The 288,358-nt window shown below is 39.6% G+C and overlaps 2 protein-coding genes across 2 annotated transcripts; one reads left to right on the top strand and one right to left on the bottom strand.

Annotated features, from left to right (window-relative positions):
• Positions 1–52,280: 52,280 nt before the first annotated feature.
• Positions 52,281–259,251, bottom strand: STYXL1 (serine/threonine/tyrosine interacting like 1). Its single transcript, XM_053707418.1, has 9 exons — positions 259,222–259,251; positions 258,812–258,917; positions 215,311–215,372; positions 211,269–211,365; positions 207,996–208,129; positions 104,115–104,260; positions 90,034–90,131; positions 70,331–70,443; positions 52,281–53,096 (listed from the first exon to the last, which is right to left on the bottom strand). The coding sequence occupies exons 2-9, from the start codon at positions 258,912–258,914 to the stop codon at positions 52,965–52,967; spliced, it is 885 nt and encodes a 294-aa protein (XP_053563393.1). The 5' UTR covers positions 258,915–258,917; positions 259,222–259,251; the 3' UTR covers positions 52,281–52,964.
• Positions 259,252–262,828: 3,577 nt separating this feature from the next.
• Positions 262,829–282,856, top strand: MDH2 (malate dehydrogenase 2). Its single transcript, XM_053707417.1, has 9 exons — positions 262,829–262,991; positions 267,525–267,693; positions 269,956–270,039; positions 270,335–270,444; positions 277,275–277,400; positions 281,522–281,599; positions 281,763–281,862; positions 282,059–282,210; positions 282,451–282,856. Exons 1-9 carry the CDS (start codon positions 262,926–262,928, stop codon positions 282,580–282,582), a joined length of 1,017 nt encoding a protein of 338 aa, XP_053563392.1. The 5' UTR covers positions 262,829–262,925; the 3' UTR covers positions 282,583–282,856.
• The last annotated feature ends 5,502 nt before the right edge of the window (positions 282,857–288,358 follow it).

Below are 288,358 nucleotides of genomic sequence, written 5' to 3'. Positions count from 1 at the left end.
TAGCTCTGGGTTTAGGGTTAAGTTCAAATCTCCTCCTATAATTAGTGTGCCTTTTTGGTGTTCTAAGACCAGATTTAATATAAGTTTGAGAAACACATGTTGTTTTGTGGTTGGTGTATAGATAGAGACTATGGTAATCGGTCGACCATATAGGAGGCCTGTAATAAGCAGATATATCCCTTCTTTATCTTTAATTGTTGATATCTCATGAAAAGTGGATATTTGCTTTTATAACAATTCCTACTCCTTGGATTTTTTTTATTTGGATGCATAGAATGTTCTACCGTGGAGGTGTTTCCGGTGGGAGGAGCTGTACTGAGCAGAGCACATGCTGAGGTTGGCGTGTAGCGTGGAGCACAGACAGCCTATCCAGCTATCTCCCCCTGCGGTTTCTCTCGTTGCTGGTACGGCTAGCACCCTAGGGAGATGGGCCATGTCATTTAGGCCCTCGCAGGAAAACTCGCCAGAGCTATAATACCAGCTTATCTGACAGAGCCGCAATTTCGCTTCATTAAAAAGACCAACATTTCAGTTCTTCAACATGGGCAAGATCTACGTGTATAAAGAATGCCACTTGTACCTGCTCTCTTGTTGCTAGTCTGGGCTCTTTCTTTGGAGTTTAAACAGCTGTGTGGTGTGTCGGTCAGGCTGGAACATTGTAAGCCCTGAATGCCAAAAACCTCTCTTCAGCCTGCCGTAGACCGAGGGTGTTTCGTGCCCATTGTGGGGTTCTTGTACCTCCTAGGGCATTGTCATTTGTTTGATCTTTCCCCAGGCTTAGAAGGCAGCAAAGCTCCAGATTCTCGTAGGTGGCTGAAGTAGACAGAGCCAGTCAGAGGGTGTTGCCCAATCGGGGAGCACGGATAAGACGAGCCCATCAAATTAGCCAATAGGACGCAGAGGTGTGACAAGAACTCAACGACTCACATCAAAAGCTGCATACGGAAGCTTCTCAGACACGCAAAGAGCCAAAAATAAGTGCAGCTCGAGGAGGGGAGCGAATGGCTTCGTTAAAATACGGAAGACAGCAGTTTCAACAGCTCCCTTAGGACAGAGTGCCACGCAGATAAGGAGACATATGTGAGTCTAAATTTATATATCTTCATGTATCAATACTGAACTTTTGGTAAATTTCAAACTTGTCTCGAGAGGAGAGGTGTTATAACCTAGCTTTATACGAAAAGAAGAAACTCTTTTGTGTGCATAACTTTACCAAGAACTGACACAGTATCTGGGTAAACAAGTGTGGTGTGACAACTAATTTGAACGTCTTGGCTTCTTTTCCTTACCCTATATGCCCTGTATTGCCAATACAGAGAGTAATCTGTGGAAATTTCACATACATGCTAAAGAGGGCAAAGCCTGAGCTTATTTTCACCTTGGACAATTGCAACTGCTAACAAATATAATTACTAAGGGATTTTAGGAGTCCTTTTTTCTCTTTTTGATTGTTTCTTGTTGCTTAATATCATCTACAGACTAATGTGTTAAGTATTGTGTTCATCCTTTCTTAAAGATATATGCACAGTTTTGTCTATATTGGTGAAAAAGGGTGATGAAAGCTTATTGGATCTATAATATTGATCTAACCTTGTAAGAATTAGTATCTACAGTTCTTGGAACAAGTATATTACCGGTATATATAACAAGCAATTGATTCTAGAGGAATGTCTAGAGAAGATTTAAACAGCTAACATTAGTATAATGTTGATTACTTGACTATATTGCAAACAGGCTATCTCTGTGTTAGAGAGCGATATAGAGAGGTGAAAGCCGGTTTTGCATGTTTTATGTTTAATATTCTCTCAAGAAGGATTCGACTAATAGGGGTTCCAGAATATTTATTGGACTGGTAAAATCTTTTTGGTATTTTGCAGGGTTTTCTTTCTCACCAAACCTTTCTATACACTGAAATATAAATATTAGATATTAAGAGAAGAAAAAAAGAAAAACAAATAATAATAAATTTTTCACATTGATTTATATAGGTTGTAAATATTCACGGTTTGCCTTGCCAGGCTTTAATCTGGCATTGTGTGGTTTTTCTAAATATATGCACTGTCCTTAATGAAAAAATATATCACAATGGAGGCCAATAAGACCCCTTTTGACTCGCAAGCCCTTATATCCAAATTATCAGAAATATTTTCTCCCCAATTTCATTTCCACCGAATTAGTCACGCTGTCCTCTGAAGTGAGACAGTTTTCAGCTAGATTAACAGAGGCAGAGTTTAGAATCTCTGAGTTAGAAGACCAGACTCATATATTTGCAGATATAACACAGAAACAAGAATCTAAAATTAAAAATATGCAGTTACGCCTGGAGGATCTTGAGGATCGCTCCAGACCAGTGTTCCCTCTAAGGACAGTTTTGTGTGCAGCCCAGCAGTGAAACAGTTAACAAGAGAACCATACCTTTCCATCTGCATTGTGTAGTGTTTGCTAATTGCAGGGTGTGGTTACCTAATTAACTGTTTCTCTGCTGGGCCGCACACAAAACTGGCCTTAGAGGGAACACTGCTCCAGACGTAACAATATTAGATTAGTTGGCCTCCCAGAATTACCAGAATATGAAGACATATTAAAATTCCCCTCTACTACACTACCCCTAACATTAGGGATGCCCCCTCAACTGTTACCACTCATGATTGAACGGGCACATAGATTGGGTCCTAAGAAAACCTCTCTAGACGGAACCGTAAATAAGAGAGTATGTCTATTCAAACTTTTAAAATTCCAAGATAAGGTTGAACTTTTGAAATTGTTTAAAAAAGCAGAGCCCCCGGTATTCGGAAATAGTAGGGTATTAATGTTCTAGGACTTCTCCTCTGAGACTTCTTCAAAAACAGAATTTATGCTTACCTGATAAATTACTTTCTCCAACGGTGTGTCCGGTCCACGGCGTCATCCTTACTTGTGGGAATATCTCTTCCCCAACAGGATTCCTTGACAAAGCATACCTGCGAAACGTACGTCGGAACTGAACTGTTCTATATTGAGTTTTATCACGTCTCTACACTAGCCAGGACACCTGGGGGCTTAGCGCTACTGTCTTGCTACTAAAGAGGTTTTGGTTTCGGCGGTCACACTCCTGCTGATCCATTTACCTCTTTGCAAGTTTGGCGATTTGAAGCATTTATTACAGCATATCTGCTTTTGTACCCTTACATTGTGGTGTTATCAAGGCTTATGTGACGCTTTTATATATTTTAAAATAAATTTGTATCCAAGTTTTGCCTAGTGTACTGTTTTCCCATCAGTATAAAGTGGGAGTGCGCATATCCTTGAGCTTAGTGGAAAGCTCCAACAAATGTGAGTAGTCATTTGTTACAAAACAACTACTTCCTCAAAGTGCCATTACAGATTCACACTATGTTGCAATTTTCTGTTTCCTTTTTTATGGGATCTCACTGAGGAATGCTAACAAGCTGAAAAACTCATCCAGAGGACACAGACATATCCTTTATTCAGAACTTTATTTGGTTTTCCTTTTATGATTTTTGTTATCACATTTATTTCACATTTTTTTTTCTTTGTGATATTTGGTATATTTATTGTAAGGAAATGGCAAAGAGTCCCAGCAAAGCTGGCCATATAGTCCCTCCTAGGCTCCGCCCACCCCAGTCATTCGACCGACGGACAGGAGGAAAAAATAGGAGAAACCATATGGTACCGTGGTGACTGTAGTTAGAGAAAATAATTCATCAGACCTGATTAAAAAACCAGGGCGGGCCGTGGACCGGATACACCGTTGGAGAAAGTAATTTATCAGGTAAGCATAAATTCTGTTTTCTCCAACATTGGTGTGTCCGGTCCACGGCGTCATCCTTACTTGTGGGAACCAATACCAAAGCTTTAGGACACGGATGCAGGGAGGGAGCAAATCAGGTTACCTAAACGGAAGGCACCACGGCTTGCAAAACCTTTCTCCCAAAAATAGCCTCCGAAGAAGCAAAAGTATCAAATTTGTAAAATTTGGCAAAAGTGTGCAGTGAAGACCAAGTCGCTGCCTTACATATCTGATCAACAGAAGCCTCGTTCTTGAAGGCCCATGTGGAAGCCACAGCCCAAGTAGAGTGAGCTGTGATTCTTTCAGGAGGCTGCCGTCCGGCAGTCTCGTAAGCTAATCGGATGATGCTTTTAAGCCAAAAGGAAAGAGAGGTAGAAGTCGCCTTTTGACCTCTCCTTTTACCAGAATAGACGACAAACAGAGAAGATGTTTGTCTGAAATCTTTTGTAGCTTCTAAATAGAATTTTAGAGCACGGACTACGTCCAAATTGTGTAACAATCGTTCCTTCTTTGAAACTGGATTCGGACACAAAGAAGGTACAACTATCTCCTGGTTAATATTTTTGTTAGAAACAACCTTTGGAAGAAAACCAGGCTTAGTACGCAAAACCACCTTATCTGCATGGAACACCAGATAGGGCGGAGAACACTGCAGAGCAGATAACTCTGAAACTCTTCTAGCAGAAGAAATAGCAACCAAAAACAAAACTTTCCAAGATAACAACTTAATATCTATGGAATGTAGAGGTTCAAACGGAACCCCTTGAAGAACTGAAAGAACTAGATTTAAACTCCAGGGAGGAGTCAAAGGTCTGTAAACAGGCTTGATCCTAACCAGAGCCTGAACAAATGCTTGAACATCTGGCACAGCTGCCAGTCGTTTGTGTAGTAAGACAGATAAAGCAGAAATCTGTCCCTTTAGAGAACTCGCAGATAATCCCTTATCCAAACCTTCTTGCAGAAAGGAAAGAATCTTAGGAATTTTTATCTTATTCCATGGGAATCCCTTGGATTCACACCAGCAGATATATCTTTTCCATATTTTATGGTAAATCTTTCTAGTTACCGGTTTTCTGGCCTGAACCAGAGTATCTATCACAGAATCTGAAAACCCACGCTTTGATAGAATCAAGCGTTCAATCTCCAAGCCGTCAGCTGGAGGGAGACCAGATTTGGATGTTCGAATGGACCCTTAACAAGAAGGTCCTGTCTCAAAGGTAGCTTCCATGGTGGAACCGATGACATATTCACCAGGTCTGCATACCAAGTCCTGCGTGGCCACGCAGGAGCTATCAAGATCACCGAGGCCCTCTCCTGTTTGATCCTGGCTACCAGCCTGGGAATGAGAGGAAACGGTGGAAACACATAAGCTAGGTTGAAGGTCCAAGGTGCTACTAGTGCATCCACTAGAGTCGCCTTGGGATCCCTGGATCTGGACCCGTAGCAAGGAACCTTGAAGTTCTGACGAGACGCCATCAGATCCATGTCTGGAATGCCCCATAATTGAGTCAACTGGGCAAAGATCTCCGGGTGGAGTTCCCACTCCCCCGGATGGAATGTCTGATGACTCAGATAATCCGCTTCCCAGTTTTCCACACCTGGGATGTGGATCGCAGATAGATGGCAGGAGTGATCCTCCGCCCATTGTATTATTTTGATCACTTCTTTCATCGCCAGGGAACTCCTTGTTCCCCCCTGGTGATTGATATACACAACAGTCGTCATGTTGTCTGATTGGAATCTTATGAATCTGGCCTTTGCAAGCTGAGGCCAAGCCCTGAGAGCATTGAATATCGCTCTTAGTTCCAAAATGTTTATCGGGAGAAGAGACTCTTCCCGAGACCATAGTCCCTGAGATTTCAGGGATTCCCAGACCGCGCCCCAGCCCACTAGACTGGCGTCGGTCGTGACAATGACCCACTCTGGTCTGCGGAAGCTCATTCCCTGGGATAGGTGGTCCAGGGTTAGCCACCAACGGAGTGAATCTCTGGTCTTCTGATCTACTTGAATCACTGGAGACAAGTCTGTATAGTCCCCATTCCACTGTTTCAGCATGCACAGTTGTAATGGTCTTAGATGAATTCGCGCAAAAGGAACTATGTCCATTGCTGCAACCATCAACCCTACTACTTCCATGCACTGAGCTATGGAAGGACGTGGAACAGAATGAAGAACTTGACAAGCGCTTAGAAGTTTTGACTTTCTGACATCTGTCAGAAAAAACCTCATTTCTAAGGAATCTATTATTGTTCCCAAGAAGGGAACTCTTGTTGACGGAGACAGAGAACTTTTTTCTATGTTCACCTTCCATCCGTGAGATCTGAGAAAGGCCAGAACGATGTCTGTATGAGCCTTTGCTCTTGAAAGGGACGACGCTTGTATTAGAATGTCGTCCAAGTATGGTACTACTGCAATGCCCCTCGGTCTTAGAACCGCTAGAAGGGACCCGAGTACCTTTGTGAAAATCCTTGGAGCAGTGGCTAATCCGAATGGGAGGGCCACAAACTGGTAATGTTTGTCCAGAAAGGCGAACCTTAGGAACTGATGATGTTCTTTGTGGATAGGAATATGTAGGTACGCATCCTTTAGATCCACGGTAGTCATAAATTGACCTTCCTGGATAGTGGGTAGAATCGTTCGAATGGTTTCCATTTTGAACGATGGTACCCTGAGAAATTTGTTTAGGATCTTTAAATCCAGAATTGGTCTGAAGGTTCCCTCTTTTTTGGGAACTACGAACAGATTTGAGTAAAATCCCATTCCTTGTTCCGTCATTAGAACTGGGTGTATCACTCCCATCTTTAACAGGTCTTCTACACAATGTAAGAACGCCTGTCTCTTTATTTGGTTTGAGGATAAGTGAGACAAGTGGAACCTTCCCCTTGGGGGTAGTTCCTTGAATTCCAGAAGATAACCCTGAGAAACTATTTCTAGCGTCCAGGGATCCTGAACATCTCTTGCCCAAGCCTGAGCAAAGAGAGAGAGTCTGCCCCCCACTAGATCCGGTCCCGGATCGGGGGCTACTCCTTCATGCTGTTTTGTTAGCGGTAGCAGGCTTCTTGGCCTGCTTACCCTTGTTCCAGCCTTACATCGGTTTCCAGGCTGGTTTGGACTGTGAGGCATTACCCTCTTGCTTAGAGGATGCAAAATTAGAGGCCGGTCCGTTCCTGAAATTACGAAAGGAACGAAAATTAGACTTATTCTTGGCCTTGAAAGGTCTATCTTGTGGGAGGGCGTGGCCCTTTCCCCCAGTGATGTCTGAGATAATCTCTTTCAATTCTGGTCCAAAGAGAGTTTTACCCTTGAAGGGGATGTTAAGCAATTTTGTCTTGGATGATACATCCGCTGACCAAGATTTTAGCCAAAGCGCTCTGCGCGCCACAATTGCAAACCCTGAATTTTTCGCCGCTAATCTAGCTAATTGCAAAGCGGCATCTAAAATAAAAGAGTTAGCCAACTTAAGTGCGTGAACTCTGTCCATAACCTCCTCATATGGAGTCTCTCTACTGAGCGACTTTTCTAGTTCCTCGAACCAGAACCACGCTGCTGTAGTGACAGGAACAATGCACGAAATGGGTTGTAGAAGGTAACCTTGCTGTACAAAAATCTTTTTAAGCAAACCCTCCAATTTTTTATCCATAGGATCTTTGAAAGCACAATTATCCTCGATAGGAATAGTAGTGCGCTTATTTAGAGTAGAAACTGCCCCCTCGACCTTAGGGACTGTCTGCCATAAGTCCTTTCTGGGGTCGACCATAGGAAATAATTTCTTAAATATAGGAGGGGGAACAAAAGGTATGCCGGGCTTCTCCCACTCCTTATTCACTATGTCCGCCACCCGCTTGGGTATAGGAAAAGCGTCGGGGTGCACCAGAACCTCTAGGAACTTGTCTATCTTGCATAATTTTTCTGGAATGACCAAGTTGTCACAATCATCCAGAGTAGATAACACCTCCTTAAGCAGTGCGCGGAGGTGCTCTAATTTAAATTTAAATGTCACAACATCAGGTTCAGCCTGTTGAGAAATTTTTCCTGAATCTGAAATTTCCCCATCTGACAAAACCTCCCTCATGGCCCCTTCAGATTGGTGTGAGGGTATGACAGAACAATTATCATCAGCGCCCTCCTGCTCTTCAGTGTTTAAAACAGAGCAATCGCGCTTTCTCTGATATGCAGGCATTTTGGATAAAATATTTGCTATGGAGTTATCCATTACAGCCGTCAATTGTTGCATGGTAATAAGCATTGGCGCGCTAGAAGTACTAGGGGCCTCCTGCGTGGGCAAAACTGGTATAGACACAGAAGGAGATGATGTAGAACCATGTCTACTCCCTTCATCTGATGAATCATCTTGGGCAACTTCATTATCTGTGACAGTACTGTCCTTACATTGTTTGGACGCTATGGCACAATTATCACACAATTTTGAAGGGGGAGACACATTGACTTTCATACATATAAACACCACATACTCTTAACCATCTCCGTGGAGATGTTGCCTGTGCAACGGCAAAGAGAATGACTGGGGTGGGCGGAGCCTAGGAGGGACTATATGGCCGGCTTTGCTGGGACTCTTTGCCATTTCCTGTTGGGGAAGAGATATTCTCACAAGTAAGGATGACGCCGTGGACCGGACACACCAATGTTGGAGAAAAGAAGATTAATGGCCCCCTACTGCATGCAACTAATAAATAAAGGTTTAAAGGCGCGGATGATTTATCCGGCGCAAATCATATTAGAGGATCAAGGTGCCAGACGTTCATTTGAGGATTTCTCAGAAGTTAAAAAGTTTATAGAAACTGTATAATTCCATAAAATTTAACACAGAAAATAGGTTTAGTCTTATGTTGAATCTCAAATGCAGAGAAAATATGATTCTAATGACTCCAATACTAGATAGTGTCAGCGAAATTGATAATATGTATATATGTTGTATTATTTTGTTCTTATACTATACTTTTTTTTTTTCCTTTCCCGTTCCTCTCTTCTTTTTTCGCTCCTCCCCCCCCCCCCCGCACCGCCCTCCCCGTTTGCTCCGCCTGATTGCTCCACAAGGGTTGACCTACACCAAGTTTTTTTATGTTGGATGGGTGAGGGAATTAAGGTACTATCATGGAATATAGGGGGGATAACTTCCCCCATTAAGCGTAAACTTGTTATCAAAACTTTAGCGCAAGATAAACCAGATGTGGTCCTCCTTCAGGAGACTCATCTCAACGAGCAAGAAGCGGCTAAATTGAGGATAAAATGGGTAGGTGAAGTTATCTCTACCTCTGGGCTAGTTAGAAAATGTGGGGTAGCTATCCTCCTACATAAAGAGTTAGATTATAAGATAATCAAAGTAGAACTAGACCCGGCAGCCAGATATATTCTTCTCCAAATCCAATTAAATAATACGAAATTTGTGATATGTAATATTTATGCTCCAAATAAATTCTCGAGAGAATTTTGGGAAAAAATAAAACTGAAATTATTTCCTTTTACTACTGAGAATTTAATATTAGGAGGTGATTTTAATGCAACCCTTTGTCCAGTATTAGATAGATTTTCTAATAAAAACAGACTGGAATATAATAAAAATGCAAAATTTTTAAAACAATTTTGTACTATGTTAAAACTAGTGGATATATGGCGATTAAAAAATCCGGATAAACAGACATTTTCGTGTGAGTCTAAAGCACATGGAACTTTTTCTAGAATAGATTTTTTTCTAATAACCGAGATATTATCTATGCAGAAATTAGTGATAGAGATGGGGGATATTATTGTCTCAGATCATGCCATTATCTCACTATCATTCCCCATAGGTAACAAGGAAAGGACTTAAACACCCGGATTCTTCTTTCCTCGATACCTATATACTAACTCCAAATTTGTTAACTACCTAAGATCAACCTGGCAGCGTTATTATGCTGATAATATAAACTATATCAATAAACCGGAAATCTTCTGGGAAGCTTTTAAAGCGGTCCTGCGGGGAGAGATTCAATCATATGTGAGTATAGGAAAGAAAAAGAGCAAAGCACGAGAAATTCAAATCACAAATCAAGTTAGGAACTCTTATAGAAAATATTGTTTAAACTGTACAGAAAGGCAGAAATCAGGAAGACCCGGCCTCTTATAGACCGATTTTGGTTCTAAATATAGACTATAAAATATTAATTGCCATTATCGCCTCTAGGTTATCTGGCTGCCTGCACAATATTATCCACCCAGATCAAAAAGGATTTATGGTAGCCAGAAACTCAACAAAAAATATCCGCAAATTAATTAATTTCTTGGACTATGCTTGGAATGTGGACCAGGGCAGGAAGAAGCCTTTTGGCAAGATGTTGCTATTCTCTCCCTGGATGCTGTTAAAGCATTTGACTCGATTGTCTGGGAGTATCTATTTAGGGCTTTAGAGAAGTTTGGGCTTAAAGGGGAATTTGTACAATTTATTCATAGGTTATATCATAGCCCAATATCTTTTTTACTTATCAATGGGATGTTATCTCCTAAAATAACACTACAGAGAGGCACCAGACAAGGGTGCCCCCTGTCCCCATTACTTTTTAATATTGCGTTGGAACCCCTAGCAATACGATTTAGAGATGTCCTATTAGGAGTTCCGTTTGGCACACAGCATCTTAAAACTTTGTTATATGCGGACGATGTCTTGGTATTCTTAGTCAATGTGCAGCAGTCTATACCGTCTGTCTTACAAATCTTGAAAGTTTTTAGTTCTTTTTCTGGGTACAAGATAAATCTAGAAAAGAGCAAATTAATGAGTTTAAATAATATACCGGTAGTAGTACCTAATACCCCATTCAAACGGGTTGACGCTATCAAATATCTAGGTTTAGTCTTGCATAAAAATCCTAGGTACTGGTATAAAGCTAATTGTGTGCCCTTATTCCAAAAGATTAGAACAGATCTGCAACTCTGGGCGGCGTTTCCACTATCTATTATAGCACGAGTTAATATAATTAAATCTATCATTTTTCCCCGTCTGTTATATCCTCTTCAGAATCTTCCTTTATTTATATTAAATAAAGACTTGAAACTAATCGATGCTCAATTTTCTAATTCATCTGGAAATAATAAAAAGTCTAGAATTGCCCTAGGAAGATTAATGCAAAATTTTGGATCAGCGGGATTGGCTCTCCCTAATATTAAACTTTACAATTTGACCGCTATGGTCAAAACGGCAATAGATTGGCTTGCTGGAACTAATATAGTATCATCTGAAGAGATAGAATCATATTTAATTGCCCCGTTTACGTTAAAAGCTATTCTACATTTCCCGGCTGAGAAGTTGCCTCAGAATGTCAGCTGCCTTATCTCTATCAAGAATATAGTACAGGCGTGGCAAAAATTGTGTGCAATTCTAGATATAGATTTTTAAAGACATTTAAAGACTGGTCTGAAAAAGGGTTACACTATGTAAAACAATTACTTGATGAGAATTATCAAATATTATCAGCGGAGGCTATTTTTAATAAATATGGACTACCTAGGTCTAATTTATTTGCCTACTTCCAAATTCGCCATTTCATCTCAGCCCAGAAATGGCATGTTCCATCCCTAATAGATTGGGCTGATATTAAGCTTTGTATACAAAAATTTATAATGGGGGACTCGTCGATCTCTCTGATGTATGATATCAGGCTGACTAAGCAGAGCCTGCTCATCATGGATAATATATGTAAGTCCTGGTCACCAACAATCCCCTCGGTAGATCATGGAACAATCAAACAGAGTTTTGATTCATTACGTAAGTGTAAAGTCCCGGTGGCCTGGAATGAATCACATATGAAACTGATTAATAACTTCTATCTCTCACCTTGGAAACTATCAAAGTTTTATCCTTCCTCAGCTAGTTCATGCCCGCGTTGTGCATATGTCAGGGCAGATACACTTAATATGTTCTGGACATGTCCTAAAGCTAGACAACTATGGTTGAAAATTATTTATTGGTTTAATAAATTATACAAAGTAACAATAGGCTTATCGGCAGAGGATATTATTTTTCTATCTTCGCCACAAGATACCTTTAATAATAACACCATAAACAGTCTAAACACTATTATCCTTTCAGTCAGATATTGCATACTTAAAAACTGGAAAGCCAGGCGTATACCAGGATTAGCTATGATTTTCAAAATACTCCAAGACCAAATTGTTTTTGAATCATACCATCTCCATGATGCTTCGGAGAAAAGGATTAAGAAGTTTTTATGGAGATGGACTCCGGTTATCTTATCTTATCCAAATTCTCTTCAAAAAGAGATTCTCTCCCCTTTCTTATCATCAGTGAGCTTCGCGGAATTGACCTTACTAAATGTCTTTCCACATATGTGGATTGAGCACCCTGGGGGGGTCGTTGGGCGGGGTGGAGGGGTGAAGGGGGGGTCGGAGCAGGGGAATATATAATTTAAAAAAATAATATTTTTTTTTTCCTTTCTTTTGTCTGTATTGGTTTATGTCATGTTGATTATGTTTTGTTTGTTTTTGTTTTGTTTTTGTTCTATGGTTGTCCTAGGGTTGATCTATACACCCTTCGAAGAAAGGAATGGGTACAGATTCGGAACTTGGTGTCCGAAGAACTTTATTATTATTTCAGAAACAGTGGTGTTACAAATATTTATTTTTCATTTGACCTAGTTAGCTGTTTTTGTTTAATTGTAATTTATTTCCAGTTATGGTTTAAGGTTTAAGCGAAGCATGGGAGCTGCGACTCTCTCTTTAATACTATGGAAGCTGTGTCTTCATGAATTTCCACTGTATGAACCTTTATTTTCATTTCTTTTTCTTTCGTTAGTCCGCTGTAATGTTTTTTTGTTTGTAAAAAATGGAAGAAAATGCAACAAAGAAATAATTTAAAAAAAAGAATGTTCTACCGTATTTATAGTGGAATGTCTTGGGTTTCCTGCCTTTGAGAAAGTGGGTTTCCTGCAACAAGATTATATTGCCTGCCTGGCGTGTGAAATCTGCTATTGCTGTGGTTGGTTTTCTAGGGGAGTTAAGGCCTTTGGTATTTATGGTAATTACATTTAGATAATTATTAGTTGCATGGTTGTGTAGTTGTGAAGCCATGAGAGGTCATGTGTAGATGTATGAGTTTCTGTTTGGAGATATATGTATTTATGATATTGGGTAATATAGTGGTTATGGTATTAGTTAAAACTGTGGTTGAGTGCATACTCTGACAGAAGTACAATAAACAATTAAAAAAACATTAACAATACATAACATATGTAACTTAAGAATACCAAAAAAACAATACAAGTAGTTAGAATAATCTCTCAGGCATGAGAGGTGAAAAGTGGGGGAATCCCTCTCCTCCCCATTGTCTTAGCTATGTGTTTTATTTATTCTTAAATACATATTTCTATATATATATGATGGTTTTATGATAAAATATATTACTATACCTATATATCTATATAATTATATATAGGTATAGATATATACATATATATATATATATATATATATATATATATATATATATATATATATATATATATATATAAATAAATATCTATTTAAAAATACTTAGAACATATTCACCTATGTGAAGAACATTGGAATGTGAAATATTTACAGTAAATGTATAACCACTTTAGGCTAGATTACAAGTGGAGTGCTAACTAGTGGCTGGTTATTGCTACTGCGAGCTCGCGGTAGCAATTAGTGCTTATAAAATTAACCAGAGATCAGATCTTAAATTAACCAGAGATCAGATAATTTTATAAATCTGCCTAGTGTAGTTTATTAATAAAATAAAGATGGCAGCCTCTTTATTTTTTGATAAAATACCTGCACTAGGTAGTATTTTGGGGTTAAAGTTGGTTTGAGTGGGGTATTAGAAAAAAACGGCATTGAAAATTGCCTTTACATTGCGGTATATGGGAACTGTGTGTTCCCAGTAAATATATATGTATATGCTTATATACATAGATTTGTGTTAATATATGTATATAGTTCTTAGAGGAAAAAAGAGAAGCGACTTCCAAACACAAATATTAGTTAAAATTTTGCATTTATTGCATAAGCCATTTAAAAGTCATAGAATGTCCACAAGCTACACTTGGTAGCACACATAACAGCTGAGGTGGTATGCTTACGCGTTTCAGCTTAAGAAGCCATAGTCATAGCAGTCATATTACAGAAATGCCAATTATTACATTACTTACACAACAATTGAATACTGGTGCATAAGTCAGTTTGTGTTCCCTACCCCATCCTCTCTTAAATATGTGTATATACACATATTAACACATAAATATATATGTATATCAGCATATACATATATATTTATATTTGCTGCCATCATTGCGCTACTTACCCCCTTCGCAGGCACTGAAGTTCTGATGCTGTCCCATAGTTTCGAATTGCTGAAAACTTGTAATACCAGCTCACATTATCATGTGCTGGTATTACACAGGGGAGCGCAAATATTGCTTTTATCAAAGTGATATTTAGCGCTCCACTTTTAATCTAGCCCTTTATTAAATATGAATATTGCATAAACATGATTTTTCATGTTTTCAGCTACTTGACTGCAAAGGGCTCCAATGCACTTATATATATGTCTATATATAGATATATATATTTATGTGTTTATATGTCTACAGGTGAAACTCGAAAAATTAGAATATTGTGCAAAAATTCATTTATTTCACTAATGCAACCTAAAAGGTGAAACTAATATATGAGAGTGGACTGAGGCTGGAGTCAGTGCATCAAGAGCCACCACACACAGATGGATCCTGGACATGGGCTTCAAATGTCGTATTCCTCTTGTCAAGCCACTCCTGAACAACAAATGTCAGAAGCGTCTTACCTGGGCTAAAGAAAAACAGACCTGGTCTGTTGCTCAGTGGTCCAAAGTCCTCTTTTCTGATGAGAGCAAATTGTGCATCTCATTTGGAAACCAACACAGTCTGTGTTGATTTGGGGAGCCATGTCATCTGCTGGTGTTGGTCCACTGTGCTCGATTAAGTCCAGGGTCAACACAGCCATCTACCAGGAGATTTTGGAGCACTTCATGCTTCCTTCCGCAGACAAGCTCTATGGGGATGCTGACTTCATTTTCCAGCAGGACTTGGCACCTGCCCACACTGCCAAAAGCACCAAAACCTGGTTCAATGACCATTGGATTACTTGCCTGACCTAAACCCCATAGAGAATCTATGGGGCATTGCCAAGAGAAAGATGAGAGACATGAGACCGAACAATGCAGAAGAGCTGAAAGCCGCTATTGAAGCATCCTGGTCTTCCATAACACCTCAGCAGTCCCACAGGCTGATAGCTTCCATGCCACGCCGCATTGAGGCAGTAATTGCTGCAAAAGGGGCCCAAACCAAGTACTGAGTACATACAGTATGCATGCTTATACTTACCGATATACCGATATTGTTCTATGTACAATCCTTGTTTTATTGATTGCATGTAATATTCTAATTTTCTGAGATTGTGGATTTGGGGTTTTCATGAGCTGTAAGCCATAATCATTACAATTATGACAAATCACAGCTTGAACTATCTTGCTTTGCATATAATGAGTCTATCTCATATATTAGTTTCACCTTCTAAGTTGCATTAGTGAAATAAATGAACTTTTGCACAATATTCTAATTTTGAGTTTCACCTGTATATATGTCAGTAAATACATATTTACACACATATAAATAAATACATATTTACACACATATAAATAAATAGATATTTACACACATATAAATAAATACATATTTACACACATATAAATAAATAGATATTTACACACATATAAATAAATAGATATTTACACACATAAAATAAATACATTAAAGCCCTTTGCATGCTTTTTTTTTTCTTTTCTAACACCTGAGACCTCATATCTTTGAGCTCTTGTAACTTTGTTTATGCAATATATATATATATTTTTTTCAACTTTGATTTTTTTATTGAGGTGTAAATTAAAGGCATACATAAAATTCACATTAGTTATTCCAGCTAGGTACAATATCCAATAAACATACAGGAGTATAAAGATACAGTACATATGAGTCATGCCTAAGACAATATAAACCTTCCAGGATAGTTATGAGGCCCCTCTTGGACCTTATATTAACATATAGTATAAATAAAGGAAAGTATCATGAAATAAAGGAGACCGCTTACGGATCTCATATGAGAAACCTCTTTTTTATTTTTATTATTATGTTTGAAACAAAGCATGAAATATAGTTTTTAGGCCCAACTAATAACCTGAGAGAGTGAACAATATCAACTGATAGCTGGGATCTAAGGATAAGTCAATGCAAATAATAAATGGTACATACGTTACATTATGTTGTACTGTAAGAATTACTGATGAAGAATATAATGGGGGTGCGGTATAGATGAGATAAACCGCGTGGTTAACCCTCCTAAGCTAGGAGGTTTATTATATGGGAAGGGGGGAGGAGGTGGTTATCTGGGTATGATAAACAGCAAATATCACAGAAAACATGTCACCCTAGAGAATCAAGGTAAGCTATTGCATCATAACTCAGGGCCAACAGATTTTAATAAAACAAAGTGACATATCCATTCCGAAAACCTCAAGAGCACATGGGTTACAAGTAGATACATAAAAATAAGCTAATTGCATGCTGGGCTGAAAGCATCCTGGCATAGTAGAGCCTAAAGATCTAAGCTAATAAATTTGACTTGATGAATATAGCTCATTTGTGGTATTATGAGTAGGGAGACCATACAGAGAAACAACAGTACAGGTCCGGCCCGCACTAAGAACATATCAAATACTTAGAGGGGAAGCTATGCGTCACAATGTAGTAGTGGTCACAGCCTCAGGTTATGAGTTTAACACAGTATGTCACCTACAAGAAATGGAGAATCTGGCCTATGTTTACATATATGCTGTATGTTCTTCTATTATGCTTTCAAAACAACCATGGTACCACTACCTATTGTATCTGTCAATATAAATATGAGAAGGCTCAGACATCTCGGCCGCAGACATCCAAGCCCTCAGGAACATTTAGTAGTAGAAGTACCACATGAATAGATAGCCAGGTATACAAGGTCAAATATCTTTGTAGGAAACGGTGTCTATTATCTATGTGGGCTGTGCAGAGAGATATATATGCACAAGAGACAAGCACATGTAGAAAAATTGTTATACAGTTAGCTATATTGAAGGAGACACTACTATACACAGTTCATGTTGGGCTGTAGAGACTACCTCTAGAGGGAGCACTTGTAGCTAGTATCTTCCATAGTAAGCTTATACATTGGCACTCAGGGTATGATAGATATATTATCTATATAGGTAATGCAGGGAGAGAGATATGCATAATCAACAAGGTCAAATAAAAAATGGCTAGGTAGTTAGTAGGATCAAAGGGGATATTGCAATACGTATTTTATGCTGGACTATAAAACTTACCTCTAGAGGAAGCACTTATAAATAATACCCTCTATACCAAACCTTACACAGTGGTAAACCCGATGTAGCAAAGATATCCTTCCCTCAAGGTACATAAAGATCAGACATATACTCCTGCAGGAATAGCTCCCCCAAACCCATGCCTGATAGCTAACTTATAAACTAGTATAGCCCATGGCAACGTTTCTATATTCAAAAGTAAAGGAAATAGTGCACTAACATTATGCAAGGTATAACTTCGAATAAAGTGGTATGTAATAACTAACATTAAATAGAAGATCACGTGACATGAACACTGTGTAAGTTACACCTTTGATACTAGTGATTGCTGAGTGGAGAACTATGGTAGGGTTCACAAGTGTGTCAGTCTATTCCCATGCCATACTGTAGCAACAGTTCTAGGACACATAAGAAAGTTATTGTATTTCGCCCATTCCAGCTCTCTCAAACGGAAAACCAGTGTCCAGCTAAAGTGAGCCTCCAGGATCCCACTGAAAGGGTAACCAATCTGCACAAAAGATGTCAGGGGGATTGAGGATTGGGAAAGAGCAAGGAATTTGTGGCCGTCTGTCACCAAAAATTTGAGCCAAGCTCCTTATGTATTTCTCCTGGAGCGTTGTCACGCCTGGCCAGTACTCCACAGAAGTACGTGTAATCTTCCACATTGAAGCCGCTTTGCTCTCTAGAATGTTCCTCGATCTTTCATCCGTAGCTGAGCCCTCTAATACTCCACATAATATAGAATTAAATGTCAAGCTGGAAGGGGTAGATGGAGAACGCTGGGTACCCCAGGCATCCCCACCAACAAACTCTGCAAAGGTAACTGTGGGGAAGGTTAGCTGTTGAGTGGGTTGCGTGTCACTATAGCGAAACGCTGCGTGCAGTTTGTCCTCAAGGGTGCTATGATGGTCTTGGAGTAGGCTTCATAGCTTATTAAGGAAATCAATAGTCTCCTCCATAATAGCAGTATTTGCTGTAGGTGTTATCAAGTGAGTGAGGGCCCTGAGCCGGGTGTGCACCCCATACGAGTGGTCTGCTGTTAAGCTGTTGCGCAGAGTAAAAAAAAAAGGAAATGATTGGTATCTCCCTACCTTAGGTACCTCCGTAGCTTGATCCAGTTAGTAAGGTAGAATGGGTGGCTGCTGAGATGTACACTGATCCGTTTCAAGGCGTTTGAGTTGGCTTTTTAGCTCTTTATATTGACAAAGGAATTGAAGCCGTTTTAACTTCACCTGGCAATCAAGATGGCCGCCGGCTTCACTTAGTCACTGTTCTGTCCCCACAAGCCTCAAGTTCCTCAAAGGCGTGCAGTACCCCGCTGCTTCTAGGGCTGGATGTCCAAACTAAGATTGACAGGCAGACTTAGGAAACTTAGGCTGCTTTTTATGGGAGGTGAGCAGTGTTAGATGAAAGTTTGGTCGGAGCTCACAGAATGTGCGACCGCTCACCTACCCAGCTGGCTCCGCCCCCCCATGCAATATTTTTTAAAATAATTTTTTATTCACATTGTTATTATGAGTGTAACTGTAATTATTAATGCATTTTTTATATGTTTTGTGCAACTTTTTTGTCAAGCATAACAGTAAACCAGAGCTCAAAAGTTGCGCTTTCCAGACAAACGTTAAATTCAATTGCGCTAAAGCAAACGTGCTTACTTTCAACTTGTGCTACGCGCACTACTTCTGATGCTATAAAAAGAGCCACAATAATCCCCTTATTGCTCATGCGCAACAGTTAGTGTGCCACATCTAATCTAACCCCTAGTGTTTAAATTATTTCTCAAAGATGGGTGAGAGGTTTAGGACATAAATACTTGAAGGAAAGGCAAAGGAATTCTATACAAACATGTTTGAACTTAAAACTACTTTAACATTGATAGAATGAAATCTTTTATTATCAGGCAATGCTCTGAATGCAAAAAGAAATAAAAATAAAAACTGTTAAAAACCAGGAAATGTATACACCTTAACATCCTTATAACTCCAAGTCTGAACTCTGTGATCTCAGATGATTCCTGTCTACATTTTATGTATTGTTAAATCACTAAAGAACATACTGATGGATTTTTTAATGATCTCTATGTCTTTATATTAGCCAAGTTTCAGGAGCAAAGTGAAACCCATACTCTCTGACAGACTAAGCCATTGTCACTATTTATTTTACACATCTAGTTTCTTTTACAGGCAAAGCCACTCTCAGCTTCTTTGTCCTTCTAACTATTACTCTACCTTTCACCCTCTGTTTCTTCTAATTTTTCATCTGAAGCACACTATACAATGTAAGGATCCCTTTTGCACATGGCAGCTTGGAGTGTTTGCTTGCTGGTTTATAAAGGTATGCAAAACAGAATGAGAAGCAGTCTGCCAGGAACGAACAGCAGCATCAATAGCTTGTTCTATGGCCCGGTTACCACCTGGTAGTAGCTTCTTTCTGCCCAAATGTGCTTTTCACAGAGGAAAACTTTCCTGTAGTATATCAGTCTGATCCCACCGACATGGTCAGTCCAGCCCCGAAATACCAGGCAATTCTCCTCTGAACAAGGACCCTGGGGATACTCTCCCTAAGGGTGATGGGGGAAACCAGACGTGGACTCCTTGCCCAATGTGCTTAGAGGGATATGGCTGCACCTCACTGATGAGGCCCAAAGGAGGCCGAAATGATCGTCTGGGGTTGTCATGTTCCTTGTTTAGAGGAGAATATCCTGGTATTTCGGGGCTGGACTGACCATGTCGGCGGGATCAAACTGATATACTACAGGAAAGTTTTCCTCTGTGAAAAGCACAATTGGGCAGAAAGAAGCTACTACCAGGTGGCAACCGGGCCATAGAACAAGCTATTGATGCTGCTGTTCGTTCCTGGCAGACTGCTTCTCATTATGTTTTGAATATGTAAATATGACCCTGGGGATACTCTCCCTAAGGGTGATGGGGGAAACCAGACGTGGACTCCTTGCCCAATGTGCTTAGAGGGATATGGCTGCACCTCACTGACGAGGCCCAAAGGAGGCCGAAACGATCGTCTGGGGTTGTCATGTTCCTTGTTCAGAGGAGAATTGCCTGGTATTTCGGGGCTGGACTGACCATGTCGGCAGGATCAGACTGATATACTACAGGAAAGTTTTCCTCTGTGAAAAGCACAATTGGGCAGAAAGAAGCTACTACCAGGTGGCAACCGGGCCATAGAACAAGCTATTGATGCTGCTGTTCGTTCCTGGCAGACTGCTTCTCATTATGTTTTGAATATGTAAATATGACCCTGGGGATACTCTCCCTAAGGGTGATGGGGGAAACCAGACGTGGACTCCTTGCCCAATGTGCTTAGAGGGATATGGCTGCACCTCACTGATGAGGCCCAAAGGAGGCCGAAACGATCGTCTGGGGTTGTCATGTTCCTTGTTCAGAGGAGAATTGCCTGGTATTTCGGGGCTGGACTGACCATGTCGGCGGGATCAGACTGATATACTACAGGAAAGTTTTCCTCTGTGAAAGGCACAATTGGGCAGAAAGAAGCTACTACCAGGTGGCAACCGGGCCATAGAACAAGCTATTGATGCTGCTGTTCGTTCCTGGCAGACTGCTTCTCATTATGTTTTGAATATGTAAATATGACCCTGGGGATACTTTCCCTAAGGGTGATGGGGGAAACCAGACGTGGACTCCTTGCCCAATGTGCTTAGAGGGATATGGCTGCACCTCACTGATGAGGCCCAAAGGAGGCCGAAACGATCGTCTGGGGTTGTCATGTTCCTTGTTCAGAGGAGAATTGCCTGGTATTTCGGGGCTGGACTGACCATGTCGGCGGGATCAGACTGATATACTACAGGAAAGTTTTCCTCTGTGAAAAGCACAATTGGGCAGAAAGAAGCTACTACCAGGTGGCAACCGGGCCATAGAACAAGCTATTGATGCTGCTGTTCGTTCCTGGCAGACTGCTTCTCATTATGTTTTGAATATGGTTTATAAAGGTCCCTGATGAAATTTATTGGTGACACCTGTAAAATCAGTAGTATAGTAGTCATGAAAATCATTTGCACAACAAAACTTGTTAGAAAACAATTTAACATAAATCAGTATGCATATTTACACCATGTTTTTGTACATCTAATAACATTTTAAACAAAGAAGAAAATAAACTAATTTGTTAAAATGTGAACAGAGGGTTTTTCAGCTCAGATTGCTTTAAACAATCCTAACATGAATGAAGGTATCCAATAATGGGGAAACGATCTATTCAATAGGTTGTAGGTGATGAGGAAAACATGTGAAAAACATCTATAAAAAAGGATTTTGTATGGCTTTGAATAAAGTTTTTTTTATTGCCAAGTTAATGCATTCTAAAGTGCTGAAAATAGGGCAAAGTGCTAAGATTTTGATGGCTTAGGAGCTTATCTCACCAAGTTAAAGCATCCGATAAGATAGTTGTCAAGACTGGAATCCACTCCAATGTGTTACTAAAATTTGTAGTCTTTTCACCCACAGGGTTTTATGTAGCTGTAGAGATAAACAAAATGTATGCTTACCAGATAAATTCATTTCTCCACTAAGAGGAGGCAAAATACCTAACCTAACGGAGCCTTTAATTTCTCCCACTTTCCCATGATCCCTCAAAATTAAATATGGCCAAGAGAAAGGAGAATTTTAGAATAACTGGAAAGATAAAGCATTGTAAGTGAAGTGCAAACTGGTACTGCCACCAACTGTTCTGAAGAAACGTGGGGTCTCACCATCATGAAAGAAATTAATTTATCATGTAAGCATAAATGTTGCTTTCTTTCATAAAATGGTAAGAGTCCACAAACTATCACGTTGGATCATATACCCAAGCTGCGAAGTCCACAAGATCACTATGAAACAGAATAACAGTAAAAACATGTAAAAGCCCTACTATTCTGTTGTAGAATGAGCAGTAATTCGCTCTGGGGGAGACTTCCCCTTACAAAGTATGCTTTGTGAATCAAAGCTTTAAAGTGAAGGTCAATTTACTAATAGTGCCCCACGGCATTGCATAGACATTTAAAAATTAACAAGGGTTTAATTCATGAAATGTTTTATATTTATTTATATTGAAGAATTTTTACCTTTTTACCGCTGCAACGATAAGCACAGCGCTCCCGTTCGCCATTTTATCAAATTGATTGACAGATGATGATTTGTAAAAGAACCAATCCTTGTTTCCCCCTGGGCCGTGACGTTTATGCAAAGGGACTGAACGCCCCGGGGGGGAAACAAGGATTCGTTATTTTACAAATCATCATCTGTCAATCATTTTGACAATATGGCGGGCGGGAGAGCTGCACTAATCGTCGCAGCATTAAATAGGTAAAAATTTTACTAAATATATACATATGAAACATTTCGTGAATTAAACCCTTGTTAATTTTTAAACATCTATGCAATGCCGTGGGGCACTATTAGTAACCTGACCTTCACTTTAAGCAAAGCTGTTAAGGTAATTGCTGTAGCTTTTTGTCCCTTGCAGGGACCAAAGATAACATTGCAAGTGAATAGTGTTTATATATATATATATATATATATATATATATATATATATATATATACACAGTATATATATATATATATATATATATATATATATATATATATATATATATATACATATACATACACAGCACCTTACCAACTCCTTTCATATGTGCATTTTTGCGACAGGGTAACTGTATACACCCCCAGGAATCCAATATAAAAATATATACTCCCACAGCACCATGCAATGTTTCAAAGCTTTATTGGAACCTACTGATCCAGGCCATCACAAGCGATATTTCGTGTTCAATCTCCCTTAATCATGCCTTACTACTAAACACCAAACCTAGGCCTAGATTTGGAGTTTGGCGGTAGCCGTGAAAACCAGCGTTAGAGGCTCCTAACGCTGGTTTTAGGCTACCGCCGGTATTTGGAGTCATTCAAAAAAGGGTCTAACGCTCACTTTTCAGCCGCGACTTTTCCATACCGCAGATCCCCATACGTCAATTGCGTATCCTATCTTTTCAATGGGATCTTTCTAACTCGGTATTTAGAGTCGTGGCTGAAGTGAGAGTTAGAATTCTAACGACAAAACTCCAGCCGCAGAAAAAAGTCAGTAGTTAAGAGCTTTCTGGGCTAACGCCGGTTCATAAAACTCTTAACTACTGTGCTCTAAAGTACACTAACACCCATAAACTACCTATGTACCCCTAAACCGAGGTCCCCCCACATCGCCGACACTCGATTAATTTTTTTTAACCCCTAATCTGCCGACCGTCACCTATGTTATACTTATGTACCCCTAATCTGCTGCCCCTAACACCGCCGACCCCTATATTATATTTATTAACCCCTAACCTGCCCCCCACAATGTCGCAGCCAGCTACCTACAATAATTAACCCCTAATCTGCCGACCGCAAAGAGCCGCCACCTACATTATAGCTATGTACCCCTAATCTGCTGCCCCTAACACCGCCGACCCCTATATTATATTTATTAACCACTAATCTGCCCCCCACAACGTCGCCTCCACCTGCCTACACTTATTAACCCCTAATCTGCCGAGCGGACCGCACCGCTATTATAATAAAGTTAATAACCCCTAATCCGCCTCACTAACCCTATAATAAATAGTATTAACCCCTAATCTGCCCTCCCTAACATCGCCGACACCTAACTTCAATTATTAACCCCTAATCTGCCGACTGGAGCTCACCGCTATTCTAATAAATGTATTAACCCCTAAAGCTAAACAAAAATTGCAAAAAACCAGGCGAGTCTCCAGGCACTATAGAATAAAAGTTCGATATTTATTGGAAACCAGATAGAAAAAGTTTAAGACATGGTGAACATAAAATAAGAAAGCTGGGCTGTCTTACGCGTTTCGGCTACAGTTAGCCTTACTCATAGACACACTTTGTAAGCACAGACACCGGGCTTAAATAGCCAAGTGGCCGGGAAAACAAAGCCCCAGCTGGACATAATTAACATAAAGTGCATTCATATGTTATACTGAGAGACTATTATAAAAGTGACAGATATGGAAAGGAAAGAATACTAAATTGTAATAATATAATGTCAAAAGAGGGACTAGTATAAACATATAGGCCTAGATTTGGAGTTCGGCGGTAAAAGGGCTGTTAACGCTCCGCGGGCTTTTTTCTGGCCGCACCATAAATTTAACTCTGGTATCGAGAGTTTAATCAAATGCTGCGTTAGGCTCCAAAAAAGGAGCGTAGAGCATTTTTACCGCAAATGCAACTCTCGATACCAGAGTTGCTTACGGACGCGGCCGGCCTCAAAAACGTGCTCGTGCACGATTCTTCCTATGGGGAAACACTTCCTACGTCTGCACCTAACACCCTAACATGTACCCCGAGTCTAAACACCCCTAACCTTACACTTATTAACCCCTAATCTGCCGCCCCCGCTATCGCTGACCCCTGCATATTTTTTTTAACCCCTAATCTGCCGCTCCGTAAACCGCCGCAACCTACGTTATCCCTATGTACCCCTAATCTGCTGCCCTAACATCGCCGACCCCTATATTATATTTATTAACCCCTAATCTGCCCCCCTCAACGTCGCCGACACCTGCCTACACTTATTAACTCCTAATCTGCCGAGCGGACCTCACCGCTACTATAATAAATGTATTAACCCCTAAAGCTAAGTCTAACCCTAATACTAACACCCCCCTAAGTTAAATATAATTTACATCTAACGAAATAAATTAACTCTTATTAAATAACTTATTCCTATTTAAAGCTAAATACTTACCTGTAAAATAAATCCTAATATAGCTACAATATAAATTATAATTATATTATAGCTATTTTAGGATTAATATTTATTTTACAGGCAACTTTGTAATTATTTTAACCAGGTACAATAGCTATTAAATAGTTAAGAACTATTTAATAGTTACCTAGTTAAAATAATAACAAATTTACCTGTAAAATAAATCCTAACCTAAGATATAATTAAACCTAACACTACCCTATCAATAAATTAATTAAATAAACTACCTACAATTACCTACAATTAACCTAACACTACACTATCAATAAATTCTATTGGCATTCTATTGGCTGATCGGAACAGCCAATAGAATGCGAGCTCAATCTGATTGGCTGATTGGATCAGCCAATCGGATTGAACTTGATTCTGATTGGCTGATTCCATCAGCCAATCAGAAAATTCCTACCTTAATTCCGATTGGCTGATAGAATCCTATCAGCCAATCGGAATTCGAAGGACGCCATCTTGGATGACGTCCCTTAAAGGAACCGTCATTCGTCGGGAGACAACGGAAGAAGAGGATGGATCCGCGTCGCCTGCTTCAAGATGGACCCGCTCCGCACCGGATGGAAGAAGATTGAAGATGCCGCTTGGAGAAGATGTTTGCCGGTCCGGATGTCCTCTTCTTGCCGGATAGGAGGAAGACTTTGGAGCCTCTTCTGGACCTCTTCAGCACCGGATGATGGATCGCCAACCCCCGCTTGGGTTGGATGAAGATGTTGGAGCCAGGACGGATCGGTGAACCTGGTATGGTGAAGACAAGGTAGGATGATCTTCAGGGGCTTAGTGTTAGGTTTATTTAAGGGGGGTTTGGGTTAGATTAGGGGTATGTGGGTGGTGGGTTGTAATGTTGGGGGGGGTATGGTATGTTTTTTTTTACAAGCAAAAGAGCTGAAATCCTTGGGGCATGCCCCGCAAAGGGCCCTGTTCAGGGCTGGTAAGGTAAAAGAGCTTGTAACTTTTTTAATTTAGAATAGGGTAGGGAATTTTTTATTTTGGGGGGCTTTGTTATTTTATTAGGGGGCTTAGAGTAGGTGTAATTAGTTTAAAATTGTTGTAATATTTTTCTTATGTTTGTAAATATTTTATTATTTTTTGTAACTTAGTTCTTTTTTATTTTTTGTACTTTAGCTAGTTTATTTAATTGTATTTATTTGTAGCAATTGTGATTAATTAATTTATTGATAGTGTAGTGTTAGGTTAATTGTAGGTAATTGTAGGTAGTTTATTTAATTAATTTATTGATAGGGTAGTGTTAGGTTTAATTATATCTTAGGTTAGGATTTATTTTACAGGTAAATTTGTTATTATTTTAACTAGGTAACTATTAAATAGTTCTTAACTATTTAATAGCTATTGTACCTGGTTAAAATAATTACAAAGTTGCCTGTAAAATAAATATTAATCCTAAAATAGCTATAATATAATTATAATTTATATTGTAGCTATATTAGGATTTATTTTACAGGTAAGTATTTAGCTTTAAATAGGAATAAGTTATTTAATAAGAGTTAATTTATTTCGTTAGATTTAAATTATATTTAACTTAGGGGGGTGTTAGTGTTAGGGTTAGACTTAGCTTTAGGGGTTAATCAATTTATTAGAATAGCGGTGAGCTCCGGTCGTCAGATTAGGGGTTAATAATTGAAGTTAGGTGTTGGCGATGTTAGGGAGGGCAGATTAGGGGTTAATACTATTTATGATAGGGTTAGTGAGGCGGGTTAGGGGTTAATAACTTTATTATAGTAGCGCTCAGGTCCGCTCGGCAGATTAGGGGTTAATAAGTGTAGGCAGGTGTCGGCGACGTTGAGGGGGGCAGATTAGGGGTTAATAAATATAATATAGGGGTCGGCGGTGATAGGGGTAGCAGATTAGGGGTACATAGGGATAACGTAGGTGGCGGCGCTTTGTGGTCGGAAGATTAGGGGTTAATTATTTTAAGTAGCTGGCGGCGACGTTGTGGGGGGCAGGTTAGGGGTTAATAAATGTAATACAGGGGTCGGCGGGGTTAGGGGCAGCAGATTAGGGGTACATAAGTATAACGTAGGTGGCGGTCGGCAGATTAGGGGTTAAAAATTTTAATCGAGTGGCGGCGGTGTGGGGGGACCTCGGTTTAGGGGTGCATAGGTAGTTTATGGGTGTTAGTGTACTTTAGGGTACAGTAGTTAAGAGCTTTATGAACCGGCGTTAGCCAGAAAGCTCTTAACTCCTGCTATTTTCAGGCGGCTGGAATCTTGTCGTTAGAGCTCTAACGCTCACTTCAGAAACGACTCTAAATACCAGCGTTAGAAAGATCCCATTGAAAAGATAGGCTACGCAAATGGCATAGGGGGATCTGCGGTATGGAAAAGTCGCGGCTGAAAAGTGAGCGTTAGACCCTTTAATCACTGACTCCAAATACCAGCGGGCGGCCAAAACCAGCGTTAGGAGCCTCTAACGCTGGTTTTGACGGCTACCGCCGAACTCCAAATCTAGGCCATAGACTGGAGTGATAACCAGTGGTGATAGTTTACTATCATCAATATTATAAATGTAAATGTATATATATAAAGCGGGCAAGGTAATCTGCAATTTAAAGGAACATACCCGTGTATTGAAGTATAGATTGAAATGACTAAAGTTAAAAGAGAACAAAACCAAGGAATCTCACATAAGTACGAATACACTCATATATGCTAGCGAGTCCCTCATAAAATAGATTAAATAGCATGTGCATATTAAACCGAATATTTTGTTTTATGAACTTTTTAAATATTTAAAGGGACATGCGCTTGAGTGAAGGTGCTTAAATCCATACCAAGCAAGAGTAATGCCCAATTGTGAAAATAGATTAATGGAACATATAATAACATTTGAAAAATAACTGTTAGTTAGGGAGTATACTCCTCATAATATCAAAAATAGATGTACGATTCATATTCTAATGGTAAAACTTTTAATTACTGAGACTTAGATGCTTAGTATAATAGAAAGGAGACTGTTAGTTATGAAATGACAAATATCGAGCCTGGTACACAGTTACCAGGCTCGAATCTCGGCATTCAGGTGGTTAGTTGGTGTATGGGGCTACGATCGTGTAGCAGGGAATCCCATTGGAGCAGGAGACGAATTACGTCATAAACCAGGAAACGCCGGACCGCGCTTAGATACAGCGTGCAAACAACACAGCACTACGGAGGCTGTGAAGCGGTATGCCTATTTGGACGGATATCGGAGCACAGGCTAAAGACCTCCAGGAGTGAGGAGCAAGTGGAACGCCAGCGGGGCAGGATATTATAAAGGCTCGCGGAGAAAGGCTAAAGCAGCAAGTTTGGTGAGTTATACACCACTCCGGTGTTCAGCCGTACTTAAACCTGCCACACCGCAGATAGAGCTCTGTTCATACTTCCACATACTGCATGTTTTGCACGCACTAACAGCTTCTGGACAGGATTTATTTATTTCCCTCCCCATACACCATACACCTTGAGCAACACTGGGAAGAGTTTCTTGTTTATATTCATTACTCCTTTTTCTTCCGTGTGCTCGGTGGAAAAGACTCTGTATATATGACATTACAGTGACACCTGTTGATGGACTTTTGTTTGCTGTCTATTCATTTACTTATTAGATCATTTAAAGTCCTTAATATCTGTAACCATGGAAACCACTGATTTATTTTCACTGAGATCACTAACAGATATGGATATGGAAAGACTTTCCTTGGACGACACTTTCATTAAACAAACTGAATCTTTATCCATCAGTGACATTTTTCAATTACTGGAAAAGACTCTCTTGCAGGAGTATAGGATATGGTGGGATAAACGTTCCCTGGAGAAATATCTACAGATGAATCTCATACCAAGGGGACTGAGACTCAATAAATACCCTTCTTTTAATGTTGATGATCCAGATTTCATCAAGGACTGGAATATCATATTAAGTGAATGTTCTAGTAGACTGATGGGTCTAATTATAAGATATAAAGAGTCACAGTTAAAAAAGACTAGGGACGATCTAGTAAATATTCAAAAGGATCTTAATGCATTTATAGATCACCCTAAATACCCACAGTTTGATCAAATCCTACAAGAAACGATTAAAAAATTTAGAACTGACCTAGATAATTTTAAATTTAGGAAATACAACAGGGATTACGCAGATTATACCAACAATAAGGTTTATAACTGGCACCTGCGTTCTCAGCTTTCAAGTATTAGACAAAGGAAATCTAGGTCTAATTCCAGATCAACTTACTCATCCAGTAAAGAGAGATCTGACAAGAGGGTTACTTTTTCAGATAATGATACTTCTGAGGATGACCGCTCAGATAATGAGAATAGATTTGACTCGAGCGGTCCCTCTGATGAAGAATCACAGGTTTTACGTCCAATCATTAAGAATGTCAGACCGGATCCCATAGTCACGAGAAACGCCCATAAGAGGGGTAATTCTACCCAAATTATCTCAGTTAATGATCAAAGGAACATGGAGTTTCTCAGTGACAATGAAACGGATCCAAGACCTACTGCCACCTCAGTCCCTATAAACAACTCAGCAGATACTCAGGTTTTTCAAATTGCCACCAGAGGTATCGCAGGAGGAGGGGTAAGAGGAAGAGGGGCAGGAGGCAGAAGGGGGCGTCACAGGGGCAGGAGGAACAAATATACCCTTTGAAGATTATCAATCTATCTTCTATTGCCTTGACTGATGGGGAGATGGAGGTACTTAGTCTGGGTTTGGGTTATGTCCCTACAAAGAAGTTTAATCTCTTCTACACGATTGTCGATGTTAATAAACTAATCAGAAATCTTACTCTAAAAAAATTTTTTTGGGACAAAAATCCGGACGCTACCTCTACATCCCCCTCAGATCCACCACTATGCTCCACCCAAACACATATATATGATATAGTGGACTTTCAAGAAGTATGCGATATACTTAGTCTGCAGGATCTAAGTGTTGAGGCATACACGGATTCACTTACTTTAAAATCGTCACATGCTGGTTATAAACCTAAATCAGTGTTCTACCCCATTCGTGAAAGGGGACCTTTTTTAGAAGCCTTTCACAAAAGGGTAGAACAAGATTTGATTGAGCTCCATAATAATCCGAAACACACCTACCCTAACTTAACAGCATTACAAAAAGAATCTTTGGATAAATTAAAATCTAGACAAGACATTACCATAAAAGATTCAGACAAGGGAGGCAGTATTGTGGTTTTGGATAGATCTAAATACATAGAGGAGGCTCATAGACAACTATATGACAGAGATGTCTATCGAATTTTGAATTCTGATCCCACAGAATTGTTTAAGACAAAGTTATGGAGTCTGCTGGACGATGGCCTGGAGGAGGGAGTCATAGATCAGGATACTTTGGATTTTTTATATGTTTCCAACCCTGTTGTACCAATATTTCACCACCTCCCTAAGGTACACAAATCCTTGGAGGTGGTGAAAGGGAGACCTATAGTCTCGGGTATTGGATCATTATTTGAGCAGCTTTCTAGCTGGATTGACTCCCTACTACAGCCCATTGTCCTGCAGATTCGATCATACTTACGCGACACTAAGCACCTTCTTAACTGTTTGAAACAAGTGGTTTGGAATAAAGATTGTTCTTGGTTGACAATTGACGTGGTTGGTCTGTATTCGGCTATTCCGCATGACCAAGGGCTGATAGCAGTTAGATGTCTTTTAGATCAATTAAGTAATTATGATGACACACTTAAGGAATTTATAGTCAAATCTTTAGACTTTCTCCTACACCATAATTACTTTAAGTTTGAGAATGAGTATTTCCTCCAGAGACGTGGGACCGCCATGGGTGCTAAATTTGCACCATCATATGCGAATATTTTTATGGCATGGTGGGAGCGGTCCCACGTCTATGGTGAGGATAACCCATATCGAGACTGCATCAGCACCTATAAAAGATATATTGATGATCTTTTGATCATCTGGACTGGCACAGAGGATCAGAAATCTGATTTTGTGTCCTTTATCAACCAGAACGAAGCAGGATTAGAATTCACCTACCAATCTGATACTCACACGACAACGTATCTAGATCTCACCCTAACAGGTGATGCTGAAAAGGGCCAGGTGATAACGAACCTGTACCGTAAACCCATTTCATGCAATAATATTTTGCATGCAAAAAGCAATCATCCCAGACACACAGGTTTTGGGATAGCAAAGGGACAATTTACATGCTTGAAGCGTAATTGTACAACAGATACTGACTTTGAAACAAATAGTGAGATACTAGCCATCCAACTCTTAGAAAGAGGGTATTCGAAGAAGGTTGTCAATAGGGCTCTATTGGAGGTAAAACGCACCGACAGGTCAACCATGCTGTCAACCAATTACAATTCTTCTAGGGGTGATAATTTTGATATATCAAAACCCCTTTTCACAACCACTTATAGTTCCCAGTATAGGGATATTTGTGCAATCATCACCAAACATCTACCTATACTCACGGCAGAAGATAGTCTAAAAGACTATGTTCAATCTGGGTGCAACTTTGTGGCCAAAAGAGGTTGCACCATAGGGAACATGCTTTCACCGAGTATGTTAAAGAAAAAACCTGGTACTAGTAGTTGGTTACATGTTAAGGGGCATTATAAATGCCATTTTAACAAATGTATAGCTTGCAGCTATACACGTATAACAAAAAATTTTCAATCCATGGCTACTCAAAGGGTCTATTTTCTTAAGAATTGTACTAATTGCAGGACACACAATGTCATTTATTTGGTGGACTGCACATCCTGCAGAAAACAGTATGTAGGTTGCTCAACTAGAGAAGCACGCACTAGAATCCGTGAACATCTCAATAATATTGATAATGGTATTGAGTGCTCAGATCTAGCACGACACTTTATCCACAAACATGGTAAAAATGTAAAAAGTTTTCAATGGCAGGTCATAGAGCAAATTAGGACACCAGATAGAGGAGGTGACATAACTACTAGATTATTATACCAAGAGGCATACTGGATATTCCAACTTAGAACTAGGAGACCGGAAGGTTTTAACATCGAAGGAGATGTTATTAACCTCTGGAAACGAAGTTGATTATTGGAATAAACTTGATTCTAATGGTCAAACATTTATTTTGTTATAAATGCAAAGAGTCAATGTCACTTTTTGTATTTGTAACAACAAGCGTATAGAGAATTTAACATCCTAATTATTTGCTTGATATTTGTCATTTCATAACTAACAGTCTCCTTTCTATTATACTAAGCATCTAAGTCTCAGTAATTAAAAGTTTTACCATTAGAATATGAATCGTACATCTATTTTTGATATTATGAGGAGTATACTCCCTAACTAACAGTTATTTTTCAAATGTTATTATATGTTCCGTTAATCTATTTTCACAATTGGGCATTACTCATGCTTGGTATGGATTTAAGCACCTTCACTCAAGCGCATGTCCCTTTAAATATTTAAAAAGTTCATAAAACAAAATATTCGGTTTAATATGCACATGCTATTTAATCTACTTTATGAGGGACTCGCTAGCATATATGAGTGTATTCGTACTTATGTGAGATTCCTTGGTTTTGTTCTCTTTTAACTTTAGTCATTTCAATCTATACTTCAATACACGGGTATGTTCCTTTAAATTGCAGATTACCTTGCCCGCTTTATATATATACATTTACATTTATAATATTGATGATAGTAAACTATCACCACTGGTTATCACTCCAGTCTATATGTTTATACTAGTCCCTCTTTTGACATTATATTATTACAATTTAGTATTCTTTCCTTTCCATATCTGTCACTTTTATAATAGTCTCTCAGTATAACATATGAATGCACTTTATGTTAATTATGTCCAGCTGGGGCTTTGTTTTCCCGGCCACTTGGCTATTTAAGCCCGGTGTCTGTGCTTACAAAGTGTGTCTATGAGTAAGGCTAACTGTAGCCGAAACGCGTAAGACAGCCCAGCTTTCTTATTTTATGTTCACCATGTCTTAAACTTTTTCTATCTGGTTTCCAATAAATATCGAACTTTTATTCTATAGTGCCTGGAGACTCGCCTGGTTTTTTGCAATTTTTGTTTGGATATACACAGTTACCAGGCTCGATTCTCGGCATTCAGGTGGTTAGTTGGTGTATGGGGCTACGATCGTGTAGCAGGGAATCCCATTGGAGCAGGAGACGAATTACGTCATAAACCAGGAAACGCCGGACCACGCTTAGCTACAGCGTGCAAACAACACAGCACTACGGAGGCTGTGAAGCGGTATGCCTATTTGGACGGATTTCGGAGCACAGGCTAAAGACCTCCAGGAGTGAGGAGCAAGTGGAACGCCAGCGGGGCAGGATATTATAAAGGCTCGCGGAGAAAGGCTAAAGCAGCAAGTTTGGTGAGTTATACACCGCAGATAGAGCTCTGTTCATACTTCCACATACTGCATGTTTTGCACGCACTAACAGCTTCTGGACAGGATTTATTTATTTCCCTCCCCATACACCATACACCTTGAGCAACACTGGGAAGAGTTTCTTGTTTATATTCATAACCCCTAAAGCTAAGTCTAACTCTAACACTAACACCCCCCTAAATTAAATATAATTTTAATCTAACGAAATTAATTAACTCTTATTAAATAAATTATTCCTATTTAAAGCTAAATACTTACCTGTAAAATAAATCCTAATATAGCTACAATATAAATTATAATTATATTATAGCTATTTTAGGATTTATATTTATTTTACAGGTAACTTTGTATTTATTTTAACCAGGTACAATAGCTATTAAATAGTTAAGAACTATTTAATAGCTAAAATAGTTAAAATAATTACAAATTTACCTGTAAAATAAATCCTAACCTAAGTTACAATTAAACCTAACACTACACTATCAATAAATAAATTAAATACAATTCCTACAAATAAATACAATGAAATAAACTAACTAAAGTACAAAAAATAAAAAAGAACTAAGTTACAAAAAATAAAAAAATATTTACAAACATTAGAAGTATATTACAACAATTTTAAACTAATTACACCTACTCTAAGCCCCCTAATAAAATAACAAAGCCCCCCAAAATAAAAAAATGCCCTACCCTATTCTAAATTACTAAAGTTCAAAGCTCTTTTACCTTAAAAGCCCTGAACAGGGCCCTTTGCGGGGCATGACCCAAGAAGTTCAGCTATTTTTCCTGTAAAAAAAAACATACAATACCCCCCCCCAACATTACAACCCACCACCCACATACCCCTAATCTAACCCAAACCCCCCTTAAATAAACCTAACACTAAGCCCCTGAAGATCTCCCTACCTTGAGTCGTCTTCACCCAGCCGAGCCAAATTCTTCATCCAAGCGGAGCAAGAAGAGGTCCTCCATCTGGTAGAAGTCTTCATCCAAGCGGGGCAGAAGAGGTCTTCCATCCGATTGAAGTCTTCATCCAAGAGGCATCTTCTATCGTCATCCATCCGGAGCGGAGCGGCAGCATCCTGAAGACCTCCGACGCAGAACATCCATCCTGGCCGACGACTGAACGACGAATGACTGTTCCTTTAAATGACATCATCCAAGATGGCGTCCCTCGAATTCCGATTGGCTGATAGGATTCTATCAGCCAATCGGAATTAAGGTAGGAATATTCTGATTGGCTGATGGAATCAGCCAATCAGAATCAAGTTCAATCCAATTGGCTGATCCAATCAGCCAATCAGATTGAGCTCGCATTCTGTTGGCTGATCGGAACAGCCAATAGAATGCAAGCTCAATCTGATTGGCTGGTATATGGTATACCTGTCTTGTTGGTGATGAGGTAAATGATTTAAATGTGCTTTTTAATTCATGCACTATTTGTTTTTTTCATTTGCATTTTTAGCTGATTTAAATAATGAATTTATATTAAGTTATTGATTTAAATAATAGATTGATGATGTTTTATGTAACAATAACTATCAACTGTTCTACTCATTTATCCATGTAAATAATTCATTCTTTATGATTTATATGATTTTCTTACATGAATCCTGAATTAGTCTTTATTTAAATCTTGTATTCATAGATTCATTATTTATGGCAATCAATAATTGATTGGGATTTGTTGCTTTAAAAAATCATGATTGAACAATTAACAATTTCCTGTTGATTTCATGATAAAAAACATAATTTATGCTTACCTGATAAATTTATTTTTCTTGTGGTGTATCCAGTCCACGGATCATCCATTACTTGTGGGATATTCTCCTTCCCAACAGGAAGTTGCAAGAGGATCACCCACAGCAGAGCTGCTATATAGCTCCTCCCCTAATTGCCATATCCAGTCATTCGATGAAAACAAGCAGAGAAAGGAGAAACCATAGGGTGCAGTGGTGACTGTAGTTTAAAATTAAAAAATACCTGCCTTAAAATGACAGGGCGGGCCGTGGACTGGATACACCACAAGAGAAATAAATTTATCAGGTAAGCATAAATTATGTTTTCTCTTGTAAGTTGTATCCAGTCCACGGATCATCCATTACTTGTGGGATACCAATACCAAAGCTAAAGTACACGGATGAAGGGAGGGACAAGGCAGGTACTTAAAAGGAAGGTACCACTGCCTGTAAAACCTTTCTCCCAAAAATAGCCTCCGAAGAAGCAAAAGTATCAAATTTGTAGAATTTTGAAAAAGTATGAAGCGAAGACCAAGTCGCCGCCTTGCAAATCTGTTCAACAGAAGCCTCATTTTTAAAGGCCCATGTGGAAGCCACAGCTCTAGTAGAATGAGCTGTAATCCTTTCTGGAGGTTGCTGGCCAGCAGTCTCATAGGCTAAGCGGATTATGCTTCTTAGCCAAAAAGAAAGAGGTTGCCGAAGCCTTTTGACCTCTCCTCTGTCCAGAGTAGACAACAAACAAAGCAGATGTTTGACGAAAATCTTTAGTAGCTTGTAAGTAAAACTTTAAAGCACGAACCACGTCCAGATTGTGTAATAGATGTTCCTTCTTTGAAGAAGGATTAGGACACAAAGACGGAACAACAATCTCTTGATTGATATTCTTATTAGATACCACCTAAGGTAAAAACCCAGGTTTGGTACACAGAACTACCTTATCTGCATGGAAGATCAGATAAGGAGAATCACATTGTAAGGCAGATAACTCGGAAACTTTCCAAGATAAAAGTTTGATATCTATGGAATGAAGAGGTTCAAACGGAACCCCCTGAAGAACTTTAAGAACCAAATTTAAGCTCCAAGGTGGAGCAACAGGTTTAAACACAGGCTTGATTCTAACTAAAGCCTGACAAAATGCCTGAACGTCTGGAACATCCGCCAGACGCTTGTGCAAAAGAATAGACAGCGCAGAAATCTGTCCCTTTAAGGAACTAGCTGACAATCCTTTCTCCAATCCTTCTTGGAGAAAAGATAATATCCTGGGAATCCTGACCTTACTCCATGAGTAGCCCTTGGATTCACACCAATAAAGATATTTACGCCATATCTTATGATAGATTTTCCTGGTCACAGGCTTTCGTGCCTGAATTAAGGTATCAATGACTGACTCGGAGAAACCACGCTTTGATAAAATCAAGCGTTCAATCTCCAGGCAGTCAGCCTTAGAGAAATTAGATTTGGATGGTTGAAAGGACCTTGAAGTAGAAGGTCCTGTCTCAGCGGCAGAGTCCATGGTGGAAAGGATGACATGTCCACCAGATATGCATACCAAGTCCTGCGTGGCCACGCAGGCGCTATCAAGATCACCGATGCTCTCTCCTGCTTGATTTTGGCAATCAGCCGAGGGAGCAGAGGAAACGGTGGAAACACATAAGCCAGGTTGAAGGACCAAGGTGCTGCTAGAGCATCTATCAGCGTTGCCTTGGGGTCCCTGGACCTGGATCCGTAACAAGGAAGCTTGGCGTTCTGGCGAGACGCCATGAGATCCAGTTATGGTTTGCCCCAACGATGAATCAATTGTGCAAACACCTCCGGATGGAGTTCCCACTCTCCCGGATGAAAAGTCTGTCGACTTAGAAAATCCGCCTCCCAGTTCTCTACACCTGGGATATGGATAGCTGATAGATGGCAAGAGTGAATCTCTGCCCAGCGAATTATCTTTGAGACTTCTAACATCGCTAGGGAACTCCTTGTTCCCCCTTGAAGGTTGATGTAAGCCACAGTCGTGATGTTGTCCGACTGAAATCTGATGAACCTCATTGTCGCTAGCTGAGGCCAAGCTTGAAGAGCATTGAATATCGCTCTTAGTTCCATTGGAAGGAGTGTCTCCTCCTGAATCTACGATCCCTGAGCCTTCAGGGAGTTCCAGACTGCCCCCCAGCCTAGAAGGCTGGCATCTGTCGTTACAATAGTCCAATCTGGCCTGCGAAAGGTCATACCTTTGGACAGATGGACCCGAGATAGCCACCAGAGAAGAGAATCCCTGGTCTCTTGATCCAGATTTAGTAGAGGGGACAAATCTGTGTAATCCCTATTCCACTGACTGAGCATGCATAGTTGCAGCGATCTGAGATGTAGGCGTGCAAACGGCACTATGTCCATTGCCACTACCATTAAGCCGATTACTTCCATGCACTGAGCCACCGAAGGGCAAGGAATGGAATAAAGAACATGGCAGGAATTTAGAAGTTTTGATAACCAGGATTCCGTCAGGTAAATTTTCATTTCTACAGAATCTATCAGAGTCCCTAGGAAGGAAACTCTTGTGAGGGGGGATAGAGAACTCTTTTCCTCGTTCACCTTCCATCCATGCGACCTCAGAAATGCCAACACTCTCAGGCCCATTTATCAAGCTCCGTACAGAGCTTGAAGGGCCGTGTTGCTGGCGAGTCTTCAGACTCGCCAGAAACACAACTTATGAAGCAGCGGTCACAAAGACCAATGCTCCACAACCCTGTCCGCCTGCTCTGAGCAGGCGGACAGAAATCGCCGGAAATCAACCCGATCGAATACGATCGGGTTGATTGACAGCTCCCTGCTGGCGGCCGATTGGCCGCGAGTCAGCAGGGGGCGGCGTTGCACCAGCAGCTCTTGTGAGCTGCTGGTGCAATGTTAAATGCGGAGAGCGTATTGCTCTCCGCATTTAGCGAGGTCTTGCGGACCTGATCCGCAGTGTCGGATCAGGTCCGCAAGCCCTTTGATAAATGGGCCTGTATGTCCGTATGAGACTTGGCAATTTGGAAGTTTGACGCCTGAATCAGGATGTCGTCTAAATAAGGGGTCACTGCTATGCCCCGTGGCCTTAGGAGCGCCAGAAGCGACCCCAGAACCTTCGTAAAAATTCTTGGGGCTGTAGCTAACCCAAAGGGAAGAGCTACAAACTGGTAATGCCTGTCTAGGAAGGCAAACCTGAGAAACCGATGATGATCTTTGTGTATCGGAATGTGAAGATAAGCATCCTTTAAATCCACTGTAGTCATGTATTGACCCTCCTGGATCATAGGTAGGATTGTACGAATAGTCTCCATCTTGAATGATGGAACTCTGAGTAATTTGTTTAAGATCTTTAGATCCAAAATTGGTCTGAAGGTTCACTCTTTTTTGGGAACCACAAACAGATTTGAGTAAAATCCCTGTCCCTGTTCCTCCTTTGGAACTGGATGGATCACTCCCATAACTAGGAGGTCTTGTACACAGTGTAAGAATGCCTCTCTCTTTATCTGGTTTGCAGATAATTGTGAAAGGTGAAATCTCCCTTTTGGGGGGGAAGCCTTGAAGTCCAGAAGATATCCCTGGGATATAATTTCCAACGCCCAGGGATCCTGGACATCTCTTGCCCACGCCTGGGCGAAGAGGGAAATTCTGCCCCCTACTAGATCCGTTACCGGATAGGGGGCCGTTCCTTCATGCTGTCTTAGAGGCAGCAGCAGGCTTTTTGGCCTGCTTACCTTTGTTCTAGGTCTGGTTAGGTCTCCAGACCGTCTTGGACTGAGCAAAAGTTCCCTCTTGTTTTGCATTAGAGGAAGCTGATGCCGCACTTGCCTTGAAGTTTCGAAAGGCACGAAAATTAGACTGTTTGGCCCTTGATTTGGACCTATCCTGAGGAAGGGCATGATATTTTCCTCCAGTGATATCAGCAATAATCTCCTTCAAACCAGGCCCGAATAGGGTCTGCCCCTTGAAGGGAATGTTAAGCAGCTTAGACTTTGAAGTAACGTCAGCTGACCATGATTTAAGCCATAGCGCTCTGCGCGCCTGGATAGCAAAACCAGAATTCTTAGCCGTTAGTTTAGTCAAATGAACAATGGCATCAGAAACAAAAGAATTGGCTAGCTTAAGTGCTCTAAGCTTGTCAAGTATGTCATCCAATGGAGTCGCTACCTGTAAAGCCTCTTCCAGAGACTCAAACCAGAACGCCGCAGCAGCAGTGACAGGAGCAATGCATGCAAGGGGCTGTAGGATAAAACCTTGTTGAATAAACAGTTTCTTAAGGTAACCCTCTAACTTTTTATCCATTGGATCTAAGAAAGCACAACTGTCCTTGACAGGGATAGTAGTACGCTTTGCTAGAGTAGAAACTGCTCCCTCCACCTTAGAAACTGTCTGCCATATGTCCCGTGTGGTGGCGTCTATTGGAAACATTTTTCTAAAAATAGGAGGGGGAGAGAACGGCACACCTGGTCTATCCCATTCCTTAGTAATAATTTCTGTAAACCTTTTAGGTATTGGAAAAACATCAGTGCACACCGGCACTGTATAGTATTTATCCAGTCTACACAATTTCTCTGGCACTGCAATTGTATCACAGTCATTCAGAGCAGCTAAAACCTCCCTGAGTAACACGCGGAGGTGTTCAAGCTTAAATTTAAATGTAGAGATATCAGAATCAGGTTGCATCATCTTCCCTGAGTCAGAAACATCACCCACAGAAAGAAGCTCTCCTTCTTCAGCTTCTGCATATTGTGAGGCAGTATCAGACATAGCTCTTAAAGCGTCAGTATGCTCTGTATTTCGTCTAACTCCAGAGCTATCTCGCTTTCCTCTAAATTCAGGAAGTCTGGCTAATACCGCTGACAGTGTATTATCCATGACTGCCGCCATGTCTTGTAAAGTAAATGCTATAGGCGCCCTAGATGTACTTGGCGCCATTTGAGCGTGAGTCCCTTGAGCGGGAGTCAAAGGATCTGACACGTGGGGAGAGTTAGTCGGCATAACTTCCCCCTCGTCAGATTCCTCTGGTGATACATTTTTTAAAGACAGAATATGATCTTTATTGCTTAAAGTGAAATCAGTACATTTGGTACACATTCTAAGAGAGGGTTCCACCATGGCTTTTAAACATAATGAACAAGGAGTTTCCTCTATGTCAGACATGTTTGTACAGACTAGCAATGAGACTAGCAAGCTTGGAAAACACTTTAAATCAAGTTAACAAGCAAATATAAGAAACGGTACTGTGCCTTTAAGAGAAACAAATTTTGTCAGAATTTGAAAAACAGTGAAAAAAGGCAGTAAATCAAACGGAATGTTTACAGTGTGTATAATAAGCTAACAGAGCATTGCACCCACTTGCAAATGGATGATTAACCCCTTAGTTCAAAAAACGGATCAAAAAAACGATATAGACGTTTTTTTAATAGTCACACCAAACTGCCACAGCCTTGCTGTGGGCCTGCCTTCCCCAACAAACGATTTTGGAAAGCCTAAGAGCCCTTTAGAGATGTCCTATAGCATTCAGGGGACTCCTGGAGGAAGCTGGATGTCTTAGTCTGTAAAAGTTACTGAGCAAAAAAGCGCTAAATTAGGCCCCTCCCACTCATAGTAACACAGTGGAAAGCCTCAGGAAACTGTTTCTAGGCAAATTAACGATATAGACGTTTTTTTAACAGTCACACCAAACTGCCACAGCCTTGCTGTGGGCCTGCCTTCCCCAACAAACGATTTTGGAAAGCCTAAGAGCCCTTTAGAGATGTCCTATAGCATTCAGGGGACTCCTGGAGGAAGCTGGATGTCTTAGTCTGTAAAAGTTACTGAGCAAAAAAGCGCTAAATTAGGCCCCTCCCACTCATAGTAACACAGTGGAAAGCCTCAGGAAACTGTTTCTAGGCAAATTTAAGCCAGCCATGTGGAAAAAACTAGGCCCCAATAAAGTTTTATCACCAAAGTATATATAAAAACGTTTAAACATGCCAGCAAACGTTTTATATTGTAAATATAAAAGAGTATTACCTCAGAAAGTAAGCATGATACCAGTCGCTATTAAATCACTGTATTCAGGCTTACCTTACATAAATTTGGTATCAGCAGCATTTTCTAGCATTCACATCTTCTAGAAAAAATCTTAACTGCACATACCTCATAGCAGGATAACCTGCACGCCATTCCCCCGCTGAAGTTACCTCTCTCTTCAGTCATGTGTGAGAACGGCAATGGATCTTAGTTACAACCTGCTAAGATCATAGAAATCACAGGCAGATTCTTCTATTTTTCTGCCTGGGACAAAATAGTACAACTCCGGTACCAATAACAAACTTTTGATTGAAGCAAGATAACAGCTAAATTTCACCACTTTCCTCTTACTACCTCCATGCTTGTTGAGAGTTGCAAGAGAATGACTGGGTATGGCAATTAGGGGAGGAGCTATATAGCAGCTCTGCTGTGGGTGATCCTCTTGCAACTTCCTGTTGGGAAGGAGAATATCCCACAAGTAATGGATGATCCGTGGACTGGATACACCTTACAAGAGAAATCTTGATTACATTATTATATTTTTTTTGTGGTTTTAATCACAATCACATCTTGATTTATTTGCTATTTAATGGATTTATGATTTTCAAGATTTTCTGCTGATTGTAATGATTAATTCATTCTAACTTATTGATGTAAAAAAAAAAATTTAATAGTTTTTGCTTTCTCTGTTTAATTTATCATAATCTATGTATTTTATCATAAATTCATAATTTTATTTAAATTATTAACTAACAATTGTTCATTTCTTGATTTTAATAATTTCATGATTCATTTTTAATTTAATTGATATAATCATGGTTTAATTATATTTCCTTTATTTTAATCATTACTCTATAATGATTTATTGATTTAAATTACACATTTGTGATTTTATTTTCTCTGAATCATACATTTTCCTGAAGATTTTATCACTTTTTTATATGTATTAATATTTATTGAATCAATAAAAATGAAAATAAATAGACCTTGTACATGAGATACATAAAGGATTTCAGGAAACAAGGCTTAAAGTAACAGAAGAAAACAGGCTAATGTAAGTATAATATTAGACCAGCATGATCTTAATACCTTGCGGCTAGACCTGTAAAATAAATCCTAACCTAAGTTACAATTAAACCTAACACTACACTATCAATAAATAAATTAAATACAATTCCTACAAATAAATACAATGAAATAAACTAACTAAAGTACAAAAAATAAAAAAGAACTAAGTTACAAAAAATAAAAAAATATTTACAAACATTAGAAGTATATTACAACAATTTTAAACTAATTACATCTACTCTAAGCCCCCTAATAAAATAACAAAACCCCCCAAAATAAAAAAATGCCCTACCCTATTCTAAATAACTAAAGTTCAAAGCTCTTTTACCTTAAAAGCCCTGAACAGGGCCCTTTGCGGGGCATGACCCAAGAAGTTCAGCTATTTTTCCTGTAAAAAAAAACATACAATACCCCCCCCCAACATTACAACCCACCACCCACATACCCCTAATCTAACCCAAACCCCCCTTAAATAAACCTAACACTAAGCCCCTGAAGATCTCCCTACCTTGAGTCATCTTCACCCAGCCGAGCCAAATTCTTCATCCAAGCGGAGCAAGAAGAGGTCCTCCATCCGGTAGAAGTCTTCATCCAAGCGGGGCAGAAGAGGTCTTCCATCCGATTGAAGTCTTCATCCAAGAGGCATCTTCTATCGTCATCCATCCGGAGCGGAGCGGCAGCATCCTGAAGACCTCCGACGCAGAACATCCATCCTGGCCGACGACTGAACGACGAATGACTGTTCCTTTAAATGACGTCATCCAAGATGGCGTCCCTCGAATTCCGATTGGCTGATAGGATTCTATCAGCCAATCGGAATTAAGGTAGGAATATTCTGATTGGCTGATGGAATCAGCCAATCAGAATCAAGTTCAATCCAATTGGCTGATCCAATCAGCCAATCAGATTGAGCTCGCATTCTATTGGCTGATCGGAACAGCCAATAGAATGCAAGCTCAATCTGATTGGCTGGTATATGGTATACCTGTCTTGTTGGTGATGAGGTAAATGATTTAAATGTGCTTTTTAATTCATGCACTATTTGTTTTTTTCATTTGCATTTTTAGCTGATTTAAATAATGAATTTATATTAAGTTATTGATTTAAATAATAGATTGATGATGTTTTATGTAACAATAACTATCAACTGTTCTACTCATTTATCCATGTAAATAATTCATTCTTTATGATTTATATGATTTTCTTACATGAATCCTGAATTAGTCTTTATTTAAATCTTGTATTCATAGATTCATTATTTATGGCAATCAATAATTGATTGGGATTTGTTGCTTTAAAAAATCATGATTGAACAATTAACAATTTCCTGTTGATTTCATGATAAAAAACATAATTTATGCTTACCTGATAAATTTATTTTTCTTGTGGTGTATCCAGTCCACGGATCATCCATTACTTGTGGGATATTCTCCTTCCCAACAGGAAGTTGCAAGAGGATCACCCACAGCAGAGCTGCTATATAGCTCCTCCCCTAATTGCCATATCCAGTCATTCGATGAAAACAAGCAGAGAAAGGAGAAACCATAGGGTGCAGTGGTGACTGTAGTTTAAAATTAAAAAATACCTGCCTTAAAATGACAGGGCGGGCCGTGGACTGGATACACCACAAGAGAAATAAATTTATCAGGTAAGCATAAATTATGTTTTCTCTTGTAAGTTGTATCCAGTCCACGGATCATCCATTACTTGTGGGATACCAATACCAAAGCTAAAGTACACGGATGAAGGGAGGGACAAGGCAGGTACTTAAAAGGAAGGTACCACTGCCTGTAAAACCTTTCTCCCAAAAATAGCCTCCGAAGAAGCAAAAGTATCAAATTTGTAGAATTTTGAAAAAGTATGAAGCGAAGACCAAGTCGCCGCCTTGCAAATCTGTTCAACAGAAGCCTGACAGGAGCAATGCATGCAAGGGGCTGTAGGATAAAACCTTGTTGAATAAACAGTTTCTTAAGGTAACCCTCTAACTTTTTATCCATTGGATCTAATAAAGCACAACTGTCCTCAACAGGGATAGTAGTACGCTTTGCTAGAGTAGAAACTGCTCCCTCCACCTTAGAAACTGTCTGCCATAAGTCCCGTGTGGTGGCGTCTATTGGAAACATTTTTCTAAAAATAGGAGGGGGAGAGAACGGCACACCTGGTCTATCCCATTCCTTAGTAATAATTTCTGTAAACCTTTTAGGTATTGGAAAAACATCAGTGCACACCGGCACTGCATAGTATTTATCCAGTCTACACAATTTCTCTGGCACTGCAATTGTATCACAGTCATTCAGAGCAGCTAAAACCTCCCTGAGTAACACGCTGAGGTGTTCAAGCTTAAATTTAAATGTAGAGATATCAGAATCAGGTTGCATCATCTTCCCTGAGTCAGAAACATCACCCACAGAAAGAAGCTCTCCTTCTTCAGCTTCTGCATATTGTGAGGCAGTATCAGACATAGCTCTTAAAGCGTCAGTATGCTCTGTATTTCGTCTAACTCCAGAGCTATCTCGCTTTCCTCTAAATTCAGGTAGTCTGGCTAATACCGCTGACAGTGTATTATCCATGACTGCCGCCATGTCTTGTAAAGTAAATGCTATAGGCGCCCTAGATGTACTTGGCGCCATTTGAGCATGAGTCCCTTGAGCGGGAGTCAAAGGATCTGACACGTGGGGAGAGTTAGTCGGCATAACTTCCCCCTCGTCAGATTCCTCTGTGATACATTTTTTAAAGACAGAATATGATCTTTATTGCTTAAAGTGAAATCAGTACATTTGGTACACATTCTAAGAGGGGGTTCCACCATGGCTTTTAAACATAATGAACAAGGAGTTTCCTCTATGTCAGACATGTTTGTACAGACTAGCAATGAGACTAGCAAGCTTGGAAAACACTTTAAATCAAGTTAACAAGCAAATATAAGAAACGGTACTGTGCCTTTAAGAGAAACAAATTTTGTCAGAATTTGAAAAACAGTGAAAAAAGGCAGTAAATCAAACGGAATGTTTACAGTGTGTATAATAAGCTAACAGAGCATTGCACCCACTTGCAAATGGATGATTAACCCCTTAGTTCAAAAAAACGGATCAAAAAAACGATATAGACGTTTTTTAACAGTCACACCAAACTGCCACAGCCTTGCTGTGGGCCTGCCTTCCCCAACAAACGATTTTGGAAAGCCTAAGAGCCCTTTAGAGATGTCCTATAGCATTCAGGGGACTCCTGGAGGAAGCTGGATGTCTAAGTCTGTAAAAGTTACTGAGCAAAAAAGCGCTAAATTAGGCCCCTCCCACTCATAGTAACACAGTGGAAAGCCTCAGGAAACTGTTTCTAGGCAAATTTAAGCCAGCCATGTGGAAAAAACTAGGCCCCAATAAAGTTTTATCACCAAAGTATATATAAAAACGTTTAAACATGCCAGCAAACGTTTTATATTGTAAATATAAAAGAGTATTACCTCAGAAAGTAAGCATGATACCAGTCGCTATTAAATCACTGTATTCAGGCTTACCTTACATAAATTTGGTATCAGCAGCATTTTCTAGCATTCACATCTTCTAGAAAAAATCTTAACTGCACATACCTCATAGCAGGATAACCTGCACGCCATTCCCCCGCTGAAGTTACCTCTCTCTTCAGTCATGTGTGAGAACAGCAATGGATCTTAGTTACAACCTGCTAAGATCATAGAAATCACAGGCAGATTCTTCTATTTTTCTGCCTGGGACAAAATAGTACAACTCCGGTACCATTTAAAAATAACAAACTTTTGATTGAAGCAAGATAACAGCTAAATTTCACCACTTTCCTCTTACTACCTCCATGCTTGTTGAGAGTTGCAAGAGAATGACTGGGTATGGCAATTAGGGGAGGAGCTATATAGCAGCTCTGCTGTGGGTGATCCTCTTGCAACTTCCTGTTGGGAAGGAGAATATCCCACAAGTAATGGATGATCCGTGGACTGGATACACCTTACAAGAGAAATATTGATTACATTATTATATTTTTTTTGTGGTTTTAATCACAATCACATCTTGATTTATTTGCTATTTAATGGATTTATGATTTTCAAGATTTTCTGCTGATTGTAATGATTAATTCATTCTAACTTATTGATGTAAAAAAAAAAATTTAATAGTTTTTGCTTTCTCTGTTTAATTTATCATAATCTATGTATTTTATCATAAATTCATAATTTTATTTAAATTATTAACTAACAATTGTTCATTTCTTGATTTTAATAATTTCATGATTCATTTTTAATTTAATTGATATAATCATGGTTTAATTATATTTCCTTTATTTTAATCATTACTCTATAATGATTTATTGATTTAAATTACACATTTGTGATTTTATTTTCTCTGAATCATACATTTTCCTGAAGATTTTATCACTTTTTTATATGTATTAATATTTATTGAATCAATAAAAATGAAAATAAATAGACCTTGTACATGAGATACATAAAGGATTTCAGGAAACAAGGCTTAAAGTAACAGAAGAAAACAGGCTAATGTAAGTATAATATTAGACCAGCATGATCTTAATACCTTGCGGCTAGATTTAGAGTTTGGCGTTAGCCGTCAAAACCAGCGTTAGAGGCTCCTATCGCTGGTTTTGGCCGCCCGCTGGTATTTAGAGTCAGTCAGGAAAGGGTCTAACGCTCACTTTCCAGCCGCGACTTTTCCATACCGCAGATCCCCCTACGCCATTTGCGTATCCTATCTTTTCAATGGGATCTTTCTAACGCCGGTATTTAGAGTCTTGGCTGAAGTGAGCGTTAGAAATCTAACGACAAAACTCCAGCCGCAGAAAAAAGTCAGGAGATAAGAGCTTTCTGGGCTAACGCCGGTTCATAATGCTCTTAACTACTGTGCTCTAAAGTACACTAACACCCATAAACTACCTATGTACCCCTAAACCAAGGTCCCCCCACATCGCCGCCACTCTATTAAATTTTTTTAACCCCTAATCTGCCGACCGCACACCGCCGCCACCTACGTTATACTTATGTACCCCTAATCTGCTGCCCCTAACACCGCCGACCCCTATATTATATTTATTAACCCCTAATCTGCTGCCCCCAACGTCGCCTCCACCTACCTACAATTATTAACCCCTAATCTGCTGACCGGACCTCACCGCTACTATAATAAAGTTATTAACCCCTAATCCGCCTCACTCCCGCCTCAATAACCCTATAATAAATAGTATTAACCCCTAATCCGCCCTCCCTAACATCGCCTACACCTAACTTCAAGTATTAACCCCTAATATGCCGACCGGACCTCACCGCTACTCTAATAAATTTATTAACCCCTAAAGCTGTCTAACCCTAACACTAACACCCCCCTAAATTAAATATAATTTAAATCTAACGAAATAAATTAACTCTTATTAAATAAATTATTCCTATTTAAAGCTAAATACTTACCTGTAAAATAAACCCTAATATAGCTACAATATAAATTATAATTATATTGTAGCTATTTTAGGATTAATATTTATTTTACAGGCAACTTTGTATTTATTTTAACCAGGTACAATAGCTATTAAATAGTTATTAACTATTTAATAGTTACCTAGTTAAAATAATTACAAAATTACCTGTAAAATAAATCCTAACCTAAGTTACAATTAAACCTAACACTACACTATCAATAAATTAATTAAATAAAATACCTACAATTATCTACAATTAAACCTAACACTACACTATCAATAAATTAATTAAATACAATACCTACAAATAAATACAATTAAATAAACTAACTAAAGTACAAAAAATAAAAAAAAACTAAGTTACAAAAAATAAAAAAATATTTACAAACATTAGAAAAATATTACAACAATTTTAAACTAATTACACCTACTCTAAGCCCCCTAATAAAATAACAAAGCCCCCCAAAATAAAAAAATGCCCTACCCTATTCTAAAATTAAAATAGAAAAGCTCTTTTACCTTACCAGCCCTTAAAAGGGCCTTTTGCGGGGCATGCCCCAAAGAATTCAGCTCTTTTGCCTGGAAAAAAAAACATACAATACCCCCCCACCAACATTACAACCCACCACCCACATACCCCTAATCTAACCCAAACCCCCCTTAAATAAACCTAACACTAAGCCCCCGAAGATTTTCCTACCTTGTCTTCACTACGCCGGGTTCACCGATCCGTCCAGAGGAGCCTCCGAAGTCTTGATCCAAGCCCAAGCGGAGGCTGAAGACGTCCATCCTCCGGCTGAAGTCTAGATCCAAGCGGCGGCTGAAGAAGTCCATCATCGGGCAGAAGTCTTCATCCTATCCGGGCAGAAGTCTTCATCCTATCCGGGCAGAAGAGGAGATCCGGACCGGCAAATATCTTCATCCAAGCGGCATCTTCTATCTTCTTCCATCCATCGACGAGCGGCTCCATCATCAAGACCTCCGGCGCGGATCCATCCTCTTCTTCCGACTTCCTAACACAGAATGAAGGTTCCTTTAAGGGACGTCATCCAAGATGGCGTCCCTCGAATTCCGATTGGCTGATAGGATTCTATCCAATCAGCCAATCAGACTGAGCTCGCATTCTATTGGCTGATTGGAACAGCCAATAGAATGCAAGCTCAATCTGATTGGCTGATTGTATCAGCCAATCGGATTGAACTTGAATCTGATTGGCTGATTCCATCAGCCAATCAGAATTTTCCTTCCTTAATTCCGATTGGCTGATAGAATCCTATCAGCCAATCGGAATTCAGGGGACGCCATCTTGGATGACGTCCCTTAAAGGAGCCTTCATTCGTCGGTAGTCCGTCGGGGAAGAAGGATGTTCCGCGTCGGCGGAATGAAGATGGATCCTGAAGAAGATGATTGAAGACCCCGCTTGGAAGATGACATCGCCCGGATGGAAGATTTCTTCAGCGCCGCCTGGATGATGACTTCATCGGATGGAAGATTTCTTCAGCGCCCCTTGGAGGATGACATCGCCCGGATGGAAGACTTCTTCAGCGCCGCCTGGATGATCACTTCATCGGATGGAAGACTTCTTCAGCGCCCCTTGGAGGATCACTTCTGCCGCTCCGGATCTCCTCTTCGGTTCCATCAGTGGTCGGCTGGCTGAAGACGACTCAAGGTAGGATGATCTTCAGGGGGTAGTGTTAGGTTTATTTAAGGGGGGTTTGGGTTAGATTAGGGGTATGTGGGTGGTGGGTTTTAATGTTGGGGGGGTTGTATTTTTCTTTTACAGGCAAAAGAACAGTTTTCTTTGGGGCATGCCCCGCAAAAGGCCCTTTTAAGGGCTGGTAAGGTAAAAGAGCTTTGAACTTTTTTAATGTAGAATAGGGTAGGGAATTTTTTTATTTTGGGGGGCTTTGTTATTTTATTAGGGGGCTTAGATTAGGTGTAATTATCTTAAAATTGTTGTAATATTTTTAAAATGTTTGTAACTTATTTTTTTTATTTTTTGTAACTTAGCCTTTTTTTTTTTGTACTTTAGTTAGTTTATGTAATTGTATTTAATTGTAGTTATTTGTAGTTAATTTATTTAATTAATTTAATGATAGTGTAGTGTTAGGTTTAATTGTAACTTAGGTTAGGATTTATTTTACAGGTAATTTTGTATTTCTTTTAGCTAGGTAGTTATTAAATAGTTAATAACTATTTAATAACTATTCTAACTAGCTAAAATAAATACAAAGTTACCTGTAAAATAAAAATAAATCCTAAGATAGCTACAATATAATTATTCTTTATATTGTAGCTATATTAGGGTTTATTTTACAGGTAAGTATTTAGCTTTAAATAGGAATACTTTAGTTAATAAGAGTTAATTTATTTCGTTAGATAAAAATTATATTTAACTTAGGGGGGTGTTAGTGTTAGGGTTAGACTTAGCTTTAGGGGTTAATAAATTTATTAAAGTAGCGGTGAGGTCCGGTCGGCATATTAGGGATTAATACTTGAAGTTAGGTGTCGGCGATGTTAGGGAGGGCAGATTAGGGGTTAATACTATTTATTATAGGGTTATTGAGGCGGGAGTGAGGCGGATTAGAGGTTAATAACTTTATTATAGTAGCGGTGAGGTCCGGTCGGCAGATTAGGGGTTAATAAGTGTAGGTAGGTGGAGGCGACGTTGGGGGCGGCAGATTAGGGATTAATAAATATAATATAGGGGTCGGCGGTGTTAGGGGCAGCAGATTAGGGGTTCATAGGGATAACGTAGGTTGCGGCGGTGTACGGAGCGGCAGATTAGGGGTTAAAAAAAATATGCAGGGGTCAGCGATAGCGGGGGCGGCAGATTAGGGGTTAATAAGTGTAAGGTTAGGGGTGTTTAGACTCGGGGTACATGTTAGGGTGTTAGGTGCAGACTTAGAAACTGTTTCCCCATAGGAAACAATGGGGCTGCGTTAAGAGCTGAACGCTGCTTTTTTGCAGGTGTTAAGTTTTTTTTCAGCTCAAACAGCCCCATTGTTTTCTATTGGGGAATCGTGCACGAGCACGTTTTTGAAGTTGGCCGCGTCCGTAAGCACCGCTGGTATTGAGAGTTGCAATGGCGGTAAATATGCTATACGCTCCCTTTTTGGAGCCTAACGCAGCCCTTCTGTGAACTCTAAATACCAGCGGTATTTAAAAGTTGCGGGGGAAAAAAAGCCAGCGTTAGCTACGTGGGTCGTTACCGACAAAACTCTAAATATAGCCGTTGGTTTGTTAACTAGCACTCAAGTCAGTAGAATTCTCTTGAAGTTAAACCGGAAAAGATATGGAGGAAGATAGGAAAGAAACTATATAAAAGGAAAAAGAGGAAAAAAAGAAGGGGAAAGAGAAGGAAGTGGGGACAGTGGGACCAGTATGGGGTAATGTTAACCTGTATTTGGGGGACATTCAAGGGGGTTGGCGGTTGTGATTGTACCAGCAGAGCTGACTGCCAATGCGGCAGGATGTGCACTTTATGAGGGAGGGATGTGGAGGTACATTACAGAAAAAAAGGTGGGGTGGAGGGCCCTAGCTAATGATCGCAGGAGGTGGGGGGGCCACTAAACTACAGAAAACTAGAAAAAACAAAAAAAAATAGTTATTTATAGGTACTGACAGACAGCTGCCAGTACTAAAGAAGGCTGCAATTAGAGCGCTATTTAGGGTGATCAGGGAGGTGGGAGGGCTGAGGAGGATCACTAAGCTGCAGAAAAAAATATCTAAAAATAATAATTATAATATAAAAAAAAACTAAACTGTATACTGACAGACTGTCTGCCAGTACCTAAGATGGTGGTGACCAGTGGGGGAGGTAGGAAGGTAATCTCTACACTGTAGCTAAAATTAACCTTACAAGGTACCTGATTAACCCCTTCACTACTGGGAAAAATAGAAGTGTGGTGCGCAGCTGCAATTAGCAACATTATAATTACCAAAAACCAAAGGCATGTATTTCTGCTATTTCTAAACAAAAGGGATCCCAGAGAAGCTTTTACAACCATTTGTGTTAGGATTACACAAGAGGTATGTAAATCATTTCAGTGAGAAACCCAAAGTTTGTAAAAATTTTACATTTTTTATATAATCGCATTTGGAGGTGAAATGGCGGCATGGAATATACCACATTGGGCCTAGATCAAGACCTTGGGTTGTCTACTAAAAAAATATATATAGTTTTGACAGGTATTTTGGGCAAGTTCTTCTCTGAAATTCCAGGTAGCAAATGGGTTAAATTATGGATTTGTCATTTATTTTATTTAAATCATAAATTAACAGTTTCTTGTTGATTTCTTCATTTTATCATGATTTCTTTATTTAAATAATCAACTTGAATTTAAATAAACAATGGCATTCATGAAATTTAATTTATTTTCAAAACAATATAAAGATTGAACCCTTTCATGACAGGGTTATAATGTGCAAACGATCGCGAGATTTCAATTATTGGATCGGGTCTGGGGGGCGTCCCTATGACGCTAGGAATGCCCTCCAGACCGCAATCAAATCCAGGAAGCGCAGTTGGCTTCAGGGAAGCCGTTGGCTATGACGTTGTATTCCGTCATAACGGCACTAAAGCCCAGCGCTGATTTGACGGAATATAACGGCGGCAAAACGTTAAATATATACAACATGTTATTTATTGTAATTACATATTATATTTATTGGTATGTAACAAATATTTTTTTATAACTGTTCAGAAGTGACAAACACATTGGAATACATAACTGAGTATTATCCTGTGTATTAGCATATCTCTCTCAATACAGTTGTTCTTTTTTGAAGTTTGTATTTCCAATATGTTCCTTTACAAAAACAGTGGTAGATATATAATATAATGGTGTGTCATTAGATATGGTAGAGCTGAAGCACCAAATACTAGGAAGAATTCAATTCTTAAAGGGACATAAAACCCAAACTCTTTCTGTCATGATTTGGATTAACCATGACATTTTAAACCACTTTCTAATTTACTTCTATTATCAAAATGTATTTGGTCTCTTGGTATCTTTTGTTGAAAAGCAGGGACGTAAGCTCATGTCTGGAGCACTAAATGACAGCAGTTTTGCAAGAAAACTAGATGGCAGCACTATTTCCTGTCATGAAGTGTTCCAGAGACCTACCTAGATATCTCTTCAACAAAGTGTACCTTGGGAACAAAGCAAATTTAATAATAGAAGCAAATTGGAAACTTTTTTTAAATTGTCTTAAAACCAAAAGAACATTTTTGGGTTTTATATCCTTTTAAAACAGATTAAAGCATATAATGGGGTAATAATATGTGTAAAAAAAATGTAATCAAAATTTAGGATCTGATATGTCTGTGACTTGCTGTCCTATGATGGTTTTCTCCCATTTAGAAAGCTGCTCCACAAATCCTCTGTTTGGCCTCATGTTGGGTTTACATTTTAAAAGGTGTGTCCATGCCTCCTGAAAAGGAAACCAGAACAATGTTAAAGCATCATTTTTATACAAGATACCATGCATGAAGGACTATCTCATCATGTAATGTGACCTTGTGCATCGCTAACTTCAGAAATGGGATTTTTTAACATTGATTTCTATTTGGTAAGCTTAAAGGGGCAGTCTAGTATAAATTAAACTTTCATTATTCAGATAGGACTTTTAATTTTAATCAACTTTCCAATTTACTTTTATCATCAAATTTGCTTTTTTCTCTTGGCATTCTTAGTTTAAACTAAACATAGGTAGGCTCATATGCTAATTAGTAAGCCTTTGAGGGCTGCCTCTTATCACATGCTTTTTAAATCTCTTTTCAACACAAAAAGACAGAAAGTACACGTGGGCCATATAGATAACACTGTGTTCAGGCACAGGGGGTTATTTAAGATTTAGCACAACACAATGCTAAATGCAAGACAATAGATAATAAACAGTCACAGTCATGTGATCAGGGGGCTGGAAGAAGGTTCCTAGATACAAGATAATCACAGAGGTAAAAAGTATATTAATATAACTGTGTTGGTTATGCAAAACTGGGGAATGGGTAATAAAGGAATTATCTATCTTTTAAAACAATAAAAATTCTATGGTAGACTGTCCCTTTAAATAGCCATTATAGTGTATCATTGTAATTTTAGCACTAGCGACCCTGCAAACGCTATGGGCTAGATTACGAGTGGACAGCAAAATTGTGCTTTTGCAAACGCGATATTTGCCCTCCACTCAGTAATACCGGCTCACGAAAATTTCAAGTAAAGTGCAATGCGATTGCATGGATGCTTTGCGCTCACTAGAACGTGCTTCCATAGCCTCATTCTGATAACGATAGACACAGCACAGAACCTAGTGCAGGGAAGAGGTTAAGTTGCGCAGCGTTGGGCAGCATATTTAAAATATATATGAATATACACATATATATTTTTTTTTTTTATTTATGTATATACACATATTATAACATATATATTTACAATTTAAACAAAAGGCACTTTTTAGTGCTGTTTTTTTTTTCTAACACCCCACATCCCCTCACTTTAACGCCTTATAACTGCTATTTAAAAAAAAAAAAAAAAAAAGATGCTGATATTTTTCATTTTCATAAAGGAACTGTTCACTTTATTTGGGGGGCAATTGGAGCACATTTTTTCAATTAACCAGAGGTCTGACCTCTTAAGGTAAAGTTCTACCAGAAGCTTGCAGTAGAATTAACCAGCCACTTGTAATGCAATTCATAAGGTGGTGAGAGTCCATGATCCATTACTCCTGGTATTCAACTCCTGGCCACTGGGAGAAGGCAAAGATTCCCAAAACTTCCAAGAGCACTTCATCCCTCCCACCTCACTGGTATTCCAGACGTACGTATAGCCAAGCAGGGGAAATAGCAAAGAAAGCTAGGAAAGGACAAAGCAGGGAATACAGAGGTGCAAAATAGAAATGTTGCCAGAATTTTTTATATGCATGCAGAGCATGGTTTGTGAACTCTAACCACTATATGAATTCAGGTAAGTATACATTTTAGAAAAAAAAGTGCTTGAATGAATAAAAACGGATTTTATTAGGACGAATTAAAAATAGTACAAAAATAGGCAAACTCCAGTAAACAGATGGGAGTGTCAATAGTAGGTCTGACCGGTTTCAGCCACACTGGCTGTAGTCATAGACATGTTGCACCTGTATAGGTGCAAGCTATTTAAAACCCTTAACTCCTCCCTGGGGAGGTGGTAAAAGAAACTGACTCCCAGTGTTTAACCCTTATATATACTTATAACATATAAATCAGTAGGTGGCAAAAAACAAACAAACTGACATATAATAAACATCCCCCTTAGGTAGATGCTGAATTTAAATATTGTCAATTGATGTAATAGCCTAAGATGGTATAAAACAGTACTAAATGAGTAAATAAATGGCCCTATAAAAAGAATTAACAAAGATATTCATGTTAGGATGGTAAAATGCACCTGGATACAAATCAACTATTGAACATGATATAATATTAGGGACAAAGGAAGAAACCATTGTCTTTAGACTTGGATGATGTGAGGATAGATATCAATTAAACAACTTAAAGAGGGGGGCGGAGCCAGCTATTAGAGAGGAAAGACGCACATTAGCAGAGCTCCTGAAGCCTGACACTTAAAGCACAAATTTATGAATCCTGAGTGCCTATATTTTATCCTCACTCTACTCTTAGAATGGAAGCTTCTCCTATACATCTTGCCTCTTTGTTAGAGGACCTGTTTGTGAAAGCGGACAGCCAATTTCACAGCTTGAAGACTACTCTGGTGGAGCTGCGCAACCAAGATGGCGCCTCTCCCTTTCCTAACTCGGACACCTATGTGACAGCTCAATCTGAGGATGCCCTGTGTAGCCATTGCCCTATAAACCGACCGCAAGAATGGTTATCCGGTTGGAGATTGCCCGGCAACTTGTCTGGCCTGATTATTGGAGATCCGGCACCATTGCTCATAGCTGACCTACACCGCGCGATGGCTGAGATGTCACAGCCGGTGAAACGCTCCCAGCACAATCCTGTGATGTGCCTGCAGACCCTTGTCACCAGCATATATCCTGGAACTCTCCACGCAGCTCGACCGGGGACACCCCTGCCACAGGGGAAAGATAAAAGCCACATGAGAAACCTCAAAGCCTTAACTTTCTGGCGGATGGGTAATGCGGTACTTGATTACGCCAGTTACCTTCCCCTACACCCGAGGACATTATTATGTGGGCTCCTAAAAGTCGGCATCAGTATTATGTCAGACACTGGCTACTCAGCAGAGGCGCAACTTGTGCTTATGGATTGGGCAGGGAGCCCTTTTGACCCAGGGGGCCAGACATACTTCGGATTACAGTTCTGAGTTATACACAGCCCTGAGACAAATGCGCAATATCTCTATTAGGGACAGTCATTCGGACTTACAACGAGAACAGCACCTGATATATCTGGGAAGATACCCCACATTATTAAAGTCTATTGGGCTCTAAAATTGCATGTATGGGCCAGTTATTGCTCTCCTACTTATCTAGTTATGATAGTTGTTTTCTCATGATACCACCACCCAGAAATTGTATGCTTACACTGCTCTATATTCACATTCTCAGCGTTCTGAGTTTTCCACAGCTCTGAGACAAATACACAATATCTCTATCAGGGACAGTCACTTGGACTTACAATAAGAACACCATCTGATATATTTGAGAAGATACCTCACATTATTATAGCCTATTGGACTCTAAAATTGCATGTATGGGCTAGTTATTGCTCTCCTGTTTATCTGTTTATGATAGTCGTTTTATCACGATACCACCACCCAGTAATTGTATGCTTACATTGCTCTATATTCACGTTCTCAGCAGAGATCTAGTTTTAATCTTTTATAGAATGTACGTTTAATATTATTAGCTTTTCATACAGTGTGTACTTCTTACTTAGTCTTTTAGTTACAATTCTGGACATTTAATATAGACGCTCTGTTCATTTACTAAGTTACTAGCAGGGTATGCTCTATGCCAGTTACCTACTAGACCCCACAGGATCAGCTATGGTCTGTTAAGGGGTACTTTTGATCCGGGAGGTTGCTTTTAGTACTGGGAAATGTCAGAGGGTACCTTTGCAACCTCCTCGCCCTGTCATATTTGACAATGGACATGAAAAGTGGATCCCAAACTATGCTACTAAGTATTACAGCTCCCTAGCAATACCACGTAGGTCTTTAGTGACCCTTTTTACTTTGCCATCGACAGACTGCTTTGGGTAATAGTAAAGGACCAGACCTGCTATGATGTTAGTTGACTTTAATATGGAAGCCTGGATACTACTGCAGATATTTGAGTGTCTTATTGAGTTTCTGTATTTGCAGAAATTGCTTTGTTTTTTTTTTTTTTTTTTTTTGCTTCAGTGTACGATGTTTATCTTATACATAGTTTATATAATCTCATATATCCTATCTAACTTTTCACATCTTCCAGTCAAGAGACATTAATATAACCAGCCTAATTATGTTAAAGTTTAAAAGCATATATATATGTGTGAACATAATATTCTGCAATAGTGGTTATTAGAGGAACTACTTTAGAGATTCCAACTTATACTTGATGTAGTTCTTCATCTTACAATAGATAGTTCTCTACATGCTAAGCCACCTTTCTGAGAATTAGGAGACTATACTTTGTGGTATGATCACGATTCATATTTACATGTTTCTTTTTTTTTCTGTTTTCTTGTTTTGTTTTTTGTGTATACTTCAAGTAATAGTTATCGTGTCCTACCTAAGCTAATCCCTAGAGACACTCTTCTAGCCAAATATCACTTATTATTGTATAGTGTTAATTTTAATACAGTGTGCTCAATACTTAGATACTCAGTCCTCCCAATGCCTTCTAGAGTTGCTCTCTCTTCTATACAATGTTCTGCACATGTTTACAATGTGATAGAAATGCCGAGTCTGCTATATTATATTGTACTTCCGTTATTAAGGTCACGGAGCTAAAACTGAGTATATATTTTGGAAATACCTAATATGATGTTGTCAGTGTCCAGTGTCACAATATGTTTTATTTGGGTAATATTCAGATAGCGCTTAATGTTCTCTGTCCTATAATGTTTGCAGCTAATGTTAACTCTGATACATAATCCTATCCTACTAGGTCATATTTGCCTATAGTCCTTTGAATTGCCAATATTACTGCAATGTGCTAGTATTACAATTACTGAATATCCTTATTCCTAGCTATCGCAATCTTTGGGGCTACTAATTTATTTTGGATCAATGATTGTACATGGTTGCATCCTTATGTTACAGGGGATTATAGTGGAAAGTGTTATGTTACATTACATTTGTATTTCTGAGACCCCAGTATATTTTGGCATTTTTCCGCACTGCCAGCGGCCGAGGCAGTGTGACGTGTTAACAATTCACACCCTGTTACTGTTGGGTTCCTCTCCTCCCTTTCCCGCCGGTACTGGCTGCCTGCGGGTCAAATCCCTTCTCCTTTTTCCCGCACCGTCTATAGCTGACATTTCCCCAGGAGAGGAGCTCACCCAGTGACCCTGTATAATTCATACATACTAATATCTTCCCTCTCCATATAACTTTCTTAAGAACTCCCCTTATTTATCTTATTGAAAGCCCCTCAACTATGCATATAAATTCCCATACCCTGAGTAACCCCTGTTTATAAATTTGACATACTAACTGGCTCCGCCCTCCACCACCCCTGCTTCTACATATTTAAGCGGCTTTCGCCCGCTGATAGTCCCCCCCCTTATATATATCGGCCCAAGAGTGGCCGTCTCATATGCTAACCCTCCACAGGCAGATACCTTGATTCAGATATGTCAATAAGTGTTTCCTATCAGGTAGTGGAAATCATTTGCTAGTACTATAATATAAAATGAAGTTCTAATTCCTTTCACCAAAGCTTTTGCCTAGCACCATGTTAATCTTTGATATGTATTTCTCTTATTACAGGCGCATTCTGTGTTGTCACTAATATTTGCTTATAGGCATTGTAATACTTTATTGGATGTAATATTATCTTAAAGGTGAATACTGTTTGTCAATCTTTGTTTCAACTTCAATAAAAAATGTATTTGCAAAAAAAAAACAACTTAAAGAATTATAGTGAGTTTAAAAATACTCCTAATCTAAATTGTGTCTGATATATATACATCTCTAAAGAACAGGGGATAATTCTAGAAAAATATAGAAAAATATAAATAGATGTATGGGTCACATGAGGGTATAAAGAAGGATTTTCATACATAATATATGATATATACTACAGGGAGTGCAGAATTATTAGGCAAGTTGTATTTTTGAGGATTAATTTTATTATTGAACAACAACCATGTTCTCAATGAACCCAAAAAACTCATTAATATCAAAGCTGAATATTTTTGGAAGTAGTTTTTAGTTTGTTTTTAGTTTTAGCTATTTTAGGGGGATATCTGTGTGTGCAGGTGACTATTACTGTGCATAATTATTAGGCAACTTAACAAAAAACAAATATATACCCATTTCAATTATTTATTTTTACCAGTGAAACCAAAATAACATCTCAACATTCACAAATATACATTTCTGACATTCAAAAACAAAACAAAAACAAATCAGTGACCAATATAGCCACCTTTCTTTGCAAGGACACTCAAAAGCCTGCCATCCATGGATTCTGTCAGTGTTTTGATCTGTTCACCATCAACATTGCGTGCAGCAGCAACCACAGCCTCCCAGACCCTGTTCAGAGAGGTGTACTGTTTTCCCTCCTTGTAAATCTCACATTTGATGATGGACCACAGGTTCTCAATGGGGTTCAGATCAGGTGAACAAGGAGGCCATGTCATTAGATTTTCTTCTTTTATACCCTTTCTTGCCAGCCACGCTGTGGAGTACTTGGACGCGTGTGATGGAGCATTGTCCTGCATGAAAATCATGTTTTTCTTGAAGGATGCAGACTTCTTCCTGTACCACTGCTTGAAGAAGGTGTCTTCCAGAAAATGGCAGTAGGACTGGGAGTTGAGTTTGACTCCATCCTCAACCCGAAAAGGCCCCACAAGCTCATCTTTGATGATACCAGCCCAAACCAGTACTCCACCTCCACCTTGCTGGCGTCTTAGTCGGACTGGAGCTCTCTGCCCTTTACCAATCCAGCCACGGGCCCATCCATCTGGCCCATCAAGACTCACTCTCATTTCATCAGTCCATAAAACCTTAGAAAAATCAGTCTTGAGATATTTCTTGGCCCAGTCTTGACGTTTCAGCTTGTATGTCTTGTTCAGTGGTGGCCGTCTTTCAGCCTTTCTTACCTTGGCCATGTCTCTGAGTATTGCACACCTTGTGCTTTTGGGCACTCCAGTGATGTTGCAGCTCTGAAATATGGCCAAACTGGTGGCAAGTGGCATCTTGGCAGCTGCACGCTTGACTTTTCTCAGTTCATGGGCAGTTATTTTGCGCCTTGGTTTTTCCACACGCTTCTTGCGACCCTGTTGACTATTTTGAATGAAACGCTTGATTGTTCGATGATCACGCTTCAGAAGCTTTGCAATTTTAAGAGTGCTGCATCCCTCTGGAAGATATCTCACTATTTTTGACTTTTCTGAGCCTGTCAAGTCCTTCTTTTGACCCATTTTGCCAAAGGAAAGGAAGTTGCCTAATAATTATGCACACCTGATATAGGGTGTTGATGTCATTAGACCACACCCCTTCTCATTACAGAGATGCACATCACCTAATATGCTTAAGTGGTAGTAGGCTTTCGAGCCTGTACAGCTTGGAGTAAGACAATAGAGGATGATGTGGTCAAAATACTCATTTGCCTAATAATTCTGCACTCCCTGTATATGATATATACAAATAACCCCTATGGAGTAAACAGATGTGCCCGAGAATTGAAAACCACATTAGGATGTGGACAGACAAAAGTTACAATGAAATATACAAAAAAAACTCAACCCTGGGAATGAATACTGATACTGACCCAAACTAGCATATATGAATAATCAGGTGATTAAGCAAAAATGAAAGCACATGTATAGGCCACTCAATGCATTAGTATAAATCTGACATATGCAGACAATCAATGTTGCCAATAGTTGATGATGTCAAATTCTGAGTTGAATCTCCTAGGTAGCAGGCAACCGAGTTTGTGAATCCAATAGATCTCTTGTCGACACAGTATACGAAATTTGTCACCTCCCCTGGGGGGTCTCACAATTTGCTCGATTGCCTGCCACCTAAAGGATCCAACCTGTCCGTGATGAACTTCCAAGAAGTGTTTGGACAGAGCTGAAACTATTCTGTCATGAGAGATGTGAGCTAAATGCTCTTTTATACGTGTCCCCACCTCTCTAGTTGTTCTTCCTACGTACTGTCGATGGCACAAGGTGCACTCAATAAGATACACCACAAATTTGCTGCCACACGTCACGCAGCCCTTGGTCTCAAAAGTTTCAGCCCCTGTAGCTGAGGTGAAGTGGGTAGCGACTTTGATATGATCGCATGAACCACAAGATCTCTTTCCACAGCGGATTGTTCCTTTGAAATGTAGCCAGGAACTTCTGCTTGGTTCTTCCCTAAGTAAACTTGGAGACAACAAATTCCCTAGTGTCAAGTTCCTCCTATATACAAAGTTACAGCCATCTTTTATTATCTTACGCAGGGATTTATCCCCTCGCAGGATAGGGATATTCTTCCTAACTATGTTGCATACTTGATGGTATTGATTGGAGTATGCGGTAATGAGAGTGGATGCATTACGCGCTCTGGACTTTTTACCATCGGGACTGGTAGTCCTGTGGAACAGCCTAGATCGATCCATCTGGTCGACCTCTTGTCGTGCTCTCCCAAGTACCTTTACTGGGTAAGTCCTTTCAATTAAGCGCTTGTTCAGGTCCTCACTTTCTCTATAGCAGTCCTCTCTCTAGTTGCGTTTTATGCACATAAACTGGCTTTTAGCAATACCTCTAAACACATGTTTAGGGTGACTGCTATTCGCATGCAATAAAGTGTTCCCGGAGATAGGCTTGCGATAGAGCGATGATGTAATCCTGTGTCTCGTCCGAGGACCAGATGATCAAAAGATCATCTATGAACCTCAGATATTTCATCTGAAAATTTGAAAAAGTTATGTTGTTCAAATTTTCAGATACTTTCTACCTCCAGAGGCGTGGAACCGCTATGGGGGCAAAATTTGCCCCCTCCTACGCAAACCTCTATATGGGGTGGTGGGAGCGGTTCCACGGCTATGGAGGTGGAAACACTTTTTCTGGGTCTATCATGAAATATCTGAGGTTCATAGATGATCTTTTGATCATCTGGTCCTCGGGCGAGACACAAGTACAAGAATTGGTTGACCAACGGAATTGTAATGAAGTGGGTCTAAAATTCACCTACCAGTGGCACAATAAAACTATGAAGTATCTGGATGTAACACTGATGGGTGACTCTGATACCCACAGGATTACATCATCGCTCTATCACAAGCCTATCTCCGGGAACACTTTATTGCATGCGAATAGCAGTCACCCTAAACATGTGTTTAGAGGTATTGCTAAAAGCCAGTTTATGCGCATCAAGCGCAACTGTTCCCGGAGAGAGGACTGCTATAGAGAAAGCGAGGACCTGAACAAGCGCTTAATTTAAAGAAATTACACAGTAAAGGTAATTGGGAGAGCACGACATGAGGTCGACCAGATGGATTGATCTAGGCTGTTCCACAGGACTACCAGTCCCGATGGTAAAAAGTCCAGAGCGCGTAATGCATCCACTCTCATTACCGCATACTCCAATCAATACCATCAAGTATGCAACATAGTTAGGAAGAATATCCCTATCCTGCGAGGGGATAAATCCCTGCGTAAGATAATAAAAGATGGCTGTAACTTTGTATATAGGAGGAACTTGACACTAGGGAATTTGTTGTCTCCAAGTTTACTTAGGGAAGAACCAAGCAGAAGTTCCTGGCTACATTTCAAAGGAACATTCCGCTGTTGAAAGAGATCTTGTGGTTCATGCGATCATATCAAAGTCGCTACCCACTTCACCTCAGCTACAGGGGCTGAAACATTTGAGACCAAGGGCTGCGTGAAGTGTGGCAGCAAATTTGTGGTGTATCTTATTGAGTGCACCTTGTGCCATCGACAGTGCGTGGGAAGAACGACTAGAGAGGTGGGGACACGTATAAAAGAGCATTTAGCTCACATCTCTCATGACAGAACAGTTTCAGCTCTGTCCAAACACTTCTTGGAAGTTCATCACGGACAGGTTGGATCCTTTAGGTGGCAGGCAATCAAGCAAATTGTGAGACCCCCCAGGGGAGGTGACAAATTTCATATATTGTGTCGACAAGAGATCTATTGGATTCACAAACTCGGTTGCCTGCTACCTAGGGGATTCAACTCAGAATTTGACATCATCAACTATTGGCAACATTGATTGTCTGCATATGTCAGATTTATACTAATGCATTGAGTGGCCTATACATGTGCTTCCATTTTTGCTTAATCACCTGATTATTCATATATGCTAGTTTGGGTCAGTATCAGTATTCATTCCCAGGGTTGAGTTTTTTTTTGTATATTTCATTGTAACTTTTGTCTGTCCACATCCTAATGTGGTTTTCAATTCTCGGGCACATCTGTTTACTCCATAGAGGTTATTTGTATATATCATATAGTATATATCATATATTATGTATGAAAATCCTTCTTTATACCCTCATGTGACCCATACATCTATTTATATTTTTCTATATTTTTCTAGAATTATCCCCTGTTCTTTAGAGATGTATATATATCAGACACAATTTAGATTAGGAGTATTTTTAAACTCACTATAATTCTTTAAGTTGTTTAATTGATATCTATCCTCACATCATCAAAGTCTAAAGACAATGGTTTCTTCCTTTGTCCCTAATATTATATCATGTTCAATAGTTGATTTGTATCCAGGTGCATTTTACCATCCTAACATGAATATCTTTGTTAATTCTTTTTATAGGGCCATTTATTTACTCATTTAGTACTGTTTTATACCATCTTAGGCTATTACATCAATTGACAATATTTAAATTCATCATCTACCTAAGGGGAATGTTTATTATATGTCAGTTTGTTTGTTTTTTGCCACCTACTGATTTATATGTTATAAGTATATATAAGGGTTAAACCCTGGGAGTCAGTTTCTTTTACCACCTCCCCAGGGAGGAGTTAAGGGTTTTAAATAGCTTGCACCTATACAGGTGCAACATGTCTATGACTACAGACAGTGTGGCTGAAACTGGTCAGACCTACTATTGACACTCCCATCTGTTTACTGGAGTCTGCCTATTTTTGTACTATTTTTAATTCGTCCTAATAAAATCCGTTTTTATTCATTCAAGCACTTTTGCGTTCTTACTTGAACTACCTTGGGATTTTTTTCTACTACGTTATATGGAGTACTGGGACTCCATTCCTACTCACTGTTCATAGTGAGACCGGACGGCCCTGCCGGGTGACGTCACCACCGGAGGAGGAGCTGAGAGGCGTGTTACACAGTGGAGACTAGATGAGCAGAGTTGGAGCTGAATACACTGCGAAAGAGACTGCAACTGAGGCTTTTGAAGTGGACCACTGAACGAGTTGATTACAGACGGCATGAAGAGAAGGTAGTGAGTAACGGACATTTATTATCTGTCACGGCTTGGGGCTATTTGTCTTGCATTACTCTGTATAAGGTTGTATCACTGAATGTGAACACTGTTATCCTGCATATCACAACCTTCCAGCCGTTTGAAACCTAGTTCTCTATGAGACTGTTACCTGCCTTACTAACATCGCTTTAACACAGCTGCCTTGCAGGATAGATCCGCTTGTTATATATACCTCCTTTGCTTAATTCTGAACTAACTGCAATTATTAGCGTATGCATGATACAGTCTGCTTTGAATGAGGATCACACGCTCTGCATCTACTTTGCTTGATTGCATTTAATGGGGCCTGAGAATATACTCACTATACCTAAATGTTATTAGAAGCTTTTATGTATGCGGGACCTGGTTTTCCTGACAACTGCAGCCTGTCTATTTTCAAAGCAATAACTATTTCTATACGCTTCACTGCCTTGCCTTGCTTTGTTACATTGCTTTGATGTATTAACACACTATAAAGATGTACATCTTGTGACATATGGATAGCGGCGACATTAACCCCCAAAAGTGAACCACACTCTGCATGTTGCGATAGTAACAGCTAAGTCTCCACTCACGCCCACTTATTTTGTTTTTTTCTGCATCATTCGTTTGTTCTCTGTTTTATAAGTATACATTTTATTTTCTTTCATAAGGTGGGGAGTGTCCACGATCCATTACTCCTGGAATACTAATACCCAAGCAGTATAAGTATAAGCCAGATAAAAAGATTCAACATTTATTGTATAAGGAAGGCACCTCATTTCCAGGCACTGCTGTCTGGTAGACTTTCCTATCAAAAGCCTCTTCAGAGAAGGCATAAACATTAAAATGGTATAATTTTGTAAAGTTACAAAGGGATGACCATATTGCTGCTTTGCAAATTTGTTCATCAGAAGCCTCATTTTTAAAAGCCCAGGAAGTGGAAACTGATCAGTAGAATGGACTGTAAAGCTTTTTGGGGGAAACTTTTCCACCTCTAAGTAAGCCTTGTGAATCAGAACAAACATCCAAATTATGCAAAAGTATTTCTTTAGAATTTTAAGGATTAGGACAAAGAGAAGGAGCAATAATTTCCCTGATGTTATCAGAAGAAACAACTTTTGTTAAAATGTCACATTTTGTCATTAAGGCCACCTTATCCTGGGGATTAATGAGTATATGTGAGAATATCCCTTAAGGCGCCTATCAAAGGATGGCAGAGGGGAAACAAAAGATATAACAGGTTGATCTGTACTGTAAGGTATTCGGTACTTAAACCAAATGTGTGAGTGCTGGGTGAAAACTCAAGGTGTCAATTAAACATATAAATGAATAGTATTTTCGAATTCAGTGTACAATATATTTAATATTTGGACGATTAAAAATACATTACCCATAAAAACACATTAAACCATAAAAACATATAAAAAAAAAATATATATATATATATCATGGATCCATGATAAACATCAGCTGATTATAATGTTTAAAATTAGTAAAAACAATAAGCTATATTACAATGGTACCGCACTGTGTGAATGGTTACAAATAAAATGGAAATGAAAAAGAAGTCCTTTGGGTTCAACCAATCCTGTGAAGTAGTCTATAAAATAAAATAAAGTGCTGTAGTCCTGCGTGTGATTGTCACAAAGTAATAGTGTCCAAATCCTATGTGTAGAAATAAAGTTGAATAAAATAAAATAGAATCCAAATTGTGTGTAAATCCTGTGTTGAAAAAATGCTGTGTTGAAAAAATTATAGAATGTCTCACAGGGAAAACAATACGTGTTTGTCCAAAACACTGAGTGGTAGCAAAAAATAAGTGATACAAAAAATGTGACAAATTCCAAAAGAATATTTATAGTGATCCAAAAAGTAGAAGTAGAAGAATTTTTAGCATTAAAGAAATATGGAAATAGGCTTACCAATCGGTCACAGACCGATTGGTAAGCCTATTTCCATATTTCTTTAATGCTAAAAACGTTATTGCACTATGTTGTTTTCTGTCTTCCTTTTAGGTTGATATTCGTCTTTTAGAAGTCCACTCTTAGAGGATTTTAGGAGTCCTCCCCCGCCAGCATCACTTTGCTGTCACACAGTCACATATTTTTTACGCTATCTTTTGAGTTTTATACATTACTTCTAATTTTTGGATCACTATAAATATTCTTTTGGAATTTGTCACATATTTTGTATCACTTATTTTTTGCTACCACTCAGTGTTTTGGACAAACACGTATTGTTTTCCCTGTGAGACATTGTATCATTTTTTTCAACACAGGATTTTTTCAACACAGGATTTACACACAATTTGGATTCTATTTTATTTTATTCAACTTTATTTCTACACATAGGATTTGGACACTATTACTTTGTGACAATCACACGCAGGACTACAGCACTTTATTTTATTTTATAGACTACTTCACAGGATTGGTTGAACCCAAAGGACTTCTTTTTCATTTCCATTTTATTTGTAACCATTCACACAGTGCGGTACCATTGTAATATAGCTTATTGTTTTTACTAATTTTAAACATTATAATCAGCTGATGTTTATCATGGATCCATGATATATATATATATATATATTTTTTTTATTTATATGTTTCTATGCTTTTATGGTTTAATGTGTTTTTATGGGTAATGTATTTTTAATCGTCCAAATATTAAATATATTTTACACTGAATTCAAAAATACTATTCATTTATATGTTTAATTGACACCTTGAGTTTTCACCCAGCACTCACACATTTGGTTTAAGTACCGAATACCTTACAGTCCAGATCAACCTGTTATATATTTTGTTTCCCCTCTGCCATCCTTTGATAGGCGCCTTAAGGGATATTCTCATATATACTAATTGCCACCCCGGTGGCTACTAGGTGCCACCACCCTTAGGCTCATAGGGGCTGAGTTGGCGCTGGTCCAAACCCAAACCTCAAAATGTCCTGGTGATTAATGAGAAAGAGGGTCACAAGAAAGAGCAGACAGCTCAGAAACCCTTCTGGCAGAAGATATTGCTAGAAGAAACAAAATGTTCCATGAGCTGGATGTCCAAACTATGCATGGGTTCAAAAGGAAAAACCTGTAAAACTCTAAGAACCAAATTTAGGTTCCAGGGAGGAGAGATTGGTTTGATTACTGGTCTAATCCTAACTAAAGCCTAAACAAAACTTTGAATGTTAGCAATTTTTTTTATGGAATAATACAGACAAATCTGAAATTTGACCTTTAAAGAGCTAGCAGATAAACCTTTATCTAAGACCTCCTGTAGAAATGGAATAATTCTAGGAAATCTAAAAGTATACAAACTAAAACCATTTTTCTGACACCAAGTAAGAAAAGCTTTCAAAAATGATATATTTTCCCTGTAACTGGTTTTCTGGCCTGAATTAAGGTTTCAATTACCTCATCAGAAAAAACCTCTCTGTCTTAAAATCAGGTGGTCAATCCCCAAGCCTTCAAGTTGAGATGCTCAAGATCTTTATTATAGAAAGGACCCAGATACAGAAGGTTGTGCCTTAGAGGAAGAGACCATGGAGGAGAACTGGACATCTGAACAAGATTTGCGAACCAAGTTCTGCGTGGCTGGAGCAATCAAAATTACTGATGATTGTTCCTGTTTGATCTGAGCTATTATCGATGACAGCAGAACTGTTGGAGGAAATATGTAAGCTAGATGAATTGACCAGGGAGCTGCTACAGCATCTACAAACTCTGCTTGAGGATCCCTGGAACTTTCAAAGTATCTGGGGAGTTTGTTGTTCGAACCAGAAGCCATCAGGTCTATCTCTGGAAGACCCCATCATTCTACAATCAGATTGGACACATCCTGATGTAAGGACCATTCCTCTGGATGAAGAGATAGACAACTCAGATAATCTGCTTCCCAATTTTTTCCCAATGTGAATAACAGATTTGCAGCTCGACTTGTAATCTTGCCCTAAGTGCTTTAATATCACAAATCTCTTGGAAAGACAGTAAATTAACCCCTCTTGAAACATTAACAGGGGATGCATAAGATATATTTTCATCATCATTTCTCAATTGTGGTATATGACCAAAACGCCTACGTAATGTACTGGATATTCAGAATTCGTACCAGATTTCCATCCGGTGTGAATTCTAAATATGATCTTATTTATTACTGGCAATGAGTTGCATTTTATCCCCAGTCTCTTGTATATTTACCTATACTACATTACTTATCCCATATACTCCATTGTTTTATCTCTCCTATGGGATAGAGGCATCTATATTATATTATTCAGAGATTTCCATATGCGCATATTTAGTAATGTCAATTTACAGATAACATGAAAACAAATAAAAATAACTACTATTACCATTAGTAATATTAATAGCAGTATTCCTATTTAGGTCACATTGCCATCACATTGATATTTTTATCAATCGTTTCGAGTATTGTGAATTTCTTAATTCTGTTATTCAAATACAAGTTTAGCTTGTATGATGATTTTTTTTTGCCTATTATATCAGTTATCATCTATCTTTTGTAATGTACAAATGTTTTAAAAATTGATCTTTTTAATGTAGAGGATGTACACAAGTTTGGGAACAGTATATTAGCTTTGCATTTATTCTTACATTTATATCAACATTTATTATGTCTATAACTGTATTTGGTTACACTCAGACCTTTATATAATTGATTTCATATTAATTATGTTGTCTTCAGCATGTTAAGTCCTATCACTTTAAGGTACTTATTCAGCAGACGCAGATTGATAATTGATGGTAATTATGTAATTCTTGGTTTTATTCTATCATTGGTTGATAGGTGTTTTAAAAGTCACTCATCACTTGTACATAGCAGCTATGATTACGGCCATGGACGAAATATGTTAGCTATCACTTGACGTGTTCAACCCTGTTCACAGTTTACCTGTGTTAATATGCACTGCAAATTCTAAATAAATGTTACGTTTTAATCACTCCCTGGCTTCTTTTTACAATGTCCCTTTAACTAATTAGCTGCCAGCGTAAAATGTATTTGCATTCAAATCATAGTAGAGACTGAAGAGCGATATTGATGTATGGTTGCACCGCTCTGTAGCATGGATCAGAAATAAAACTGCATAGATGAGCCAGTGTGCAATATGGAGCACATAAGGAAATATATATAGAAATAGTCTGACTACAAATAGCCCAGTCGAATACAGGGAACATGCTAAGAAGCACGCTTAAATTGCAAAGTGAAATAAAATACAGGGAACATTCTAGGAGCATGTACAGATAAATATGTGGTACAAAAGAAATAAAGTGTGTATTCAATAAAGGTACCCTTGTTGTCTAATAAGTCTCCCAGCACACATAGATAATAATCAATTAAAGTCCAATGTGAATGTGGTAGTGTCTGTACTAAGTAATGTCCTCTGGCTATGATGCAACATGTCAAAATGTACCTGCTAACAGCCTGTGGGCTATGTGAGTGCCAATTTTGAATAGACTTACCTGACATGCACTCACTCCACTGTGCTTACCAGCCTTAAAAATGACTGCTTCCAGTAAGTAGCCCATCCAGTGCTGGGCATATTACAGAAGAGGATTTAAGTGAGAAGTATATCAATGACCCAACAGGAGGAGGCTAAGGGACCGTCCCTGCGACACCTGTGGCAGGCTTGTGACTAACTCCTTCACGGGGAGTAATTATGTCACTGCCCCATACTCCAATTTCACCTCTGTCTCTCAGTAGCAGCTCTCTGAAGGGGAAAATGTGCCTCAATTATTCACCTACCTCCTGGTAGGCAAAGATTAGACTGGCACACCAGTGAGGTGGGAGGGATAAAATGCGCTTGGTTGGAATATATGCCTCTTCCTAGTGGCCAGGAGTTTAATCCCAAGAGTTTTGCATTTTAACTCCAATTTGAAGTACAGCAAATCCTTCTAACAAGGCTCTAAGGTTAAATTGAAGGGTATTCATGGCTATGTATAATCTGCTAATGATACTGGATGGCATTCTTTTATTTGCAGCACTGGGTCCTTTATATAAAAAAGGTGATTGACAGCATTTGTGATAAATTACCTGTAATGCGTACTTATGGTGGTACATGAGATATGCTATGAGTATTGCACTGCTGCGACTGATCCCCAGTTTTGAGACAACCAAAACCGCCATAGTGGGAGCCATGTGAGATTCTAGGGAAAGAAAATGTGTATTTGAAATTTCTTCAACAATTGAAATAGTCTCAACTTTTAATGCATTTATATAATTTGTAATCCATTAACAAATGCTTACTTACAGATTCACTTCCAGAAACAAAATCATATCACTCATTGAGGGAAGATCTTGAATTTGGAGAAAAGCAACGCTGCCACTCTTTCTTCTAGTTATGTTACAGTTGCCTTATGGGAAGCCTGGGACCACCCAATCCTCACTTTTAATGTCCCAATTCCCATGGACGCATCAACCTTGCCCACATAATCAAACTCCACTACCCATACTCAATCCCTAGATAAAGTTACTTTTGCAAACACTTGGATATGTGTTTGCAAAAGTAAGCAAACAAAACACCTACATTATATTTATTAACCCCTAATCTCCGCTCTGGACACCGCCGCCACCGACATTATATGTATTAACCCCTAATCTGCTGCCCCCAACATCGCTGACACCTACATACTATTTATTAACCACTAATCTCCCGCCCCCAATGTCGCCACAACCTACCTACATTTATTAACCCCTAATCTGCCGCCCCCAATGTCGCTGCCACTATATTAAAGTTATTAACCCCTAAACCTGTCTAACCCTAACCCCCCTAACTTAAATATAATTACAATAAATCTAAATAAAAATTACTATCATTAACTAAATTATTCCTATTTAAAACTAAATACTTATCTGTAAAATAAACCCTAAGCTAGCTACAATATAACTAATAGTTACATTGTAGGTATCTTAGGGTTTATTTTTATTTTACAGGCAAGTTTGTATTTATTTTAACTAGGTAGAATAGTTATTAAATAGTTATTAACTATTTAATAACTACCTAGCTAAAATAAATACAAAAGTACCTGTAAAATAAAACCTAACCTAAGTTACAATAACACCTAACACTACACTATAATTAAATAAATTAACTAAATTAAATACAATGACCTAAATTAAATTAAATGAGCTAAAGTACAAAAAAACAAACAAACAAACACTAAATTACAGAAAATAATAAACAAATTACAGATATTTAAACTAATTACACCTAATCTAATAGCCCCCCCCCCAAAATAAAAAAAAAACCCTAGCCTAAACTAAACTACCAATAGCCCTTAAAAGGGCCTTTTGCGGGGCATTGCCCCAAAGTAATCAGCTCTTTTACCTGTAAAAAAAAAATACAAACAACCCCCCACACAACCAACCCCCCAAATAAAATACTATAAAAAAAAAACTAAGCTCCCCATTGCCCTGAAAAGGGCATTTGGATGGGCATTGCCGTTAAAAGGGCAGTTAGCTCTATTGCAGCCCAAAGTCCCTAACCTAAAAGTAGAACCCACCGAATACATCCTTAAAAAAACCTAACACTAACCCCCTGAAGATCGATTTACCGGGAGAAGTCTTCATCCAAGCCGGGCCGAAGTCCTCAACAAAGACAGGAGAAGTCTTCATCCAAGTCGGGCGAAGTGGTCCTCCAGACGTCTTCATCCAGATGACATCTTCTATCGTCATCCATCCGGCGCGGGTCCATCTTCAAGACATCCGACGCGGAGCATCCTCTTCATCCGACGACTAAAGCTGAATGAAGGTAGCTTTAAGTGATGTCATCCAAGATGGCGTCCCTTAGATTCGGATTGGCTGATAGAATTCTATCAGCCAATCGGAATTAAAGTAGAAAAAATCCTATTGGCTGATGCAATCAGCCAATAGGATTGAAGTTCAATCCTATTGGCTGATATAATCAGCCAATAGGATTGAGCTCACATTCTATTGGCTGAACTTTTTTATCAAAAACATAAATATGGCTTACCTGATAATTTCATTTCCATCGTGGCGAGGAGAGTCCACGGCTTCATTCATTACTATTGGGAATTAAGAACCTGGTCACCAGGAGGAGGCAAAGACACCCGAGCCAAAAGCATCAATACCTCCCCCACTCCCTTCATCCCCCAGTCATTCTGCTGAGGGAACAAGGAACAGTAGGAGAAACATCAGGTTATAAATGGTGCAGAAGAGAAATTAAATTTAGGTCCGCCCACCGGAGATACGGGCGGGAGCTGTGGACTCTCCTCCCCACGATGGGAATGAAATGATCAGGTAAGCATAATTTATGTTTTCCATCTAAAGGGGAGGAGAGTCCACGGCTTCAGTCATTACTATTGGGAACAGATACCCAAGCTCTAGAGGACACTGAATGAAACCGGGAGTGTAAAAGGCGGACCCTAATCTGAGGGCACCACAGCCTGTAGAACCTTTCTCCCAAAAGCCGCTTCCGCAGAAGCAAAAACGTCAAATTTGTAAAACTTCGTAAAAGTATGTAAGGAAGAACAGGTAGCCGCCTTACAAATCTGCTCCATAGAGGCCTCATTCTTGAAGGCCCAAGATGAAGCCACCGCTCCAGTGGAATGAGCCCTGATCCTCTGAGGAGGCGTATGTCCCGCTGTCTCGTAAGCCAAATGGATCAAGCTCCTCAGCCAAAAAGTCAAATAAGTAGCAGAAGCCCTCTGACCCCTGCGCTTCCCTGAATACACAACAAAAAGAGATGTAGATTGTCTGAAGTCCTTTGTAGCCTGAAGATAGAACTTCAGGGCACGGACCACATCTAGATTATGAAGTAACCGCTCTTTTGAAGAAGGGTTAGGGCACAGAGAAGGAACAACGATTTCCTGATTGATGTTACGATTGGACACCACCTTGGGAAGAAATCCCAAGCCGGTGCGAAGTACAGCCTTATCCGAATGAAAAACCAGATAAGGTGGCCCGTGTTGCAAGGCAGCCAGTTCAGATACTCTGCGAGCCGATGCAATGGCTCAAACGGGACCTGTTGCAAAACCCTAAGGACCAAGTTCAAGCTCCAAGGGGGAGCAAACTGCCTAAAGACAGGCCTGATTCGAGACAAAGCCTGAACAAAGGATTGGATGTCAGGGAGCTCAGCGAGTCTCCTCTGTAACAAAACAGATAATGCCGAAATCTGTCCCTTTAAGAATCTAGCGGCAAGTCCCTACTCTAAACCTTCTTGAAGAAAGGACAGAATTCTGGAAACCCTCACCTTGTGCCAAGGGTATCCATGTTTCTCACACCAGGACAAGAAAGTCCTCCACACACCTTATGGTAGATATGCCGAGTGACTGGGTTCCTTGCCTGAACTAGAGTGTCAATCACACTTTCAGAAAACCCTCTCTTGGCTAGGACTATGCCGTCAGCCTCAGAGAATCGAGATTCTGATGTTGGAAAGGACTCTGTTCCAACAGATCCCTGCGACAGGGTAACCTCCACGGCGGAGAGGATGACATCCCCACCAGATCCGCAAACCACATCCTCCGCGGGCACAAAGGAGCAATCAGAATAGTCGATGCTGTCTCCTGCTTTATGCGTGCCACTATACGAGGTAGAAGTGGTAAGGGAGGAAAAATGTATGCTAGGCCGAACCCCCAAGGTGCCACTAATGCATCTATCAGTTCTGCCTGGGGGTCCCTCGACCTTGCCCCTTAATGGGGAAGTTTGAAATTGAGTCTGGATGCCATGAGATCTATCTCCGGCGTCCCCCATCTGAGACAAATCTCCGCAAACACCTTGGGTTGAAGAGACCATTCCCCCGGGTGGAATGTTCGCCTGCTGAGAAAGTCTGCTTCCCAGTTGTCTACACCCAGGATGTGAATCGCCAAAAGCGAGCAGTTGTGGGCCTCCACCCATTCTAGTATCCGAGACACCTCCCTCATTGCGAGGGAGCACCTCGTACCCCCCTGATGGTTGATGTAAGCCACCGAGGTAATGTTGTCCATCTGAAACCTTGTACCCCCCTGATGGTTGATGTAAGCCACCAAGGTAATGTTGTCCGTCTGAAACCTTATGAAGTTGAACACCCCCAGACGGGGCCACCAGCAAACGGGACTCCAGCCGAGACCATTTCCCCTGTGCCAGTCTGGCACCCCAAACAGCTTCACATCCTGACAGACTTGTCCCAGGACGGTCTCAAGAAGGATGTCCCCATGGCCAGTTGCTCCAGGCGGATCCACCAAGAGAGGGAGGTCTGAGCCCGTACATCCATGGAAATCAGCTGTGAGAGATCTGAATGATCGCCGTTCCACTGCCTCAACATGCATAACTGAAGAGGCCTGAGATGAAACCTGGCAATTGGAATGATGTCTATGCTGGAGACCATGAGCACGATCACCTCCATGCATTGGGCCACCGGGGGGCTCTCTGAGGATCGAAGGGCCAGACAAGAGGACGCAAGCTTCCTGCGTCTCTGATCCGTGAGAAAAATCTTTATGGACACCAAGTATATGATCATGCCCAGAAACTCCACCCTGGTGCTGGGTATCAGGGAGCTCTTTCCGAAGTTTATCTTCCAACCATGATATTAAAGTAACAGGAGCAGAGATCTTGAATGGTCCACTGCCTGACTGAAGGATGGCTCCTGAACCAGGATGTCGTCTAGATAGCGCACCACCGCAATGCCCCTGGATCTGGCTACAGCAAGCAGGGCCCTGAGAACCTTTGTGAAAACTCTCTGGGCCGTTACCAAACCGAAAGGAAGGGCCACAAACTGGAAGTGCTGGTCCAGAAATGCAAACCTCAGGAACTTGAAGTGGTCCCTGTGAATTGGAACATGAAGGTAGTCATCCTTCAAGTCTATTGTGGTAATGGACTGCCACTCTTGAACTAGGACCAAAATGGACCTGATTTTTTCCATTTTGAATGATGGAACAGACAAAAACTTGTTTAAACACTTCAGATCCAAAATCGGGCAGAACATGCCCTTTTTCTTTGAAACTACAAACAGATTTGAATAATACCCTAGACCCCTTTCTGCAAGGGGTACTGGTATGATAACACCTAGAGAGGAAAGATCCCTCACACATCCTAGAAAGGCTTCTTTCTTTTCCGGCCTCGATGACAGGTTTGACACGAGGAATCTGCCCCTGGGAGGGAAGGACTTGAATCCTATCCTGTAACCCTGGGAGACAACCTCCAGAACCCAGGGGTCCTAAACATCCTGCAACCAGGCTTCAGAGAATAGAAATAACCTGCCCCCTTCTTGGGCCGTAGACTTGTCGGGCTTCTTGTTCTGCTTGGACTTGTTCCAAGACTGAGCAGGCTTCCAAGTTCCCTTGGACTGATCCGCTTTTGCAGCGGGCTACTGGCGCTGGGTCTTATCCGCACGAAATGAGTGAAAAGTAGCTCCTTTCGGTTTAGCTTTCTTATCTTGGGGTAGGAAGGCACCCTTGCCTCCCGTAACCGTGGAAAGTCCAGGCCTGGACCGAACAGAATCTTTGCTTGAAAGGGCAGGGACAGCAACCTCAATTTAGAGGTCATGTCCTTCGACCAAGATTTTAGCCACAAGGCCCTGCGCGCTAAAACCAAAAACCCTGACACCTTAGCATTCAGGCGAATAATTTGCATATTGGCGTCGCAAATAAAAGAATTGGCTACCTTCAAAGCCTTAATCTTTTCCTGCACCTCTTCGAAAGAGGGTTCACCCTCAATCATTTCACTCAGAGAATCACACCAATATGACACAGCTCCAGCAACCGCGGCTACGGCCGTGTGCTGAAACATCTTTCTCAGCATGTTCTCTACTTTTTATCCATGGGCTCCTTGAATGACGAACTATCCTCTAGGGGAATAGTCGTTCGCTTAGTGAGCATGGAGATGGCCCCACCCACCCTAGGAATAGTCCCCCACAGCTCCAACTGAGCCTCCAGAACAGGGAAAAGTTTCTTAAAGGACGAGGAAGGGTAAAAGGAAGAACCTAATCGAGCCCATTTGTTCTTGATAATGTTAGCCATCTTTATAGGAACCGGGAAGGTCTGGGGTACCACCCTGTCCTCATAAACCTTATCTAGCTTAGGGATAGAAGGTTCCTCCGGAAGCTTCGGCTCCGGAACCTCTAGAGTAGCAAGCACTTGCTTTAGCAAAAAGCGCAACTTCTCCATCTTAAACCTATAACCAGGCTCCTCTGCCGGAGCTTTAGATGACACGGATTCTGACCCAGAAGGAGTCCCCTCCCACGCGTCGGAGTGGACCCCTTCATCAAACCACTCCGCAGGAGCATCCGACAAAGACAACTCCTGAGTTGGGCCGCTCTGAAAGGCCCTACGCTTGCGCTTAGCAGAACGTAGTAAGGTGTGGATCACTTTAGAAACAGCCGTCTGCAGTTGATCCGCAAAATCGGGCGGCCAACATATCTCTCCCAAAGGAGCAACATTCGGAACCCCGGGGCACTGCATGTGCATTAGGGGACTAAAGTCGGGAACGCACCTCACAGGACAGAGAACCCTCAGAGGTGGACAGCTCAGTGGTACTAGACATTCTTTTAGTCTTAGATGTATAGACCATCTCAAGGCATGTGGAACATAATTGGGCAGGCTGGTCTACCGGAACCTCACAATAAACACAGGTATGAGACTTTGTCAAAGAGGGAGTACCCTCTAACGCGTCAGAATCCTCCATAGCTTGCGCTTTTATTATAATAAAAGAGAAACTAACAGGTACATTTATTACCGCCAATTGCCAGGGCACTCACCACCTCCTATGAACCGGACTACAGAAAGCGCTTTGTCTCCTCTGTCACAGATCAGACCGGAAGTGAAGAGCTCCACCCAGTCACAGGGATGCCTTGCAGGACCGCCCCTGCCTAAAGGAGAAAACACACCAAAAAAAGGCCCGCACAAAAACTCCTGGAAAAGAACCTGATAGTTCCACACATTGCCAGAGCCTTATCCCGCACAGTGCAGCAATGACGCAATAAACACTATTATGTATAAACCCCCCCCCCGTTCAATAATCCCCCTACCAGGAATATTAACCCGTGAGTCTGTAAAGATAAAATGCGCCACACTGTGGCCCTGTCTTCTATGTTAACATTATGTATAAAATTAAACGATCTTACCAGAATCCACGCCGTGGAACAGGAACACGGCCCTTCAAGTGTGACAGGTCATAGCAGCGCTCCTGACATGGACTTGAGAGAAGAAAGCAGGCTGCGAAACTTATCAATGCTGATTACTGTAGGAGCTGTTAATATGAGTCGGGATGGTTTTGCAAAAGAGGCTCTCCCTGCATCTCCGGACTCTAACTTTCACCCAAGCCCTCATTGAGAAGCCTTATAGGGCTACTTAAAACTCCTGTCCCATTGCGAAGAGTAATACCCTCCATAAGAGACCTCCGAATCTTCGGCACCTCTCTGCCACCTCCTGTGACGAAAGGCAAAGAATGACTTGGGGATGAGGGGAGTGAGAGAGGTATTTAAGCCTTTAGCTGGGGTGTCTTTGCCTTCTCCTGGTGGCCAGGTTCTTAATTCCCAATAGTAATGAATGAAGCCGTGGATTCTCCTCGCCACGATGGAAATGAAATTATCAGGTAAGCATAATTTATGTTTTTGATAAAAAAGTTGCAGCCTCATGCGATTCAGATAATGCATAACCTCATATTGCGATTAATTGCATCATGTGATTAATTGCACAGCCCTACACCACACAATGGGACAGTAAACACATTGTGCGTTAGAGTAAAAAAGCAGCGTTAAGAGGTCCTAACACTGCTTTTTTACGCCCGCTGGTATTACGAGTCTTGAAGGTTTAGGGTCACCGCACACTTCTTTGGTTCTTAATTCCCAATAGTAATGAATGAAGCTGTGGATTCTCCTCCCCTTTAGATGGAAACAAAACACTTATTATTCTTGCCTGATAATTTAATTTACTTCTTTGCAGTTAGAGTCCACAAGAACATTCATAACCTATGGGAAAATACTAATCTTGGCCACCAGGAAGAGGCAAAGACACCCTAAACAAGGCTATAAATATCACTCCCACTTTCCCTACCCTTCAGTAGTTCAGCCAAGGATAAGGAAAAAGTAGCAGAAATACAAGGGGTACATAGGTGCAAAAAATGACTGCCGCCAATACACAAACAACGGTTGGGCAATGTCGTGGACTCTCACTGCCAAGAAGGAAATGAAATTATCACGTAAATTTTGTTTTAGTTTTCCTTCTATTGGCAATGAGAGTCCATGAGAACATTCACAACCTTTGGGAAACCCAGCTGTGGAGTTCATGAATGTTCGGGAGGGAAAAGGTAGAGAAGGCAGTCTGAAAACTAAGCACCACCACCTGTAGAACTTCCTCTCAAACAATGCCTCTGCTGAGACAAAGAAAAAACATTTGTAGAACATTGTGAAGGCAAATAACGAAGATTACAGAACAACTGTGCAGAACCTCTCATCTAAAGCCTTAGACGTGAAGGCCCAAGCCAAAGAGGTCATGATTCTCAAAGGAATGACCACTCCTGGCAACAGAAGTAGGTTAAGTCTGCCATCCAACCAAATCCTGATGTATCTCCAAATACAGAAATCATAGATCTCTAACAGAACAGGCCTATCAGCCCTTCTCTGGACTTACCTGGAGAAAACAAAACTGACCAAATCAAGGAAGGGAAACCCTTCCGACCAAGTCAAAGATGAAACCAAAAACAGACTAACAAGCCTGAATAGGGTACTAACACACTGTCAGAGAACCTCTCTGAACTAAAATCAACCATTCAATCTCCAAGCAGTCAGATGCAGAGTCTCTAGGTCTTGATAAAAGAACGGACAATATTGCACTTACTAGAAATAAAAAACAACAAGCATTCAGAGGAAGCGTGCAGTTGTTAGAACTCCTTGTCACTCACAGCAGGCTAAGATGAACTGCCTCCTTGTACTGCACCAAAGTGTCTGACAGGTTTCTCGGATACCTTGTAAGCGTGCTTGATGGCTTAGTGAGGATGAGGGTGCTTCTACTCTGTAAGTTAATTCAACAGAGTTAACTTACAGAGTTGAAGGTCCCTCATCCTCACTAAGCCATAAAGCACGCTTAAAGGGTATTCGGAAAACCTCTCAGACACTTCGGTGCAGCACAAGGAGGCAGTTCATCTTAGCCTGCTGTGAGTGACAAGGAGTTCTAACAACTGCACGCTTCCTCTGAACGCTTGTTGTTTTTATATTTCTAGTAAGTGCAATATTGTTTACGTGTACAATTCTTTGTAATAAAATCCTTCACTTGAGTTTTGCCTTGTGCGCCTTTTCTCTTCTTTTTGTGCATATGTAATCATACACCGAGCCAAGGTTAGGAATTACCAGGCTGGACAGAGGCGGCACAGAACAGGCATCTCGACGCTCCATTGTGATTTAAAGAGACAGTCATCAGAATTTCAAAAGCCAAGGCACAACCCACATAAAAGTTCTCAAGTTTGTGATTTGGATTTCTACAAAAATCATTCATATTTAGAGACATCACACCTATCACCTGTGGGCCTTAGGACAAAAGGTACTGTGACAATTTATTAAGACAATATACTTGGACAAACAATCACTATAACAGTGAGTGACCCCCACTGTTAGGGACTCTTATAAATCATATCAATGTTTCCTATTAAATTGTAATACCCACAAGGCACCCAAAAAGTGGTTCCAACATTATATGCAATATATACACAGGTATTTTCGTATTATACAGATATTTTCGTATTGTATTGAGTTACAAGTTTTTCAAATCCAATCAAATTGTAGATAATGAATATTGTGAGTATTTAACCACAGTGAAATTACACTACACAAAGTATCACAATCATTTATACCTCTTGTAATCCATTAGAATATTTTATGAGTGGAACTTTTGTTGACTCATATTAATATTAATTTTGCAAGAATACCATCTTTGCACAAATGAACACAGATCAGAATACAGCGCAATTAACATTTTCAACAGCTTCATAAAAGAACGGACCCTGAATTAGTAAATCCTAATACAAAGGCAGACGTCAAGGAAGATCCGAAGACATGCGCACTATATCCACATACCAGACCCTGCATGGCCACCAGAATAGTTGGAATTCTCTCCTACTTGATGCAAGCAACCACTCGAAGCAGAAAAACTGTATTTGGAAACAGGTAAACAAATTTAAAGTTCCATGGAACACCAAAGCATCCACTAGATCCAGTCTGAGGATCCCTGGACCTAGATCCATACCTAGGAAGCTTGGCATTGAAGCGGGAAGCCATCAAGTATATATCCGGAACACTCCACCTACGAGTTATATCCAGAAAAAACTCCTAATTCAGGGGCCATTTCTATGAGTGGAAAGTCTGCCTGTTCTGAAAATCGACTTCTCATTGCTCCACACCTAGAATATACAGAGCTGAAACTTGACACTGACTCCTCTCCTCCAACAACAGGATTAGGATTTTAGAGACCTCCTGCAACGCCAGAGGGCACCCTGCACCACCCTGTGGATTGAAGTATGCCAAAGTCATGATGTTATCAAATGAATTTGGATAAACTGAGAAAAAAACAAAATGAGGCCACGCTAAAAGCTAATTACAAAAGACTCTTAACTCAAGAACAGTGATCCGGAGGGATACTTCCTCCTGACACCAAGTCCCCTGGGCCTTTAAGGATCCACAGAACGCCACCCAGCCAGAAGGACTTGCTTCCATCAATATTACAACACAGGAGGAACTACGGAAACTCCTCCCTAAAGAAACTCTTGTCTGGGCATCCAGAAAGACACTCTGAGACAAATCAGAATGATCACCATTCCACTGTCTAAGCATATTCAAGTGAAGTATTCTCAGATGGAATTAAGCAAATGGAATAGCGTCTGATGCTGCAATCATAAGATCCACCACATCCATGCATTGTTCCACAGAAGACTGGGGACTGGACTGAAGAAAGGAACAAGCCTTCTGAAGTCTTGCTCTGCGCTGATCAGAGAGAAAAATTTGCATACTGATAGAATATATGATCATTCTTCGAAATTGTATCCTTGTAGCCGGGATGAGAAAACTCTCCTCCAGTTTAATCTTCCAACCATGAGCCCTAAGACACAAGAGTAGTCTCTGCATATGGCCCTGAGCTACACACAAGGATGGAGCCTGAACCAGAATGTCATCCAGGTACAAAGATACAAAAATCACCTGAAAAGAACCACAGCCAGTAAAGCTCCCAGTATATTAGTAAACACATTGGGATATGAAAAATGCGTCCCTTAAGACAATTGTAGACATGAGTTGACCCTCCTGAGCATGGAGAAGAATGGACCTGATCAACTCTATCTTAAAGACAGGAATCCTAACATATCTGTTGAATTCCTTCAAGTCTTTAATGGGACGGAACGTGCCATCGCTCTCTGAAACCACGTAAAGTAGAACCCTTTTCCCCTCTCAGATGGGGGAACTGGAACTATTGCTCCCATAGCAATAAGGTCACTCAAGCAACAAAGAAGAGCTGCCCTTCTTACAGGGTTCTCAGAAACTCCAGATGCTAAAAAAAGATCCCTTGGTGGACGAGATCGAAAACTAATTCTGTAACCCTGGTGGATAATGTCTAGAATCCAGAGATCTCTGAATGATTGATTCCTAGAGAAAGAATCATTCAGAAGCAGAATAGTAGTGCGCTTGGCTCGAGATAGAATCCACAGAAGGAAGACTGCATAAAACCTTCACATGGGAGACAGGAATAGGAAAAACTAAGCAAAATGTCTCAGAAGAGACTAAAGGACACCCAGGCTTCTCCCATTCTTAGTGATGATGTCTGCAATAACTAAAGGTACAGATGCGGTAACCTGCTCCACCTCATACAGCCTATATGCCAGACCCAGGGTAGATAGGACCCTGTCCAACAAGAGCTTGAACTGTTCCGTGTCAAATCCGAACAACCACCGCTCAGAGTCATCTTCCAACTCTCCCTTGGTAAGGGATGGCAGAAAAACTATATTCTTCAGATCGAACAAATTCCACTTCAAATTGTTGCTCCAAACTATCCGTTGCGGCCTCCACCACTACTCCCTGGCTACTCGCTCTAAAACAGAAATCAACCTCCCTCGGTCTAGTCCCTGATACATTTCTATCTCTCAGGGCATCCGACACAATTGCCTAGAAGCGGGCCTCAAGGTCCACGCTAAAAGGGCTCACGCCAGCTGGGATGGAGTCAGCTGCTGGTGCAATGCTGAATGCGGAGAGCGAATTGCTCTCCGTGTTCAGCGAGGTCTGGCGGACCTGATCCGCAGTGTCGGATCAGGTCCGCCAGACCTTGATAAATAGAGGCCCTAGTGTGTAATAAAAAAATGAACTTTGCTCCATTATTTATTTTCCTTGCTTTTTTGAAATTTAATTTAGAGACAGTTGTGTTTTTCTCCACTTAAAGGGACACTAAAGTCAAAATAAACTTTCAAGATTCAGAAAGATTTTGCAGTTTTTAGACACTTTCCAATTTACTTTCATTATCAAATTTTGCTTAGTATTTTTATTTTCACACTTTCTGAGGTACTAGTTTTTACTGAGCATGAGCTCAAGCTCAAAGGGTATACGTATACTAGTCTGTGATTGGCTGAGGTCTGTCACATGATGTATTATTATTTGAAATTCAAAGTAAGTGTTATTGCATTGTCTTTTTATCATGCACTTGTTAATTATGCAATTCTACAGTATTTGCTGTTCTTGTGCCGGCAAATCTCTTTAAAGTCATTTTCTTATTTTAAACCCTTATATATGTCAGTTAGTTCACACTGGGTGCTACTATTTTGGAGCTTACGTATTCTTGAATTCTGAGACAAAAGCGGTACACATTCACAGATCAGTCATATTGCTGTCTTTTTTTGACAATCTGTATTATGCACTTCAGCTTACCGTGCATAATACTGAGCAGGAGCTGTACATTTTCTGCAGTGGCTGATTAACTCTGTATTAATCCTAAAGGCTTTTTATATTTGTTATATAAAACTTTTAAACTGTGCAAAAAAACTGCAAACATGTAAAGCTTCTTTTCTCTATTATGTGAGCTAAACTGAAGTGCAAGATATATCTGTCAAAAATCTGGTAACTTTATTGATGTGTGAAAGCTCACTGTTCCTGTAACAGGATGCAACAATATGCATGTTCCAAGATGGCCGCACCCTGTATAAAAATGCATGGCTGTAAACAGAGCTGTATGTATATGAGGAAAAATAATAGGATGATGAGTAGAAACCTGTTACTGTAGTTGTACCCAACTGTTTAAAGGTACAGTCTACTTGAAAAAACATAATTTATGCTTACCTGATAAATTCCTTTCTTCTGTTGTGTGATCAGTCCACGGGTCATCATTACTTCTGGGATATAACTCCTCCCCAACAGGAAATGCAAGAGGATTCACCCAGCAGAGCTGCATATAGCTCCTCCCCTCTACGTCAGTCCCAGTCATTCGACCAAGAATCAACGAGAAAGGAGTAACCAAGGGTGAAGTGGTGACTGGAGTATAATTTAAAAGATATTTACCTGCCTTAAAACAGGGCGGGCCGTGGACTGATCACACAACAGAAGAAAGGAATTTATCAGGTAAGCATAAATTATGTTTTCTTCTGTTATGTGTGATCAGTCCACGGGTCATCATTACTTCTGGGATACCAATACCAAAGCAAAAGTACACGGATGACGGGAGGGATAGGCAGGCTCATTATACAGAAGGAACCACTGCCTGAAGAACCTTTCTCCCAAAAATAGCCTCCGAAGAAGCAAAAGTGTCAAATTTGTAAAATTTGGAAAAAGTATGAAGCGAAGACCAAGTTGCAGCCTTGCAAATCTGTTCAACAGAGGCCTCATTCTTAAAGGCCCAAGTGGAAGCCACAGCTCTAGTGGAGTGAGCTGTAATTCTTTCAGGAGGCTGCTGTCCAGCAGTCTCATAGGCTAAACGTATTATGCTACGAAGCCAAAAAGAGAGAGAGGTAGCAGAAGCTTTTTGACCTCTCCTCTGTCCAGAATAAGCGACAAACAGGGAAGAAGTTTGGCGAAAATCTTTAGTTGCCTGCAAGTAGAACTTGAGGGCACGAACTACATCCAGATTGTGTAGAAGACGTTCCTTCTTTGAAGAAGGATTTGGACACAAGGATGGAACAACAATCTCTTGATTGATATTCCTGTTAGTGACTACCTTAGGTAAGAACCCAGGTTTAGTACGCAGAACTACCTTGTCTGAGTGAAAAATCAGATAAGGAGAATCACAATGTAAAGCTGATAACTCAGAGACTCTTCGAGCCGAGGAAATAGCCATTAAAAACAGAACTTTCCAAGATAACAATTTTATATCAATGGAATGAAGGGGTTCAAACGGAACACCCTGTAAAACGTTAAGAACTAAGTTTAAACTCCATGGCGGAGCAACAGCTTTAAACACAGGCTTGATCCTAGCTAAAGCCTGACAAAAGGCCTGGACGTCTGGATTTTCTGACAGACGCCTGTGTAACAAGATGGACAGAGCTGAAATCTGTCCCTTTAATGAACTAGCTGATAAACCCTTTTCTAAACCTTCTTGTAGAAAGGACAATATCCTAGGGATCCTAACCTTACTCCAGGAGTAACGTTTGGATTCGCACCAGTATAGGTATTTACGCCATATTTTATGGTAAATCTTTCTGGTAACAGGCTTCCTAGCCTGTATCAGGGTATCAATAACCGACTCAGAAAAACCACGTTTTGATAAAATCAAGCGTTCAATTTCCAAGCAGTCAGCTTCAGAGAAGTTAGATTTTGATGTTTGAATGGACCCTGTATCAGAAGGTCCTGTCTTAGAGGTAGAGACCAAGGCGGACAGGATGACATGTCCACTAGATCTGCATACCCAGTCCTGCGTGGCCATGCAGGCGCTATTAGAATCACTGATGCTCTCTCCTGTTTGATTTTGGCAATCAATCGAGGAAGCAGCGGGAAGGGTGGAAACACATAAGCCATCCCGAAGTTCCAAGGTGCTGTCAAAGCATCTATCAGAACCGCTCCCGGATCCCTGGATCTGGACCCGTAGTGAGGAAGTTTGGCGTTCTGGCGAGACGCCATGAGATCTATCTCTGGTTTGCCCCAACGTCGAAGTATTTGGGCAAAGACCTCCGGATGAAGTTCCCACTCCCCCGGATGAAAAGTCTGGCGACTCAAAAAATCCGCCTCCCAGTTCTCCACTCCCGGGATGTGGATTGCTGACAGGTGGCAAGAGTGAGACTCTGCCCAGCGAATTATCTTTGATACTTCCATCATTGCTAGGGAGCTTCTTGTCCCTCCCTGATGGTTGATGTAAGCTACAGTCGTGATGTTGTCCGACTGAAACCTGATGAACCCCCGAGTTGTTAATTGGGGCCAAGCCAGAAGGGCATTGAGAACTGCTCTCAATTCCAGAATGTTTATTGGAAGGAGACTCTCCTCCTGATTCCATAGTCCCTGAGCCTTCAGAGAATTCCAGACAGCGCCCCAACCTAGTAGGCTGGCGTCTGTTGTTACAATTGTCCAGTCTGGCCTGCTGAATGGCATCCCCCTGGACAGGTGTGGCCGATAAAGCCACCATAGAAGAGAATTTCTGGTCTCTTGATTCAGATTCAGAGTAGGGGACAAATCTGAGTAATCCCCATTCCACTGACTTAGCATGCACAATTGCAGCGGTCTGAGGTGTAGGCGTGCAAAAGGTACTATGTCCATTGCCGCTACCATTAAGCCGATCACCTCCATGCATTGAGCTACTGACGGGTGTTGAATGGAATGAAGGACACGGCATGCATTTAGAAGCTTTGTTAACCTGTCTTCTGTCAGGTAAATCTTCATTTCTACAGAATCTATAAGAGTCCCCAAGAATGGAACTCTTGTGAGAGGAAAAAGAGAACTCTTCTTTTCGTTCACTTTCCATCCATGCGACCTTAGAAATGCCAGAACTAACTCTGTATGAGACTTGGCAGTTTGAAAGCTTGAAGCTTGTATTAGAATGTCGTCTAGATACGGAGCTACCGAAATCCCTCGCGGTCTTAGTACCGCCAGAAGGGCACCCAGAACCTTTGTGAAGATTCTTGGAGCCGTAGCCAATCCGAATGGAAGAGCTACAAACTGGTAGTGCCTGTCTAAGAAGGCAAACCTTAGGTACCGGTGATGATCTTTGTGAATCGGTATGTGAAGGTAAGCATCTTTTAAATCCACTGTGGTCATGTACTGACCCTTTTGGATCATGGGTAAGATTGTCCGAATAGTTTCCATTTTGAACGATGGAACTCTTAGGAATTTGTTTAGAATCTTTAAATCTAAGACTGGCCTGAAAGTTCCCTCTTTTTTGGGAACCACAAACAGGTTTGAGTAGAACCCTTGTCCTTGTTCCGACCGCGGAACCGGATGGATCACTCCCATTAATAACAGATCTTGTACACAGCGTAGAAACGCTTCTTTCTTTATCTGGTTTGTTGACAACCTTGACAGATGAAATCTCCCTCTTGGGGGAGATAATTTGAGGTCTAGAAGGTATCCCTGAGATATGATCTCTAGCGCCCAGGGATCCTGAACATCTCTTGCCCAGGCCTGGGCGAAGAGAGAAAGTCTGCCCCCCACTAGATCCGGTCCCGGATCGAGGGCTCTCGGTTCATGCTGTCTTTGGGGCAGCAGCAGGTTTCCTGGCCTGCTTGCCCTTGTTCCAGGACTGGTTAGGTTTCCAGCCTTGCCTGTAACGAGCAACAGCTCCCTCCTGTTTTGGTGCAGTGGAGGTTGATGCTGCTCCTGTTTTGAAATTCCGAAAGGGACGAAAATTAGACTGTCTAGCCTTAGCTTTGGCTTTGTCTTGAGGTAGGGCGTGGCCCTTACCTCCTGTAATGTCAGCGATAATTTCTTTCAAACCGGGCCCAAATAAAGACTGCCCCTTGAAAGGTATATTAAGTAATTTGGACTTAGAAGTAACATCAGCTGACCAGGATTTTAGCCACAGCGCCCTACGTGCCTGGATGGCGAATCCTGAGTTCTTAGCCGTAAGTTTGGTTAAATGTACTACGGCCTCCGAAATGAATGAATTAGCTAGTTTAAGGACTCTAAGTCTGTCCGTAATGTCGTCTAGCGTAGATGAACTAAGGTTCTCTTCCAGAGACTCAATCCAAAATGTTGCCGCAGCCGTAATCGGCGCGATACATGCAAGGGGTTGCAATATAAAACCTTGTTGAACAAACATTTTCTTAAGGTAACCCTCTAATTTTTTATCCATTGGATCTGAAAAAGCACAGCTATCCTCCACCGGGATAGTGGTACGCTTAGCTAAAGTAGAAACTGCTCCCTCCACCTTAGGGACCGTTTGCCATAAGTCCCGAGTGGTGGCGTCTATTGGAAACATCTTTCTAAATATTGGAGGGGGTGAGAACGGCACACCGGGTCTATCCCACTCCTTAGTAACAATTTCAGTTAGTCTCTTAGGTATAGGAAAAACGTCAGTACTCGCCGGTACCGCAAAGTATTTATCCAACCTACACAATTTCTCTGGTATTGCAACGGTGTTACAATCATTGAGAGCTGCTAAAACCTCCCCTAGTAATACACGGAGGTTCTCCAATTTAAATTTAAAATTTGAAATATCTGAATCCAATCTGTTTGGATCAGAACCGTCACCCACAGAATGAAGCTCTCCGTCCTCATGCTCTGCAAGCTGTGACGCAGTATCAGACATGACCCTAGTATTGTCAGCGCACTCTGTTCTCACCCCAGAGTGATCACGCTTGCCTCTTAGTTCTGGTAATTTAGACAAAACTTCAGTCATAACAGTAGCCATATCTTGTAATGTTATCTGTAATGGTCGCCCAGATGTACTAGGCGCCATAATATCACGCACCTCCCGGGCGGGAGATGCAGGTACTGCCGCGTGAGGCGAGTTAGTCGGCATAACTCTCCCCTCGCTGTTTGGTGAAATTTGTTCAAATTGTACAGATTGACTTTTATTTAAAGTAGCATCAATACAGTTAGTACATAAATTTCTATTGGGCTCCACCTTGGCATTGGAACAAATGACACAGATATCTTCCTCTGAGTCAGACATGTTTAACACACTAGCAATAAACTTGCAACTTGGTTATAATCTTTTTTAGCAAAAACGTACTGTGCCTCAAAGAGGTACTAAACGATTAAATGACAGTTGAAATAATGAACTGAAAAACAGTTATAGCATCAAACTTTAAAACAACACAACTTTTAGTAAAGGTTTTCACCATAGTCCTCTCACACATCCTATCTAGTCGTTGGGTGCAAGAGAATGACTGGGACTGACGTAGAGGGGAGGAGCTATATGCAGCTCTGCTGGGTGAATCCTCTTGCATTTCCTGTTGGGGAGGAGTTATATCCCAGAAGTAATGATGACCCGTGGACTGATCACACATAACAGAAGAAATGTTATTGTTAACAAAATAAATAATCCCTTTATTACCTATTCCCCAGTATTGCATAACCAACACTGTTATATTAATATACTTTTTAACTCTGTGATTACCTTGTGTCTATGCCTCTACAGACTGCCCCCCCCCCCCTATTTCATTGCTTTTTACAAACTTGCATTTCAGCCAATTTAGTGTTGACTCATGCATAACCCACGGGAATGAGCACAATGTTATCTATATGACACACGTGAACTAGCACTGTCTAGCTGTGAAAAGCTAATAAAAGGCCCTGAGATAAGAGGCAGCCTTCAAGGGCTTAGAAATCAGCCTATGAGCCTATCTAGGTTTAGCATTCAGCAAAGAATACCAAAAGAACAAAGCAAATTTGATGATAAAAGTAATTGGAAAGTTGTTTAAAATAGCATGCCCTATCTGAATCATGAAAAGTTTAATTTTGATTTTACTGTCCCTTCAATGCCCTTTTCATTGCTGGTATATTCTATATTTATATAATAAATTAATGGTCCATTAATTAAATAGTGTTTAGACAATCAGCGAAGCTCCCTGTCTGTTGGACACAACAGAGTTGACTTGATCAAGGTTTTCTACAACTACAAACCCAATACTGTTCCATTAAATTGCTTATTGGAAATGCTAGAATGAATCAGTCCAACTCCCCTTATCTGAAAGATAAGATCTTGTCTGTCAGTGGGGACTGTAGTCTGTGCGCCTCCTTGCTAAATATGCACTTAAATAAAATATTGTAGCAAAAGTATAGAAAGTCTGCTTAGGTTTTAAAGGGACATAAAACACCTTGTAATTACAAGACCCTTTAATATTACTAGAAATTAACATGTAGACAAAGAGGCCCATTTATCAAGCTCCATATGGAGCTTGTGTGCCCGTGCTTCTGGCGAGTCTTCAGACTCGCCAGAAACAGCAGTTATGAAGCAGCGGTCTAAAGACCGCTGCTCCATAACCCTGTCTGCCTGCTCTGATGAGGCGGACAGGAATCGCCACAATTCAACCCGATCGAGTATGATCGGGTTGATTGACACCTCCCTGATGGCGGCCCATTGGCCGCGAGTTTGCAGGGGGCGGCGTTGCACCAGCAGCTCTTGTGAGCTGCTGGTGCAATGCTGAATACGGAGAGCGTATTGCTCTCCGCATTCAGCGAGGTCTTGCGGACCTGATCCGCACAGTCGGATCAGGTCCGCCAGACCTTTAATAAATAGGCCTCATAGTGTGAAAGCTTTCTGTATACATTCACACTTTGAAAAGAGTGGGGTTTTGCAGTTATTTAAGCATTTTATAATATGTATTACAATCTCAAATGGCAATAAGTCTTCTTTTTCAACAACACATACGTGACTTTAGTTTTTTTTTTCTAGTGAATTAATTGAGCAACTTACCTATAAATTTACAAATATCTGGAAAAAATGTAATAATATTGGAATCACTGGCATCTGCAACCGGAATGTCAAGAACATCAATATGTGGAAATTTAAACCTAAAAAGAAACCCCCCCAAAAAATGTTTAGATATAAATTCATTTTTCATCTCCATTTGTTTGTAGCTTAAAAGCCAAATTAAAGAAAAGTATCCAGTAGTAACCAGTTAGATGCCATTTGCCCTAAATTTGAATAGTAGTAACTTTTTTATATGCCCACCCACCGCTCTACATGAAGCAAGGATAGGGGTAAATAAAGCTAAGAATGGATAGTAGAAGATGAGGTATAACAAGTACCCCCCTGAAATTTAGCTTTATAGTTAACTTTTTGCAGCCCCAAATGTTATGGTCTAAAATCAGAGGGGAAAGATGCAGATTATGAGGTGGGATGTGTGTGAAACAGTGTGAGCATTATAAATTAACAGTGTTGCATACCTGGGAAATATATTAACGGTATAAACTCTGATATGCCTGGTGTCAGCCTTTATTGCATGAAGCCACATACCCACAATGTACCCCTGGGCCTATAGCCCCTGTGTCAGCCACATATAATTATACCAAGCGTCCGCCCTGCAGTTTCTCGGTAAACCATAAATCAGACCTCAGAAAAGACTCCAAAGTCTTGTAGCCTCTCTGTCAGCCACACACCTACATCAAATCAGACCTTGACCCTGCAGCTAATGTATCCATTGTATGTCAGCTGCTCCTGTTCCCCTTGCGCACAGTGTGCTGGCTCTTAAACGGATATTAAACACTATGGGCCAGATTAACAGTGGAGAGGAATTTAACACTCGCACGCTAGCTCCACTAGAAGTAAGATGTTTGCATGAGTTGGGTAGCGCTTGTATAACAAGTTGAAAGTATACTGTTTTTAAACTAGCGCTAACCCGATGCACACAAATAGCCAAACTTAAAATATCGCAATTCCGTTAACATATTCAACCATAGAAGTCAATGGAGCAAAAAAACTAACACCCTACTCACGCAAAACCGATCACATATTCTCAACTGCGCTAACCAGACATGAAGATATGAATATTTCACATTCCAATGTTTTTCATATGGAAAAATATGTTCTATTTATTCATAAATACATATTTCTACATATATCTGATGGTATTTTGGTACAATATATATCTATACCTATATATACATGATTATATATAGAAATATCTATTTATAAAAACTATATTCTACTATGTGCAGTACATTGGAATGTGAAATATTTACAGTAAATACATAGTTAAAACCTTTATTAAATATGATTTTTAATGTTTTCCTCTACTTGACAGCAAAGGACGCCAATGCACTTATATATATGTTTACATGTGTGTACATATGTATTTATGTGTTTATATGTGTATATATGTCTGTAAATACATACACATATAAATATATATGTACACACATATAGCTATACACGGTGCTTTTTTTGTAAAAGAAAAGGTGCTATATACAGTATATACATTTATACACACACACACACACATATATATATATATATATATATATATATATATATATATATATATATATATATATATATACATCTTTAGACACGTATATGTATGTATCTCTATGTTAAAGCCCTTTGCCTGTCTTTTTTTCTAACACCTGAGACCTCATATTTTTGAACCCTTATAACTTATTTTGTGACACTTTTTTGTTTCGCGAAACAGTTAACGAGACGCGCTATCCAGAGGTGCGTTAACTTCAATTGCACTCAAGCGATCACGTTTACTTTCAACTTGTTATAAACCCAAAGCGCACAAACACTGCGATAAACCCCTTTTCAATTGCGTGTAACTGTTAGCGCTCCACTCATTATCTGGCCCTAAATAAGTTTCATGCACCTCCCTCTAATTATGGGCGCTGCAATAATGGAACAAAGGTTACACTGCAGTTATCTGCACATGAGCAAACAAGTGGCCACTGGAATACTGTGCAACTAGATTTTAACATGGCAGCACCCATGATTAGAGAGTGTCGGGAATAACCTCAATGATATGTATTTAGTGTTTAATGTGTGCATGGTCTTTCTGTGCAAGGAGAAAGACCAGCTGGAGTCAGCTGAGCCTGGCTAACACTCTGCCCAGAGGCAGAACTTTTCTTCACTTTCCACAATGAGATTTATTTAGTGAAAACATTTCTGCATGTCATTTAAAACAAAAAATGTAATTCTAAATTAGGCAGTTACACTAAAGCATCATTTCAATTGCAATGTGTTGATTAACCGGAGAATAAAGCAATTTTTAAACTTTTAATATAGTGCAGCAGTTGAAAATTGCATTGAAAATTAGCTGCGGAGAAAAAAAAAGAAAGAAATTTTGTTAAGTTTTTAAAATGTCTTGTGAAAAAATCCCTGAGTGCCAGTCAAAAATAAAAGCATTGCAGCTTTCCAGTGCAGCTCCATATTTGAATGTTCACTTCAAACAGCACTTTGTTCTGGATTCACTGTGTTAAGGAAAACTTACACAGTGCAGCCAGAGCACAGTGCTGTTTGAGGAGAACAGCCTGATGCAGAGCAGCGCTGTAAAGCGAAAGCGCTAACAGTTCCTGCATGTGTCCCATTCTTTCTGCAGACATGCTGCATTTTCTGCGATGACATTTCAGATCACAGCATGTTCTGCATTGGGGACACTCTGTATAGCTGCCAGGCTCAAATGTGACACAGGTAGTGACACAATAGTCCCAGGTAGGCAGGAAAACTAAGCTGGAGACCCAGAGTCCAGTGCTTAAAACTGAAGACTCTGGGACAAATCAAGTAAGTTCCCAAGTGTATACAGAAGGCTGCATAATGTTGTGTGTTTTCAGAAATGTTATGGAATAATGCCTGCTGCCCTGTTACCATGTGAATCTCAGGGCCTATAAATTTCCTCCAGCTAACATATATTATACTTTCTCATCAATAGCATCACTGATTACATGTAGAGTTAACACTGTCATGTCATGTATTTCAGGGTTTTTTCTAAGCCTACATTTAAGCAATCTAGATATGAATGTAAAATACCAGCTGAGTGTGAGTAAAACGTCCATCACTCCCCTTATGTGAATCGTACTCATAAGTCCATGTTTTGTATTTCTCTATCCCCTACGTTTTTATATTTAGAGCATACATTTCACTGACCAACATACAAGTAATACAGAAGGAGCATTTTATCTTTTAAAGAGCTAATTCTGTAGTCCATAATGTCAAAATAAGAAAATGACCCAATAAAGGGCTAGATTACAAGTGGAGCGGTATTTAACGCTACTGCTCACACGCAAACTCAGCTAGAAGTAAGCTTTTTGCGTGTGCTGGGCAGCGCTCTTATTACAAGTTGAAAGTGAAAAGTTTTCGCTTGCACACTAATACAATGCACACAAAAATTCAGTTAGAATATTGCAAACTCGTTAACGTATTCCCCCACAGAAGTCAATGGAGCAAAATAAACATGAAAAACACCCTACCTTTGCACAAACCCGATTGCATATTCTCAAGTGCGCTAACCTGACATGAAAATATGAATATTTCACGTTCCAATGTTCTTAGCAGAATATGTTCTATTTATTCATGAATACATATTTCTACATGTATCCGATATGATATGGCAGAAAGAGCACAAAATAGAGGGGGCAGAAAGAGCACAAAAGAGAGGGGGCAGAAAGAGCACAAAAGAGAGGGGGCAGAAAGAGCACAAAAGGAAGGGGAGAGAATGGGAACAAAAGAGAGGGGGAGAAAGAGCGCAAAAGAGAGGGGACAGAAAGAGCACAAAAGAGAGGGGGCAGAAAGAGCACAAAAGAGAGGGGGTAGAAAGAGCACAAAATGAGAGGGGGGAGAGAGGGCACAAAAAAGAGGGGGAGAGAGGGCACAAAAAAGAGGGGGAGAGAGGGCACCAAAGAGAGGGGGAGAGAGGGCACAAAAGAGAGGGGGGAGAGAGAGCACAAAAGAGAGGGGGGAGAGAAAGAGCACAAGAGGGGAGAGAGAGAGCACAAAAGAGAGGGGGGAGAGAGGGCACAAAAGAGAGGGCAAGAGAGGGCACAAAAGAGAGGGCAAGAGAGGGCACAAAAGAGAGGGGGGAGAGAGGGCACAAAAGAGAGGGGGAGAGAGGGCACAAAAGAGAGGGGGGAGAGAGAGCACAAAAGACAGGGGGAGAGAAAGAGCACAAGAGGGGAGAGAGAGCACAAAAGAGAGTGGTGGGGGGAGAGACAGAGAGTACAAAAGAGAGGGGAACAGAGAAAGAGAGAGAGCGCAAGGGGTGGGATCACTGTACTGCAAAAAATGACCCATGTACACAGGCTTTAGGACTAGTATATATATATATATATATATATATATATATATATATACTTTCTTTTGCTCTCTCTTTCCCCCTCTCTTTTGAGCTCTCTCTCCCCCTCTCTTTTACTCTATATCCCCCCTCTCTTTTGCTCTCTCCCCCTTCTCTTTTGCTCTCCCTCTCCCCCCTCTCTTTTGCTCTCTCTCCCCCCTTTCTTTTGCTCTCTCTCCCCTCTCTTTTGCTCTCTCTCCCCCTTTCTTTTGCTCTCTCTCCCCCTCTTGTTTGCTCTCCCTCCCTCTCTCTTTTGATCTCTCTCTACCTCTCTCTTTTGCTCTCTCTCTCCCCTCTCTTTTGCTCTCTCTGTTTCCCCTCTCTTTTTCGCTCTCTCTCTCCCCCCTCTTTTGCGCTCCCCCCCCCCCTCTTTTGCTCTCTCTCTCCCTCCCTCTTTTGCTCTCTCTCTCCCCTCTCTTTTGCTCTCTCCCCCCCCCCTCTCTTTTGCGCTCTCTTTCCCCCCTCTTTTTCTCTCTCCTCTCCTCTCTTTTGCTCTCCCTCTCCCCCTCTCTTTTTCTCTCCCTCTCCCCCCTCTCTTTTGCTCTCTCTCTACCCTCTATTTTGCTCTCTCTCTCTCTTCCCTCTCTTTTGCTCTCTCTCCCCCTGACCTTTTTTTTCTTTTTTATTACGGCACTCCCACTGCCTCCCCTTCCCTGCTGAGCTGCCCATCCGCCACCCGCCAACACCTCCTACACCTCCCGCCGATACCAGCAGAAGATCGTTACAGACGGTGACACACACAGTGTCACCGTCTGTAATGATCAGGCATCTGGTCTCATATGGAGGTGGAGCACCGATCGCGCTCCGGCTCCATATTGCGGCAGATGCCTGAAGCTTCAGGAGCTCCAGCTCTCAGCTGTTATGTTACAGCTGAGATTTGGAGCTCCTGAAGCCGTCTCGCCACGAGGTGGCTGCACGCGCATCCAACATTCCTTTAAGGATGCGTTGCAATTGCTGATGGCTACGGACGCTTACAAACAGAATTATTATATAGATAGGAATATCTTTATAAATACATAGAACATATTCTGCTATGTGCAAAACATTGGAATGTGAAATATTTACAGTAAATACGCAGTATAACACTTTATTAAATTGAATATTGCATCAATTGCTATTTGACTGCAAAGGGCTCCAATGCACATTTATATGTCTATATATGTATACATATGTATTTATGTGTTTATATGTCTGTAATGTAAATAGATATATACACATATAAATAAATAAATACATATGTACACACATATAGACATATATATATATATATATATATATACTCACATCTTTAGAGATGTGTATGTATGTATATCTATGTTAAAGCCCTTTGTCTGCCTTTTTGTTCTAACACCTGAGACCTCATATCTTTGAGCCCTTATAACTTTTTTGTGCAATATTTTTTTAATCATTTTTATTAGATATAGTTATTATGGGTATAAATGTACTGTTATATGTATTTTTGATGTGTTTTGTGACACTTTTTTGTTTTGCAAAACAGTTAACCAGAGCTCTGAGAACGTGATATCCGACTCGCGTTAACTTCAATTGCGCTCAAGTGATTGCATTTACTTTCAACTTGTAATAACTTAAATTATGCTTACCTGATCATTTTATTTTCTTCTGACGGGAAGAGTCCACAGCTGCATTCATTACTTTTAGGAAAACAATACCCAAGCTATAGAGGACACTGAATTCAAAAAACGGGGGGTACAAAAAGCGGCCCCTTCTGAGGGCACCACAGTCTAAAACCAAAAACTCCAGACAGAAAAAACTGCTTCACGAGAAGCCAAAGTACAAAAAGGAAAAAGGCAGAGATAACTGCCCAACAGTTAAAGCCATCAAGGCCCCTTGCTAGAGACCGCTCAGGCTAGTAGACTCGACCGAGCCAAAATCCTCTGAGGAGTTGAAGTCCAGCAGACACGCAACCCACAAAATAAACCCACAAAATAAACTCACCCCCGATCAAAAGAAAGGGGAAATTTCCACATACCCCCAACGGGGAAGAAAAGAGACTCAGCTAAATGAGTCCAAAAGGACCCTCATAACCCAAAGGGACTAGGATCAAGAAAAGGAACTCCAAGAGAGAGAACCAGGAGGAACAGGGCACCTATGAAAAGATCCTGCCGACCCAGCAAAGCAAAGAGAGGACTTGTAAAGCGCCCTCCACCTCAAACCAAGGACCAAGAAACTTCCTGAGAACTGAAAAGGAGGAAAGAAAAAATCCCTCCCCTACACAGAGCGCTTAATCACACCCAGAATAAAGCAACCGAAAGACAAACCGTCCCCGGGAGCCACTGAAAAACAGCATCCAATACCCGAGTATGCTCCTCCAAGCCATAGGCGTCCTGCTACAAATAAGGACTTAGCGACCACAGGTCACCACCCTAGCTATGCAACCGCACAGAACCTTCTTCAGTAGAAGAACTCCAAAACAGTGCAGGACAGGACCTTTCCAAACAGAGGAAAGGAAGGACCTGAACCAAGAACCCGGTAGAAAAAACTACCTGCCGAGGAGGGATCCACAACAAAGCCTCACCCTAAAGAAGGTTCACAAAAACTGTGATACGCGGCTAAGATCCATAGATCAGACAGATCCCTGACTCTCGCTCTGGCAACGGACCCAGCAACAAAGTGACTGATAATAAAGGCTTAGGGATTAAAAGTACCCTGAAACATAAACAGCTTGCGAGCACAAATTCAACGTGCAAGTAGCTGCAGCTGGTTTCAAACTGCAAACCTTCTGCTTGCTAGGCAGCTAAGCTAACCATCAGGCTACTACAGCTCGCTGATCAGGAACTGCAGGAAGGAAAAAGGGAGGGGACCAGCCACCCAAAGAGCACGGGTTCCAGAACACAACCTCCTTCCTGAAGACGAAGGGCACTCCCAAAAGAGACCCTCCACTGTACTACAGTAAAGGCATGGCACCAAAGTCCATCCCTACACACTGACATCCCACACGCAAGGCAGGGGGAACAACCCCACTAAACAGAGGAATAAAGAATATCTCCAAGCACCAGGTGGATACTATGGGATATCAAATTCACCCCCAAGGGAGGGAAAGCAAAGCCAGAACTTAACAGCTTGCTAGCACACAATTAAGGTGCAAATGGCTGAAGTTGATCTCAAACTGCAAACCTCACGCTCATTAGACAGCTAAGCTAACCATCAGGCTGACCACAGTGGGGCTGCAGTGTAAGCTGTAGACAAGCTCAAAAGGACATTACCGAAAGAAAAAAAACATACGGCCACTAAGGCCAGCCCAGTAAGAAGTCTAAATCTGCCTGCAAAAGAGACAAATACGCCCACAGGACCAGAAGACATCCCGGAACCGGAAAACTGTGCCGTTCTGACACAGTCCTAAGGGATCTGGATACAGAGCCCCAAAATTTCTAGTCAAATACAGGACAAACAAACTCGGGCACCCGAAAACTCAGAGCCGGCTTAATATGTAATAACCCCTGAGGAACTACTAGGTTACCCCATCCGGAGCAGACTTTGCACCAGAGGCGAAGCAATCACAGTCATATCCAAGACACCTTGGACACTGAACTTTCACTAAATGTCCTATTCACAGAGAGCTTAGGACACCCACAGTGGGATACAACTCCCAACATAAAGGGTGATAGGCAATGGTGAAGCCACAAAGCCACTCTGGAAGGCCTTAAGGCTCTAGGGACAATTTTGACTAAGTCCAAAGACTAAATAACTTATGAGAAAACATAAAACTCTGCTTAGGAATGCTAGCTGTGACCAGAATCACAAGACGGAGAAGAAACAGGAACTTTAACTGGGATTAAGCCCACAACCTCCTGCTTCAGGTGCGATGGAACTAACCACTACGCCACATCTCCCTTAGAAACTGGGTAGATAAGCTAACAGAAGTCTCCAAAATCCTCAAGATCCACTTCCCTGACACCCCTACAACTCGAGGATTGAGGAAGGAGCATGTATACTAGCCCCTGGTGGGAGAAAACCCACAAACGCCTAAGCAGGGACGACACAGGAAAGAGGGGAGACAATCTAATCTGTACATCTCCCAAAAATATGGGAGCAAACAAGACCCCAGAAGTAGAATAACCAAAAGGCTTTAACTTCCATAAACAGATGACCCAAGGCCAACCCCAAGGGAGGGGGCAAAAAAGGCCCATCAACCTCAACCCGAAGGAAGAGAGACCGTCTTCAAGGAAAACAGATTCCAAGAGGAGACTGTCAAAACAAAAGACAAGGGAAATTGCCCAAATTGATGCCTAGTAAGATCCGCTCTGGAACCCCGTCCACGAGGACCAGGACAATGAGGACTGAGTACAATCCCCTGATGCCCGACCCAAAGGCAGAACGAGAACCAGCCTGACGTTTAGGAACGAAGGCTTCCTCTACCATGTTTTAGCCCTGCAAGAGCAGAGCCTCAAAAAAGTTATGGAGCTCAAGGAAGGTTAACTTCACAAAACTCATAGCAAAAAGCAAAGATTATTCGATCTGAAGAGACACCAAGATAAAAAAACTCCTCATCCCAGAGAGCAACTCATCACCCAGCCAGGTCAGCCAGTTACACCGGCACCACGTGGATGAAACAGACCGTAAGGAACAGAAATAGCACCCTATCAGGACCAGCCTGCTACCTAGGGAACACCAAACTGAACTAGGCCACAAAAAATTTGAGACCCTTACGAGGACTCGATAAAAGGATTTAAAGACATAACAATGTACTAACACCTTAACATGCGACTTCCGCGGAAGTGCCCAAGCGCTAGTATCAAATTCCAGAGAAGAAATATTTCCCAAGGGAGAAATCATAACAGACATGAGCTTTTTAAAAAATAAATAAAATACATCCTAACAGGATCAACTAAAAGAAGAGCAGCACCCGCAGGTGAACGCCCAAGAAGAATGGGTACACCAACGGGACCTGCCAATTAGAGACTCCATTCTTTCACAGCTCAGAACTGGAATAAGATACCCAAAAAAGAAAGGAAAACTGAAGACGACCAGGAGATTACCTCATAGCGACACGTCTAACCCAGCTTGCCGTCTAGAAGAGAAGGCGAGGATCCCTAAATCTATTAGTACTGGAATCCTCTCGCAACGCCAAAACATGCCATAGCAGGACACGAAGGTGCGCCAGTCTATAACGAAAAGCAAGACTTACCTCCGCCGGGGCAACTGAAGACCCCGACCCCGAGTGTTGGGCCCCTGTAGCTTCAGAGGAGACCGCTTCCCCAGATGGCTGATCTGACCCAGTCGATCCCACGCCTGATGAGCCCGGTAAGCATAACATGGACAGTATCTCAGCAACACCTCCTCTCGAAGATGTAAATGCGCCAGGGCCATAGATATGGCCATGCGGAACCATGTCGTAACCTCTGGAGGAAACAAGTCACCTTCCGGAGAAGGGGTAACGGTATTAGGGACACCTGATTGCGTAGCTAAAGAAGATTCTAGGGGACGCGCTGCACGGTATATGGGATCCCCAGGGGCGGCATTGGGAACATAACTGATGGGCATAGATTACCCGGACCACTCTAGAGCGGCATTGGGAACATAACTGATGAGCATAGATTACCCGGGCCATTTCATACTGTTCACAAGAAGTAGAATCTGAATCAGAGATATCTGTCTCCAAAAAGTCAGAATCCTCCATTACTTGGTATATAGAAACTATGGACAGAAAAATAAAAAATGGCAGCTTACACCCCCAATGGCTGGGGGACTCACCACCTCCAGAGACCCAGACAGCTAGCGAAACAGACTCTCTCCGTCACCACGCGGTCAGAAATACGAAAATAGGGCACAGAAGCGTCACCACGCCTCGTCACAAGGTGCACCGTGCAGGCCATAGAAAAGCGTGCCAAGGCCTACAAGGGCTGCGCAGCCTGACAAGAAAAGGCTGTTATGTTCTGATCTAGCCACTAGCCCAAGTAGCACTACACATTAGCAGACAGAATCACATAACAAACATGATTAAAGTCCCCCCTGTTCAATAACCCCCTCAGGAGATATTAACCCTTTATAAAGATAAAGGAGTCCCACTGAGACCCTGACTTCTTTGTTTACATTACTCTTTCACATCATCAAAAGTAAAATGAAACGATCTTACCGGAATCAACGCCGTGGAACAGGAACACGGCCCTTCAAGTGTGACAGATAGTAGCCTCGCTTCTGACATGGACTTGAGAGAATAAAGCAGGCAGCGAAACTCGTCAACGCTGATTGCTAAGGAGCTATTAACATGAGTCGAGATGGTTTTGCAGAAAGACTCTCCCTGCATCTCCGGACTCTAACATTCATCCATGCTCTCACTGAGAGGCTGACAAGATTACTTAAAACTCCAGTCCCATTCCGATAAGTACTACCCTCCATAAGAGACTATATACAAATCTACTGACACTTCTCTGCCAACCTCCTGTGACGAAAGGCAAAGAATGACTGGGGGATGAGGGAAGTGCGGGAGGTATTTAAGCCTTTGGCTGTGGTGTCTTTGCCTTCTCCTGGTGGCCAGGTTCGGAATTCCCAAAAGTAATGAATGCAGCTGTGGATTCATCCCATTTAAGAGAAAAACGAGTGCTACATCCAACACGTGCAAACACCCGTAATAAACCCCTTTTTGCTCACTCATAACTGTTACTGCGCCACTCGTAATCAGACCCAAAATGATCAGCTGGGCACAATTAAAGGACAACAATGCAGTGTTTTCCCTTATAGTGCAGAGTATGAGATACATTGATGGTATTTTTTTGGATATTAAATCTACATCATGTCCCAGCTACCCAACTTTCCCATAGAATTATAGTATAAGTATACAGCACTTCTACTGTTTGTTTGTTTTTTATAGTAAAGGGTTAGCTATCAAATTAATTGTATAAACCGTACATGCATTATGCATCTGTTTTAAGTACCAAATTAAGCTTCACAATGCAGTAACAAAAAACGTATTGAATTAATGAGACCTATGAGATTGCAATGACTACTTGTGAATATGGTTTCTGGCATTTTTTGGTTATTGTATACAAGGTTACTCTGTGGAAATATACCTTGACTGAGTTGATAATGTGCTTCATCACAAAGAGCATGCTGCCATGGTTTCCTGGTAGTATGCCAGCAACACTAAGAGGGTTCTTACAAATACCTTGAGCCTATTAATAATTTCCAGTCATTCGCCATGCTGTACAACAGCTGACAGCAGCTAGTTATCAGTGTGTACCTCTGAGGAGGAGAGTTTGTGTACAATAGGTGCTGGGTGTTGAAGGTGTGCCCTTGGTGGTTTCTATACCTGAAGCCCTTCATACAGCACTGCATTTCAAATATCTTTAAAAAAAAAACATTTTTGACGTTTACTTATTTTTGCAAAAAATAATTCAGTTAAAAGTAACCACTGTAGAAATTATTCCTTTTAACATGCAAATGGCCTTCATAGGACACTGCCAAATGCAACATACAACCACAGAGCAGATAATTGCACATATTACAGGAATATCACAGTTTGTGATCTCTGCCCCACTGTCACCTGTAGATTTCCCTTCAGGGTAAATGTTCCAGTTTCCAAAGTGACACCAGGGAGCTCCAAGACTCTGCTCATGGCCTGCTCAACCCCCCCACTGTCCATTCAACCTCACCAACCCTCCCACTGTGCACAGACAAATTTGACCCTCCAGTCAAAGTCCTGCCCACAAAAGACTTGTGCCTTCTGTGCAGTGGCGTATTTAAGTTTTATGCTGCCCTAGGCACTCAAAATTCTGCTGCCCCCGAAGATTTTGGCCTTTTTTGGTCATAATATTTTTTGCTCAGAGAGTAACGTAAACGTAAATGTTCCCTATATATATATATATATATATATATATATATATATATATATATATACACACACATACACACAGACATACACCGACACACAAATCTATGTATTTCTGCAATATATGTAAAAACAAACACTGATTTCTTGAAACAATATATGCCCAAACACAATACTGAGTGCTGAAAGCCATTATAACTTAAGGCAATAGCTAGCTGAATAATAAATGAAAGTTTCATAGTTACCTCTATTGACACTCTCTTATGATACCCCCTAGAATGTAAGCTCATTGGGCAAAGTCTCCCATTATATACTTGTATAATACTTCTAAAATAACTGCAAGCTTCTTATAAATATGGCCACAAAAATCTGCTGCCCCCCTCTAATCTGCTGTACTAGGCAAGTGCCTTGTTTGCCTAGGCCAAAATAAGTCATATGCTAAATCACTTGAAAGTGATGCAGCGTAACTGTAAAAAGCTGGCAAGAAAATATCACCTGAACATCTCTATGTAACAACGGAAGATATTTTACCTCAAAATTTCTTCAGCTCACCAGAATAGGTGCTCTGATAACAGTTATTCTTCAGCTTCTGTCCAGTTGCAAGTTAAAAAAAAACAAAAAAACAATAGCCAATCAGCATCAGCTTTGTCTTTGCTGTGATCTCATGATATTTCACTAAAATCTCATGAGATTTCTAATCTGATAGGCTGAACATGGTCACATCATTGATGACAATAATAACCACTTGCCTATACGCTTTGACACGCTTATGTACACAAACAGGGTTCGTAGTATAAGCCCGAGACACGCCCGCACACGCCGGCATACATTCATGCACCCATGCCTGTGATTTTTAACGTACATCATCAAAGGTAACAATTGTGATTATACTACCCACATGATTACTGGTTATTACCATTTTGTGTTTGATTGCCTTCTATTCTCTTTAAGAGTGTGCAAAAGTGAATCACTACTAGACATACAGATAGTCCCTATAGGACACACATTGTGCATAAGTGAACCTTGTTCATCTTACAAATCGGACAGCATAATGTAGCCAGCACGCTCCAATTATTGATTAAAGCAATATGCATTCAATATTAAGGAATATGCTACTATGTGATGACATTTGATGATCAACACATTGATTTAATAGGGAATGTTCATGGTGTATAGTATACTATCCCTGATTTACTTTTTCTCTCACACCACACTTGAAAAATTTATTATGATACACTATATGTTGATTTGACGTGATTTTTTTTGTACTCTATGATGTGATATTTGTTTAGTAAAAGTATAGGGGTTGCCATGGCAACCCTTTTGGCGTTTTTTTTCTCATACAGTGGGTGGGACCTATTGATGTATATATGAAATGTTTGTTTGCTTCACTTGTTGGTCTGATGAAGGGGTGAATGCTCTGAAACGTCACTTTGGAATAAATAAGAGATATTTTCACATTTAAATCCAGTGAGTGCAGATTCATTGTTCACAATATTATTATTCTGGCACCCTGGTTCTTTGAACTGTTGTTTGTAGGAGTGCACCTATACTGTTCTGTGTATATATATATATATATATATATATATATATATATATATATATATATATATATATATATATATATATATATATACACAGAACAGTATTTTTTTAGTTGGTGCACCACCCGGCGGATTTTACTGACCACCTGGCTAAAATTTTAGCCAATTTTAAGCTAAAATTAGACAGTATTAAAAATGTACAATTTTTATTGCACAAATTATCATTAGACACATTTATGTTAAATTATGCTATTAATTTGTGCTTTGGGTACTTGAAAATTATATATTAGAAAACATTACATTGCCTCTACCCGGCTACTTCATGACGCCACCCAGGGTGACAAAATCTTCTCTGGAGAACACAGGAAAATTAGAATGACTAGATTTCAGATTCTGTACTCACATATTTTCTGGATCCAGAGATAGATTGATTTGAAATTTAATCTTCAGATCCTTTTGAATGTGGCGGTCCCTAGCTTGTCGGCTGTCCCCCAAGTAAAGCAAACCAGGTATGATTTCAATAGGATATGGCTGAAAATCATCAATTTCCTGTGGAAGAACATAGCTTTATCATCCATGATATTTAAGTGCCATCAGTGAGCTCCCCTATTCTCCATACTATGCTGGCATCATTCACTGCACATAACAACATTTGACAATGATTTATCATGTGGGAAAAAATCAAAATAAACCGTCCACGACATATATAAAAGTACAAAAAGAAAATACTGTAAGGTGTTAGAAAATTTTATTACACTGTTGCTTGCATCTAACTATTATGTTGAAGTATTTTTATTAAAGTTTTTCATTTTTGTATCATTACAAACATATTGCGTAAAGTCACATTGCACAACAAAATGCCAACATTGCTTGTATCGTTACATGTGTAGAGATTGCAGTACTGTCAACATTTCTTCTCTATAAAGCAAAATTATACAATTATGCAATTGAAGGACTTTCTGTTTTAGAAAAACCTTTTTTATATATAGAACAAAAATAAAAAAAAGGAATAAAGATGGAAAAAGAAGTCAAAGAGAAGAAGGGAAGGGGTAGAGATGGAGCACAGATGAAGGTAGGTGGTCACTCGTGGTCAACTTCCCATCACAGTCACTATTCGGTGTTATAGTCCTATCTTAAGCTTTGTCTATTTTGAATCCTTTGTCTATCCATATTATCCAAGCTTCCTAAACTTTTATAAACTCTGATCTATTATCTAGTAATGTGCAAGCGATATCAGCCATCTGATGATAATATTTGATTTTGTTCAGTACTAAATCAAAGTTTGGAACTGTAGTTTTCCAAAATTTTGCAATAGTTGTTTTGACTGCTGTGCATATTATACCTACTAGTTTAAATGATGCCCTAGATAGGCCACCTATTGGAAAATGTAATAAAGCTTGTTCTGTATTGATAGTTATTCGTTTATCAAAAACTTCACTTAGCAGCTTATTAGCCTGTGTCCATAGTTTTTTAGCCTCAGGGCATGTCCTCCACATGTGAACATATGTCCCTGTTTCTTTACAACCTCGATAACACATCTGTTGTGTTGTATTGCCCCATTTGAGTCTGCTAGGGTGTAAGTACCTGCTTCTAACTATTATATTGCAATTTTAGATAATTATTTGTTTGACCCCCCTTCAAATGGGTTAAATGCATAGTTAAAATCAGCTCCAGAGCAGCAAAACCTAGCTGAACAAATCTGGCAGCCAGTGACAAGAGGCATGTGTGTGTAGCCACCATTCACCAGTAATCTTTCATACTGCTTTGCTGCTCCTACCTAGGTATGCTTTTTAACAAAATACACATAGTGAACAAACTTAAAGAGACAGTAAAATTAAATGTTCATGATTCAGGAAGTGTGTGCAATTTTAAACAACATTCCTATTTACTTCTATTATCAAATTTGCTTTGATCTCTTGGAACCCTCTGTTAAAGGGTAAACCAAGCTAGGCTGATAGAAACTTTGGAGTGAGCATGTGTCTTTACTATTCTATAGCAGCAATATTCGCAACTATGTATAACATTTCTGTAAACGGTGTTGCAAACAATACTGCCAGATGGCTAAAGACATGTGCACACTCCTGAGCTCACCTAGGATTACTCTTTTATAAAGGAGATTAAGAGAACTAAGAAAAATTAATAATAAAAGTACTTTGGAAAGTTGTTTTAAAGGGACATGAAACCCAACATTTTTCTTTCATGATTCAGATAAAAAATACAATTTTAAACAACTTTCCGATTTACTTCTATTATTTAATGTGCTTCTTCTCTTGTTATCCTTTGCTTTAAAGGTTTATCTAGGTAAGTTCAGGAGCAGCAAAGAACCTAGGTTCTAGCTGCTGATTGGTGGCTGCATATACTGTATATACCGATTGTCATTGGCTCACACATGTGTTCAGTTAGAAACAAATAGTGCATTGCTCCTCCTTTAACAAACCATACAAAGAGAATGAAACATATTAGATAATAGAAGTAAATTAAGAAGTTGTTTAAAATGATATCCTCTATCTCAGTGATTTTCAACCACTGTGCCGCGGCACACTAGTGTGCCGTGAGAGATCATCAGGTGTATCGCCGTGAATTGGTCCCTTCCCCCAAGGCAGAAAATGCTGGGATCGATTCACACACAATCAACTTTTTATGGAGCAAAGTAATAGATACTAACATCAAAGTGGGACTGATCTAAATTGTTCTGAAGGAAATTAAATGGGCATACAAGTGCAAAAAAGTTGTAGTGACTGCCATGCTAATAAAGGTTAATTGAATTGAATCGAATTTACTAAATTGCTTAGTTATATATATATATATATATATATATATATATATATATATATATATATATATATATATATATATACATACTGTATTAGGCTACAATGTGTGATTTTGTAAAATCTTTGGATGGTGGTGTGCCGCAGGATTTCTTAATGTAAAAAAAGTGCCTTGGCAAAAAAAAGGTTGAAAATCACTGCTCTATCTGAATCACGAAAGGAAATGGTTGAGTTTCATGCTCTATTCAATCCATTTAATTTGAATTTTGACTTTACTGTCCCTTTAACTTTATAACAGTAAATTTAAAAATGTTAATTTAATTTTGACTCTCACGTCCCTTAAAGTTTGAAGACAGGGTCTCAAAACCATGATGCGGATCCCAAAAATATCTCTCCAGCAGAATAACATAGGGACCCGGTGTTTTTTTCTTACACAAAATATATTTGCATCCCTTGTCAATTTAAGCCTTTGGTCCCAGAAGTCAGATAGTGTTCCAGTCAAAAAAATTATCACCATATTTTACACCGTTATGAATATTTATCCTTTGCCTTTATATCTTTAACTTCAAATATACATATCTATGGAGCTATTTTAGCAGTGATGCCAATTATCTATCTGTTATGAATGCTGCATTTTCCTATTTCAATAACGCAACCAAAATGATAAAATATTTACCGTTAGGGCCTGATGATCAAAAACTTGCCAACATGGAAAGAAATAAGAAAAATCTTTGGGGGCTTTTTTAGAGCCTTATATTGTAATGTAGGTGTCTTTCCTTCTCCTGCAGAACCTGCATAGTGAGATAAACAGCTCTCAAGGTACAATTTGCTTTTCTAAAATTCTTTGAGGGACCTCAGGGTACTGACGAGACTACTTAGATCATCTCACCAGAGCTTTATTTCATCAAACCTTTAGCGTATGCAAATGCCATATTTTTATGACAATAAATATTATAGAAAATCTGTTTAGTTATTTCCATGCAATTTAATTCATGAAGAATCATTTTAGTTTTGATATGTTTATTAATTAAAACAAGATCAGATTAAAGGGATAGGAAAGTTAAAATTAAACTTGCATGATTCAGATAGAGCAGGTCAATTTAAGACACTTATAAATTCACTTCTATTTGCAAATGTGCTTTGTTCTCTTAGTATCCCTTTTTAAAAAAAGAATATGCACATATTCTACACTAGTGCTGATTGGTACCTGCACACATTTGTCTCTTGTGAACTGGACGTGGTTAAATTAATAACCACTGAAAAGAGTACACTTGAAGCACTCGAGAGCTTGATAAATAAACTGGAATTAACCAAGACATTCAATAAGACTAATCAATGATTGAAATTATATTGTTCTCAAAATGTACAAGAACCTCACTAAATTAAAACTTAACGTTTATTAATTTAAAAGTGCTAAAATTAGCGGAAAACAACAAATAATTAAAAACACTAGCTATAATAGGAGGCTATGTTGTATTAGGAAAAGGAGAGTATTGAGGTCGAAATTCTGGGGTCTCAAGTTGGTGATATCTACAGAACTGGCTAGATTTGAGAATAATAAAAATTCTAAATAGTCTGTAGAATCTTTATATTGGACGTGGGTATGGAGAATATTAGGTGTGTAAAGGGACCGTTATCACACGTGCGTCATTTGGGTTAACTGTTTGATGATTAACAACAATATCACAGTCCTTAAAATCTACTATAAGTAGGTAGTATTTAATAGTTAATAACCATATGACACTTTAATAATTATAGCTGTTTGACGATAGGTTTTAAGATACCTAATAGTTGAAAGGATAGTTTTCAGTATCAAAATTGATATTTATATCACGATTGGTTTGTATATATAAGATGTAATGTGATAAGATTACCACTTGGGTTCTCTTAGGTGATAAGACCTAGAAATTGTTAATCCTCTTTTTTGAAAGCACAATTTGAGGAATGTTAGACAAGCGCATGTATGAATAGATAAGGCTAAAGTAAGTAGTATTAAGTAGCCTACTTCTTAAACTCAACTTGTCCTAAATATATTGTTAAGACCTAATTCTTACAATAATAATCTCATCAACTGTTACCACATGTAGTTTATTTTAATAATTCATACTGGTGTTTAATTCTACGATTGTATAAATAGAGTTTTTACTGTGTAACATAGTTTTTATAATATTGATACACAATAATATTTTTTATATCTGCTCATGTATATGTTACACTTTCTCTTGTTACAATATTTCCCAGATTCAAATAAATATGTTACACGTTCTCTTGTTAATATGTAACAAATTGGATTAAGTTAGTACGGATAAAACTTCCATTGCGTGTCGTAGTTTTTAGGTTGAGATTTAATAGTTTGCTGTATTAAAATAGACACATACAGGGTTTTAATAATGTGCCGTGGTTTATTATTGTTCTCCAAGGATTAGGTTTTACAATAAGGTTTTCTCCCTTTAACTAGTTTATTTAATTCACAAATTTTGGCCACTGAAGGATAGATAACGTTTAATGAGCGTTACTTTTTAGTATGTATTCCTTCTGTGGTAAAAGTACTTGATGTTAAGCTGGGAGATACTTATAATTTTTACCTTTTTGTCTAGTATACATATATTTGAAATAATTTGGCAAATCTCACTAGGATTAACACACTTGGATTACTAACAAAGTATAGTACTTCAGTGTAATATTAGTTGATGTGCATGTTTTTTCACATACAAGGCCTTTTTCAAATTGTGTCAGTCTTGATTCAGATAAAATACATAGATAGAACACTCCACTATCCTGTTGGAATTTCTTTATTATAACAGTCTTACTCAAACTGTTTATGACATAAGATAAGTGCCTATGGTTATCTATACCATCTTAGTTGAACTTATAGAATATTATCATTACATTCCCTATAAATATAGGAATGTCTGAGTCTGAATACCCACGTATATGTTTTTGTTTGACCCCGTAATGTCAAGGCATATAATTATAGACTCGGCTTTTTGTCAAATTATCCGGTAGCACCCGGTATCTATATGATCTATATTTGGCGCTTTACTATTTGAATTGAATATCCGATGGGGCAAGCAAGCACCCAAGTAACGGTCAAATGTTTAGGAAGCAGCCAATTATATTGTTAGCCTGTCCGATATGGCTATTGAATCAGGATTCTGCGCTCGTGTTATTTTGTTTTTTGGAACCGATGCGATAATCTAGCTTATCCGTAGTAATAAAGTATTAAAGAGCAGCTGATATAGTCATATTTATGACTTGGCTAATGTTGTTTTGTAACAATGGAATGGCTTTTCGCTATCAGTTAAATTACCGGAGGGGCGGTATGGTTCCCAAGCGGTAATTGCAGATTGGATAGCAGCCACTCTGTTGAAAGCCGGTCTAATATATGAGTTATAAATCTCCTTTTAATACATTGAATTACGGCTATATCCTAATAGATAGCCTATACGATTATAAACATAGCACTAATTGCAGCTAGCAGCTAAAACACAGGAGCTCGCTAAGACTCCTCACCATTTCCCTAAGTCCCTAACATGTTTCGCCGTATACTACGGCTTTTTCAAAGGGTTATCGCGAGTGCACTGTTTGCATGCGATTTTTAAACCCTGTAGGTAGTTGGTTCTATCCAATGGGAAGCAGAATCCATCGTGCGTGTTGATTGACGTGGTCTGCATGTATTCTGGGTATTGTAGTTCAAAAAGTAATATGCGTTCAGCGATAACGTGTCTTTATCCATTCTTTCATATATTCTTTGCTGAATTTCGATGACATTTACAAGTGTGTTTCTTGTGTGTTCACCATTTGGTAATGACTTAGTCAATGTTTAATTATAATGCACTAAACAGACGTATGGATTAAAATACCTTACATTCTCTTAATTAGTGATCAGATATTAGTGATCTAGTAATTCTGATAACACTTTCATGTTTGTATGTCCTGATGGTAGGCTCATATTAGGATCTACTACTGTCAGATTTTGTATTTATAATTTTGTAGTTTACATTGACTAGATCTAGCCTTTAATAGAATACTCTTCAGACTTAGAGTGAAATCGTTTAAAAGTATTTTGTGCTTCATTTTTACCTAGTGCTTTAAAAAACTAAGAAAATTGTTTTTGTGATGGTGATTCGTGTTTTTAACTGTAACCCAAACTCTTATAATCATATTAATAGAAGAGAAGTGACCTCTGATTATTTTGATAAAATCGTGTGTCTTATGGATCCTTTTGGGATCCTGTGCTAGAGATTTCCATTATATGACTTCACTTGAGAGCAAATAATGTGAGTGATGATACTGTTCTAAGTTTTTAATTTTACCCATTAAAGAAGATAAATATTTGTGAAAAATTATTATACTAGTGATTCCTGTGTATTTGATAAAATACAAATATAGTGAACAAAAAACAGGATTTACTAAACGATGTTAAAGAAAAAGACTATTCACCCATTAGTGATGGTGAGACCCCAGAGGCAGGACTTTTTTTCACTTTCTGCGATGAGATTTTTTTAGTGAAAAATTTTCTGCAGGTAATTTTTTATTTTTTTAAATTCAATTTTAAATTAGGCAGTTACACTAAAGCACCAGTTAAATTGTAATGCGTTAGTTAACTGGAGAATAAAGCAATATTTAAAGTTTTATAATATGGTGAATTAGTTGAAAATTGCATTGCAAATTAGATGCATTGCTCATACGAACTTCTTACATTTAGAAAAAAAACAGCTTTGCAAACTGTGAAAGGCTAGGGGACAGGCTTGAAACAATCTCTGAGAGACAGTCAATTAATGCCCTACTGCTTGGCAGCACTACTGAATATTTGACTCTTCACTTCAAACAGCACTTTGCTCTGTATGAACTGTGGTAAGGAAAACTTACACAGTGCAGCCAGAGAATAGCTCTATTTGAAGAGAACAGCCTAATGTGGAGCAGCGATTATAAGTTAAATGAACAGTTCCTGCAAGTGTCCTGTTCTTTCTGCAGACATGCTGCATTTTCTGCGATGACATCTCAGATCACTGTATGTTCTGTCTTGGGGGGTGAGACTTAAATATATTTAAGTAAAAATAATTATACTTTTAAAGTAAAATTATATATTATTATAATGCCCCTATTTTTTATATAAATAAGGGCCACTCGCATTAATATTTTGATCCCTATATTTATTAACCATCTGAGAACAGTGTTATTCGTCTTACTTAGCAGGACTACTTAAAGAATGATTTTTGGTTATAGCTTTCCCTGACATCAAACTGTGTAGTATATAACTGTCTTCTAAATCTATAAAAATGAAAGATAAAAAAGTGAATGTTAGTTTATGCTTTTGCTTAGTATTCTTAGTCTTATCTTGAATCTTATATTAAGTTCTCAAGACATTGACAAAAGATTTTTTGTGTAAATTTGGTGTTGCATCTGTATCTTTCCGAATTTTTGAATTTATATTTAACACCTTCCTGTTACTGCAGGGTTGAATTTGGAGATGTTATTTCTTTTTTAAAGAAAGGAGCTAAAATTATTTTGTTCATTTAAACCATATGGTTGAACACTATTCAGTAAAAATATCCACTTTGTTTCAGCTTGAAGTAATTTGGTTTCCAGATCACCTCCCCTAATACCTAAAGAGATTTTCTGTAGGCCGAAGCATTTCAGTTCATTTTGTTTGGATTGATGATGCTTGAGGAAGTGTCTGGCAACTGAAGTGATTTTTTTACCTTCTTTGAAATCCTTATCTGCATTTTTGATGTTCCTTAGATGTTCTTGGAGTCTAGTTCTTATTTTTCTTGACGTCATTCCAACGTAATATTTCTTGCATTTACATTTAAGGGCATAAACTACCCCTTCAGTATGGCAATTAATGTGTTTGTTAATTTTGTGTTTCTTGTCAAATCTGTCTGTGACAGTGTCGATTTTTAACATGAAGCTACAGGTACTGCATGTCCCACATTTGAATGTACCTGGTTTGAGGCATTTCTTGTTTTTGGACCTTGGAAGTGGCTTGGACTCACCAGGTCCTTCAAATTTTTAGCTCTTTTATATCCTACTTGTAATCTTTCTTCTAACATTTTACCCAAAATTGGGTCCGATTTAAGAATGTGCCAGTGTTCATTAATCGTATTTGTGATCATCCTGGAATTAGGGTTGTAAGTGGTTATAAATCTTACTTTGTTGTCGCACTTCTTGGATTTGGTTTCAAGTAGTGTGGTCCTTTCTGTCAATCGTGCCCGGAATTCTGCTTTCTTTATTGACCGTTTACTGTACCCACGTGTTATCAGTCTTTCTTTTAATTCCTTAGCTCTTTGGTTGTAATTCTCTTCATTTGAGCAATTTCTACGCATCCGTAGGAATTCTCCAATCGGTAGAGCTCTTATGGTGCTTGGTGCGTGTGCACTAGCGCTTTGTAGTAGACTGTTCGTTGCTGTTTTCTTGCGATGGACATTGGTACATAGATTCCCTTGTTCGTCTTTCATTATCACAAGGTCTAGAAAGGTGATTGATTTTAGATCAGCTTCATGTGTTAATTTGATGTTTAACTTGTTATTATTTAGTACTTGGAGGAATGTATCAAGTTCCTCTTTTGAGCCTTCCCAAAGGAACAGCACATCATCAATATAACGCAGCCACATGGGTATGTATTTTAGGAATCTATCATTAGTATCTGAGAACACTATACTGTGCTCCCACCAACCTAAAAATAGATTGGCATATGTGGGAGCACAGGAGGTCCCCATGGCTGTTCCGCGGATCTGTAGGTAGAATTGGTGATTGCATGTAAATGTATTGTGAGTTAAGACAAACTTGAGTAATTGAAGAATGAATTGGTCATGTTCACTATTTTCTTCAGAACCCATTTTAAGAAAATATTCAGTTGCTTCTAAGCCCAGATTGTGTTGAATGCAGGTGTAAAGTGACTCGACATCCGCAGTCACTAGCCAAGTGGACGGAGTAACCTGAATATTGAGTAGTTGGTTTAGGACATCTCGAGTGTCTTGTACATAAGAGCTTAATTGGGGTAAATATCCCTCAATCTAAAGTCGACATACTGACTCGCCTTTTCTGTTATACTGTTTATTCCTGAAATAATTGGGCGTCCCGGAGGTTGTTTGATGTTTTTGTGCACTTTCGGAATAAGATAGAAAGTCGGTGTCGTGGGTTCAGAATTTTTTAGGAAGGAATGTTCTTTAGCTGATATGATTTTTTGTTTTTTGGCGGAATCAATGAGTTTATTATATTTCTGTAAATGCTCTTGTGTTGGGTTGTAGTTTAATTTTTGATAACAGGTTTTATCATTCAATTGTTTCTCTGCTTCTTGGAGGTATAGTGTAACTGGCCAAATTACCACATTTCCGCCCTTGTCAGAATTTCTAATAATGACATCATCCCACCTTTTCATTTCTTCCAGGGCCTTTAGTTCTTGTTTAGTTAAATTCTTTGTGGTCTGAGTTTCCTCCATTTTCATTATTTTTGAGCATACCAATTGATTGAAAACTTCTATTTGAGGGCAGTCTTGTGATTTGGGCATATATTTAGATTTGTTTTTCATTTTCTCTCTCCACTGTTTTTGTTTAACTGGTTCATTTTCTTTTAATAGTTCTTCCAAAGTTTCAAGACAATTTTGTTCTTCCTCTGTCCAGTCCTCTGTGTTCATGGGATCTGTTGTTTTGTTGTATAATCTTTTCAATGTTAATTTTCGCAAAAATAATTGAAGATCTTTGATTATGTCAAATTTATCCATTGTTGGCGTGGGACAAAATGACAGACCTTTTGAGAGCACATTACTGTGATGAATAATTAGAATTTTGTCAGAGAGGTTTATTATTCTCATTGTTTCATCTTGATTTGAGAGAATGGGCTCGGCGGTCTCCGGTATGGAGTCTGTCCCTGCTTGTAGGTTTTGTTTTGTGATCGACTCCTCATCTGTCTTTTTGTTTTTCCCCCTGCCTCTGGTATGCTTCTGGTATGCTTATGTCTGAAGAGGCGGTTTCCTCTAAAAAATTCTTCCGTTTATTTCTGTTGGAAAGAATGTATAATGTAATGTATTAAAAGGAGATTTATAACTCATATATTAGACCGGCTTTCAACAGAGTGGCTGCTATCCAATCTGCAATTACCGCTTGGGAACCATACCGCCCCTCCGGTAATTTAACTGATAGCGAAAAGCCATTCCATTGTTACAAAACAACATTAGCCAAGTCATAAATATGACTATATCAGCTGCTCTTTAATACTTTATTACTACCAATAAGCTAGATTATCGCATCGGTTCCAAAAAACAAAATAACACGAGCGCAGAATCCTGATTCAATAGCCATATCGGACAGGCTAACAATATAATTGGCTGCTTCCTAAACATTTGACCGTTACTTGGGTGCTTGCTTGCCCCATCGGATATTCAATTCAAATAGTAAAGCGCCAAATATAGATCATATAGATACCGGGTGCTACCGGATAATTTGACAAAAAGCTGAGTCTATAATTATATGCCTTGACATTACGGGGTCAAACAAAAACATATTTATAGGGAATGTAATGATAATATTCTATAAGTTCAACTAAGATGGTATAGATAACCATAGGCACTTATCTTATGTCATAAACAGTTTGAGTAAGACTGTTATAATAAAGAAATTCCAACAGGATAGTGGAGTGTTCTATCTATGTATTTTATCTGAATCAAGACTGACACAATTTGAAAAAGGCCTTGTATGTGAAAAAACACGCACATCAACTAATATTACACTGAAGTACTATACTTTGTTAGTAATCCAAGTGTGTTAATCCTAATGAGATTTGCCAAATTATTTCAAATATATGTATACTAGACAAAAAGGTAAAAAACATAATTTATGCTTACCTGATAAATTCCTTTCTCCTGTAGTGTAGTCAGTCCACGGGTCATCCATTACTTATGGAATATTTCTCTTCCTAACAGGAAACTGCAAGAGAATTACCCAGCAGAGCTTGCTATATAGCTCCTCCCCTCACCTATCATAGTCAGTCATTCGACCAAAGCAGACGAGAAAGGAGGAACCATAGGGTACAGTGGTGACTGGAGTTTAATTAAAATTTAGACCTGCCGTAAAAACAGGGCGGGCCGTGGACTGACTACACTACAGGAGAAAGGAATTTATCAGGTAAGCATAAATTATGTTTTCTCCTGTTAAGTGTAGTCAGTCCACGGGTCATCCATTACTTATGGAATACCAATACCAAAGCTAAAGTACACGGATGAAGGGAGGGACAAGGCAGGAACATTAAACAGAAGGAACCACTGCCTGAAGTACCTTTCTCCCAAACACAGCCTCCGAGGAAGCAAAAGTGTCAAATTTGTAAAATTTTGAAAAAGTGTGAAGCGAAGACCAAGTCGCAGCCTTGCAAATCTGTTCAACAGAGGCCTCATTTTTAAAGGCCCAGGTGGAAGCCACAGCTCTAGTAGAATGAGCTGCAATCCTTTCAGGGGGCTGCTGTCCAGCAGTCTCATAGGCTAATCGTATTATGCTACGAAGCCAAAAAGAGAGAGAGGTAGCCAAAGCCTTTTGACCTCTCCTCTGTCCAGAGTAAATGACAAACAGGGAAGAAGTTTGACGAAAATCCCTAGTTGCCTGCAAATAGAATTTCAGGGCACGGACTACGTCCAGATTATGCAAAAGTCGTTCCTTCTTTGAAGAAGGGTTAGGACACAGAGATGGAACGACAATCTCTTGATTGATATTCCTGTTAGTAACTACCTTAGGTAAGAACCCAGGTTTAGTACGCAGGACTACCTTGTCTGAATGAAAAATCAGATAAGGAGAATCACAATGTAAGGCAGATAACTCAGAGACTCTTCGAGCCGAGGAAATAGCCATCAAAAACAGAACTTTCCAAGATAACAACTTGATATCAATGGAATGAAGGGGTTCAAATGGAACGCCTTGAAGAACATTAAGAACTAAGTTTAAGCTCCACGGCGGAGCAACAGACTTAAACACAGGCTTAATCCTAGTTAAAGCCTGACAGAAAGCCTGAACGTCTGGAACTTCAGCCAGACGTTTGTGTAGAAGAATAGACAGAGCAGAAATCTGTCCCTTTAACGAACTAGTAGATAAGCCCTTTTCTAAACCCTCTTGTAGAAAGGACAATATCCTAGGAATCCTAACCTTACTCCATGAGTAACTCTTGGATTCGCACCAACGTAAATATGTACGCCATATTTTATGGTAAATTTTTCTGGTAACAGGCTTCCTAGCCTGTATTAAGGTATCAATAACCGCCTCCGAGAAACCACGCTTTGATAGAGTCAAGCGTTCAATCTCCATGCAGTCAGCCATCTATCAGCACCGCTCCCGGGTCCCTGGACCTGGATCCGTAACAAGGAAGCTTGGCGTTCTGACGAGACGCCATGAGATCTAGATCTGGTTTGCCCCAACGACGAATCAGTTGAGCAAAGACCTCCGGATGGAGCTCCCACTCTCCCGGATGAAAAGTCTGGCGACTTAGAAAATCCGCCTCCCAGTTCTCCACGCCTGGGATGTAGATCGCTGACAGGTGGCAAGAGTGAGACTCTGCCCAGCGAATTATCTTTGAGACTTCCAACATCGCTAGGGAACTTCTGGTTCCCCCTTGATGGTTGATGTAAGCCACAGTCGTGATGTTGTCCGACTGAAATCTGATGAACCTCAGAGTTGCTAACTGAGGCCAAGCTAGGAGAGCATTGAATATTGCTCTTAACTCCAGAATATTTATTGGGAGGAGTTTCTCCTCCTGAGTCCATAATCCCTGAGCTTTCAGGGAATTCCAGACTGCTCCCCAGCCTAGAAGGCTGGCGTCTGTTGTTACAATCGTCCAATCTGGCCTGCGAAAGGTCATCCCCTTGGACAGATGTGGCCGAGAGAGCCACCATAGAAGAGAATCTCTGGTCCTTTGATCCAGATTTAGTAGGGGGGACAAATCTGAGTAATCCCCGTTCCACTGACTTAGCATGCACAATTGCAGCGGTCTGAGATGCAGGCGCGCAAATGGTACTATGTCCATTGCCGCTACCATTAAGCCGATTACTTCCATGCACTGAGCTACTGACGGGTGTGGAATGGAGTGAAGGACACGGCAAGCATTTAGAAGTTTTAATAACCTGGCCTCTGTCAGGTAAATTTTCATCTCTACAGAATCTATAAGAGTCCCTAGAAAGGGAACTCTTGTAAGTGGTAATAGAGAACTCTTTTCCACGTTCACCTTCCACCCATGCGACCTCAGAAATGCCAGAACTATCTCTGTATGAGACTTGGCAGTTTGAAAACTTGACGCTTGTATCAGAATGTCGTCTAGGTACGGAGTCACCGCTATGCCTCGCGGTCTTAGTACCGCCAGAAGTGATCCTAGAATTTTTGTAAAGATTCTTGGGGCCGTAGCTAATCCGAAGGGAAGAGCTACAAACTGGTAATGCCTGTCTAGGAAGGCAAATCTCAGATACCGGTAATGGTCCTTGTGAATCGGTATGTGAAGGTAAGCATCCTTTAAGTCCACCGTGGTCATGTACTGACCCTCTTGGATCATGGGAAGGATGGTTCGAATAGTTTCCATTTTGAATGATGGAACTCTTAGAAATTTGTTTAGGATTTTTAAGTCCAAGATTGGTCTGAAGGTTCCCTCTTTTTTGGGAACCACAAATAGATTTGAATAGAATCCCTGCCCGTGTTCCGTCCGCGGAACTGGGTGGATTACCCCCATTAGTAAGAGGTCTTGTACACAGCGTAGAAACGCCTCTTTCTTTGTTTGGTTTGCTGATAACCTTGAAAGATGAAATCTCCCCCGTGGAGGAGAAGTTTTGAAGTCCAGGAGATATCCCTGAGATATGATCTCCAACGCCCAGGGATCCCGGACATCTCTTGCCCAAGCCTGGGCGAAGAGAGAAAGTCTGCCCCCCACTAGATCCGTTTCCGGATAGGGGGCCCTCTCTTCATGCTGTCTTGGGGGCAGCAGCAGGTTTCTTGGCCTGCTTGCCCCTGTTCCAGGACTGGTTAACTTTCCAGCCCTGCCTGTAACGAGCAACAGCTCCTTCCTGTTTTGGAGCGGAGGAAGTTGATGCTGCTCCTGCCTTGAAGTTACGAAAGGCACGAAAATTAGAATGTTTGGCCTTTGATTTGGCCCTGTCCTGAGGTAGAGCATGGCCCTTACCTCCCGTAATGTCAGCAATAATTTCTTTCAAGCCGGGCCCGAATAAGGTCTGCCCTTTGAAAGGAATATTAAGCAATTTGGATTTAGAAGTCACGTCAGCTGACCAGGATTTAAGCCACAGCGCTCTGCGCGCTTGAATGGCGAATCCGGAGTTCTTAGCCGTAAGTTTGGTTAAGTGTACGACGGCATCAGAAACAAATGAGTTAGCTAGCTTAAGGGTTTTAAGCTTGTTCATAATTTCATCCAATGGAGCTGTGCGAATGGTCTCTTCCAGAGACTCAAACCAGAATGCCGCCGCAGCAGTAACAGGCGCAATGCATGCAAGGGGTTGTAATATAAAACCTTGTTGAACAAACATTTTCTTAAGGTAACCCTCTAACTTTTTATCCATTGGATCTGAAAAAGCACAGCTATCCTCCACCGGGATAGTGGTGCGCTTAGCCAAAGTAGAAACTGCTCCCTCCACCTTAGGGACCGTCTGCCATAAGTCCCGTGTGGTGGCGTCTATAGGAAACATTTTTCTAAATATAGGAGGTGGTAAAAAGGGCACACCGGGTCTATCCCACTCCTTGTTAACAATTTCTGTAAGCCTTTTAGGTATAGGAAAAGCGTCAGTACACACCGGTACCGCAAAATATTTATCCAGCCTACATACTTTCTCTGGAATTGCAACTGTGTTACAATCATTCAGAGCCGCTAATACCTCCCCTAGCAATACGCGGAGGTTCTCAAGCTTAAATTTAAAATTTGAAATTTCTGAATCCAGTTTACCCGGATCAGACCTGTCACCCACAGAATGAAGCTCTCCGTCCTCATGTTCTGCAAATTGTGACGCAGTATCAGACATGGCTCTACCATTATCAGTGCGCTCTGTTCTAACTCCAGAGTGATCGCGCTTATCTCTTAATTCTGGCAATTTAGACAGTACTTCTGTCATAACAATAGCCATGTCTTGCAAAGTGATTTGTATGGGCCGCCCTGATGTACTTGGCGCCACAATATCACGCACCTCCTGAGCGGGAGGCGAAGGTACTGACACGTGAGGAGAGTTAGTCGGCATAACTTCCCCCTCGTTGTCTGGTGATAATTTCTTAACATATAAAGTTTGACTTTTATTTAAAGTGACATCTATACATTGAGTGCACAAATTTCTATTGGCTCCACATTGGACTTTAAACATAGTGAACAAAGAGATTCATCTGAGTCAGACATGTTTAAACAAACTAGCAATGAGACTAGCAAACTTGGAAATACTTTTCAAAATTAATTTACAAGTAATATAAAAAACGTTACTGTGCCTTTAAGAAGCACAGAAAAACTAACACAGTTGAAATAACAATGATCAAAAATAGTTATAGCAACCAAATTTTCACAGTAAATGTATTAAGTTAGTAAAGGATTGCACCCACCAGCAAATGGATGATTAACCCCTTAGTACCCAAAAACCGATAACAATTATATAATTAACGTTTTTCTCACAGTCAAATACACTGTCACAGGACTACTGTGACTGATTACCTCCCTCAAAATGGATTTTGAAGACCCCTGAGCTCTCTAGAGACGATCTGGATCATGGAGGATGAAGTAGACAGATTGTGACTGAATTTTTACTGTGTAAAAAAGCGCTAAAATAGGCCCCTCCCACTCATATTACAACAGTGGGGAAGCTCAGAAACTGTTTCTATGCAGAAACCAAAAATGGCCATGTGGTAAAAATCATGCCCTAATAAGTTTCATCACCAAGTACCTCACAAAAACGATTAACATGCCAGTAAAACGTTTTAAACATACATTTAAAAGTTATGTATTATTATTTACAAGCCTGCTACCAGTCGCTTTTACTGCAGTTAAGGCTCACACATTATTTCAGTATTTACAGTATTTTCAGAGTCAATTCCATTCCTTAGAAAATACATTCAGTGCACACACACTCATCAGCCTAATACCAGTCGCTATCGCTGCATTTAAGGCTGAACTTACTTTACAATGGTATCAGCAGTATTTTCTCAGTCAATTCCATTCCTCAGAAAAATAATTACTGCGCATACCTCATTTGTTGCAGGGGGGCCCTGCATGCTATTCCCCTTCTCTGAAAGTACCTCACGCCTCAGATGAGAACAGCCAGTGGATCTTAGTTACGTCTGCTAAGACCATAGAAAGAAACCCAGGCAGATTCTTCTTCTAATGCTGCCTGAGAATAAACAGCACACTCCGGTGCCATTTAAAAATAACAAACTTTTGATTGTAGAAATAAACTAAGTTAAAAAAAAACACCACAGATCTCTCACAGCTTCCTACTAGTTAGGCTGCAAGAGAATGACTGACTATGATAGGTGAGGGGAGGAGCTATATAGCAAGCTCTGCTGGGTAATTCTCTTGCAGTTTCCTGTTAGGAAGAGAAATATTCCATAAGTAATGGATGACCCGTGGACTGACTACACTTAACAGGAGAAATTATAAGTATCTCCCAGCTTAACATCGAGTACTTTTACCACAGAAGGAATACATACTAAAAAGTAACGCTCATTAAACGTTATCTATCCTTCAGTGGCCAAAATTTGTGAATTAAATAAACTAGTTAAAGGGAGAAAACCTTATTGTAAAACCTAATCCGTGGAGAACAATAATAAACCACGGCACATTATTAAAACCCTGTATGTGTCTATTTTAATACAGCAAACTATTAAATCTCAACCTAAAAACTACGACACGCAATGGAAGTTTTATCCGTACTAACTTAATCCAATTTGTTACATATTAACAAGAGAACGTGTAACATATTTATTTGAATCTGGGAAATATTGTAACAAGAGAAAGTGTAACATATACATGAGCAGATATAAAAAATATTATTGTGTATCAATATTATAAAAACTATGTTACACAGTAAAAACTCTATTTATACAATCGTAGAATTAAACACCAGTATGAATTATTAAAATAAACTACATGTGGTAACAGTTGATGAGATTATTATTGTAAGAATTAGGCCTTAGCAATATATTTAGGACAAGTTGAGTTTAAGAAGTAGGCTACTTAATACTACTTACTTTAGCCTTATCTATTCATACATGCGCTTGTCTAACATTCCTCAAATTGTGCTTTCAAAAAAAGAGGATTAACAATTTCTAGGTCTTATCACCTAAGAGAACCCAAGTGGTAATCTTATCACATTACATCTTATATATACAAACCAATCGTGATATAAATATCAATTTTGATACTGAAAACTATCCTTTCAACTATTAGGTATCTTAAAACCTATCGTCAAACAGCTATAATTATTAAAGTGTCATATGGTTATTAACTATTAAATACTACCTACTTATAGTAGATTTTAAGGACTGTGATATTGTTGTTAATCATCAAACAGTTAACCCAATTGACGCATGTGTGATAACGGTCCCTTTACACACCTAATATTCTCCATACCCACGTCCAATATAAAGATTCTACAGACTATTTAGAATTTTTATTATTCTCAAATCTAGCCAGTTCTGTAGATATCACCAACTTGAGACCCCAGAATTTCGACCTCAATACTCTCCTTTTCCTAATACAACATAGCCTCCTATTATAGCTAGTGTTTTTAATTATTTGTTGTTTTCCGCTAATTTTAGCACTGTTAAAGGGACAGTCTACACCAGAATTTTTATTGTTTTAAAAGATAGATAATCCCTTTATTACCCATCCCCCAGTTTTTCATAACCAACACAGTTATAATAATATACTTTTACCCTCTGTGATTATCTTGTATCTAAGCCTCAGCAAACTGCCCCTTTATTTCAGTTCTTTTGACAGACTTGCAGTTTAGCCAATCAGTGCCTGCTCCCAGATAACTTCACATGCACGAACACAGTGTTTTCTATATGAAATACATGAACTAACACCCTCTAGTGGTAAAAAACTGTTAAAATGCATTGTGAAAAGAGGTGGCCTTCAGGGTCTAAGAAATTAGCATATGAACCTCCTAGGTTAAGCTTTCAACTAAGAATACCAAGAGAACAAAGCAAAATTGGTGATAAAAGTAAATTGGAAAATTGTTTAAAATTACATGCTCTATCTGAATCATGAAAGTTTATTTTGGCCTAGACTGTCCCTTTAAATTAATAAACGTTAAGTTTTAATTTAGTGAGGTTCTTGTACATTTTGAGAACAATATCATTTCAATCATTGATTAGTCTTATTGAATGTCTTGGTTAATTCCAGTTTATTTATCAAGCTCTTGAGTGCTTCAAGTGTACTCTTTTCAGTGGTTATTAATTTAACCACGTCCAGTTTTCAAAGTTGCAACTGAGTACACAGCACCGCTGACTCAAGTATTACATACTATTACATCTGGAAATTATTCCAGAATTAGTTATAGTAAGAGATCTAGAGCTTAGTCTTAAATGTAATTATAGTGCCATTGGTCTCCCCTTCTTTTCTTTCATTTGTCTCTTGTGATTGGCTAACTAGATGTGTTCAGCTAGCTGTCAATCACTTAGAGTACAAGTTTTGCGCTATACCAGGTGCGTAAAGAACGCAATAAAATGAGCGGTACCGCACTTTCCATAGCGCTGCCATTACGAGTTACTGAAAAACTTCCTTGTGCTGTGCAGTATAATGCGTTAAGCTCCATACCGCACAAAAGCCAAGGGCTGAGTTTACGTGCACACTTTCCCCCATAGACATCAATGGGGAGAGAGTGTTAGAAAAAAACTAACACCTGCGATTGTGGAATGGCAAATCGCCATAACGCAACCCCATTGATGTCTATGGGGAAAATAAATTTACGTTTAAACCTAACACCCTAACATAAACCCCTAGTCTAAACATCCCTAATCTGCCACCCCCGACATCACCGAAGCTAAATAAAGTTAACCTCTAATCCGCTGCCCCCCAACATCACTGACACTAAAAAAACCTATTAACCCCTTTCCGCTGACCCCCAACATTGCAAATAATAAATAAACCTATTAACCCCTAAACCGCTGCCCCCACATCGTAACTAATAAATTAAACCTATTAACCCCTAAACTGCCGGACCCCCATATCGCAAAACACTAAATTAAACTATTAACCCCTAAACCTAACACCCCCTAACTTTAAATTAAAAGTTACAGTATAACTATCTTAAAATAAATAAAAACTTACCTGTGAAATTAAAAAAAAACAAGATTAAACTACAAATTAACCTAACATAACTATTCTAATAAAATTAAAAAAAATACCAATTAAAAAACCTAAATTACAAATTTAAACAAACCTAATACTACTAAAAAAAAATCACATTACAAAAAATAAACACTAAAATTACAAAAAATAAAAAAGCGCTAAGATTACAAAAACTATCAAAAATAAAAACAATTACACCTAATCTAAATAACCCTATAAAAAGCCCCCCCCCCCAAATAACAACACCTCCTAACCTACAATAAGCTACCAATAGCCCTTAAAAGGGCATTTTGTGGGGCATTGCCCTAAGTCAAACAGCTCTTTTACATACAAAAAATGACAAAGTCCCCCCAACAGTAAAAACCCCCAGGCAACCTATCCCCCAAAATAAAAAACCTAGGTCTAAAGAAAACCTAAGATACCCATTGCCCGTAAATGGGCATTTGTATGGGCATTGTCCTTAAAAGGGCATTCAGCTCTTTTACTGCCCTTAAAAGGGCATTCAGCTCTTTCACAGTGCCCAAAGCCTTAAAAAACACACCCCCCCCAAAAAAAAACCCCCAAAAAACTAACACTAACCCTAGACTATCTACTCACGGTTCCTGAAGTCCGTACATCCATCTCCATCCAGGCCGCAAGAAGTCTTCATCCAGGCGGCGACATCTTCATCCATCGCGGGGGCGTCTTCTATCTTTATCCCGATGGCGCGGAGTGGAGCTATCCAGGACCGGCGATGACATCCTGCGCGGAGCATCCTCTTCATACGATCACCACTGTACACTGAAGTTGAATGCAAGTTACCCATTTAAAAATGGCGTACCTTGCATTCCTATTGGCTGATTTGATTCTTCAAATTCAAATCAGCCAATAGGATGAGAGCTACTGAAATCCTATTGGCTGATTTGAACAGCCAATACTGCCAAGACTGCACGTGCAATGGCCAATTTTTCAGCGGTATACCCGTACCGCACCGTAACGCAAAACTCGTAATCTAGGCCATAGTTTCTTCAGCAAGGGATAACAAAAGAATTTAGCAAATTTGATAATAGAAGTAAATTGGAAAGTTGATTAAAATTGTATGTTCTATCTGAATCACAAAAGAAAATTTTGAGGTTTCCTGTCCTTTTAATGAACAAAAATAGTTTATTAAAAGATTACCTACTGGAAATAATAAGCAACATTTGAATAAAGCAGATTAATCAACATCTACCACTACAGTGATTTCATAATAACCACTTTAGAACTAATGCAAACATGCTCTAATCTATTATAAGTACATATTTTGTGTGTTTAAGAGAAAAAAGAAATGTTTTTTTTTTAATTCTCAGCATAGCTGGCAATAATTAGGTAGGTCAATTATCATGGCAAACTATGAGAAAAGGGATCACATTAGCATCATATTCCTACCTGACCCCATAGTTATTGCCATCAGATTTACAAGAATTACTTAACAAAAACAATTGTGACTATAAAAAGTGAACTAGAATTGTTTAGCTCACCTGATTACAATAAGAAAACTTCATATTTATAACAAAAGTATAAATCACATTAACTACTCAATTCAATAAGGTTTTGTTTCTTAATCAAGAATGTGGGATCTTTCTCTAGGGTTCAGTGTCAATACACCCTCTTAGGTTACCCCTGGTCCCACTCACTTTACTATTCTTATTTTTCAGTTCTAGTCAGGTCAGCCTTCCATCTCATCTGGACGAGCTGTGGTGTGCTTTCATATCAGCCATGTCATGTTGTCTCTATGTCCTGTGTTTCCTCTGTGTCACCCCTGTGTGGCCCCCTTTTGTATTAGTTAGTGTTGTCCAATCAGTGCTCTCCCCAATCAGCGCTCTCCCCATATGGGGTATTTTGTTGTAGCTAGAGCACTGATTGAAGACCAATTCAAACGGTTAGCTCACAGAAAAAACATAATTTATGTAAGAACTTACCTGATAAATTAATTTTTCTTATTGGCAAGAGTCCATGAGCTAGTGACGTATGGGATATACAATCCTACCAGGAGGGGCAAAGTTTCCCAAACCTCAAAAAATACACCCCTCACCACACCCACAATTCAGTTTAACGAATAGCCAAGTAGTGGGGAGATAAAGAAAGGAGTAAAAAGCATCAAAAAGGAACTGGATATATAATTGTGCTTTATACAAAAAACATAACCACCATAAAAAGGGTGGGTCTCATGGACTCTTGCCAATATGAAAGAAATTAATTTATCAGGTAAGTTCTTACATAAATTACGTTTTCTTTCATGTAATTGGCAAGAGCCCATGAGCTAGTGACGTATGGGATAGTAATACCCAAGATGTGGAACTCCACAGAAGAGTCATTAGAGAGGGAGGGATAAAATAAAAACAGCTATTTTCTGCTGAAAATTTTAAATCCACAACCAAAAAAGTTTTTCTCATAACTGAAAAGAAAAAACTTAAAATCAAACTGAAACAGCTGTCTGAAGAACTTTTCTACCAAAAACTGCTTCCGAAGAAGCAAATACATCAAAACGGAAGAATTTAGTAAATGTATGCAAAGAAGACCAAGTCGCTGCTGTGCAAATCTGATCAACTGAAGCTTCATTCTTAAAAGCCCACGAAGCGGAGACTGATCTAGTAGAATGAGCTGTGACCCGACTCTAAATAAGCCTTATGAATCAAAAGCTTTAACCAAGATGCCAAGGAAATGGCAGAAGCTTTCTGACCTTTCCTAGAACCAGAAAACACAACAAATAGACTAGAAGTCTTCCTGAAATCTTTAGAAGCTTCAACATATTTCAAAGCTCTTGCAACATCCAGAGAATGTAAGGATCTTTCCAAAGAATTCTTAGGATTAAGACACAAAGAGGGGACAACAATTTCCCTATTAATGTCACAACTTTAGGTAAAAATTTAAATGAAGTCCGCAAAACTGCCTTATCTTGATGAAAATCAGAAAAAGGTGACTCACAAGAAAGAGCAGATAATTCAGAAACTCTTCTAGCAGAAGAGATAGCCAAAAGGAACAACACTTTCCAAGAAAGGAGTCTGTAAAGCTTTCAAAACCAAATTAAGACTCCAAGGAGGAGAGATTGATTTAATGACAGGCTTGATACGGACCAAAGCCTGAACAAAGCAGTGAATATCAGGAAGCTTAGCAATCTTTCTGTGAAATAAAACAGAAAGAGCAGAGATTTGACCCTTCAAAGAACTTGCAGACAAACCTTTATCCAAACCATCCTGAAGAAACTGTAAAATTCTAGGAATTCTAAAAGAATGCCAGGAGAATTTATGAGAAGAACACCATGAAATATAAGTCTTCCAAACTCGATAATAAATCTTCCTAGAAATACATTTACGAGCCTGTAACATAGTATCAATCACTGAGTCACAGAAACATTTATGACTAAGCCCTAAGCGATCAATTTCTATACCTTCGAATTCAATGATTTGAGATCCTGATGGAAAAACGGTCCTTGAGACAGAAGGTCTGGTCTTAAAGGAAGTGGCCAAGGTTGACAATTGGACATCCGGACAAGGTCCGCATACCAGAACTTGTGAGGCCATGCTGGTGCTACTAGAAACACAAACAAATGTTCCATGATGATCTTGGAGATGCCTCTTGGAAGAAGAACTAGAGGCAGAAAAAAAATATAAGCAGGTTAGTAAAACCAAGGAACTGCTAACTCATCCACCGACTCCACCTGAGGATCCCTGGACAGGTACCTGGGAAGTTTCTTGTTTAGATGGGAAGCCTTCAGATCTATTTCTGGAAGACCCCACATCTGAACAATCTGAAAAAACACATCTGGATGGAGAGACCACTCCCCCGGATGTAAAGTTTGACGGCTGAGATAATCTGCTTCCCAATTGTATACACCTGGGAGATGTACCGCAGAAATTAGACAAGAGCTGGATTCCGCCCAAGAAAGTATCCAAGATACTTCTTTCATAGCTAGGAGACTGTGAGTCCCACCCTGATGATTGACATATGCCACAGGTGTGATATTGTCTGTCTGAAAACAAATGAATTATTCTCTCTTCAACAAAGGCCAAACCTGAAGAGCCTGAAAATAGCACGGAGTTCCAAAATATTGATTGGTAACCTCGCCTCTTGAGATTTCCAAATCCCTTGTGCTGTCAGAGATCCCCAGACAACTCCCCAACCTGAAAGACTTGCATCTGTTGTGATTACAGTCCAGGTTGGATGAACAAAAGAGGCCCCTTGAATTATACGGTGATGATTTAACCACCAAGTCAGAGAAAGTTGAACATTGGGATTTAAGGATATTAACTGTGATATCTTTGTATAACCCTGCACCATTGATTCAGCATACAAAGCTGGAGAGGTCTCATATGGAAACGAGCAAAGGGGATCGCGTCCGATGCTGCAGTCATGAGACCTAAAACCTCCATGCACATAGCCACTGAAGGGAATGATTGAGACTGAACGTTCTGACAGGCTGAAACCAATTGCATTTGTCTCTTTTCTGTTAGAGACAGAGTCATGGACACTGAATCTATCTGGAAACCTAAAAAACAGAATTTATGTTTACCTGATAAATTACTTTCTCCAACGGTGTGTCCGGTCCACGGCGTCATCCTTACTTGTGGGATATTCTCTTCCCCAACAGGAAATGGCAAAGAGCCCAGCAAAGCTGGTCACATGATCCCTCCTAGGCTCCGCCTTCCCCAGTCATTCGACCGACGTAAAGGAGGAATATTTGCATAGGAGAAATCATATGATACCGTGGTGACTGTAGTTAAAGAAAATAAATCATCAGACCTGATTAAAAAACCAGGGCGGGCCGTGGACCGGACACACCGTTGGAGAAAGTAATTTATCAGGTAAACATAAATTCTGTTTTCTCCAACATAGGTGTGTCCGGTCCACGGCGTCATCCTTACTTGTGGGAACCAATACCAAAGCTTTAGGACACGGATGATGGGAGGGAGCAAATCAGGTCACCTAGATGGAAGGCACCACGGCTTGCAAAACCTTTCTCCCAAAAATAGCCTCAGAAGAAGCAAAAGTATCAAATTTGTAAAATTTAGTAAAAGTGTGCAGTGAAGACCAAGTCGCTGCCTTACATATCTGATCAACAGAAGCCTCGTTCTTGAAGGCCCATGTGGAAGCCACGGCCCTAGTGGAATGAGCTGTGATTCTTTCAGGAGGCTGCCGTCCGGCAGTCTCATAAGCCAATCTGATGATGCTTTTAAGCCAAAAAGAGAGAGAGGTAGAAGTTGCTTTTTGACCTCTCCTTTTACCAGAATAAACAACAAACAAGGAAGATGTTTGTCTGAAATCCTTTGTAGCATCTAAATAGAATTTTAGAGCACGAACTACATCCAAATTGTGCAACAAACGTTCCTTCTTTGAAACTGGATTCGGACACAAAGAAGGCACGACTATCTCCTGGTTAATGTTTTTGTTAGAAACAACTTTCGGAAGAAAACCAGGTTTAGTACGCAAAACCACCTTATCTGCATGGAACACCAGATAAGGAGGAGAACACTGCAGAGCAGATAACTCTGAAACTCTTCTAGCAGAAGAAATTGCAACCAAAAACAAAACTTTCCAAGATAATAACTTGATATAAACGGAATGTAGGGGTTCAAACGGAACCCCCTGAAGAACTGAAAGAACTAAATTGAGACTCCAAGGAGGAGTCAAAGGTTTGTAAACAGGCTTGATTCTAACCAGAGCCTGAACAAAAGCTTGAACATCTGGCACAGCCGCCAGCTTTTTGTGAAGTAAAACAGATAAGGCAGAAATCTGTCCCTTCAAAGAACTTGCAGATAATCCTTTCTCCAAACCTTCTTGAAGAAAGGATGGAATCTTAGGAATTTTTATCTTGTTCCATGGGAATCCTTTAGATTCACACCAACAGATATATTTTTTCCATATTTTATGGTAGATTTTTCTAGTTACAGGCTTTCTGGCCTGAACAAGAGTATCAATGACAGAATCTGAGAACCCTCGCTTTGATAAAATCAAGCGTTCAATCTCCAAGCAGTCAGTTGGAGTGAGGCCAGATTCGGATGTTCGAACGGACCTTGAACAAGAAGGTCCTGTCTCAAAGGTAGCTTCCATGGTGGAGCCGATGACATATTCACCAGGTCTGCATACCAAGTCCTGCGTGGCCACGCAGGAGCTATCAAGATCACCGATGCCCTCTCCTGATTGATCCTGGCTACCAGCCTGGGGATGAGAGGAAACGGTGGGAATACATAAGCTAGATTGAAGGTCCAAGGTGCTACTAGTGCATCTACTAGAGTCGCCTTGGGATCCCTGGATCTGGACCCGTAGCAAGGAACCTTGAAGTTCTGACGAGAGGCCATCAGATCCAAGTCTGGAATGCCCCACAATTGAGTTATTTGGGCAAAGATTTCCGGATGGAGTTCCCACTCCCCCGGATGAAATGTCTGACGACTCAGAAAATCCGCTTCCCAATTTTCCACTCCTGGGATGTGGATTGCAGACAAGTGGCAGGAGTGAGTCTCCGCCCATTGAATGATTTTGGTCACTTCTTCCATCGCCAGGGAACTCCTTGTTCCCCCCTGATGGTTGATATACGCAACAGTCGTCATGTTGTCTGATTGAAACCGTATGAATTTGGCCTTTGCTAGCTGAGGCCAAGCCTTGAGAGCATTGAATATCGCTCTCAGTTCCAGAATATTTATCGGGAGAAGAGATTCTTCCCGAGACCAAAGACCCTGAGCTTTCAGGGGTTCCCAGACAGCGCCCCAGCCCACCAGACTGGCGTCGGTCGTGACAATGACCCACTCTGGTCTGCGGAAGCTCATCCCCTGTGACAGGTTGTCCAGGGTCAGCCACCAACGGAGTGAATCTCTGGTCCTCTGATCTACTTGTATCGTCGGAGACAAGTCTGTATAATCCCCATTCCACTGACTGAGCATGCACAGTTGTAATGGTCTCAGATGAATTCGCGCAAAAGGAACTATGTCCATTGCCGCGACCATCAAACCTATTACTTCCATGCACTGCGCTATGGAAGGAAGAAGAACAGAATGAAGTATTTGACAAGAGCTTAGAAGTTTTGATTTTCTGGCCTCTGTCAGAAAAATCCTCATTTCTAAGGAGTCTATTATTGTTCCCAAGAAGGGAACTCTTGTTGACGGAGATAGAGAACTTTTTTCTACGTTCACTTTCCACCCGTGAGATCTGAGAAAGGCCAGGACAATGTCCGTATGAGCCTTTGCTTGTGGTAGGGACGACGCTTGAATCAGTATGTCGTCCAAGTAAGGTACTACTGCAATGCCCCTTGGTCTTAGCACCGCTAGAAGGGACCCTAGTACCTTTGTGAAAATTCTTGGAGCAGTGGCTAATCCGAATGGAAGTGCCACAAACTGGTAATGCTTGTCCAGAAAGGCGAACCTTAGGAACCGATGATGTTCCTTGTGGATAGGAATATGTAGATACGCATCCTTTAAATCCACCGTGGTCATGAATTGACCTTCCTGGATGGTAGGAAGAATTGTCCGAATGGTTTCCATTTTGAACGATGGAACCTTGAGAAATTTGTTTAGGATCTTGAGATCTAAGATTGGTCTGAATGTTCCCTCTTTTTTGGGAACTATGAACAGATTGGAGTAGAATCCCATCCCTTGTTCTCCTAATGGAACAGGATGAATCACTCCCATTTTTAACAGGTCTTCTACACAATGTAAGAATGCCTGTCTTTTTATGTGGTCTGAAGACAATTGAGACCTGTGGAACCTCCCCCTTGGGGGTAGCTCCTTGAATTCCAGAAGATAACCTTGGGAGACTATTTCTAGCGCCCAAGGATCCAGAACATCTCTTGCCCAAGCCTGAGCGAAGAGAGAAAGTCTGCCCCCCACCAGATCCGGTCCCGGATCGGGGGCCAACATCTCATGCTGTCTTGGTAGCAGTGGCAGGTTTCTTGGCCTGCTTACCTTTGTTCCAGCCTTGCATTGGCCTCCAGGCTGGCTTGGTTTGAGAAGTATTACCCTCTTGCTTAGAGGATGTAGAACTTGGAGCTGGTCCGTTTCTGCGAAAGGGACGAAAATTTGGTTTATTTTTAGCCTTAAAAGACCTATCCTGAGGAAGGGCGTGGCCCTTACCCCCAGTGATATCTGAAATAATCTCTTTCAAGTCAGGGCCAAACAGCGTTTTCCCCTTGAAAGGTATGTTAAGCAATTTGTTCTTGGAAGACGCATCCGCTGACCAAGATTTTAGCCAAAGCGCTCTGCGCGCCACAATAGCAAACCCCGAATTTTTCGCCGCTAATCTAGCCAATTGCAAAGTGGCGTCTAAAGTAAAAGAGTTAGCCAATTTAAGAGCATGAATTCTGTCCAAAATCTCCTCATAAGAAGAATCTTTATTGAGCGACTTTTCTAGTTCATCGAACCAGAAACACGCTGCTGTAGTGACAGGAACAATGCATGAAATTGGTTGTAGAAGGTAACCTTGCTGAACAAACATCTTTTTAAGCAAACCCTCTAATTTTTTATCCATAGGATCTTTGAAAACACAACTATCTTCTATAGGGATAGTGGTGCGTTTGTTTAGAGTAGAAACCGCCCCCTCGACCTTGGGGACTGTCTGCCATAAGTCCTTTCTGGGGTCGACCATAGGAAACAATTTCTTAAATATAGGGGGAGGGACAAAAGGTATGCCGGGCCTTTCCCATTCTTTGTTTACAATGTCCGCCACCCGCTTGGGTATAGGAAAAGCTTCGGGGGGCCCCGGGACCTCTAGGAACTTGTCCATCTTACATAATTTCTCTGGAATGACCAAATTGTCACAATCATCCAGAGTAGATAACACCTCCTTAAGCAGAGCGCGGAGATGTTCCAATTTAAATTTGAATGTAATCACATCAGGTTCAGCTTGTTGAGAAATTTTCCCTGAATCTGAAATTTCTCCCTCAGACAAAACCTCCCTGGCCCCCTCAGACTGGTGTAGGGGCATGACAGAACCATTATCGTCAGCGTCCTCATGCTCTTCAGTATTTTCTAAAACAGAGCAGTCGCGCTTCCGCTGATAAGTGGGCATTTTGGCTAAAATGTTTTTGATAGAATTATCCATTACAGCCGTTAATTGTTGCATAGTAAGGAGTATTGGCACACTAGATGTACTAGGGGCCTCCTGTGTGGGCAAGACTGGCGTAGACAAAGGAGGGGATGATGCAGTACCATGCTTACTCCCCTCACTTGAGGAATCATCTTGGGCATCATTTTCTCTAAATTTTTTGTCACATACATCACATCTATTTAAATGAGAAGGAACCTTGGCTTCCTCACATACAGAACATAGTCTATCTGATAGTTCAGACATGTTAAACAGGCATAAACTTGATAACAAAGTACAAAAAACGTTTAAAAATAAAACCGTTACTGTCACTTTAAATTTTAAACTGAACACACTTTATTACTGAATATGTGAAAAAGTATGAAGGAATTGTTCAAAATTCACCAAAATTTCACCACAGTGTCTTAAAGCCTTAAAAGTATTGCACACCAAATTTGAAAGCTTTAACTCTTAAAATAACAGAACCGGAGCCGTTTTTATATTTAACCCCTATACAGTCCCTGGTATCTGCTTTGCTGAGACCCAACCAAGCCCAGAGGGGAATACGATACCAAATGACGCCTTCAGTAAGCTTTTTCTATGTATCTGAGCTCCTCACACATGCATCTGCATGCCTTGCTTCCCAAAAACAACTGCGCATTAGTGGCGCGAAAATGAGGCTCTGCCTATGATTAGAGAAGGCCCCCAGAGAAAAAGGTGTCCAATACAGTGCCTGCCGGTTATTCAACATAATTCCCAAGAATAAAATAACTCCTCAAAGCTATAAACTATTAAAAATGCTTATAAATCAATCGTTTTAGCCCAGAAAAATGTCTACCAGTCTTTAAAGCCCTTGTGAAGCCCTTTATTCTTATTTAATAAAAATGGCTTACCGGATCCCATAGGGAAAATGACCGCTTCCAGCATTACCAAGTCTTGTTAGAAATGTGTCATACCTCAAGCAGCAAAAGTCTGCTCACTGTTTCCCCCAACTGAAGTTAATTCCTCTCAACAGTCCTGTGTGGAAACAGCCATCGATTTTAGTAACGGTTGCTAAAATCATTTTCCTCTTACAAACAGAAATCTTCATCTCTTTTCTGTTTCAGAGTAAATAGTACATACCAGCACTATTTTAAAATAACAAACTCTTGATTGAAGAATAAAAACTACATTTAAACACCAAAAAACTCTAAGCCATCTCCGTGGAGATGTTGCCTGTACAACGGCAAAGAGAATGACTGGGGAAGGCGGAGCCTAGGAGGGATCATGTGACCAGCTTTGCTGGGCTCTTTGCCATTTCCTGTTGGGGAAGAGAATATCCCACAAGTAAGGATGACGCCGTGGACCGGACACACCTATGTTGGAGAAAGGAGACCCTTGTCTGAGGAAACAAGGAACTTTTTGGTAAATTGATCCTCCAACCATGTCTTTGAAGAAACAACACTAGTTGATTCGCGTGAGATTCAGCAAAATGTAAAGACTGAGCTAGTACCAAGATATCGTCCAAATAAGGAAACACTGCAATACCGTGTTCCTGAAATTGATCTGGTATCATTACCCCTGAAAGCTCTAGATCTGAAACACACTTCAGAAAAGCCTGAGCCTTCACTGGATTTGCTGGAACGCGAGAGAGAAAAAATCTTCTCACAGGAGGTCTTACTCTGAATCCTATTCGATACCCTTGAGAGACAATGCTCTGATCCATTGATTTCGGACAGAATCTCCCCATGAAGACTTGGGGGCTGGCTTTGGTTTCTTAAAAGGCTTGTTTTTATTCCAACTTGAACAGGGTTTCCAATTGGAACCAGATTCTTTAGGGAAAGGATTGGCTTTCTGTTCCTTAGTCTGTCGAAAAGAACGAAAAAGATTAGAAGCTTTAGATTTACCCTTAGATCTTTTATCCTGAGGTAAAAAAAAAACTCCTTTCCCCCCAGTAACAGTTGAAATAATTGAATCCAACTGAGAACCAAATAAATTGTTAGCTTGGAAAGAAAGAGATAGTGATCTAGACTTAGATACCATGTCAATATTCCAATATTTGAGCCACAAAGCTCTTTTTGCTAAAATAGCTAAAGACATAGATTTAACATCAATTTTGATGATATCAAAAATAGCATCTCAGATAAAATGATTAGCATGTTGAAGTAAGCGAACGATGCAGCTGCAACATCAGCCATAGAAGTGACAGGCCTGAGAAGATAGCCAGAATATAAATAAGCTTCCCTTAGATAAGATTCAAGTTTCCTATCTAAAGGGTCCTTAAAGGAAGGCAAGAGTAGAGATAGTCCCATCAACTTTTTTTCCCCAAACTAATTGCTAACAAAGGATACAACATTTTAAACCTAGCAGAAGGAATAAAAGAAGTACCAGGCCTATTCCATTCCTTTGAAATCATATCAGAAATAGCATCAGGAACTGGAAAAACCTCTGAAATAAACAGAATTTAAACATTTACTAGATTTAATATCAAGAGGACTAGTTTCCTCAATATCCAAAGTAATCAACACCTCTTTAAACAAGGAACGAATATACTCCATCTTAAAGAGATAAGTAAATTTGTCAGTGTCAATATCTTCTGAATCAGATAGATCCTCATCAGAGGAGAATAAATCAGTATGTTGTCGGTCATTTTAAATTTCATCAACCTTATGAGAAGTTTTAAAAGACCTTTTACGTTTATTAGAAGGCGGAATAGCAGACAAAGCCTGCTGAATCGCATCAGCAATAAAATCGTTTATATTCACAGGGATATCATGTACATTAGATGTTGAAGGAACAACAGGCATTGTACTAGTACTGATGGATACAATCTCTGCATGTAAAAAGCTTATCATGACAATTGTTACATACTACCGCTGGAGATATAATCTCCGCTAACTTACAACAGATACACTTATCTTTAGTAGAACTGTTATCAGGCAGCAGGAATCCAACAGTGGTTTCTGAGACAGGATTAGATTGAGACATCTTGCAAATGCAAGAGAAAAAAACATATAAAGCAAAATTATCAATTTCCTTATATGGCAGTTTCAGGAATGGGAAAAAATGCAAACAGCATAGCCCTCTGAGCATAGAAAAAGGCAAGAGGCATGTAGGAAGTGGGGTTTAAATAAATAAATAATTTAGCGCCAAGTATGATGCGCAGCGCAAAATGACATTTTTTGGCACTAACAACATCCGGAAATAACGCAACCTTGTGCAAGGAACCTGTCGTCAACTAAGACTCCGGAAATGGCGAATTTGCATCACCGAACGTACCTTCGCTCCAAAACAATTCTCAGCCAAGAATGACGCAATAAATATTAGCATTTTGTGGCCTCGCAAGCCTAATTTTGCCCACGAAAATTAATAAAATTGTCAATTTTGAAGAAAAGACTATACCCCAGGTAAGAAAAAATAACTTCCTAAATATGTTTTCCCAATTTTGAAACTAATAGTCTGCAAAAGGAAATATAAATAAACCTGACTCATGGCAAATATAAGTACAATACATATATTTAGAACTTTACATTAATATATAAAGTGCCAAACCATAGCTGAGAGTGTCTTAAGTAATGAAAACATACTTACCGAAAGACACCCATCCACATATAGCAGATAGCCAAACCAGTATTGAAACAGTTATCAGTAGAGATAATGAAATATGAGAGTATATCGTCGATCTGAAAAGGGAGGTAGGAGATGAATCTCTACGACAAATAACAGAGAACCTATGAAAATATTTCCCGCGAGGAAAACCATAGAATTCAATAGGTGATACTCCCTTCACATCCCTCTGACATTCACTGTATTTAGAGGAATCAGGCTTCAAAATGCTGAGAAGTGCATATCACAGAAGAAAATCAAGAACAAACTTACTTCACCACCTCCATAAGAAGGCAAACTTTGTAAAACTGAATTGTGCGTGTGGTGAGGGGTGTATTTATAGGCATTTTGAGGTTTGGGAAACTTTGCCCCTCCTAGTAGGATTGTATATCCCATATGTCACTAGCTCATGGACTCTTGCCAATTACATGAAAGAAATTGACATTTAAAATGGGCAACGGATCATGGGGAAATTAAATTTCATATCTATAATATTAAAAAGTAAGTTATAGCGCATCTTCGTTAAAACTGATGAATGAAATTCCATCTTATATATCACAAAAAATAAAAAAAATCTAAGATTACATAAAAAAATAAATGAAATTATCTAAAATTAAAAAATTAAACTTAATCTAATACCTCTATAAAAACAAAAAAACACCCCAAAATAAAAAAAAAACCATAATCTAAGAAAACACTACCAATAGCCCTTAAAAGGGCCTTTTGTAGGGCATTGCCCTGAATAAATCAGCTTTTTTACCTAAAAAGAAATACAAATTAACCCCTAACAGTAAAACCCCCCACCTACACAACCCCCCAAAATAAAAAAAGACCTAACTATAAAAATCTAATCTACTCATTGCCTAATCAACACTAACCCCAAAAAATGTACTCACCGTTCTTGAAGTCCGGACATCCATCTTCATCCAGGCGGCGACACCTTCATCCAGCACGGGGACAACATCTATTTTCTTACCGGAGGTGGGGAGCGGTCTTCCGATGCGTGGAGCCGTCGTCGGCGCGACGTGGTCATCCGACGTGGAGGCTCCTCTTCATACACACACTGAAGTTTGAATGCAATGTACCCGTTTTATATTGGGGTACGCTTAGATTAGGGGGTGATTTTATTTTGGGGAGGCTTTTTTGTTTTTATAGGGGTATTAGATTAAATATACATTTTTTTATTTGGGATAATTTTGTTTATTTTTTTATGTAATCTTAGATTATTTATTTTTTGTGATCTTAGATTTTTTTTATTTAATGTATTTTCTGTTTAATTAAATCTTAGGTTTTATTTTTAATGTTATGTTATGAATTTTTATTTTAATTTTAGATTAGGATTTTTAATTTTGGTATTTTAATTAATTTATTAGTTTAATAGTCTTTTTATTTTATGTAATGGGGTTAATTTAGGGGGTGTTAGTTTAGGGGGCTTAGTGATTAGATTAATACTTTGCGTTGTGAGGGGATGGCGGTTTAGGGGTTAATAGTTTAAATAGGTAGATTGCGTTGTGGGAGGATGGCGGATTAGGGGTTAATAGATTAAATAGGTACGTTGTGGGGGGATGGCGTATTAGAGGTAATACATTTTATTGTTAGTTGCAATGTGGGGAGATGGCAGTTTAGTGGTTAATAAAAAAAATAATAATTGCCATGTGGGGGGATGGCGGTTTAGAGGTTAATACATTTTTTGTTAGTTGTGATGTGGGGGGATGGCGGTTTAGATGTTAATGCATTTATTATTAGTTGCAATGTGGGGGGATGGTGGATAAAGGGGTTTTGACGCGTCAAGTTTATTTTTGGGAGGCGGATTAGATTTCAATGGGAAATAGGTATTTTTCCTATTTTACACCTAGTTGAGCAAGGTGTAATTTTTCTCAATGTATTGACAGCCTCCAACACTGTATTAACGGTTTGCGCGGTCATTGTAAACCTTGTATTATTTATAGATTAGTGACTTTTGATACTTTCTATGGGACATGAAAATGTTTTCGGCAGGCGGAGTCCAGTTGCCGAAATTGAGGTATAACGGGCCATTGGAAGCAGTCGTTTTGCAAGCGCACGCAAACCTAACTATGCTCAATGGAAAAGAGCCCTAAGTCGGTGAAAACTAGTAAGTGGGGGGAGGGTTAGAGAGCTTTTTCAAAAGGATCAGGGTGGTGGGAATGTAAGGGGGTAATCCTACACTGTACAAAATAATAATAATTAAAAAAAAAAAAAAGGACTAAAACTGCATACTGGCGAACTGTCTGCCAGTACCTAAAATGGGGGTGACCAGCGGGGGGTGAGGGAGGAAAGAGAGCTATTTGGTAAGGATCAGGTAGGAATCAGGGGGTAGGAAGTGTCAGGTGGGAGGGTAATCTCTACACTAAAGCTAAAATTAACCTTACAAGCTGATTAACCCCTTCACTGCCTGGAATAATAAAAGTGTGGTGCGCAGCTGCAATTAGCCATGCATGTTTGCTATTTCTAAACAAAGGGGATCCCAGAGAAGATTTTACATCCATTTGTGTTATGACAGCATAAGCGGTATGTAAATTATTTTGTAAACAATTTAACAATTTTTTTAAATATAATCGCGTTTGGCTGTGAAGTGGTGAAAGAAAGCACAGTCAAGATCCATCACTCAAACCCTAGGTGTGTGCACGCTGACACAGGATCACCGCAAAGATCCTAAGAACATGCAACTTTCAAAGAATGCAGCAGCACCACTTCTTATCATCCAAGAAAGTTCCTTTATTGTCACATAGTGGGAGCAGGTTATATACAGAACAACGTTTCGGGTAGTCAACCCTTAGTCATGTTCACATAGTGTTTGTAAAGCCTAATCACCCTTAAATACCTACAGCCAGGTAAGACCACACCTTTTCACTAAATTACCTAAACATATATATCTCCTAATCTCTACTGACATCTAGTGGTCTAAACCTATATCAAAAATACAAAAAACAGAATTTATGCTTACCTGATAAATTACTTTCTCTTGTGGTGTATCCAGTCCACGGATTCATCCTTTACTTGTGGGATATTCTCCTTCCCTACAGGAAGTGGCAAAGAGAGCACACAGCAGAGCTGTCCATATAGCTCCCCCTCTAGCTCCACCCCCCAGTCATTCGACCAAAGGTTAGGAAGAAAAAGGAGAAACCATAGGGTGCAGTGGTGACTGTAGTTTAAACAAAAAAATTTTTACCTGACTTAATTGCCAGGGCGGGCCGTGGACTGGATACACCGCAAGAGAAAGTAATTTATCAGGTAAGCATAAATTCTGTTTTCTCTTGCAATCCAGTCCAGTCCACGGATTCATCCTTTACTTGTGGGATACCAATACCAAAGCTTTAGGACACGGATGAAGGGAGGGAACAAGGCAGGTACCTTAAATGGAAGGCACCACTGCTTGCAAAACCTTTCTCCCAAAAATAGCCTCCGATGAAGCAAAAGTATTGAATTTGTAAAATTTGGAAAAAGTATGCAGTGAAGACCAAGTCGCTGCCTTACAAATCTGTTCAACAGAAGCCTCGTTTTTAAAAGCCCATGTGGAAACCACTGCTCTGGTAGAATGAGCAGTAATAGTTTCAGGAGGCTGCTGGCCAGCAGTCTCATAAGCCAAACGGATGATGCTTTTCAGCCAAAAGGAAAGAGAGGTAGCAGTCGCTTTCTGACCTCTCCTCTTACCAGAATAGATAACAAACAAGGAAGATGTTTGTCTGAAATCCTTAGTTGCTTGTAAATAGAACTTTAGAGCACGAACTACATCAAGATTGTGCAACAGACGTTCCTTCTTCGAAGAAGGATTAGGACACAGAGAAGGAACAACTATTTCCTGGTTAATATTCTTGTTAGAAACAACTTTGGGAAGAAAACCAGGTTTGGTACGCAAAACTACCTTATCTGTGTGGAACACCAGGTAAGGTAAATCACACTGTAAGGCAGATAATTATGAGACCCTTTTCGAGCAGAAGAGATAGCTACCAAAAACAAAACTTTCCAAGATAACAACTTAATATTTATGGAATGTAAAGGTTCAAACGGAACCCCTTGAAGAACTGAAAGAATTAGATTTAGACTCCATGGCGGAGCCACAGGTTTATAGACAGGCTTGATTCTGACTAAAGCCTGCGCAAACGCTTGAACGTCTGGTACCTCTACCAGATGCTTGTGTAAAAGGATAGACAGAGCAGATATCTGTCCTTTTAAGGAACTAGCTGACAATCCTTTCTCCAATCCTTCTTGGAGAAAAGACAATATCCTGGGAATCCTAATCTTACTCCATGAGTAACCCTTGGATTCACATCAACAAAGATATTTCCGCCATATCTTATGGTAGATTTTCCTGGTGACAGGCTTTCTAGCCTGAATCAGAGTATCTATAACTGACTCAGAGAAACCACGCTTTGATAGAATTAAGCGTTCAATCTCCAAGCAGTCAGACGTAGAGAAATTAGATTTGGATGCTTGAACGGACCCTGTATTAGAAGATCCTGCCTCATTGGTAGTGTCCATGGTGGGACAGATGACATGTCCAGTAGGTCTGCATACCAAGTCCTGCGTGGCCACGCAGGCGCTATCAGAATCACCGAAGCCTTCTCCTGCTTGATTCTGGCGACCAGACGAGGGAGAAGGGGAAACGGTGGGAAAACATAAGCCAGATTGAAGGACCAAGGCGCTGCTAGAGCATCTATCAATACCGCCTTGGGGTTCCGGGACCTGGACCCGTAGAGAGGAAGTTTGGTGTTCTGACGGGACGCCATCAGATCCAACTCTGGAGTGCCCCATAGCTGACTCAGCTGGGCAAATACCTCCGGGTGGAGTTCCCACTCCCCCGGGTGAAAAGTCTGACGACTTAGAAAATCCGCCTCCCAGTTGTCTGGGATGTGAATTGCTGAGAGATGGCAGGAGTGATCCTCCGCCCACCTGATTATCTTGGTTACTTCCGTCATCGCTAGGGAACTCTTTGTTCCCCCCTGATGATTGACGAAAGCTACAGTCGTGATGTTGTCCGACTGAAATCTGATGAATTTGGCCGCAGCTAGTTGAGGCCATGCCTGAAGAGCGTTGAATATCGCCCTCAGTTCCAGAATGTTTATCGGGAGAAGAGTTTCTTCCCGAGACCATAAGCCCTGAGCTTTCAAGGAGTCCCAGACTGCACCCCAGCCTAACAGACTGGCGTCGGTCGTTACAATGATCCACTCTGGTCTGCGGAAACATATTCCCTGAGACAGGTGATCCTGAGACAACCACCAGAGAAGAGAATCTCTGGTCCCCTGATCCAACTGAATTTGAGGAGACAAATCTGCATAATCACCATTCCACTGTTTGAGCATGCATAGTTGCAGTGGTCTGAGGTGTATCCGCGCAAAAGGGACTATGTGCATTGCTGCTACCATTAATCCGATCTTCATGCACTGAGCTACAGACGGCCGGGGAATGGAATGAAGAGCTCGGCAAGTAGTTAAGAGTTTTAATTTTCTGACCTCTGTCAGAAATATTTTCATTTCTACCGAGTCTATTAGAGTCCCTAGGAAGGGAACCCTTGTGAGAGGAGAAAGAGAACTCTTTTTGATGTTCCCCTTTTGATTGAAGATAATAAAACTACAATTCTAACACCACATTCACTTTACCCTCCCGAGAGAGACCCTAGTGCTTAGAGCCGGCAAAGAGAATGACTGGGGGGTGGAGCTAGAGGGGGAGCTATATGGACAGCTCTGCTGTGTGCTCTCTTTGCCACTTCCTGTAGGGAAGGAGAATATCCCACAAGTAAAGGATGAATCCGTGGACTGGATACACCTTGCAAGAGAAATATATACAAACATTTTTTTTCTAAAAACACAGACACATTTGTTGAAAGACAGATCTAAAAAAGCCAGAATACAAAATGCAATGCTACAAAAGGAAATTTTATATGGTATTAAAAAGTATTTCTCTCTATAAAAATATGCTCAAATCTAGTTCCCTATTCATACCATTAGGGAATAAAGTGTCTAACTTATTAATCCAAAAGGCTTCACGTTTTTTGAGAAGCAATTCCCTATTGCCACCCCGCCTAGGACTCTGTATGTAATCTATTATCTGAAATCTTAATTGTGCAATAGAGTGTCCTTTACTTTTAAAATGGTGGGCAACTGGAGCACTCAGATCACCTGTTCTAATCTTAGATTTATGTTGGACTATTCTATCCCTAGCCCTCTGGGTCGTCTCTCTAAAGTAAATTAGCCCACACGGACACTTAATCAGATATATCACAAAATTAGCATTGCAGTTATAATAACCCTTAATCCTGAATTTCTGTCCCATAAGGGGGTGGATAAATTCATAACCTTTTATCATATTATTGCAACTGGAGCAATTCAGGCAGGGGAAACAACTATTTTTCTCAGAAGTGATATTGGAAAAGGGACTGTCTTTTTGCAAACAAGACAATTGCAATTGGTTCAAGTTAGATAAGGACTTATATAAATTTAATAGAAGTCTCAAATTGAAATCCTTTTTTTCCAACACTGACCGTGGGTTTAAAATACAATCAAATATTGGGACTACCATTACTGATGAATTAGCAATTAAGAATCTAGGCTTAAAGAATAAGAGCACATTTGTTCCAACTTTGTATGACTCTAGTATTGATGTATTGATGAAATTGGTAAAATCTGATTTAGATACTTTAAAGAAAAAATACTGTAACAAGAAACAACGTTTTTAGCCTATTATGTCTTAAAAAGATGGCCAAGCCTTAAAAGCACTTTGTAATAATAAAGAGTTAATTTGCAAGCAAGTTGACAAGGGCGGGGCTACAGTTATTTTAGATAGGGGTTACTATATTGATGAAATTAAATCCCAATGAGCTAATACAGATGTATATATGCCATTAACATCAGACCCCTCTTCTAAAATCTTAGTTGACATAAAGAGATGTATACAGAGAGCATTCCAGAATGGGATTATTGACAATGAGACTAGGAATTATCTCATCAAAGAGGAATTCACTATACCAGTGCTTTATCTCCCAAAGGTCCATAAAAACCTGGGGACCCCACCTGGACGTCCCATAGTGGCGGGCACTGACTCTATTTTTACCAACATATCCATATACCTTGATAGACTCTTGAGGACATTTGTAGCTCAGGCTATGTCATATATCAAAGACACCAATGATTTTTTGACAAAGATTGAGGGTCTATCAGGGAATATGGATAAATGTATTCTGTATAGTTTAGATATTGTGAGCCTTTATACCTCTATACCCCACAGTAGTGGGTTATACTCTATTAAATATGTTATTGGAAAGAGCAATAGGTTCACTACTATGAAACAACAGTTTATTGTTGAGTTAATGGAAATTATACTGTACTGCAACTATTTTCTTTTTGCGGATTCCTATTTTTTACAAAAACAGGGAACTGCTATGGGGTCCAACGTCGCTCCTACCTATGCAAATATTTTCATGAATGTTTTCAAGGAAAGATTTATATATGAAAATGAACTTTTTATTCTATGTGGCGCCACCTGGTGGCGCTACATAGATGACATATTTGGCATTTGGTGGGGCGACGTTGGATCCCTACAACAGTTTGTGAGGCAATTGAACAAGGCATCAAGATGTATTAAATTCACAATATCTTGGGAGTGAAGAGTCAATCAATTTCCTTGATACCAAGGTTTATAAAGATGGTTCCCTTCTAAAAACTGATCTATATAGAAAAGATACTGATAGGAATAGCCTCCTACACTTCTCTAGTGCCCATGCACCTGCTTTAGTGAAATCATTACCATACAGTCAGATGCTGAGAGTAAAGCAGATAGTAAAAGATGAGTCTTTGGCTTTACAGAGACTTCAGGAGATGGGTACTAGATTTGTGCTGCGAGGTTATCCTCCTAGTTTAATTCAGGAAACTTTTGATAGGGTGGTACAGCTACCTGATGGCAGGGTTAATAGTGGAAATACCCATAAGAGAAAGGACCCTGACAGGATGGTATTTGTGTCTGAGTACAGTGCCTGCAGTACAGAAATTCAAAGGATCATTAGGAAGCATTGGCATGTTCTAAGAGAGTGCAACCCTGGGGTGCCAGCATTTCACCAACTGCCGATGCCAGCCTATACTAGACTTCCTAGTTTAAAAGATAAAATTGTTAAGACTGATGTTGGCTCTAAAAAGAAATCTAAATTGGGATATATCACTTCTGAGAAAAATGGTTGTTTCCCCTGCCTGAATTGCTCCAGTTGCAATAATATGATAAAAGGTGATGAATTTATCCACCCCCTTATGGGACAGAAATTCAGGATTAAGGGTTATTATAACTGCAATGCTAATTTTGTGATATATCTGATTAAGTGTCCGTGTGGGCTAATTTACATTGGAGAGACGACCCAGAGGGCTAGGGATAGAATAGTCCAACATAAATCTAAGATTAGAACAGGTGATCTGAGTGCTCCAGTTGCCCACCATTTTATAAGTAAAGGACACTCTATTGCACAATTAAGATTTCAGATAATAGATTACATACAGAGTCCTAGGCGTGGTGGCAATAGGGAATTGCTTCTCAAAAAACGTGAAGCATTTTGGATTAATAGGTTAGACACTTTGGGCGCGATCCGATATAGATCGCAGTTTGCGGCGCAAGCGAGGGAACCGGCGTCGCCCGCAGTTTCAGCTCGCAACTCGAGCTATCCCATATAAGTCGCCGTCAGATGCTAACGTGCCGTAAGTCTGACAAACCAGCAATGTCCAGAAATCTGCGTAAGTACAAATTTCTGGCGTCGCCAGTGACTTGCAGCACGTTAGAAACTGCCGGCGCCTATAAAACCTGACTAAAGTCTAAAACACCCGCACTGTCTAACACGCCTCCCTAACATAGCCCGACAAGTCTAACACGCCTCCCTAACATAGCCCGCACTGTCTAACCCTCTATCCGCTATCCCCCCTCACTATCCTAACAATAAAAAAGCTATTAACCCCTAAACCGCCGCTCCCGTACCCCGCCGCAACCTAATAAAGTTGTTAACCCCTAAACCGCCACTCCCGTACCCCGCCGCCAGCTATATTATATCTATAACCCCCTAAAGTGAGCCCCTAACACCGCCGCCATCTATATTAAAATTATTAACCCCCAATGTAAGCACCTTACACCGCCGCCATCTCTATTAAAATGATTAACCCCTTATTTAATCTACCTACCCCGCCGCCAGCTATATTATCTATATTAACCCTAAGTATATTATAGTTAATATAGGTATTACATTATATATATTAACTATATTAACCCTAATTATATTAGGGTTAATATAGTTAATATAGTTACTATAGTATTTATATTAACTATATTAACTCTATCTAACACCCCTAACTAAATTTATATTAAATTAATCTAATTCATTTATAAACTAAAATATTCCTATTTCAATCTAAATACTTACCTATAAAATAAACCCTAAGATAGCTACAATATAATTAATAATTACATTGTAGCTATGTTAGGGTTAATATTTATTTTACAGGTAAATTGTTAATTATTTTAACTAGGTATAATAGATATTAAATAGTTATTAACTATTTAATATCTACCTAGTTAAAATAATTACCCAATTACCTGTAAAATAAATCCTAACCTAAGTTACAAATACACCTACACTATCAATAAATTAAATAAACTACAAATATCTATCTAAAAATACAATTAAATTAACTAAACTAAATTAAAAAAAAAAACAAACACTAAATTACAAAAAATAAAAAAAGATTACAAGATTTTTAAGCTAATTACACCTATTCTAAGCCCCCTAATAAAACAATAAACCCCCAAAATAAAAAAATTCCCTGCCCTATTCTAAATTAAACAAATTTCAAAGCTCTTTACCTTACCAGCCCTTAAAAGGGCCTTTTGTGGGGCATGCCCCAAAGAATTCAGCTCTTTTGCATACAAATACAATACCCCCCCCCCATTACAACCCACCACCCACATACCCCTATTCTAAAACCACCCAAACCCCCCTTAAAAAAGCCTAACACTACCCCCCTGAAGATCTCCCTACCTTGTCTTCACCACACCAGGCCGAACTCCTGATCCGATCCGGGCGATGTCTTCGTCCAAGCGGCAAAGAAGAATTCTTCCTCCGGCGATGTCTTCCTCCAAGCGGCAAAGAAGAATTCTTCCTCCGGCGACGTCTTCCTCCAAGCGGCAGCAAAGTCTTCATTCTTTCGGCGGCATCTTCATGCTTCTTTCTTCGCTCCGCCGCTGCGGAGCATCCATCCCGGCCGACTACTGAACTTGGAATGAGGTACCTTTAAATGACGTCATCCAAGATGGCGTCCGCCGAATTCCGATTGGCTGATAGGATTCTATCAGCCAATCGGAATTAAGTTAAAAAAATCTGATTGGCTGATTGAATCAGCCAATCAGATTCAAGTTCAATCCGATTGGCTGATCCAATCAGCCAATCAGATTGAGCTCGCATTCTATTGGCTGTTCCGATCAGCCAATAGAATGCGAGCTCAATCTGATTGGCTGATTGGATCAGCCAATCGGATTGAACTTGAATCTGATTGGCTTACATTAGGGGTTAATAATATTAATATAGCTGGCGGCGGTATAGGGGGATTAGATTAGGGGTTAATAATTTTTATATAGGTGGCGGCGGTGTAAGGGGTCAGATTAGGGGATAGATAAGGTAGATGACAACGGTGTAAGGGGTTCTAATTAGGGGATAGATAAGGTAGATGGCGGCGGTTTTAGGGGCTCACAGTAGGGGGTTAGTTTATGTAGATGGCGGCGGGGTCCGGGAGCGGCGGTTTAGGGGTTAATAACTTTATTAGGGATTTCGGGGGGGGGGATCGCGGTTGACAGGTAGATAGACATTGCGCATGCGTTAGGTGTTAGGTTTATTTTAGCAGATCGCGGTTGACAGGGAGATAGACATTGCGCATGCGTTAGGTGTTAGGTTTATTTTAGCTGCCAGTTTAGGGAGTTACGGGGCTCCAATAGTCAGCGTAAGGCTTCTTACGGCTGCTTTTTGTGGCGAAGTGAAAATGGAGTAAGTTTTCTCCATTTTCGCCACGTAAGTCCTTACGCTGCATATTGGATACCAAACTGCGCGGGTTTGGTATACCTGCCTATAGCCCAAAAAACTACGGGCGACGGCAGAAATATACGCGCGTAACTTCTAGGTTACGCCGTATATAGGATACCAAACCCGCGCAAATATTGGCGTCGCTGGCTTTTGCGGGCGACGATTTTTATCGGATCGACCCCTTTATTCCTTAATGGTATGAAAAGGGAACTAGATTTGAGAATATTTTTATAGAGAGAAATACTTTTTAATACCATATGAAATTTCCTTTTCTAGCATTGCATTTTTTATTCAGGCTTTTTTAGATCTGTCTTTCAACAAATGTGTCTGTGTTTTTAGAAAAAAAAATTGTATATATTTTTGTATTTTTGATATAGGTTTAGACCACTAGATGTCAGTAGAGATTAGGAGATATATATGTTTAGGTAATTTAGTGAAAAGGTGTGGTCTTACCTGGCTGTAGGTATTTAAGGGTGATTAGGCTTTACAAACACTATGTGAACATGACTAAGGGTTGACTACCCGAAACGTTGTTCTGTATATAACCTGCTCCCACTATGTGACAATAAAGGAACTTTCTTGGATGATAAGAAGTGGTGCTTCTGCATCCTTTGTAAGTTGGCAGTGAAGTGGTGGCATGAAATATACCAAAATAGGCCTAGATCAATACTTTGGGTTGTTTACAAAAAAATAACAAAATTTATGCTTACCTGATAAATTTATTTCTCTTGTGGTGTATCCAGTCCACGAATTCATCCATTACTTGTGGGATATTCTCCTTCCCAACAGGAAGCTGCAAGAGGATCACCCACACAGAGCTGTCTATATAGCTCCTCCCCTAACTGCCACCTCCAGTCATTTGACCGAAGACAAGCAAGAGAAAGGAGAAACTATAGGGTGCAGTGGTGACTGTAGTTTAAAAATAAAAAACACCTGCCTTAAAATGACAGGGCGGGCCGTGGACTGGATACACCATCAGGTAAGCATAAATTTTGTTTTCTCTTGTAAGGTGTATCCAGTCCACGGATTTATCCATTACTTGTGGGATACCAATACCAAAGCTATAGGACACGGATGAAGGGAGGGACAAGGTAGGCGCTTAAATGGAAGGCACCACTGCCTGTAAGACCTTTCTCCCAAAAATAGCCCTCGAAGAAGCAAAAGTATCAAATTTGTAGAATTTAGAAAAAGTATGAAGCAAAGACCAAGTCGCCGCCTTACAAATCTGTTCAACAAAAGCCTAATTTTTAAAAGCCCATGTGGAAGCCACCGCTCTAGTGAAATGAGCTGTAATTCTTTCAGGAGGCTGCTAGCCAGCAGTCTCATAAGCTAAGCGGATTATACTTCTTAACCAAAAGGAAAGAGAAGTTGCTGAAGCCTTTTGGCCTTTCCTCTGTCCAGAGTAGACAACAAACAATGCAGATGTTTGACGAAAATCTTTAGTAGCTTGTAAATAAAACTTTAAAGCACGAACCACGTCAAGATTGTGTAAAAGACGTTCCTTCTTTGAAGAAGGATTAGGACACAGTGACGGAACAACAATCTCCTGATTGATATTCTTATTAGATACCACCTTAGGAAGAAACCCAGGTTTGGTACGCAAAACTACCTTATCTGCATGGAAGATCAGATAAGGGGAATCACACTGCAAGGCAGATAACGCTGAAACTCTTCGAGCCGAAGAGATAGCTACCAGAAACAGAACTGTCCAAGATAAAAGCTTGATATCTATGGAATGCAGAGGTTCAAACGGAACCCCTTGAAGAACTTTAAGAACTAAATTTAAACTCCATGGCGGAGCAACAGGTTTAAACACAGGCTTGATTCTAACTAAAGCCTGACAAAACGCCTGAACGTCTGGAACATCCGCCAGACGCTTGTGCAAAAGAATAGACAGAGCAGAAATCTGTCCCTTTAAGGAACTAGCTGACAATCTCTTCTCTAATCCTTCTTGGAGAAAAGATAATATCCTGGGAATCCTGACTTTACTCCATGAGTAACCCTTGGATTCACACCAATGAAGATATTTACACCATATCTTATGATAAATTTTCCTGGTGACAGGCTTTCGAGCCTGAATTAAGGTATCAATGACCGACTCGGAGAAACCACGTTTTGATAAAATCAAGCGTTCAATCTCCAAGCAGTCAGACGCAGAGAAATTAGATTTGGATGGGTGAAAGGACCCTGAAGTAGAAGGTCCTGCCTCAGCGGTAGAGTCCATGGTGGAAGGGATGACATGTCCACCAGATCTGCATACCAAGTCCTGCATGGCCACGCAGGTGCTATCAAAATCACCGAAGCTCTCTCCTGCTTGATCTTGGCAATCAAACGAGGGAGCAGAGGAAACGGTGGAAACACATAAGCCAGGTTGAAAGACCAAGGCGCTGCTAGAGCATCTATCAGCACTGCCTTGGGATCCCTGGACCTGGATCCGTAACAAGGAAGCTTGGCGTTCTGACGAGACGCCATGAGATCCAGTTCTGGTTTGCCCCAAAGTTGAATCAACTGTGCAAACACCTCCGGATGGAGTTCCCACTCCCCCGGATGAAAAGTCTGTTGACTTAGAAAATCCGCCTCCCAGTTCTCTACTCCTGGGAAATGGATAGCTGATAGATGGCAAGAGTGAACCTCTGCCCATAGAATTATTTATGAAACCTCCAACATTGCTAGGGAACTCCTTGTTCCCCCTTGATGGTTGATGTAGGCTACAGTCGTGATATTGTCCGACTGAAATCTGATGAACCTGACCGCAGCTAGCTGAGGCCAAGCCTGAAGAGCATTGAATATCGCTCTTAGTTCCAGAATGTTTAATCGGAAGGAGTGTCCACAAGCCCTGAGCTTTCAGGGAGTTCCAGACTGCACCCCAGCCCAGAAGGCTGGCATCAGTCGTTACTATTGTCCAATCTGGCCTGCGGAAGGTCATACCCTTGGACTGATGGACCCGAGATAGCCACCAGAGAAGAGAATCCCCGGTCTCTTGATCCAGATTTAGTAGAGGGGACAAATCTGTGTAATCCCCATTCCACTGACTGAGCATGCAGAGTTGCAGCAGTCTGAGATGTAGGCGGACAAACGGCACTATGTCCATTGCCGCTATCATTAAGCCGATTACTTCCATACACTGAGCCACTGAAGGGCGAGAAGTAGAATAAAGAACACGGCAGGAATTTAGAAGTTTTGACAACCTGGCCTCTGTCAGGTAAATCTTCATTTCTACAGAATCTATCAGAGTTCCTAGGAAGGAAACTCTTGTGAGAGGGGATAGAGAACTCTTTTCTTCGTTCACTTTCCACCCATGCGACCTCAGGAATGCCAGAACAATGTCTGTATGGGACCTGGCGATTTGAAAATTTGACGCCTGTATTAGAATGTCGTCTAGGTAAGGGGCTACTGCTATACCCCGCGGCCTTAGGACCACTAGGAGTGACCCCAGAACCTTTGTAAAGATTCTTGGTGCCGTAGCTAACCCAAAGGGAAGAGCCAAAAACTGGTAATGCCTGTCTAGGAAGGCGAACCTGAGAAACCGATGATGATCTCTGTGTATCGTAATGTGCAGATAAGCATCCTTTAAGTCCACGGTAGTCATATATTGACCCTCCTGGATCATAGGTAGGATGGTTCGAATAGTCTCCATCTTGAAGGATGGGACCCTGAGAAATTTGTTTAGGATCTTGAGATCTAAGATTGGTCTGAAGGTTCCCTCTTTCTTGGGAACCACAAACAGATTTGAATAGAAGCCTTGCCCCTGTTCCTCCTTTGGAACTGGGTGGATCACTCCCATAACTAGGAGGTCTTGAACACAATGTAAGAATGCCTCTCTCTTTATCTGGTTTGCAGATAATTGTGAGAGGTGAAATCTTCCTTTTGGGGAAGAAGCTTTGAAGTCCAGAAGATATCCCTGGGACACGATTTCCAACGCCCAGGGATCCTGGACATCTCTTGCCCAAGCCTGGGCGAAGAGAGAAAGTCTGCCCCCTACTAGATCCGTTACCGGATCGGGGGCTGATCTTTCATGCTGTCTTAGAGGCAGCAGCAGGTTTTTTGGCCTGCTTTCCTTTGTTCCAAGCCTGGTTAGGTCTCCAGACCGGCTTAGACTGGGCAATATTTCCCTCTTGTTTTGTATTAGAGGAAGTTGAAGCTGCGCCACTCTTGAAGTTTCGAAAGGCACGAAAATTAGGCTGTTTGGTCCTTAATTTGTTGGACCTATCCTGAGGAAGGGCGTGACCTTTTCCTCCAGTAATATCAGAAATGATCTCCTACAGTCCAGGCCCGAATAGGGTCTGCCCCTTGAAGGGAATGTTGAGAAGCTTAGACTTTGAAGTAACGTCAGCTGACCAGGATTTAAGCCATAGCGCTCTACGCGCCTGAATAGCAAAACCTGAGTTCTTAGCCGTTAGTTTGGTTAAATGAACAACAGCGTCAGAAACAAATGAATTGGCTAGCTTAAGAGCTTTAAGCTTGTCAAGGATATCATCCAATGGGGTTTCTACCTGTAGAGCCTCTTCTAGAGACTCAAACCAGAAGGCCGCAGCAGCAGTGACAGGGGCAATGCATGCAAGAGGCTGGAGAATAAAACCTTGTTGAATAAAAATTTTCTTAAGGTAACCCTCTAATTTTTTGTCCATTGGATCTAGAAAAGCACAACTGTCCTTGACAGGGATAGTTGTACGCTTCGCTAGAGTAGAGACTGCTCCCTCCACCTTAGGGACCGTTTGCCACAAGTCCCGTGTAGCGGCATCTATGGGAAACATCTTTTTAAAAACAGGAGGGGGAGAGAACGGTACACCTGCTCTATCCCATTCCTTAATAATTTCTGAAAACCTCTTAGGTATTGGAAAAACATCAGTGTAAACAGGCACTGCGTAGTATTTATCCAATTTACACAATTTCTCTGGGACTACACAGTCATCCAGAGTTGCTAAAACCTCCCTGAGCAACATGCGGAGGTGTTCAAGCTTAAATTTAAATGTAGACATATCAGAATCAGGTTGAAGTGTCTTCCCTGAGTCAGAAAAATCACCAACAGATAGAAGCTCTCCTTCTTCGGCTTCTGCACATTGTGAGGGTATATCGGACATAGCTACTAAAGCGTCAGAGAGCTCTGTATTTGTTCTAGCCCCAGAGCTGTCTCGCTTTCCTTGTAACCCTGGCAGTTTGGACAATACTTCTGTAAGAGCATGATTCATAACTGCCGCCATGTCTTGTAAAGTATACGCAATGGGCGCGCTAGATGTACTTGGCGCCCCTTGAGCGGGAGTTATAGGCTCTGACACGTGGGGAGAGTTAGTTGGCATAACTTCCCCCTTGTCAATTTTCTCTGGTGATAAATCTTTTAAAGCCAGAATATGGTCTTTATAACTTATAGTAAGATCAGTGCATTTGGTACACATTCTAAGAGGGGGTTCCACAATGGCTTCTAAACATAATGAACAAGGAGTTTCCTCTATGTCAGACATGTTTAACAGACTAGTAATGAGACCAGCAAGCTGGGAAAACACTTTAATTAATGGGAAAAAGCAGATTATAAAAAACAGTACTGTGCCTTTAAGGGAAAAAAACAAACACAAAAACTGCAAAACAGTGAAAAAAAGCAGTTAACTCTATGAAATTTTTACAGTGTATATAATAGACTAAAATAGCATTGCACCCACTTGCAAATGGATGATTAACCCCTCAGGTTCAAAAACGAAGCAAAAAAACGGTAAAAACCGTTAAAACAGTAACAAGCAAACTGCCACAGCTCTACTGTGGCTCCTACCTTCCTATAAAACGACTTTTGTAGGCACAAAAACCCTTTACAGAGGCCCAATATGTCAGGGGACTCCTTCAGGGAAGCTGGATGTCTCAGAATGTAAAAACAACTGCGCAATTAGAGCGTGAAAATAGGCCCCTCCCACCATGCACTCAAAGTCAGAGGGCCTTAAAAACTATTCCTAGGAGTAAAATAACAGCCATGTGGAAAACTAGGCCCCAAACAAAGATTTATCACCTCAGTAAAAAACGTTCTTTATATAAATGCAAACGTTTTACATACTAAGCCATAATAGAAAGTAATATGAAAATTACTTTTTACTGCAAGCATGATGCCAGTCGTTTATTAAATCACTGCAATCAGGCTTACCTTAACTATATCAGGCACTGTCAGCATTTTCTAGTTCTTATCATCCTCTAGAAAATAATATACTGAACATACCTCAGGGCAGTTAATTCTGAAGGCCATTCTCCCAGCTGAAGTTTCCTCATACTCTTCAGTTATGTGTGAGAACAGCAGTGGACCTTAGTTACAACCTGCTAAGATCATCAAAAACTTCAGGCAAATCTTCTTCTAATTTCTGCCTGAGGTAAAAAACAGTACAACGCCGGCACCGTTTAAAAATAACAAACTTTTGATTGAAGATAAACTACACTAATTCACCACATCTCTCTAGCTACTTCCCTTGTCGAGAGCTGCAAGAGAATGACTGGAGGTGGCAGTTAGGGGAGGAGCTATATAGACAGCTCTGTTGTGGGTGATCCTCTTGCAGCTTCCCACAAGTAATGGATGAATCCGTGGACTGGATACACCTTACAAGAGACATATAGTTTTGATAGGTAAATAGAAAAAAAACAAGGCTCTATTTCTGTTTAAAGGGATAGTAAACACCAAAATGTTATTGTTTAAAAAGACATATAATCCCTTTATTTACCATTCCCCAGTTTGCATAACCAACACTGTTATAGAAATATACTTTTTACCTCTGTAATTACCTTGTATCTGAGCTTCAGCAGACTGCCTCCTTATCTCAGATCTTTTGTCAGACTTGCATTTGAGGCAATTAGTGCTGATTCTTAAATAACTCAACGTGCGTGAGCACAGTGATATCTATATGAAACACATGAACTAACGCCCCCTAGCTGTGAAAAACTGTCAAATGCATTATAAGCCTACCTCGGTTTAGCTTTTAACAAAGAATACCAAGAGAACAAAGCAAATTTGATGATAAAAAGTAAATTTATGCTTACCTGATAAATTGATTTCTTCTATGGTAAGACGAGTGCATGGATTCATCCTTTACTTGTGGGATATTATCCTTCCTAACAGGAAGTGGGAAAGAGCACCACAGCAGAGCTGTCTATATAGCTCTTCCCTTAGCTCCACCCCCCAGTCATTCGACCGAAGGTACAGGAAGAAAAAGGAGAAACTACAAGGTTCAGAGGTGACCAAGTTTAAATCAAAAAAATATAATCTGTCTTAAAATGACAGGGCGGGCCGTGGACTCGTCTTACCATAGAAGAAATCAATTTATCAGGTAAGCATAAATTTACTTTTCTTCTATAAAGGTAAGATGAGTCCACGGATTCATCCTTTACTTGTGGGATACAATACCAAAGCTACAGGACACGGATGAACGGGAGGGACAAGACAGATGGTTAAACAGAAGGCACCACTGCTTGAAGAACCTTTCTCCCAAAAACAGCCTCAGAAGAAGCAAAGGTATCAAATTTGTAAAATTTGGAAAAGGTATGAAGCGAAGACCAAGTCGCAGCCTTACAAATCTGTTCAACAGAAGCATCATTTTTAAAAGCCCATGTGGAAGCCACCGCTCTAGTAGAGTGAGCTGTAATTCTTTCAGGAAGCTGCTGTCCAGCAGTCTCGTATGCCAAAAGGATGATGCTTTTTAGCCAAAAGGCAAGAGAGGTAGCCGTAGCTTTTTGACCTCTATGTTTTCCAGAATAGACAAGAAACAAAGAAGATGTTTGACGGAAATCTTTGGTCGCTTGCAAGTAAAACTTTAAAGCATGAACCACGTCCAAGTTGTGCAATAGATGCTCCTTCTTAGAGGAAGGCTTAGGACACAGAGAAGGAACAACAATTTCCTGATTGATATTCTTATTAGTAACAACCTTAGGAAGGAATCCAGGTTTGGTACGCAGAACCACCTTATCAGCATGGAAAACAAGATAAGGCGAGTCGCATTGCAATGCAGATAGTTCAGAAACTCTTCGAGCCGAAGAGATAGCAACTAAAAACAGAACTTTCCAAGATAGAAGCTTAATATCTATGGAATGCATAGGTTCAAATGGAACCCCTTGAAGAACTTTAAGAACTAAATTCAAACTCCATGGCGGAGCAACAGGTTTAAACACAGGCTTGATTCTAACTAAAGCCTGACAGAACGACTGAACGTCTGGAACATCTGCCAGACGTTTGTGCAGTAGAATTGATAAAGCAGATATCTGTCCCTTTAAGGAACTAGCTTATAGCCCCTTCTCCAATCCTTCTTGGAGAAAGGACAAAATCCTAGGAATCCTGATCTTACTCCGTGAGTAGCCTTTGGATTCGCACCAATAAAGATATTTATGCCATATCTTATGATAAATTTTCCTGGTGACAGGCATTCAAGCCTGAATCAAGGTATCTATGACCGACTCAGAGAACCCCTGCTTGGATAAGATCAAGCGTTCAATCTCCAAGCAGTCAGTCGCAGAGAAACTAGATTTGGATGCTGGAACGGACCTTGAATCAGAAGGTCCTGTCTCAGTGGCAGAGTCCATGGTGGAAGAGATGGCATGTCCACCAGGCCTGCATACCAAGTCCTGCGTGGCCAAGCAGGTGCTATCAAAATCACCGAAGCTCTCTCCTGTTTGATTCTGGCAATCAAACGAGGAAGGAGAGGAAATGGTGGAAATACATAAGCCAGGTTGAATGACCAGGGTACTGCCAGAGCATCTATCAGTACTGCCTGAGGATCCCTTGACCTGGACCTGTATCAAGGAAGTTTGGCATTCTGACGAGACGCCATCAGATCCAATTCTGGTGTGCCCCATTGCTGAATCAATTGTGCAAACACCTCCGGATGGAGTTCCCACTCCCCCGGATGAAAAGTCTGGCGACTTAGAAAATCCGCTTCCCAGTTCTCCACTCCTGGAATATAGATTGCTGATAGATGGCAAGAGTGAGTCTCTGCCCATCAAATTATTTTGGTAACCTCTATCATCGCTAGAGAACTCTTTGTTCCCCCCTGATGATTGATATATGCTACAGTCGTGATATTGTCCGACTGAAATCTTATGAATCTGGCCGACGCCAGCTGAGGCCACGCCTGAAGCGCGTTGAATATCGCTCTCAGTTCTAGAATATTTATTGGGAGGAGAGTCTCCTCCTGAGTCCACAAACCCTGTGCTTTCAAGGAATTCCAGACTGCACCAGATCCTGTGACAACCACCAAAGAAGAGAGTTTCTGGTCTCTTGATCCAGATTTATTTATTATTCCACTGTTTGAGCATGCAAAGTTGCAGTGGTCTGAGATGCAAGCAAGCAAACGGAACTATGTCCATTGCCGATGCAATTAAGCCGATTACCTCCATACACTGAGCCACTGACGGCCGAGGAATAGAATGAAGAGCTCGGCAGATGGATAAAATCTTTGATTTCCTGACCTCCGTCAGAAAAATTTTCATGCCCACCGAATCTATCAGAGTTCCCAGGAATGGAACTCCTGTGAGAGGGATAAGTGAACTCTTTTTTACGTTCACCTTCCACCCGTGAGATCTTAGAAAAGCCAACACGATGTCCGTGTGAGACTTGGCTAGTTGGTAAGTTGACGCCTGGATTAAGATATCATCCAGATAAGGCGCAACAGCTATGCCCCGCGGCCTTAGAATCGCCAGAAGGGACCCTAGCACCTTTGTGAAAATTCTGGGAGCCGTGGCCAACCCGAAGGGAAGAGCCACAAACTGGTAATGCCTGTCCAGAAAGGCGAACCTGAGGAACTGGTGATGATCTTTGTGGATAGGAATGTGTAGATACGCATCCTTTAAGTCCACGGTGGTCATATATTGACCCTCCTGGATCGTTGGCAAAATAGTCTGAATGGTCTCCATCTTGAAGGATGGGACTCTGAGGAATTTGTTTAGGATTTTGAGATCCAAAATTGGTCTGAAAGTTCCCTCTTTTTTGGGAACCACAAACAGATTGGAGTAGAACCCTTGCCCCTGTTCTGTTTCCGGAACTGGGCAGATCACTCCCATGGAATATAGGTCTTCTACACAGCGTAAGAACGCCTCTCTTTTTGTCTGGTTTACAGACAATTGAGAAAGATGGAATCTTCCCCTTGGGGGAGAATCTTTGAAATCTAGAAGATACCCCTGGGTTACAATTTCTAAAGCCCAGGAGTCCTGAACGTCTCTTGCCCAAGCCTGATCGGGGGCTACTTCTTGGTGGCAGCAGCTGGCTTCTTGGCCTGTTTAACCTTGTTCCAAGTCTGGTTAGGTCTCCAGACTGACTTGGATTGAGCAAGAATCCGCTCTTGCTTTGCGGCAGGGGATGAGGAAGAGAGACCACCTTTGAAGTTTCGAAAGGAACGAAAATTATTTTGTTTGGTCCTCATCTTATTCGTCTTATCCTGAGGAAGGGCATGGCCTTTCCCTCCAGTGATGTCTGAAATGATCTCTTTCAGTTCAGGCTCGAATAGGGTCTTACCCTTGAAAGGGATGGCTGAAAGCTTAGCTTTTGATGACACATCAGCAGACCAGGAGTTAAGCCATAACGCTCTACGCGCTAAAATGGCAAAACCTGAATTCTTTGCCGCTAATTTAGCCAATTGAAAAGCGGCATCTGTAATGAAAGAATTAGCTAGCTTGAGAGCCCTAATTCTATCCAGAATATCCTCTAATGGAGTCTCAACCTGAAGAGCCTCTTCCAGAGCCTCAAACCAAAAGGACGCTGCAGTAGTTACAGGAACAATGCACGCTATAGGTTGGAGAAGAAAACCTTGATGAACAAATATTTTCTTCAGGAGACCCTCTAATTTTTTATCCATAGAATCTTTGAAAGCACAACTGTCCTCAATAGGTATAGTTGTACGCTTAGCCAGGGTAGAAATAGCTCCCTCCGCCTTAGGGACCGTCTGCCACGAGTCCCGCACGGCGTCTGATATGGGAAACATTTTCTTAAAAGTAGGAGGGGGAGCGAACGGAATACCTGGTCTATCCCACTCCTTAGTAACAATTTCCGAAATTCTCTTAGGGACTGGAAAAACATCAGTGTAGGCAGGAACTTCTAGGAATCTGTCCATTTTACACAATTTCTCTGGAACTACAATAGGGTCACAATCATCCAGAGTCGCTAAAACCTCCCTGAGCAATAAGCGGAGGTGTTCTAGTTTAAATTTTAAAGCCATCATATCTGAATCTGTCTGAGGGAACATATTTCTTAAATCAGAAATCTCTCCCTCAGCCAGCAAATCCCTCACTTCAGAACATTGTGAGGGTATATCGGATATGGCTAATAAAGCGTCAGAGGGCTCAGCGTTTGTTCTCACACCAGACCTGGTGCGCTTCCCCTGCAACCCAGGCAGCTTAGATAAAACCTCTGTGAGGGTAGTATTCATAACTGCGGCCATATCTTGCAGGGTGAAAGAATTAGACGCACTAGAAGTACTTGGCGTCGCTTGTGCGGGCGTTAACGGTTGTGACACTTGGGGAGAATTACATGGTATAACCTGATTCTCTTCTGACTGAGAATCATCCTGTGACATACTTTTAGTAGCTAAAATATGTTCTTTACAATTTATTGACCTTTCAGTGCATGAGGGACACATTCTAAGTGGAGGTTCCACAATGGCTTCTAAACATATTGAACATTGACTTTCCTCAATGTCAGACATGTTGAACAGGCTAGTAATGACTAAAAACAAGCATGAAAACACTTTTTTTATTTAGTGAAAAAAATAACAATAATAAAAAACGGTACTGCGCCTTTAAGAGAAAAAAAGCATACACATTCTGCAAAACAGCCTAAACATGCATACAATTTTTCAAACTTTTGTATGTAGACACAATATAGGTAGTTAAGATTGCACCACAAATTTTTTTTAACAATTAACCCCTTAATTTCCAAACTGGATCGAAAATTGGCCCAGATCCAGAAAAAACACTCTCAGCACCTTGCCACAGCCCTGCTGTGGCCCTACCTGCCCTCAGGGATCGAAAGTGTGGGGTAAAAGCTTCGATTTGGCCCAAAACATACACCAGGGCCCTCAGGAGTTAGAGCTTGCTGCTTGCTGATAAAACTAACTGCGCATCCGAGGAGCGAAAATAGGCCACGCCCATCTCACTCGATGTCTCCTCAGCCTTAAAGAACCGCACCAGACACACATTGATAAATATGCCCCATAGTCTGAAATGTCCGGTTCTTAAGAAGTTAAGCTATCCAATGCACAAATTTATCACATAATTTAACATAAATTGACTAAATGATAATTTGAGCAACAAACATTGAAAATATTTCATATTAATTAACTATGGGCTAGATTTACTGTGTGTCTGTAAAGGGGCAAATTTGCACTTTAATATAGCACAATCACAAATGTCTCACAATGGTGATGTCAATGTTCACCAAATTCAGCTTTTTTTTAAAGCCTAAACCAGGGGTAAGCAACCTTGGCTCTCCAGAAGTTTTAGAACTACATTTCCCCTGCAGCTTAAGTGTCTTTAAGCTGCCTAAGCATCATGGGAAATGTAGTTCTAAAGCATCAGGAGAGCCAAGGTTGCTGACCCCTGGCCTAAATCATGCAAAAATATGGTGTCACATTGCTGGATGTATTTTTATAAAAAATAGCAATATATTCCCGCACACTAGCCTTTATGACACTAAACACATAACAGTGTAACTGATCACATAAAGCATAAAGATAAGTTATTTATGAACTTTATGAGAGCTCCACCTCTCTGTCAATCTCTGTAAGGATAACAGCATTTTATTCTTATAAAAGACAACCAGGAAAACGTCTAATAAAATAATTTGGGTACATATATCTGCTCTCAGGAGAAAGTTACTTGTTCACAAAAATATAGTTAGTAATTCAATTGTTTCCCTCTTAATCAAAAAGAGGCCATCAATAAAAATCCAGAACACCATCATAGATCTCCCTTGCACTCCTCATTATTAAAAAAATATGTTCTATATAATCTTAAAATAGACATGCATAGATGGGAGCAGAAATGACACAAGTACATTTCCTTTTTAAATAGAAGCATTTTTACCATTTATTTTTAATCCCCAAAAATACTTGACCTTTTAAACAGTATTTTAAAAATAGTTTTCTTAAGACACAACAACACTTAGGCTTTCAAGGGCAAGCATGTCTACAGGGTAAGAGCTCTTAATTATTTCAATGCTAATGCTATGGGTTGCTATATATAGCGCAAATGTACTAAGAAATTGTTTTTTTTTTGTTTATTCCTTATAAAGCGTGATTAATACTGACAGTTTAAAATATATATTGGGATCAGTAGATGACATTTTTGTTGTTGGCAGCTATGCATTGTAACATAAACATATTGGGCTAGATTACAAGTGGCGTGTGCAATACTGAAATATTGTGGGCACGTTAATTTGCGTGCGTATTACAAGTTGAAAGTAAACGCGTTTGCTCGAGTGCAAACAAATTTAAAGTGCGTTCTGTTTTCGCTATTGAAGACCTCGCGTAAAGAGTTAGGGATTGAATAAAAGTTGCAACAAACACAACATAAATACACTAATTTAAACACTATCTGATACAAATTAATCATTAAAAATTAATACAAAAATATTTATAAGGGTTCAAATGTATATGACCATGTAATTGATTGCAAATTGCTTTAATATATATATATATATATATATATATATATATATATATATATATAAAGCAAAAGAGAGTTCAGGACAAAGTTAGTTGTTAGCTGGATTCATTCGTTGGCAAAGTGTAAGAGTGTATGAGGCTGCCTGTGTTACGCTGTAAGAGCTGTAGCGAGGAGTGATCGATTATGGAAGGAGGGGTTGATTCTTACTCTCACCAAGTACCCGCCTGTCGGTACCGCCACCGCTGCACCTCAGGAAGACCGGTCAAGCTTCTGCCTCCACACCTTCTACGAACTCCGTTTCTGAGAACCAGGCTCAGACTCCAGTACACCGGCTCTAACTTCAGACACAAGGCACGCCAAGCACGTCCGTGACGTAGATCAATCCATTCCTCCAATCCGGGAGGTGCTCCAGACTTCGGTAAGGGGAAAAAGGCTGAGAAAACCGCCTTACATTCCACTGCTTAGCTTTACTGACAGGCTTACTCATAAAGGGAAAAGTTAATTGTAGAAATGAAGAAGCGAGTAGCCAATGTCTAAAAATAAAAGTTCCAATTTTTAATGGTCGATTCTAAAAAGTATAACAGGATTCAAATAGAAAGGTCTGACATGTTTCGGCCAATGGCCTTAATCTTAGACAGTGATTCTATGTGGAAAACCGCCAACATTTAAAAGCAGTACTTGAACCCTATTGGTTATTTGAGAAAAGGTAATCAATCAGTAACAGTTGTGATTACACAAATTGATGCAGAGGATACAAACAGAAACAAAAGATAAATTAAATAAGTTAGTAAATTCATCTTAGGTACAATATAGCAAATTTCTAACATATAAACAATGTGAATTAAATTAATCAGAAAATCAGTTTGCAAAATTCTCTATACTTTTAGTACACAGTTGTTATTATAATTGAAATATATAACTTCATGAATTAAGGAAAGAGAAACCAAATTTAGTTGAATGCAAACAGCAGGATATACATAAAGAAAAAAAATATATATATATATATTGGTAGTAATAATAATAACCAGTTACCAAAACAACAAAAGTGGAAAAAAGGGGGACTATGCAATGAAATATATATACGCATAGTTCAGAAAAATATATATATTGGCCATATATATATATATATGTATGTATGTACAAGAGTGTGCTATGTAGTAAGAGAGCGTGGTCTCAAACAATGGAGTACTACAACGCTCCTGCGCACAGGTACATAGATGCATATAGTGACCCATTAATATGTCCTAATTTTGGCTATTATAAATAATATATATATGTGCATAAGGAGACCTAAGTGTAAATGAATTACTAATTTATAATTTATAATTTATTAATTTATTTATTTATTTATTGATTTATTGAGATGGCGAAGGTGTTGGAAAAAGGGGAATACATAAAGATTATTCCCAAAAGTTTATAACATCATGAACAGAGTTATAACCCATTGGAATACGTGTTTCCGATGGTGATATTAATAAAGCTCTGTTGAAACAAGAGGCTTTTTGGATCTTTACATTTGAAACACGTATTCCAATGGGTTATAACTCTGTTCATGATGTTATAAACTTTTGGGAATAATCTTTATGTATTCCCCTTTTTCCAACACCTTCGCCATCTCAATAAATCAATAAATTAATAAATTATAAATTATTAATTAGTAATTCATTTACACTTAGGTCTCCTTATGCACATATATATATTATTTATAATAGCCAAAATTAGGACATATTAATGGGTCACTATATGCATCTATGTACCTGTGCGCAGGAGCGTTGTAGTACTCCATTGTTTGAGACCACGCTCTCTTACTACATAGCACACTCTTGTACATACATACATATATATATATATATGGCCAATATATATATTTTTCTGAACTATGCGTATATATATTTCATTGCATAGTCCCCCTTTTTTCCACTTTTGTTGTTTTGGTAACTGGTTATTATTATTACTACCAATATATATATATATTTTTTTTTTCTTTATGTATATCCTGCTGTTTGCATTCAACTAAATTTGGTTTCTCTTTCCTTAATTCATGAAGTTATATATTTCAATTATAATAACAACTGTGTACTAAAAGTATAGAGAATTTTGCAAACTGATTTTCTGATTAATTTAATTCACATTGTTTATATGTTAGAAATTTGCTATATTGTACCTAAGATGAATTTACTAACTTATTTAATTTATCTTTTGTTTCTGTTTGTATCCTCTGCATCAATTTGTGTAATCACAACTGTTACGCATTGATTACCTTTTCTCAAATAACCAATAGGGTTCAAGTACTGCTTTTAAATGTTGGCGGTTTTCCACATAGAATCACTGTCTAAGATTAAGGCCATTGGCCGAAACATGTCAGACCTTTCTATTTGAATCCTATTATAACTTTTTAGAATTGACCATTAAAAATTGGAACTTTTATTTTTAGACATTGGCTACTCGCTTCTTCATTTCTATATATATATATATGTCTAAATAATAGTTCTATAATAATATTTATAGAATTTATAGTTCTATAATAATATTTATTTACTGTGTATTTACTGTAAATATTTAACATTCCAATGTTCTTTATATAGGAAAAAACTAAATTTATGCTTACCTGATACATTTCTTTCTTTCCAGATATGGAGAGTCCATGACGTCATTCAATTACTAGTGGGAATATCACTCCTGGCCAGCAGGAGGAGGCAAAGAGCACCACAGCAAAGCTGTTAAGTGTCACTCCCCTACCCATAATCCCCAGTCATTCGACCAAAGAGAAATGGAAAAGGAATAACACAAAGGTGTAGAGGTGCCTGAGGTTTAGTCATAAATAACTGTCTAAATAAAGGGTGGGGTTGTGGACTCTCCATTTCCGGAAAGAAAGAAATTTATCAGGTAAGCATAAATTTTGTTTTCTTTCCTAAGATATGGAGAGTCCACAACGTCATTCAATTACTAGTGGGAACCAATACCCAAGCTAGAGGATACAGAATGAACAGGGAGGGAGAACAAGAGAGGCAGACCTAAACAGAAGGCACCACTGGTTCAAGAACCTTTATCCCAAAAGAGGCCTCAGCCGAGGCAAAAGTAACAAATTTGGAAAATTTTAAAAATGTATGCAGAGAGGACCAAGTTGCAGCCTTGCAAATCTGTTCCACAGAAGCTTCATTTTTGAAAGTCCAAGAAGAGGAGACAGCCCTAGTGGAATGAGCTGTAATTCTCTCAGTAGGCTGCTGTCCAGCAGTCTTATAAGCAAAACAAATTATACTTCTCAACCAGAGGGAAAGAGAAGTAGCAGTAGCCTTTTAACCCTTATGCTTTCCTAAGAAAAAAACAAACAGGGCAGAAGACTGGCAAAAATCCTTAGTCGCCTGTAGGTAGAATTTTAGAGCATGCACAACATCCAAGTTGTGCAACAGACGTTCTTTATGAGAAGAAGAATTGAGACAGAGAGAAGGAACAACAATCACCTGATTAATATTTCTATTCGAAACCACTTTAGGAAGGAATTCCTATTTAGTACAAAGAACCAACCTATCCGCATGAAAGATAAGGTAAGGCAAATCACACTGCAAAGCCGAGAGTTCAGAAACTCTCCGAGCAGAAGAGTTAGCAATAAGAAACAAAACCTTCCAAGATAGCCCCTTAATATCTATGGAATGCATTGACTCAAACGGAGCCTGCTGTAAAACTTTAAGAACAAGATTAAGGCTCCAAGGAGGAGCAACAGGTTTAAACACAGGCCTGATTCTGAGCAGGGCCTGACAAAAAGATTGAACATCTGGCACATCTGCCAGACGCTTGTGTAACAAAAAGGAAATTTATGCTTACCCGATAAATTGATTTCTTCTATGATACGACGAGTCCACGGATTCATCCTTTACTTGTGGGATATTATCCCCCTGCTAACAGAAAGTGGCAAAGAGCACCACAGCAGAGCTGTCTATATAGCTCCTCCCTTGACTCCACCCCCCAGTCATTCGACCGAAGGTATAGGAAGAAAAAGGAGAAACTAAAAGGTGCAGAGGTGACTGAAGTTTTAAACACAAAAATATAATCAGTCTTAAATTGACAGGGAGGGCCGTGGACTCGTCGTATCGTAGAAGAAATCAATTTATCAGGTATGCATAAATTTACTTTTCTTCTACTAGATACGACGAGTCCACGGATTCATCATTTACTTGTGGGATACAATACCAAAGCTAAAGGACACGGATGAACGGGAGGGACAAGACAGATACCTAAACAGAAGGCGCCACTGCTTGAAGAACTTTTCTCCCAAAAATAGCCTCAGAAGAAGCAAAAGTATCAAATTTGTAAAATTTGGAAAAGGTATGAACGTAGGACCAAGTCGCAGCCTTACAAATCTGTTCCACAGAAGCATCATTTTTAAAAGCCCATGTGGAAGCCACCGCTCTAGTAGAATGAGCTGTAATTTTTTCAGGAGGCTGTTGTCCAGCAGTTTCGTATGCCAAACGGATGATGCTTTTCAGCCAAAAAGAAAGAGAGGTAGCCGTAGCTTTTTGACCCCTACGCTTTCCAGAATAGACAACAAATAGAGAAGATGTTTGACGGAAATCCTTGGTCGCTTGTAAGTAAAACTTCAAGGCACAAACCACGTCCAAGTTATGTAACAGACGCTCCTTCTTAGAAGAAGGACTAGGACATAGAAAAGGAACAACAATTTCCTGAATTATATTCTTATTTGAAACAACCTTAGGAAGGAATCCAGGTTTAGTGCGCAAAACCACCTTATCAGAATGGAATATAAGATAAGGCGAGTGGCATTGTAACGCAGAAAGCTCAGAAACTCTTCGAGCAGAAGAGATAGCAACTAAAAACAGAACTTTCCAAGATAGAAGTTTAATATCTATGGAATGCATGGAATGCAAGGAACCCCTTGAAGAACATTTAGAACTAAATTCAAACTCCATGGCGGAGCAACAGGTTTAAACACAGGCTTGATTCAAACTAAAGCCTGACAAAACGACTGAACGACTGGGACATCTGCCAGACGCTTGTGTAGTAAGATTGACAAAGCAGAAATCTGTCCCTTTATGGAACTAGCTGATAATCACTTCTCCAATCCTTCTTGGAGAAAGGACAAAATCCGAGGAATCATGATCTTACTACACCAATAAAGATAGATATTTACGCCATATCTTATGGTAAATTTTCCTAGTGACAGGCTTTTGAGCCTGAATCAAGGTATCTATGACCGACTCAGAGAATCCCCGCTTAGATAAAATCAAGCGTTCAATCTCCATGCAGTCAGTTGCAGAGAAATTAGATTTGGATGTTGGAACGGACCTTGAATGAGAAGGTCCTGTCTCAGTGGCAGTTTCCACGGTGGCAAAGATGACATTTCCACCAGATCTGCATACCAAGTCCTGTGTGGCCATACAGGCACTATCAAGATTACCGAAGCCCTCTCCCGTTTGATTCTTGCAATCAGACGAGGTAGGAGAGGAAAAGGAGGAAACACATAAGCCAGGTTGAACGACCAAGGTACTGCTAGAGCATCTATCAGTACTGCTTGAGGATCCCTTGATCTGGACCCGTAACAAGGAAGTTTGGCATTCTGACGAGATGCCATCAGATCCAATTCCGGTGTGCCCCATTGATGGATCAATGCCGCAAACACCTCCGGATGGAGCTCCCACTCCCCCGAATGAAAAGTCTGACGACTTAGAAAATCCGCTTCCCAGTTCTCCACTCCTGGGATATATATTGCTGATAGATGGCAAGAGTGAGTCTCTGCCCATCAAATTATTTTGGAAACCTCTATCATCTCTAGAGAACTCTTTGTTCCCCCTTGATGATTGATATATGCTGCAGTCGTGATATTGTCCGACTGGAATCTTATGAATTGGGCCGAAGCCAGCTGAGGCCACGCTTGAAGCACGTTGAATATTGCTCTCAGTTCCAGAATATTTATTGGTAGTAGGGACTCCTCCTGAGTCCAAACAACCTGAGCCTTCAGGGAATTCCAGACTGCGCCCCAGCCCAAGAGGCTGGCGTCCGTCGTCACTATGACCCGTGCTGGCCTGTGGAAGCACATTCCCTGGGACAGATGATCCTGTGACAACCACCAATGAAGAGAGTCTCTGGTCTCTAGATCCAGATTTATCCGAGGAGATAAATCTGCATAATCCCCATTCCACTGTCTGAGCATGCACAGCTGCAGTGGTCTGAGATGCAAGCGAGCAAACGGAACTATGTCCATTGCCGCTACCATTAACCCAAGGACCTCCATACACTGCGCCACTGATGGCCGAGGAATGAAGTGCTCGGCAAGTAGTTAAGATCTTTGATTTTCTGACCTCCGTCAGAAAAAACAGAATTTATGCTTACCTGATAAATTTCTTTCTCTTGTGATGTATCGAGTCCACGGATTCATCCATACTTGTGGGATATTCTCCTCCCCTACAGGAAGTGGCAGAGAGAGCACCCAAAGCAGAGTTGTCTATATAGCTTCTCCCTTAGCTCCACCCCCCAGTCATTTGACCAAAGGCTAGGAAGAAAAAGGAGAAACTATAGGTTGCAGTGGTGACTGAAGTTTTTTAAATAAAAATATACTACCTGTCTTAAATAGACAGGGCGGGCCGTGGACTCAATACATCACAAGAGAAAGAAATTTATCAGGTAAGCATAAATTCTGTTTTCTCTTGTAAGATGTATCGAGTCCACAGATTCATCCATACTTGTGGGATACCAATACCAAAGCTTTAGGACACAGATGAAGGGAGGGACAAGACAGGTTCCTTAAACAGAAGGCACAACTGCTTGTAGAACCTGTCTCCCAAAAATAGCCTCCGAAGAAGCAAAAAAATCGAATTTGTAAAATTTGGAAAAAGTATGAAGTGAAGACCAAGTCGCCGCCTTACAATTCTGTTCAACAGAAGCCTCATTTTTAAAAGCCCATGTGGAAGCCACTGCTCTAGTAGAATGAGCAGTAATTCTTTCAGGAGGCTGCTGGCCAGCAGTCTCATAAGCCATACGGATGATGCTTTGCAGCTAAAAAGAAAGAGAGGTAGCCGTAGCCTTTTGACCTCTCTGCTTACCAGAATAGACAACAAACAATGAAGATGCTTGACGGAAATCTTTGGTTGCTTGTAAGTAGAACTTTAAAGCACGAACCACATCAAGATTGTGCAACAGATGTTCCTTCTTTGAAGAAGGATTAGGACACAGAGAAGGAACAACAATTTCCTGATTGATATTCCTATTAGAAACAACCTTAGGAAGGAATCCAGGTTTGGTACGTAAAACCACCTTATCTGCATGGAAAATAAGATAAGGTGAGTCACACTGTAAAGCAAATAACTCAGAAACTCTTTGAGCCGAAGAGATAGCTACTAAAAACAAAACTTTCCAAGATAGAAGCTTAATATCTATGGAATGCATAGGTTCAAACGGAACCCCTTGAAGAACTTTAAGAACCAAGTTTAGGCTCCATGGCGGAGCAACAGGTTTAAATACAGGCTTGATCCTGACCAAGGCCTGACTAAACGCTTGAACGTCTGGGACATCTGCCAGACATTTGTGGAAAAGAATAGACAAAGCAGATATTTGTCCCTTTAAGGAACTAGCTGATAATCCCTTCTCCAATCCTTCTTGGAGAAAAGACAAAATTCTAGGAATCCTAATCTTACTCCATGAGTAACCCTTGGATTCACACCAAAAAAGATATTTGCGCCAAATCTTATGATAGATTTTCCTGGTGACAGGCTTTCTAGCCTGAATCAGGGTATCAATGACCGACTCAGAGAAACCATGCTTTGATAGAATCAGGCGTTCAATCTCCAAGCAGTCAGACGCAGAGAAATTAGATTTGGATGCTTGAACGGACCTTGAATTAGAAGGTCCTGCCTCATTGGCAGAGTCCACGGTGGAAGAGATGACATGTCCACCAGGTCTGCATACCAAGTCCTGCGTGGCCACGCAGGCTCTATCAGAATCACTGAAGCTCTCTCCTGCTTGATTCTGGCAACCAGACGTGGGAGGAGAGGAAATGGTTGAAATACATAAGCCAGATTGAAGGACCAGGGCACTGCTAGAGCATCTAACAGTACCGCCTGGGGATCCCGGGACCTGGACCCGTAACGCGGAAGTTTGGCATTCTGTCGGGACGCCATCAGATCCAATTCTGGTGTGCCCCATAGCTGAGTCAGCTGGGCAAATACCTCCGGATGGAGCTCCCACTCCCCCGGATGAAAAGTCTGACGACTTAGGAAATCCGCCTCCCAGTTCTCTAACCCTGGGATATGGATTCCTGAGAGATGGCAAGAGTGATTCTCCGCCCATCAGATCATTTTGGTTACCTCCATCATCGCTAGAGAACTCCGTGTTCCTCCTTGATGATTGATATAGGCTACAGTCGTGATGTTGTCCGACTGAAATCTGATGAATTTGGCCGCAGCTAGCTGAGGCCACGCCTGAAGCGCATTGAATATCGCTCTCAGTACTAGAATGTTTATCGGGAGGAGCGATTCCTCCTGAGACCATAAGCCCTGTGCTTTCATGGATTTCCAGACTTCACCCCAGCCTAGCAGGCTGGCATCTGTCGTTACTATGAGCCACTCTGGCCTGCAGAAACATATTCCCTGAGACAGGTGGTCCTGAGACAACCACCATAGAAGAGAATCTCTGGTCTCTTGGTCCAGATGCAGTTGAGGAGATAAATCTGCATAATCCCCATTCCACTGTTTCAGCATGCATAGTTGCAGTGGTCTGAGGTGTAGGCGGGCATAAGGAACTATGTCCATTGCCGCTACCATAAGTCCGATTACCTCCATACACTGAGCCACTGATGGCCGAGGAATGGAATGAAGAGCTCGGCAAGTGATTAAAAGTTTTGATTTTCTGATCTCCGTCAGAAATATTTTCATTTCTACCGAGTCTATCAGAGTCCCTAGGAAGGAAACTCTTGTGAGAGGGACGAGAGAACTCTTTTTTATGTTCACCTTCCACCCGTGAGATCTCAGAAAAGCCAACACGATGTCCGTGTGAGACTTGGCTAGCTGGAAAGTCGACGCCTGAATTAAGGTGTCGTCTAGATAAGGCGCCACTGCTATAGCCCGCGGTCTTAGAACCGTCAAAAGGGACCCTAGCACCTTTGTGAAAATTCTGGGAGCCGTGGCCAACCCGAAGAGAAGGGCCACAAACTGGTAATCCCTGTCCAGAAAGCGAATCTGAGGAATTGATGATGATCTCTGTGAATAGGGATGTGTAGATACGCATCCTTTAAGTCCACGGTAGTCATATATTGACCCTCCTGGATCAGAGGAAGAATAGTCCGAATAGTCTCCATCTTGAAAGATGGTAATCTGAGGAATTTGTTTAGAATTTTGAGATCCATGATTGGTCTGAAAGTTCCCTCTTTTTTGGGAAACACAAACAGGTTGGAGTAAAAACCTAGCCCTTGTTCCGCTCTTGGAACTGGGCGAATCACTCCCATGGTATGTAGGTCTTCTACACAGCGTAAGAACGCCTCTCTCTTTGTCTGGTTTGCAGAAAATTGAGAAATGTGAAATCTCCCCCTTGTGGGGGAGTCTTTGAAGTCCAGAAGATATCCTTGGGACACAATTTCTAAAGCCCAGGAATCGTGAACATCTCTTGCCCAAGCCTGAGCAAAGAGAGAGAGTCTGCCCCCTACTAGATCCGGTCCCGGAATGGGGGCTACCCCTTCATGCTGTCTTAGAGGCAGCAGAAGGCTTCTTGGCCTATTTACCTTTGTTCCAAGCCTGGTTAGGTCTCCAGACTGACTTGGATTGGACAGGATTCCCCTCTTGTGCTGCAGGGGAAGCTGAAGCAGGACCACCCTTGAAGTTACGAAAGGAAGGAAAATTATTTTGTTTGGTCCTCATCTTATTTGTTTTTTTTGTCCTGAGGGAGGGCATGGCCTTTCCCTCCAGTGATGTCTGAACTAATTTCTTTCAGTGCAGGCCCGAATAGGGTCTTTCCTTTGAAAGGGATGTTCAACAATTTAGATTTTGATGACACATCAGCAGACCAGGACTTAAGCCATAACGCCCTGCGTGCTAAAATGGCAAAACCTGAATTCTTTGCCGCTAATTTAGCCATTTGGAAAGCGGCATCTGTAATGAAAGAATTAGCCAACTTAAGGGCCTTAATTGTATCCATAATATCCTCTAATGGAGTCTCAAACCAGAAAGCAGCTGCAGTAGTTACTGGAACAATGCACGCTATAGGTTGTAGAAGAAAACCCTGATGAATAAACAATTTCTTTAGAAGACCCTCTAATTTTTTATCCATAGGATCCTTAAAAGCACAACTGTTCTCAATAGGTATAGTTGTACGCTTAGCAAGGGTAGAAATAGCTCCCTCCACCTTAGGGACCATCTGCCACGAATCACGAATGGTGTCAGATATGGGAAACATTTTCTTAAAAGTAGGAGGGGGAGAGAACGAAATGTCTGGTCTATCCTATTCCTTAGTAACAATGTCCGAAATTCTTCTAGGGACTGGAAAAACATTAGTGTAAGTAGGGACTTCTAGATATTTATCCATTTTACACAATTTCTCTGGTGGGATGACAATAGGGTCACAATCATCCAGAGTCGCTAAAACCTCCCTGAGTAACAAGCGGAGGTGTTCAAGCTTAAACTTAAAGGCCGTCACATCTGAGTCTGTTTGAGGGAACATCTTTCCTGAATCAGAAAGCTCTCCCTCAGACAGCAATTCCCCCACCCCCAAATCAGAACACTGTGAGGGTACATTGGAGATGGCCAATAAAGCATCAGAGGGCTCCGCATTTACTCTAATACCTGACCTGCTGCGTTTACCCTGTAAACCTGGCAGTTTAGATAATACCTCTGTAAGGGTAGTAGTCATAACTGCAGTCATATCTTGCAGGGTGAAAGAATTAGACGCACTAGAAGTACTAGGCGTCGCTTGGGCGGGCGTTAAAGGTTGTGACACTTGGGGAGAAGTAGATGGCATAACCTGATTCTCTTCTGACTGAGAATCATCCTGAGACATACTTTTATCAGCTAAAATATGTTCTTTGCAATGTAAGGCCCTTTCAGTACATGAGGGACACATTTTAAGTGGGGGTTCCACAATGGCTTCTAGACACATGGAACATTGGCTTTCCTCAATGTCAGACATGTTAAAACAGGCTAGATGACCACAAACAGGCTTGAAAACACTTTATTTAGTGGAAAAAAATAACAATCTGAAAAACGGTACTGCGCCTTTAAGAGAAAAAAAGCGTACAATTTTTCCAAAAGTGCTCTAAAATGATATAATTATCCCAATTTTAGTATATATGTGTCTAATCTTGCCAGCTAAGATTGCACCACAAGAATAGGAATGCTTAACCCTTAATGGACAAAAACATTGTTCAAAAAACGTTATGAAATTAACCAATCAACCCCCTGCACCTCGCTCTGCTGTGGCGCCAACCTGCCCTCAGGGGTCTGTAAAATCACTCTAACACTTCGATTAGGCCAAATCTTTCCTTTGAGGCCCACTGGAGCTGGAGCTTGCTGCTTGCATGGGGAATTCAACTGCGCAACTGAGGCGTGAAATTAGGCCCCGCCCATCTACATCGATGTCTCACTGCCTTGCAAAAACCGCTATAAAGCGGTCTAGAACCTAGCCATGTGGGTTTCCATATACCCAGGTCTAAAAGAAAGCCATGTGCACCCTCCATTGCCATCAAAAATAAAAACGTTTGCTTTACACAAAAAAATGTTAATTGCCTTCCAAACATAAAATCGTTTGCCCAACAAACATTATGTCATCAGTGTCAACCATTTTTTTTTTCAGCCCAAAACATACAGGTCCCAGTAATACCCTTCTACTTCACATGTAGGATTACTGCTTACCCCTTCCCTTATGGGAATACTGTCAGCCAGTTCTGAAATAACACAGTCTCTCCAGAAAAAAAATGACTGAACATACCTCAATGCTTGTAGCATGAAAAACGTTCCTCACACTGAAGTTTCTTAAGTACTCCTCAGCCATTCTTTGGGAACTACTCTGGATCTTAGTGACAACTGCTAAGATCATCAGTTTCCAGGCAGAAATCTTCATCCATCTGCTGCCTGGGAAAAAATAGCACTCACCGGTAACATTTAAAATAAAAAAGTCTTGCTTGAAGAAAATAAAAACTATAATTTTATCACCTCTTTCACTTTACCCTTCCTATTACTTAGTATAGGCAAAGAGAATGACTGGGGGGTGGAGTCAAGGGAGGAGCTATATAGACAGCTCTGCTGTGGTGCTCTTTGCCACTTCCTGTTAGCAGGAGGATAATATCCCACAAGTAAAGGATGAATCCGTGGACTCGTCTTATCTAGTAGAAGAAATAGATCATGCAGAAATATGACCTTTCAGAGAACTGACTGACAACCCTTTCTCCAGACCTTCCTGGAGAAAAGACAAAATTCTAGGAATCCTAACCCTACTCCAAGAGTAGCCCTTAGATTCCCACCAATAAAGGTATTTACGCCATACCTTATGGTAAATTTTTCGAGGAACAGGTTTGCGAGCCTAGATCATGATCTCAATGACCGACTCAGAACTAAGTGTTCAATCTCCAAGCAGTCAGATTCAGAGAAACGAGATTTGGATGGAGGAATGGACCCTGAGTTCGAAGGTCCTTCCTCAGAGGCAACCTCCAAGGTGGCTGCTATGCAGGAGCTATGTCAGGGAGGGAATGAGCTAATGGGAGCTCAATTTTGTTTTTAAAAAAACCTGTTAGCGGCAATATAGTGTGGGCAATATAGGTGCCTGGTAATAGTTTATTTCAGACCCCTACTGGGGCTAGTGGTAAACGAAAGCGTATGCTATCTGAACTTCAGCTGTGCACAGAATTACCGTGTATATTTACATATCCTCTTGCTGACAAACACCGGTTAAGCGATATCATAGTATTTATAAAAATATTGATACCTAGTTAAATGATTGTTAAAACTGACATCACAACTCACTGGCTTTACCTAATAACAGTGAATACGCCAAATACATATTAAGAGGCTGAGTTAATTTCAAACGTTTGCTCACGAGCTAATACAAGCTGGTAACTTTAACGAGTGTAACAACTTTTATTGTGTAGTGGACTGACACGCTCTAGCATTTGGAACAAAAGTGACAACTAGACATTATAAAGATAAACTCTAAAGCTGTACATTTATCAAGTGTCACTTATAAAATTAATGTGAAAGTGTATATTGGTCGGTCACTCGATATATAACAAGCCGTTACATAATAATACGCTTGTCTTTAGCATACATGCTGAGCAGGATTTGTGCAGAGATATACTATCCAGCCCATTAACTCCCAATAAAAACCTAATATGAGGTTTAGTGCTCAGTGGGTAATTATTACCAACATTAATAAAATATAAAATTATATATACATAATGTGTATAATTAATGTCTTTCATAAGTGGACCAGTATCTTTATCCATAAAATTTAATACAAGTGATTTACTAACTCAGCTTGTAATCTCTGATTCTTGTTGAAAGAGATAGCAACTACCACCCCTTTTATAATAGGTGGTTTTAAAATAGACAACAAACATAATTATTAGCGGTTCACTAAGATCAATAATCAGAGAATCAGTAGTAAGAGGACTAATGTGAACAGAACTAAGTGTACACTTAACATGTTGTAATACAATTCAACTACCATGGAATTTGGAGTGTATTAATTATCCTTTTATTTTACAATAAGTGGTGATAAAATGAGATTTATTTAGATAACATAACACTCATATATGTTGTATTTAATAAAGGATAATAAAGAACATATTAACCTGGTGGCAAGCCAAGATTTATCCTGACAACACAGTACTCATATATATTGTTCAACAAAGGATAATGAAGAACAAGCTAATTTAACTGTGTTGCCTTAGGGTATATATTTGAACTGACATTATTTATGTCCCATATTATGATCAAAATTGGAGAGTGACAATATCTCTATTATAACTTGATAAAATACAGAATCAATATAAAGAGTGTCACTTTAGTCTCCTCTTTTGACCTACTAGTTTCTAATATTCAAAAAAGGATAATAAAGAACAAATTAACCTGGTGGCAAGTCAATATTTATCCTGACAACACAGTACTCATATATATTGTTCAACAAAGGACAATAAAGAACAAACTAACTGTGTTGCTTTAGGGTATATATTTGAACTGACATTATTTATGTCCCATATTATGATCAAAATTGGAGAGTGACAATATCTCTATTATTACTTGATAAAATACAGAATCAATACAAAGAGTGTCACTTTAGTCTCCTCTTTTGACCCACTAGTTTCAAATATTCTGCCACCCACCAGTTAATAATACTTACACTCCAATTGAGTCAAAGGTAATTCTATTACCAACACCACCCATTAATAATTTGATGCAAATCATTACTATTTTTCCGCTAACATTTTAATTTTAACTACATCCATTATTTTAAATATGTTCCAATAAAGATTATTATGTTTTAACCCACGCTATCTAGTTCTCCATTCTAATTTACTTATAGAGTCTTAAGAGTGCTAATATAGTATCCTTGTATTCAATTCTCTATTGAATTTAAGTTAATGATACAAGCAATAACTCATGGAAGGAGCACAAACGGAGGAAACAGGTATGCTAGACCGTAATCCCAAGGAACCGCCAGAGCATCTATCAGAGCGGCCTGAGGATCTCTTGACCTTGAACCGTACCTTGGAAGCTTGGCGTTCTGCTGAGATGCCATCAGATCCAACTCTGGCACCCCCCCATTTGAGGGTTAACCTGGAGAACACCTCCGGATGGAGAGCCCACTCCCCAGGATGAAATGTCTGTCTGCTCAGGAAATCCGCTTCCCAGTTGTCCACTCCAGGAATGTGGATGGCAGATTGACAACAATTGTGAGCTTCTGCTCACTGAATAATCAGTGCCACCTCCTTCATGGCTAAGGAATATCGAGTTCCTCCCTGGTGATTGACGTAAGCCACTGAGGTTATGTTGTCCAACGGAAACCTGATAAACCGGGCTAAGGACAATTGAGGCCAAGACATCAGAGCATTGTAAATCTCTCTCAATTCCAAGATGTTTATGGGGAGAGCAGACTCCTCCTGAGTCCATAGTCCCTGAGCCTTTAACAAGTCCCAGACTGCTCACCAGCCTAGCAGGCTGTCTTCCGTGGTCACAATCACCCAGGAAGGTTTCCGGAAGCATGTGCCCTGAGACAGATGGTCCTAAGAATGCCACCATGGGAGAAAGTCTCTTGTCGACTGGTCTAGATCCTCTGAGACAGATCCGAATGGTCTCCATTCCATTGTCTGAGTATGATTAATTGCAGAGCTCTCAAATGGAATCGAGCAAAGGGAATGATGTCCATGGAAGCAACCATCAGACCAATTACCTCCATACATTGAGCCACTGATGTCCGAACAGTAGACTGTAGAGCAGGGGTATCAAACTCAATGTATCTGGGGGCCACAGGACAAGTGTTCTTTGCCCATGGGGGCCACTTAAACTGAATAAGTGCTAGATATACTAGGAACTGGAAGTGACATTTTCCCAAGTAGTAGTGCATGGTGGGAGTTGTAGCCTTCAACAGACATATACAATTGTCTACATTTATTTTGGAAATGCCAAGTGAAGTGATCTTTCTGGAAAAGTGACATTTATCCAAGCAGTACATGGTGGGAGTCTACACTGGACGCTTGTATTTATATTTATCTTGTGAGTGCCTATATATAACATTAACTAGTTACACTTAGAACCCTAAAAAAAAAATTAACAGCCTAAATTAATGGTTTATCATATGAAACTATCTTGGGGGCCGCAAATGGCCCCAGGGCCTGTATTTTGAGACCACTGCTGTAGAGAGGCAAGAGGATGAGAATTCTGGATTTTCTGACCTCCGTCTGAAAAATTTTCATAGATAGGGTATCTATTATGGTCTCTAAAAAAAAACACCCTTGTAGCTGGAACAGGGGAACTCTTTTCCAGATTCACTTTACAAACGTGGGAATGTAGAAAAGACAACAAGATCTCTGTATGACTTTTTGGCTTGTTGAAAATATGGCACCTGAACCAATATGTCATCCAGGAATGGTGCCACTGCAATTCCCCGGGACCTGATCACTGCCAAGAGAGCAAAATTCTGGGAGCTGTGACAAGGCCAAACGGAAGAGCCACAAACTGAAAGTGTTTGTCTAGAAAGGCGAATCTCAGGAATTTGTGATGATCCCTGTGGATGGGAACATGAAGATATGCGTCCTTCAGGTCTATTGTCGTCATGAACTGACCCTCTTGAACCAAAGGAAGAATGGAACGAATGGTTTCCATTTTGAAAGACGGTACCCTGAGAGACTTGTTGAGGCACTGTAGGTCTAAAATGAGTCGAAAAGTTCCCTCTTTTTTGGGCATCACGAACAAATTTTAATAGAATCCTAGATCCAATTCCCTTACTGGAACTGGAACAATCACTCCCAGGGAGGAAAGGTCATGAACACAGTTCAAGAATGCCTCTCTTTTTACCTTTTTATCTTGAGAGGTGGAATCTGCCCCTGGGAGAGAAAGTTTTGAATTCTATTTTGTAACCCTGAGATACTATGTACACAGCCCAAGGATCTGGAACATCTCTTCTCCACGCTTGACAAAACAGGGAAAGTCTGCCCCCCACTTGATCCGATCCCAGACCGGGGGCTGACCCTTCATGCTGACTTAGACTCAGCTGAGGGTTTCTTTGATTGCTTCCACGTATTCCAAGACTGATTGGGCTTCCAAGAAGACTTGGACTGCTCCTGCTTGGAAGAGGGAGAGGAAGCCTTTTGACCGTTGAAGTTACGAAACGAACGAAAAATACTTTGACGTCCTTTGAGTCTGTTCTTCTTGTCTTGCGGTAGAAAAGACCCTTTCCCACCCATAATATCAGAAATTATTTCTGCCAGACCAGGTCCGAACAATGTCTTACCCTTGTAAGGAAGCGCCAGAAGCTTGGACTTAGAGGTAACATCAGCTGACCAAGATTTTAGCCACAATGCCCTGCAGGCTAGGACAGTGAAGCTAGACATCTTGGCTCCTGGTCTAATAACTTGCATGTTAGCATCAGAAATAAAGGAATTGGCTAGTTTGAAAGCCTTAATCCTGTCTTGTATGTCCTCCAACGGAGTCTCTACTAAAATTGATTCAGACAAGGTGTTGAACCAATAAGATGCCGCACTTGCTACTGTGGCAATACAAACTGCAGGTTGCCATTGAAGACCTTGATGAACATACATCTTCAAATAAGCTTCCAGCTTTTTGTCCATGGTAGCAGCTATCTTGTGCAGCAAAATCTGCAGGCAAATAAACTTCTCCAGGAGGCTGAGAGGAACTGCAGGGCACTGTATGTGACGCCATAGAGGCTTGGGACGTTTGAGGAGAAAGCTGTGGCATTGCCATAACAGCATCATCCTGAGAGACATTGGGCTCAGCGGGCAAAAATTTATCTTTAAATTGAAGTGTTCTAGCAAAGCATGCAGAACAGAATTGCATAGGCAGAACAATTTGTTCCTCTAGACATAACAAGCATTTGTGAAAAGACACAGAGTCTTCGTAAATATCCGAGAGCAGAGAGAAGTCACATGACCGACCAAGAGAGGAAACTACGCAGCAAGTAAAAGGCACACGTTTCCCTCTGCCTACAACACCGCTAAATTTACACAAACGCTCAAGCAGTCTGTCAGTTAGCCTGTTCTAGCTAAGCAAACAAAGAAAACCAACTGCCAAATTTTAAGTTTATACATAAATCCCTGTATAAAACATAAGCCACACACATACTAATAAACTATTTCAACAAAATTAGCCCAAAGAGGGAAAACGTCCCAATAAAGGGAAGATTAACCCATAGGGGCCGAATTATCATTGTGCGAGTGGACATGATCCGATATTGCGAATCATGTCCGCTGCACATTGATAAATGCCGACAGCATACGCTCTCTGCATTTATCATTGCACCAGCAGTTCTTGTGAACTGCTGGTGCAATGCCCCCCCCTGCAGATTCACGGTCAATCGGTCGCTAGCAGGGGGTGTCAATCAACCCGATCATATTCGATGGGGTTGATTTCTGGTGATGTCTGTCCGCCGCCTCAGAGCAGGTGGACATGCTTCTGTTTCCGGCGAGCCTTCAACACGGGGCATCAAGCTCCATACAGAGCTTGATAAATATGCCCCTATGTCTCAACATACATAATGTGCCTTCCCACTGCCAAAGAGAATCCTGTATAAAGGATTTTAAAAATGTGCCCATCTACAGCATATGAAATATTCTTCTGAAGTGCAAGTCTCCAAGACCTAGAAGACAAGAGCACTTACCTGCAGTCTAGCTGTCCGGCAGGAAGACAGCTCACAAGGCATGAAAGGACACATACAGAGACCTGTAGAAAAAGAAAGAACAGAGTAACCAACTCTGGCTTTCTGTACCATGGGCAGCAATGTGTTAGGAAACAAAGCAAGGACTACTTCACAACTTCATAATTGATTAAAAGCCACCACTACACTACTGAAGAGATTGAAGTGGACTCAGCTAAACCCAAATCCTTGCTTGCAGGGAAAAGTACCCAAAAAAAGGAATTAATTTCTTCAAACACCAAACTTCACCTCCTCCATTGATAGAGGCAAAGAGAATGACTGGGTATTATGGGTGAAGGAGTGAGTGACACTTAAAGTGAAAGTAAATCCTAGCATTTTAGAAACGCTAGGATTTACTATTGAAACAAATAAAGGGGACTTTCATTCATGAAGTATAAGATACTTCATGTAGAAAGATCCTTTATTTGATTCAATTGATCGCTGTTTTTACCTTGTACTGCAGCCCAATAATTGGCTAAGAGGTGACGTTTTCACCTCTTAGCCAATAGCCGTGCGGTAAATCCGGCTTGGCGCCCATGGGAGCCGAATTTACTGCACGGCTATTGGCTAAGAGGTGAAAACTTTTTTTTAGCCATGCGCTGCTGTAGGAGCTAAGAGCGGCGATCGATTGAATCAAATAAAGGAGCTTTCTACGTGAAGTATCTTATACTTCATGAATGAAAATCCCCTTTATTTGTTTCAATAGTAAATCCTAGCGTTTGTAAAACGCTAGGATTTACTTTCACTTTAAAGGGACAGTCTAGTCCAAAAAAACCTTTCATGATTCAGATAGGGCATGTAATTTTAAACAATTTTCCAATTTACTTTTATCACCAACTTTTATTTGTTCTCTTGGTATTTTTAGTTGAAAGCTTAACTTAGGAGGTTCATATGCTAATTTCTTAGACCTTGAAGGCTGCCTCTTAAGAATGCATTTTAACAGGTTTTTCACCACTAGAGGGTGTTAGTTCATGTTTTTCATATAGATAACACTGTGCTCGTGCACGTGAAGTTACTTGGGAGCCATCACTGATTGGCTAAACTGCAAGTCTGTCAAAAGAACAAATAAAGGGGCAGTCTGCAGAGGCTTAGATACAAGATAATCACAGAGGTAAAAAATATATAAATATAACTGTGTTGGTTATGCAAAACTAGGGAATGGGTAAACAAGGGATTATCTATCTTTTAAAACAATAACAATTCTGGTGTAGACTGTCCCTTTAACAGCTTTGCTGTGGTGCTCTTTGCATCCTCCTGCTGGCCAGGAGTGATATTCCCACTAGTAATTGAATGACGTTGTAGACTCTCCATATCTTAGGAAAGAAAATGTTATTTGTATTTTTAAATTGGTATTCTAAAATATATATATATATATATATATATATATATATATATATATATATATATATATATATCTACACCTGTATAGATTCAAATAGTAATATACTTACAGATGTATATTTTACATTAGTATTATCAGATATATACTGTATATCAAAATAACAAGAGTATTGCATTGAGCAATAATACTTTATTATTGGACTAACTATACATTTATATGTAGAGAAGCTTTCGGAAGAATTCCTTCCTTTCTCAAGTCTGAAGCAATACTGACCAATTCAATGGTATTTACAGATTATATCTTAAAACATAGGATGGCTAAAAAGAACAGAAAGTGTTACAGAGGTTTGAGCGCAGGGAGAGGAGGGGGTGTTGTAAAAATCATAAGGGGGGCTTAGGTGACAGAGGCAGACAGTGTCCAGTGTAGGAGAACAGACAGGGGAAATATATCGTTTTACACAGAGCATATACTGACATAAAGTTATATTGACTCTATGTAAAACTATATATTTCCCCTATCTGTTCTCCTACACTGGACACTGTCTGCCTCTATCACCTAAGCCCCCCTTCATGATTTTTACGACACCCCCTCCATTCCCTGCACTCAGACCTCTAACATTTTCTGTTCTTTTTAGCCATCCTATGTTTTAGCCCCTGAATGGCCCCTGATGCCCCTGTTTCCGTGTGAGCCTTCAGGCTCGCCTGAAACAGGAGTTAAGAAGCAGCGGTCTTAAGACCGCTGCTCCTTAACTGGTCTGCTGCCTCTGAGGCTGCGGACATCAATCCCCCCGATTCTATACGATCGGGTTGATTGGCTGTGAATCTGCAGGGGGGGGGGGGGCATTGCACAAGCAGCTCACCAGGACTGCTTGTGCAATGTTAAATGCTCACAGCGTATGCTGTCGGCATCCAGCAATGTCTGTCGGACATGATACACTACAGCGTATCATGTCGGACAGACATTGATAAATCGGCCCCATAATCTGTAAATGCCATTAAATTGGTCAGTATTGCTTCAGACTTGAGAAAGGAAGGAATTCTTCTGAAAGCTTGTCAACTTATAAATGTATAGTTAGTCCAATAAAAAAGTATCATTGCTCAATGCAATACTCTTGTTATTTTGATATCTAAATCTATGGACTAAAACTGCTACTCCAATCAACAGATATACAGTATATAGATATATACTGCATATATATATATATATTTATATTAAAATAAAAATATATTTTCTTTCTATGTAGAGAACATTGGAATGTAAAAACAAAATTTATGCTTACCTGATAAATGTATTTCTTTCCAGGCAAGGAGAGTCCACGATTCATTCCAATTACTAGTGAGATATTCACTCCTGGCCAGCAGGAGGAGGCAAAGAGCACCCCAGCAGAGCTGTTAAGTATCACTTCCCTTACCTATAACCCCTAGTCATTCGGCCGAAGGGAACGGAAAAAGAAGATAACACAAGGGTATAGAGGTGCCTGAGGTTTGTTAAAAAAAAACCTGACGTCTGAAATTAAACAAGGCGGGTCGTGGACTCTCCATGCCTGGAAATAAATTTATCAGGTAAGCATAAATTTTGTTTTCTTTCCTATGGCATGGAGAGTCCACGATTCATTCCGATTACTAGTGGGAACCAATACCCAAGCTAGAGGACACAGAATGAAAGGGAGGGAGAACAAGACAGGTGGACCTAAACCGAAGGCACCGCCGCTTGAAAAACTTTTCTCTCAAAGGAAGCCTCAGCCGAGGCAAAAGTGTCAAATTTGTAGAATTTGGAAAAAGTATGTATAGAGGACCATGTGGTCCCTTTGCAAATTTGTTCCACAGAAGCTTCATTTTTGAAAGCCCAGGAAGAGGAGACAACTCTAGTGGAATGAGCCGTAATTCTCTCAGGAGGCTGTTGTCCAGCTGTCTCATAAGCAAAATGGCTAACACTTCTCAACCATAGATAAAGAGTGGTAGAAATGGCCTTCTGACCCCTACGCTTACCAGAGAAAACAACGAACAGGGCAGAATTCTGCTGAAATCCTGAGTTGCTTGAAGAAAAAACTTTAGAGCACCCACAACATCCAAGGTATGCAAAAGACATTCCTTCTGGACAAAGAGAAGGAACAACAATTTCCTGATGAATATTGCGATTCAGCACTACCATGGGAAAAAAATCCCAGCTTAGTACGGAGGACCCCCTTAGCAGCATGAAAAATAAGGAAAGGGGAATCACACTGCAGATCCGAAAGTTCGGAAATTTTACTAGCAGAAGAAATAGCAATAAGAAACAAAACCTTCCAAGATAACAATTTAATATCAACCACATGCATCAACGCAAACGGAGTCTGCTGCAAAACCCTAAGAACAAGATTAAGGCTCCATGGAGGAGCAAAAGGTTTAAACACAGGCCTGATCCTAACCAGAGCCTGAACCAAAGACTGGACATCTGGCAAAAGAATAGACAGTTCAGAAATCTGACCCTTAAGAGTACTGACTGACAAACCCTTCTCCAGGCTCTCCTGGAGAAAGTACAGAAAGGGAATAAACATATATACGAAAGACCAGGACAACTTTGAAACCTGGTCTCTCAGTTGCCCGTTTCCAAGGATATCCACTGTGTCAGTGGCACTGTAAGAACTACAAGCTAGAAACAACAAGATAATCCTATTCAAAAGATTCATCTAGCTAAGATGAAACAAATAACCTCACTGCAGGCAGAGGTGGAGACACCAGATATGGGAGGAGAAAAAGACCCAGAAACAGAAGGTCGATCCTCAGCGTAAACTCCCATGTGGAAGAAGAATAAAATCCCCACAAACAATTCATGCTTAGGAATGCTAGCTATCACTATATGCACAACACAGGTGAGAAAGCAGGAGCTTTACCTGGTTTCAAAACCACAACCTACTGCTTCAGGAGCAGAGGAGCTAATCACAACGCCACATATACCTTGCAAAATCAAGCTTAGGTAAACAGAAACATAAAAGCCAGTACCTGTTCTAACTAAATCGTCTGAACAAGAACCCACGGAGACGCTACATCCCTGTTCAGGATCTGCATCTGGGAATCTTGGAATCTTAAACAAGGAACCATAGCTTCCAGAAACCAATTTCCCAGAGGAAAAGACCCTGACCCCTGAGGTAAAAGTCCTTCTACCCAGAAAAAGATGGCAGAAGTGATACCGAAAAGAGACCCAACGTTCAAAGGATCCAATTCATCCACAAGGATTTACTAGGACTTCCAAGGTGGTTGCCATAAACCACCGAGATCTAGCCTGATTGAAACCAAATAAATCAGACCGAACTCTGATGGATTCAATCTATCCATAAAACAGAGCCTCAACACTGAGATAGGAATAGGATATCCATCTGATTCCAACATACTCGATCTCTCGAGGAACAACACTGCACCAGCAGAACGAACTCTGGGACCAGAGAGAGCCAAAGACAAAATGGTCTCTAGACAGGAGGACAAAGCTAATAGAACATTGATCTATATGCCAAACAAACCTCACTGTAAAGCTGTACAGATAACTTGTCGAGCCAAAAGAAAAACCGTAGAGCCCCCATGAAAACAACAACCTCCTTACTCTGCATCCAGAGAAGGCTATGTCACAAATCCTTACGGTCTGACTACTGTAAAATTAACTTCCAGAACTTGCGAAAGGCTTCATGGGGCAGGCTAGGCCAAAATGTAGGGCTACAATTGTAAAAGATTGAAAGTAAAAGATATTTCTGATGCATATAAGAGTCCCAAAAATACTCGGGAACTCAAAAAATGTCAAGTTCCCAAGGCTCCTTATCCAAAAAGGAAAAAATGGAACAACCCAGACATGACTGAGCCTTTCCTCAAAGGAAACAAGCAGATACTTGAGGAGCCTCAGTTGTGAAACAGACACAGCCTCCCAGGTCTGCCAGATCCAGATGCCCTCCGACAGGGACCTGAGAAAAAGCCAAGTAGAGTACAACTCTAGAAAAACTATAGCTTAAAATATCAAAGGAGAAACCAGGACAGCCCGGCTAACCTCCTTTAATAAAAAAGAGCTAAAGCCAAAAAAAACCTTGATATTATAGAGGTAGGAATTACCTGTTGACCTCACAAGGAGTACTAAGACACCCTGTCAATGATATCTTATGAAGGGAAATAACCCAATAAAGGTTGTTAGGCAGACATCCCTTTACGCCATAGCATTGCTGTATACACAGTAGAGAAGCTTAGCTAGTTAGTACAGAGATTCTTTAATAAAGGATCTTTTTAGATTGATGAGACATCACTACCCCAAATAAAATATGAAGACATCCTCTACATCTGGAAGACATTCTCACGTGCAATAGGACAACAGGTCCTAGGATTCCACCTTCTCATACGAGAATAAATCACTTAGGCCTAGATTTGGAGTTCGGCTGTAGCCGTCAAAACCAGCGTTAGAGGCTCCTAACGCTGGTTTTGGCCGCCCGCTGGTATTTGGAGTCAGTGATTAAAGGGTCTAACGCTCACTTTTCAGCCGCGACTTTTCCATACCGCAGATCCCCCTACGCCATTTGCGTAGCCTATCTTTTCAATGGGATCTTTCTAACGCCGGTATTTAGAGTAGTTTCTGAAGTGAGCGTTAGAGCTCTAACGACAAGATTCCAGCCGCCTGAAAATAGCAGGAGTTAAGAGCTTTCTGGCTAACGCCGGTTTATAAAGCTCTTAACTACTGTACCCTAAAGTACACTAACACCCATAAACTACCTATGTACCCCTAAACCGAGGCCCCCCCACATCGCCGACACTCGATTAAAATTTTTAACCCCTAATCTGCCGACCGCCACCTACGTTATACTTATGTACCCCTAATCTGCTGCCCCTAACCCCGCCGACCCCTGTATTACATTTATTAACCCCTAACCTGCCCCCCACAACGTCGCCGCCAGCTACTTACAATAATTAACCCCTAATCTGCCGACCGCAAAGCGCCGCCACCTACGTTATACTTATGTACCCCTAATCTGCTACCCCTAACACCGCCGACCCCTATATTATATTTATTAACCCCTAATCTGCCCCCCTCAACATCGCCGACACCTGCCTACACTTATTAACCCCTAATCTGCCGAGCGGACCTGAGCGCTACTATAATAAAGTTATTAACCCCTAATCCGCATCACTAACCCTATCATAAATAGTATTAACCCCTAATCTGCCCTCCCTAACATCGCCGACAGCTACCTTCAATTATTAACCCCTAATCTGCCGAGCGGACCTCACCGCTATTCTAATAAATGTATTAACCCCTAAAGCTAAGTCTAACCCTAACACTAACACCCCCCTAAGTTAAATATAATTTACATCTAACGAAATAAATTAACTCTTATTAAATAAATTATTCCTATTTAAAGCTAAATACTTACCTGTAAAATAAATCCTAATATAGCTACAATATAAATTATAATTATATTATAGCTATTTTAGGATTAATATTTATTTTACAGGCAACTTTGTAATTATTTTAACCAGGTACAATAGCTATTAAATAGTTAAGAACTATTTAATAGTTACCTAGTTAAAATATTAACAAATTTACCTGTAAAATAAATCCTAACCTAAGATATAATTAAACCTAACACTACCCTATCAATAAAATAATTAAATAAACTACCTACAATTAACCTAACACTACACTATCAATAAATAAATGAAACACAATTGCTACAAATAAATACAATTAAATAAACTATCTAAAGTACAAAAAATAAAAAAGAACTAAGTTACAAAAAATAAAAAAATATTTACAAACATAAGAAAAATATTACAACAATTTTAAACTAATTACACCTACTCTAAGCCCCCTAATAAAATAACAAAGCCCCCCAAAATAAAAAATTCCCTACCCTATTCTAAATTAAAAAAGTTACAAGCTCTTTTACCTTACCAGCCCTGAACAGGGCCCTTTGCGGGGCATGCCCCAAGAATTTCAGCTCTTTTGCCTGTAAAAGAATAAATACAATACCCCCCCCCAACATTACAACCCACCACCCACATACCCCTAATCTAACCCAAACCCCCCTTAAATAAACCTAACACTAAGCCCCTGAAGATCTTCCATCCGGAATTAAGGTAGGAATTTTCTGATTGGCTGATGGAATCAGCCAATCAGAATCTAGTTCAATCCGATTGGCCGATCCAATCAGCCAATCAGATTGAGCTCACATTCTATTGGCTGATCGGATTGAACTTGATTCTGATTGGCTGATTCCATCAGCCAATCAGAAAATTCCTACCTTAATTCCGATTGGCTGATAGAATCCTATCAGCCAATCGGAATTCGAGGGACGCCATCTTGGATGACGTCCCTTAAAGGAACAGTCATTCGTCGTTCAGTCGTCGGTCCGGATGGATGTTCCGCGCTGGATGTCTTCAGGATCCTGCCGCTTCGCTCCGGATGGAAGAAGATCGAAGATGCCGCTTGGAGAAGATGTTTGCCGGTCCGGATGTCCTCTTCTTGCCGGATAGGAGGAAGACTTTGGAGCCTCTTCTGGACCGGATTATGGATCGCCAACCCCCGCTTGGGTTGGATGAAGATCTTGGAGCCAGGACGGATCGGTGATACCTGGATGGTTAAGACAAGGTAGGAAGATCTTCAGGGGCTTAGTTTTAGGTTTATTTAAGGGGGGTTTGGGTTAGATTAGGGGTATGTGGGTGGTGGGTTGTAATGTTGGGGGGGGGGTATTGTATGTTTTTTTTTACAGGCAAAAGAGCTGAAATTCTTGGGGCATGCCCCGCAAAGGGCCCTGTTCAGGGCTGGTAAGGTAAAAGAGCTTGTAACTTTTTTAATTTAGAATAGGGTAGGGAATTTTTTATTTTGGGGGGCTTTGTTATTTTATTAGGGGGCTTAGAGTAGGTGTAATTAGTTTAAAATTGTAAGATTTTTCTTATGTTTGTAAATATTTTATTATTTTTTGTAACTTAGTTCTTTTTTATTTTTTGTACTTTAGCTAGTTTATTTAATTGTATTTATTTGTAGGAATTGTGTTTAATTAATTTATTGATAGTGTAGTGTTAGGTTAATTGTAGGTAATTGTAGGTAGTTTATTTAATTATTTTATTGATAGGGTAGTGTTAGGTTTAATTATAACTTAGGTTAGGATTTATTTTACAGGTAAATTTGTTATTATTTTAACTAGGTAACTATTAAATAGTTCTTAACTATTTAATAGCTATTGTACCTGGTTAAAATAATTACAAAGTTGCCTGTAAAATAAATATTAATCCTAAAATAGCTATAATATAATTATAATTTATATTGTAGCTATATTAGGGTTTATTTTACAGGTAAGTATTTAGCTTTAAATAGGAATAAGTTATTTAATAAGAGTTAATTTATTTCGTTAGATAAATATTATATTTAACTTAGGGGGGTGTTAGTGTTAGGGTTAGACTTAGCTTTAGGGGTTAATCCATTTATTAGAATAGCGGTGAGCTCCGATCGGAAGATTAGGGGTTAATAATTGAGGTTAGGTGTCGGCGATGTTAGGGAGGGCAGATTAGGGGTTAATACTATTTATGATAGGGTTAGTGAGGCGGATTAGGGGTTAATAACTTTATTATAGTAGCGCTCAGGTCCGCTCGGCAGATTAGGGGTTAATAAGTGTAGGCAGGTGTCGGCGACGTTGTGGGGGGCAGGTTAGGGGTTAATAAATATAATATAGGGGTCGGCGGTGTTAGGGGCAGCAGATTAGGGGTACATAGGGAGAACGTAGGTTGCGGCGGTTTACGGAGCGGCAGATTAGGGGTTAAAAAAAATATGCAGGGGTCAGCGATAGCGGGGGCGGCAGATTAGGGGTTAATAAGTGTAAGGGTAGGGGTGTTTAGACTCGGGGTACATGTTAGAGTGTTAGGTGCAGACGTAGGAAGTGTTTCCCCATAGGAAACAATGGGGCTGCGTTAGGAGCTGAACGCTGCTTTTTTGCAGGTGTTAGGTTTTTTTTCAGCTCAAACAGTCCCATTGTTTCCTATGGGAGAATCGTGCACGAGCACGTTTTTGAGGCCGGCCGCGTCCGTAAGCAACTCTGGTATCGAGAGTTGCATTTGCGGTAAAAATTCTCTACGCTCCTTTTTTGGAGCCTAACGCAGCATTTGTTTGAACTCTCGATACCAGAGTTAATTTTATGGTGCGGCCAGAAAAAAGCCCGCGGAGCGTTAACAGCCCTTTTACCGCCGAACTCCAAATCTAGGCCTAAATCCTTTACCAAGAAAAAAAGGAGAAAAAAAAATTATGGACTATGGCGCCTCAAATTCACCTTAAAGTGAAAAATAAATACAGAAGAACTCACGGTTCTGTTGCGCCTCTGAAAATAAAATCTACCGACACACGAGAGACAAGGCATCTAGCTCAATATGCTGAGATCAGTCTTGCAACGGTAGGAAGCAAATTGTGCCAAAAGTCACTGTCGTGGCGGGAAAAGACATAGCGCAACGTATAAGATCAAAATAGCGCCATCTTTACTGTACAGGGATACAAACAATCACAACCCTAAAAAACAGCGATCCCATAAAGCGATCATCACCACAATCAAGGGCCATAAGACTAAACTGTCTCAGTTAATAACCCAAGATGTAAACAGCTATTACCTCTGTCCCCAGCAAACTAATGATGGAGCTCAGAGGGTCGGCACAGAAACAGCATGCGGCACTCCCAATTTGACACATGTCCTTTGAAATAAAGAAATGAGTCATGCCCGATTAATGTCACAATGTCATGTCCATAAAATCATTGCCACTGAAGTGATTAGAGCACTCAGGTAACGCTGTGCTCAAACACCAAGTCAAAATAAACCATAATACAGTGGGGCGACTCAGACCCTGTGGATTGAAGCAAAACTCACATGCCAATTGTGAGGATTTAGTAAACCAGGAGGCTTTAGTTAGTTGCCTTGTCATAGATAGACGAACTAGGAGTCATGCCCCCATCGGGTCTTCCCAAACAGAGGAGCAAAGTAAACTAACAGGCATGCAGAAGCTTTAACCTAAAAGCTTCATAACACCTTTCCCAATTATGCCTGCCCCCACTGAGGTATTTTTAGAGCAAAAGTGGCAAAAGTCCCCCCTTAGCCTTAAGCCCCCCTCACTTAGACCACAAGCCATTGAGGGATAAGGGATTCAGGGACTTACCGATCTTGCAGCTTTCTCAGCAGCCCCAGGTCAGCCACTATCTCAAGTTTGACAGACTCAGAAAACCTCTGAAAGGGACCTGGAGATAAAGAAAAAAACAGAGTAACCAACCCTGGTTTTCAAAAGAGGGGTAAGCATAATTGTTGGAAGGTAAGCAAGAACTAATTCACCGTCTTCCAACAGTTAAAAGCCACCATTACTCTTACTAAAGAGATTGACATGGACACAGCATTGCCCCAATCCTTGCTTGCAGGAAAAAGTACCCATTAAAAGGATTAAAATCTTCAGACACCTTCGCCATCCTCCTGTGATCAAGGCAAAGAGAATGACTGGGGGTTATGGGTAAGGGAAGTGATACTTAAAGGGCCATAATACCCAAATGTTTAAACACTTGAAAGTGATGCAGCATAGCTGTTAATAGCTGACTAGAAAATATCACCTGAACATCTCTATGTAAAAAAGAAAGATATTTTACCTCAAAAGTTTCTAAGTAGCCACATCCCATTGTAAAGGACTTCTAAGCAGCATATCAGTATGTCTGTCCCGAGACAGCAGAAGGGTTGAGCCTCGTGCACTCTCATGTTATTTCCCCATTCAGTGTAAGGAAGTTTACAATGAAATCTCATGAGAGTTAAGTCAAATCTCATGAGATCACAGTAAAAGAGTTCATGACCTTAGCACTGCTGATGCTAATTGACTGCTGTTCATTTCTTCATTTTTTTTACCTTCAGCTGGGCTGCAGCTGAGTATACCTTTTTACACAGAACTTACTCTGCTGAGCTGAGGAAATTGTGAGGTAAAATATCTTTCTTTTTTACATAGAGATGCTCAGGTGATATTTTCCTGTCAGCTTTTTACAGTTATACTGCATCAGTTTCAAGTGATTTAGCATATGAGTATTATGTCCCTTTAACAGCTCTGATGGGCTGCTCTTTGCCTCCTCCTGGCCAGGAGTGAATATCTCACTAGTAATTGGAATGAATCGTGGTCTCTCCATGCCATAGGAAAGAAATATGCTTAACACGCTTTAGGTCTAAAACGCAGTGTCAGGTTAGCGCACATGAAGAATTGGTTATCTTAAGGCAGGTTACATAAATACTAAATATAAAATATTGAAAAGAATATTAATAATAATTATTAATAATTATTATAGTTACTGTAATTATTTCCTATGTAAGATAGCTTTGCCTTTGAAGTGGTTGCTAGGAAACATCTACAATAGCTGTAATCAGTTTCTTTCTGAGTAGAGGACTTTTGCCGCAAAAAAAATATGTGACAAGTGAACTTCAGTTCTGTAATGTCAGCTCCCTCATCTAGCTGAAGGCAGCAGCTACACTGACCGTTTCAATGTGCTCATTTAGCAAGAAAACAAGTAAGTTGTTTGCTGTTTTTTATCACAATATGTTTCTTTTTATGTTTACTTTGATTTAACAAATTCTTTTTTACTAATTTATTACTGGTTCATTTTCCATTTAATCATTAGTAGCAGCTAATACTTCTGCTACAAGCTGGCAGTAGCATAAAAACTAAATTTATGCTTAACTGATAAATTACTTTCTTTTACGATATGAGGAGTCCACGGATGACTTGTGGGATATTAACCTCCTGCTAACAGAAAGTGGCAAAGAGCACCACAGCAGAGCTGTATATAGCCCCTCCCCTTCCCCTCCACCCTCAGTCATTCGGCTGAAGGTATAGGAAGAGAAAAAGGAAAGGCTAAAAAAGTGCAGAGGTGACTGAAGTTTACAAAAAATATAAAGAAAAACTGTCTTAAAAAGAACAGGGTGGGCCGTGGACTCGTCATATCGTAAAAGAAAGTAATTTATCAGGTAAGCATAAATTTAGTTTTCTTTTACAAAGATATGACGAGTCCACGGATTTCATCCTTACTTGTGGGAAACCAATACCAAAGCAATAGAACACAAATGAAAGGGAGGGACAAGACAGGAACCTAAATGGAAGGCACCACTGCTTGAAGAACCTTTCTCCCAAAGATAGCCTCAGAAGAAACAAAAGTATAAAATTTGGAAAATTTGGAAAAAGTGTGAAGGGACGACCAAGTCGCAGCCTTACAAATCTGTTCCACAGATGCATCGTTTTTAAAAGCCCATGTGGAAGTCACAGCCCTAGAAGAATGATCCATAAGTCTTTCAGGAGGCTGCTGTCCAGCAGTCTCATATGCCAGGCGGATGATACTTCTCAGCCAAAAAGAAAGAGAGGTGGCCGTAGCTTTCTGACCCCTACGCTTTCCAGAATAAACAATGAATAATGAAGATGATTGACGGAAATCCTTAGTTGCCTGTAAATAAAACTTTAAGGCACGGACCACGTCCAAGTTATGTAACAGACGCTCCTTCTTAGAAGAAGGATTAGGACACAAGGAAGGAACAACAATTTCCTGATTAACATTCTTATTCGAAACAACCGTAGGAAGGAACCCAGGTTTGGTACGTAAAAACCACCTTATCAGAATGAAATATGAGATAAGGCGAATCCATAGGTTCAAACGGAACCCCTTGCAGAACTCGAAGAACTAAATTCAAACTCCAGGGAGGAGTAATAGGTCTAAATACAGGCTTAATTCTAGATAGAGCCTGACAAAAAGACTGAACATCTGATACATTTGCCAAACGTTTGTGAAACAGAATTGACAAAGCTGAAATTTGTCCCTTTAAGGAACTTGCTGATAACCCTTTCTCCAATCCTTCTTGGAGAAAAGACAAAATCCTAGGAATCCTAACTTTACTCTATGAGTAACCCTTGGATTCACACCAAAAAGATATTTACGCCATATCTTATGATAGATTTTTCTAGTGACAGGCTTTCTAGCCTGTATCAAAGTATTGATAACTGAATCAGAGAATCCTCGCTTCGATAAAATCAAGCGTTCAATCTCCACGCAGTCAGTTGCAGAGAAATTAGATTTGGATGTTGGAAAGGACCTTGAATGAGAAGGTCCTGTCTCAACGCAAGTTTCCACGGTGGCAGAGAGGACATGTCCACTAGATCCGCATACCAAGTCCTGTGTAGCCACGCAGGCGCTATCAGGATCACTGAAGCTCTCTCCCGTTTGATTCGAGCAATCACGCGTGGGAGGAGAGGAAACGGCGGAAACATATAAGCTAGGCTAAACAACCAAGGTACTGCCAAGGCATCTATCAGTTCGGCCTGAGGATCCCTTGACCGGGATCTGTATCTTGGAAGCTTGGCATTCTGACGAGATGCCATCAAAACCAATTCCGGTCTGCCCCATCTGAGAATCAATGAGGCAAATACCTCCGGGTGAAGTTCCCACTCCCCCAGATGAAAAGTCTGTCGACTTAGAAAATCTGCTTCCCAGTTCTCTACCCCTGGGATGTAGATCGCTGACAGATGCAAGAGTGGGCCTCTGCCCAACTGATTATCTTGGATACTTCTATCATCGCTAAGGAACTCCTTGTTCCCCCCTGATGATTGACATATGCCACAGTCGTTATGTTGTCCGACTGGAATCTGATGAATTTGGCCGAAGGCCACGCCTGAAGCGCATTGAATATTGCTCTCAGTTCCAGAATATTGATTGGAAGTAGAGACTCCACCTGAGTCCAAACACCCTGAGCCTTCAGGGAGTTCCAAACTGCACCCCAGCCCAGAAGGCTGGCATCTGTTGTGACTATCACCCACAAGGGTCTGCGGAAACAAGTCCCCTGGGACAGATGATCTGGCGAAAACCACCAAAGAAGAGAGTTTCTGGTCTCTTTATCCAGAATTAGCTTTGGAGAAAATACGCATAATCCACATTCCACTGACCGAGCATGCACAGTTGCAGTGGTTTGAGATGAAAGCGAGCAAACGGAACGATGTCCATTGCCGCTACCATTAATCCGATTACCTCCATACACTGAGCCACTGATGGCCGAGGAATGGACTGAAGTGCTCGGCAAGAATTCAAAATCTTTGATTTTCTGACCTCCGTCAGAAATACTTTCATGGCTACCGAGTCTATCAGAGTTCCCAGAAAAGGAACCCTTGTCTGTGGAACAAGTGAACTCTTCTCTATGTTCACCTTCCAGCCGTGAGTTCTCAGAAAAGACAACACTGTGTCGTTGTGAGATTTTGTCAGATGATATGTTGACGCCTGAATCAGAATATCGTCCAGATAAGGTGCCACCGCTATCCCTTGCGGTCTGAGAACCGCCAAAAGAGACCCTAGAACCGTTGTGAAGATTCTGGGTGCTGTGGCCAACCCAAAAGGAAGAGCCACAAACTGATAATGTTTGTTCAAGAAGGCAAAATCATTTGAATTGTCTCCATCTTGAATGATGGAACTCTTAGAAATTTGTTTAGACACTTGAGGTCCAAAATGGGTCTGAACGTTCCCTCTTTTCTGGGGACCACAAATAGGTTTGAGTAAAACCCCTGTCCCTGTTCCAATTTTGGAACAGGAAAGATTACTCCCATAGTAAAAAGGTCTTTTACACAGCGTGTAATATCAGAAATGATCTCCTTCAATTCTGGCCCAAAAAGGGTCTTACCTTTTAAGGGAATAGCTAAAAGCTTATGTTTTGATGACACATCAGCAGACCAAGATTTGAGCCACAATGCTCTACGTGCTGAAATAGCAAATCCTGCATTTTTGCCGCTAATTTAGCAATTTGAAAAGCGGCATCAGTAATAAAAGAATTAGCTAGCTTAAGAGCCTTAATTCTATCTATGTCAGCTAATGGAGTCTCAACCTTAAAGGGACAGTTTACTCAAAAATTTTCTCCCCTTTAATTTGTTCCCAATGATCCACTTTACCTGCTGGAGTGTATTTAATTGTTTACAAGTAGCTCCTTTACCCTTATATTGGCATTTGAAATCGTTAATTTAGCATGTGGTATCCCCACCTATTCTGAAAGTTTGTGGCCGCGCGTACCAGCTATAGATAAGCTTTGTAAACACAGCCAGCAGAAGAAATTACACTCCCAGTCTGATAAAGCAGAGATAAGGTAATAAAATGTTGATTTTCCATTGTTCTCTCAAAGTATTAGTGATTGTTTTAAGGACAGATATAAGATAAAGAAGCAGGTATATGTGCACAATGTGATACAGTAATGAGATCTGATTATACCTACAAGCTCAACCTATTTTATTAGGCTGTGGCTTCAAAACACAAAATCAGAGCTTTAATATACAGAAATAAACCTTAAAAAGCTAATTTTCATACATTTTTTACTCTGCAGTTGGTAAAAAAACAATTGTAAACACATTAAGGGAAAAACTATTTTACAGTATACTGTCCCTTTAAGAGACTCTTCTAGAGCCTCAAACCAAAAAGCTGCTGCAGTAGTTACTGGAAGAATGCAAGCCGTAGGTTGTAAAAGAAATCCCTGATTAACAAATAATTTCTTTAGTAGACCCTCTAATTTCTTATCCATAGGATCCTTGAAAGCACAACTATCCTCAATGGGTATAGTAGTACGCTTAGCTAGGGAAGATATATCTCCCTCTACCTTAGGGACTGCTTGCCATGAGTCCTGAATGGTATCTGATATAGGAAACATTTTCTTAAAATTAGGAGAGGGAGAAAACGGTATACCTGGTCTATCCCATTCCTTACTAATAATTTCCAAAATTCTCTTAGGAACCGGAAAAACATCAGTGTAAGTAGGAACTTCCAAATATTTATCCATTTCACACAATTTCTCTGGAGGAATCCCTAAGCAACAGGCAGAGGTGTTCAAGCTTAAATTTAAATGACATAGCATCCGAATCTGTCTAAGGAAAAACATTCCCTGAATCAGAAATTTCACCCTCAGACAGTAATTCCCTAATCCCCAACTCAGAGCACTGTGAGGGAACATCGGAAATAGCTAATAAAGAATCAGAGGATTCAGTATTTACATTAATACTTGACCTACTGTGTTTACCCTGCAACACTGGTAATTTAGACAATACCTCTGTAAGGGTAGTTGACATAACTGCAGCCATCTCCTGCAGATTAAAGGAATTAGACGCACTAGAAGTACTAGGCGTCGCTTGTGTGGGCATAAAAGGTTGTGACACTTGGGGAGAATTGGATGGCCTATCCTGATTCTCTTCAGACTGAGAATAATCCCTAGGCACACTTACTTTATTAAAATATGCTTTTTACATTGTAAAGCCCTTTCAGTACAAAAGTTACACAATGCTAGAGGGGGTTGCACAATAGCTTCTAAACACATAGAACAGTGAGAAACCTCAATGTCAGGCATGTTGAACTGACTAGTAATACCACAAAAGTCGTTTAAACACTTATTTATAGTATAAAATAAACATTAGAAAAAACCTGTACTGTGCCTTTAAGAAAAGAAAAAGTGAACAATTTTTCCAAAATGCACAAAAAAACGTTAAATTATTCCCAAATTTAACTTAATATCGTTGGTTAATCCAAAAATTACTGCACCCAGAAGCAAGGGCAGAAATAAGGCTTTAGAAGTACTTATATCAACATGTAGTCAAAAGATAGATAAAAAGACACTCTGCACCTTGCCACAGCTCTGCTGTGGCGCCTACCTGCCCCCAGGGTACTTTGAATCAAGTTTAAAATCCTTCAGACCAGCTACACAGTCCAGGAGCCACCGAGTTACTGTTTGCTGCTGCTAAGTCTGAAGAAATTGCGCCAAAATAGGCTCCGCCCCTTAAGGTCAAAAGTTGGAGTAGGCCCAAACAACACTGCATGGAAATGCAGTTTTGCACTAAAGTAAAAATACACACACAATATAACCCTCATGCATAAAACCAATAAGTTTTAAGTGCCAAAAATAAAAAACATAAAACATTGTTTTTTATATTGTCTCCCATGTCACATAATGCCCAAATATCAACTAATGATAAATATAAAATAGGGACTCCAGTAACACCCCTCTTATTAAAATAGATTTTACTGCTTACCCCATTCCCATACAGGGAAATAATGCCAGCCAGTTCTGATACACCAAGTCTCCTCAGAAAAAAAGGCTGCACATACCTTAATGCTGCTTGTAGCATGAAAGCGGTCTCCACATTAAAGATGTCTCATGGTTACCTTCAGAAATCTTGTGGGAACCAGCGTGGATCTTAGTTACAAATGCTAAGATCATCAAACCTCAGGGCAGAAATCTTCTTCCATATCCCCCTGAGGAAAATAGTACACACGGTACCATTTAAAATTAAAAACTTCTTGATTGAATATACTAAAACTAACACCTCACTTTACCACGTCTTCCTAGTATAACACAGGCAAAGAGAATGACTGGGGGTGGAGGGGAAGGGGAGGGGCTATATATACAGCTCTGCTGTGGTGCTCTTTGCCACTTCCTGTTAGCAGGAGGTTAATATCCCACAAGTAAGGATGAAATCCGTGGACTCGTCATATCTTTGTAAAAGAAAATATAATTTCTTTATTAAAACATTTTTTTGGCGGGGGGGATCAGGATTGTCCAAGAACAAAAGTGAAGCTTACAGACTTGTTTGGCTGACATAGAAATCAATCAACTGACAATGAAATTGCTGGATATTGTAATTGAATATATACTTTTGAACCCTTTCTCGTCTGCAGAAAAGCTGGTTTTAATCGCATGAATGAAAGAACTCATTTTTTTGCTGCATCATCATTTGTTCCTTTGATTATTTGTTAAAAGGGCCACATATTTTTCACTTTGAAAAGGATGCAAAGAACACAAGAAAATTTTAGATTTTTTCTCTGGGTTTAGTTAGGGCAAGATTGGGTGTGGCGCACTATTTTTAGCGTGCAAATGAACGCGTAAGTTTGAGCCCTTTTGGGCACACGTAATAGAACATTCATATTACAAGTTGAAAGTAAATGCGAGAGGGCATTTACAATTTACGCTCATTGAGTTAGTACGACTTTTGGAACTCTGGTTAACTTACGCTCGACAAACAAGTTGCACAAAACACATCAAAAATACATGTAACAGTACAGTTACATTCATATTAACGCTGTCTGATAAAATTTATTGCATAAAAATTTGGCATTAAAACGTTATTAGGGCACAAAAATATGAGATGTCAGGTGTTAGAACAAAAACGGACCAGAAGTGATTTTACATAGGGATCCATAGGAACACATGTATAAATATATGTATAATTTCAGTGGTAGATGGCGCAGATCTTTGATATTAAACTCAGGCTGAATGTATAGTAATCCGTCTGATGAGAAAGAGAAAAGGGCTTGGTGTGTATGTAAAAGTCAATTAATAAGAGTGCAATATACTCACTCCATAAGTTGCATGATATCCGCTTGTCTGGAGTATGCCACACAGATGTATAGTAGCAGTGATCCACAGATGTCTTGTAACAATCGTGGTTTAACAAACTGAGAGCAAGAAGAAAAACTCCAGTGAAAAATATGTAGAATCTGTTATAATTAAATAAGTAGTAACTTACTCCATCAAAATTGGACTTCCGGCGATGTCACAGCAAAGGAACAAAAAAGATATTCCAATATAGATAAAAAATATTTATTAGCTCAACGCGTTTCAACGTATGCAAACGTCTTTTTCAAGAGCAAATATAAAACAGGTAAAAACAGTTGAAAGATTTGTAAGCTGTGACAATTATGGCCGGTTTAAATACAGGTGATCTATGTTCCAACTTCATGTGTTAAACAGGAAATTGGACTCAGAAATAGTTAAATTTCTGATGTTCTTCCCTCCTGATAGGTCCGTAACATCATGTGACAAAAGCGGACCTGAAATGGAACTATTTGCACAATACTACTTGATTGAGGATTATTCATTGTGAACTCCCTCATTGGCTATCATATAACAATCCATATTTTCATTGGTTGATACATATATTCACACCTAACCATTTGACATTACACCGAAATTTAAAACCTATTTAGCGGCATAATTGGAAATTCAACTTTGTAATTATGTATACATTTTGTTAGGGATGAATACGAGTTATATCAGATGTTTGCCGTTTAACTATTTGTGAGTCCAATTTCCTGTTTAACACAGGAAGTTGGAACATAGATCACCTGTATTTAAACCGGCCATAATTGTCATATCTTAACAAATCTCTCAACTGTTTTTACCTGTTTTATATTTGCTCTTGAAAAAGACGTTTGCATACGTTGAAACGCGTTGAGCTAATAAATCATTTTTATCTATATTGGAATATCTTTTTGTTCCTTTGCTGTGACATCGCCGGAAGTCCAATTTTGAGGGAGTAAGTTACTACTTATTTAATTATAACAGATTCTACATATTTTTCACTGAAGTTTTTCTTCTTGCTCTCAGTTTGTTAAACCACTATTGTTACAAGACGTCTGTGGATCACTGCTACTAGACATCTGTGTGGCATACTCCAGACAAACAGATATCATGCAACTTATGGAGTGAGTATATTGCACTCTTATTAATTGGCTTTTTCATACCTTTTCTTTTTGTCATCAGACGGATTACTATACATTCAGCCGGAGTTTAATCAAAGATCTGCGCCATCTACCACTGAAATTCTACCTTAACCACAGTCCCTGGGGAGAGACTGAAAGAAGGCAGCGGACTAACCATAAGGAGAGTATTAGTTCTCAGTTCATTTGTAACAGATTGTTGTTTTTACAATATCTGTACATTGTTTCCTTTATAAATATATGTATGTCTATTAATATATATGCATTCATTTCTATACATATGTATACATGCAGGGATCAAAATTTAAGCCCTAAGCTAGTAGCCAGCCCAAAATGATACTCACCACTTTTGATCCCACTCACACCACACCCAATAACCCCCCCCCCTTGCATATGCTTAGCAAATGTGCAGTAATGTTTTAATATTCTTTTTGTTTTATACCATAAATTAAATAATGCTAGATTCAGTAATAAATTAACAAAAAATATTACATAGCAGTTAGCAACATCAACTAGAGTTCTGGGGATGACAACAGCTGGACAGAAAAAGGAATATGATGAACTGGGAGAAAGCAGAAAGTGTTGACATTAATGTGAGGTCATAGCAGACCTGGAAAATTTGTTTTATAATTATCATCTCTCATCTATCTTTCTCCACTCCCTCCTCTCTTCAATTTCTCTTTTTACTCCCTCCGTCCCTCTCAGGCCATATCTTCTCTTTATACTCTTTCTCCTCTCTCTCTACTTTTTTTTTCTCTCCACTCTTTCTTAACGTTATCTTTTTCTCCACTTTCTCCAATTTTTTTCTCCAATCTCTCTCTGCCCTTGTTTACCCTCTCAGATGTAACAGTCTAAGCACTAATGGGGTCCCTATAGCCCTAGAGGAATAACATATCCTTGCCTTTTCATAGATATATAATATTCCTTTAGATAATATTTGTAGACATTCACTCACTAACTTTCAGACCCCACTGTTAAGTTTCCACTCACTCACTCAATGGCTAGTGGAAATTTTGAGCCTTGACATACTGTATGTATTTATTTGTGTATATATATATATATATATATATATATATATATATATATATATATATATATATATTTACATACATATATACACATATAAATACAGATATACATATGTATAGAAAAGATAATTTATGTAAGAACTTACCTGATAAATTAATTTCTTTCATATTGGCAAGAGTCCATGAGCTAGTGACGTATGGGATATACAATCCTACCAGGAGGGGAAAAGTTTCCCAAACCTCAAAATGCCTAAATACACCCCTCACCACACCCACAATTCATTTAAACAAATAGTCAAGTAGTGGGGTGATAAAGAAAGGAGTAAAAAGCATCAACAAAGGAATTTGGAAATAATTGTGCTTTATACAAAAAATCATAATCACCATAAAAAGGGTGGGCCTCATGGACTCTTGCCAATATGAAAGAAATGAATTTATCAGGTAAGTTCTTACATAAATTATGTTTTCTTTCATGTAATTGGCAAGAGTCCATGAGCTAGTGACGTATGGGATAGCAATACCCAAGAAGTGGAACTCCACGCAAGAGTCACTAGAGAGGGAGAGATAAAAATAAAAACAGCCATTTTCCGCTGAAAAAATAATCCACAACCCAAAATATAAGTTTAATATTTAAATGACAAGAAAAACTTAAAACATCAGCAGAAGAATCAAACTGAAACAGCTGCCTGAAGAACTTTTCTACCAAAAACTGCTTCTGAAGAAGCAAATACATAAAAAACGGTAGAATTTAGTAAATGTATGCAAAAAGGACCAAGTTGCCGCTTTGCAAATCTGATCAACTGAAGCTTCATTCTTAAAAGCCCACGAAGTGGAGACTGATCTAGTAGAATGAGCTGTAATTCTCTGAGGCGGGGTCTTACCCGACTACAAATAAGCTTGATGAATCAAAAGCTTTAACCAAGAAGCCAAGGAAATAGCAGAAGCCTTCTGACCTTTTCTAGGACCAGAAAATAAAACAAATAGACTGGAAGTCTTCCTGAAATCTTTAGTAGCTTCAACATAATATTTCAAAGCTCTTACCACATCCAAAGAATGTAAGGATCTTTCCAAAGAGTTCTTAGGATTAGGACACAAGGAAGGGACAACCATTTCTCTACTTATGTTGTTAGAATTCACAACCTTAGGTAAAACTTGAAATGAAGTCCGCAAAACCGCCTTATCCTGATGAAAAATCATAAAAGGAGACTCACAAGAAAGAGCAGATAGCTCAGAAACTCTTCTAGCAGAAGAGATAGCCAAAAGGAACAACACTTTCCAAGAAAGTAGTTTAATGTCCAAAGAATGCATAGGCTCAAATGGAGGAGCCTGTAATGCCTTCAAAACCAAATTAAGACTCTGAGGAGAAATTGATTTAATTACGGGCTTAATACGAACTAAAGCACGTACAAAACAGTGAATATCAGGAAGTGTATCAATCTTTCTATGAAATAAAACAGAAAGAGCAGAGATGTGTCCCCTCAAGGAACTTGCAGACAAACCCTTATCCAAACCAACCTGAAGAAACTGTAAAATTCTAGGGATTCTAAAAGAATGCCAAGAGAATTTATGAGAAGAACACCATGAAATGTAGGTCTTCCAAACCCAATAATAAATCTTTCTAGAAACATATTTACAAGCTTGTAACATAGTATTAATCACTGAGTCAGAGAAACCTCTATGACTTAGTACTAAGCGTTCAATTTCCATACCTTCAAATATAATGATTTGAGATCCTGATGGAAAAACGGACCTTGAGACAGTGGGTCCGGCCTTAACGGAAGTGGCCAAGGTTGGCAACTGGACATCCGAACAAGATCTGCATACCAAAACCTGTGTGGCCATGCTGGAGCCACCAGCAACACAAACGATTGTTCCATGATGATTTTGGAGATCACTCTTGGAAGAAGAACTAGAGGCGGAAAAATGTAAGTAGGATTATAACACCAATGAAGTGTCAGCGCATCCACTGCTTCTGCCTGAACATCCCTGGACCTGGACAGGTATCTGGGAAGTTTCTTGTTTAGATGAGAGGCCATGAGATCTATCTCCGGAAGACCCCACATCTGAACAATCTGAGAAAACACATCTGGATGGAGAGGCCATTCCCCGGGATGTAAAGTCTGACAGCTGAGATAATCCGCCTCCCAATTGTCTACACCTGGGATATGCACCGCAGAGATTAGACAGGAGCTGGATTCCGCCCAAGCAAGTATCTAAGATACTTCTTTCATAGCTTGGGGGCTGTGAGTCCCACCCTGATGATTGACATATGCCACAGTTGTGACATTGTCTGTCTGAAAGCAAATTAACGGTTCTCTCTTCAACAGAGGCCAAAACTGAAGAGCTCTGAGAATTGCACGGAGTTCTAAAATATTGATTGGTAATCTCGCCTCTTGAGATTTCCAAACCCCTTGTGCTGTCAGAGATCCCCAAACAGCTCCCCAACCTGAAAGACTTGCGTCTGTAGTGATCATAGTCCAGGTTGGCCAAACAAACGAAGCCCCTTAAACTAAATGCTGGTGATTTAACCACCACGTCACAGAGTGTCGAACATTGGGATTTAAGGATATTAACTGTGATATCTTTGTATAATCCCTGCACCATTGATTCAGCATAGAAAAAGCTGAAGAGGTCTCATGTGAAAACGAGCAAAAGGAATTGCGTCCGATGCTGCAGTCATGAGGCCTAAAACTTCCATGCACATAGCCACTGAAGGGAATGACTGAGACTGAAGGTGCCGACAGGCTGCAACCAATTTCAAACGTCTCTTGTCTGTTAGAGACAGAGTCATGGACACTGAATCTATCCGGAAACCTAAAAAGGTGACCCTTGTCTGAGGAATCAAGAAAATTTTTGGTAAATTGATCCTCCAACCATGTTTTTGAAGAAACAACACTAGTTGATTCATGTGAGATTCTGCAGAATGTAAAGACTGAGCTAGTACCAAGATATCGTCCAAATAAGGAAACACCGCAATACCCTGCTCTCTGATTACAGAGAGTAGGGCACCTAGAACCTTCGAAAAGATTCTTGGAGCTGTTGCTAGGCCAAATGGAAGAGCAACAAATTGGTAATGCTTGTCTAGAAAAGAGAATCTCAGGAACTGATAATGTTCTGGATGAATCAGAATATGAAGGTAAGTATCCTGCAAGTCTATTGTAGACATATAATGTCCTTGCTGAACAAAAGGCAGAATAGTCCTTATAGTCACCATCTTGAAAGTTGGTACTCTTACATAACGATTCAAAATTTCAGATCCAGAACTGGTCTGAATGAATTTTCCTTCTTTGGGACAATTAATAGATTTGAATAAAACCCCAGACCTTGTTCCTGAAAAGGAACTGGCATGATTACCCCTGAAGACTCCAGGTCTGAAACACACTTCAGGAAAGCCGGAGCTTTTACTGGATTTGTTGGGATATGTGAGAGAAAAAAATCTTCTCGCAGGAGGTCTTACTCTGAATCCTATTCGATACCCTTGAGAGACAATGCTCTGAATCCACTGATTTTGGACAGAATTTATCCAAATATCCTTGAAAAACCTTAATCTGCCCCCTACCAGCTGAGCTGGAATGAGGATTGCACCTTCATGCGGACTTAGGGGCTGACTTTGGTTTCTTAAATGGCTTGGATTTATTCCAATTTGAAGAAGGCTTCCAATTGGAAACAGATTCCTTGGGGGAAGGATTAGATTTTTGTTCCTTATTCTGACAAAAGGAACGAAAATGGTTAGAAACCTTAGATTTACCCTTAGGTTTTTTATCCTGAGGCAGAAAAACTCCCTTTCCCCCAGTAACAGATGAAATAATAGAATCCAACTGAGAACCAAATAAATTATTACCTTGAAAGAAAGAGATAGTAATCTAGACTTAGATGTCATATCAGCATTCCAAGATTTAAGCCACAAAGTGTTTCTAGCTAAAATAGCTAAAGACATGGATCTAACATCAATTTTGATAATATCAAAAATGGCATCACAATGGCATATTGCAGTAAGCAAATAATGCTAGAAATGTCAGAATCCAATTCTTGTTGCGCTAAACTCTCCAACCAGAAAGTTGATGCAGCCGCAACATCAGCCAAAGAAATTGCAGGTCTGAGAAGATGATCTGAATATAAATAGGCTTTCCTTAGATAAGAGTCAAGCTTCCTATCTAAAGGATCCTTAAAGGAAGTACTATCTTCCATAGGAATAGTGGTACGTTTAGCAAGAGTAGAAATAGCCCCATCAACTTTGGGGACTTTTTCCCAAAACTCTATAGAATTTGCTGGTAAAGGATACAATTTTTTAAACCTTGAAGAAGGAATAAAAGAAGTACCTGGCTTATTCCATTCCTTAGAAATCATATTAGAAATAGCCTCAGGAATAGGAAAAAACCCTGGAGTAACCACAGGAGGTTTAAAAACAGCATTTAAACGTTTATTAGACTTAACATCAAGAGGACTGGTTTCCTCAATATCCAAAGTAATTAACACTTCTTTTAATAAAAAACGCATATACTCTATTTTAAATAAATAAGTAGATTTGTCAGTGTCAATATCTGAGGAAGGATCTTCTGAATCAGATAGATCCTCATCAGAGGAGGATACATTATTATGTTGACGGTCATTTGAAATTTCATCAACTGAATGAGAAGTTTTAAAAGACCTTTTACGTTTATTAGAAGGTGGAAATGCAGACAAAGCCTTCTGAATAGAATCAGTAACAAATTATTTAAAATTCATAGGTATATCATGTACATTAGAAGTTGAAGGAACTGCAGCTGGCAATGTACTATTACTGATGGACACACTATCTGCATGTAAAAGTTTATCATGACAACTATTACAAATGACATTCGGAGAAATAATTTCCACAATCTTACAACAAATGCACTTAGCTTTGGTAGAACCAATGTCAGGCAGCAAAGTTCCAACAGATACTTCTGAGGCAGGATCAGATTGAGACATCTTGCAAAATGTAAAAGAAAAAAACAATATATAAAGCAAAATTATCAATTACCTTATATGACAGTTTCAGGAATGGGAAAAAATGCAAATAGCATAGCCCTCTGACATAGAAAAAGGCAAGAGGCAAACATCAATGGGGTATTAAATTAATGAAAAAAATTTGGCGCCAAGTATGACGCACAACGTAACTGAAATTTTTTTGGCGCCAACAATAACCGGAAATGACACACTTGCGTCACTAACGACGCAACCGTATGTTTTAGGCGTCAACTACGACGCCGGAAATTACGAAGTTGCATCACGGACGTACTTTTCGCGCCAAAAATTCTCGCGCCAAAAATTATGCAATAAAGTCTAGCATTTGGCGCACCCACGGGCCTAATACCGCCCGCAATTTGCAAAAAAAAAAGTAGTCAATTAGAAAAAAGACTAAACCCCAGGTAAGAAAAATATTTCTTAAAATGTTTATTTTCCCCAAATATGAAACTGACAGTCTGCATGAGGAAATACATGAACCTGACTCATGGCAAATATAAGTACAATACATATATTTAAAACTTTATATAAATGCATAAAGTGCCAAACCATAGCTGGGGTGTCTTAAGTAATAAAAAACATACTTACCGAAAGACACCCATCCACATATAGCAGATAGCCAAACCAGTACTGAAACGGTTATCAGTAGAGATAATGGTATATGAGAGTATATCGTCGATCTGAAAAGGGAGGTAGGAGATGAATCTCTACAACCGATAACAGAGAACCAATGAAATAGACCCCCGTTAGGGAAATCATTGCATTTAATAGGTGATACTCCCTTCACATCCCTCTGACATTTTCTGTACTCTGAGAGGAATCGGGCTTCAACAATGCTGAGAAGCGCATGTCAACGTAGAAATCTTAGCACAAACTTACTTCACCACCTCCATAGGAGGCAAAGTTTGTAAAACTAAATTGTGGGTGTGGTGAGGGGTGTATTTGTAGGCATTTTGAGGTTTGGGAAACTTTGCCCCTCCTGGTAGGATTGTATATCCCATACGTCACTAGCTCATGGACTCTTGCCAATTACATGAAAGAAATACATACATATATCTCAATGCAATCCTGCGCTCGTGCTTGCGTAAGCCAGCGACTTATTTCTTTATTTTTTTAAACAAGGCTCCATTAAAGTCTATAGGGGAATACAATCCTGCGTTTTTACTAATACGCGTACAACTAGGCGCGCAATCGTAAAAAAAGTTGAGTGCACATAACACACTCGCAGGAGCTCAAATTTGCGCTCTACTCATAATCTAGCCCTTAGTTTCCCCAATACTACACAGAGCATTTTCTGCCCTTTATTCTAGTTGTTAACTATGCCAAGGTTAGCAGGTTGTCACTGCTTTTGACAAAGCTATTAATAACAGGGAAACTGGATACGTGAAGCATATAAATCAATAACTCTCCAGAAGTCTTTTATCTTCCTAGGACATAGATCACTTAAAGGGACAGTAATTACAATATATTTCTATGGTGTTATTATAGAATAACACAACAGCCAAGTCTTAACATTTGTTAAAACAAATTAACATCCTTTTTACTGCAATTTATTTTTAATAGCCACCCACCATTTGCCTTATTTGGAGGAGCCAATCTGGGCTTTAGCCCTAAAACAACACAGCTAGCCACTGTTGTAATGTAAGTATAGAGTGCATTATTTTGTCAATGTTTTCTGATAAATCCAAATAGGGACAGATATGTAGCAGGTTTTGCCTTTAGAAATCAACAGGATTAATTTAGAAATTGCTCAATCTTTAGAGCTAAATTACATAAAAAGGGGCTAAATAAATAATAAAAATATATTGCAAAATTGATTCATTATCCATAACTAAACATTTTATATAAAAGTCTCAAAGTTTACTGTCCCTTTGCCAGACTTATGACTTTGTTTTTCCCCGTTCACTGCTACAGTTGATAAGCTTGCAAAATCGAGAATTGCCAAGGTAAAACATAACATCAATTAGTCTGTGAATAAGCAATTATCTGTTTAGCATTAGAGGGTATGTTCTATACACGTTTATTACTAAATGCATCTACAAAAAATCCTTATAAATTATTTTTTTAGTAAAAAAAAAAAAAATTAAACAGAATATAATCTAAACCTTAAAGGGACAGTAATTTTTTTTTTTTAAATTGATTGGATAGAGGATGATATTTTAAACAATTTTCCAATTTTCTTCTATTATCAATTTTGCTTTTCTTGGTATCCTTTGTTAAAGAAAAATCCTAGGTGTGCTCAGGGGCCTGCACGTGTCTTAAACCATCTGACAGCAGTGTTTGCAACATTGTTTACAGTAATTTTATACATAGTTAAAACAATGCTACCATAGACTGCTATAGACACGTGCACACTCCTAAGCTCCTATCAGCCTATCTACATCTTCAACAAAGAATACCAGGACAACAAAGCAAACTTGATAATAGAAGTCAATTGGAAAGTTGTTTAAAGTCACATGCTCTATCTGAATCATAAAAGTTTCATTTTGATTTTACTTTCCCTTTTAGTTACATAAAAACCCATATCAAATACTATTAGCACTTGGGAAACATTGTTATTATCACTAATTAAATGCATTCTTATAAAAGCGCATCTGTAAATATAATTATGTTGCCAGACTACATGTTTATTTAGACATTACTGTTATTTTACACATACAGCACCATAATGCAGTATTCCCAGTTAATAGATAACTCGTATTGAGTGACAGGTTACCTGCGGCATCCAAAATACCTTCTGACTCCTGAAGAAGTGGTAACAAGCTGAAAACATCTCATAGCCACCTTGTAGCACCAGGACTGGGTAATGACAAACCTGAGCCATAACCATGGCACATAATATAGCTGGACCTAGTGAGGCAACACAAACACTGTGAAATAAACATAAACAACCCAAAAGGTTGCAAGGCATAATGTCTTGGGATTAATCTTTTCATATATATATATTTATAAAGATATATAATTTTTACAATTATTGCTGAGCCCTGCACCCATATGCTTTTGGCAGATCAGAAGAGAATTATGATATTTTAAAGGGCAAATGTGATCTTACTAAAATACAATGTCATATTGTACATTATGGTCTAGATTACAAGTGGAGCGCTAATTTAATGTGCGCCTGTAAAGGGGCAATCTTGCCAGTTTACGGGCACACGTTAAATAACCAGCCATTACAAGTGGCTGGTTAATGGTACCGCAAGTTCCCTGTAGCAATTGAGCAATTAAGTGCAATTAACCAGAGGTTATGACCATTTTTTGTTTTAAAAAAAATAACTGCACAAAGCAGATATAAGGGGTTAAACTGAGGGGATGTGAGGTGTTAGAGAAAAAAAAACGGCACTGAAAAGTGCCTTTACATTGCGGTCTATGTGGACTGTGTTTTCTCTATAAATATATATGTATGTATATATATATATATATATATATATATATATATATATATATATATATATATATATATATGTGTGTGTGTGTGTGTGTGTGTACATGCACATAAAAAACACATAAATATATATGTATATATTCATTAACATATATATTTTAAATATGCTGCCCAACCCTGTGGTAACTTAGCCCCTGCGTTATGTTCTTTGTCGTGTCTATCGGCATCAGAACGAGCGCAAAGCTTCCCTGCAATGCTAAAGCGAGGTCGCGTTCACATTGCGCTTTACTTGTAATAATTTGCGCTCCACTCGTAATCTAGCCCTATATGTATAAATTACATTTCAACTAGAGTAAAAATTTCCTGATGCTAAAAAGTGTGGAAATTCCTATATTAACTCCCCATCAATAGACTGCATTATATTCTAAAATTTTGTGAGCTGGAATAATTAATTTTGTATAGGCATTAAACACAGAGTCCCATGTATTAACTGGCGTGCAGACTAGCTTCTCAACTTGAGAAGTTGTCCACACGCCTTTGCTGCATACAGGCAGCGGATCTGTTCATCTGCTGGCCTCTATGCATCATTACACACTCCAATGAGTGTGTAACGCCCGCCCTTCTCTCGCATGAGAGAAGCGACTGTCAATTACCCAGAGCGAGCGCTTCTTCTTACACTGTGGGAAGAAGGCTCGAATGTGCGAACCTGCTTATGCTGCTTCGTACATGGTTCTCATAGTGAAAGTCGACTTGGGAGTGGCAAAAGACTTCTGTTCCTGAACTGGACTCAGGCTAGTGATTGGTGGCTACGTACATATGCTGTACCTGGCCATGTCAAGCTCAGGAGCGGAAGTATATTGCTGCTACAGAGTGGACTTTAACTATGTGTTTAACAAATTTGCACATTAGAACATTTTACTTTTGCAGTATTATTTGCCATTAAGGTTACAGACATTTTATCAAAGAAAACTCTCGCTGACATCATTGTTAGCATTAAAGTGAAGGTCAAGTCTGGCGCATTGCTTAACATTTTTCAATAGCAGACTAAAATTAAGTATTATGTTCATTCATCAATTTCATTGTAAATATTGTTCTCATTACTATTTTTCAACTTTTATTTCACCTCCGTTTTCATCTTATTACCCGCCCGCCATACTCCCTATATTGATTGACATTTCTGTTAGCCAATATATCGTCTAACCCCGTGGCGTCCAGCCCCTTTTCTCTAGCGTCACTACAAAGTTCTGCGCATGCGTTAAAAAAAAACGCCATCGTCGTCCAGCTCGTTCACGAAACGCGCATGCGTTCTCCCTTCTCAGAATCAATCGAGCCATTGTATCAGTTACTACGCCCGATCGCAGCAGAGGCAAGCTTTATTCAAAAAGGGTAAGAATGATTAAGATGCTTGCAGCAGCTATTGCGGTCTAATATTTAAAAGTAACTACTGAGGGTACGGGTATGACACGCATGCGCATTTAGAAGATACTGTTGTGCACGAGCGTAGTCCGTTTGTAGGAACTACAGCGACGTCACAACAGATAAATAAGGAAGTGTTGTAGGGGCGGAGCAGATAGAATAACGGAGGTATTTTCTATATATATTTTGGTTGAAAAATAAGAGTTCTATACAAATATAAACTTAGCGACTGTAATATTTGGATAATAAGCTTTATAATGGTGTATTGCAATATGCAAAAATTGACCTTCACTTTAAAAATCTTACACAAGATTAAATCTGCAATCTGAGTAATTGAATCAAACGTTATGGCCTAATAAATAAATTAGCATTCAGCTGCAAATCAATGAGGGTTCAAAGTTCTTTCTCAGGAAAGTATGCAGATGCTAACAATATATTTGTACAGGAAAAGTGGAAACACAGTTTAAAACCAAATAAAAAAGATTTATGTAAATGGTTAATCTAAATCCTAATTTAGACAAAATCTATTAATAATTTGTTTTAAATTCGTTATAAAACACATAAAAAAATTCTACACAAGTGTGCATCTCAAATAAGACCTTCATGTCATGATATAGTCTCTTGCCCAAACTGATTGCAGCAATGTAACTCATTTCAGGCCCATTAAAGGGACATAAAACCCCATTTTTTTCAGATAGACTATACAATTTGAAAACAACTTTCTAATTTACATCTATTACCAAATGTTGTTATCCTTTGTTGAAAAAGCAGGAAGGTAACTTCAAAAGCGTGCACATGTCTGCAGTTTTTCAACAATGTTATACATTAGCAGAGCACTAGTTGGCAGCACTATTTCCTGTCATATAGTGCTCCAGACAGTACACACTTCTATCTAGATATCTCTTCAACAAAGAATAAGAAGCTAATTTCATAATAGAAATAAATTGCAAGCTTTTTTAAAATTGTATTATCTATCTGAATCATGAAAGAAACATTTTGGGTTTTATGTTCCTTTAAATATAACTGTACGGTAAAGCTCAATGATATTTGAAAAATACTTGGGCCTTCATATGACGAAAAATGTTTATCTAATGTTTTACCTTTCAACTCTGTACACACAAGTCTAAAAAGTCCCCCATCACATCCCTGGCTCAATACATAATGTAACACAACAAATTATTATTCACTTACCATCTCCTCCTATTGAACTTGTATTTCCATCATACACCACACAGAACTTAAAGCAGTCAAGCTCTATAGACTCTGGCAACAGGTATTTTCCATCTTTCTGTAGAAAGCAAGAAAATACATTGAAAAAAAGAAAATACTAAGTAACTGTCAATACCAGTTAAAGGGAAAAGATACTCAAATGTTTTCTATCATTCATTTGATGCAGCAGAATTTAAACATGGTACCATAAAAGGACAGTGTACCCAAAAACGTTGTTCACAATGATCCATTTACCTGCTGGAGTGTATTAAATTGTTGACAAATAGCTCCTTTACCTTTATTTTGGCATTTGAAATAGCTGATTTAGGCTGTAGTATCCCTACTTATACTGAAAGTGTATATACCTAGGTATAGGCTATTGACAAACTTTGTTAACACAGCCAGCAGATTAAATTACACTCACAGTGGGAGGTGTAAGAGATAAAGCTCTAAAATGTTAATTTTCAATTGTTCTTTCTAAGTATTGTACAGAGATAGAGATACGAAAGGGAAGCATTTAAGTGATAAGATAACCAGATCTGATCTGTCAGCAAGGTAAGCCTGTTTTGATGGGCTGTGGTTTCAAAGAGCAAATCCAGCTATTTATTTTGCAAAAAGAAACATAAATGAGCTATTTCACATAAATTTTATTTGCTGCAGCTGGTATACACATTCAGGGAAAACAATTTTACAGTAAACTGTCTCTTTAAAGGGACAGTCTACTTTAACATTTGTATTACTTAAAAAGATAGATAATCCCTTTATTACCCATTCCCCAGTTTTGCATATCCAACTCTGTTATATTAAAGGGACAGTCAACACCAGTATTTTTGTTGTTTAAAAAGAAAGATAATCCCTTTATTACCCATTCCCCAGTTTTGCATATCCAACACAGTTATGATAATACACGTTTTACCTCTGTGATTACCTTGTATCTAAGCCTCTGCTGACTGCCCCCTTATTTCAGTTCTTTTGACAGACATGCAGTTTAGCCAATCAGTGCTCACTCCTAGGTCACTTTACGTGCATGAGCTCAATGTTATCTATATGAAACATGTGAACTAATGCCCTCTAGTGGTCAAAATGTATTCAGATTAGAGGCAGTCTTCAAGGTCTAAGAAATTAGCATATGAACCTCCTAGGTTTAGCTTTCAACTAAGAATACCAAGAGAACAAAGCAAAATTGGTGATAAAAGTAAATTGGGAAGTTGTTTAAAATTGCATGCCCTATTTAAATCATGAAAGGTTTTTTTGGACTTGACTGTCCCTTTAATATACTTTTTGCCTCTGTGCCTACCGTGTATCTAAGCCTCTGCAGACTGCCCCCTTATCTCAGTGCTATTTAAAACATGAATTTTAGTCAATCAGTGCTGGCTCCTGCCTAACCTGAGCACAATGTTATCAATATGGCACATGTGAACTAGTAATGTCTAACTGTGAAAAACTGTAACATTTACTGAGATAAGAGGTGGGCTTCAAGGTTTTATAAGTCAGTCTATCTAGGTTTAGCTTTCAATAAAGAAAACCAAGAGAACAAAAATAATTTATGGATAAAAGTAAATTAGAAAGTTGTTTAAAATTGCATGCCCTATCTGAATCGTGAAAGCTTAATTTTCACTTTACTGTCCCTTTAACTTGAAACTAATACACCTGTGTCAGCTGAATACTTCATGCTAAATCTGCCTTAGCAGGAAGTACCAGCCAAAGAGCATTACAGGAAATACACAACAGATAGACTTTCAAGTTACATTTAAACTGATTCTATCTCTCATTATTTACAAGCAAAAAAAAATCAAAACATATTTAAACTAGTACAGTGTCACTTTAAGTGCAGTTGGGAATTATTATTTACTTTGCTTTTGCTACAGCAACCTTGTGGTCCCAGTTATTGTTCAAGCACAGATCTACTGGAGAACAAGTTCATAGACAAAGAAGACTGAATAAGGAATAGGTGAATCATCCATATAAGACACATACAAGAATTTGTGACTGACTTATTTAAAGTACTGGCCCAAGGGACATATTTAATTCAAGATTCAGATCATAATCAGGATTGAAGGGGTATTTTTTGAAGGATGAATCAAAGAACAGCAGATTTCTTCTTATTTTTACAAGAATTCTTGTTCTTATTTTTACAAGAATAGACAAAAATATATTGAAGTCCAAAGGGAATTTGAGGGCTTGGAAATTAGCTAATAATGAAGATTAGTTTTTTTTTGTGTAGTTTTTTTTTGTGTGCATAATCTGACTCACACCTAGGTGGAATTTACTCCACCACTAGTGGCATGAAATACTATTATTTTTGGTATTGCACTTTTTAGTAATGGGTTTTGTTGGAGTTAATCACATGGACCATTCATATTTACTGACCAAAGCTCAACTTGTATCAATACTAGGTCAAGATTATTTAATAGCTTATAAACATCAGACATTGTTTTATATGATACCTCTAACAGTGTAGTGATTAAAGCCAGGGCCAGATTGGCCTATCGAGACACAGTGGGCCGCAGTACCTAGCTAGTAGGTAGTTTAAGGTGTTGTGTGCACTGTGCAGTCACTTGCTCTGCAACTGCTCAATCACCCAGGTAGAATCAGGGGCTTGCTGCAGTTAAAGAGCCCTATGCAGCACACACTGTACATGAGGAGAGAGGATGGGGCGAAATCCTCTGAAGCACATGACAGCCAGAAGTAAAAGCTGCCTGCACAGCCCCTGTGCACACTCCAAGTCATCAGATAATATTGTTTTGTGTAAACAAGGGTCACGTTGTGTGTAACTCTGCTGCCTATTTTATTCCGCAGCGCTAACAGGGCTGGTCTGTAATTTTTCCAGGGCTGCTATTTATTTCCAGTCCACCCTGATTAAAACAAACTTCATTAAAGGGACATAATACTCATATGCTAAATCACTTGAAATTGATGCAGTATAACTGTAAAAAGCTGACAAGAAAATATCACCTGAGCATCTCTATGTAAAAAAGGAAGATATTTTACCTCACAATCTCCTTAGCTCAGCAGAGTAAGTTCTGTATAAAAAGTTATACTTCAGTTACTGCCCAGCTGCAGGTAAAAAAAAATAAAAAAAATGAAGAAATTAACTGCAGCCAATCAGAATCAATAGTGTTGAGGTCATGAACTCTTTTACTGTGATCTCATGAGATTTCACTTAAAGGGACAGTTCACCCAAAAACTTTCTCCCCTTTAAATTATTCCCAATGATCCTTTTTACCTGATAGAGTGTATTAAATTGGTTGCAAGTAGCTCCTTTACTCATATTTCAGCATTTGAAATAGCTGATTTAGCTTGTGGTTTCCCAACCTATACTGAAAGTTTTGATACTGGCGTATATGCTATTGACAAGCCTAAGTAAACACAGCCAGCAGAAGAGATTACACCCTCAGTGGGGGCATGATAGTTAAGTAATAAAATGATAATTTTCCATTGTTCTCTCTATGTATTGAGCTTTGGTGTTCCAGACAAATATAAGATAAGGAAGCAAGTCTGTGTACATGAAAGTGATAACATAATGAGATCTGATATTACCTGAAGCTCAACCCATTGTAATAGGCTGTGGTTTCAAAGCACAAAACCAGCTACTTCAGATACACAAATAAACCTGAAAATGCAATTTCTCAAATATTTTATACTCTGCAGTTGGTATAACAAGTCATTTAAAATACATTTATGGAAAAACAATTTTACAGTGTACTGTCCCTTTAACTCTCATGAGCTTTCATAGTAAACTTCCTTAAACTGAATAGGGAAATAACATGAGTGTGCACAAGGCTCACTCCCTTGGCTGTTCCGGGACAGACATACTGATTTGCTGCTTAAAGTCCTTCGCAATGGGATGTGAATACTTAAGACATTTTGAGGTAAAATATCTTTCTGTTTTACATAGAGATGTTCAAGTGATATTTTCTAGTCAGCTTTTTACAGCTATGCTGCATCACTTTCAATTGTTTCAACATTTGGGTATCATGGCCCTTTAAGAATCCTCATCTGCATTGTTGCTTATGTATTTTACCTGCTTTATCCATTTTGCAGTTATAATGTGACCCTCATTGTACTCTCGCTTGGAACGTGCATCTAAAGAAAACAAAACACAGTATTAACATATTACAAATAGACTTTTTATGGTCCTTAATATAGAACAGACAAAAAGCAACTATTATATAAAGCCATTTATTACAAAATGTGTTCACAAGAAAATATATATTTTTTAGTTTATACAGTTTCCTTAACTTTACATTTGTGGTAAGTTTACATAGACATGAACAGATAGATGGTGCTAGGTCCTTAAAAGGGACACTCAAGTCAAAATGAAGCTTTCATGATTCAGATAGAGCATGCAATTGTAAACATTGTGCACATTTACATACTGTATATAATTATACATTTGTATATTTACACTTTTTGAGTCACCAGCTCCCACTGTGCATGTGCAAGAGTGCACAGAACATATGCATTTGTGATTGGATGATGGCTGTCACATGATACAGGAGGAGTGGAAATAGATATAACTTTGAAATTTGTCAGACAAAAATCATAAATTATGCTTACCAGATAATTTCCTTTCCATCTGTACAGGGAGAGTCCACAGCTGCATTCCTTACTTGTGGGGATACTGAACCTGGCCACCAGGAGGAGGCAAAGACACCCAAGCTAAAGGCTTAAATACCTCCCCCACTTCCCTCATCCCCCAGTTATTCTGCCGAGGGAACAAGGAAAAGTAGGAGAAATAGGGTGAAAAAGGTGTCAGAAGAACAAGATAAAATGTAGGGCCACCCACCGGAGAACACGGGCGGGAGCTGTGGACTCTCCCTGTACCGAAGGAAAGGAAATTATCTGGTAAGCATAATTTATGTTTTCCTTCTTAATACAGGGAGAGTCCACAGCTGCATTCATTACTTGTGGGAAATATACCCAAGCTATAGAGGACACTGATTGCTAATGGGAGGGCAAAAAAAGAAAGACGGCCCCCATCTGAGGGCAAAAAACAATTCTCCTGAAGGCTGCTTCAACAGAAGCAAAAGAAAAGGTAAAAATTCTTTGGAAAAAAGAATGCAAGGAGTCCCAAACAGCCGCTCAACAATCAGATCCATAGAGATCTCTCGATTGAAGTCCCAAATAGACACAACCCTAGGAAAAAAACCTAACTAGGCTCGTAGACCAGCCTTATTAGAGAGAAAACCCCAATAAGGATTACGTATTGCAAAGTTGCAACACAGAGACTATGCACATAGAAGCAATCTACAGACAGAGCAGATCATTGAAGATAAAATTTAAAGACCACCTCCTGCACAAGTACAAAAGTAACCCCATGCAACCCGATAAAAATAAGATCTAAGCTCCAAGAAGGAGCATCATATTGATTCACCGGCCTGAACGCAGTGAGAGCCCTAGCAAAAAAACTGAACGCCTGGAAGATTAATGAGCCTCTAGAGCAGAAGGAACAAACAGGGCCCAGAAACTGTCCAAACAATTAACTAGCTAGGAAGGCCCTTCTCCAGATCGTCGTGGAGGAAAAATAGGTCAGATAGAGTGCCAGGACGAATCTTGCTCTTCCCGACAAAGGGGGTCCTCCACACCTATGAGAGAGGACAAGGAACTAGCTACACGCTGAAGGAGAGGACCGTAACCTCTCAGAAAAAAACCCTCTCTCGACTAAGACCAAGCGACCTCTCGCAGTCCGTCTCAAAAGAACAAGATTTGACGACGCAAAGGGGCCTTGACCCAGCAGATCCTTGCAACAAGGTAACCCCCATGAAGGCGAAGCCTCCTACATCGCAATACGATCTTACGGACACAAACAGAGCAATCAGTCTCACTGACGCCTGTGCCTGCTAGGTACGAGCCATCACTCGAAAAAGAGTGATATGGCAGAAGAAGAAAAAAGGTTGTAATGGACCTCCAAAGTACCACTAAGAATCCAGTGGCTCTGTCTGAGGATCCCTGAACCCCGACCCATTAATGGGTAACCTGGGATAGGTACAGACATCCTGAGATTCTCGATTGGCGTCCCCATACAGATACCAACACTTGAAAACATTCGGATAGAGACCTTATCCCCAGATCAAGGGAAAGATAGTAGGGAACATCCGTCCCTGAAGATCACACTCCGAGAGTGGATTGCTGACAACGAGTAGTAGTGGGTCTTAGCCCACCACCAATCTCGAATTACTACCCTCTACACTGGAGAATATATCTCTCTCTCTCAGAAAGAGATCTAAGCCCCTGAAAGAAGAAAGGCTGACTGGAATCCATACACTGGGACGAACCCAGAGGACCAAACCCTCATAGCAAAAAGCTTAAAAAACTTGCCTGAGGAGCCATACGAATAATCGGGAGGGAATCTCCTGAATCCCTGGTTCCTCATAGGACACGCTCTCCTTAAACTGACAGGCTAACGACTTAAGTCAAAACCGCCCCGAGAGAGCTAAGAGAAATGTCCCTCAGGACAGGGAAATCTGGATAAAAGTGAACAACCAGCACCCGAAGGTGGATCTGAACCCTGGACCTTCAGTTTGCAAGCCCAGTGAGCTAGCCACTAAGCCACAACAGAGCATTCCAGAACACTGGAGATCGATTCTCCCAACCGGTATTCCAGGTAAATCTGATTAGACAGATACAAACAGCGCCATGCCGATGTCTCGGGTCTCGGCTGAGATGAGACCTGTCAAGGAAAGAACCCAAGAAGGACCCCATTAAAAAACAATTTTAGCTTCCAGGGATCCCCCTGGCGCCTACACCAGAGAACTCTGGTCTAGATCCATCTGTGAGGATCGGAGAAGACAGAGGAAAATTCCTAAAAATCTTCTAACAGATGTTGGTAAGTAAACCAAAGATCGCCAAGACCAGGGAGCTACTGATAAATCTGGAATCAGGATACTGCCAAATTAAACCCCAGATCCCCCAAAAAAAACCTAGGATCAGAAATGAGGTTTACTGGAAGAGACGGTTCATAAGTACCGGATCTTACCCAAAAGGAATGAAAAAGTAAAGATATCCTTCTCGACAGTGATCCTGCAGAGTTCCAGAACAAAAAGGTAGAGGGAAACATATATTCTCTCTCAAGAAGGAGACATAATAAGCTCTGCTTGAGTACCATAGAATCCAAATAGGATGGGAAACCACTCCCTATTGGACCCTGAAACAACAGTGGAATGAAAATATTCTCACACTGCGATAGGTACCGGGACAATGACTCCAAAAGTCTCCTGAAAGTCTTCTCTGTCAAAGAAAACTGCCCAGAAAAGCAGGATGTGAAGCCTAGCTCCGGTCTCTAGGACTCCTGGATCCGGTATGATCCAGAATCAAGCGCCCATCCAAGATAATACCTAAACCAGGTCCTCCTTGTCATATAGGATAGCTGGACCTGCCCTGAACTGGAATAGCTAGAAATAACTCCTTCTCTCGAGTCGAAGGAAAGAGCAGACTTATCTGCCAGAGCAACTCAAGTACTAAACAGAAAATTCTGAAGTTCCAGCTTATGCTAGAAGGCTGAAAATAATCCAAATAAAGAAGAATAAGCTCCATGTCTTATATCTGTCTTGCAAAATATTGAGGGAACCATCACCTCGACTAAGACCAAAACGCTTCCACTGGAAGTCTCCAGACATTGCGACAACTGAAGTCGTCAGTATCTAATATCCCATATGGCGAAACGTCTTTTTAAAAAGATTTTTTTACAACAACCAAGAGTTCTAAATGAAAAACTATCCTGAAACGGAATAGAAAAAGAAAATAGGCAAGCGCACAAAAGTAATAGCCAAGAAGGAATGTGCAAACACAGGTCCTGCCTGTCATACGACACAAACCCCCCTATAGAGCTCAGAACTGGGATTCTGAAAAAAAATAAAATTATATATATATATATATATATATATATATATATATATATATATATATATATATATACACAAAACGGTATCGGCGTACATCCATTTTCAAAAGCACAACATATTTTTTGAACTGCTGCAAAAAAATGCCTGCAAACAACATCAAGAGACAACTATTCTTTTTAAATAAAATTGGGATCTTAGTCACACAATATGGCCATATTTTGCTTAGCCAGTCAACACTTACAAGGTGCCCCAATATAGACTAGTCCTAACACTACAGTCCTTTTGCCACAGAGGGCTGAATCATTCCTGCTTTAACTCTTCATAATAGAATGAGACTCCCTAGCTTAATATTCACAACTCCATTAAACTCATGAGCACACCTGAGCTTGGGTGGGGTGCTTAAACCAATGGGAGATGGTCAGTCTCCCTGATAATTTTTAAATACAGATACAAAATTTGTTTTTTTTAGCATACCTTACAAAAAGTTTAAATACACATCTTTGGGAGTGCTGCCAATATGACCCAGTAATTACACAAACAAAAAGGTATCGGCGCACATTCATTTTCAAAAGCACAGATTAGTACTAGGAATCTCTAACATCGTCAAAAATTCTCTCAGAAGCAAGCGCAGGCGTGCCATTCTAAAACTAAATGCTAAATCCTCTTCAGTCGGAGGAATCAAATCAGTAAACTCCGACCCTGGAGGTCCTACGTCTGAAGCCTCAGAGGGAACCGCATCCCCAGAAGACTGATCGGATACAATCATCAATTTACACGACGATCCCTGGACAGGAGTGCATGGATTAACCCCTCGCTTGCACGTAGCAGGAAGAGGCAAAATCGCTAAGGCTGTAGAGATGGCCAAGCAGAACCTCTGGTGGAAAAAAGTCCCCTTTAGGCAAAGGAGCAGCGGTACCTGGGGAAACTGCATGTGTAGGAACAGAAGATTCTAGGGAACACACCTCACGAGACGAGGAATCCTCAGAGGTGGACGGCTCAGTGGTCTCTAACATCTCAACATTGGTTGATGAGAACACCCTGATGCAGCATACGGAACATAATTGAGAGAGCTGGACAACCTGGACCTCCTCACAATATACACAGGTATCAAATTCTGTATTAGCGGGATCCCCCTCTAAATTATCAGAATCCTCCATAACTCATCTAATTTAAATTATAGAAAAAACAACTGGCACCTTATACCCCCAATGGCTGGGGCACTCACCACCTCCTATGACCCAGACAGATAGAGAAACTCGCTTCTCGCACACTCCATCAGGAATAGGAAATGGAAAAAACCTGATCATTCCCGGTCACACGGTGCATCATGCAGGACCGCCCCTACTAAGGAAAAAGCACACCAGCTTAAGAAAACTGCGCAGTTCACAAATATGAATAATAAAGTAAAAAATAACCTGTACGTTCCGTATCAGCCTATGAGCCCAAACGTCTCCTATAAAGCAGCCGAAATCACATAACAAATATGATTAAAAACCCCACTGTTCAATAATCGCCCTCAGGGGATATTAACCCTTTATTCCATAAAGATAATAGGAGTCCCACTGTGACCCTGTCTTCTGTCGTTAACATATGTATAAAATAATTAAATGATCTAACCGGAATCTATTCCGTGAAACAGAAAACACTGTCCTTCAAGTTTGAAAGACTGTAGCGTTGCTTCTGGCATGGACTTGAGTGAAGAAAAGCAGGCAGCGAAACTCGTCAAAGCTGATTGCTTAGGAGCTGTTAATATGAGTCTGGATGGTTTCACAGAAAGACTCTCCCTGCATCTCCAGACTCTAACTTTCATCAATGCTCTCACTGAGAGGCTGACAAGACTACTTAAAACTCCAGTCCCATCTCGAAGGGTAGATACCCTTCCTAAGGAACTACTCCGAAATCTTCTGACACTTCTCTGCCACCCCTCTGTGACAAAAGGCAAAGAATGACTGGGGGATGAGGGAGGTGGGGGAGGTATTTAAGCCTTTGGCTGGGGTGTCTTTGCCTCCTCCTGGTGGCCAGGTTCAGTATTCCCACAAGTAATTAATGCAGCTGTGGACTCTCCCTGTATTAAAAAGGAAATATATTACTCTTTGGAAGCTCAAACTAAATGCTATTCCATTGTCATTTTATCATGCATTTGTTGATTTTGCAAATCTACTGTATTTAGTGGTCCTTTAATGCAAGGATGCATTTAGTGTATTCAGGTTGCAAGGGTTGCTTGCTTCTGTCTGATGCTTTTCCTCAGTGCATTCTCTATGTACTTCTCTAAACAGTGCTGTAGATAGGTAGACAGAGAGACCCTACTTGAACTTGCCTACTCCTCTTAATGTACAAACAGGGGAAGGGGAGATTTAAGCCAATAGCATCCTTACAGGAGACTTGAGGGCCATGGCCACCCCTACATATTCTTAGCAGCTTTGCATGCTCCCTCCCTTGCAATTTTTATAACTTCAAATAACGATTAAGTGGCAATTTCGATGGCAGTTGGAGGTGGTGAGGTACAACAGACTTGTTAGCTTTTCTGATACACAATACATTCTCTATCCTGCTGATTACACAGGCTGTAGTCATTCTCACACAGTGACAAGAACAGGATGCACTAATCTCAGTGATAAAGAGTATGCACAGTGAAAGGACTGGGCAATGGCAAGTACGATCATACAGTAGTACTATTTAGTTCCACCCACATTGCTGATGCTAACTCCAATTATGACTGCCTGATCAACGCCTTTCATTGTGACTTTCCTGAACGGTTAACAATAGACAAGTATAGAGAAATATCAATCCTAAATCTCAAGAAAGCTACTTCTAAAGCATACAGAACCTCCTCGAGTCTGTATAGGGAACAAGGAACAACAAAACAATATAGGAGAGCGATACGATAACCAAAGAGATAGTTATCAAGCTAAACTGAGATGTAAAAAGGAGGACACGTAAATGTATGTTATATTATTAACTAATTTATTCAAAAGTCATACAAATTGTAAAACAACAGTATACAGCACCAATCTCAGTTAAAAATATATGTTAATAACAATGTATAATTGGGTAAAATATATATAAGTTAAAATAGTACGCTCAAATTTGAGCTGTGTGCTCTAATCAGAGCTGGGATAAAATAACAACTAGGTTTTAAAAAATTATAACGGTACCGTAAAAAAGGAAAAAATAGCACTGCAGTGATTGGGTCAATGACTCAGAGAATAATCATATATGTAACAATATATGAAACAACGGAGGGCCCTCTAATAATATTCACAACAGAAGGCTCAGTAGTGAGGACAGTCTAAACAGGTCCTGTTTATTAAAAAGTCTTGTGATTCACTGTTACCAGGTAATCGGCTTGCAATCTAATGTGTGTTGTTTATTGACCGAATGGTCTGTAGGGATGAAATGGAACTCCGTTCACACAGCGTAATGTGCCATTTTACGGCTGCTGATTATTCTGTACTGGAACGTTGATGAAAATAATCTCTGTATCAGAGAGGATGATTTCCGGTCGGCTCCTCAGTGGTTAGGTTCCCAAATAACGTGTAATCTGTTTAGAAGGGACCACTCTGCCAAACAAGTGAAATACCAATATTGCAGCTCCACAGCGATAGTGTTCCCACTAGGTAAATGCCTATGTGGGTCGCTCTGCTGGACGTTTTTAAGGTATTAGAAAACAAAGGAACAGATGGTCAATTAACAGCAGTAAGTCCCAAAGTAGTAAACACCCCACTTGGATATTTATAATGGGGAGAGAGAGAGTTCTTTCAGCTGTAAAATTGACAGGACTGTGAGAGATCTACGCATTTCAGCTGGTAGGGCCTTTATCACGTTACTCACAGCATGTTAAAGAGTCCTTTAAATACATTTTGAAACCTCTGTAGGTGTTATTCATTGGTTGGGCAATAAACTATAATCTCCAATGGGCTTTCTTGGTTGGAGGATTAACAGATGATTGTGAAAACAAATATTTGCTAGTACAAATAGTTGTTAACCAAGTTTTGGCTAATTTTATTTAATTAATCTAGTTTTGTTATAACATATTGCAGGGAATAAACATCTATATCGTATATAATATTAGTAACGAAAACATATAGATGGTGAAAGGTCACAATCACGGAAGGAATCAGGCATGGAGACTAGTTAGTATAAAGTGCAACTAAAAAGTAACAGAAAAAAGTATCAGAAGTGTTATATAGAAGGCATATAGAGTTGCCAGTGTGTGCTAAAAAGCTGTCAAATGAAATGCCTTAAATAAACAATAATCTAAAAAATAATAAATAAAAATGAGGATGTCATTATAGCATATAAAGTGTCAAGACATAGTTAAACTGTTTTAGAGGGATCATACTAGAATGTGCTTTAAAGGATAAGGACTATGTTGAAGAACAATTATGAAGTTTCTAAGAAGGTATCTTGCAATGTGAAATAATGGGGTTGTAAAAAAGGTCGGAGCTTGTGCACAAACGTTGATTTCCTTACTAAGTGTTACTTCTAATTTGAATAAAAACGAAAATAGTGCATTCCATTGCCATTCGACTTGCCAATCTCTTACTACAAATATATATAAAATGTGTGTATAGGGCATATCGGGAAATAGTGTTAAAAAAAAATCTGAGAAGATAATGATACAAATAGTTCATGTGTATTTTCCAATAGGAGAAAAGGAATAAATTAAGAGTGTAATATCAAATGTTAAAGAGAATTGGAACATATAACTTATAATCGCAATTGTGAAAGGAGAAAAAAAAAAAAGGAAAAAAGGGGCACGATGGGAATTTAAAAGAAGAATCTTAATACAAAAAATGAAATAATAATACAAAAAAATTAAATAATAATTGGATAGAAATTTACAGTTTTTAAATAATAATTTGATATCAATTTATAATAATGGTTTATTATATATATATATATATATATATATATATATATATATATATATATATATATATATATATATATATATATATATATATATATATATATATATATATATATAGCAAAAAAAATATATAAAAAAAATGGGAAAAGGAGAGGTATAGATTAATTTATTTAGAAAAGAAAATTCAAGTCAAACTCCATGTTTAGACCCTGAGGGTGGAGAGTCTTGAAATTGAAAATAAACTTGGCTTCTTGCCTAAGAAATAGTTTGTTCATGTTTCCACCTCTTTTACTGAGTTGTTGTTTTTTTTTGATGATTTGTGTTTCCCTTATGAATTTCTGTGAAGTGTTTATATAGTATTGTGTCTGTTGCTTCATGTTCTACTTGTAGGAGGTGCTCGCGGATTCTGTCTCTGAGAGGTCTGCTAGTTTGGCCGACATATTGTAGATTACAGGAACATTGGGTGCAATAAATTATATTCTTGTCAGTACATTGACTGATTATTTCCTTGATTTTTGTTAAGTGTTCAGTATTAGACAATTTGATAACTTTGTATTTAGTACTATGTTTGCATGCCTTGCACGTATTACATTGGGAAAATCCTACTAGTTTTTCTCCTTTTAGATCTATTTTGAATGGTTGTTTGGTATTCTTGTTTTTATATTCACTAGGGGATAAAAAAAAATGAAGGTTTTTTGCTATTTTGAAAATTATCTAAGTGTTATTTTTTACTTTGTTTCCTAAAATTTGATCTTTTTTATGTAATGCCAATGTCTCTTAAGTATTTTTTTAGTTTCAAAATGTTGTGAGCTGTAGTTGGTGATAAAAGGAATAAAGAGACTGTCTATTTCATTACTAGGGTCAGAGTTTTTTTGGTTTTAGAGTGTAAAAGAGTTTCTTTATTTATTTGTTTCACTTCATTTTTGGTATGTTCTACTTTATCCATATTGTAGCCTTTTTCTCTAAATCTATCTGCTAGAATGTTTGATTGTGCTTCGAAATCTGTCATGTTGGATCAGTTTTTTCCCATACGGAGAAATTGGCCTTTTGGTATGTTACTTTTCCATTTTTTCTAAGTGGTAGCTCACATTATGTATATAGTTGTTTCCATCGATAGTCTTAAAAAATGTGCTAGTTTGGATGTTGTTATCTTTAACTTCAATCTTAATATCCAAGAAATTTATTTCTACGGAACTATATTCATATGTAAAATCTAGCCCTACATTGTTAGTGTTCATATCCTCCATAAATAGAGTTAAGATTTCTATCTCCCCTTTCCAAATTATAAAAATATCGTAAATGTAGCGATGGTAGTGTACAAGGTTTGCCCCCCCATGGTCCTCCATTGATGAAATTTTTCTCGAAGTAGCCCATCAAAAGATTTGCATAACTGGGGGCGAACCTTGTACCTATCGCTGTCCCTTTTACCTGAAGGAATATTTCCTCATTAAACAAACAACTGTTATGTTTCTTCCCCCGTGCTGTCAGGTTTTGCCCTAATCTTTCTTCCTTTAAATGCTCTCTGAAGACTTTTCTGTTCAGAGAAGCCTACCACCCAACTCAATAATATTTATCTTACCTAACAACATTTCCCTCATTCAATCTTGCAGTCCTCACCTCCTGTTTCTCAACCTCCTACCCTTCTAGATTGTAAGTTCCCAACGGGAATAGGGCCCTAAATTCCTCTTGTATGTGTTTGTAAATTTTGTCCTGTCTCTTACAAGTTTTATATTATTGTTTTATTTAAATAAACTGTATCCATGGACAGCGCTGCGGAATATGATGGCGCTTCATAAATAAAGTATAATAATAATAATGTTTGAGAATGAATTTGATGCAGATCAGAAGAAATGCATTTTGTTCTTTCGGAAGATTTATATCTTTATCTAAAAAGTTTTTTATGGCTTTAAGTCCCAGATCATGTGCAGTGTTGGTATAAAGTTAACTGACGTCACATGTGACTAAGATATAATTATCTTCCTAAGTTAATTGATTAATAATGTTTAGAAATTGTGTGGAATCTTTGAGCTATGATGGTAATTGTATTACATAATTTTGCAAAAAATAGTCAACATACTGAGATAGATTGGATGTGATGGATTCATTGCCCGACCCTGATATTATGGGGCGGCCTGGTGGTCTATTGTAATTTTTATGTATTTTAGGTAAAAAATAAAATGTTGGAGTTCTAGGCTGTGTAATATTTAGAAATTGTAATTCCGAGTCTGTGATAATACCAGTAGTGTTTGCTTCTTTGTGAACAGAAATAGAATTACTTGTTAATTTTTTATATGTAGCTTTGTCATTCAAAGGCCTCCCTGCTTCTTCCAGTTTTTTGTTCAATGTGGAAATATTCCTTCAGGTAAAAGGGACAGCGATGGGTACAAGGTTCTCCCCCAGTTATAAACCAAAACACAGTGGTGACAAAAAGACACCACTGATAAAAACCCCGGCGCTGCTGAACACAGCTTAATTTGGTTAACCAATATAATGCTCTCTTTCAAAAAATATATAACTCTCTTTGAAAAAATATAAATCTATAATAAATAAATGGCAGCCCTAATATAGGTGTAAATATAAATAGAATTAATGGCTCACTGAGAAAATGAAATAAAAAATTAAATACAAATTTATTAAGACAATTGCAAACATTCAATTCAATTCATACACACAATAAAAAAACATTGTAATAACCTAAATATACGCTGATCAGGCGTTTACAAGTGTAGTAGCAATAATAAAACAAAGTCTCCCTATACAATCAATATAATAAATAAACTAAAAACAATTGCTGAAAATTGATGCAAAAAACGAAGATCCCAGAAAGAATCAATTTGAAATCCACATCAGCAGGAGATAGGAATCGTCTGGAGCTGCAACGAAATTGAAATCCAGATCAAAAGACAGGAAGAGAGCCACAAAAAATGGTGTTCACTTATTACTTACACCATAGCGGTTCTCTGTAGTCTCAGGCTGTTTTACTTTGGCACTTGAAAGATAGTCACTGCAATCTCCCTTCTCTTGGCGGTTTATTGCAGATACTTTGTAGCAAACAGACCAGGACCGCTCCTTATCAATCGTGTAGTCTCGAATCAGGATCACCTGAGTAGTGGAAAAAAGTGGGCGGAGCAACGCGTTTCAGCCCGATCTGGGCCTTTGTCTCCCCCAGTTAAGCAAATCTTTTCATGGACTACTTCAAGAAAAAATTCATTGAGGGAGGACCATGGGCGGCAAACCTTGTACACTACCATCACTACATTGACGATATTGTTATAGTTTGGAAAGGGGAGATAGAACTTTTAACTTAAATTTATGGAGGATATGATGGTTCCAAAAAAATACATTTCTTGGATATTAAAATTGAAGTTAAAGATAACAACATCGAAACTAGCACATTTTTTTAAGACTATCGATGCAAACAACTATATATATAATGAGAGCTGTCACTAAGAAAAATGGAAAAGTAACATACCAAAAGGCCAATTTCTTCGTATGGGAAAAAATATGTTCCAACATTACAGATTTCGAAGCACAGTCAAACATTCTAGCAGATAGATTTAGAGAAAAAGGCTACAATATGGATAAAGTAGAACATACCAAAAACAATATTTCGGCCAAACTAGCAGACCTCTCAGAGACAGAATCCGAGAGCACCTCCTACAAGAAGAACATGAAGCAACAGGCACAATACTATATAAACACTTCACAGAAATTCATAAGGGAAACACAAATCATTTCAAATTCTGGGGTATCAAAAAAATCCAACTTAGTAAAAGAGGTGGAAACATGAACAAACTATTTCTTAGGCAAGAAGCCAAGTTTATTTTCAATTTCAAGACTCTCCACCCTCAGGGTCTAAACATGGAGTTTGACTTGAATTTCCTTTTCTAAATAAATTAATCTATACCTCTCCTTTTCCAATTTTTACATTATTTATATATTTTTTACTTATTATTATACATTTTTTACTATATATATATATATATATATATATATATATATACATACACACACACACAGTCATATACAAAAGTTTAGGCACCCCTTTCACTTTGATCTATCAAATAACTGAAGGACACAGTAATATTTCAGTAGTGAAATGAGGTTTATTGGATTAACAGAAAAAGGAAATTTATGCTTACCTGATAAATTGATTTCTTCTACGATACGACGAGTCCACGGATTCATCCTTTACTTGTGGGATATTATCCTCCTGCTAACAGGAAGTGGCAAAGAGCACCACAGTGTCTCTATAGTTCCTCCCTTGACTCCACCCCCCAGTCATTCGACCGAAGGTATAGGAAGAAAAAGGAGAAACTAAAAGGTGCAGAGGTGACTGAAGTTTTAAACACAAAAATAAATCTGTCTTAAATTGACAGGGAGGGCCGTGGACTCGTCTTATCATAGAAGAAATCAATTTATCAGGTAAGCATAAATTTCCTTTTCTTCTACTAGATACGATGAGTCCACGGATTCATCCTTTACTTGTGGGATACAATACCAAAGCTACAGGACTCGGATGAACGGGAGGGACAAGACAGATACCTAAACAGAAGGCACCACTGCTTGAAGAACTTTTCTCCCAAAAATAGCCTCAGAAGAAGCAAAAGTATAAAATTTGGAAAATTTGCAAAAGGTATGAAGGGAGGACCAAGTCGCAGCCTTACAAATCTGTTCAACAGAAGCATCGGTTTTAAAAGCCCATGTGGAAGCCACCACTCTAGTAGAATGAGCTGTAATTTTTTTCAGGAGGCTGCTGTCCAGCAGTCTCGTATACCAAACGGATGATGCTTTTCAGCCAAAAAGAAAGAGAGGTAGCCGTAGCTTTTTGACCCCTACGCTTTTCAGAATAGACAACAAATAGAGAAGTTGTTTGACGGAAATCCTTGGTCGCTTGTAAGTAAAACTTCAAGGCACGAACTACGTCCAAGTTATGTAACAGACGCTCCTTCTTAGAAGAAGGACTAGGACATAGAGAAGGAACAACAATTTCCTGATTAATATTCTTATTTGAAACAACCTTAGGAAGGAATCCAGGTTTAGTACGCAAAACCACCTTATCAGAATGGAATATAAGATAAGGCGAGTCACATTGTAACGCAGAAAGCTCAGAAACTCTTCGAGCAGAAGAGATAGCAACTAAAAACAGAACTTTCCAAGATAGAAGTTTAATATCTATGGAATGCATGGGTTCAAACGGAACCCCTTGAAGAACATTTAGAACTAAATTCAAACTCCATGGCGGAGCAACAGGTTTAAACACAGGCTTGATTCTAAATAAAGCCTGACAAAACGACTGAACGTCTGGGACATCTGCCAGACGCTTGTGTAGTAAGATTGACAAAGCAGAAATCTGTCCCTTTAAGGAACTAGCTGATAATACCTTCTCCAATCATTCTTGGAGAAATGACAAAATCCTAGGAATCCCGATCCTACTCCATGAGTAGCCCTTGGATTCGCACCAATAAAGTTATTTACGCCATAACTTATGGTAAATTTTCCTAGTGACAGGCTTTCGAGCCTGAATCAAGGTATCAATGACCGACTCAGAGAATCCCCGCTTAGATAAAATCAAGCGTTCAATCTCCATGCAGTCAGTTGCAGAGAAATTAGATTTGGATGTTGGAACGGACCTTGAATGAGAAGGTCTTGTCTCAGAGGCAGTTTCCATGGTGGCAGAGATGACATTTCCACCAGATCTGCATACCAAGTCCTGCGTGGCCACGCAGGCGCTATCAAGATTACCGAAGCCCTCTCCTGTTTGATTCTTGCAATCAGACGAGGTAGGAGAGGAAAAGGAGGAAACACATAAGCCAGGTTGAACGACCAAGGTACTGTTAGAGCATCTATCAGTACTGCTTGAGGATCCCTTGATCTGGACCCGTAACAAGGAAGTTTGGCATTCTGACGAGATGCCATCAGATCCAATTCCGGTGTGCCCCATTGATGGATCAATGCCGCAAACACCTCCGGATGGAGCTCCCAATCCCCCGGATGAAAAGTCTGATGACTTAGAAATTCCGCTTCCCAGTTCTCCACTCCTGGGATATATATTGTTGAAAGATTGCAAGAGTGAGTCTCTGCCCATCGAATTATCTTGGAAACCTATATCATCGCTAGAGAACTCTTTGTTCCCCCTTGATGATTGATATATGCTACAGTCGTGATATTGCCTGACTGGAATTTGGCCAAAGCCAGCTGAGGCCACGCTTGAAGCGCATTGAATATGGCTCTCAGTTCCAGAATATTTATTGGTAGTAGAGACTCCTCCTGAGTCCAAACACCCTGAGCCTTCAGGGAATTCCAGACTGCACCCCAGCCCAAGAGGCTGGCGTCCGTCGTCACTATGACCCATGCTGGCCTGCAGAGGCACATTCCCTGGGACAGATGATCCTGTGACAACCACCAATGAAGAGAGTCTCTGGTCTCTAGATCCAGATTTATCCGAGGAGATAAATTCGCATAATCCCCATTCCACTGTCTGAGCATGCACAGCTGCAGTGGTCTGAGATGCAAGCGAGCAAACAGAACTATGTCCATTGCCGCTACCATTAACCCAATGACCTCCATACACTGCGCCACTGATGGCCGAGGAATGGAATGAAGTGCTCGGCAAGTAGTTAAGATCTTTGATTTTCTGACCTCCGTCAGAAAAATTTTCATGCCTACCGAGTCTATCACAGTTCCTAGGAATGGAACTCTTGTCAGAGGAACTAGTGAACTATTTTTTATGTTCACCTTGCACCCGTGAGTTCTTAGAAAAGCCAACACAATGTCCGTGTGAGATTTGGCTAGATGGTAAGTTGACGCCTGAATCAAGATATCGTCCAGATAGGGCGCCACTGCCATGCCCCGCGGCCTTAGACCCGCCAGAAGGGACACAAACTGGTAATGTTTGTCCAGAAAGGCGAACCTGAGGAACTGGTGATGATCTTTGTGGATAGGAATGTGAAGATACGCATCCTTCAAATCCCCGGTGGTCATATATTGACCCTCCTGGATCATTGGTAAAATTGTTCGTATGGTCTCCATCTTGAACGATGGGACTCTGAGAAATGTGTTTAGACTTTTGAGGTCTAAAATCGGTCTGAAGGTTCCCTCTTTTTTGGGAACCACAAACAGATTTAAGTAAAACCCCTGCCCTTGTTCTAAATTTTGGAACTGGGCAGATTACACCCATGGTATATAGGTCTTCTACACAGCGTAAGAACGCCTCTCTTTTTGTCTGGTTTACAGACAAACGTGAAAGATGAAATCTCCCTCTCAGGAGAGAATCCTTGAATTCTAGACAATACCCCTGGGTCACAATTTCTAATGCCCAGGAATCCTGAACGTCTCTTGCCCAAGCCTGAGCGGAGAGAAAGTCTGCCCCCTACTAGATCCGGTCCCGGATCGGGGGCTGCCCCTTCATGCTGTCTTGATAGCAGCAGCGGGCTTCTTGGCCTGTTTACCTTTATTCCAGGTCTGGTTAGGTCTCCAGACTGACTTGGATTGTGCAAAGTTTCCCTCCTGCTTAGTGGCGGAGGAGGAAGTAGAGGGACCGCCTTTAAAGTTTCAAAAAGGAACGAAAATTATTCTGTTTGGTCCTCATTTTAAGCGTCTTGTCCTGAGGAAGGGCATGACCTTTACCTCCAGTAATGTCGGAAATGATCTCCTTTAGTTCAGGCCCGAATAGGGTCTTACCCTTAAAAGGAATAGCTAAAAGCTTAGATTTAGATGGCACATCAGCAGACCAAGACTTAAGCCATAACGCTCTATGCGCTAAAATGGCAAAGCCTACATTCTTAGCCGCTAATTTAGCCATTTGGAAAGCGGCATCTGTAATAAAAGAATTAGCTAGCTTGAGAGCCTTAATTCTATCCAAAATATCATCTAATGGGGTCTCAACCTTAAGAGACTCCTCTAGAGCCTCAAACCAAAAAGCTGCTGCAGTAGTTACTGGAACAATGCACGCTATAGGTTGTAGAAGAAAACCCTGATGAATAAACAATTTCTTTAAAAGGCCCTCTAATTTTTTATCCATAGGATCTTTGAAAGCACAACTGTCCTCAATAGGTATAGTTGTATGCTTAGCCAGGGTAGAAATAGCTCCCTCCACCTTAGGGACTGTCTGCCACGAATCCCGAATGGTGTCAGATATGGGAAACATTCTTTCTTTCCGAAATTCTTCTAGGGACTGGAAAAACATTAGTGTAAGTAGGGACCTCTAGATATTTATCCATTTTACACAATTTCTCTAGTGAAATGACAATAGGGTCACAATCATCCAGAGTCGCTAAAACCTCCCTGAGTAACAAGCGGAGGTGTTCAAGCTTAAACTTAAAGGCCGTCACATCTGAGTCTGTTTGAGGGAACATCTTTCCTGAATCAGAAAGCTCTCCCTCAGACAGAAAGTCCCCCACCCCCAAATCAGAACACTGTGAGGGTACATCGGAGATGGCCAATAAAGCATTAGAGGGCTCAGCATTTACTCTAATACCGGACCTGCTGCGCTTACCCTGTAAACCTGTCAGTTTAGCTGATACCTCTGTAAGGGTAGTAGACATAACTGCAGCCATATCTTGCAGGGTGAAAGAATTAGACGCGCTAGAAGTACTAGGCGTCGCTTGGGTGAGCGTTAAAGGTTGTGACACTTGGGGAGAAGTAGATGGCATAACCTGATTCTCTTCTGACTGAGAATCATCCTGAGACATACTCTTATCAGCTAAAATATGTTCTTTGCAATGTAAGGCCCTTTAGTACATGAGGGACACATTTGAAATGGGGGTTCCACAATGGCTTCTAAACACATAGAACACTGACTTTCCTCAATGTCAGACATGTTGAACAGACTAGTAATAACAGCACAAGTCGTTAACAACCTTTATTACATAGGAAAAACAATCAGCAAAAAAAAAAAACGAGTACTGCGCCTTTAAGGATAAAAAGAGTACACTGTTTTTTCAAAATTGCTAAAACGTTATGCAAAATGATTAATTTTGATTATGTGTGAACCTAATGTGCAAACGGATATTGCACCACAAGTAATCAGGAGAGTTAACCCTTTAATTAGAGTGATTAGCCCACAAAAAGCGTTATGCAGAGAAAAATTGTTACCTGCCCCAAAGGACTGGGAAAACGATCCGGTCTCACTCCGAAAAACAGCCTCACAGTCTGGTCCCAACCGGAGCTAATGGCTGCTGTTCTCTCCAAGCTCTAACTGCGCACTGAGGCGCGAAATTAGGACCCGCCCATCATCCTTGATGTGCAAATAACTTAAGCAACCGCATGGGAAGCGGTTTTAAGAAAAACGGCCATGAATAAATGTTATCTAATAAACATATATGCCATGTGGACCCCTCAGTATCACAAAATGTCAGCCCTGATAAGTCTCATATTTAATAAAGTAAGCGTTTCTAGGCTGCCTCAGTGTCTTCAACCATATAGCCCATAAGCGTCCCCTGTTGAAATCTCTCACAAGGATAATTATACACAGGTTTACAGTACCATCCCATTCTGATCTACAACAGTCTCCTCAGAATATAAATGACTGCACATACCTTAATGCTGCTTGCAGTAAGAAACATTCCCCACACTGAAGATTTCTCTTGTACTCCTCAGCAAATTTTGTGGGAACCAATATGGATCTCAGTTACAACTGCTAAGATCATCAAACTCAAGGCAGAATTATTCTTCTATGTCCTGCCTGAGGAAAAAATAGTACTCTCCGGTACCATTTAAAATAAAAAATTCTTGATTGAAGAAACTAAAAACTATCATTTTATCACCACTTAACTTTACTCTTCCTACTACTAGCATAGGCAAAGAGAATGACTGGGGGTGGAGTCAAGGGAGGAGCTATATAGACAGCTCTGCTGTGGTGCTCTTTGCCACTTCCTGTTAGCAGGAGGATAATATCCCACAAGTAAAGGATGAATCCGTGGACTCGTCGTATCTAGTAGAAGAAATGTGCAATATGCATCAAAACGAAATTAGACAGGTGCATAAATTTGGACACCCCAACAGAAATATTGCATCAATATTTAGTAGAGCCTCCTTTAGCAGAAATAACAGCTTCTAGATACTTCCTATAGCCTGTAATGAGTGTCTGGATTCTGGATGAAGGTATTTAGGACAATTCCTCCTTGCAAAACATCTCCAGTTCAGTTAGATTTGATGGTTGCAGAGCATGGACAGCCCGCTTCAAATCACCCCACATATTTTCAATGATATTCAGGTCTGGGGACTGAGATAGCCATTCCAAAACATTGTACTTGTTCCTCTGCATAAATGCCAGAGTAGATTTTGAGCAGTGTTTTGGGTTATTGTCTTGTTGAAATATCCAGCTCCGGCGTAACTTCAACTTTGTGACTGATTCCTCAACATTATTCTCAAGTATCTGCTGATATTGAGTGGAATCCATGCGACCCTCAACTTTAACAAGATTGCCAGTACCGGCACTGGCCACACAGCCCCACAGCATGATGGAACAGCCAACAAATTTTACTGTGGCTAGCGTTTGTCTTGGAACGCTGTGTTCTTTTGCCGCCATGCATAACGCCCCTTGTTATGACCAAATATCTCAATCTTTGTTTCATCAGTCCACAGCACCTTCTTCCAAAATGAAGCTGGCTTGTCCAAATGTGCGTTTGCATACCTCAAGCGACTTTGTTTGTGGCGTGTGTGCAGAAAAGGCTTCTTCCGCATCAGTCTCCCATACGCTGAATTGTTGAATGATGCACAGTGACACCATCTGTAGCAAGATGATGTTGTAGGTGGTCTGTGGCCTGTTTTTGACTGTTCTGACTATCCTTTGCCTCTCCAATATTTTACTTCTGGCCTTAACAAGAACTGTGCCTGTGGTCATCCATTTCCTCACTATGTTCCTCACAGTGGACACTGACAGCTTAAATCTCTGTGGTAGCTTTTTGTAGCCTTCCCCTAAACCATAATGTTGAACAATCTTTGTTTGTAGGTCATTTGAGAGTTGTTTTGAGCCCCCTATGTTGCCACTCTTCAGAAGAGAGTCAAAGAGAACAACAACTTGTAATTGGCCACATTAAATACCTTTTCTCATGATTGGATGCACCTGTCTATGAAGTTCAAGGCTTAATGGGCTCACCAAACCAATTGTGTGTTCCAATTATTCAGTGCTAGGTAGTTACAGGTATTCAAATCAACAAAATGACAAGGGTGCCCAAATTTATGCACCTGTCTAATTTCGTTTTGATACATATTGTACATTTTCTGTTAATCCAATAAACCTAATTTCACTATTGAAATATTACTGTGTCTTTCAGTTATTTGATAGATCAAAATGAAATTCCTGATCCAAACACCCAATTATTTATGAATGAAAATCATGGAAATTGTTGGGTGCCTAAACCTTTGCATATGACTGTATAAATAAAATAAACCATTATTATAAATGAATATCATATTATTATTATTTCAAAATTATAAAATTTATATCCAATTATTATTTAATTTTTGTGTATTTTTTGTATTATTATTTCATTTTTTGTATTAAGATTCTTCTTTTGGTATTTAAATCTCCATTGTGCCCCTTTTTCCTTTTTTTTTCCTCCTTTCACAATTGCGAGTATAAATTATATGTTCCAATTCTCTTTTACGTTCGATATTACACTATTTATTCCTTTTCTCATATTAGAAAATACACATGAACTATTTGTATCATTACCTTCTCACATTTTTGTTAACACTATTTCCCGATATGCCCTATACACACACTTTATATGCTATAATGACATCCTCATTTTTATTTATTATTTTTTTAGTTTATTGTTTAAGCATTTTATTTGACAGCTTTTTAGCACACACTGGAAACTCTATAAGCCTAGACTAGTTTCACTTCTGATACTTTTTTCTGTTACTTTTTAGTTGCAATTTATACTAATTAGTCTCCAAGCCTGATTCTTTCTGTGATTGTGACCTTTCACCATCTATATTTTTTCGTTACTAATATTATATACAATGATATACATGTTTAATCCTTGCAATATGTAATAACAAAATTAAATTAATTAAATAAAATTAGCCAAAACTTGGTTAACAACTATTTTTACTAGCAAATATTTGTTTTTACAATCATCTGTTAATCCTCCAACCAAGAATGCCCATTGGAGATTATAGTTGATTGCCAACCAATGAATAACACCTACAGAGGTTTCAAAATGTATTTAAAGGACTCTTTAACATGCTGTGAATATCTTGATAAAGGCCCTACCGGCTGAAACGTGCGAAATCTCTCACAGTCCTGCCAATGTTACAGCTGAAAGAACTCTCTCTCCATTATAAATATCCAAATGGGGCGTTTTCTACTTTGGGACTTACTGCTGTTAATTGACCTTTGTTTTCTAATACCTTAAAAACGTCCAGCAGAGAGACCCACGTAGACATTTACCTAGTGGGAACACTATCGCTGTGGAACTGCACCTTTCATTATAGGTATCTCACTTGTTTGGCAGAGCAGTCCCTTCTAAACAGATTACATGTTATTTGGGAACCTAACTGCTGAGGAGAAGACCGGAAATCATCCTCTCTGATATAAATATTATTTTCATCAACGCTCCAGTACAGAGTTATCAGCAGCCGTAAAATGGCACATTACGCTGTATGAACTGAGTTCCATTTCATCTCTACAGACCATCCAGTCAATAAACAACATACAGTGAATTGCAAGCCGATTACCTGGTAACAGTGAGTCATAAAACTTTTTAATAAACAGGACCTGTTTAGACTGTCCTCACTACTGAGCCTTCTGTTGTGAATATTATTAGAGGGCCCTCCCTTGTTTCATATATATATATCGTTACGTATATGATTATTCTCTGTGTCATTGACCCAGTCACTGCAGCGCTATTTTTTTCATTTTTACGGTTCCATTATAATGTTTTAGAACCTAGTTATTTTATCCCAGCTCTGATTAGAGCACACAGCTCGAATTTGAGCATACTATTTTAACTCGCATGTATTTTACCCAATTATACATTGTTATTAACATATATTTTTAACACAGATTGTTGCTGTATACTGTTGTTACAATTTGCAGACATCCCAACTCTCCCAGAAGGTCCGGGAGTCTCCCGCATTGAAAAAGCTGCTCCCTGACACCTGAAAATGAAACATAATCTCCCGGAAATAGCGGTGCCAAAGAAAATCAAATTTGTGCCTGCACTTTTAATTTCTACCTCTAGGTGTCACTGTTCCGTTATAGCTCAACGTAAATAGTTACTGCGTTCCTCTCTAGACTTTTCCCCCCCTTCCTGATCTCTACTCTACTCTAGTGCGGTGCGAGACATAGCAGCAGACCTGATTTATATAGGTGAGATATACAGACTCCCATACCTCTATATTGTGCAGACTCCCATACCTCTATATTGTGCAGACTCCCATACTCAACTATTTCATAATCAGAGCACTGAGGAATTCTGAATTAGGGTTGGGGGGGGCTGGGGGGTACTATAGTGAGGTGGTACAGTGAGGTACTACACAGAGGTAGTACAGTGAGGTACTATAGTGAGGTGGTACAGTGAGGTACTATACAGAGGTGGTACAGTGAGGTAGAATATAGAGGTGGTACAGTGAGGTACTATACAGAGGTAGTACAGTGAGGTACTATAGTGAGGTTGGCATGCAGTGAGTTAGTATAGTGAGGGGCGCGGGGGGCACCTCCTTGAAATTAGTTTTTGCAGGTTGGGATGTTTGAATTTGTATGACTTTTGAGTAAATTCTTTATAATATAACATACATTTACGTGTCCTCCTTTTTACATCTCAGTTTAGCTTGAAAACTATCTCTTTGGTTATCGTAGCGCTCTCCTATATTGTTTTGTTTTTCCTGAACTGTGACTTCAGTCCCGCTCTTCTTCTCTCTATGTTCTGCTATTTAGCTTGTGTCTGTGATCACTACTGCATGGTTTTATTGATGAAGACATTGTGCTGATGTAAACTGTATATCCCCATAACAGTTTGCTAAGCAAGTTTGAAATAAATTTTCTGGTAAAAAGGGTTGAATAGCTTTTTTTAAAATTCAGAGATTGACATGGAAGTACATGTAATATATTAAAATATAACATAGTGTAATATAATATGACACAATATATTATTTGATGAGAAGTTAATTTTGGATATACATACAGTGGGGCAAAAAAGTATTTAGTCAGCCACCAATTGTGCAAGTTCTCCCACTTAAGAAAATGAGAGAGGTCTGTAATTTTCATCATAGGTATACCTCAACTATGAGAGACAAAATGTGGAAACAAATCCAGACAATCACATTGTCTGATTTGGAAATAATTTATTTGCATATTATGGTGGAAAATAAGTATTTGGTCACCTACAAACAAGCAAGATTTCTGGCTCTCACAGACCTGTATCTTCTTCTTTAAGAGGCTCCTCTGTCCTCCATTCATTGCCTGTATTAATGGGACCTGTTTGAACTTGTTATCAGTATAAAAGACACCTGTCCACAACCTCAAACAGTCACACTCCAAACTCCACTATGGTGAAGATCAAAGAGCTGTCGAAGGACACCAGAAACAAAATTGTAGACCTGCACCAGGCTGGGAAGACTGAATCTGCAATAGGCAATCAGCTTGGTGTGAAGAAATCAACTGTGGGAGCAATAATTAGAAAATGGAAGACATACTAGACCACTGATAATCTCCCTCGATCTGGGGCTCCACGCAAGATCTCACCCCGTGGGGTCAAAATGATCACAAGAACGGTGAGCAAACATCCCAGAACCACATGGGGGGACCTAGTGAATGACCTGCAGAGAGCTGGGACCAACATAACAAAGGCTACCATCAGTAACACACTACGCCGCCAGGGACTCAGATCCTGCAATGCCAGACGTGTCCCCCTGCTTAAGCTAGTACATGTCCGGGCACGTCTGAAGTATGCTAGAGAGCATTTGGATGATCCAGAAGCGGATTGGGAGAATGTCATATGGTCAGATGAAACCAAAGTAGAACTGTTTGGTAGAAACACAAATCGTCGTGTTTGGAGGAGAGAGAATGCTGAGTTGCAACCAAAGAACACCATACCTACTGTGAAGCATGGGGTGGCAGCATCATGCTTTGGGGCTGTTTCTCTGCAAAGGGAATAGGACGACTGATCCGTGTACATGAAAGAATGAATGGGGCCATGTATCGTGAGATTTTGAGTGCAAACCTCCTTCCATCAGCAAGGGCATTGAAGATGAAACATGGCTGTGTCTTTCAGCATGACAATGATCCCAAACACACCGCCCGGGCAACGAAGGAGTGGCTTCGTAAGAAGCATTTCAAGATCCTGGAGTGGCCTAGCGAGTCTCCAGATCTCAACCCCATAGAAAACCTTTGGAGGGAGTTGAAAGTCCGTGTTGCCCAGCAACAGCCCCAAAACATCACTGCTCTAGAGGAGATCTGCATGCAGGAATGGGCCAACATACCAGCAACAATGTGTGACAACCTTGTGAAGACTTACAGAAAACGTTTGACCTCTGTCATTGCCAACAATGGATATATAACAAAATATTGAGATGAACTTTTGATATTGACCAAATACTTATTTTCCACCATAATATGCAAATACATTCTTTCCAAATCAGACAATGTGATTGTCTGGATTTGTTTCCTCATTTTGTCTCTCATAGTTGAGGTATACCTATGATGAAAATTACAGGCCTCTCTCATATTCTTAAGTGGGAGAACATGCACAATTGGTGTCTGACTAAATACTTTTTTGCCCCACTGTACATACATGGCCAAATTTACAACCCAGGTGAAAGTAGGCACCAAAATCTAAAGCACCTCCCGCTTCCCCCACTCACCACCCTGCCGACGACCTTAACTAAGATGGCCACCGGCAGTGAAATACTAACACTGTGTGTGTGACAGCCATCTTTGTTAAGGCTGCTGCAAGCATTGTGCATATATATTTTAATTTAATGACTGCATGAACTTTTAAAAGCACTGTCCAAAATTAATATTTGAGACTTGTTAATGGTGATTTGCTGCTCCAATCTCTGTGCAAATGATGCACTAAATTTTGCTCTGTGCCATAACTACTAGTCAATGTCCATGCATATGCCCCAGGAACATTTTCATGGCACTAATAATGTTAAAAAACTAAAGTAGCTATTCAAGCCCTTTTTGCTTTGCATTCTTGCATTCTATTGACTCTGATGTCTCTAAAATGGGACATTGTATGAAACAGCAGCAGTTAATCTTGATTTAAAAAAATAAATTTTATATATATATATATATATATATATATATATATATATATATATATATATATATATATATATATATATATATTTCTTAAATGAAATATCCGCACTCACTGGACTTGTGATAAATATTTTATGTAGTGACGTTTCATAGCCGGTAGCCCCTTCTTCAGACCAAAAGAAGGGGCTACCGGCTCCGAAATGTCACTACATAAAATATTTATTACAAGTCCAGTGAGTGCGGATATTTCATTTGATGGATTAACCTATTCTTCCTGACACCCTGGCAGCTGACAATTGAGATGAGAGTGCAAATCCACTTGGAACTATATATATATATATATATATATATATATATATATATATAAAATATATATATATATATATGAGTTTCAAATTATTAAAGGGACATGAAACCCCACAATTATAGTTTATTCTCTTGGTATCTATTGTTGAAGGTGCAGCACTGCACTAGTGGGAGTTAGCTGGACACAAAGGGTGATACAATAACAAGAGGCATATGTGCAGACGTCAATCAGCAGCTAGCTTCTAATACTGCACTGCTGCTCCTGAGCCTACATAGGTATGCTTTTACATAAAGCAAAGCAAATTATATAATAGATGTAAATTGGCAACGGGGAAGAATCTGGTAACTACAAGCCAGTCAGTTTAACTCCACTAGTAGAGAAATTAATGGAAACTCAATTAAAAGAAAGAATGATGGCTTACATAAAGACAATTTAGAGGACTAAACTTAGCATGGTTTTACTTCAGATAGACCGTGTCAGGCTAATCTAATTAACTTCTTTGATTATGTAACTAAAGTATTAGACCAAGGTGGACCAGTTGATGTAGCATATCTAGATTTCAGCAAAGCATTTGACACCGTCCCACACAACAAACTGTTTCTCCTTGATCTAGACTCAAGAATTGTGAACTAGGTAGAATGCTGACTTAACAATGGAAAACAGAATGTCCTAATAAATGGAGTACATTCATCAGAGGGGCAGTTACTAGTTGTGTTCCTCTGGGGTCAGTTCTGGGCCTCTTTTGTTTGACATATTTATAAGCGATTTCAGCAAACGTCTATTTGCAGATGATACAAAAAAATTGTAATAAAGTAGATCTTCTGTGGGGATCTAAAGTTTAACAATGTAAAGTCCAAAATTATGCATTTAGGAAAGAAAAATCCAAACTTTCATTACAGACTCAATGACACTTTACTGACTGTTACAAATGAGGAACGGGACTTGGGAAATATTTCAGATGATTTAAAATTTAGTAAACAATGTAGTATTTAGTAAACAATGTAGTATTGCAGCGAGTAAGGTCAGTAGAATGCTTGGATATATTGGTAGAGGTATTTGCAGCAGAGATAGTAAGGTTTTTATGCCACTTTACAGATCATTAGTTAGGATGAAATTAATTTGTATACAGCGCCAACATTACAAGATACCAGCTCCCAAAATGAGATCCCTAAAAGCTCAAAGATAATAGATATGAATAGTCCTAGCAGTCTCCATTTGGACACATTGGACATTCACAGAGGACACTTATCAAGGACACTTATATTCACTTTGGACACTTTATATATATATATATATATATATATATATATATATATATATATATATATATATATATATATTTATTTATTATTATTTTTTTCTTGGACACTTATTTTTATTCACAGCTATATTATTTCCTCACGAATTTGATGATACTTGTCTTGAGGAATTGATTTATCCCTAATCAATTGATCATAATTGTTTTTAATTGTTTTTAATAGTTTTTATCTGTCATTCTGAATTGTGTATAGGGTACCCTACCGTATGTTAAGTTTGTAATAAATTAATGTTTAACCTTGATATTTTAGCATATGTAGATACTTTAGCCTTTTTTAGGCGCTCCCTCCTTCTATTCAGATCATTAGTTAGGCCTCATCTTGAGAATTGTGTGCAGTTCTGGAGGCCATATCTTCAGAAGGATATAAACAAACTTGAATCTGTGCAAAGGAGGGCTACCAAAATGGTACATGATCTAAAAAATAAAACGTACCAGGAGAGGCTCATTGACCTAAATATGTATAGCTTAGAGGAGAGAAGGGAAAGAGGTGATATGATAGAAACGTTCAAGTATATTAAAGGGCTTAGTAAAGCTGATGCTGTATTTTTCATAAAAGAAAAAAATCAAGAACAAGTTATCTCAAGTTGAAGGGTGGAATATTTAGTAGTAATATAAGGGAAGCACTTCTTTAACCCCTTAGTGACCAGACCACTTTTCAATTTGTTGACCATCTGGGACCAAGGCTATTTTTGCATTTCTGCGATGTTTGTATTTAACTGTAATTTTCCTCTTACTCATTTACTGTACCCACACATATTATATACTGTTTTTCTCGCCATTAAATGGACTTTCTAAAGATATGATTATTTTCATCATATCTTATAATTTACTATAAAAAAAAATATAAAATATGAGGAAAAAATGAAAAAAAATGCACTTTTTCTAACTTTGAGCCCCAAAATCTCTTACACATCTACAACCACCATAAAATACCAATGCTAAACAGTTTCTAAATTTTGTCCTGAGTTTATAAATACCCAATGTTTACATGTTCTTTGCTTTTTTTGCAAGTTATAGGGCAATAAGTACAAGTAGCACTTTGCTATTTCAAAACCATGTTTTTTCAAAATTGGCGATAGTTACATTGTAACACCAATATCTGTCATGAATCCCTGAATAACCCTTCAAATGTATATATTTTTTAAAAGGAGACAACCTAAGGTATTAAACTTGGGGTATTTTGACTTTTTTCATGCAACCATTTTACCACCAATCTATGCCAAAGTTTGGGGGGGAAAAAAAAATAATTTGATTTTTTGACAAAATAGCAATTTAAGAATACATTTACTGATAATATTAAGGGTTACTGCCAAATAACACCCTCATATGTCTTCAGCAGCATCTCCTGGGTACAGTGATACCACCCATGTATAGGTGTGTCGGGTTCTCGGGGGGCTAAAAGCTCTTATTTTTAGGGAGCGCATTCCAGTTTTTCAACTTGGAATTTTCACATCGGTCATCATGCACCCATGTCCTATTTGGGACATTTCTGAAGCTGGTCAATGGAATTTACCCCCATCAAACCATATATTTTTGAAAAGTAGACACCCTAGGGTATTTCAAATGCTTGTATTTTAACACTTTCCATGCACTAATTCAACCACCAGTCTTTGTCAAACTTTTGGGTAGTCATTATTTTGTGTTATTTTTCACACACATTGTACTTTAGGCATGGATTCTCAGTTCCTGTTATGTGTTACTGCCAAAAAAAACCTCAATATGTGTTCAACAACATCTCCTGAGTACAGTGATACCACCCATGTATAGGTGTGTCGGGTTCTCTGGGGGCTAAAAGGCCTTAATTTTAGGAAGCGCATTCCAGTTTTTCAACTTGGAATTTTCACATCGGTCATCATGCACCCATGTCCTATTTGGGACATTTCTGAAGCTGGTCAATGGAATTTACCCCCATCAAACCATATATTTTTGAAAAGTAGACACCCTAGGGTATTTCAAATGCTTGTATTTTAACACTTTCCATGCACTAATTCAACCACCAGTCTTTGTCAAACTTTTGGGTAGTCATTATTTTGTGTTATTTTTCACACACATTGTATTTTAGGCATGGATTCTCAGTTCCTGTTATGTGTTACTGCCAAAAAAAACCTCAATATGTGTTCAACAACATCTCCTGAGTACAGTGATACCACCCATGTATAGGTGTGTCGGGTTCTCTGGGGGCTAAAAGGCCTTAATTTTAGGAAGCGCATTCCAGTTTTTCAACTTGGAATTTTCACATCGGTCATCATGCACCCATGTCCTATTTGGGACATTTCTGAAGCTGGTCAATGGAATTTACCCCCATCAAACCATATATTTTTGAAAAGTAGACACCCTAGGGTATTTCAAATGCTTGTATTTTAACACTTTCCATGCACTAATTCAACCACCAGTCTTTGTCAAACTTTTGGGTAGTCATTATTTTGTGTTATTTTTCACACACATTGTACTTTAGGCATGGATTCTCAGTTCCTGTTATGTGTTACTGCCAAAAAAAACCTCAATATGTGTTCAACAACATCTCCTGAGTACAGTGATACCACCCATGTATAGGTGTGTCGGGTTCTCTGGGGGCTAAAAGGCCTTAATTTTAGGAAGCGCATTCCAGTTTTTCAACTTGGAATTTTCACATCGGTCATCATGCACCCATGTCCTATTTGGGACATTTCTGAAGCTGGTCAATGGAATTTACCCCCATCAAACCATATATTTTTGAAAAGTAGACACCCTAGGGTATTTCAAATGCTTGTATTTTAACACTTTCCATGCACTAATTCAACCACCAGTCTTTGTCAAACTTTTGGGTAGTCATTTTTTTGTGTTATTTTTCACACACATTGTACTTTAGGCATGGATTCTCAGTTCCTGTTATGTGTTACTGCCAAAAAACACCTCAATATGTGTTCAACAACATCTCCTGAGTACAGTGATACCACCCATGTATAGGTGTGTTGGGTTCTCTGGGGGCTAGAAGGCCTTATTTTTAGGAAGCGCATTCCAGTTTTTCAACTTGGAATTTTCACATCGGTCATCATGCACCCATGTCCTATTTGGGACATTTCTGAAGCCGGTCAATGAAATTTACCCCCATAAAACCATATATTTTTGAGAAGTAGACCCCCTAGGGTATTTGAAATGCTGGTATTTTAACACTTTCCATGAACTTATTTAACCACCAGTCTTTGTCAAACTTTTGGGTAGTCATTTTTTTGTGTTATTTTTCACACACATTGTACTTTAGGCATGGATTCTCAGTTCCTGTTATGTGTTTACTGCCAAAAAACACCTCAATATGTGTTCAACAACATCTCCTGAGTACAGTGATACCACCCATGTATAGATGTGTTGGGTTCTCTGGGGGCTAGAAGGCCTTATTTTTAGGAAGCGCATTCCAGTTTTTCAACTTGGAATTTTCACATCGGTCATCATGCACCCATGTCCTATTTGGGACATTTCTGAAGCCGGTCAATGAAATTTACCCCCATAAAACCATATATTTTTGAGAAGTAGACACCCTAGGGTATTTGAAATGCTGGTATTTTCACACTTTCTATGAACTTATTTAACCACCAGTCTTTGTCAAACTTTTGGGTAGTCATTTTTTTGTGTTATTTTTCACACACATTGTACTTTAGGCATGGATTCTCAGTTCCTGTTATGTGTTTACTGCCAAAAAACACCTCAATATGTGTTCAACAACATCTCCTGAGTACAGTGATACCACCCATGTATAGGTGTGTTGGGTTCTCTGGGGGCTAGAAGGCCTTATTTTTAGGAAGCGCATTCCATTTTTTACACTTCCCATTTTCACATCCCATGCACCCATGTTCTATTTAAGAAATTTCTGAAGCCGGCCAATGTAATTTACCCCCATAAAACCATATATTTTTGAAAAGTAGACATCCTAGGGTATTTCAAATGCAGGTGTTTTAACACTTTCCATACACTAATTCAACCACTAGTCTTTGTCAAACTATTGGGCATTCATTTCTTTGTGTTATTTTTCACATACATTGTACTTTAGACATGGATTCACAGCTCCTGTTATGTGTTACTACCAAAGAAGACACCAATATGTGGTCACCAACATCTCCTGAGTTCAGTGATACCACCTATGCATAGGTTTGGTGGCTTGTTTGGGCGGTGCAATGCCAAATGTCTGACATGTGTTTGTGATTTTTTTTCACATTTAACATATTTTCTTTGCCTATCATCTTTTTTTGGGGGTCTTTTAACATACCCCAATTTATTTGTTTTCCATAAATGTGATTATATTTAAAAAGTTGACCCCCCAAGGTATTATACATGGAGTGGTTTGATGACTTTGATGCAACCGTTTTAGCCCAAAAAATTGGAGAAAGTATATGGTGGTAATTTTTCAATTTTCATTGTTACAGACACATTGCTTTTTTACTATGATTTAGGAGAGACTGTTGTAAGTTATTGCAAAAGAATACTTCAGGTTGTTTTCTGCAAGGCACCCTGAGTACACCTATGCCCCCCATGCATAGGTTTGCCAGGATTTTGGGAAGGTTATGTTACATGATTTTAGTTATTAAAAATGAGAGTATTTCTTCTGATAGGCCTATCTTTAGTTTGGGGCCTATCACATACCCCACTTTTATTTATTGCATTCAAAGTGTATATTTTTTAAATGTTGACACCCCAAGGTATTGTATATGGTGTGCTTTGATGCCTTTGAAGCAACCGTTTTAGCCCAAAAAATTGGAGAAAGTATATGGTGGTAATTTTTCAATTTTCATTTTTACAGACACATTGCTTTTTGACTATGATTTAGGAGAGATTGTTGTAAGTTATTGCAAAAGAATACTTCAGGTTGTTTTCTGCAAGGCACCCTGAGTACACCTATGCCCCCCATGCATAGGTTTGCCAGGATTTTGGGAAGGTTATGTTACAATTTTATGACTTGTGATTTTAGTTATTAAAAATGAGAGTATTTCTTCTGATAGGCCTATCTTTAGTTTGGGGCCTATCACATACCCCACTTTTATTTATTGCATTCAAAGTGTATATTTTTTAAATGTTGACACCCCAAGGTATTGTATATGGTGTGCTTTGATGCCTTTGAAGCAACCGTTTTAGCCCAAAAAATTGGAGAAAGTATATGGTGGTAATTTTTCAATTTTCATTGTTACAGACACATTGCTTTTTTACTATGATTTAGGAGAGACTGTTGTAAGTTATTGCAAAAGAATACTTCAGGTTGTTTTCTGCAAGGCACCCTGAGTACACCTATGCCCCCCATGCATAGGTTTGCCAGGATTTTGGGAAGGTTATGTTACAATTTTATGACTTGTGATTTTAGTTATTAAAAATGAGAGTATTTCTTCTGATAGGCCTATCTTTAGTTTGGGGCCTATCACATACCCCACTTTTATTTATTGCATTCAAAGTGTATATTTTTTAAATGTTGACACCCCAAGGTATTGTATATGGTGTGCTTTAATGCCTTTGAAGCAACCGTTTTAGCCCAAAAAATTGGAGAAAGTGTATGGTGGTAATTTTTCAATTTTCATTTTTACAGACACATTGCTTTTTGACTATAATTTAGGAGAGACTGTTGTAAGTTATTACAAAAACATACTTCAGGTTGTTTTCTGCAAGGCACCCTGAGAACACCTATGTCCCCCATGCATAGGTTTGACAGGGGTTTTGGTTAAAAAAAAAACAGGCCCAATTTTAGAAAAAAATAGAGTAGTGAAATGTAAAAATCTGGCACAGTAAAAGTAAAAAAAACAAAAAAACATCTAACTGTAAACATAACCAAAAAAAATATATATATATATGTAACAGCAAATGTATTTATTTTTTTAAAAATTGACCATTGTATGGTACCGCTTGAAGCAGTCCCCAATGCAGAGTGCAGGCTGTCCAGGGCAATCAGGACAGTAATATATGGTGTCCCTTCTCTTCCCCCTCTTGGTACAGCATTTTTTTTGTGGTTTCTGCTTTGTGGCAGTAGGGGGGATTTTAAAAATAAAATGGGTAGCCCCAACTCTGCTCTCTCCCATCACCGCCCGGGGAGCAGGTGCATCATGGTACAAAATCCCCGTAATAATCTGGAGCTGAAACTGTAAAAAAGTCTTTTTAACTCTGGGGTTTGCTTTTTTGAACAACAAAAAAGCGTTGTGGGTTGCAATCTGCATTAGGTAAATTGCAACCTTTTTGTACCAGGCCCTTGTCTTCCGCATAATTAGGTAGGGCTGCAGCAGCTGATCAGCCAGATCAACCCCACCCATATGCCGGTTATAAGACTTGATGCACACTGGCTTCCTTATGATCTCAGCTCTGCCACGTACAGAAACCGCCACCGTCCTCTCTGTGTGGATGGTGGTAAGAAGGTATACATCCTTCTTGTCTCTGTACTTCAGTGCCAACAGCTCCTCTTGGCGCAGAGCTGAGGTCTCCCCCCTTCGTAGCCGGGTGCGTACAAGCTGTCCTGGGAAACCTGCGCGGTTCTTTTTAATTGTACCGCAAGCTACTGTATCAAAGCAATACAGTAGCTTGAACAAAAGGACACTTGTATAAAAATTGTCTAAGTACAAGTGATACCCTTTGTTCATTAGGGGTAATATCAGGTCCCAGACAATCTTGCCAGTGGTTCCCATATGTTCTGGGCAACCTGGAGGGTCAAGGTGGCTATCCTTTCCCTCATACACCCGGAAGGCCTGAGTATACCCAGTCTCGCTGTCACAGAGCTTATACACCTTTACCCCATATCTGGAGCGTTTGGAAGGAATATACTGCTTGAATCCCAGCCTTCCCTTATACTTCATTAGGGATTCATCAACGCATATATTCCTTCCAGGTGTATAAGCCTCTGCAAACCTGGCAGAAAAGTGGGTTATCAGGGGGCGGATTTTATACAGCCTGTCAAATTGGGGATGCTCCCTAGGGGGGCACAGGCTGTTGTCGCTGAAGTGCATGAAATGCAGAATCATTTCATACCTCTTCCTCGACATAGTCTGGGAGAAAATGGGGGTAGAGCAGATGGGGCTAGTACTCCAGTAGGAGCGAATGGAGGGTTTCTTTATGATGCCCATCAGCATAGTCAATGCCCAGAATTTTTTGAATTCTGGCACATTGATGGGGGCCCATTGCTGCTTTGCCAAATATGTTCCAGGCTTTGCAGCACGGAACTGATGGGCATATAAATTAGTTTGGGCGACAATGTTCCCCAATATATCATCGCCCAGAAACACTTCCAGAAACTGCTGGGGGCTAAAACCTGCCACATCTATATTTATGCCAGCATTTGCTGTGAAGGGTGGGATATCTGGCCTCTGGAGATGAGGCGTTACCCACTCTTCAGCAGCAATGGCAGCAACACGCCTCCTTCTGGCAGGGGGGCTAGCAGGGGGGCTGGCAGGGGGGCTGGCAGGGGGGCTAGCAGCCACAGATACATCACTATCAGTTGAGACTGCATCTAGTGATGTATCTGAGCACATGGCAGGGTCAAAATTGGGGTCTGAGTCAGAAATAGAGGCATCTGACTCTGACGCAAGGATGGCATACGCCTCCTCAGCACTATATCTTTTCTGTGACATTTTTGTATCACAGAAAACAATTACTAAAAAAAATTAAATTAACTAAATTAATTAACTAAATTAACTAGCAAAAAAGTACAGCTATGCTACTGCCAGTGATTTATAGCGATCACTGGCAAGCTAGAGGTTAATGGCTCTGAAAATTAAATTAAATTAACTAAATGTTTCTGAAAAGAGCCTTTGGGTTTTTAAAAAATTACAACAACAAAATTAACCCCTAAAAAAAATGCACAGACAGCAAAAAAGTACAGCTATGCAACTGCCAGTGATTTATAGCGATCACTGGCAAGCTAGGGGTTAATGGCTCTGAAAATTAAATTAAATTAACTAAATTAATTAACTAAATTAACTAGCAAAAAAGTACAGCTATGCTACTGCCAGTGATTTATAGCGATCACTGGCAAGCTAGGGGTTAATGGCTCTGAAAATTAAATTAAATTAACTAAATTAATTAACTAAATTAACTAGCAAAAAAGTACAGCTATGCTACTGCCAGTGATTTATAGCGATCACTGGCAAGCTAGGGGTTAATGGCTCTGAAAATTAAATTAAATTAACTAAATGTTTCTGAAAAGAGCCTTTGGGTTTTTAAAAAATTACAACAACAAAATTAACCCCTAAAAAAATGCACAGACAGCAAAATGCAGCAAAAAAAAAAGTGCACCTTTGCTACTGCCAGTGATATATAGCGATCACTGGCAAGCTAGGGGTTAATGGCTCTGAAAATTAAATTAAATTAACTAAATGTTTCTGAAAAGAGCCTTTGGGTTTTTAAAAAATTACAACAACAAAATTAACCCCTAAAAAAATGCACAGACAGCAAAAAAACATAATTTATGCTTACCTGATAAATTCCTTTCTTCTGTTGTGTGATCAGTCCACGGGTCATCATTACTTCTGGGATATAACTCCTCCCCAACAGGAAATGCAAGAGGATTCACCCAGCAGAGCTGCATATAGCTCCTCCCCTCTACGTCAGTCCCAGTCATTCGACCAAGAATCAACGAGAAAGGAGTAACCAAGGGTGAAGTGGTGACTGGAGTATAATTTAAAAGATATTTACCTGCCTTAAAACAGGGCGGGCCGTGGACTGATCACACAACAGAAGAAAGGAATTTATCAGGTAAGCATAAATTATGTTTTCTTCTGTTATGTGTGATCAGTCCACGGGTCATCATTACTTCTGGGATACCAATACCAAAGCAAAAGTACACGGATGACGGGAGGGATAGGCAGGCTCATTATACAGAAGGAACCACTGCCTGAAGAACCTTTCTCCCAAAAATAGCCTCCGAAGAAGCAAAAGTGTCAAATTTGTAAAATTTGGAAAAAGTATGAAGCGAAGACCAAGTTGCAGCCTTGCAAATCTGTTCAACAGAGGCCTCATTCTTAAAGGCCCAAGTGGAAGCCACAGCTCTAGTGGAGTGAGCTGTAATTCTTTCAGGAGGCTGCTGTCCAGCAGTCTCATAGGCTAAACGTATTATGCTACGAAGCCAAAAAGAGAGAGAGGTAGCAGAAGCTTTTTGACCTCTCCTCTGTCCAGAATAAACGACAAACAGGGAAGAAGTTTGGCGAAAATCTTTAGTTGCCTGCAAGTAGAACTTGAGGGCACGAACTACATCCAGATTGTGTAGAAGACGTTCCTTCTTTGAAGAAGGATTTGGACACAAGGATGGAACAACAATCTCTTGATTGATATTCCTGTTAGTGACTACCTTAGGTAAGAACCCAGGTTTAGTACGCAGAACTACCTTGTCTGAGTGAAAAATCAGATAAGGAGAATCACAATGTAAGGCTGATAACTCAGAGACTCTTCGAGCCGAGGAAATAGCCATTAAAAACAGAACTTTCCAAGATAACAATTTTATATCAATGGAATGAAGGGGTTCAAACGGAACACCCTGTAAAACGTTAAGAACTAAGTTTAAACTCCATGGCGGAGCAACAGCTTTAAACACAGGCTTGATCCTAGCTAAAGCCTGACAAAAGGCCTGGACGTCTGGATTTTCTGACAGACGCCTGTGTAACAAGATGGACAGAGCTGAAATCTGTCCCTTTAATGAACTAGCTGATAAACCCTTTTCTAAACCTTCTTGTAGAAAGGACAATATCCTAGGGATCCTAACCTTACTCCAGGAGTAACGTTTGGATTCGCACCAGTATAGGTATTTACGCCATATTTTATGGTAAATCTTTCTGGTAACAGGCTTCCTAGCCTGTATCAGGGTATCAATAACCGACTCAGAAAAACCACGCTTTGATAAAATCAAGCGTTCAATTTCCAAGCAGTCAGCTTCAGAGAAGTTAGATTTTGATGTCTGAATGGACCCTGTATCAGAAGGTCCTGTCTTAGAGGTAGAGACCAAGGCGGACAGGATGACATGTCCACTAGATCTGAATACCAAGTCCTGCGTGGCCATGCAGGCGCTATTAGAATCACTGATGCTCTCTCCTGTTTGATTTTGGCAATCAATCGAGGAAGCAGCGGGAAGGGTGGAAACACATAAGCCATCCCGAAGTTCCAAGGTGCTGTCAAAGCATCTATCAGAACCGCTCCCGGATCCCTGGATCTGGACCCGTAGCGAGGAAGTTTGGCGTTCTGGCGAGACGCCATGAGATCTATCTCTGGTTTGCCCCAACGTTGAAGTATTTGGGCAAAGACCTCCGGATGAAGTTCCCACTCCCCCGGATGAAAAGTCTGGCGACTCAAGAAATCCGCCTCCCAGTTCTCCACTCCCGGGATGTGGATTGCTGACAGGTGGCAAGAGTGAGACTCTGCCCAGCGAATTATCCTTGATACTTCCATCATTGCTAGGGAGCTTCTTGTCCCTCCCTGATGGTTGATGTAAGCTACAGTCGTGATGTTGTCCGACTGAAACCTGATGAACCCCCGAGTTGTTAATTGGGGCCAAGCCAGAAGGGCATTGAGAACTGCTCTCAATTCCAGAATGTTTATTGGAAGGAGACTCTCCTCCTGATTCCATAGTCCCTGAGCCTTCAGAGAATTCCAGACAGCGCCCCAACCTAGTAGGCTGGCGTCTGTTGTTACAATTGTCCAGTCTGGCCTGCTGAATGGCATCCCCCTGGACAGGTGTGGCCGATAAAGCCACCATAGAAGAGAATTTCTGGTCTCTTGATTCAGATTCAGAGTAGGGGACAAATCTGAGTAATCCCCATTCCACTGACTTAGCATGCACAATTGCAGCGGTCTGAGGTGTAGGCGTGCAAAAGGTACTATGTCCATTGCCGCTACCATTAAGCCGATCACCTCCATGCATTGAGCTACTGACGGGTGTTGAATGGAATGAAGGACACGGCATGCATTTTGAAGCTTTGTTAGCCTGTCTTCTGTCAGGTAAATCTTCATTTCTACAGAATCTATAAGAGTCCCCAAGAATGGAACTCTTGTGAGAGGAAAAAGAGAACTCTTCTTTTCGTTCACTTTCCATCCATGCGACCTTAGAAATGCCAGAACTAGCTCTGTATGAGACTTGGCAGTTTGAAAGCTTGAAGCTTGTATTAGAATGTCGTCTAGGTACGGAGCTACCGAAATCCCTCGCGGTCTTAGTACCGCCAGAAGGGCACCCAGAACCTTTGTGAAGATTCTTGGAGCCGTAGCCAATCCGAATGGAAGAGCTACAAACTGGTAGTGCCTGTCTAAGAAGGCAAACCTTAGATACCGGTGATGATCTTTGTGGATCGGTATGTGAAGGTAAGCATCTTTTAAATCCACTGTGGTCATGTACTGACCCTTTTGGATCATGGGTAAGATTGTCCGAATAGTTTCCATTTTGAACGATGGAACTCTTAGGAATTTGTTTAGAATCTTTAAATCTAAGATTGGCCTGAAAGTTCCCTCTTTTTTGGGAACCACAAACAGGTTTGAGTAGAACCCTTGTCCTTGTTCCGACCGCGGAACCGGATGGATCACACCCATTAATAACAGATCTTGTACACAGCGTAGAAACGCTTCTTTCTTTATCTGGTTTGTTGACAACCTTGACAGATGAAATCTCCCTCTTGGGGGAGATAATTTGAAGTCTAGAAGGTATCCCTGAGATATGATCTCTAGTGCCCAGGGATCCTGAACATCTCTTGCCCAGGCCTGGGCGAAGAGAGAAAGTCTGCCCCCCACTAGATCCGGTCCCGGATCGGGGGCTTTCGGTTCATGCTGTCTTTGGGGCAGCAGCAGGTTTCCTGGCCTGCTTGCTCTTGTTCCAGGACTGGTTAGGCTTCCAGCCTTGCCTGTAACGAGCAACAGCTCCTTCCTGTTTTGGTGCAGTGGAGGTTGATGCTGCTCCTGTTTTGAAATTCCGAAAGGGACGAAAATTAGACTGTCTAGCCTTAGCTTTGGCTTTGTCTTGAGGTAGGGCGTGGCCCTTACCTCCTGTAATGTCAGCGATAATTTCTTTCAAACCGGGCCCAAATAAAGACTGCCCCTTGAAAGGTATATTAAGTAATTTGGACTTAGAAGTAACATCAGCTGACCAGGATTTTAGCCACAGCGCCCTACGTGCCTGTATGGCGAATCCTGAGTTCTTAGCCGTAAGCTTGGTTAAATGTACTACGGCCTCCGAAATGAATGAATTAGCTAGTTTAAGGACTCTAAGCCTGTCCGTAATGTCGTCTAGCGTAGATGAACTAAGGTTCTCTTCCAGAGACTCAATCCAAAATGCTGCCGCAGCCGTAATCGGCGCGATACATGCAAGGGGTTGCAATATAAAACCTTGTTGAACAAACATTTTCTTAAGGTAACCCTCTAATTTTTTATCCATTGGATCTGAAAAAGCACAGCTATCCTCCACTGGGATAGTGGTACGCTTAGCTAAAGTAGAAACTGCTCCCTCCACCTTAGGGACCGTTTGCCATAAGTCCCGAGTGGTGGCGTCTATTGGAAACATCTTTCTAAATATTGGAGGGGGTGAGAACGGCACACCGGGTCTATCCCACTCCTTAGTAACAATTTCAGTTAGTCTCTTAGGTATAGGAAAAACGTCAGTACTCGCCGGTACCGCAAAGTATTTATCCAACCTACACAGTTTCTCTGGTATTGCAACGGTGTTACAATCATTGAGAGCTGCTAAGACCTCCCCTAGTAATACACGGAGGTTCTCCAATTTAAATTTAAAATTTGAAATATCTGAATCCAATCTGTTTGGATCAGAACCGTCACCCACAGAATGAAGCTCTCCGTCCTCATGCTCTGCAAGCTGTGACGCAGTATCAGACATGGCCCTAGTATTGTCAGCGCACTCTGTTCTCACCCCAGAGTGATCACGCTTGCCTCTTAGTTCTGGTAATTTAGACAAAACTTCAGTCATAACAGTAGCCATATCTTGTAATGTTATCTGTAATGGCCGCCCAGATGTACTAGGCGCCATAATATCACGCACCTCCCGGGCGGGAGATGCAGGTACTGCCGCGTGAGGCGAGTTAGTCGGCATAACTCTCCCCTCGCTGTTTGGTGAAATTTGTTCACATTGTACAGATTGACTTTTATTTAAAGTAGCATCAATACAGTTAGTACATAAATTTCTATTGGGCTCCACCTTGGCATTGGAACAAATGACACAGATATCTTCCTCTGAGTCAGACATGTTTAACACACTAGCAATAAACTTGCAACTTGGTTATAATCTTTTTTAGCAAAAACGTACTGTGCCTCAAAGAGGTACTAAACGATTAAATGACAGTTGAAATAATGAACTGAAAAACAGTTATAGCATCAAACTTTAAAACAACACAACTTTTAGCAAAGGTTTGTTCCCATTAGTAAAATAACAATAATTAAATTTGACATAAAAATTACAGAGCAACGTTTTTATTCACAGTCAATATAAAATTCTCACAGCTCTGCTGAGAGAATCTACCTCCCTCCAAAGAAGTTTGAAGACCCCTGAGATCTGTCAGAGATGAACCGGATCATGCAGGAAATATAAGAGTAACTGACTGGAATTTTTTGATGCGTAGCAAAGAGCGCCAAAAACGGCCCCTCCCCCTCACACACAGCAGTGAAGAGAAACGAAACTGTCACAATTAAAAGCAAACAACTGCCAAGTGGAAAATAATGCCCAAATATTTATTCACTCAGTACCTCAGCAATGTAAACGATTCTACATTCCAGCAAAAACGTTTAACATGATAAATACTTATTAAAAGGATTAGTGACTTTTAACAGAGTAGTTCCGGTGAAATACCATCCCCAGAATACTGAAGTGTATACATACATGTCATTATAACGGTATAGCAGGATTTTCTCATCAATTCCATTCAGAAAATAAAAACTGCTACATACCTCAATGCAGATTCATCTGCCCGCTGTCCCCTGATCTGAAGCTTTTACCTCCCTCAGATGGCCGAGAACAGCAATATGATCTTAACTACTCCGGTTAAAATCATAGTAAAAAACTCTGGCAGATTCTTCCTCAAACTCTGCCAGAGAAGTAATAACACGCTCCGGTGCTATTGTAAAATAACAAACTTTTGATTGAAGTCATAAAAACTAAGTATAATCACCATAGTCCTCTCACACATCCTATCTAGTCGTTGGGTGCAAGAGAATGACTGGGACTGACGTAGAGGGGAGGAGCTATATGCAGCTCTGCTGGGTGAATCCTCTTGCATTTCCTGTTGGGGAGGAGTTATATCCCAGAAGTAATGATGACCCGTGGACTGATCACACATAACAGAAGAAAGTACAGCTATGCAACTGCCAGTGATTTATAGCGATCACTGGCAAGCTAGGGGTTAATGGCTCTGAAAATTAAATTAAATTAACTAAATGTTTCTGAAAAGAGCCTTTGGGTTTTTAAAAAATTACAACAACAAAATTAACCCCTAAAAAAATGCACAGACAGCAAAATGCAGCAAAAAAAAAGTGCACCTTTGCTACTGCCAGTGATATATAGCGATCACTGGCAAGCTAGGGGTTAATGGCTCTGAAAATTAAATTAAATTAACTAAATGTTTCTGAAAAGAGCCTTTGGGTTTTTAAAAAATTACAACAACAAAATTAACCACTCAAAAAACGCACAGACAGCAAAATGCAGCAAAAAAAAAGTGCACCTATGTTACTGCCAGTGATATATAGTGATCACTGGCAAGCTAGGGGTTAATGGCTCTGAAAAGAGCCTTTGGTTCTATATTTTTTAACAAATAAAAGAAATAAATCTCTCTCTCTGCTAAATACAGGTCTCTCTCTCTCTCCAACAAAATGGCAAGTGAGGAGAGGGAGGGAGATCCACACTGATCATAGTCAATATTTACAAATATTGACATGATCAGACAAATGGGGTATTTTATTATTATTATTTTTTTTAGGGTGGGAGGCTCAGATTGGGTGACCCTAGCTTGCCCCTATGATGATGCAGGCTAGGGACACCCCCAGAGGCCCCATGATGCACTGGGCATCGCCATCTTGGATGCCTAGTGAAGGGGGCTATTTAGTGTTTTTTTTATTTTAATCGTTTTTATTTTTATTTTATTTTTTATTTTAATTTACAACTAACTAAGTGCCTCGACCCACCGAGGCACTTAGCAAACAAGCAGAGCATCGGAAGCGTGTCCGATCGCTTCCGATGCTCTGAAACACTGCCGGGCTCCACGTGGAGCGAAACCGGAAGTGATCACTCGTGGGGGAGTGATCAATCCGGTCCCGGCACTCGGGAACAGTATTGCAGGATGCCTAGACCTCAAGGCAAGCCTGCAATACTGTTAGAGCAGCTGGAAGCGATTTCGATCGCTTCCAGTGCTCTGTTAAACCGACGACGTATGCCATACGTCCTCGGTCGTTAAGTGCTTTTTTTTGAGGACGTATGGCATACGTCGTCGGTCGTTAAGGGGTTAAAGAAAGGGTGATTGATTCATGGAATATAGTTGCACAATAGGTGGTAATGACAAACATTGTGGGGGACTTCAATAATATTATTATGAGTTATTTGTAGAGCGCCAACAGCTTCTGCAGCGCTATGAACATAGGAATCATATAAATAGGTTGCATTTATAGTAGACAATTGTGTAGAGTGCCCTGCCAGGAGTTGCATTGATGTAAATCACCTCTCAATAATGTGATCTACAAACCAGCTGGGCTTGTAGGCTTACGAACTAGATAAGTTTATACTTTAGGGAAATATTGGGCAGACTTGTTGAGACTATAGTTCATATCAGCCTTCAGGATCTATGTGTCTATGTTTTTTTATTGGAAAGTTGTTTAACATGACATGCTCCATCTGAATCATGAAAATGTAATTTTGACTTTACTGTCCCTTTAAGTAAAAACTGTTTACTTAAACTGTAAATAAAATCTTCATGATGTTGTGTAACTGATACTTGAGTATCTCTTGCTCACTAGCTGCCAGGGACAACAACCACAGAAAAAAATGAATGTCTACTCAGTACATTAATGTTTTTTAAATAAATAAATAAAAAAAGCACTGTAATTCACTGTGATATAAAATATTTGATTGAACAGAGAAATGTGTTAAATATCATGTCCCTTAAAACTTTTTTTTATAATTTGTTGCACCAACAAGAGGGTATTTTATAATGAATTAAAAGGCCATTATATTAGAAAAATGACATACTCTAATTCACAAAGGGGTTAAACACATATTATAAGTACTGCTTTGGACCCACACAGCACTACGTAGCAGAAACTACTACTGACCAAATCAGTAGTGCTAGTCATACAACCCAGCTATATAATTTGTGCTCCTAACTATAACAGCGTCAGTTTCCGCTCTGCAGGTCCCAAGTGGTACTTCTACTATGTGTTTAACCCCTTTGTGTGGGTTAAACACATAGGGGTGCAAGGTCGACGTCTTAAAATTACATGCTTCAATTAATTAGAGTATGTCACTTTTGATAATAAACGCCCATTCATTTGTTTTTTATAAAAACTGACGTTTATTTACTAAGGAAAAAACACTTTTTGTATTTATGAGTGAGGGATGTGTCACTATCCACCGAAAGAGCCATGGGAGTTGACTTTATCAGCAATGAGCTTCTGTCCCATGGACCAGTATTGCACAAAAATGTACTTTTTGTTAGTTCCAATATTAAAATTAACATTTTTAACTTGACCTTCCTGCGTGTAATATTTTTTTAAAATACTTAAATATTCTTTATTAAGCATTGCAGATTTTTTTAGATAGTTTAATAACTCTTTAAAAAAACTATAAATAGACTCTGACTATAGGCAAATTTTTTCTCTTATAAATTAAGTTTAAAAATAAATAAATAAGTGCAAGCTTATTTAAAGTTTTGCTTATTTTTTCTGTTTAAAAGACATTTAATAGTTATCCCAATTTATCATAAAATCGTTTTCTTAATCAGGATATAAACATTACTTTAAAAAATTAATAACTATAAATAAAATTTATAAATACTGATACTTACCCAAAAGACATAAATAATTAGGCTCTGCCAATCTGGAGAACTTTGTGGATTGGTTCAATATGTTGTACAGTTCTGTTGCCTTGCACAGTACAATCGCTGCCATTTACTACAACAAAAATATACGGAAACTTCACAAACAATCTCTAAATTACTAGACAAGCATGCATATCTATAAAAAACAGACATTTGCCTTAGTGGTTTATACAACTTCATAGCTACATAATCAAAGGATATACACATAGATCGATAGATAGATATCAGCTATGCATGATTAAAACGTTGTACCATTGCAATAACTTAAAATGGAGATACGAGCAAATAAAGGAAAATTATTCTCAATAAGATTATTATTAATTTTAAGGAAAAATATTATTAACAGCAAAGTTTTTATCAACCCGCGAATCAGCTACCCAGATTTAACAGGTGTCCTTAGCCGCTTGTGTTACCAAGCAGAGGTTGCTATGGACGCATTAGCTGTTTCTACGTATCACGTAACTAGAAGCGTTCATGCAAGCACGTCTCCTCGCGTTTTGCTTTAGCTATATTTCTTTTGTTTATTTAGATTTTCGTAATGCAAAAGTTTCAATAGAAACGTTTACAAAGCAATTAACATTTCTGTTTGCGGCCATCTTTAATGTGGGCACATTTAGATTGAAACTTGTGGAATACCCTACCCAGACTGTAATTCTTTGATTGAAAACTGCAATTATGAAAACAAACCAAGCTTATTTTTCACAAGTTGAAAAGAAAAAAAAATGGGATGGTCGTAAAAAACGTAATATCAGTATACAAATGACATAGCTGCTAGTGAGAATTTGCATTTAGTTTGTTCTTTTGGTATCCTTAGTTAAAGAACATACCTAGGTATGTTTAAAAGCATACTGTGTCTTGAGCACTGTATGGCATTAGTCTTTAAAATGTTATACATTATTGCAAACAATACTAACATAGAGGTAGAAAAGTGGATCTTAAAAAACAAACTCTTCCTAAACACTGACAAACTGTCACAATGATCTTTGGAACAGGACCTAAATTACACAAACTACAAAATTCCCATCTACGCATCAAAACAAAATCAAATTGCACACTGACCACAGTCAACTCTTTCAAATACTTGGGTATGTTGTTAGACCCCAATCTATCTTTTGGCCTCCACATAGAGAAAATTGCATCTAAACTCTATCCAAAACTAGGTGCCCTGTACAGAAACAAATCCTGCCTCAGCCCTACAGTAAAGGAAACGATTGTACAGCAAATGCTGATGCCAATCATGGATTATGGGAACGTAGCATATGCACCAGCACCGCAAACTCACCTTAATAAACTTAATACATTGTATAACTCGTTCTGCCGCTTTGTGCTACAATGTAACTACAGGACCCACCATTGTGACATGCTAAAAGAACTAAACTGGCTGTCGCTGTAATCCAGACGCACCCTCCATCTTTCCAGCCTTGTGTTTAAGAGCTTTTCTGGGAAGCTCCCACCCTACCTGAGCAGAATGCTCTCCCCGGCTATTCCCACCTCCTATAACCTCCGATCCAGTACCAGCACATTATTTAGCTTGCCTCAATACAAAAAGAAAGCAGCTCGATCCTCCTTTTCCTACAGAGTGCCACAATTATGGAACAACCTCCCGCACACATTAAACCCTTCCCCAAGCCTAGAATCCTTCAAGAGATCCCTGTCTTCATATCTCAAAACAGAATGCACCTGTCATGGTTGATTATATATTTCCTACCTGTTCTATGTTAATGTTTGCATCTATTGTGTATTATTATTGTTTTTGTATTTTATTGTACCCTATTGTATCGATGCAATGTTTTGTGGACCCAGGACATACTTGAAAACAAGAGAAATCTCAATGTATCCTTCCTGGTAAAATATTTTATAAATAAATAAATAATACATACTAACATATATTGCTCAGGACAAGTGCAGGCTCTTGAGTATATCTAGATATGCTGTTCAAGTTCAACAAATAATATCAAAAGAACAAAATACATTTGAAAATAGAAGTATTATAGATCATTTTTTAATAGCACAGACTTTCTAAATCATGAAAATATATTTTTATTCTCATGCCCCTTTATTAGTATTTTGTTCATATTGTGTGCAATTTACATAGGATGGATTTGGAGCAGAGTTAGAATCGCTATTAAAATTGTTGATGGTTGCGTCATGTTAATATTCCTGTAGCCAGCTTGCTTTATTGCTTTACTCTATGCAAATAGTCCCGAAGAAAGTGACGTGTGATGAAATGGTCCAAACTGAGAACTGTGTGGATGTATTTCAGTTTTGAATAAGGCAGCTTTGCAATTTACTTGCATTAGCAAAATGTCTTCTAGTACACATGCCATATGCACACTCATTTAGACTATATGGCTGCTCAGATAGTGTGTCTGAGCAGGTGTGGTATCTGAATGCAGCAGGTGCACAAGTTAATGCAGCATATGTGGAGATGCCAATGCCACTGAAACAATTATATTGCTTAATGCATGTTTACTAAATACAAGCATATTGCAAAAATACTTCTATTATTATTATTATTATCAGGTATTTGTAGAGCGCCAACAGATTCCGCAGCGCTGTAAACATAGTCGGTGTACAGGATAGCTTTTGTAGGGGTCAAGTGGGTAGAGGGCCCTGCCGAGCGTTTCACTGTTGTAGTTGGCTCTTACGAAGCGATCTGTAAACAGCTGGGCCCATAGGCTTACATTCTAAGGGGTTCAAGGGGAAAGCAATGGAGTTAGGAAAGGTTAGTGTTGGTTGTATGCATCCCTGAATAGTAGAGTTTTTAGGGAGTGCTTGAAGCTGTTAAAACTAGGGGAGAGTCTTATGGAGCGAGGCAGGGAATTCCACAAGATGGGGGCCAGTCTGGAGAAGTACTGTACTTAACTTCTATTCATTTCATTCTTGCCTATTATGTCCATTTAACAGACATTTGAGAAATAAGAAAATTTCTAAAAATCAAACCTTTCTAGCATGTAAATACTCCAAATAGGAATGAAAGATGTGCAAATGAATGGTTAGAAATCTATGAAGTGTTAGTTTTTACTATCACTGTATCAACAAATATTTGCTTGGAAGCAAATATTGTAACTAGATCTTTGACATTTTCCCATTCTAACAATTTGGAGTATCCTTTTTTATTTATTTTCTGTAATATCAATACCGTCCAGAGCTATACACTTGGACTGCACTATACAAATAAATTATAATAATACTTTAGTGACTTCAATATTAAAGGAACATTGTACTATATTTTTTACCCCTTTTAATGTGTTCCCAATAATCAGTTTTATTTGCTGGAATATATTATTTTTAGTAGATCCTTTACCTTTATTTGTCATTTGAAATAACCGAGTTTGCCCACTGAAACCACCACCGCCTATACTGAAAATATGAATACTGCTGTATTATTTATAGAAAGGCTTTGTAAACATGAGACAAAAGCACTAATTTACCTCCCAGGGGGGATATTTTTGTATCTTATAGCTGTTTTGCTATTGAACCCCTCCAGCCTTTATTAACATTTAAATACCTATTAGGCTTTCCATATATAGATATATAATATCAGACAGTGTGCTCTTTCTGCAGGGTCAGACCATTTGAATGGAAATTCCTTGAGAACAATGTGTAATGGACCAGACACATCAAATAAAATAATAAGCATGAATAATTTCACTGTAGCTGGTATAACAAGTCGTTTGTAAATTTTACAATACAGCGTCTTCAAAAGCTTTATTGTCAAATGCTTACATTTTAAATGTAGCTATCGGGTTGTAACACCCACATTTTCAAATTAACTTTTGATATTCCAGTTAATCAATGGTTACTAAATTAGACGAGTGTTACTAAATTAGACGAGTGTTTACATACTTCCAATAGCTCAATTGTAAATTTGAAATAAAGTTTGTCAATAAATCAGAGGAGGCGCATGCGCAGTTATTGGTGAGTGCATGATTAACGTCAGTCGTCACGTCAGGGAGGGCGGTAGGTAGTGACGTAAATACGTTTTCCTGGCCGCTGTCTTTTCTTCTGGAGGTCGTTCGAGTCACTTTAGAGCTCCGGACCGGCAGCACTAGCTCTTGATACCTGCACTATAATCATCATGTTCTCCCGTTTAGCCAGACCCAGCGCCGGTGCTCTACTTCGCGGCCTCTCCACCAGCGCACAGGTAATGGAGACTATTGGGACCATGTGGAGTTTTTTTTATCCGCCAGACAATTAACTGGTGCAGGGCAAGGTGATACATAACTATAGCATTATGCTGGATGTAAATCTGAGGTATGAAATCTAGCTGCAGTATAGAGAAACATACAGACCAGACTACACACATGGTCATATATGGCAGAAGCTAACGAAGGCGTTTGCGTTAAGCTGCTGTATAATATCCAAAAAAAGCCCGGAATTGATGACGTTATGGCTGAGTTTTATGTTTATTTGCAATTAACACTGCTGTGAGTTGGGTGGATGGTTGATGCCCATAAAATAAATCTAGGTGTAGATACATGTATAAGAAAATAATTATGGTTTATCAAACGTTGCTATTTTTTTTGGGCGGTGACATTGTAGATTAAATGTGCAGTTCTTTAAGTCACTATACAAAGTGCACAAAACGTTTTTGATAAGATGAATCATCCAAGTTGTAAACCAGTTAGTCATGCACCTGTCTGATAGCCCATTGGTTGCTATATTCATCCAGAAAAGTAGTGTCTGTCCAGATCATGAGGTATTGTGGGTTGTTATAAACCCCTGTATCATTTAAAGGGACACTGAACCGAAATTTTTTCTTTTGTGATTCAGATAGAGCATGCAAGTTTAGGCAACTTTCTAATTTACTCCTATTATCAAATGTTCTTCATTCTCTTGGCATCTTTATTTGAAATGCAAGAATGTAAGTTTAGATGCCGGGCCATTTTTGGTGAACGACCTAGGTTATCCTTGCTGATTGGTGGATAAATTCATCCACCAATCAAAAACTGCTGTCCAGAGTTTTGAACCAAGAAAAAACCTTAGATGCCTTCTTTTTCATATAAAGATAGCAGGAGAACGAAGAAAGATTAATAATGAGAGTAAATTAGAAAGTTGATTAAAATTGCATGCTCTATCTGAATCACAAAAGAAAAAAATTGGGTTCAGTGTCCCTTTAAATACATTTGTAAGTTGCCGTCTTCCTTGTGGATTTAAAGGGACAGTATACTGTAAAATTAGCTTTATGTTTGTGTATATGTATTAGTTGTGTTTTGAATGGGTTGAGCTTGTAGGTATAATCAGATCTCATTACTTTTATCACATTGTTGTTATACATCTTTATCTTATATCTGTCTGTAAACCAAAGACCAATACTTGGAGAGAACAATGGAAAATTTAAATGTTATCTTATCTGTTTTATACCCCACAGAGAGTGTAATGTTTTATGCTGGCTGTGCTTACACAGCTTTTCTGTAGCTTGGACCTAAGGCTAGAAACTTTCTGAATAGGTGGAGATACCACAGGCTAAATAAACTATTTCAAATGCCAATATAATGGTAAAGGAAATACTTTAAAACAATTTTAATACATTCCAGCAGGTAAAGTGGATATTTGGGAACAAATTAAAGGGGAGAAAATTTGAGTAAACTGTCCCTTTAAAGAAACAAGTTGATTAAAGTTTTAATTGCCTTTTAGTTAACTTGCATCTAGTGTGAATGGGGAAAGGACAGTGTTACTGGTTATATTATATGTAAAGGTCATGTCGAGTTATACTTAGGTGGTGCATGCCAATGAGAATTTAGTACTAGGCAGCTTTTCACTTAAAGGGACACTGAACCCAATTTTTTCTTTTGTTATTCAGATAGAGCATGATATTTTAAACAACTTTTTAATTTACTCCTTTTATCAATCTTTCTTCATTCTCTTGGTATGTTTATTTGGAAAGCAAGAATATCAGTTTAGATGCCGGCCCATTTTTGGTAAAGAACTTCAGTTGTCCTTGCTGATTGGACAGCACCAATAAACAAGTGCTGTCTATGGTTCTGAACCCAAAAATTGCTGGATCCTTAGCTTAGATGCCTTCTTTTTGAAATAAAGATAGAAAGAGAACAAAGAACTTGATAATAGGAGTAAATTAGAAAGTTGCTTAAAATTGCATGCTCTATGTGAATCAGGAAAGAAAAAAATTGGGTTCAGTGTTCCTTTAACAAGTTACCTATTACTATAAAACACTCAGATTTATCAATTTGACTAGAAAGCACTTATTTCACATTACAAATGCAAAACAAATAATAAATCTCATTCCAGTATTGAATATGTACACGTATTAATCTCTGGAATGGTGTTAGGCCTTATTTTAAGAAAACGTAAATAGCCAGTTCAGCACTTGGCAACTTACATTAGGTACAAATTGTTATAGAGATGCTGCAAATCCCTCAAAACAAATACACTAAGTTGCTAGAAGGGTCTGATAAGTAATTTACATTAATCTGGTTCCACAAATATAGGTGAGTTTTTAGCTAAATGTGTCTATTGTGCTTCGGATCATTCGGCTTTTTTGTTAGTGCTGGTTTTTCACGTTTTAAAGTCCACTTTAGCCCTTTCATGACAGGGTCATTTTGTCTACATCGGAGCAACATTTCAATGTAGACAAATTGAAATATCGTGATTGTAAGATTTCAAAGATGGGATCGGGTCAGGGGGGTGTCCCTATGAAGCTAGGCATGCCCTCCAGACCGCGATCCCATCCAGGAAGCGCTGATGGCTTCAGGACAGTCAAACTGCTCGGACATTCTGTTCTTTCCTAACGGCGCTAAAGCCATGCACGGTTAGGACGGAATAGAACGCCGCAACGGCGTGAAAGTAAATCCTAGCATTTTACAAACGCTAGGATTTACTATTGAAACAAATAAAGGGCACTTTCATTCATGAAGTATAAGATACTTGATGTAGAAAGCTCCTTTATGTGATTCAATCGATCGCTGCTCTTAGCTCCTACAGCAGAGCACGGCTAAAAAAAATTTTGGCTAAGAGGTGACGTTTTCACCTCTTAGCCAATAGCCGTGCGGTAAATCCTGCTCCCATGGGCACCAAGCCGGATTTAGCGCACGGCTATTGGCTAAGAGGTGAAAACGTCACCTCTTGGCAAAAAAATTATTTAGCCGTGTGCTGCTGTAGCAGCTAAAAACGGCAATCGATTGAATCAAAGGAGCTTTCTACATGAAGTATCTTTATACTTAATGAATGAAAGTGCACTTTATTTGTTTCAATAGTAAATCCTAGCGTTTGTAAAACGCTAGGATTTACTTTAACTTTTAAGTTTAAAAAGACTATATACAAAGCAAGGTAAAATATTATATTTAAGCCTATCAACAGGGTGCTCACTATCTGATAGACTACCAGATTTCTGTTGGGTGAAAATGACCTGTCGCGTAAAATGAAAAAATATTTTTTAAGCCCTGGAACAATAATACTTGAATGTCCTTTTTAACATTTAGTATCTTTTTTTCTCTCTGTATCCAATAAGGGAATTTTCAAATGTATTCATCTGTCTTTTTTAACATATTTCTATACTGAAGGGGAAATGGTTTTCTTTATACTTGTGTGTCTCTGACCACCAATAAAACAGTGCAGTTCTGTTTACAAGTCAGTGAGCAATGAGTTCTCGAGGCCCAATTGTACACATACATGCTCTTTATGCTAGTTTCAAAGCAACAGCCTAAAAAAACAAACAAAACAAAAAAGTATGCATAATAAATATTAACATGTTTACATACTTCTTGCATGCACATGATAGAATGATATAGTTTTTAATGTCCTTTTTTTAACTATAGATTGTGACATCATGACCTTGACTACCTACCAATAATTTAGGGCATTGTTTTATATTGTCTAATTCTCATGGAACATAATAGGTTAACTTTATAAGCAGGCCAATGTGCACACATATGGGTTAACTCACAACAATCCACACACTACTGTGTACAATGAAACCTTTTACCTAGACCAGAGCAGGGTTTTTTTTTTGTTGTTGTTGCTTTAAATCTGCAATGTAAACAAAAGGAATAAGATTTAAAAATAAAATCCTCTATTGCAATCTATTTCTAAGTTCGAATACTATATTAAGAATCTCTACTCCGTTAGAAATATCTCCAGAACATTGTAGTGTTTGATTTGTGAAATTGCCTGTGTGCGTCCTTCATATAAATTACATACTAAAAAGAATACATGTCCTCTTACTATGTGTATTGAAATAGTAATGTTATTAATAGCTGTGCCCTTTATGTAATATACTGCAGTGTTATTCAGTAACTTGGTTAGATGTACAACACTTCTATAAATTGATATAAAAAGTTTACTGTTGGCAGTAAACATTCATATAATACCAAAGAATAACTTACAAGAAAATTGAATAATCTTATGTTTAACACAAAGTGTGATGCCGTCTAAAAGTCCTTTACTTCTATTTTAAACCATGAAATATCTATTGGGATAAAGAACTATATACATATTTGCACATGTCAAGATGGTTAAAAAAAGAAATCATTGAGGACATTTGTTCAGTTTAGGTGTTTCATTGATAAGCCTTTACAATATTGAGTGTGTGTGTTAGTTATAAAGAATGTATATAGAAAACAAATTGAGAAAATTCTAAATTATTGCAAAACACTCATTTTCCCTTGTTAAAAATATTGCTTTTTCTCTCCCTTTTGTCTACCACTACACTCCACCACAGAGCAATGCCAGGGTAGCAGTGCTTGGAGCTTCTGGAGGAATTGGCCAGCCTCTATCGCTTTTACTAAAAAACAGTCCCTTGATCAGTAAGCTGTGTCTGTATGATATCGCTCACACACCAGGTGTTGCTGCAGACTTGAGCCATATTGAGACCCGAGCTGAGGTTACAGGTAAAATCTTCAGCTTCTTCTAAATAAATATTAAACTGGTAATGTTCTACTTTTTCACATTTGTGACCATAAACAAAGCTTGTTAAAATTAAGCTAGGGTTTGAATATTGGTGTATAGCTGAAGTAACAAAATTGTTATTTTTCTATCTTGATATAAAACTAAGTATTACTGGCTAGCATGGAGTGGGAATTTTTAAGAAGGACATGTTACTCCCACCCCCCATGTGAGATTATATCTCTATTTCTCTACTGTACTTAATACTTTTCCTTCTAGTACAGTAAAGGGAACAGTGTACATCAATTTTCATATAACTGCATTTAATACACTACTATAAAGAAGAAACTGCACAGATACTGATCTAAAAATAAAGTATAAAACCTTTTAAAAAGTTAGAAGCTCGCAGTTTAGTACCGTTGATGAGTTTAAGCTGGGACACCCAGTGAAAGTGGCTGGGAAAACAAGAGCAGACAATATCTCCCCCATGCATATGAAAAGACGGATAACAAAAACAGTAGTCTGTAAACCAATGTATACATCTGACACTGTGGGGCTTGGTTAGGAGTCTAAAAATCAGTTATTTTAAAAAAATAAGCACAATTATACATTGTTACAAAAACATTCCCAGATGGGCTGTATAAATGGATCTACAAAACATTTAAGCAAAGAAAAATCTAGTGTACAATGTCCCTTTAAGGCCATAAACACTTGAAGGTCAGATTTTTATAATTCAAAATAAATTAAATACCGTATTGGATAGAACTGCTTGGCACTGGCCTTAAAGTGAATGTAAAAATTCATCAATTAGGGCCTCACAAGCATCTCTTGTGAGGCCCTGCTGTGATTGGAGGAAGCCGGTTTTGTCATTGGTGACTTATTTTACAGTAGACCTGCAGGCGGAGGATGGTTTGAGGCAATGGTTGACTAACCCCAGGGACCAAAGCTAGAAGTCAGTGTCTTAAGTTTTGTCCTTGTATAAAACTACTCCCTGGCTCTTAATACATTGTATGGTTAACTCCTCTGTATTATCGATGGTTTGATGCCTACTATTTACTAGGGGAGAAGATAATACCATAAGAGTAGAATATGGTATTATCCCTTCCACACATCAATAAAAACAATGTAAAGGCAGTATATTTCATTCTTAGTTTAAAAAAAGAATTAGATTTATTTAAATAGTGGTGTGTTTTTTTTTTTTTTTTTTTGTTTTTTTTTTCCAATTTATATATCTTTGAGAAAAAAATCTATCTATAGACTGTTTTCAATCTATACTATAATTGAGTTTGTAATTTCCGTTGGCGATTGTGCACGCATCCTTAAAGGAATGAATGTTGGATGCGCATGCAGCCGCCTCGCGGCGACAGCTTCAGGAGCTCCAACTCTCAGCTGTAACATAACAGATGAGAGCTGAAGCTTCAGGCATCTGCTGCATATGGAGCCGGAGCACGATCGGTGCTACGCCTCCATATGAGGCCAGATGCCTGATCGTTAGACGGTGACACTGTGCCACAGAGACTGGTGTATACAATATACTGTGCACAGCTAGTAGTGCGACAGACAATGGTGTATACAATATACTGCGCACAACTAATAGTGCTACAGACACTAGTGTATACAATATACTGTGCACAGCTAGTAGTGCTACAGACACTGGTGTATACAATATACTGCGCACAACTAATAGTGCTACAGACACTGGTGTATACAATATACTGTGCACAGCTAGTAGTGCCACAGACACTGGTGTATACAATATACTGTGCACACCCTGTCATTATAGTGGATCTGCCAACTGATCGTTTAATAATTGGTAGTGATATCCTGAAGCGATTAAGCACCATAATTGATTGCATAAATAATGTAATTTGGTCACAAGTAAAATGGCCTATTATGAGCGATCCGATATATCTCGCACTCGACATAACTGTCACGTGGTGGAAGAGAAGCCAGATGCTGTGGAGATTCATTTCAGGAATTACTCTATACCTGCAATTGTGCACTGGTGTATACAATATACTGTGTGAGAGAGAGCAAAAGAGCGAGAGGGGGGGAGGGCAAAAGAATGTTTGCAGAAATAACATACCTCTTTTTCAAAGATAAATATACTAAGTTGACGGACATTAAAAAAAAACAATTTTCAGCATGAATTGTATTTTTGTTACCCTCTGGTTGTTCACGAGTACTTGTTTGGGATCTGTCTCTCTCCCCCCCCCCCCCGAAAGTAGCTTATATAATTTTTTTTTTTTTCTTCCCCTCCCATATAGGTTATCTTGGACCAGAGCAGCTGCCAGAGAGCCTTAAAGATTGTGAAGTTGTTGTTATCCCTGCTGGTGTCCCTCGAAAACCTGGTATGACTTACTATTTAGTGTTAAACATGGTAATGAGCAAGTGTCATAGGGTTTCCTGTGACAAAGAATGTGTATTCCACACCCCTTGGTTAGTAGGGTTTCCTACAAAATTTAGTAAACTATCACACTTCTAGTTAATGTTCTGTTAGATTTATCTTGGCACTGCAAATATGTGCAATCAAAGCCATGGGTTGTCTTGCAGATGTTTGGGGGGGCACAGCACTAGTTGCTTCAGCACTTGTCATGCATTTTTTTTTGTTTTGTTTTTTTCCCCCTCCTCTGTACTTTTTGCCAGGTATGACACGTGATGATCTGTTCAACACAAATGCCAGTATTGTAGCCAGTTTGACTGAAGCATGTGCAAAATATTGCCCTGAAGCAATGATCTGTGTAATTGCAAACCCGGTAAGTGTGTGTGTGTTCATGCAATCTAAGCAGAATAATTAGCTTCAATATGTGGGTGTGTATTCTTCTGGATTGGGAAGTAATTGTCTATTAATGGTGTTCTGAAAAAGACAACTCCAGGTATATAACTGAAGGCCATGTCTTTATTTACATGTGCGTTTTCTGTTAAAAGTCTTAGGAGCAGAACATAATTTGGACCAAATGTAAGTTTAGACTACTAGAAGTGTTCATCCCTATAGCAGATGGCCTGGTGCATACAGCAAACTGATGGCAGAATCTTTAATTTGTCTTAATATGTGTAGATTGACTCTGCATGCTTCCCAAGAATGCAGTGCTTTTGGATAAGGTGGCATGCCTTTTTATTCAACCGATATATTGTCTATGGCTAGAATTGTATTTGATTAGTAAACGGACACAAAAAACATGTTCTTTAACAAATATCAATAGAAATATTTCCAAAATTCTACTACAGTGTTGCTAACTAAAGGGCAATAAATGCACTTATGACCATAGCAATAAATGCACTTAAATGACCATTATTTGAAATATTACATGCTCTAATTCTTAGAACATGGCATTTTTAGACTAGTGTCTGCACCTCTTTAACTTAACCCTGCAAACGAAAATGTTGCTGACCCACTCACCACTGCTAGTTAAGAAACCTTTCTGTGCGACAAGCGGCAGTTTGTGTTTAAAACCTTTGCAGGGGCATTCTCTAACAATTTAGATAATGTAATATTTCTTCTGTAATAGCCCTTTTAATGAGGAAGTTTCTTTTTGGGGACCGGTTTTCTTCTACTAGATACGAGTCCACGGATTCATCCTTGTGGGATATTATCCTCCTGCTAACGGGAAGTGGCAAAGAGCACCACAGCAGAGATATATATATATATATATATATATATATATATATATATATATATATATATATATATATCTCTCCTCCCTTCTCTCCACCCCCAGTCATTCTCTCTTTGCCTATACTAAGTAATAGGAAGAGGTAAAGTGAAATAGGTGTTAATATGATAGTTTTTATTTTCTTCAAGCAAGACTTTTATTTTAAATGGTACCGGTGAGTGCTATTTTTTTTTCTCAGGCAGCAGATGGATGAAGATTTCTGCATGGAGACTGATGATCTTAGCAGTTGTCACTAAGATCCAGAGTAGTTCCCACAGAATGGCTGAGGAGTACTTGAGAAGCTTTAGTGTGAGGAACGTTTTTCATGCTACAAGCATTGAGGTATGTTCAGTCATATTTTTCTGGAGAGACTTATTTCAGAACTGGCTGACATTGTTCCCGTAAGGGAAGGGGTAAGCAGTAATACTACATTTAATAGAAGGGGTATTACTGGGACCTGTATATGAAGGGCTAAAAATTGGTTGACAATGGTAACATAATGTTTTGAGACAAATATGCTTAGAGGGCATCATAACATTTTTATGAGCAAACGTTTTATTTTTGATGGCACTGGAGGGTTTCACATGGCTTACAGGGGTGGATTGGGAATATGAAAAACCCACATGGCTAGTTTGTAGACAGCTTTACAGCGGTTTTTACTAGGCAAAAAGAAATCAATATAGATGGGCGGGGCCTAATTTTGCGCCTCAGATGCGCAGTTGAAATTTCTGAAGGCAGCAAGCTTCAGCTCCGGTGGGCCTAAACTGAAGATTTAGCCAAAACGAAGTGATAGAGTGGTTTATAAGACCCCTGAGGGCAGGTAGGCGCCACAATAGAGCTGTGGCGAGGTGCAGGGGGTTGCAATCTTAATTTTCATAACGTTTGTGTGTAACGTTTTTTTCTATTGAGTGTTAAGTATACCTCACTTGTGGTGCATTCTTAGCTGGCAAGATAAGACATATATACTAAAATTGTGATAATAACATTTTAGAGCAGTTTTGGAGAAATTGTACACTTTTTTTTTTACTCTTAAAGGTGCAGTACCGTTTTTTCAATTTGTTGTTTTTTCACTAAATAAAGTGTTGTCAAGACTTTGTGGTTATTACTAGTCTGTTCAACATGTCTTACATTGAGGAAAGTCAATGTTCTATGTGTTTAGAAGCTATTGTGGTACCCCCACTTAAAATGTGTCCCTCATGTACTGAAAGGGCCTTACATTGCAAAGAACATATTTTAGGTGATAAAAGTATGTCTCAGGATGATTCTTAGTCTGAAGAGAATCCGGTTATGCCATCTAATTCTCCCCAAGTGTCACAACCTTTAACGCCCGCCCAAGCGATGCAAAGTACTTCTAGTGCGTCTTATTCTTTTACCCTGCAAGATATGGCTGCAGTTATGTCTACTACCCTTACAGAGGTAATGCCGGGTTTACATGGTAAGCGCAGTAGGTCAGGTATTAGAGTAAATGCTGAGCCCTCTGATGCTTTATTGGCCATCTCCGATGTACCCTCAGTGTTCTGATTTGGGGGTGGGGGAATTGCTGTCTGAGGGAGAGCTTTCTGATTCAGGAAAGATGTTCCCTCAAACAGACTCGGATGTAACGGCCTTTAAGTTTAAGCTTGAACACCTCCGCTTGTTACTTCGGGAGGTTTTAGCGACTCTGGATGATTGTGACCCTATTGTAATTCCACCAGAGAAATTGTGTAATATGGATAAATATCTAGAGGTCCCTACTTACACTAATGGTTTTTCCAGTCCCTAGAAGAATTTCGGACATTGTTACTAAGGAATGGGATAGACCAGGCATTCCGTTCTCTCCCCCTCCTACTTTTAAGAAAATGTTTCCCATATCTGACACCATTCGGGATTCTTGGCAGACGGTCCCTAAGGTGGAGAGAGCTATTTCTACCCTGGCTAAGCGTACAACTATACCTATTGAGGACAGTTGTGCTTTCAAAGATCGTATGGATAAAAAATTAGAGGGTCTTTTAAAGAAATTGTTTATTCATCAGGGTTTTCTTCTACAACCTATAGCGTGCATTGTTCCAGTAACTACTGCAGCAGCTTTTTGGTTTGAGGCTCTAGAGGAGTCTCTTAAGGTTGAGACCCAGTTAGATATTTTGGATAGAATTAAGGCTCTCAAGCTGGCTAATTCTTTAATTACAGATGCCGCTTTTCAAATGGCTAAATTAGTGGCAAAGAATGCAGGCTTTTCCATTTTAGCGCGTAGAGCGTTATGGCTTAAGTCTTGGTCTGCTGATGTGTCATTCAAATCTAAACTTTTAGCTATTCCTTTTAAAGGTTAGACCCTATTTGGGCCTGAACTAAAGTTGATAATTTCTGACAATACTGGAGGTAAAGGTCATGCCCTTCCTCAGGACAAGACGGTTAAACTGAGGGCCAAACAAAATAATATTCGTTCCTTTTGAAACTTTAAAGGTGGACCCTCTACTTCCTCTTCCGCCACAAAGCAGGAGGGGAATTTTGCACAATCCAAGTCAGTCTGGAGACCTAACCAGACCTGGAATAAAGGTAAACAGGCCAAGAAGCCCGCTGCTGCTACCAAGACAGCATGAAGGGGCAACCCCCTATCCGGCACCGGATCTAGTAGGGGACAGACTTCTTCTCTTTGCTCAGGCGTGGGCAAGGGACGTTCAGGATCCCTGGGCATTGGAAATCGTGACCCAGGGGTATCGACTAGAGTTCAAGGATTTTCTCCCAAGGGGAAGATTTCATCTTTCACGTTTGTCTGTAAACCAGACCAAAAAGAGAGGCGCTCTTACGCTGTGTAGAAGACCTATATACCATGGGTGTAATCTGCCCAGTTCCTACACTAGAACAGGGGCAGGGGTTTTACTCAAATCTGTTCGTGGTAACCAAAAAAAGAGGGAACCTTCAGATCTCAAATGCCTAAACAAATTTCTCAGAGTCCCATCGTTCAAGATGGAGACCATACAAACTATTTTCCCAATGATCCAGGAGGGTCAATATATGACTACCGTGGACTTGAAGGATGCGTATCTTCACATTCCTATCCACAAAGATCATCACCAGTTCCTCAGGTTCGCCTTCCTGGACAAACACTACCAGTTTGTGGCCCTCCCCTTCGGGTTGGCCACAGCTCCCAGAATCTTCACAAAGGTGCTAGGGTCCCTTCTGGCAGTTCTAAGGCTGCGGCGCATAGCAGTGGCGCCCTATCTGGACGATATTTTGATTCAGGCGTCAAATTACCAGTTAGCCAAATCTCACACAGACATCGTGTTGGCTTTTCTAAGAACTCACGGGTGGAAGGTGAATATACAAAAGAGTTCACTATTTCCACTGACGAGTTCCATTCTTAGGAACTCTGATAGACTCAGTAGACCTGAAAATATTTCTGACGGAAGTCAGAAAGTCAAAAATCCTGACTACTTGCCGAGCACTTCAGTCCATTCCTCGGCCATCAGTGGCACAGTGTATGGAGGTCATTGGATTAATGGTAGCGGCAATGGACATCGTTCCGTTTGCTCGCTTACATCTCAGACCACTTCAGCTGTGCATGCTCAGATAGTGGAATGGGGATTATGCAGATTTATCTCCTCGGATAAATCTGGATCTAGAGACCAGAGACTCTTCTTTGGTGGTTGTCACAGGATCATCTGTCCCAGGGAATGTGCTTCCGCAGGCCAGCATGGGTCATAGTGACGGATGCCAGCCTCTTGGGCTGGGGTGCAGTCTGGAATTCCCTGAAGGCTCAGGGTGTTTGGACTCAGGAGTCCCTACTACCAATCAATGTTCTGCAACTGAGAGCTATGTTCAATGCGCTTCAAGCGTGGCCTCAGTTGGCTTTGGCCAAATTCATAAGATTCCAGTCGGACAATATCACGACTGTAGCATATATCAATCATCAAGGAGGAACAAAGTTCTCTAGCGATTGATAGAGGTTTCCAAGATAATTCGATGGGCGGAGACTCACTCTTACCATCTATCAGCAATCTATAGCACAGGAGTAGAGAACTGGGAAGCAGATTTTCTAAGTCATCAGATTTCATCCGGGGAGTGGGAGCTCCATCCAGAGGTGTTTGCAGCATTGATCCATCAATGGGGCACACCGGAATTGGATCTGATGGCATCTCGTCAGAATGCCAAACTTCCTTGTTACGGACCCAGATCAAGGGATCCTCAAGCAGTACTGATAGATGCTCTAGCAGTACCTTGGTCGTTCAACCTGGCTTATGTGTTTCCTCCTTTTCCTCTCCTGCCTCGTCTGATTGCCAGAATCAAACAGGAGAGGGCTTCGTTAATCTTGATAGCGCCTGCGTGACCACGCAGGACTTGGTATGTGGAAATGTCATCTCTGCCACCGTGGAAACTGCCACTGAAACAGGACCTTCTCATTCAAGGTCCGTTCCAACATCCAAATCTAAATTCTCTGCAGCTGACTGCCTGGAGATTGAACGCTTGATCTTATCTAAGCGGGGATTCTCTGAGTCGGTCATTGATACCTTGATTCAGGCTCGGAAGCCTGTTACTATGAAAATTTACGATAAGATATGGCGTAAATATCTTTATTGGTGCGAATCCAAGGGCTACTCATGGAGTAGGGTTAGGATTCCTAGGAATTTGTCTTTAATCCAAGAAGGATTGGAGAAGGGATTATCGGCTAGTTCCTTAAAGGGACAAATTTCTGCTTTGTCAATTTTACTACACAAGCATCTGGCGGATGTCCCAGACGTTCAGTCTTTTTGTCAGGCTTTAGTCAGAATCAAACCTGTGTTTAAACCTCTTCCGCCATGGAGTTTGAATTTAGTTCTCGATGTTCTTCAACGGGTTCCGTTTGAACCCATGCATTCCATTGATATTAAGTTTTTTATCATGAAAAGTTTTTTTTTTTTAGTTGCTATCTCTTCTGCTCGAAGAGTTTCTGAGCTTTCTGCGTTACAATGTGACTCGCCTTATCTTATATTCCATTTGGATAAGGTGGTTTTGCGTACTAAACCTGGATTCCTTAAGGTTGTTTCAAATAAGAATATTAATCAGGAAATCGTTACTTCTCTGTGTCCTAATCCTTCTAAGAAGGAGCGTCTGTTACATAACTTGGACGTGGTTCGTGCCTTGAAATTTTGCTTACAAGCGACCAAGGATTTCCGTCAAACATCTTATCTATTTGTTGTTTGTTCTGGAAAGCGTAGGGGTCAAAAAGCTATGGCTACCTCTTTTTTTTTTTTTTTTTTTTTTTTCTTTTTTTTTTCTTTTTTGGCTGACCAGCATCATCCGTTTGGCATACGAGACTGCTGGACAGCAGCCTCCTGAAAAACTTACAGCTCATTCTACTAGAGCGGTGGCTTCCACATGGGCTTTTAAAAACGCTTCTGTTGAACAGATTTTTAAGGCTGCGACATGGTCCTCCCTTCATACCTTTTACAAATTTGATACTTTTGGCTTCTTCTGAGGATATTTTTGGGAGAAAAGTTCTTCAAGCAGTGGTGCCTTCTGTTTAGGTATCTGTCTTGTCCCTCCCGTTCATCCGTGTCCTGTTGCTTTGGTATTGTATCCCACAAGTAAGGAAGAATCCGTGGACTCGTCGTATCTAGTAGAAGAAAAGGAAATTTATGCTTACCTGATTTTCTTCTACGATACGACGAGTCCATGGCCCTCCCGGTCATATTAGACAGATTATATTTTTGTTTTCAAAACTTCAGTCACCTCTGCACCTTTTTAGCTTTTCTTTTCTCTTCCTATACCTTCGGTCGAATGACTGGGGGTGGAGAGAAGGAAGGAGCTATATATACAGCTCTGCTGTGGTGCTCTTTGCCACTTCCTGTTAGCAGGAGGATAATATCCCACAAGTAAGGATGAATCCGTGGACTCGTCATATCGTAGAAGAAATCAATTTATCAGGTAAGCATAAATTTCTTTTTTTCACATACTTCATGCATCACTTTCTTTTATAGGTTAATTCCACTATCCCCATTACCTCTGAAGTGTTTAAGAAGCATGGTGTATACAATCCTAACCGAATTTTTGGGGTGACCACTCTGGATATTGTTAGAGCAAATACATTTGTTGCTCAGTTGAAGGTAGGTGTTTACATATGCAGTCTGTATGCAAGAATGACAGGTAGCTTAACTGTGTGGTTTTACAGTACGTCTATAAAATAGTTTTGCTAGGAACAATTTGTGTGGTTTTTTTTTTTTTTTTTTTTTTTCTAATGCAAAAATGACACTCGGGATGGCCAAGTAATAACTTGAGTGGATGTGGCCATTTGCACTAGTTTTGGTGTCTTTCTTACAGAATGTGTGCCATAGTTGTGGCAGTAGGGGAAGGTGGAACTAAAAATGTGTAATCTAGGGTGGCCAGAAATCAAACAACCCCTCTAGATCCTGAGACACTGTACCATGCAACCTAAATCTGCTCATGTGCCACTGAACAATTTTAGGAGATATATTTTGTTTTAATAGCCATACATTTAAGTGGCCCTTAAAGGGACACTGAACCTAAAAAAAAAATTTCGTGATTCAGCGCATGCAATTTTAAGCAACTTTCTAATTTACTCCTATTAATGTTTCTTCATTCTCTTGCTATCTTTATATAAAAAGAAGCCATCTAAGCTTTTTTTCATGGTTCAGAACTCTGGACAGCAGTTTTTGATTGGTGGATGAATTTATCCACCAATCGGCAAGGACAACCTAGGTTGTTCACTAAAAATGGGCCGGCATTTAAACTTACGTTCTTGCATTTCAAATGAAGATACCATGAGAATAAAGAACATTTGATAATAGGAGTAAATTAGAAAGTTGCTTAAAATTTCATGCCCTATCTGAATCACAAAAGAAAAAATTTGGGTTCAGTGTCCCTTTAAATGGACAGTCTATGCCAGTTGTGGTTTTTAAAAAAAAAAAAAAAAAAAAGATAATCCCTTTATTACCCATTCCCCAGTTTTGCATAACCAACAGTTATATTAATATACTTTTTACCTCTGATTACCTTGTATATAAGCCTCTGCAGACTGCTGCTTTATTTCAGTTTTTGACACTTGCATTTTAGCCAATCGGTGCTGACTCATGAATAATACTGACACACGAACTTGCATTGTCTTGCTGTGAAACTCTCAAAATGCACTGAGAAAAGAGGCGGCCTTCAAGGGCTTAGAAACTGCCATATGAGCCTGCCTAGGTTTAACATTCAACAAAATACCAAGAGAGAAGCAAATTTGATAAAAGTAAATTGGAAAGTTTTTAAAATTGCAAGCCCTATCTGAATCTTGAGTTTTTTTTAATTTTGACTTGACTGTTTTTGTGTTTTTTTTATTTTTTAAAGGGACAGTCTATAATAGAATTGTTTTAAAAGATAATCTCTTTAATACCCATTACCCAGTTTTGCACAACCAAGTTATATTAATATATGTATTTTTTTTCCCTCTGTGATTAACTTGTATCTAAAAAAATCTCCTTTTTTACATATGATCAGGTGATATTTTCTAGTCTGCTTTTTACAGCTATGCTGCATCACTTTCAAGTGTTTCAACATTTGGGTATTATGGCCCTTGAAGAGGCTGTCGATAGAGCATTTGAAGCAGACAGATTAATATACTTCAATAACATTTAAACCTCTAATAATGTTGGTTGGTCAAAGCTGGGGAATGGGTAGTAAATCCGTTTATCTTTTTAAACAATAACATTTTTTTTTTGTCTAGGCTGTCCCTTTTAAGTTGTCTAAAGTTAGCCATCACTGCGTGAATTCATTAGATAAGACCCTAAACTCTCTGCACATGAAGATTAACGGCTTTCCACCTCCAGTAAAAGGCACAAAAGGATCTCCGGTCAATGATACAAAAGTGTAATCCAGTATGGGTAGCATGCGGGAGCATCACCATGAGTTTTGGGCTATCCCTAGCACCTTGATCACTGGTCACGTCTCCTTTATAGTGCGGAAGGTTTGAAGTCTAATCGCATAACTTGTCAGCTTCAATGAAGGTGGGTCTCAAGCACCCGTACTGTACAGCTGAGCCCCCATCCATGCTTAAGAGCAGACAGTGAGGCACTGCACAACTATATATTTTTTTTTTTTCTGCCCTTTGAATTTAATTAGAGCATGTTTCTCAACCATGGGTTCATCGCTTGCCCTTTAATTTTTCAACTAATGCAGGTTAGGTAAACATTCAGTAGGGAAATCCTGAGAATCTGACCTGTTTGTGACATTTGAGGACTAGATGTGAGAAACATCAAAGGTAAAGTGTATATCACTGTGAAAGTGTCAGAGAAATGTGCCATTCAACTTCTATGGGATATCAGCACTGCTGTCTTAATCACGGGTGATGGGGTTAACTGCAATTACCCCTAAGAGTCACCAGCACTGGATATTTTTATAAACCTTTTATTGGAATAGCTTAAAACGGCAACGTTTCGGGGTTTAACCCCTTAATCATGCTTCTGATACAGGCACTTCATACTATTTTTATTCACACTTCTTGGCGCCAAACCGACCTCACAGGGGCCTTAGGCTCCACCTAGTGGTCATTACATTGTACTAATCTTTCAAGATAATGTATTGTGCATGTATCTAATTTTAAAAAATATCAGGAGAAAAAAACCTTGAGGCCCCCTTATCTAAACATTTTCTAGAAAGTGTTTATGGTATAAGTCAATTGAGGTGGCAAATAATTGAGCAAATAAAGACACCCAGGAATGGAATGAATAGGGAAAGGCTATTAAAACAGCGAAATGTGGTGAATCCATAAATTTGAAACACTTAGGGATTTTGATTTACCTTGTTCTCTAAGTTCAGTTCACTATAGATTATACATTACTAGAGCATTTTATTAAGATTTTAAGCTTGATATATTAAGTGCTATAAAATCAGTGTTAGATATTTAGACATGAGTTTGGGAGTATTCACAAGTATAAGATAATACAAAGGGTATAGGAGGTATAATTCTCTATGAAGTGGTTATAAAGTGTTATAATATTGTGATGTTCTACATACAATCTGTTATGATGTATCCTTATGTTTTTTTTAAAACAAAAATTAGATACATGCACAATACAATATCTTGAAAGGCTAGTACAATGTAATGACCACTAGGTAGAGCCTAAGGCCCCTGTGAGGTCAGTTTGGCGCCAAGAAGTGTGTATAAAAATAGTATGAAGTGCCTGTATCTGAAGCATGATTAAGGGGTTAAACCCCGAAACGTTGCTGTTTTAAGCTATTCCAATAAAAGGTTTATAAAAAATCCAGTGCTGGTGACTCAACGTCCATTTTTAGAGAAATGTGCCAGACAGCGACAGTAAAATATCACATGGAAAGTGTGCCTGAAATGTGACGGTGTTCTGTGCCCAAGTATATCACAATAAAATGAGTTAACAATTTATATATTAAGTCAAGTGCAGAAATGAAGTAACATAAAGAAGAAAAAAAATCTCTCTCCAATGGAAATGTATTCAGTAAAACTTGAAATTTTTATATTGTTGAAAACAAACTATCTGAAACGTGTCACATTCTGAGAAATGCTCATATGCCTCCTAGTTTAAAAAATAAAATAAAAAAAATTACGTGTTGCAGATGGGTACTTCACAGGAAATTTTATTGGCAAGGCCATGCAACTGCCCCTGCTAATTGGCGTACCAGTTCTCCTTGGGGCTGATTAGTTCTCTGCAGATCCTGATTAGAAATTTAAAGGGACAGTCAAGTCCAAAAAAAAATTTCATGTTTCAAATAGGGCATGTAATTTTAAACAACTTTCCAATTTACTTTTATCAACAATTTTGCTTTGTTCTTTTGGTATTCTTAGTTGAAAGCTAGACCTAGGAAGGCTCATATGATGATTTCTAAGCCCCTGAAGGCCGCCTCTAATCATATGCTTTGTATTTGCTTTTCACAGCAGGGGAGAGCTAGTTCAGGTAAACCCTATAGATAACATTGTGAGCACGCCCGTGGATTGTGGCAGACACAGCACTAATTGGCTAAAATGAAAGTCAATAGATAATAAATAAAATGTCATGTGATTAGGGGTTTGTCAGAAGATGCTTATATACAAGTTAATCACAGAGCTAAAAAGTGTATTATTATAACTGTGTTGGTTTTGCAAAACTGGGGAATGGGTAATAAAGGGATTATCTATCTTTTAAAACAACAAAAATTCTGGTGTTGACTGTCCCTTTAAGTATATACATTTTTAATTCTCTTTTTTTTTTTTTTTTAGGGTCTGGACCCTGCACGTGTTAATGTTCCTGTGATTGGTGGACATGCTGGTAAAACAATTATCCCTTTGATCTCTCAGGTAAGCTGTCTCATTACTTTTTGCTATGCAGTTGCCTTTTTGGACACATCTGTCCTCTGCTTAGATATAAACAAAGGCTTACATTGTTCCAAGTCCTGCTACTTTAAGCTTCCATTACGCAATTTCTTTTAATACGCATTTTGGGTGATCTCTCCTTATACAGAGCACACCAAAAGTAGAGTTCCCTCAAGATCAGCTAGAAGCACTTGTTGGGAGAATCCAGGAGGCTGGAACTGAGGTTGTGAAAGCCAAGGCAGGATCAGGTTTGTGCAATGATAAAACAATAACATTAAATGTTGCTGTAATAGTGTATAGATGAGGAGGAAAATAAGAAAAATAATATATCACTATCATTCAGGATCTGTTTCTAAAGTGGAAAGTTTACAATCACTTTAAGTTTTCTAATTTGTGTTTTAGCTTTGAGCTGAAAAACACTTGCTTACATGTGTCCAATTACAGGATCTGCCACTCTGTCTATGGCGTATGCTGGTGCTCGCTTTGTCTTCTCTCTCCTGGATGCCATGAATGGAAAGGAGGGTGTAATTGAGTGCTCATTTGTAAGATCTGAAGAAACAGAGTGTCCGTACTTCTCAACTCCTCTTCTCCTTGGGGTATGTACAAACTGTCATTAAACATTCATACATCAAATATTTTATTGCCAGTTTGTCACTGTTAAACCCACAAGCTGCAGTAGTTGCGCCTGGGGAACCTTGATAAACTAGTACAATGTGGAACATTGTTTTAGAATTATTTATTATTCAGCCAAGGGCAAATTGCTCAGTATGGGGGGGGGGGGGTTATGTAATTGGTTAGGATATTCAGTTTGATTCATGTTCACATTCTTTTCGTAGAAAAATGGCATTGAGAAGAACCTCGGTCTAGGAAAGCTCTCAGCCTATGAGGAGAAGTTGGTGGCTGACGCTATGTCTGAGCTGAAAGGCTCCATCAAGAAGGGGGAAGACTTTGTAAAGAGCCGCAAGTGACCCTTTCTCCCTTCAGAATGAAAACTAGCTTCCTTAATTTATTGAAGCATTGTGACACTTTAGGACAAGTCCCCTGCATAATATGCTGTGATGGAGGTCTGTCAAGTGGTGCTGAAAGGTGCAGCTTTGCTGTATTGAATGTGTTTTCTGTATCTCATGAGAGATTTCCTCATCGCACCTGTAATAGGGACTTCATTTGGCACTTAAGTTGTATTTTACATCATGGCAAAGCAGAGACCTTTTGAGAATTAAACATCATATTTTCTTTGTAAAATCTTTTGTAGTGGCATGATTTCTTCTTCGCCTCCCCCCCTCCCTTTTCCTCCTTTGGTATTTTCTATGGTTAAGCGTAGGTAAATGTGTGCCTTTCAGTTCTCTAAGACAAGGCAAGCCTGCTGTAATAGGTGTTAATAGTGATTATCCGTTTCAACAGTCAGCACTACCATATTTAGAAGGCAATTGATTTTCTTTTTCAAGTCACAAACTGAAAAGGGGCACACCAATTCTATTCAACATGTAGAACCGCATTTGTTCCAATTTTTAAGATGCAGTAATGCACTGGTCGGAGCTAGCTGAACACGGGTGAGCCAATAACGGTGTATGTGCATTGTGCAGTCACAATGAACAGCTCCTGAGCCTACCTACGTATGCTTAACAAAGGATACCAAGATAACAAATCAAATTTGATAAAAAGTAAATTGGAAAGTTATTAAAAATCGCATGCTCCAATCTGAATCATGAAAGGGGGGGGGTAAGGATGGCTTTCAGGTATGTTTAAGAGCAGCAATGCACTACTAAATGCTAGCTACTCATTGGCGGTTACAAATCTCTTGCCATTGGCTCACCTGATTTTGTTCAGCAAGGTTAAATTAGTCCCTTGCTGCTCCTTCAACAAAGGATACTAAAATAATTAACCTAATTTGATAGAAATTGGGGAAGTAGTTTAAACATTGCATTATCTAAAAGTTTCATGTCCCTTTTTAAGTAATTTCTTCCTATGTAAAAAGGAAGAGATTTTATATCAATTTCTTCAGCTTACCAAAGTAAGTGCTCCATACAGTTAGCGCTCCTATAAAGCTGTAAGATGAAAGAAATAGCCCATCAGCAGTGCTGAGGTCTTGCACTGCTTTGCTGTGATATCATGAGATTTCGCAGTAAACTTCCTTAAACTGAATAGGAAAATAACATGACTGCGTGCACACTCCCTTGGAAGTCCTGAGATAAAAGTTTCTTTAGAGCGGGGTGTGAATAATTAGGAAATATTAAGGTAAATATCTTCTTTCTTTTTTTTTATATATATATATATATATATTTTTTTATTTTATTAATAGTGTTTGGAATCATTGGGTATGTTAGTGCGTTGAGAGCATTGAGCATAATTCTGGGGAACAATCTTAAAGACATTGCAGAGTGAGTTAGGAGAAGGGCCATAAAACAAAAAATAGGGGAGAAGGAGAATTAAAGCTAGGATAGGTTAGCCAACTGGATCTTTTTTCTTTTGGGGGAAAAAGGTGCTTGAGCTGTGATATATTACTTTTTATAAATATATTCAAGGCCCATATATAGTTGGCAGAAGCTCTGTTTATTCCAACGTAACTGTTTGTATCAAGAGGTCACAATTTAAGGCTAGAGGAAAGCAGATTTAATCTCCAGCAACATAAGAGCAATCAAATTATGTAACTCATTGCCTAATGAGGTAGTGAATACAAATACCTTACAGAAATGTAAAATTGGCTTTGATACATTTCTGGCTAGAAACCAAATTCAGATATGATTGCTTGTTTTAAATGGGTCACTTTTTTAATGGAATAAATTGGAGCTTCTGTATTAATCAAGTAGGACATTTATCAGGTGAACAAAACGTCTTCCACAAGCAGGCAAATGGTAGATTACAGTAGCAATTAAAGTGAATGTAAATTTTGATAAACCAGTGCCCAGTTTTAGATGATCCTATTAAAAACGGGCACTTTCATTCATCAAACTTTACATTTCACTGGTTTTGTTAAAATGCTTACCCTTTCTTTGTGAAAGCCGCTCCAGCGCTTCCCCCACCTGTTGCAAGCCTCTTTCTACGTCAGAAATGACTATCCCGGCCTACCTCCAATCAGTTTCTTTAGGCAATGATTCCCCTGGGGAAACATCCATAAAAACACAAGATTATCTTTAAAAACAAAAACAAAAGTATCAGGCTAAGGGTATGACGTTGTATGCATTTCGGGCTGATCCCAGTTCTTGATCACCAGCTCACTGCCCTTGTAATCAGTGTAACCCTTTTATAGCCACACTCAAATTGCTTTCTTAAAGAGTTTTACTTCTATTTCTATAAAAGACACATTGTTTGGTTTAAGGTACATATTGTGCATATAATTATGCTAATGTATCCCTTTGTGTTAGTAAGTTATTTTTCACTTATTAGAACTTGAAAGTGTCACTTCTTTGTGAGACTGCTAGAAAAAGTTTGGTAAAATAGGCAAAAAAATGTTTTGTTGCTACATATCTAGTCTGGCTCTTCCCTTTATACTGCAACATTGTTTCTGGTCATCTCATCCACTTCCCTCCGATTGTGTTGGAATAATTTTGGGTTATAACCTCAAATATTTTGGTGGTAATTTTCCCCTCATGGTCAGGTGTGATTATTATTTTTTTGTGTGCAGTTTTTCACTCAAATTGCCCCCCTGGGTATTGATGTGATGTCTAGGATGGCAGGATTTGGAATAAAGTATAGTGTTTCCTGCTGTTTTTTTCTGGAATAATTCTTCCAGACATTTCCTAGAGCAACTAACTCGTAGGGTAATATCCATAACGTTTTAATAACAGCCGGGTGATGCTCTATAGTAAACTACAAATTGTATTCATTATCAATGTGTAAAAGAAAATTCTGAACTGAGATCCCCCTCCTTTCCAGACCAAGAGCCAGATCCTTAAAATACCTTCTAAAATAGACTGATGTCTGAAGGGGTTGTCCTTCCCAAAAGCCCGCAAAGCTGTCCCACACCTCTGGAGGTAACAGACCCCCTCAAGCATCTTTATCTGTCACCTGCCTTTTAAGCATCCTCTACAGTCTTCCCTATTAAAAGGCTAGTCTAGTCAAAATTAAACTTTCTCCAACATTGGTGTGTCTGGTCCACGGCGTCATCCATTACTTGTGGGAAATATTCTCCCCCACAGGGAAAGGCAAGGAGAGCACACAGCAAGAGCTGTCCATATAGCTCCGCCCCCCAGTCATTCTCCTTGCCGCTCTGAACAAGTAGCATCTACCACGGAGATGGCGAGGAGTTTGTGGTGTTAGTTGTAGTTTTTTATTCTTCTATCAAGAGTTTGTTATTTTAAAATAGTGCTGGCTTGTACTATTTACTCTATAACAGAAAAGTGATGAAGATTTCTGTTTAAGAGGGCTATGATTTTAGCAGACAGTAACTAAAATCCATTACTGTTATCACGCAGGACTGTTGAAACAAGAGAACTTCAGTTGGGTTTAACAGTTTGCAGACTCATCTGCTTCAGGTATGACTGGTCTCCTTCTAACAACACAGGCTAATGCTAGATGACAGTCATATTTCCCCTCAGGGGAAAAGGTAAGCCATTTTTCTTTCACCTCAGCAAAAAAGATAACAGGCTTCCCCTTTTTGTTTTTTATGCTGGTAGACACTGTTAGGGGCAAAATCGATTGGTTTTTATTACAATATGATACCATTTGAAATATTTTATAAGCTCACATACACTGGGGAACGTTTTTTATTGATCTGGCTTGTTTTAGACACCTAAATCTAGTCAGGAAGGCCCCTTCACTCTAGTGTGCTGAGGGAGGAAGCCTCATTTTGGTGCTTCAGCTGCACAGTTGATTTACAAGGCAATGCATGCAGATTCATGTGAGAAGGTCCTGTGGTTCATAAAGTGACTCCAAAAGGCTTTTTCTGTGAATGGTGACCCCTAAGGAAGGTAAAAAGCTGCAACAAGGCTGTAGCAGGGATTGTAGTGTATAAAAACGGTTAAATCCAACAATTTCCGGTTTGCTTGTTTTAAGAGCTAGTCTCCATATTGCTGTGCAATACTTTCTAAGCATTAAGACACTGGGGTCCAAATTTCAGAAAAATCGGATATTGCCTTCATAGTTTTTTGAACATTCAGAAATAAATGTGTCATTTTATTATTTAAAGAGACAGTAACGTTTTTGTTTAAAATCGTTTTTATTGCATTGTTTGCCTGCCTAAATCTGTTTAACATGTCTGTTCCATCAGATAACCTATGTTCTGTGTGTGTAGAGACAAATGTGGTTCCCCCTTCGAGTGTTTGTGATAATTGCGCCATAGCGTCCAAACAAAATCAGGACAGCTGTTATTTTTCATAATGTTGCCCAAGATGATTTATCTAATGAAGGTAGTGGGGATAGCTCTACATCCTCTCCTTCTGTGTCTACACCAGCTTTGCCCGCGCAGGCGACACCTAGCGCGCCAGTGCTTATTTCTATGCAACTATTATCAGTAGTAGTGGATAATTCTATAGCAAATCTTTTATCCAAACTGCCAGCTTTTCAGAGAAAGCGTGATTGTTCAGTTTTAAATACAGATAAAAAGGATGAACAATCGGACGCTGACGATGCCTTATCTATTTTACCCTCGCATCAATCGGAATTGGCTGTAAGGGAAGGGCTGTCTGAGGGTGAAATTTCAGATTCAGGAAAAATTTCTCAACAGGCAGAACCTGATCTAGTGGCATTAAAGTTTAAACTAGAACATCTCCGCGCTTTGCTTAAGGAGGTATTAGCTACTCTGGATGACTGTGATTCCATAGTAGTACCAGAGAAGTTGTGCAAATGGGACACATTTTTAGAGGTCCCAGTGCACGACGACGCTTTTCCAATACCTAAGAGGGTAGCGAACATAGTGGAAAAGGAGTGGGAGAAGCCAGGTGTACCCTTTGCCCCACCTCCTATATTTAAGAAAATGTTTCCCATAGTAGACCCTAGAAGGGACGCATGGCAAACGGTCGCGAAGGTTGAGGGAGCTGTTTCAACACTAGCGAAGCGCACAACTATTCCTATAGAGGACAGCTGCGCTTTCAAAGATCCTATGGATAAAAAATTGGAAGGATTGCTTAAAAAGATTTTTGTTCAGCAAGGGTTCATCCTTCAACCAGCTACGTGTGTTATTACTGTCACTTCAGCTGCGTCCTTTTGGTTCGAAGAACTAGAAAGGTCGCTCCAGAAAGATACTTCCTATGAAGAAGTCATGGACAGAATTCACGCATTAAAGTTAGCTAATTCCTTTATATTGGATGCCGCCTTTCAAATAACGAAATTGGCGGCGAAAAACTCAGGTTTTGCTATAGTAGCGCGGAGGGCGCTTTGGCTAAAATCCTGGTCGGCAGATGTGTCGTCCAAGACTAAGTTACTGAATATTCCTTTCAAGGGTAAGACCCTTTTTGGGCCGGAATTGAAGGAAATTATTTCAGACATCACTGGGGGTAAGGGCCATGCCCTCCCACAGGATAGGCCTTTTAAGGCTAAGAACAAGTCTAATTTTCGTTCCTTAAGCAATTTCAGGAACGGACCGGCTAATAACTCCACTGCCGCTAGACAAGAAGGTAAAGCGGCCCAGCCCAAACCCGCTTGGAAGCCCATGCAAGGCTGGAACAAGGGTAAACAAACCAAGAAACCTGCTGCTGCTACCAAGACAGCATGAAGGGGTAGCCCCCGATCCGGGACCGGATCTGGTAGGGGGCAGACTATCTCTCTTCGCTCAGGCTTGGGCAAGAGATGTTCTGGATCCCTGGGCAC

The sequence above is a fragment of the Bombina bombina genome, chromosome 3 (genome assembly GCF_027579735.1).
Source record: "Bombina bombina isolate aBomBom1 chromosome 3, aBomBom1.pri, whole genome shotgun sequence".
Classification (NCBI taxonomy): Eukaryota; Metazoa; Chordata; class Amphibia; order Anura; family Bombinatoridae; genus Bombina; species Bombina bombina.
Note: the sequence above shows the minus strand (reverse complement) of the source record. Positions and strands in the feature narration are given on the sequence as shown.

Coding starts and splice junctions, on each gene's coding strand:
- STYXL1 (XM_053707418.1), bottom strand. CDS start 258,914: ATGGCAGCGATTGTACTGTGCAAGGCAACAGAACTGTACAACATATTG. Junction 211,366..215,310: donor CTGCAAAATGGATAAAGCAG/GTAAAATACATA, acceptor TGCTTTCTACAG/AAAGATGGAAAATACCTGTT. Junction 208,130..211,268: donor AAGTTCAATAGGAGGAGATG/GTAAGTGAATAA, acceptor TTGCCTCACTAG/GTCCAGCTATATTATGTGCC.
- MDH2 (XM_053707417.1), top strand. CDS start 262,926: ATGTTCTCCCGTTTAGCCAGACCCAGCGCCGGTGCTCTACTTCGCGGC. Junction 267,694..269,955: donor GACCCGAGCTGAGGTTACAG/GTAAAATCTTCA, acceptor CCTCCCATATAG/GTTATCTTGGACCAGAGCAG. Junction 277,401..281,521: donor CATTTGTTGCTCAGTTGAAG/GTAGGTGTTTAC, acceptor TTTTTTTTTTAG/GGTCTGGACCCTGCACGTGT.